This window comes from Leuresthes tenuis, unplaced genomic scaffold, assembly GCF_036924035.1.
Source record: "Leuresthes tenuis unplaced genomic scaffold, fLeuTen1.0.hap1 SCAF_23, whole genome shotgun sequence".
NCBI lineage: Eukaryota > Metazoa > Chordata > Actinopteri > Atheriniformes > Atherinopsidae > Leuresthes > Leuresthes tenuis.
In genome coordinates this window covers 16313343-16572324 of record NW_027325377.1, presented here as the reverse complement: position 1 = coordinate 16572324, position 258982 = coordinate 16313343, and the positions used below count along the sequence as shown (strand labels likewise).

Sequence of the window (258982 nt, the reverse complement as noted above, 5' to 3'; positions counted from 1 at the left end):
GCAATTTTAATACAGAAAAGTGAAACAAAAAAAAAACAACAACACTATAAAAGTTGCAAGTTAGCTCCTGAAGTAAATAGATTTAGTTCATTTTAAACATCCGTTGCTCAATAAGGACTCAAATGTACTAGGAATATTAATTTTTGTTCTTTGAAATCTTATTTGGGGATCTAAGCAGTTTCAATTCAGCAGATTTCTCAATCTGGCCCAAATTGGTCTACTTATAACTATATTTTGAGTAATGACTTTCTCAGGGGATTCTTTGAACAGCGAATGCGAAATAAAAGTTATTGTACCGTAAGGCTACGTCACGTTTGCTTCTACATGTCTTCTATATAATGTCTGAAGGTTGGACAGAGGTTCAGGGGAAGGGTCCAGGTGAGGCTGATTGGCACAGCTGAGGCGGATCTTCTGATCAGTCTCCCCATCTTCATCTGCAGCAGTGTGCTGTGGTTCTAAACAGACTTAAGATACAACCAAATAGTCTTCATGCTTTGTTCCTTTAAAAAAGAAAAAATCACAAGGTTAAATATAGATGGCCAGAGAAATTCTCAAGAAGCTGAGGTGTGGGTCTGCGGCAGTGAAACTACAACTGTAGTGACAAAACCAATCCATGAAAAGTGCATTAAGTACTTTGCCTAATGCTTTCTTCACCATCTGTTTCATATTTCACAAATCATATCAGTGTTATAGGATAATTGGAGTTAGTGATGAAAAAAAAAGAAAAAGAAAGAAAAAGCCACAAAAGTTTAACATATTGTTATTTTACGCTGCTTACACTCACCCACTTGACCTCACATTGATTTACATGAATCGCAATTAGTTCAAGCATTAATAATCCAGCATCACTCGTAATGTGGTGGCACAAAGGAATTATGGGACAGAGTCATCTCTTTTAATTTAAGAAAGGATGGTTCAGTGTTTCCTGTGCTGGTGAACATAAGTATTAAACCATCTTTCCTTAGAATTTGGAGAATGAAATCAGCTATTATCGTGGCTGTCACTTAGATCCATCTGGGCCATTTTACTCATACGTCCCTTAGCAGAAAAGACTATTAGACTATTTGTTGCAACTTAAATCTTACATTCAATGTGTGAGAACATGGAACGAATCTGTCACTGAGCATACAACAGTTTTGACATAATTTTGGCATGTGACGTAACATTTTTGCTTAATATTGTTCTAGTTTGTACTGGGCGATATACTAATCTGCTTTGGGGCTAAAAATTAGCTCAGTGCCCTTTGATAAACTTTGATTCTGTCGTTTTGAACAGTATTTTTTTTGTTGTTGGAATATTTACAGAGATCTGGGTGCTGTGATGACATGGGACACATTGAAACTCATGGATACAGTATGGACCATGTGTCCATGATATCAGTAGAAGTAACTGACGTAATTACATTATAACTAGAAATAAGAGAGTCTTCATATGAGATCAGAAATTAGGTCTCACCTTTAGGCATGTATCAAGCCAGATTATTTTATCAAACTTGGATGGCCTGAAGGAGATTTATATCAAGTTTCTCGGTTTTTAATTACGGTAAAATCATATTTAACGTATCAAATATAAAACAGAATCTAACCAAACATCATTGGGATTGTCAGGATACGCACTCAGGGATATTGCTTGTAGCATTCAGGTCACACCTGACAGTTCATCTATTACTGCTGACTCTGGCACAGCTCACATATACCCACATAAGCACTCCACCCTGCGGAGCGTTTCAAATATGACTTGTGCAGCATGTGTCAGACAGGATCATTAGATTCATGCAGTGCACGGCACATGATGGATGGGATTGGTTGATACTACATGGATAAAACCAATCGACAGGTTACGGCAGAGTGCTCGAGCGTGCTGTTTGAATAAGTGCCTGATTGTGCATTCTCCGATTATCCTTCTGGCACTGAGATGAAGATATACAGACACAGAAATGTGGAAGAGGCCATAAATGTGTAGTCATGCCTGACTGCAAGTTTTATGCCGGGGGATCTTTAGCCTGTACACACAGGGATTCAAAACCTTCTTTGGGATTTTGAGGTCTCTCCAGTATCTGAAGTGTAAATAAAGACTGCTGGTTCTGTAGCTTGGTGATACAGACCCCACTGTCCAGAAGCCAAGACAGTAAATAAAACGTTAAAAAAAAAAAAGAAAAGAAAAACAAGATACAGGGAGAACAATGAGTCATGCACATCTGACTCACAGGCTCCCAGAAGGAAATCTCTGCCCTCCTCTCCTGCTCCAAACTCCCTTTTCTGTGTGTGTTCTTGTTGTCAACCTCCCTTCTTCTTTCTGAAGTACAAGACACACATCCTGTTGTTTAGAGTTTAGAGTCCTGGACGAACAATTATCTTGAAAATCTTATAAAGTGGGTGCATCTTCTCTAATTTCTCCTGTTTTCCCTGCGCCGGCAGCTTTTAAAAGGAAGCATTCTTTACAACCAGTAAAGAATTACTATTTATTAACTTGTTAACAGAGAGCTAATGTATAATTTTTCTTACCTGGTAGTGCAAACGTCTAGTGACATACAGTACTATGGAACTGATAGTTTTTCATTCTGATAAATTTGTTCCCTTAATATTGCAGGGGAAACAGAAAATAAGAGCAGCAACTAACTGAAACATGCAAACACAAGTTGACCATAGAAAAAGGTAAAAAATTGTTTTTACAATTTTAATGAGCTTGAAAGTTAAATTTTTTTTACAACCGCCTTGATTCTTTAACACAGTCTGAACCCTCTTAGACAAGTTTTCTTGTAATATCTTTTAGTAGTCTTTAGGAATAGTTGCTCCTGACCTGGCATTCCAAAGCTCTTCTATGGATGTTGCTTGGCCTTTCATTCGTTCTCTGTCAAGATGATCCCACATTTGGCATACCTCAGCCTTTTACCCTGATTCCTTTCCTCAAGAATGGCTTCTTGACAACCATCCTTCCACAGAGACCATTTCTGATAATGCTTCAGTGAAAAGTAGATGGATCAACTGACGGTCCAGATACATCTGTCAGGTTCTGTGTCAGGTAATTAGATTTCTTAAGAACATCACTTTCTGATACAGTTTGTCTGCTGCAGTTTTTTTTGCCTTTAGTGCTGACATTTCCTCTTTTGTCCTCCACTTGTCCAATTTCCTTCTTTTTAGGACACACTGCACACTATGCTGAGATATGCCAAGTTTTCAGCAAATAACTCATCTCAAGAATCATCTTCAAATTTACCACTTTGTATCTGTCACACGGTGTTATCTTTGGTATTTGTCTTGGATGCAAAAGAAATAGGAGCACTTGCCTTATCTTTATGACAAGTTTCTCGTAACAAATTAACTAAAGAGGCTTTTTTTAAAATTGGTTCTCTGCTAAGTTGCCTACCATGTGTAGACACAATGATTCATCCCTTGAGTTAAGTGCTTTTTATGCTTGACAATCAAACCTTCATTCTTCTGAAAATAGTTTGGTACAAGGACTGAACTGTCTGAAAAAGTGAATCTTTTTCACAGTACTATGTAAATATATATATATATATATATATATGGCATAATTCACGAGGCATAACATTTTTAGCATGGGTTCTCATTGTTACCTATATGTTTGATAATGTGACTGATTACAACAGCAAATAATGAACTAGGCAGACAAAAAAATGACATATTTGGTCACTCAACAGTCACCACAGAAATGTGATTAAAGTGCACTGCAATCAGTGTACATAAAAAGCAATGAAAACAAATAATTCATCACCTTCAAAATGCAAGGTGATGAAAATAGTCTAACTGCACTCTTCTGCTGTGAACTATGAGCCATCAATTATGTATTGCAATTGTCTTGTCTAAACGTTCACTTTGTTTGGAGTCATTAGTGCTAATCAGCATGGACCATCAGTCATTACAGGATTCTCAGCATGGCATGACACAGAAGTATTTAGGTCTGTGTCGTGTTGGCTCTTGATGAATAGTTGTGACAGTCTCACAAAGCAGAATCCTGTCAGAAAGAAAACCGATGCTAGTAACAGTTTTATACTATGTGTTGCCCTGCAGATAATTCACGTCATGATATCACATTTATTCCTTCTGACAGCCTGGACATGTTTATAAGTTCCCTCCGCAGCTTGGGTGTGGTTATATTAGAAATGTTATTTCTAGAAATGAAGATGCACTTATTTAAAATGAGTGACTCACAAAAATACACAAGATAGAAATGTATAAGAACTGGCTGTCCCCAGTCTGGATTTGTCCTGTGAGGAATTATTGGAGAGAATATTTCACACTTTGGTGCAGTTAAAAGCAAACATACAAACAAAAATGATTAACTAATATACTCATAGACAATAAGGCAATACATTTTTTAATCCATATGGGAAGTAGTGACAGCATTTAACTATATTTCAGCCTCACCATGAAGTATGTACGGTAAAACTTTGCATACTGTAAAATTAACAGAATATAACCATTTATACATAATTTTTTTTTAACTTATTCTTCATTTGGCATATACACATACAAACACACACTCAAACACAGAGGAGATGTATGATACATACCATTATACTTGCTTACCTGAAAATCTTTAAAAGTCTTTCCCAATCCTTTGCTCGATGATTAGATCTTTGTATCAAATCATACCTCTAAACTCCAATCCTTATCCATGTTCTTTACCATCTTTACCATTATTCAACCTTATTACAAGTACACGTGAGAAAAAACAATACTACCAAGCTCAAGTACTTTTGAAAGTGAGGAGAAAACAATTCAAAAGGTAAAGGAAAGCAAATACATCACTAAAAACAAAATAAAAAAAAAATGAGGTTACATTGCCTGTATCATTAATGACCATCTCTTATCAAACAAGTTTGTTCAACTGTCTTGCTGTGATTTCTTTAAAAAAAAATGTCTTACCCTGTCTCTCCATTGTGTTATGCTTGGGGGGGCTGTGATTTCAACCAGGAAGCTGTTATTGCCTTTTTTGCTATCATCAGCCGTATTCCCAGTACATGTTTAGAGCTCTTATCTGTCATATTATCAGGGATTATACCCAAAATGTAAAGCGCTGGTCCCAGAGGGAATTCAATACCCATTATCAGTTTAATCTCCTTTTGAATATTTTTCCAGAAATCCTGTAGTTTTGGGCAATACCAAAATATGTGGGTGTAGTCACCCACCGCTCCACACTCCCTTCAACATAGATCCGTTGTCTGACTGCATTTCGATGCAATAAACGGAGTGTAAAAGTTACGCATCTTCAGTTTCCACTCAAATTCCCCCCATGTTGGGCTATTAGTTAGTTTATGTCCCTCTTTAAATGTTTCCTCCCATTCTTCTGTTATTGTGACATTTGTTTCCAGCTCCCATCTCTCTTTAATATCCAGATTGTTAACCTCTGATTCATGTTGTAGTGCTTTATAGATTTTTGATATAACCCCAGTCTTTGACTTGTCCTCTGAGAACGACCAGAATACTTCTAATTTAGATGGTGTCTTACAAATGTTTTCCCATTCCTGGTGTTTCTGTAAGTAATCTCTTTAGTAAGAATTTGTAAAAGTCATGAGCTGGTAAGTTAAATTCTTTTTGAAGTTGTGCGAATGATTTCATTGTTTGTCCCTGAAACATTTGAACAATATGTCAGTCCTTTGTTAGCCCATTTATTAAATCCTGAATCCATGATAGATGGTATAAAGTCTGAGTTATTTGCTCTTTTAGTAGCCCTGCCTACAGAATTCGACAGTTTCAAGTTCTTTCTTACTGTTGACCACTCTTTCATTGTTCCCCTGATCCAGTTGTTACCCACTCTGAGTCTCGCCTTCTTGTTCAAAAACGGGAGCGATTCTAAATACATTAAACTCTGCATTTTTACCAAAAAACACACTGAAAGGAATACTAGGACTCACTTCTGACTTTGTCAGTCCTCCACAGGGAGACACAGGACCGGGATGGATGCAGGTAGGTGAAGGGGTCCGAGTTCTGGGAGACAAAGTTCCTTATCCAAACAGAAGAGTCAGAAAGCCTGATGGGAGTCCAACTCCACACTGTAGAGAAAACTGTTCAAACACAAGTTCAGGGAGGAAGCAAGCTCAAATCCAGGGCCGGTCCAAGGTCATGTCCAAGGGTTCCAGAGAAATCTAAGCATACAATCCAAAGGCAAAAATCCAGGAAGCAGTCAAAAGGTCAAGACAGAGCAGGCAGGTCAAAAACGTATATAACGCTGGGTAAACAATAAAACAGAGGTCAGGGCTGGAGACTGAACTTTCATGGAGTTGGCACAATCTGACAAGAGACAAGAGCTGCAGGCCAGCAGAAGAATGGGAGAGGACAGGTGAGAATGATCAGCATTGATTACCAGAAGGGAGGCAAGGGAGGCTCAGACAGAGCAGAGATTAACCAAATAAGGTCGCCACAGGAATCGAGCTGGAGACCATGATGCCAGATCAAGTGTTACATGTTGGCAGTTTCACAATAAAGGTGTAAAAAAGGATAAAGTTGCTGCACTTTCTGGGCTTCATAGTTGTTAAAGGCTCACCTTTGCCTTATAGAATTGTGAAATATACAAACATTGAACAGACTGGGTCTCCTTTTATTTCACTTCTTTTACACGTAAAGAAAATGTTGCCATGAGTCATAGAACTTCTCAGTGGACTGCCTAATTAATTTACAAGAGCATTAAATGCAGCAATGAACCCACAGTGTCAATTTCAATGTAATACAATGAATTGCTCATAAAAACTAATTCTTATTCAACAGATATTGATTTGGTCGGAGGAAAGCAGCAATTATAATGTATTACTTACACTGTGATGGACCGTGGAGCGCTGCAACCGTAAAGCCCTGTAATAAAAATTGACTCAAGTTACTTTGATAAGCTGTTTGTTCACAGATGGGATGAATTTAAATCTGACCACCCAAACAAACTTAAAACCACTGCAGAGGCAAGTTTCTTTGTTTATTATTTTCATTTTTAACCTAACTTGCTGCGACCACTGATAGCCTGCCTGGGGCAAAAGTCAATCAATTGTCACTCAGAAATCAGACTCAGCTGCTGATAAATCAAGTTGGAAGTCAAACCTCTATGTATAAACGCTTGCCAAAACCATTTAACTGAGATTCATAAAGGACCACTGATTCAATTTGATTTTAAATTGAGTTACAGCATGCCTGAAAACTACGAAATCAAATTGCATCATATTCGAACTGTTTTCAGCTGACTTTTCCTGCTGTATACATTAAATAACTCCAGGAAAGCAATAAAATGGGTTGTTTATCACTGTTTTACAACTGCTACATGTCCAGAATGTGGCTTGGTAATAAAATCCTTCTTGCAGGAGCTTTTGAAGAGGCTAGACATCGTATATATTTCAGAGGGTCTATGGCTAGATGGTCGCCGTTATACGCAACATGATATAAAGCATTTCAGGGAGCTGTAAAATATACTGCATCCTCCTAACCTTGTAAATACCCGAGGTGCCACAATTGTGACTTATACATCAAAAGCAGGATTGCAATGAAGTTTCGCACATAAAGTGAAAATATTTTCAATATCTTGTGTCTGCTATAGATACACTTTGAGAATCAAGAGGCAAATATTTCATATACATCAGGGATCTATGCACTGTAATTGATAAAGTACATGTCATTGCACTAGTGTAGATCTCAAAAATAGCATTCAACAGCAAAAAATGAAAATATGATACTAAGATTTATTTTGGTCTTTGTCAGAAATGTCATTCTGAAAGATTTGCTGTAGGAAAATCTCAGTCATTTTGTGTCATTTTGATTAACTTGATAGATAAAGTTTTAGAACTTTTCACTTTGTTTCATTTCTTACCTGACAAAGACCCCAAATCTCCCAGCAAAATCCATTCTCTGCCCAAAGACAGAGGGGCAAATCTGTGAACCGCCTCTGTGGTCCTCTTAATAAGATAGAAACCTGACAGCAGATGCAGCCGCTCACATCGATGGATGATGTGACATCTTTCTCTATCTCACTATGGAAGCTACATAGCTCCTGAGAGTAAGAGGGCTGGTGCCCCCGGCTTGTCTATTCTATCCAGGTAAATGTCATAGCCTGAACTCCTGAGAAAGTCAAAGCAGTTTTAGGCTCCATGAATGAATTAAGACAGGGATGTTCCTTTGCCAGTCTATGAAATACAAGGTTAGTTTAAATTTTTGGAAACCAGAAGTACACACCATGTGTATGTTCTGTAAGAAGGTATTTTACACAAGTTTATAGCATTTGTAGACATTGTCGACATGGCGTATTTTTTTCATTTCCTAGTGACAAGGCTGGTACTTAACAGCCAACCATGTGTTTGTCTCTAAGCAGGTATTCTATACTGCAACTTAACCTATTTTTTTGGTTTGTATGAAATAAAGCATGAAATAAAAGAGAAAAACAATGATATTGATGGTAAAGAGAGAGGCCAACAGTTGGAGTCAAATATGGACCTGTCACCTGAACGCGCATAAGTCAGAATCCTCATTATTTCACACGACCCCAAAGTAAAGTTAAATAAAAGTACATATTTTCCTTGGCAACTGGGATGTATTTTGCTCTAACTTAGAACCAGAATGAGAATCTCAAAGGGCCATCACCTTTTCGAAAACCTTTAGAAAATGAATCAGTCTCTCATATCCTGAAATAAACAGATTGAATATGTGAAGAGGGGAAAAAACCAAACATTTGCTTTCCACTGCACAGAACTCCTGTCCACCCTTCCTGGCAGAGCGGGTAATTTCACAAACACTGTCAACGCATGGTTTTATTACAGTATTCGTTCTTTCCATCGATTGATTTCTTTTCTAGACGTAATCCTTCTTCTTAACGCCACATTTAATTCTCTGTTGGGATCATCTGAAACTCGAATACATCTTTAGTGTTTACACTGTAGCGGGGACCACAAGGGGGCTTGACAGCTTAACCAATTCATCTGTGCAATATAAACTGCTGTTGTCTGATCATGTTTCAAGGGTAGATTTTTGTGTGTAGTGGATTCATTACGTTTGGTCAGTGCGTCACAGAGATACAGGGTCTTAGATGCATCCTCTTTTTCAGACATGGCACCATAAAACAACACTAATCACATTCATACTTCTGAGTCAGATGCGGAAAGGTAATTAACGCCTCATAAACTCCTGTGTCATGATCTATCGCACGTTTTAAAGCCATAAACACATGAGGGGGCAGCAAAAAGAGACATAAATTAACACACACACAGCCCTTTTAGTTTAATGTATCATTTGCGTCTGCCATTCATTCTTCAACCTGTCCCAGTTATTGGAATGATAATTCTGGTTGATGTTATTTAATCTGTTATTAATCCAAGTGAAACATCTTGTATATTTAGTGCACTTGGTTTATGAAGATCTGGGTTTTTAATCATATAAAATCCTAATTTGAATTCCAAAATTGTTGCAAATCATTTATGGGACACATTTCAGGAATCTGGCTTTACCATAAGCTCGCCCACTTCATCTTTGGCGCAAAGATTAATCCCTATTTCAGCTTTGGAAAACCTCAGCTGGGATCATTGTTTAAAAATATCACTCTCAACCCAAACTATGATCTTAAGTCAAACCTAAATATAATCAAACGGCAGCTTACCACAAAAAGTCAATCCAAAGTCTTATAAGTGCACAGTTTCACGCTGGAAATACAGTAAAACCTCAGTCACCTGGTTGAAAGTCATGAAATTGCTTAAGCCACCATCAGCCACTCCAACCCTGACTGAGATACCTTAATTTCATCAGTAATGGGTGATAATAGCCTACTGAGAGGCGGAGAGTGGAAAAAAAAATAATAGAGTGTTCGTCCTGGCATAATAGGTTTACCATTTCTTTTATAACATGAAGTATCAACCTTTTACAAAAGCTTGCAAAACATTACATATCTATGTGAGAGTCTGATATAATATACATCATTACAAGTTAACCTTATCCAAATAATTGCAAAGATAAATTAAACTTTTTCAAATTGGAGCAAAGACATTCAGTCATCCTGTGTTCTGCTAATGGAGATCAATTTTAACCAGCCTCTGACTTCCATCCCTGAGGCTGTTTCCCCGAGGCTTTGTATTCTTCTCAGTTCACACAGGCCCACTTATCACAAGACAGCTTGTTGAGAAACCTGCCTTATAGACCAAGATGGCAGAGAAACAGCTGCGATGAGAGGCTGATGGGTGATTGACTGTGGCACTTTATTGCCTGAAGGGGCGTGTTCAGCTCATCTGAGTACACTTAATCAATGTAAATCTGTCCAGCAAGGGAATTTATATCCCATATGATGAAGTGCGATGCTTTATCGTGCTGCATTAATTTGTCAGAGCCATGATGTAGTCAACGACACCATTTTAACTCATCACCAAGAATAATAAGTGGGACATAAGTCATTCAAAACACTGTTTGTCCACTGTCTGTGAGATTGTTTGTAGTGCCCTCAATGAGTTTTATTCTGTATTTATTTTCTTTGCTCCCCCAATCTCACATTACTTGAATTAATCTGCATTGAATTAATCTGAAGTGATGTCAGTTCATCAGATCCACCGCCGTGTTGCGCCAGTGTACCCTACTCCAGAGCAAATTGGCTGACCAAGTGCTGTAGTAGAAGACCAGTTGCTAGGAGACAGCCTCTCCCCGCCCAATGGATGTCTGGATTGCTTGTTATACAAGTGTGAGTATGTGTAGCACTTAAATGGGACTTGGTTTATAAGTCTGATTATTGTACATTTCAATTATATATTTGTTAAATATTCATTTGTATAGGGACAAGTTTTCAGCACACAACATAACCTTTACCAGCCTGAGCTAATTTGCAGTGCTCATTCCCAGTGGATGGATGTCTTACTGCCACGTTGTTGTTTAATGAATCGTAAAACCTTAGGTGAAAAAGTCTTTTTTCCATGTGAGTTTTGGATATTGACTTGACATTTATGCATTTAGCAGAAGCTTTTATCCAAAATGACTTACAAATAAGGAACACACTGGGGGAAAAGTGGGGTTCAGTGTCTTGCCAAATAACACTGATATGCGGCGTTAGGAAACCTGGGATGAAGACCTTCTGATTAAGGGACAACTCTTCCCTGGTCTCCACTCAGAATGTGGAAATTGAGATTTTAAACTGTTTTTTGTGGCTCTATAAATCTATAAATTCTTCTTCTTTTCTTTTTTTTAAATTGCATGCTAAAATCTAATTTTCAAACACTACTGAAGCCAATAGGAGAAAAATCCAAATGTCCATTAGGTGAGCATCTACATTATTATCCTAAACTACCGTTTTCGTTATTTAGCTGTCGTAAAATACTAAAGAAATCAAAGTCCTTTCCATCTGTGTTGACTGAAGGATTGCTTGTTTGATATTCACCTTACTGGTCATTTTGTGGTGTGAGATGGTAGTTTTTCAAACACTCTCCTTCAGTTTGTTTAGTTTGAAGTCAACTTGCCTGACGAGTGCATATGGGAAGTAGGAGGAGATGCATATAGGCAGTTTTTGCCATCATATACAATATGTGACCTCATGAGTCATTCTTACCCTACAAAGAACCAACAGCATCTTTCCTCTATGAATTATAGGTCATTAAAATGATCTAGTGTGTTGGATAAGGAAGTGTTTTAATTTGTTTCCATGATATTCTGAGCTATAGCTCTATTGCTGTGTATGACTCACAGGGCAGATTAATTTAAACTAAACCACACATTTGAGTAAAACAAGACACAGTACTGATTTTTCAACATGGTACTTAATATAGCTCATATTCACAAACAGTACAATATCACTACAGCCCCATAGTGTGATGACACTGACAGGTGACAGATCTTTAATGATCTATTACTTGGGTGAGACCTTGCAGAGACTGTTTATGATATATGTGGGTGATGGATGAGGATTACATCACTGTCTCTGCATTGAAAACCACACCTTTGTAACACCTAGAAATTAATCAGCAAGAGAAAAGAACTTAGCCTTCATGTGGCGTTTGACATATGTTTACAGCCTATGTGTTTTTCCTCAAGACTGATATTTTGACTGTATCCCCCTCTTTTTCCATATCAACTAGATCCATGCAGATATTATCACCATCCAGAAATAGAAACAAGCTATTTCCTTCGCATTTATTGGTACGCTGTTGCTACATCACAGTCAGTCATTTGAGCCAACTAAAGAAGCCTCATTTATAGAACAAAGCAGGTGAGCGATGGGTCATCTTTGTACCCCGTCCATATTGTGTGCGTTCTTCTTAATAGATCAGTGTCACATCTTAAATGGCATCTCTGGTTTGCAGGGGGAGTAAGTGAATCACAAGTGTGAACGTGGCACATATTTAACAGCACCATTATTTTATTCAATCCTAATCTTTTGTTAACACGCTTAGTGATGTGTCAAGTATCACTATCTCTGCGAAGACCGAGTTTAGATCTCCAGGTTCGGGACAGTTTTTGAGAAATGGGATTGTTTAAAATAGCAAGCCAAAGTCGTATTGCTTATACTGACTTACCTTCGTTTTTCCTCATGGAGTAAGGAATAACATGAACAGGATATATTGAAAATTAATGACTGGGGTGACTGCGATTTACTGATGTCAGGCATTCCCTTATATCACAGGGAAAGTATTCCAAACTATGAACATTCTTGTCATAGAAGGTCACACAAAACAATTTTACAGCAACACCTATAGTCATAATATACTGTATATATTTTTTTAACTTCTTGATATTTTCTACTGACCTTATTAAGTAATTTTCTACACTGGTTTGAATAGTGTGGGGCTGATGGGCTTTGCTGGCAATTCTGATGCTTTTTAACATCTGTTATGATGAGATACAATGCCAATGGGAGAACTGTTTATGTCTGCGTGGAGCTTTCCAAAGTCTAAGTAATGCCTGGGCTAAGAGTCTAAATCCAGATGAGTCAAAGAGGAGATGTCGAGGACATACGGCAGAAACAAAATAGAAAGAAGAAAGGAGGACGCTTAAAGCATTTCTTTCCTCGATCGGTAATGTTAGATCCCTGTGAATCCAAATGGATGAGCTTAGAGCAGTGTTTCTCAATCCTGGTCCTCAAGGCACCCCGTGCTGCATGTTTTCCATATTTCCCTGCTCCAGCACACCTGATTCAAATGAATGAGACGTCCTCAGCCTTCTGCAGACCTTAAAGACCTGACCCATTCATTTGAATCAGGTGTGCTGGAGCAGGGAAACATGGAAAACATGCAGGGTGGGGTGCCCGGACAGAACCCACGTATGCATGGGGAGAAAATGCAAAGTCCACATAGAAAGGCCCCAGCAGGGATTCGAAGTAGGGAATCTTCTTGCTGTGAAGTGACAATGCTTAAAACATCGCCAAAGAAAAAACTGCATGAACTAAATTTTTCAACTATAATGTTCTTTTTTTTTCCTCACTCAGCCTTGCTTATCACAGGAATTACAAACATAAGAAATAGACTAAGTTTGCGTAGCTGTGGGGACTGTATTTCCAGCATTTTAATCAACTGACAGGTGCAAAATAATTCTATGTTTAAGCGCTACAGTGAAAGGTTCAAGGTACACATCCAGTCTAGTCTAGCAGTAAATAGGTCATTTCCTTAATTCAGTCAGATAAGAAAAGAAAAAACAACAAAGATGTAGCAGATCAGCAAACTCTCTGTCATAGCTTTCTGAAAGCCTTCTTTAACCACACACATATTTAAATTTGAAAAGTTGACCAGCTATCACTGACTTCAGTAGTCTTAGATCAATAACACAGCTCTTTGAACACAATCTCAGTCTTCTTGACAAACACCCTGCCTGCCCAGTCTTAACCGTTTTTGGAAAATAGTGCACACAGCCTGGCAGAAAGATGGTGAGATATATCCGCAATCAATACCTAAAGCGAGGTAGCATTGGAAGGAACAGACTGTTCACTGTATCTGGTTACTTGGGATTTAACTGTTGCCAGCTTTTACCAAAGAACAGAAGATTTGCTTCACGCTCGTTTACATGTTGTGCATTTTAAAGCATACAACCATGTTAAATGAAAGGAGTGAACTTTCTATTTAAGGTGTTTGATGTAATCTCAAGCATATTGGACTTAAAGTCAGCATTTTCTACTTTGTTTAAACATCATTTAACTGCGATATATGCACCGTGACAGCATCCATTCTCAAAGAGCTGCACAGAAAATATGCAAAAATCAGGAGCTTTATTCAACCACCAAGAATTGTGTGAAGGATTTAATGAACCAGAGACTTCGTAAAGGCCTGGAAAAGATACGAACAATTTTGCTACTACTCGCTGCAATGGCTTAGAAATGATGGCAAACTCTAGTTTAAAATTTTGAATCACATATCCTTTGACCACATGAACCATCTCAAGCCTACCCTACTGTATCTTAGCTTATTAATTAAATTCACACAATCCAGTATTTACTCGTACAATGGAATCAGTCACAAAAGTGAATTATTATTGTCTTATGAAAGCGATAAAAGTGTTTTCACAGACAATGAATATGTTATTCTGGATTTGATATCTGATATAAAAGTAAAAGTCATCTGCATGAAAGTGCAGAGAATAGATTTGAGGACAGAATCAAGGGCTTTTCTTTTTCTCAATTGATTCTCCTCCAGGCCTTCCTATGAGGATGGCCCAACCAGAGAATAGTCATGAATAAATCATGGGGCAACAAGGCATGAAAGAAAAATTTAAATGAGGACTCAAATGTCTACAGGTGAGCAGAAACCACCAGATCTTCTCTTTTTCTACTGTCCCACTCAAATGACTTTAAGCACAGAATATTGATCTCTCAGAAGACTGCACAGTTTTGTATCCCTGACTCGATGGAATCGACTGGTCAGATCTTTCTTTGATGGACTGGCTGAGCAGTTGCCTTCAGCATTGTTCCATCGGTGGCAGTCTCCTCAGAGTGATTTTGCCGAAGGATCCTGCTTCACTAGGGGCACCAAAGTGGGGCTGCAGTGGGCTGGTGGATTATTCACATTCAGCTTTGCCAGTGCAGTTGACCTTTGCTTTTCCATACGTTAATGAGAAGGATGTCAATTTGATCACTTTCGCTAGGTGTGTTTGTTGGCCTGAAAGAATAGACCACAGCTACAACAGGATCAAGATGCTGATCATTTATTGCCGTATGTAATTCCAAACAAAAAGCTGAAAAAGAAAATGTTTATTGCACTCATGTTGTCGCCTCAGTTTCTATCAAACATGAATGATGATAATAAATTGCCTTTAAGCCCTTAAAACAAATATTTTTTTTAATGCCATCTGTACTGCCTGTAGTTTTGCCAAGAAACACTAGTTGGGAGTTACAAGCCAATTTGTTATTCTGAGCATATGTTTTAAACTTAAGCCTGGGAACTTACAAAGTCAAATGCATGAATGCAGCTCCTATACGTAACTGCCAACTAAAAAGCTTGCATAAATGGAAGCAAAACATCCATCTATCCATGCTAAAATGGGGAGTTATGGTACATACTGAACAGCGATGCCAGTCACTCATTATATGCCTGGTATATGTGGAGAGAGAGAAAATAAAAAAGCAAAAGAAGTAAACATTGCTAAGGCACGTGGTATCTATCGAGGTTAATTGCTCTAGCAGCATGTGGCAAATACACTCCAGTAGCCAAACTTGCACAAACTACAAACAAGATGAAGTGACACAAACATTCGTGTCCTATTTGATGTCAACATACTGTGGGTTAGGCATGTTGTATTGTTAGATGAGAGCCTTTGAAAGAGATCAGTCACTGTGACATTCTGGATTAGAAGGTGATGTACCTGCTCTGTTAGCATTTTTTAGCTTATTTCACCGCAGATCCACTGCATTTCATCATCTTATGTCATGTTCATCAGGAGACAGATTTGACCTCTTTTTTTTTCTTGATCACTATAATTCAGGCATTAACTTTAAAGACAAATCCATCACCAACTCTGTAGTCCCTGCTCCATCAAGATTTTACTGTTCATTCTTTAATAGCTGGCTCTTTAGCAACTTGTAATAGACCTCTTTTCTCCCCACTCACTCCAGTCCCACTCTTCATGCCGCCACATCACCTGATTTTTGTCGACCTTCTCCACGCATGCATCCAATTTGCTCATGAGAGTCATTAGTGTACACTGAATAGACCAAGCATTAAAACCACTGACAGGTAAAGCAATTAATGGTGATCACTTGCAAACAGTGATATCCACCCAGATCCCCATCGGATTGCTCTAGACCAAGTTAGATATATTGAAGGCACACCCTATAATCTACATAACTCAACTGATCTGCTATCAAAGACAGTGCCTGAAACCAAAGAACGCCCCCAGAGGTCTTTTGTCCATATCCAGATCAGATCAGAGATGTCTCAGTTACATGAGGCTGGCATAGACAATGCTTGGCAGGCAGTGTATTCCACAGGTCTACATTTTAATCCTTTTCCAAATTGTCTTTGTGCATCTTCCATTTTGTTACATCCTTTTCATCAATAAAAACTCTACTATCTCCATGGATAGATACCACAAGGCTCTAATGTATTTTTAGTGAATTCAATCCTAAAGAAACACATTTTAAAATTGCTCTGTTATTCACCTGGCAGTCCAGTGGACTCTGCAAATTAAACATCAATAAGTAGTGGCTTGTTTGTTTGTTCTCTGCCACTGTTCATCAGTGTACTCTGTGATATCTCTTGACGTCCAGAGCAGTTTTGTATGCAAACATGTTCAGAGTCACACATTGTACAGGGCTTTGTTCTCATTTCATGCCTGAAGGCTTTGGCTAATTAGCCTTCCTGTTTAATGCTAAACTTTTCCACTCTCAAGAAGACTTAATCAGCCTGCACGGATGCATTATTTGTACTTCTGATAAAGTACTAAATATAGTGTCCAGTGTTGCTGACACTGCAGGAGGCACGTACATTTCAGGTCCTTTAAAGGGAAAGAAAAGTTGCTTGGCAGCATTTTCTATCAATTCCTCCCTGGTATTATACATGAGTCCTAATAATGAGCTCATTAGAGGTACAATATGTAAGAACTGGAGGAAATTTTCATGCAATACCTTTTCTATTATGAATTTTTCAATGGATTGCAGCTTAATTTATATGCCTTAATGCCTTGCCAGGGCCAACAATATGCAGAACTAGGAAAGGCTTAATAAGGAATTTAGTCTGCTGGCTTCAAAAAGTGACCAGTGTCCAGAACAACACAAACTGGAAACACAAACTCCAAGTAAGCACAAAAAAATGCAAGATGGAAGTCCATCTGGCTAAAAGAGAGTGCAACTAATATGCTGATGGATGTTCGATTTAGTCTTTTCTCGTTTGGAAAGATGCATTCTGTAAGAAACAATCAGAAATAAACTTACGCATGTCATTTACATTTTTAGTGATGCCCATGATGCTTCACACAGCCAGTTATTAGCATGTGCAGTAGTTTGAGCAACAGGATGTTGACTGCAGTACACTTAGCAGCCACCATTCTCAAACTTACTGTAAACCTCTAATTCATTCCGTGATTCAGTCATATCTCCAGCTAATTACAGTCCTAAATGTAGCTTTTGGGCTATTAAGCCATCCATTTTCTGTAACCACTTAATCCTACTCAGAGTCCTGGGGGGCAGGAGCCCAGCCCAGCTGTCTATGGGGGAGCAGCGGGGTACACCCTGGACAGGTCACCAGTCCATCATAGAGCTGTTAATATACTCCTATAATATTTATTCAGTGTATTCGGTATTTTCAATCGGGTATCAAAACCTCCCAGCATTCTCTTAATTCACATGAAAGATGCTGAGGCTTCTTCTGCCAAACCAGCCTAAATCCCCAGTCTGGCTCTGGCAATTTTTGTTAGTTTTTCAGTCTCTCAGGATCCTATATGTATCATGCCATTGCTACCGGTACCTTGAATTATTAATGTCTGCTGTCTGTTTGGCCTCTCAGCAGGATTTTGCCTATGAAATAGAGAGTGCAGAACTTTTTGGAGAAAAGAATATGAGACAGCGGAATGGTGGCATTTAATATTAAAGCCGTTTTCTTTCTGTTAGATACACAGTTTGAGTCCATTAAGACTCTCAGGCAGCTTTTGTTGTTGTTGTCGAAACTGAAATATTAGACATGGATTTTTAATAATCCATGAAAAGAAATACCAGTGACCAAAAAATACAATACAACTAAAATGGATAACTATTTCCTCCCTCACTGCATATTTCACCAGGCAGGTGGTCCATCATGCCTCCGATTACAGGAATCACTGCAGGTAAGAGTACAAGGCCCTTTGACATTGACACATAAAACCCTTCATGGGGTGCTGTCAATCAGCTTTTGTCAGGTGATCCTGCTGAAAGACCTTGAGGGGAAGCCCTTATCTGTCAAGAGACTTGAGAATCTTGTTTATCTCCCATAAGAAGATTTATTGCAAATGGAAAAATGTCAAATGTAATGTGGCATGATGCATGTCTCTGGTGCAGATTTCAATATCTGGAGGAGGACCAGTCATACTAAAAGACATAGAATAATGTGTTAAAACCAAGATGGCTGATTTTGTCAGCGTTTAAAGAAGGCAATACATATTGATAGAATGCTGGGCAGAAGAGTCTTCCTCTGACTCTGGAGGATTCTAAAGGATTAAAATATGATTTGGAAACTTGATCACTACACATTTGCTTTTGAGATCCAGGTGGCCTCGATAAGCGGGGAGAATTGGTTTGCTTTCCCTTGCTTTTCCACTTTCGTAGGCTCTTGGTATTTTATAAGTATCATCTTAAGACTCAGCCGATGCTGAGACATCACTTCCTCTGCATGCAATCAACTTTAGGCAGCGTTTTTCACAGTTGTAGCTGTTGCCCCAGATCTATAAACAGCCTTTGATCTGTGGAATTCCCCCTTCAGGATTAGTGCAGATGAACAATATTTATTCATGTATTCTAATTATTTCATGTTGTTCTTATTAATGTATTAATGACATTTATTTACAACAGATTTTTTAATTTGGGAAAAAGGCGTACTTGTGTGTTATCCCTCAAAAAAAATCTCTAGAGAAATCTTTACTCGTGTCCCACCACCTGAATATTTTATATGTAAAGTGTAAGTATTACTTAAGAATGGCACAAATTGTGCAGCAGAAATTCTCCTCATAACCCCCTCATAAGCCATGCAGTGAGAGCACTACTTATTGTCTGTATTTACTCTTTCAGAAATAGCAGAAAATCCCAAGCTCCAAACAAATTCAGTTACATCCTCAATTATGCTTTAAAAACATCTGTTTTCATATTTGATTCTTGATTTACTCACAGAAATCCTCCTGTTGCTTCGATCACTGAAACTTTGCAGATGAATAAAAGAATCTCTGTCTGTATGTCTGTCTGTTTGATTTGATTTGCTTTTCCTTACAACCGTTCCTCCAATCCACTTCACACTTGGCAAGTGCATCTCTGGAGACCCGTGACACTGTATTGAAGTTGTTCAAATAATTTGTGATTTCTTGTGTGACTCATTTTGGGGGGGGGGTACTCCTTTTTCTGTAACATCCTTGTGTCTTATATTGATTCAACTCAGGGCCGATAACGGTGACATCCATCTACACTGATACTCAGACACCTGTGAAAAAAATCGAGCAAATCTGACAATTAATAGGAATTAAAACATTTGTCTGGAAAAGTGCGGCGATCTGAAAGTTTCTTCATGTGAATTATGACTAGGCAAGGCAATGAGTAACAGCTCAGCACTGCTGATCCAGTCACTGCTGAAGTGCTCTGCAGAGGAACACAGGGAGGTTACACCAAAAGCACATGAATGGGGTATTTTATGAGGCATCCCCAAAATGTACAACACACAGAGTGACAAAACAGATAATAACAAGTTAAAGTACCTTACATAAAGTCCTTCACAGGATGAATACATGTAAAATCAAAATTATGCAAAACTTAAGATGTTAAAACTATAAACATGCACACACACCCCACCTGGTAAATATCGCACTGTGCCAAAGTGTGCCATTTGGAGATGAATAAAGATAAATGACTGTAACCTCCATTCCCAATGAATATCCAGCATGTCCAGACAGACTGGGTGGGACTGCACATGACCTGTATGTGTGACCTGAGCGTGACTCATGCACAGTAATCAACACTGCACTGTGGTTGTTGTTTCTGCGTGGATGCCATCTGTGTCTTTACACTTTCAGTTCCAAAATAAGAAATGTTTCACTAGTTTTCAATGAAACCTTTTGAGCATGTATAGTGCTTACGAATGGCACCCCTTCCTCTGCTGTATAAATATTAGTCACTGGGTGTTGAGGGGGATGGTGATGGTGTTAGAGTTAAGGGCTGTCTGAGGCATGACTGTATTCATGTTGACTCTGGGTCCTGTGGGAGGACTCTTCGTGCAGGAAGGAAGTAAATTAGAGGCTTGGGGCGTATGCATCCATAGTAGCACGTCCCAGGGACATGTAAGGCACAGAAAAAAAAAAAGGTTGCATTGCCCTTTTCTGCTGCATGCTCCCTCTTCCTACCACCCTGGCTTCATTAGCAGCTGTCTGTCAGCAAGGCCCCATACACTGGATGGTTGCTTGGCAACTGAGACCCTTCTCGGCCAATCAGGACCGGATGCAACAGGAGTTCTCTCCTTGACACATAAAAGGTAGAAACAGAGTTGTCCTCCACTTCAAATGATTTTGCTTCAGTGTCATTCTCTTCAAGGGCAGAAGAGACGCAGGGCCCTGTCGTGGAGAGACTGAGCCCGCCGATATAAGTCAATGTTAACTGGGGCCGATCAGGAGAATTTTCTAGAGTTGGCTCATGTAACCTTCATGAGCAAATCTTCAAGAAGCAGGCTTGCTTTGTCCTCTAGGCCAAGGAGGAAAAGCTGCAAATCCTACAGCTGTTTTTCTCACCAGACATACACAGGCTCTTCATCTGTCATTTGATGCACAGCAGGGCAAATATCCCTGCAGTGTTCAATCTGTAGCTAATACATACACACCTGAGTTCATTTGCTTCAGATTATGCACCTGTAAAACAGTAAATAGGACTATTAGAGTTGTTTTGTTCAGTAAATCATTTAGAAACCAGGGCTAACTTCTAATGGCTCCGCTGGAGGAACACAAGTAATGCATCACTGTTCTGAAGGACCTTTTTAAGCTTTCTTATCCCATCAGTTCATTGATCCAACATACAATACTCTCTTGCCTGTCATTTTTGTTCTTATGTGTCACAGTGTTTTTAAGCACGAGGACTACAGATCTTTTTCCAGTATTGCTTTGTGATATATTGCAAATACAAATAGAGAGGGCTCCTGAATCTACATTTTTTTCAATGGTCTACCCACAAAGATGTTGCTAAGAGACTACCAGGTTTTTAGTTACATTGTGTCCATCTTTTTTTTTCAAATTTGTCTGTCAGATTAAATAGACTTTATAATTGCATAAATATGTGATTACCACATCTGTTGACCATTTTGTCCTATTGAATTTGCAATTTAATTATTTAACTATCCATTGATGCAATCTATACCTTTCCTATTTGTCAGGCATCAAAATAATTCACAGTAATATTCACAGAAATCTTTTATACAAAACTGCCCTTTATATCTGTACGACCTGTGCATGTTTGCCTCCCTCTTATGAATCCTTGAATTACACTTTTTCACTTCTGGTACTTTTTGTTACTTATCATTTCATATTATATAGAACATTTAAAGCTACACTGAAGAGTCTCTTTAATGCTACTTTTCCTACCATCTTTCATGCATTTGAGATCTGAACCCAGCCCCATTGTTACATCAACTCAATGCCCCAATGTTGAAAGTGCAGCAGCATTAAAAGTTGATGACTTTGAACTGAAATATTGTACCGTATAAGACTACAATTGCTCCTGGTGAACACCACGTTGTGTCAGGTTCTGCTGTTGTCTCAAAGCTCCTTCAATATCTGCTGCACTTGAAGGCAGAACTGTTTCTCCTATCAGCGAGAGATCCCCCCCCTTCTCCCATCTCCCAGTCACCCTGCCACAAAAGAATTATTGGATTTCAAATAGTCAAGGAGCACACCTGATTAATATTTGATGGCTACAGCAGCCGTGTTTGTCTTGCTGTCTGTGTGATGGTAGTGACATACATGGTCTGAGAGCTTTATCATTCACCTTTTTACACATGGCTTCAGAAGGGGCCTAGGCTGAATTTTCCCATATCAAAAGCTTTAGGAGAATTACTCCCACGTGTCACCAGTGACAGAGCTGAGATGAAGCAATAAAACAGAGAAAGAAACATTTAAGTGGTTTACATTTTAGACACTGTTGGCGGTTAGTAGTCAACAAAGAAAGGTTTGTTTGCCTTATTTTTCTTTTTCACTTAAACTCCCTTTCTTCTAATGTTTTTTATTCAGGACATCTCCTCTTCTGTGCCTTAAACCGTAAAAAACCCATCTAACCCTTCTCCAATTGCATTTAAAGTCACCAGATTTTAACTTTATTAAATGCCTGTGAGAATTCTGGACCAACATGCTAGACAGAAGGCACATCCACCATCATCAGGACACAAAATTAGACATGTTTGTCCCCTTTCCGCTGCCAAACTCCCATCTAAAGCAGAAAGTATACTAATGAGGAATACAAGCAGGATTTACAAATGACTTGATGGTCATTTCTGAATAGAAAAGACTTACTCACTTAAATCAAAGACAAACAATCAGGTGAAGCATTTGCATGGATATAAAGTGTTAATATTTTCCTGCAAAAGATATTATCAAAAGGCTCATACATCCTTTCTAAATCTAAATTCCTTCCATTCAGGCCAGATAAGGTGAATCTGTTCTGAGGTTACTTGAGGCATTTTTACTCCACTTGAGTTATTAATCAGACTGTTGGTGGAAACTGTGGTGGTTTGTGTCTCCCAGAATTCTCCCCAGTGAAGTGTTGGATGGATGCTGATGTTTACTTACAAACTAGCTTTTCCCTCAAAGACCATCTGTTGGCCCTGAGTCCTATTCGTGCACGTCTCATGCAATTTTTCAAGATGCGCTTTGCAGACCTGTACAAGAATGATTTAATTTAACATAATCATGTCAAAGGTCATGACCCCCACATTTATTCACAAGATGAAACAACTTCTCACTTCAGATTCCTATGCCAACTATCACACTCTGTTTTGGAACAAACATTCAACTCTCAAACCTCAAGACACACTCTTGCATTGAGAGGTGATACACGTAGCGAGGTGACATTTTCCATCTGAAAAGACTTTTTCATGAAAATAGAAATTTTTTGGTGAAAGTGTCAAGAGGGGTGGAATGGTGAGCGACAGATAGAGGCAGATAAAGGGAAGCACAATGGGACTGAGAGCGATAGATCACCTTTGTTTGGGCCTGATCTGTCGGTGTAAAATGTCGTTTTATTCTGATGCCACCGTTTACTGACCAAAGTGTCACAACCAGCTCTTTCTGGTTTTGCATCTTTCTCCTTTATTTCAAAAATAGGTTTAATCTTCCTTTTTTGCTATCATGTGATAGTCCAACTTGTTCTTTCACTGATTATTTTGTACCTCACATGAGTAGGCAAAAAAAAATTCAGGTCAGGAATTCGAGGTCAGTAAGAATGTCTCAAAGTTGAATCATAATTGCTTGCTGGATTAAACTAAATCCCTGAAATGTTTTTCCTTTATTCATCCTTAGTTACTCATATTTTATTATTGATTTTGCCCACTCAACTTTGTTGGACTTTATTTTATCAGATTAACATTCTTGTCGTTCTTGCCACAGAATGTGCTCATAAGAAAATAACAGGCCAATCATCAAGCTTGTAAATGTGAGTGTGGTCATAACTTAGCTGTTTCCCATTTAAAGTAACAATGGATGCTAATAAAATGAATCACACAACCTGTCAAGAAGAGGGAGCATATGGCTGTGGTGTTATAATTGTTATGGTATGAGCTGTTATACAGCATAGAGGACAGGTCAAGTCTAATAGCTGCATGAATCACTGAGAGTTGTAAGTTGTTGTTTGTTTGTGTGGGAGATTAAATCTAAGGGCCTCCTATATGTGGTCATGTATAAATCTGCTAGTGTGTGACTTACCTGTAAATATATCAAAATGGTGATTTTAAAGTGGCATCTCATTCATTTGCAAGGAAATGTTTTGAATAGGACAGTTGGGCGCATTGTGTTTGAAAGGCAAAAGTGTTTAACAGACAGCAAGGATCAAAGAAAAAGATCAAACTAGATACTAAAGTTCAGACAAGTTTAGGATCACTGACTTCTGTGCTTGACCCAAACAATAGGCTTATGGTCAGTTTCTGCACTTTACGATGGTGGAAAGTCTAGTCTCAAAATCTTGTTCTGGCCCATAGTATCCATGGCTTTAAGCAAGATTATACAAAGCTGAAATCAATCAAACGTGACAGAGATTTATAGGAAGACTCCAGTAAATTATCGTTGCAATTCAGAAAACTTTCATTAAAATAGTGTCCATTGGTAGGTGATATGTTCGCTCTGTGCCCCACTAGTTCCTGCATTACTGTGATTCTCTCACAATACACCCCCAAACCTCTTATACCAAGCATCTGACCATGCCATCAGTCTAATGTGACTTCACAATCCTTTTCAAGAATCTTTTGATTGTATTGGCATCTGCTGGCATTAAAGTGGACATACTGTTCTTTCTGTCCTTTAGTGTGTGATAGTTCATTGCGCATGCAAAGACTCCGTAGAGCTACAAAAACCTGAGTCAACACCAAAGGCAGTAATTCTCTCTTACAAAAGACAGTGCTTCTGAAATGCTTTAGACACATCATTTGCAGTCTATGTTTTTCTACCATTATTTGTGTACATCACCATGAAGTCCACTGGCAAAGTGCCTGTCTGGTGTCTTGTTTATCTAGGCTCAAACAATGAATGAGCAGCTGCCTCACCATCTTTTACCAATTGGCTGATCAATCAGAGCAGTCTGGGCCTTTCATGAAGTTGGGTCTTTTTTTTTGCATAGCAAACTGTGATGTTGAGCATTAAAAATATCTAATAGAAGCAAAGCAAGGATTAATAGAAAGTTTAAAACAAATTATAAGGATGACTACAAACTACTACTGATATAATAACCAAGTTATGCTATTCACTTTCCCTTAACTGATTCAGTCCATCACCTGACAACCTTCAATTTATTCATTTTTAATACTTGCTTCATTCCATTTAGGTTTGTAGGAGGCTGGAGCTTATCCCAGCTGCCTTTGGGCAAGAGGTCCTGAACATTTTGCGAGTCTATCATACAGCCAAACAAGACAAATGCTCATACTTGCCTCTGCAGTCAAATCAAAAACACTAATGTACATAACATGCATGTTTTTGAGAATCTGCGCATGAGCATGCTTGCTCCACACAAAAGGTTTGAGATTTGAACTGGGAAGCTTTTTTCTGTGAGGTGACGGTGCTAACCACCACACTGCCATGCAACCCTGTGTCAAACCTGTACCATAGAAAATCCATATCTGGTTTTGGTGCTTAAAACTTAAGAAGTATAGCCAATCAGTGTGACACTAAACAGAGCTTTAAAAAACAGTATTATCACTGTTTACTGTGAGGAAAAGGCTTTTGAGTTGTGCCGGTTCTTTTTGACAGACAGGGGAGAAATGTATTAAGATGCAATAACATCGCTTTCTCACAGGGTGGGCCTGGCAAACATAAAGACTTACAGGATTCCAGTCACCTATAATCCCTCTCAGTTTTGCGTCTCTGTTGCTTCTCACACCCGGAACAAAACCCATCTCTGTTATCAGTGTATCAAGCAGCACAAGGCAGTCTTCTTTATTTATGATTCCGGACAGGGCGAGAAACAGAGGTCCAAGAATGTCAGAAAGATAGCAAGCCTCTGGCAGCTCTTGCTCTGTGCAGGCCGCAACTGATCTGTGCTTATTTTTATTTTTTTTTTTGTGGACAGGCAAATCATGAGCTGTATTTGTATCTCCCTGAGGAGGAACACCAGTAGGAAGTAGGCAGTGGGGATGGACTGTCAAATAGTGATGGCAGCAGAAAACTAAAACAAATAAAAATACATGTTAACAGATGCGGAAAATGTCAGACTTGAGAATCACATTTGCTTTGATGTTCAGTGGAACAACCTGGAGAGGCAGATCTCTGCAAAAACAATACACCCACATCTTTCCCTTAGGCTGACGAGGGCATTTTCTCTGCAGTTATCTCATCATATGCTTGGCTGTTAACGTTTCTTTTATTCATTAATGATAACCTGAGCGCAAAGTTCCGCAATCATCCTGGGCAAATATTTGCATCAGCTTTTCTGCTGCTGGATGGTGAATGTGCGTGTGTGTGTCTGTCTTTTTAATTGGCCCTTGGGACCTCAACTGCTTGGCCTTTGAGATCATTGAGATTTTGATGTAAGATTTGCATGAGTTAACCCAGTGTATGAAAAGAGAAACATCTGCATGACAAAGGGAGGGTGTGGGGGGGGAGTTATTCGCTTAATGACATTGAGCGTGTCAAGCTATGGGAAGAAAGGTTAGAGTTTGAGCAACGTCACAGGTCTCTATTCTTTTTATAGGTCTCTTTTTATAGCTTCCTCTTGATTTCTTGATCGCTTTGATCATTGCCTCTTAACTGGTGCCTGTTTTAGCATCAGTTCCAGTGAAATCAAAGTCAAAAGAACCACAGCACAAATCAGACTTAAGCTGGGCCTGTGCAATTGTCTTGGAGAAAATAAACAGTCAATATATGTGACTCTTCAGCCTCAAGGCATTCAGATATGAAGAGGTTTTCATATTCATCACCTGACTGCATTACACCCATTCATATGCAGCAGTTTACACTGACTCCTCCAGGGAAATTTATACGGAACGACTGAGCAATATGAAGTGTAGTTGCAGAGTAGACACATGGTAGGTCAATATGAGGATTCACCTACATTAGAAACAGGCAGTTATATCATTCTGTGGTCACCATAAGGACCATGAGGAATGATCAATGGTCTTCCATGAATAATCCCACGATAAAACCAAACCCTCTGTTTTAAAAGCTCACAACATGGTGAAAAAGGAGGACACTCCGCTGCCTTGAGCATCATGTTTTTCACATGGGTGAAGACCCAGCTTTACACTCCAACACTTAGCTCTTTGTTTGTTTTGCTAATTTGTCAAACAAAAGGAAAAAACAGGGGGCAATGAAGCGAGTTGTGGGTACAGCAGAGAAAATAAGCATCCAAAACCATTTGTCTATGTATGTAAGAAGAAAAAAAATGAGACAAGGAAACATCAGACTAGTGCATAATAGATGTCAATTCAATATGCAGGGCAGAGCTTGTAGAAAACTTCCAACATTCTCAGTGCAGCATTCCCAAAGTCTCCAATGCACCGCAGTACATAAACAAAGGATACAGGATTCAGCACCACGGACAGTGACATCTATGCCTGGACAGTCTGCAGACAAAGATTTGTGAGATAACCCGACTGATTCTGGGCCTGCAATGGAAGACAGCTGTGAAAGATGTGTTCAGTGAAAAGGAAAAGAAACTGTCAAAGCTGTCAAAGTGTGTTGTTATTTAAGATTTTGTTTATATAAAAGGTAGAAAAACAGGTTTTAAAAATAATCTGAGAAAATAATTAAGATGAAGTGAGTATTGCAAACATGGCAAGGATGGAATGTGATTTCTTTATTGTTTTCATATATCTATATTTGTGATTCATACACTTCCAATTCCAGACCTCAGTGTATTGATTAAAAATATTGCTCGCATCTTTGTTTGGCATTTGCCAACCGAATCTCACCTTTTCAGTTTTGCGTTTCTGTCTCGTTGAAGGGTGTTGCATTTTCACGCCAAGAAAACGTTTGTGCCATGAACCCATTACTGACCTCAGGGGGATGGAAAACTATTCAGATGAAAGAAGCAGCCAGTTTCTGTTAAAGATTTAAAACAAGAATAGTTGCAACATCAAGGTAAGGTTAAGAATCTTGCCTCCACAGACTTGATTAAAGGAAGCAGTCCTACTGAAAGACAGTTCACTGATATGTGGGAAGCTGAACGGCTTGGCCTTTTGCTTGCAGTGTTCTAGCACAACATTTATTAGGAATTTGGCTGACAGCCTTGGAAAAACAGACGTCAAAACATTCTCATTCATCTGAGGAATCTGAATCTGAATAATGAACAGACATCAGGCTAAAATTTAGTACACAGCAGTCTTGTGTTTACAGAAAATGGTTGCGTAAATGTTGCATGTGGTCTACTCTGTTTTGTGGATCCAAAATATTCCTAGTCACAGTGACATTTAGGACCAACTTGAGGTTCTTTAATATTTGATAGGCTGGAAAAAAAGGTACTTGTGTGTTTTTTATTTGTTTCCTTGTTTTCCTCACAAGGCAATGTGTTGCTGTGGGTAAGTGGAAGAAGTGTACAGATATTTTTTGAATAATATCAATGTTTTCTTCTTTCACCCAAAGCAAGCTTCACACATTTGATCGACCAACTTTGTAAAAAAAACCTTATGCCACAATGTAATGCAATATTCTACTACAGTAACTATAAAGAAAAAAACAACCTAAAATAACCTTGTATGTTCCTTCCCATAGTTCCTAATATTGTCTATTTCAAAGCCATTTTTTTTCTATTTCACACCATTCAAACTGACTTGCATATCTTCAGTCACAAGAGGACCTAATGACCCTCAAAGGAGGAAATTGGCTGTTTAGGGTAAGACTGAGTATGGACGCGTTGGTTGGGGACATTTTAGCGGTTACTGCTCGTGGATGCATGCGGTCTAGGTATTCATAAACCTAACAATGCTCACCTTTATTTTTTTTCTTTCATTATGATGTATGGTGTCTTTGACTGTTTGCTGTTTTATCTATCCATAAATGTGGTTTTCAGCATAAACTACAATTTCATTCATTCTTTCTTTTTTTTTTTTTAGCTCCTCTTAGGCTCTCTGGAATGCTCACAAAGCACAAGTGGTCCCCGAGCTGTGGGTGAGAGTTAGAATAACAGCACTATCACCATAAATGTATTCTCTATAAATGTAAATGGGGAAAACAAATTTGTATTGTGGAACAGTGGACACCCAAAAAACTACAGTTATCCGTGGCCACTGGACATCCAAGTTCAAAATCATTGTCTGAAATGTTATTGTGCGCGATGCGGTATCAACTGGAACAAAGAGGTTTAATTGGACCATGAAATGATATGGTGGCCCTGAGGAGCAAAATAAAACTACACTGGACAAATAACAGAAAGACAACCATATTTCAATTGACAAGATCATACTTTGCTTAAACACTACAACAAGACAGACGAAACTCAAGTATATTTCCGGACAACATGACACAAAAACCTTGTGTGTTTTGTGTTCTCGTTCTCGTGTGTGCACAAATCTTTTGTCAGATGTTTTTCTGTATTGGTTTTGTTGCTGTATCTCATTTTGTGAAATCCTGTCCTATTTGAATATTGTTTTAGTTATTTGCTTAATGTTTGTTGTTGTTGTGTGTGTGTGTGTGTGTCACCAACTTTTATGGTATTGGCTCAGCATAACATCTGGGCTTTACAGACACTGCGCATGGTGCTCGCACGTGATTTCAGCCATCTACTATTTCAATACAATGTGTCGACAAGTCAGCCGACTACATCATTTCTTGAGAGAAAGCAAAGTAAGCGACCGGATCAGATTTGGTTTGAAGATCCTTGGAAGAAGGCTTGAGGAAAGAAAGAAAACATCTTCAAAACCTCGAGCTCTAGACAGCTATTATTTTCCTAAATACTGGGATAAAAATCAGGATTAAATCTCCTCTCAAATATTTGGGAACCTGGCAGAGACCATCTGTGGTAGGAGAAGGTGGGCATAGCTTCAGGTGGCTCGTGCCGTCTTGTCTCTGTTTCTGCTGAGTGTTTAATGAGCTTAATGAGCCATTGACTAAAGTTATCTAACACCTTCTTAAATTGCTTTCAATAGACTTAATTTTTGGCACACATCGGAGTTTTTTAATTTTTTTTATTGCAGATTTTTATTGAGACATACTTTTAAATGATCTTAGTAATATAATTTAACATTTTTTACAGGGTAAATTCTTATAATAATAATAATAACGGTAAGGATAATGGTAATTATTATTATTATTAATCTCATTATTATCATCACTATTACTGGTCTGTACAGAGGGGATGAGGAATAGCACAGCTGCAACTTTAAGAGTCCACACGCCCCCCTCCGTCAGCTCCCACAATGGTCTTTTCCAGCTCCGCTTATCACAGCAGAATTTGTAACATGCCATAATTTCCTCACCGGCGAGAGTGTGTGCGTGCGTGCGCGCGTGTGTTTGACCCCGGAAATCAAATGTCATTACCCGACGCGGCTAATTTGGCGATTATTCATGCCCCTTGGTTTTTGGACAATGCCAGCGGCGGGGACCAGCCGCACCTCCACGATCGGATCAACGGCGTCGCTGCCTGCTTGCTCTGAAGAAGCCTCCTAGGGAAGTCCGCTTGATGATCTAGCTCGCAGAGACTGCAGTTGCCATTGATCCACCGCCCGAGCCTCTTGTGATAGTAAAGGGATACATTGTGAGTATGCACACTGTTGCCGCCTGTATTGTGGTGACCTACATTGCCCTATTCCTGCTGGCTCAAGGTGAATTTCTGCGGTGCCCTCTTTATACCTCCAACTCTGACCTACTGGTGATATTAGAGGAGTAGGGTGCTGATGGTGGTGTGTATAACCTGTACAGTTCGTGTGTGTCGTTGACATTGTGATGCTCTGCGGGAGAAAAAGAAAAAAGAACACACACCGCCGGCTGTCACACAGTGGAGAGATAGCGGAGAGAGTTAAAGGGGGGCGGGATGCAGACTGAGAGGCTGGCATGATGTAATGCACTTGAGACAATAGCCAAGGATTCTCCCCAATTATAATTTCAGAGAATGGGGAGGAGTTGTTACAGCGGTGTAAAGACGCGATCAGCGCCGCAGTCCGGCCGTGTGTGCGGTTAATAACACTATAAGGTGGAGCTGTCATATGAGGAACAGCTGCCCCTCCTATAAACAACATTATTACCGGCTATTATAGTGATACAAGGAGGGAGAGAGCTTGAAAAAGACTGTCTGTCATCCATCTATTCATCCATTCACCCACCTGTCTCTCCACATGCCCACTTTTTTCAAGTGAGAAGATGCACGAGTGAGGGGACACACACATGCAGGTGTTGGCATCTTGTTAGAAGGTTAATAGCTGCAGGCAAAGCTGTGATCTCCCTCTGATCTTGCTAATTAATATTAACGTTTGCAACCAGCACCACGAGGACACAATATTTGCATTAGCATGGAAGCTGTGGCACAAGCTATTTCTAAGGCATTATGCAAAGTCAAGGTGCTTCATTGAATGGTTTTGCATTATAACGGAGTGATGCACCTTTAACTGCTTAATCTGTCTGGTGAGCAGACAAAACTGTTATTGCGTTGAGGTGACAAGCAGAGAAGTGGGGACCTGTGGCACAAGCCTCTGTTTCTATTAAATAGTGGTTAAGGCCATCTTTTACGGCTTTGGTTTGACAATTGCGAAACCCTTCAAAATAAGGAGGGTGAAATGCAGTCGATGGTGACCGGCATTTCAAACCAGGTACAACCAGAGCTTCGCAGCTTTTTCGCTCAATTCTCTCTGTGCTCTTATTCAATCACTATCGATTCATGGTTTGCATGACCTTGCTGCAGGGGCTTGTGGGCGATGTTAAAGGCTACACGCTGTCCTTTCATCATCTCCTGAGCATGCGGACTTACTTTCAGCCGAGCACGCAACCGGTGAACACACAAATCAGAGCTCTCTAACCCCTTCTCCTCCTCGCAGGTGTCCACACACAGATAGAGTTGATGTGTGCTCACGAGACAAATGGAGACACACACACACGTGCACGATTTCCTCTCACTTTCCTGCCTCCTTGATGGCAGCAGGCTTGGTGTAACATACTCATCCCATCTACTTCTCATTCACTTCTTACAGCTCAGAGTGTCATTCACGTGTGCATGTTGATGACTGCAGAATGCAGGAAAAGTGAATTTTGGATTTTTGGACAAGATTCAGGAGGTTAGGAAGATGGGATTTGACTCCATGGAAAGAATAACATGCTATATTTAAAGTTTGAGGGTTAGGCTGGAAGTTGGGTTCTAACGACATAATGTATGTGGATGAAGGAGCTCATATATTAAAATAGTGTTTCAAGTATGTCTGAGTGGGTTAGCAGGGCAACGTAGAGAAAAATGAGGGTTAAGTCTTGCTTAAAGATTCTCATTTATCAACATGGCGAATATTAAAATTCAATCCATTATTTTTTTTCAAACTAAATCCTCACTGTGGTGCCAGTAATGTGCAATATGTTTCAAAAAGTTACAAGAAGGTCATGTTTTCCGCTGTGTTGCATCATCGCTCGCATCAACCATCCTTGGTTGAGAAAGGATTCAGCTTCAGTAGCTCTTGGGCATCCTTTGCTGCCACATCTTATGGCAAACAGTAACAAAACAGTCACAAACATTTTTTTACTAATTTATGTCCATATGGTGGTTTTTGCCGGGTGAAAAACTTTTTTACCTGGTGAAAAACTTCAAGTCTGTTGGTGTTCTCTAATATATTCAAGCAGGTTTTTCTTTGAAATGCCATTTCTGCTTTAATTTCTGTTTCGGTGCTCTTTTACATATAAGCTACTTGGTTAGGATCAGGCATTGAAAACTACTTGGTAGTTTTGCTCTGGGCACATAAGCCAGACATAATACTGAAATATATGACTCTGAAAGTCATACTGGATGGCACAAAAATAGAAATTCTTGTGTTCATCATCTCAAATACAAAGCTTTATGTTTTATGACTCTTTTGGGCGGGTCTGTCATAAAGAAGACTAGTGTTTCTGACAGGTTTATATCTCTTTTTGATATCGTATCATTTTTTAGCAACTGTGATCACTGATAATAGTTTTCTAAAGCGTTCTGAGCCCCTGCAGTGATTTTCACAAAAAAATCTTGTCATGCGTACAGAGATCTCTCTAAACCTTATTAATTATATGTATGTATATATATATATATATTATTTATCCACAGACTTTCACAGAGAGATGAACCCATATCCATCTTTACCAGGGAAAGACCAGGCCTACATGGAATTACCTTTATATCATCAGTCATACTAATTAACCTGTAATTTGATGTTCTACCAGGTGGAAGATTTTTGGAGGAATTGTCTGAATTCTGTTGTCTAGAAGATTTCTACACATTAAAGGAATATTGTTTTCAGATGGAGATGCGATATCTAATTGAACTACTTGTCGTAGCATACGAATATGCATGTTTATGGGTATGGTAGAGATGTAGAAAATATCTAAAACGCTTTCAGCTGAATCTACCCTTTTTCATAGCATCGGATCAGTTAAAGGATTACACTTCAGTTGTTGAAGATTCACTAACCACAGGGTGCTGTCAAAAATCTCTGAAAGCAAAACTATGGGATGTTGAAACAATAAATAGTCAATTTTCCTTCCTTTTCTCTGAAAATGTTGAACTGTTGAACTCACGGGCTTACATAAAGGAAACACAAAACTCCAAAGCACAAAGTCCCGAAGAAAAACAAGAAATGCCCACAGAACCAGCTAATGTGTGGCGTTTTTTTGCTTGAGAACACTGCCTGAATAATTTATGGGTAATCTCGATGACAGTTCATTTTCCACGATAGATACTTCTTCAAGCTCTCTGAGCCACTACTGACCTCAGATTGACTTATCACTGTTTTAACTGCACTGCTGCTGCTGCTTTGGTCTGGACGCTCTTGTAAAAGAGATTCTAAATCCCACCCTTATTCTGGTGATTTTTAGAGCAATTTTCAACTTAAAACCACCAAAGCAGAAAAAAAAACAACATTCCAACCAACATGCAGGAGCTTTAGATTTAAGATATATACTTTGTCATCTAATATTAAATTAATTTTTACTTTTTTAGCAACAAACTTATCAATAACTAATAATTGTTGAGCCACTTATCAATTTCTCCTGATTGCTAGTTGAGGGTATCTTATCTGCTATTTGTTTTTTTTTTATAATGTGTCTGACTTAACAAGCTGATACAAGTTCTGGGTAAGTAATACTTTTCAAGTGAAACCATCTCAGTTTATTATAATTCCTCCAGTATCTGTCCCGTCTTTTTGATAAGCGATCATGGATTTTGCTTTACACAAATCACTTAGGATTAATATTGTTGTTTGATCATGCATAACTGCTGGGACGGTATTGTAGGCCACAGATCAGCTGGCAGCTCTGGAGATGAATTAATACAGTACAGTGTTCTCCATCGACCTAGTAGTCTCCTGCTTGAGTGCCAAAGTGTGTTCCTGTGGCAATGATTAAATGAAATAGACTTGGATTCTTGTTTTCTTGGCACGCTGTCTCTTTGTTATCAGACGTCTTTGTGGTGCAGGGTGCCATATGAATGAAATTTCTCAGCACTGTGAGTGTACCATCCAATCTGGCCAGTTCCATTCACAAAAATGCTGCGTCACTCTTTTTGCCACCTGTCGGCCTGATAAGGATGCCAAAGTGTGCAACAGCTTTCCTATTACCCTTTAAACCCACCAGTGAGGTCTTTGGATGCACTTTGTGCTCAGCTGCTTGCCAAGAAATCAAACACAGACATTATTTAAAAGTGGAATTTCCTTATAGTCAGCTCCCCTGGCAGCCTGAAAGCAGCGTGTGTAATCAGCCTTTGCTTCTAGTACTGATGCCAGTGGAGTGCATGATCATAAAACAGTTTGGGTCGAACACTCATCGCGTTGAGGAAATGAGCTCGAATGATCCTAATAGGTTGTTACAAATGTTTGAAAATCTGACCTTTAATTTTATAAGAAATTAGACCCATGATGGGCTTTTTTGCTCCTACTTTGTTTTGTTTAGCTTATTTCTAAATGACCATCTCCTTGCCTAATCACTTCAAGCATTAATTATTCCATGCTTGGTGATGATAAAACCTTAAACACTTGATTTATTTTAGCCTTACTATAGTCAGTCCAACAGGCATGTAGTGGCAGAGCTTATCTCCAAAGCCACACAGTGTCGTGCTCAGTCCTCTGCTTGTTCTGCACACGCTGGCGCTCTACATCTTCTTTTGATGTTTCTCAGGTGGTGAATAGTGCTGAATTTGCCTCACTTGGCCATATGCAGCTCAAGCATATACTACAGTTTTGTGTGCTGCTCTTTATCTGCTCACACAATTGTTCACATTAATGAGATTAATTTAAGACATTCAGAAATTAGTCACAGCTTGCTGATTTGCTCTTGCCATAAGTTGCAAAATTTACATCTGTTCCATATAGATACAGTAGTTCACTGCCTGCCTCATTTTCACTCAGGGGGAACTCAGAAATACCAGAGATTTTGTGTCCATTCTGTTGTATTCAAAGAACAGATAATAATCCTCAAAGACATTACTCCTTTGCAGTTGTTGCTCCATATTAAAGTGATTTACATTGCAGTAGTTCAGGTTAGGAATCAGCAGTTAGAACAAATTATTGAAACCAGTTTACTTTGGCAGAAAATGGGATTAGGAACACATAACAGCAATCAAGACTATTGCCATATAAGAATGCAACAGGATGATTCTGTATAATCATGGATTACATGTTGTTTTTTTTACATCTAAATTCTTCCTAATGTGATATCTATGTATAGCAAGTGAATAATTTAGCCGTCATTGTCAATATGTTTCAGTTAAACTGCTTGTCAGTGTCTCCACTTATGCTTTCCACACTTGTATCCATTGCTGCTCCTGATAGTTTGAATGCAAGTTTGGGCACTGAAACCGAACTTTTTGAAAAACGCCTTCCAGAGTGGAGATGTTAACTGACGTTCGTGTGCAGACTGGCTTGCATCTTCAGATTGTGCATCTCCTTGGTTTAACAAATATGCAATGGCAGACCTAGCCGAGATAGTGCTGGTGCTAATCTTGCTAACAGGACTTTTTACATGTTTGCACATAAATGTACAACTAATTCTTAACAATTACTTCACTGACTTGAGTCTGGAGACTGGTGTATGAGCTTGAACAAGGCTGCTAGACAGCAAAAATGCTCTGTATTTGTTGCACTGATTAGGGAGAAATCCTCACTCCTAACCCCTGAATTATTCATTGATTGGCATATGGCATGGAGTGAAAAGCTCAGTGATCCTTCCATGGCTGTCTGTGTGCATTTCTTTTTGCATCTTTAGCCAAAAACATTTTAATTAGATGTGTTGCTGTCCCGCCTTTTGGTAATTTCTGCATATGTTAGCCTCACATCTAACATCTTTTAACCAGCTGCACTAAAGTCTCCTAAATTTAATCTGAAACATTCTCAGCATGAGGATTTGATTGTAATAGACTGATACGCCAACATCTTACATATTCTTTATTTCCAGCCATTGTCTGAAACACAAGTGGAATTTAAGTTGAGGTTTTATAGAGTGCATTCGTAAAGTTATGTAACGTTGCTCTGCAGTGAAAATAACCGTAGAGTAGAACCATTATCAATCACCTTCCCTTTTCAGTTTTCTGGGTTATCTGCTGGCCAAATAGCTATTCTAATAGTGAATAAATTGACTTTTCAGTTGTGAGAATAATCTACATAACATCTGCATCCCAGCTGGCAATAAGAGCTCTTTGTACTGTCCATTGTAGGCGATTATCTATGTGAGGGGATTACACTAACTCTTACCTGTCATCACTATCGCTCCTCTCTAGAGAGAAACAAAAGACTTGATGTGTAAAGATGCCCTCCAATAACAAAATCTTTCCAAAATGGGGAAGCAGAGGAATGTCATTTTCTCCCAGAAAAGGACATTTTCAGCAAAGTAGTGGGTGTTTACCATTGCTTTTTATTTTGAGGCTTTATCGTCAGGTATTTTCTTTCTGAATCTCAGGTTTAACTAAATGCACTGATCTGATTCATTTTCATTGGTACAATTCTTCTTGATACGGTATGCTTTCAGCTCTCAGGAATAAAGATCAGTAGTCAGGAAGAGTAGATCAGTCAGTGCACTTCCCCATATTGATCAGTCGTACAAAAATGACAAAATGATTTAAGAGGCAGTGACAGTGAGGTCATAACAAAAGGTGCAGGAATAGGACAAAAGGTATGTGCCACTAGGCAGAAAGACAAAAAAATCCTTGATAAATTTTGGTTACTGTACGAGCTTCTGTAAAGCAGAAATGGAAAACCATTAAACAACAAAAAAGGGCCAAGTATGTGGTCAACAAGAGGTTGTGAGCAGAACTGTACAAAGGTTCAAACACAAAGGTCAAATTTCATAGTTAACCCCGAAGGAATAAGGATCTATACATTTTAAATTCACAAAAGGCATTAAGTTATTTGGTGGAAGAGAAAATTGAGCACACATTTTCCTCTGTGAAAACTACATAAGTGTTCTACAATCAGCCAGACAAAAGCTTTTATCTTTTTATCTATTTTCTAAAAAATATAACCAGGACCTTCCTCTCTATGCACAATTAACATGTATTGAGCCACAGTGGGGAATGAATCACTTCCTTCTACTTGAAATTCACCACCGATGTCCCAGTCTGTCCGCCAACACGCCTGCTCTCCAAGCGAAGGCTGCCATGTGCGGCGTGTCCGGCCAAACAGCATGCAGGCTCGGTCTCTCTGGTCTAAATGGTAGCTGATGGTGTCTGAATGGTGAACTGGTGGGAGCCTGGCCAGGTGCCTGGGAGAAGATATGGGAGACCCCATCTTGCTGCCAGAACATGCTGAGGCACAGAGCTAGCATTGTTACCCACCCACTGGGGACCAAGTCTGGGCAATGGGATGCAGAAATTTCACTCAATATACCTAGCTTAGGTCAAAGCACTGAAATGGGCTACCATGAAACTAAAATCCTCCTCAGCTTGTAATATTCAAATTATCATAGACTGTATTAAGCAACTAATTGCCAAATAAAAAGAAGATGGTGTAAACATAAACCTAATATGTCTAATATGACACCTGACATGCGTCTGCCTGGTACTTTGCATTCTATTTTCCTTCTATAGCTGCTTTTTAACCAAGTCACACAATAATTTTAAAGCTTTTGAAAGGTGTAAAGTTTGTATTGAATAAAATAAATTGTGACAAAGTAAAGTGGAAACAAGCTGAGTGCAAAAAGATGTGCACACTGAGCTCTTATCGAAACTGTTCCAAACCTTCAAAGCTATAATATTAAATGTTCAACCCTTATCATTAATATAACAATACTAAACTAAAACATGAATTTGAAAACACGATTTCTAATATGTGGAATATGTCGTGAGAGGCTCAATATTAAACCAAACCATGTTCTCTTAAATCTACTTGTAGTATATATATGCCTAAATGAAAGTTTCTTAGCACTCATTACAGGGCATAGTGTATCATTTTAGCAAAATGTGAGCTTTCAAGAAAGACTGCAATCCTGGGAAATGGCCAGATTTGTGTCTTGTTACCTCAAAACTATTATACACATTATTGCTCACCTTAATGCATTTTACAAGGGCAGAAATAATAGAATAAATGACACTGGCTTAATGAGCTCGTTAGTACTACACTACACAGCTGAGCGCAGTGACAATGAAAGCAGGATGTTGTCCTGAAGTCGTTCTGAAGATGTTAGCTAAGCTCACTTTGTACCTGAATAACAAAGTGACTTTTTAAAAAGTTTCTGTATATGGCTTTTTGTTCATTTGGTAAGTAATTAAAGTCCTAAAGTCCTTTCTCTGTGGTAAGCTAGGCTATGTTTCTCTGTATGGAGCATGCTATCATTCTTATCAATGATTTTTGTTCAACTGTTTGAATTTCTCTAAGCAGGGACTTTTTGTGGCTCATTGCATCATCACATGACCCATTGGTAAGAATGACTCCTTACGCTTTCAGAAGACCCAGGGGGCGGGACGAATATGGCCTCACGTATCCACTATATCATAGATATGGTCTATTACGCAACATGATTCGAGCTGCCCCATTAAACAGCACAACCGTGAAATCTAGGGCAGAACGCCCAGCATCCCAAGACGTCTCTGCAAGCTTTGAAATGCTGGGGTGACGCTGAGCCAAGTTCCAACTGTGTCAGGCCTAGGCATTTACACACAGCAATATAAACAGTAGTGTGTGGTTATTACCATAGAAGCATGAACACACTCTTGTTTTGTAATATATGCATAAGATGTATAACACATCCACATTTACTGCTCCCTCCATCTTCTTTAGTGGAGCCAAGATGATGTGCGAGGTGATGCCCACGATCAGCGAGGACACGGCACTGAGTCAGCGCGGCTCTCAGAGCAGCGCCTCGGACCCGGACTCCCACTTTGAGCAGCTTATGGTCAATATGCTGGATGAGAGGGACCGGCTACTGGATACGCTGAGGGAAACCCAGGAGAGCCTAGGACTGGCTCAGCAGCATCTTCAGGACGTCATTTATGACCGAGACTCCCTGCAACGCCAGCTCAGCTCTGCTTTGCCACAGGTAATCCACACTAATGTCTCTTTTTTTCTTTTTTAAGATTACACTCGTGGCCATTTTACTGCTTCATTGGGTTGATATGGACAATTGAGATAAGAAGAGATTGAATTAGTTTTGGTGGCTGGAATGTTGGGACATCATGGGTGTGTCTTGACCTGGATGCCTGCTTTTGTCTTATGTGTGGATTTAATTTCCCAGGCATGATAAGTTCACTATGACATATACTTAAGAATTATTTGTGCCTATGTAATGCAACTTAACATTCAAACTGGGTATAAATCTTTTGAATTACCCTATCTATTGACTGCATAACTGGATACAGCAAAACCCCGATTTGTTCAAGTACCATTTTCCAGTTCAGTGACTCACACTAACTCCAAATGAAATGACTAAATCAGAATGAAATCATGCTAAAGAGCTTTGAGTTCAAGAGGATGAATATGGAGTGTTGCAGACACTAAATTGTGTGTGTGTTTTGTGTTATGTGCTATTGTTTTTGTAATGTCGCGACACAGCCTCGCTGAGTGCATTTGTCTTTTACTTCAGCACCGTGTTTGAGTTAACTCTGTGAACAACCTGATCAGCTGGTATTTAATGTAAATGACAGGCAAAGCAGTGAAATAAAATGGAAAAGGCTGAAATTTTAGTGTGCTTCGTTCATCTTTCCGGAGTATGCGGAAAGAGGAAGGTCTTGCATATTAGTTCCAACTGGAAGTGGAGATTAGCACTTTCTAAAAGTGTGTCAGTAATTCTATTCACAAGCCTTCCCCTCTCTGCTTCCCAGAGACTCTGGAGGTTTGTTCGTGGAGAGAGGAGGACTTTGTTCACAAGCGGTGCTTCCTGATAGCGCAGTAATCCACATGGTTTAGGAGACACAGGCCAGGCATAAACGGCATCTGTATTTGCTTTGGTGTGATCACATATTAGAACTTTGGTGGGGTTTGAAGCGTTAAAATTCTACTTCCTATTTTGAGTTAATCCAGCTTGAAAATCATACAAGTATCCGCTTTTCTTTTTTTTTTTTTACCTTTTGTCAGTGTCCTTTTGAATAGCTTGGATTAAAACCACTTACACCTCCTCTTTTGAATGTATGAAACAGCTCTTTTAGGTCTATGCTGGAGATGTTCTGAATGCTTTCGTCAGAGACTGCCTGTAATATATTTGAGATATTTCTCAGACTGCAGGGTTGATTTCAGGGTTATGTGCTCATACTTGATCCTCTGGGCTTTTTTCCTCCCCCAGAGGTTACACAGTGGACATTCAAAACAGCTCAGAGAGCAAGTCAAAAAAGGGTAAACGTAAGAATGAGAGAAATAATCTTTTATTATACAAAATATAAGCATATCCCATTTCTCCTTTTCAGTATATGAATGCATGGTTCTTGTTTTTATTTCAATAGCGAATTCACAACTTCTTCTCCAGAGAAGACATCCAGGCCTGTCAAAGTGAAATAACATTTCCATTATCAGACAATTTTGCTGATCTTCACTGGCAGTAAAGCCCTGTCTTGATGTATGGTTTGTCATTGTGTAATGACACAGCCGACACACTGCTCTGTTGCTTCTCCTGGCATCTGGCTTAAATTAGTTGTCACTGGGATCCTCCTAGTGATGTCCTGGCACAAACGATTCTATTAATTAATCTGATGGCGTCTCGTTGGCCTGTATGATGTCAGGATTACTCTAATGGTTTATAAAGAGGTTTGTTAGACCTTGGTAATGATGCAGAAGCTTTTTGCTGAGTGAAAATGCCGCTGAAAAGTTATCTTTTTGGCTTCTACCTTTTTAAACAATACAGTTAAGTTTGTTTCATAGAATCAAACATCACTGCTGTGCTGGTGTGTTATGAATGCCTGCTTCTGACACGTTTTAATAAATGGATATGTGCACATGTCATTTCGTAGTAAATTTAGGGGTCCAGCAAGTTTGAAACAATGTTCGGATAGAATTCGGATAGAATTCGGATAGAATTCGGATAGAATTCTTAAAGAGGCTAAGCGATAGCTTCCAGGTCTTTCTGTACACTGTGGTTGCAGAGGAGGTGATGAATGAGAAGAGAAGCAGCAGGGCTTTTTTTGAGACAGAAGTGGCCTCATTTAAGCGATAGGCAGGCTGTGAATGTGTCTTTACAGATATCACTCCTCTGTTCCTGAGGCTTAGCGCGCTGGCAAGATTAGATTTTGGCCCACCACAAACTTCACTTGCTCTTTTTCGTCTTCACTCCTCTGGTTCTTTCTCTTTTTGCTGTCGTTGCCTTTTCTGTTATGTTGTGGCTTGCCGGGTGTCTCCTCCTCTCGATTTTTTTCTTTCCCTTTTTTCCATCAGAGGTCATGACTCAGCAACTCGCCATGAGACTTTCAACTATGTGGAGTGACATTTGCCGTTCCCGCTCTACGTTTCCAGTGACACATCCGACTTTTGTGCATAACAGTCCTGTTCCGTCACTGATATGGCTCTCCTGCTCATCCAGAGGCTTTGCTTTTTTTTTCATCTTACTTTTCTACACTTTATCAGGCCATTTTGATACATAGCAGGGGAAAGGTTTGCGGATGTAAGACAAAATGTTTGTGGCAAACTAAAGTATACTTGTCTTCGTGATGTTATCAGTGTCTCACATTTATGTGGAGGAATTTTGTCGCTTCAGTTCATTGAAGGTTGTGGACATTTGTTTACACACCACTCCTGTACGGTTCCATCACAGTATTTCAATTAGACTGAGGTCTTTAAATTGGACCATTGCATGACCTTGATCCTTTTCTCTTTCAGCCATTCTGTTATAGATTAACTTCTGTATTTGGTATCATTGTCCTGTTGCATGAACCAGTTTCAGCCAAGCTTTAGCTGTAAGACAGATGGCCTCACATTTGATTATAGGCTTTGGTATACAAAGGAGTTCATGGTCAATTCAAAGAATTCACAATACAAATCTCATGGTTGACAGTCTGTATAATAAATAAAAACTTATACGTGAAACCTTAGAATTGAAAGAGGACATGCTTTTCTATTTCACATGAGTATAACACCATGAGATAACCCTCAACCACTACTCTGCTGCTGATGCAGCCTGCATTGCATTGCAGAGGGTGAACAATTTGTTCTTGCCTCTAACTAAAATCCTTGCTGGGAAATGAAGGCCACCACTGTCATCTCAAAGCCTTGTATATTTTTATGTCTTGCATTACTCTTGGCCTGTCATAATGGTTACATAATCACTTCATTACAAATGTTTCCTCTCTGCAGAATTGAAAGAATCATTTCTGTTCACCAGTATAAAAACCTTCCTTGTTATTTTCCACTATTTGTACCCTTCTTGGTCCTTAATGTTTTTATGGCGCCAACTGTTTATCTTGAAGAGCTTAGCTTATATTGTCTGACCAACTCAACTTTGGAGAGCATCCATTGGCATTAACATCTCAGATTTGGTTGCAGAGTAACACGATAGTATGAGCAAAAGGAGAGCTCGATAACGCACCTCCGATTTATAGCTGAAATGAAATGTTGTGAAATTCCTGTGTTGGTCTGGCTTGTTTTTTCTGCATTTCTGATTCTGGACCCAGTCTACTAATGGAAAGACTCTGCTAGTACTCGATAGATAGTTCAGAGAAAGAGCTTATGAAAGACACAGCGCATGCAGACAACCCAGAGCCTGCAGTACCATGCACATGTGACCCTCCTCCATCCCCCAGCAGCCCCTATCGTGTCACAGGCGGGCAAGCTGGCAAACGGGCAACATTCTCCGGCGCACTCAGCTGTGAGTTACAGTACGAGAAGGGCCCTGTGGAGCCCTCTTCCATTGCCGTTTATTTGCCGTTGCCAAACATGGTCTCATGAAGGCTGCTGCTGCAGCTTCCACTCCTGCTAATCCTCCTCACTGCCACCAAGCTCCAGTCTTCCAGAAATGAAGATTTGAGCTTCAGTCATGTAAAAGAGAGCTTTCTTAGTGGAGGACAGAATGTTTCAATTTGCATGGATAAAGTTAGGCAGAAAGGACCACAACTTGACACAGATGAGCAACAAAGAGCAAACTCTGAACTTGTTTATTGGGGTTATATGAACAGTCAGCAGATGTACGAAAGATAACCTTCCATAAAATGTAGGTGTAGGAAAAAGAAGGAAATCACCTATCTTCGTTTGGGGATTCAGTTTATTAATCTTAAAGAATTATTACTTGTACCTTACAAAATCCATACTCATCCTGTTTTAGCACCACAGTTTTCTTTTAGAACAATATTGTGACAGCATTAAATCTCACATGTTATCGATTGTGGAATCCTTTCTACTGGACATCTACTGGATCAGCAGCACGGCCTCAGAGTGTTCCTGCTGTCCAGTCTGACAGTAATGAGATACCAGACACCAGATCACTCCAACATCCTGAATGAAAGCTAAGATGGAACTACATTGCTGTATAGAACAGCCAATTATTCTGCAGTTCACTCATTCATGGATGGCTTCAGTAGAAGTTACTGCACTCTATTTCCTGCACATATACAATACAATGTAGTGATTGAGCTCGGACACTTGCTTCCATTTCAAACAACAATTACAGCTACAGTTGTGGTGGATTTAGCTATAGAGTGAGCAGTATGTCCACTTCTGGGGTCACTGGTGCCCCGCTTTTGGTCAATGATTGCCTGTTGTTTTTCAGTCACGCATGGCACTGCGATCCATCATGACTGCTTTGTCCTTCCATCCCTCTTAAAACTTCAAATAAGTGTTTATGATCATGGAACATATAACGTTGTGGAGCATTGTGGAGATGAATGGTGGACTGGAGAGTGGAAGGCAAGGCAGTGGAGGAAAGGATGGAGGAAGGCAAGATTCTGAAGATGCAAGGGAAGAGTGTAGAAAGGAAGATGACTAAGCTTGTCCAGGAGAGAGGATGGGAGGTGAATCCTTTTCCTCTTTTTCCTTTTAATCTTTTATTTTAGTATTTGTCTCCGCACTGCTTCCCTCCCTTCACCCTGTTCCTTTCTCTCTGTTGCTTGTACTGGAAGCCCTCTGGGCTCCAGCAGCCAGCCAGTCAGCTGGTCTCTTCCGCCAGAGCAGCACATGATTTTCCATGATTACTGTTATTGTTTGTGCCCCAGTTCATGCTGCCTGCAGGCTAGATGTGTGGTTGATGCACAGTAGGGAGAGAGGAGGAAACTGGGAAGAGAAAAAAAAAGAATGAGCTGAACTGGAGTTGAGCATTAATGAAGACATTTCTTAAATTGGCAGAATATATCACAATAAATTATGATTATAGTGCTGAGAAATACTGTATGATGTCCTACTCCCATATACTCACACTGTGATAGACACAAGCAGAGTATTTTATTAGTGTTCCTGTCTCCCAAACATTGATTTGCAAACTAAAGCCTTTTCTAATTTTTCTGCCCAATTTACCCTCAAAGCCCATTTTTCCACTCTCCCCCTTAATTCTTCTCCCCCTTTAATCTTCTCCACATCGACAGAGGCATGAATGGGCTCCTGGCACACACCACACACTGTATGCATTGAGTGTCTGTAATGGCTCTGACAGAGATGCTTGATCGATACCCTTGAAAGGTTAGGGTCTGATTAGTGAGACAGATCTAGCCTTCTGGATGAATCACTGCTTGTGCCAATGCCAAGTGCAGGATTCTGGTGGACTGTTGTCTGACAACAGAGGAAAATGGGATTAGGTGGTTTGTGATCATACATGCCGAGGTGATAAGAAGGATCTCCCGCAGATGTAATTATCTCTCTAATGAACAGCACGGTAGGGCGCAAGAGCGCTATAAAGTCTGGACGTAGTTGGAACATACATCAGCCTAACAAGGCGATAGCAGTCACTTACACGCATAGACTTTTTTTAGAGCTTTCTAGTTAGTGCACTCAAAGATGTTGCAAACCAATTTTAATCTGGCTTTTGCTGTGTTTTGCATTTAGCTTCTCTCTCCTGAACTCCTTGCAACAAGGTCTGACATCAAAATGCCTGAATAAAACGAACAAAGATAAAAGCATCGAGTCTTACAGATGACTTTGATGTGTTCGCAGAGTCAGATGTGAGGAACAATCAAGCGGCACTGATTGGAGCTTCTTCATAGAATCTGGTGTAAGTCCATCATGGACATGGGTTTTATTTGATGATTATATGTTGTGTGTAATTCTACAGAAATATCACAGCAACTATTTTAATTTGTTGAAATCTTGACAACATGCTGACACCAGCTATAACTGAGAAGTCACATCTTTCTTTCTCACATTTGTGCTTCTACAAGGAACAGATCTCATGACCCAGTGGGTTTTTTCTGGCTAACTTTAAGACAAATTGAATAGATAAAGGTAAACAATGACTAGCAGCCACACGTAAAACAATCATATTTAATGAATGAAAATAACTATAATCAGTAAATTGTTTAAAAAGATCCCTGAGAACCCTGGATCATTTATCATGCCATCATTAAAAAAGCTACCAGTGAGCCCATGTTCGTAAGCAGACAGCGATGAGTCATCACGTGTTAACTGTTTGATATAAGCTGTAACTGCACTTGTTAGTGAAAAGGCCAGAACTGCAGCACCAGTTGTTAAAGCTGTCTGCAGGATTGTGGAAATGGCTCTTCAGCTGGGAAGTAATTACTCAAGCATGACAGTTGTAGAACGAAATATTTGCTCTTGCTAAGCTCCTGCCGTTAGTTGGCAATTGCAAGGTGTTCATTTTTAATCAGACTCTCTTCCAATTCCACATCAGTTTTTATCAATTTACATATATTTCAGAGGAACATACTGAATATTGGAGAGTTTGGATTTGGATCTGACTATCTTTAATGTGTCACATTATCAATTCAGGTCAGGATTTATTTAGAGATGTAAATCATTTAGAATTGGGATAACTGTTCGACTGAGATACTAATTATACGAGGATGCTGTGTAAAAATGTTTATTATGATAGGGCATTTGAATTTCTTTAGGTATGTTAAGTACTAATGACTCATTAGTGTCACATGCAGTAGACACAGCATTCAGTACACTCTCTGTTTTGAAAATCGTGGCAATATGTTTGACATTGAATAGTTATTGTCATTCTATGCTGTCAAGCCACATTTCTTGTATGATGACATCTAACCAGCAACCCCCTCTTTTTCAACTCATGAGTAAATAGTGACGTCTGTAAAGAGTCTCAAGGTGCTTTTTCCCACCTTCAAATATTCCCAAAACATTTGATGATGAATAATTTGAAATGACATTTTGTAGGCAGACACAGTCTGATCACTTTGATGTCATCTTCTACTGTGAACACAAGCGAATGTGTGTGATTGTATGTATGTGTAGGTGGGATCGCGGGGAGGAGGGGGGCTGTTTGCATCACTGGCGGTAAAACTTGAGCATGACTCAGATCCTGAGGCAAGAAATTCTCAAATCTTAGTCCACACACACACAGAGTCATTCTTTTTGCTGGTTTGCCTGAATGAATTAGAGACCTGGTCCCTTGAGACCCACTTAAGTGAGCAGAGAGAAATGAGGTTACGACCAATACTTACTGCTCCTTGCTGTGTCGACCTGGAAATGTAATTCTCCTGACAAAAGCCACTAAATGTTTTTGTTTTTTTTATTCCACCATTGATAAATCTTTGCAAGCTGTCCTCTGAATCAGCTGAAAATGTGAATGAGCAGTTTTCCCCGACAAAAGATTATTTACCAATATTCCAAGCACGTCAGACATAGTTTTAAATGTACACATTCATTTCTGAGCCCGCTGTTGAAATAAGATGTTTTAAAAAGGAAAGTTGTAATTCAATTTTGAGGTATTTCACAGCTGCAACCAACACTTTGGAACAGATCTCCGGTATTGGCTGGTGGTTCATTTATTTCTTGTCCATGCAGCTGGTCCCCAATACTGGATGCCTTTTAGCTTCTGGATGCTCCACTTGACAGCCAGAAATAGAGTATGATGTCACTGGTTCTTGGCACTGGCAGAGAATCTTGTTCAAGGACTCCTAAGAGAGACAATCCCATAGTGATGGGCTCGCTTCACTGCCTCCTAGCTCCTGCTCATAATACGGTTTGATGGACTGTGTAGCTTTTCAGTACAACATCTTCTTCATCTGTGGGCATTAAAAATCATTTCTCCTTCTACCACTAAACACCTTATCTTTAATATCTTTGGTATAGTTCTTCAATGGCTGCCTATTGTTGGTATTATTGTATCACTTCAAACACAGCGTATATTCAGAAAGTGTGAGCCAGATGTCAGTACAAGCGTGTGTAAATGCAGTCAAACAAGAACAACAGCTAGAGCCATGCTTGTGGTAGATGGCATTCAGTTAGAGATTTTTGAGAGTAACAGTGTGAAAACGAATATCTATTGATAACAATCAGCGCTCGATCAATAGGAGCTTTCTTACAGAATACTGATAGGCACAAAATTCCTTACACTCAGACCCATCTTAACAATCCTAAACAGCCCAAACAGCAGCAGTGTAACAACACAGGACATTCATGCAAAGGAAAGTCGATGTTTTTGCACTTGACAAGCTCAGATTGGTATCACTTAGAGTAAATTCTAGGGAAAACATGGCTCAGATTAGATAATCCCAAAATATTCCCCCAGTTATATTGGTGGAGAGGACAAATGATCACAGCAGCATGTATTTAGAAAAGAAAATGCACAAAGGAACTGTAAAAAGTCTTATTTTCTACCCCGATGAAGGCCACATAGCCAGAAATGGAAGAAAGCATGGTGCAGAGAAGAAGTGAGCTAAAAGAAATTTCTAATTTGGATTTTTGACATTATCATGTTAGCAGAACAAGCTTCTGAGTGAGTCTCTCAGAGCAGATGTCCCCCTCTGTCCCCCTCTGTCCCTGATACCCCCAAGGCCACATCTGCATTCACTTAAATGAGCTCAGACTCAACAGTCAGGTTTTTTATAGCATTAATAAATGACCTATATATGATTTCTTTAGAACACAAAAAGCATTGCGTGACAAGGACAGGAATACAATCTCCAGTTTTCAAGGTGAGACATAATGACTTTCCTACATTCGCCAAGGATTTGATCCCCTGTGTCTCTCCAAAGACGCATCTTCCTAAACCTTTGTTGGTGTACTGCATCTTCCTCATCACTGTGGCAGATATGGCAGTTTTTCAACACTGGCCTGCAGAGAGCTCGCTGATGTGACTCAGGTGTCCTGCTGGGCCATATGTCTCCCTGTGCCAACAGCAAGCATCACAGCAGTGTACTTTTTAATGTAATTTATCATCAAATATCCAGAGTTGGCTAATGTTACGGTGCTGGTGCAACAGTAGGCTGTAATGCATTCAATGAACTATATTTCTGTAGAAACAACTACATGACACTGAAGGTCTAACTGCCTTTTAATTTGGCTGACATCATGAAAAAGAGAGCATAAACAAAACTTCACCATAAAACATGCAATTAATACTGAGGCAAACTTCAAACACAGGAACTGTTAAAAAACAGACTCCTTCACATCTCAATTATTTTCTCTTGTGTCATATCAAAATAATCCGGCCAATATAAAACTATAAATTGCAGACTTGTGTCTTCTACAGTCAAACAGCAAGGTGCCCTCAAGGGTACAGCATTTTGCACTAATATGCCTGATTTTGAATAAATCATTGAAGCAGCAGAGATATCACTTTGTCACCTGACAGCAGTCTCAGTACGTACAAACTCAAAAAGGCACTGTGACATTTTCCATTTTGACTTTTTTCCTCTGGAAGTGCCCTGTCTTGTTCAATTTACTCTTACTGTCACCATTGCTGTCTGTTTATATAATTCACACCTGAATGCAGCAACCTTGCATTCAGGTGTAAATCAGCCTGGTCAAAGGAATTCTTGGACGTGTAAGGAAACGCACGGTCATCAGAGAGTACACAAAGGCAAGTTAGTACATGCACAATAAGGCAAAGTCCCTACCCTTTTTTTAAAAGTTTGTCCTTCTCAGCTAACTCCGCAGAGCTCTGTGGGTTCTGTCCACATTTGTCCAAAATGTCTATAATTTCTTAGATGACAGTGATTAAAAAAAACAAAACACACACATTAAAGCATAACGCAATTGAAATGTTATAAAATTTAAGTATTTCCAGGAAATGTAAAAGATTGTTGACAAAAGATGGGCACTGCTTAGAATGCCAGAGAAATGTGAGAATCTAATGGAGATTTAAACTAGTGACAGTGATTTTAGCAGATGCTCAAGTTTCCATTAATTCCTCCCTAATGTTTAAGCTTATCGTTAAAGCACCTTATAATAATGAAGTTCTCGACACTTATCCGTCTGTTAAAACTATCGCTCATTCTAAACACACAGCACATAGCATGGTTTTTCTCTTTTTTTTTGGTAGCTTTACGAACGTGTTTCAGAAATCAAGTCCTCAATCACAGCAGTGATCAGTAAGTTTCCACATCTGGAGAAGCAGCTTGTTTATTTAATCCGACACATCTCTGGCCTTTTTTACTATTTATTCTGTCATGTGTGTGAGGTATTAACAACAAAGTCCATGGATTATATTGATATTAAAGCTTTTTTTTAACCTTTTTTGTCCAAAAAGTGCAGATTGACAACAGCCTCAGTCAAAAACTGCACAGTCCCTCTCTGTTCTTTTGAGGATTAATGTATCATATCAATCTCTAACTTTACTAAGGCAACAAACACCTATGTGGTTTGTAAAAACAGCAGTGTAAGGATGGTTCAGACTAGTTGAGAGTTTAGTCACTCCCCCTCAGTCTGTGTTGTGGCAGATAGCTAAGTTGTAAATGTCTATGGATGTGACACCCAGATGTGCAGTTTGAAGCAGGTGAACTTCCTGGTTTATTGAATAAATTGAATTGAATAAACTATGTTTTGCTTTTGTCTGAGAAAAAGCTTCCCACAATACAAGATTACACTGGATGAAAACGTCCGTATCCTGGTGAATGAGAACCCCATTCATATTTGAAAATGATTCCGTGCCGAAAGCAGGCGCACGTTCAGTAGTATCTGGGATGAAAAACTCCAGCTCACTGTCACGGTGCCCTGATCTGAGGAGTGCAACCTGTTACTGTCACAGCAGGGGATCACTTCTGACAGTAGAGTGCCAGAAATCGTAAGTTTTCAATCCCTGACACAGCAAAATACATTCCCATTTGGGGATTTTGCTCACCTATGCACCTATGAATATCCAGAGATGGAGATATCCAGCAGCTGCTTTAAGTGCTCCCAGTAACTTTTCACTTTTGGATTGTCGTGAGCTAAGATGCTGCTGTTCCATTGTGACTTCCAGTGGTTTGCAAGGTCATAGTTTATTGTTATTGAGTTAAATTATACTAATATAGTGTTTCAGTGCATTTTTCTACCTTTTTTTTCTCTGCACCTTTGAAAGAACAATTTTGCACCTCTAGTTACAAAAGTGTACCTTTATAATCTGATATAGAAATTTATTTTGCAGGTGGCAAACAACATACCCTTGAATACAGGCAAAAAAACGTAATCTTCCACTCCATCTATACGTCTATACGTCTCATCCTGTTCAGAATTGCTGAGGCTCTGGAGCCAATCCCAGAGTTAGTGTGTGAGAGGCAGGGTACACTTTGGACAGGTCATCAGTCCAGGTTGTCATCTAACACAGAGACAAACTACCATGCACGCTCACATTCTTGGTCGATTTAGAATCACCAGTTAACGTGACATATGTGTTTTAGGTAGAAGGAAGCTCATTTATCCACACGGACACATGTAGAGCATGAAGATTCCGGAGAGAAAAGCCAAAGTCAGGAATGAAGTATAAAGTGGGGAAGAGCTTACAAATACCAAGTGATGCTATCTGTATGTCTCGACAGAAAAAAAATCGAATTTAAATCAGTGTTTTCACAGCAGTTCATTATTTTCATTTGCTTTTTTTTTGCTCAGGCTCTCTGTTAATCTTCAGCACATGTCTTCAGCGTCTGTTTGAGAATAAGATGATCCATTTCAAAAAGTTAACCAATGAATATAGAACAGTGCAATGTGTATTTGAATGTGAAATGTTGTACAAAAACTGTACTGGGATTGTTAGTGAGCTACCACTGCAGGTGGCAGTGGTTTATCAGCAGTCAGTGTTAGCTATCTGGCCTGGTTAACATAATTTTGTGGCCCTTTTTACACTGTGATAATCATAGCCTGGCTTCCTTGAAAGACAGGGCCAACCCACCCACCACTCCAACAGCTGCTTGTTTTGTTCCCGGTGTTGAGAGCAGTCATTTGGTGCCCGCCTCTTGTTGCCAGCTGCTGCCCAGCCAGCTCCTGTCACAGGTATCCAATGGGATACATCAGTGTAGCTGCTTCATAAGTACATCAAGTTATTCAGCCAGATGAAAACCCAGAGGTGTTGACATTTAAGGCATAATGTTACTTTATCCATAGTTTTTAACATACATCTATGGCCAGAAGGTGTAAATTAGCCGTTCCTCTTAAAATCCTTTTCGCATTCACTGTTTTACCTCTTATTAATTGGATTTTGGAGGTCCTTGGAAGTTAGAAAACTGTGAATGTGCATGCTTTAGTTGGAAAAACAAAAAGAGTTCACATTTTTCCTAATTTTCCCCTTTATTAACTGTTTCCACAGCTTTAAAAAAAGATCCAAGTAACAGATGCGAAACGTGTTTAATTTGCTGGGGTTTCTCTTGTATCTTTCTAACTAAAAGCATCACTATGCACAAAGCATTTTGAAAGCGCGGTAGCAGGCGCTTGAACCCAAAATGTGGCCCAGAAGGCAGAATAATCATTTATTAAAGAGTAGTTTTCTTTATGCTCAAGGTGAAACAACCCAGTTATGAGCTGGAAATATCAGGGAGCTATGACCACTTGCACTAAAGTCTGTATTCAATTATTTCTGTGTAATTATTGTTCTTACCATTCACATATAATTGTGTCCCTACCGTCCAACATGGCAAGTTAACTGTTTTGAAGAAGTCAGTAGTCTATATGTTTTTATAATAAGCATTGCTGCATGGCAGCTTTGCTACTGTTATTAGTTGTAATGCTAATGCACATCATCATTTAGTCTCAATTTGATGTTCATCAGACATCCATGTCCTGAGCTCTTTTAAATTGAACACATGATTATGTTTGGAAGGATTCATATTTTATCATGTAAACCACCTCACTAACCTCTTGCTTCTAACTTAAGAGCTTTTGGGGAGATCAAGACCCCATGCTGGGGCCACTGCTGTGAATATGTTTAACTGAGAACTAAACGCTGTTAACACAAAAACTCTCTGAAGACTAACTTGCTTCTAGGTTCACACACCACATGCATTCCAACAATGACTCCACTGTCAACGTTCTCCACAACCTCACACCTACAGGAAAGAAGATGAGCACCCTATCAAAGCAGATTTTACCCCCTTTTAGTTCTTGTTGATGGATTTCACATTCGTGCCTTTTGTAGAAAATCCTGGAAAATTGTAATCGCATGGTGTCCTCTAAACTGCCTTATCATCAAACAGCTTCTGCAGAGCTGTCCATATTACAGGGACATGGAGATAGTAGTGCAGTGCTACAGAAACTGAAGCTATTCATGCAGCACACCACTAACTGAATTACTCAGAATGTCTCTTTTTAGAGTAAAATGTTTCCATTGTTTTCAACAAAGGAGCATTTGACTGAGGCCATTAGGTTCCAGTCCAACTGTTAGACCGTCGCTGCACTTCTGTAGCATGTGAGAATCACACATCCCATGCTTTATAGATGCTTTCAAAAGACTGTTAGCTTCAGGGGACTGGAAACAGGAATTTACTGAACCTTTTCTTTTGAGACTTTATGCTTCCATACATATCACCTTTCCCTCCTCTCAAAATGCACACAGAATACAGATTAGTAGGATCTCATTTTAATCTGTTGGTTTACTCTGGCTTGCAGCTGAAATGTCTAATGCAGCTAATTACCATCTTGATTGGCCAATCTAAGGCAATCTCCCTCCATCTCTGACAGTGGTAGTCATATAAAATGCAAATACAGTTTGGATTAGTCAGTCATTTTCTCCATATTATGGCACATATGAATATATCCTTGCTCTGATTGGGGTTATTAAAGCCAGCACTCCTTGATTCACTAATATCGTTGAACCATTAATTATCTTTACCAAGATTTGATAGGTGGATTGATTCACAATCTCATTAATTTGTAGGGTAATGTCAGGCTCCTCTTTTTTTATTGACACTATAAGCACAGTGTCAGATTCAGTCTTAATTAATTGGCATCACCCTCTCAGCCAAGCACGTTGTGCAAGTTCAGCTGCAGCTGCAATATTAAACTGCTTCAGTTCAAATGTATACATTTTTTTCATGAAATAACAAAAAAAGAGCATACTTGGCTGCAGTAAAAACCAAGCGACAGCAAAGCTTTTTCAGATCAAATACAATTTTAACCACATTGCATTATTAGAAGCAGTTGTGTATGCACACAATTAGGCATTATAATGCCTATAATTTTGTTACTGAGCATGATGTGCAGTTCTGATGACACATATCTCTGCAGCTGCGATGACGGTCTATATTTGGCCTTCAGCGTGATGGTGCTAATTGATGAGTTCCTTTTGTTGTGGAACAGCTTCTTGATTCCCCTCCACATTAAGGCAGGGAGGGAGGAGGAAAAAACAACGTATAGAGGAATCAGATCAAGAAATTAGGGCTGGAAAGAGTAATGAGAAAAACGTTTTTAAACAAAGGAGAGGCGAAACAAGCTTGAGAAGGAGTGCAATGGTGGCAATAAATGTGAAGCTGCATGAGAGTGATGTGCTGCAAATGGCTCTGGGGTCAGACTTTTATCACCCTGTGCTCAGACATGGGCTAATTCAGGATGTAACTCACCCTGTAACCTCCTCCCAGTGCTTTTATGTCTTACATTCACACTTGGCATTGCTCATTAAAAGGAAATTGCCAACTTTAATGCACATACTTTAACATACACACTCTCGTGAATACAGTCCTCACCTTTATGGAGGTGCATATTTGCTTCTGGCCACAGTTTACTGCTCAGAGCTTTTTACCCTGCAGCTGTTAGATACAAAAAGGAAAAAGTTATAGACTTCGTATTTTCATTGCTGCAGAGTAAAATTAGGCTGCCTTAGTGCATGATTTTTCATATTCAAACCATTACAGTAAAACGTTATGCGCAACAGTGGAAATGAAAGAAATGCGTAAAAAGCTTCTGACTTTGCGAGTAACCGAACATGTTTTTTTATTGAATTTTTTTCAAGCATGCGTTGACTCACGTATGGATCCGTTCCATGCAAACGTATTGAGCTTAGGGCAGTTTTATTGTTAGTGAAATCAGGAATGCTACAAGCATTAGCCAAAAGAGCCTTTCTGAAAGTAGATATCTTAAAAAGCTCATCTAAAGTTGGTCATGGATTTGGCATGAACACAGCAGATAAACAAAACTTTTGTCTTTTCGTCAGTGGGTTGATTGTCAAAGTGTGAAAATTCTGTCTTACTATGGCTCACCCACTGATTGCGGAACCACATGATGTGATTGTAGATCAGTAAGCACAATTCATATTTGTCTTGTTTTTTTCTTGAATTGTTTTTTAGATGATATACACAAGCAGAAGCTTGAGGATTGATTTAAAACTTCATGATGGCTTGAAGAGAACTAGGTAAAGTTTTGTTAAACTGATCTGTTAAAAATTGCTATTGGCTGGGTTACTTAACCTAGACAGGTGTAGGTCAGAACCACCTATGGTCTTTGGATTTTTGCCACTTAATACCAGACACCTACTCATGCTGTTGTCATGCCATTATATAAGTTTACTACTCTGCTTATTATCAGTCAGTTGTCATCCATTTAGATCGATGAAGATTATGTGTATTAGTATTGCATTACTCCTAAAGATTGCCGTAAATGGTACACATTAAAAGAGTGAAAATAATTAGGGTGTCTGGGAGCCTAAACTTAACTAAATGGCTCCAAGCAGTGAGACAGGAGACAAATCCTGGATGACAGCACTAAATAACTGCCTCATGCTCAAGATTCCTCTTAATCGCTTTTATTCCAGTTAAAATTGTTAAACATTTATGTCTTGTTGGTTTCATAAAATGCAGCAAGACTCTTAGATTTTCATGACCGTGCAGACACCTGAAAGTTGTTGTCAACCCAGTCAAGGACATTTCTGAAAATTGCTAAAATAAAACAAAACACCAAAAGAATACACTGACCTTTCATTTCAGCCTGAGGACGTGTTGTATTCTGCTCAAAGCTTGCAAAATATCTAGAAAAGGCTAAACAAACAAAATTTCAACTTAAATCAAAAAGGAATAGCAAAAAAAGTGCAGCCATTATTCAGATGAACACAGGGATAAGCGCGCACCTGCTGTGCCAAAAACTGTTAATCATTGATGGGATTTCAACCCCTCTCCAAGTTGAACGGATTCATCTGCATTATCCTACTCCTCTTGTAATTTTCTAACTCTTTATATACAGTTATGTGTTCCATCTGCCCAGAACAGAAAGCTGAAGGTGCAGCAGTCTACGTTTGTCTCTTGCAAAGTGTTGAAAGGCTGCTCTGAAATTTTTTTTGTGACACCAAAAAAAATCAGTCAACCCCAGGTTCTGCTCGCTGGGCTACATTAAACTCATTCTAAAAGTGGAGCCTTTTTTTTATATCTTAAAGTTGCAACTCAAGCTAAATTTATCAGCCAAAGTTTTTGACTTATGTCCTTATTGTGCTCTTTTGTCTTTTTTTCCCCCCTTTCTTTAATAATTACTGTGTCACTGTAGCATTATCCCAACTTCTCAGAAAGTCAGACATTTTGGAGAAGGATCAGTTAGTGTTAGTTATCAGCATCTGCTTAAAGTTGATAAATAATACAGTTAGGGCATCAACACATACTCACATTTATGTAAAATGTCCTGTCTGCCAGATCCTGCCTGATCAATAAATTGGTAATCATTTACCAAGTTTACATTAACAGCAACTCAGCTGCTGTTTATTCTTATTTAATGGATTTAAATGCCACCTTCTTGCACTAATGAAGCCCCTGGATGTGAAGGAGAACTTAAAAATAGTTTGCAAGGCGTTACTTGATGATCAACAGACATGCTGATTGTAGCATCATGCAACAGCTGCTAGCTTTTTAGAAGGAGTTCCACCTCCTGTGTCTTGCTTATGGCAAATAAACCCTCAGGGGAGAGCAGGAGTCTGGAGAAAATGTCATCTGGTGTTGAGTCTTCTTGTGAGATGGTGAGGAAAGCAGGCCAGAGTGAGACAGCATTCTATGATAGCTGGTAAGGCAATGTGACGCACAGCTGCATGACTGACAGCTCCAGTTCTACTACACAAAGTAGGTCACTGCCAACTATCCCCTCTGGTTAGACACTGGCAGATAAAGACATGGAGAAGGAGATAAAGACTACAGGAGGTATTCCAGTGATAACATACTGATATAAAGCAAATATCCTGAGCAACTGAGATATACAGTGATGCTAGGCTTCCCCTGAATAACAGATTTCTGTTGGTCATGGCTGGCATACACTCATATTGAACGTAATTCAGTTCTCCTTAAAATGTCATTTGTTGAGATCAGCTGTGGACTGGATAATGAGTCTGCTCATCATGACAAAGTTGATCCCGTTATTGTTCTGAATATCATGGTATCGAAGTTAAAGAGGCTGTAACTACTTTCAGGCGTTCTGTTGTGACTTAACCCACATTTGAAGCAAAGCTTTGAATCCTTTTTACCCTCTTGACCTCCACATACTACATGTATCAGTAAGCTTTTGAGTCTGGTTTAGATTGAAAACTCTCAATACCTATATGGAGACTGCCAATTCTCACACATTGAGTGTAAAACTGTTGAATATTTCTATCATGTAGAAATATTCTCGTGGTGTGACGCTCATTTTTCTACAGCATAAGAAAACAAATTGACAACTAATGACATCACAGCAATAAAAGAGGAGGCTGATGATGCAGATAGAGACAAAACAGAGCATCATCGGCGAGTTTTTCAGACCAGTCAGAAGGAAAGTGAGAAATATCCTCAGAAAATGGTGGTTCATGCATTCGCTGTCTGGCATCAGGGGTGCCGGAGCTGTGCATAGTGCAGATTTTTCTTGTGTGGAGTTTGCATGTTTACTCCATGCCTGCATATCTCCCATATAGCCCATATAGTTGAGCTACGGAAATAAAGACTCCAGTGGAGAAACATTGGAGATGATTCTTAGCTAACTAAATACACTAAATGGATGAATGCTGCACAACAAACAGAAAATAAGGTTAGGGGTTAGGGTTATTTAATTTGATTTAATAGCAATATATAGTAATTTTAGAGATTATTTTAGATAACATTCTGTTTGAGTAGATATATACATAAACTTCCTCAGTATGGCATGAAATGATTGCTCTAATAATAGCTCTTTCTCTTTCAGAACTCCTCTCATCTACAAGTCTCAAGTCAGTTGTCTAAAAATAGTTGCATCCCACTCACAAAAGGCTATGAACTGAGTTTGTGTCTCGGAGCTTGAAGTCTTTATTTGTAAGCTGTCAGAGACATTTTCTGGAAAGATGTTATTTTGTGGTCAGTGTTGTGGTTTTTGGTTTACCAGAGCTGTCTGTTGGTATGCCCGGTCTGCTCTCTGCGCTTCAGCTAAAAGGAAAAGAAGGTTTTTACACTTTTCTCTCTCTACGTGAAAGCCAAAATTACATTGTAGCATCACAAGAGAGGGGTGAGATGTTATGATTTCAGACTCAGATGGCTGGATACGTGATCGATGCACTGCGGCTCAGGTTGAAAAGTAATTGAGAAAAATGTTTGCCTGTCCAGTTGGATGAAGGATGAAGGACGCTTTGTGAAGCTGTTGAATGATCAAGAGTTTCAGAAAAGTCTTCAGGTTTTTTTTTAATCCAAAAAGAATTGAAGTGAGAAAATCCTGAAGATATAGGGCTAACTTATGAACCCATCTGTGCAGTGTTCTTTAACTTTGTGCACATTGTTTTTTAGCTCTGATCAGACGGTTCTATTTTCATCGGCCTTTCTACCCCCAGCTATGAGTTTGTGAGATGTTGCATCAGTGAGACAGCTCTGATGAATATTTTGTCTGTCCATCTGCACAGCAGACAGACCAGACACAATTACAATTTGAAATGTGATAACCCAGTTTTTTTAAATAGGAAATAAGGAAATACAAAATGAGATGATTTACAAATCATCATGTTTAACTGAAAATAGCAGACAGACAACAAGACAAGGGCTGCAAGACAATGTTTAAGGCTTGAATGTGAAAGTGCTACATTTTGCCCTGTGAAAAATACAACAATTACACGCGGTGTAAGACTGCCTCCACAGTTTTGTTTATCTCCTTTGTCCATCTCATGCCAAGAGAGAGCAGGCATTTTTTTTTATCTTGTTTAAAAATGTTTTGTGTTTTTTTCACGCGGTCAGGTTTTAACTGTGTTTGTGGATGCTGTCACAGACAGTATTTACTTACAGTGGTTTTCGGATGGGTTCCAGAGACTCAACTTTGCATCTTTACTCTCTGGGAAGCCTGTTTTATATCCAGTATTATTATTGACCTGGTAATTAACTTAATTAGTGCCGAGACATTAAAGAATATTAATTTGTAAAAATACACAACTTTTGTTCTCCTGTCTCAAATGAGCATTATATATATTTGGAGTGTTTTAATAAGATAACTTAGGTTTAAATGAAATGAAGCTGAAAATAAATTAAAACTACTTACTGGAAACAGGTGTTCATCATACATTTGTGTACATCTGTTACTACATTTACAGGCTTTTTTCACCAGATTCTATACTTGATTTACATCATGTATGGTGTCACGGTTTCACGCTTCCAATCTCCAGTGGTCCTGAAAGTCAGTTTTCTATGTCTTCCAACTACGACTACTGTCCTGTTCAGTTGTCTTCCTCTTCATTTTTTTTTATGTCACAGTGTCCTCTCCTAAGCTGAACTGTCTCCCCTTTCGGCTCTAACACGGCTTTTCGATAACAAGCGCCAACACTTTCTAGATGTAATTTCCTTTAATAGTTTTAACCTTACATGCTCGGTGGAGAGCAGACAGATACATGTGCACAGATGGCCAATAGGTAACTGATGTGAGAGCAGAGGAAAGACAAAAACTGTATCCTTCACCTTCACAAACAGACTCTACATGCTGCGCACCATAAGGACGCACTATGAACAAATGTTTCAATAAACACTGATATTGGCAAGCTGCAAGCCTAATCCAACTAATGTAAGTTTATTTTATTTTTTCATTTACAGTTTTGCACTGCAAACAGCCTGCGCTCTCAAACTGCTGTGATCACCCCTATTCCTTCGCTTGGTTTTATTTGTATAACCATATCTCTACCTTATGAGAAACCTGTTTCTGGTGGATGAAGTCAAAGGAGGAGAAAATCTTCTGTGCTGTCCCAGGCTTTCATTATCTACAAAAATGAAAGATGCAAAAAGCTAAGGCAGCTGTTATTCCCATAATGCAGCATCCCGTTAATTTGGACGACAATCCTTTTTTATCTCATTTTAAAGCAGCATATGTTGTAAAAAAAAAACAAAAAAAACCAGAAGCGTAGGTGTGATCAAAGTCGAAGGGAGGCTGTACACATTCTCTGCTTAAATACTGGTCTCTGTGCTGTAAGGAGATGAGTCATATTAAAAGGCTAATGAGTTTGTCTAATCCACTGTGCCTTTTAAATCTCCAATGTTGTGCTGTGCCAAACGACCAAATGGAAAACACGACTTTTTAAAGTTGTAGATTGGACGAGTCAGTGATAAAACTTGAAGTTCTATGTTAATGCAGCTTGAAGGAAAGTTGAACAACTGCACTGTAGATTCCCAGTGTATGTTAAATCAGGACATCTACTCCAAATATTAGGGAAACACAAGTTTGGCCCTGTTCTCATGGGCTGCTAAGCATGCTGTTAAAAAAGTGCTCTTCTTAGTTGTGATAGATGGGCGCATGATGAATCAACGAGGAACACTTGGTGACTATTTTGATTTCCATGTATTTATGTAGATCAAGCAGTTTCTGAATGTGTTTAGATCCAGGAAGAGTTTCCTATGGATCTGAATGATTTTAATCCTGTCTCAACAACAGAACTTCAGATGTCTGAGGTCCATATTTTCATCATAAGTCACTGAAATTATTCAACATTAAATTTCTCTTTGAGCATTTGCTAACACAGGAGACTGTCTCATGGCATGTTTTTTTTTTAAACTAATACCCTGATATCTTATCATGGCTTAGATGTAACTCTACACCATTGCCACATCTGATATGCATAGATCCATTAATATGAAAATGAACCCTGCCTCTCTTATAATTTGTCAGGCTGCAGCTGCTCACCCTCCACTCTGCTCAAACACTCTTGATTCTTCCACTTGACTTCATAACCAAGCTGAAAATCTGTTGCTTATGTTAAACCTTTTTTTTGGACTCTAGCTCTGAAACCTCATCTTCAGCATTTTGGCGGCTGCCATTTTACTTTCCCACATTGGCTTGATTCTTCCAACATGAGGAACGTCCATTCTATAAGCCTGTTGTCCTACCATGCATGTTGACCACACTGATTTGTCTATAAGTAACTTGTCCTGGCTGTTTAAACAGAGTCTTTTAGACTGATTCGCACACACATTCACATGTACACAGAATTATCTCCAAAACTTTATTGGAACCGCTTCCCAGATCAATCACTGTCACTTTTCCTTTCATCAACAACTAGCGCCCGTTATGAGCTGTCCAGGGTTAAGATGCGAGGCGGGATGTTTGTGACAGCATGTTGCAGATTTATTATTTTGTACTGGCTGCTGAAGTCCCTAACTAGTATGTAGGACAATATCCTGAAATTGGCCAGTCTGGGTACAACAGCCTGTCCTTTGATAATAAAAAGAAAATATCTCTTTGACTCTGAATTAGCTCGAAGGTGAGCTTGGTCATCATCACAGCCGAGGTATTCCATATCCTCAAGGTTAGAAATGTACTGTTGAGGTCCAACATGATTGCTTTTACAAGTCAACATCAGCAGAACTTTACTTCCTTCTCAAGCACATTTAAACAGTGTGCAAGTCAGTGCCGAGTTGGTGCTTAAAGATGTACTCATAGTCTCAATTTTTCTAAGTCTAGGGTCCAGCTTGCACATACATAGCATCTTTGCACTGCTCTGCATTTCTTTTACTCATCTACTTCTTGGTCACTTGTCCACAAGAAATCTAAGGATTCTTTGTGTAACAGCAGTGTTTGATGCGCTTATTCCTCACACAGGCTTTTGATAATCTGGTAAATATGTTCCTTTGTGTATGCGCAAATCCAATTTGAACAACCTATGTGCAGGGAAAACCATGCGTACCCCCTGTGATATTTTCCCCTCTGGGGGGAGGGAGACCTGAGGTTCGGAACAGCTCAGAACAGTTGTTGCTGCAACAAGTTAGGACAAAGACCTGGAGTGTGCAACAAGGCAGGTGCTTGATGAATGGTTGTAAAGACATATATAACTGAGAATATGTTTAAAACATGTTTTCCCACCCATGACTCTGAAACCTACCTAACACAATATAATCAATAATGATAAATAATAATCCAAAATGCCCATTTGAATCCAAAAGTCATTTTATCAATGTCTCTTCCTGTTGACCTTTAAATTATGTAAGATCTATATGACCCAGCTTCCCCTTCCTTTACTCTTCCCTTATTCTGCTTTGTCTTTATCCTTTTCACCTTACCACCAGCACTTTCTCACACAAACCCACATTAGGCACTCTCTCCACTGCTTTCACATCTATGGACACACACAAGCACACACACACACACACACACACACACACACGCAGCTTCCTCACTCTCAGACCTTCACTGTCCCTATCTCTTTTGCTTGCATTTTTTAAACCTTTTTCCCCAGTGTTCCATTTTCGTCTTGCACGTACATTTACTTTTTTGGCTTTTACACACATCTCCATACTCTACGGTGAAAACCGCAAACATTAAATCATTTTCTCTGACAGACAAGACAATAAAAGAAGTGGCACAGGCGCGGTAACACATGTCAGCACACACAGGTACACACTCTGCACGCCCATTTCTTCTTGTGGGTTGACCACCCTCTGTTTGATTAAGGACTAGCTGTGGGAAGCATGTGCTGACTGAACTGATCACAGCATGCTACACACACATACACTCACTGATACAGAGGCTTATGTTATGATTGGATGAGCGCGTGTCCCTGGTCAAGGCACCACGGTCTCCCTGGAGCCGCCTGCCAAGAAGTGATGTCACCATCTCTGTTTAGACACATCTCATCTCTGCTTTCAACAAGGGCAAAGCACAAAAGCACTGGGCTGTCTTTGTCTCTGTCACACATACAAGCAATATATTCACATACTGATGGAGCTGCCTGGGCATCAGTATATGTACGCTGATGTGTGAGAACACTTGCATCTACCGTTCTCCTGTGCATGTAGGGACATAATGTTGTTTTTTACCAGTGTGCTGCTATTATGCTTTATATCCATAGTTACCAGCAGTCCAAAAGCCATGCATCCCCTGTCTAAGCTCAATTTATCACTCACCACTTATGGCCTCCAGTTCACACTAAATCGCTCAAGCTGCTGCAAACACAAGTCAGAAGGAGCTGTGGGATTGTAGAAGCCAGGAATAAACTTGTGGCTGAAAGGTTGCTTATATGACCAAACAGCAGATATGTAATCAGGCAAAATCCCCGAGACACCAACAGCAACAGTAAAAGTACTCAAAAGCAAGAAGTATACTAAGCTCAGCCAGTTTGACAGCTCTGTGTTGGCATAGGAGCTTTTACTGTGTTCACAGTGCTTTCTTTTGCATTCTTACGGACCTTGCAGTGCAAGAGTCTTTGGGTTGTACGCATGCTTCATTATCCTTATACTCCTTTATTCTGGCACGTGCTCACACCCAACAGGGAGTTAACGTAGTTTCAGGTATTTAACCAACAGAAACAGGCTTGAGTACAGTCCTCCAAAAAGCTAACAGCGCATAGCTCTCAGAAATAACATTACACATAGGTCGAATGCTGAGTGGTGGGAAGTTATCTTGAGCCAGGAGGAGGGCTGAAAACAGCCGACTTGATCACAAAGAGCACTAAGCTCCAAAAATTATAAAGAACACAAAGGCACAAGTGGAAATCAATTTGAGGTTGTGAATAAACCAGGCAGCAACATACATTTTTGACCACAGTATCACAGTGGTCATCTGTGATTTCACCGCTTTATGGCTTATATTTTTTGAATGGTTAACTATGATCCTCTGCTGTTCAATGCTGTACTCGTTTTAGGTACCTGTAAGGCTTAAGTACATGCTTCAACACTGGTATTTAAATGCCAAGTGGTGCAGCATATATGAAGCAGTGTTTCACTGAGAAGGCTGACATTTCTGAGAAGAGAGGAAGTAATGAGAAGAGAAGAAATAAGGTGAAAAGATGAAGGTATCCTGTTGCCGTGAGGAGACAAAATGACACCTGTGTCTACGTGCGAAATGTCTTGTGTGCTTTGAATTTTATTGGAACATTTACAGTGTGTGTCTTTGCCTGTGAAAAAAATAGGAATGCTTGCATATAAGTCAGTGGATGTTTGGTTAAGTGACTAAGAGGGCTTCGTCATTTGACAGAACAGTAGAAATAAAGGTCATCAGTTAGGGAAGTCATGTCTGAGACATTGCAAAATCTATCAATTTAGGGCAAAGGCTCATCATTCAGTTTGTTTTATTATCTTTTGGTTGTGTCATTGATCGGTGTTTTCTGGAAAACTTGTAAAGGAAAATTGTGCAATAAAACATGCAAACATTGTTAGAAAACAGGATCCTATTTTATTATTTAAAACAACAGGACGGGTTATGTTTAACGAAAGATGAAATGTTTTATGGCAATACGAAAGAAGATTTGTACAGCCTTTAATCGCACAAATGAAAGTATATGAAAGTCTAAGCTCAAAATTGAAGAACAAAGTCAAATAGTGAAAGATGCGACATCTGACCTGAATCATTACTTCAGAAAAATTCTTAAGTTTATGGTCCCGGTCAATACATTTCAGTACAGCATGGTGTTTAGTTTGTAAATTGTGGTCCCAATTAGAGTAAAATAGACAATAAAGCAGAATATTTATGGCTTTAGGAGGTGGCCACCTTGTGGCTGACAAGTTGCTAGCATTGAGCATGCTTGGTGTCCTTGGGTTATTGATCAAATCGACCCTTTGAAAAGCCTTGATGACAAAAATCAAAATGCCAAAGGTGAGTAAAAAAAAAAAAGTAGAAAAGACCTATCACATGCATGGGCAGAATATTTGAGTTGTTTTCTTTCTGTTTTTAAAGAAGGAACAGGTCCAGAAATACAGTATACTGTGCGGTTTCCCTAAAAATGCATACAGTAAATATAGCTGATGTCCTTGTGTTTTTCCAAATTCCACAAATTGCAAGGAAGGGAGGAGACAAAGAGGAGAACACAGATGTTGCGTGACAAACTGGCTCAAAAGCCATACGCTTGTGGTTTTGCCCTTAGAGGTGAATCAAGTTTGTGCTGTTCTTCTTCTTCCACTCCCGCCGTCCCCTGTGGACGGGCTGCTCTTGTCCAATGTCACATACAAGCACTTACGAGACACAATTTTAACAGAAGAGGGAGAACTGGAGGGGGCACAGGGTGCAAAGTTTACTGCAGAAGAGGAGCTTTAGCAATTTAGTTGTCAAAAATGTAAAATAGAAGACAGAACTATTAGTCTCTTTCTGTCTACTCCCACTGTGCTAAGAAGCTTTATCGTGTGTTATTTCGGGAATCCACAGCAGCCGCTCAGCTGATGCTTCCCGTGCTGCATACATGCCTTCAGTCATAAGCATTTTTCCACCACAAAACACATCTTCATGAGATTCATTCACATGCCTGCATGCCTTCAAAGAACAGCGAAAAGATGAGGAAGGAAAGAAAGAGGCAGGCACAGAGAAAAGAAGATATCCCTCAATCAAGGGCTGTAGGAGCTTCACAGGAGCTTAACATGCTTTGATGTGTTTGTCTGATGCTCACAAACACTGACAGCTCAGCATGCGCGTGCCTTCATAGTTGTGTGTCCATGTGTAGTGTTTGTATGGTTGTTAAAACCCACATGAGCAGAAACAGCTGTTTTAGTACAAAACCTGTCAAACATATTCAGAACAAGTCAATAGATAATCCTCAATTTAGTCAATGTAGAAGATACAGGGCAATAGTTTGCTTTGTGTCATAACGTTACAGTTATTTACCTGATTATTTATTTAATTTATTTCTAGTTCCCAGCTAGGGAAAGCTGTGATGATATGGAAACTGCAAATGAAAAACCCAAATGCTGTGATTAGGAAGATTAGTTTGTGTGGGGCAATAATGTAAGTTTAAGCTAAAAACACTTACAACGTCACTATCTAAAAGAGAAGCCTTTTATTAACCTTGTCCACCGATCAAATCTCAACTGTTGTCAGCAACAAGTTCAAAATCCTGTCTGTGTCATGGTATGTCGTTGCATCGGTGCTCCTGGCGAAGCGCTTTTACACATCTGTGATGGCAACACTAATGCACAAAAGTTCACTGAGAATTTAGAGCAACATATGCTGTCTCTTCAAGACGACATCTTTTCCAGGGACTTTTGACTTTGACTTTCAACAAGGCAATGCAATACCACAATCTGTGCACATTACGTGTTTTACGTGTGCACATTAAGTGTTTTTTTTTTCCTAATCTTAATTCTACCTGATGTTTTGTGTTCTTTCCTTCTCTCTGTTCACTGCCTCCTTTCCTCGAATCATGGCTTCCTCCCTTGTTAACTCTCCTGCACTGCAGGTAAGTAACTTTTCACCATCATTCACATACTGTAGTGTAAGCTAAACCTCCTGTGTTGCCTTCATCTCTTCTCCTCTTGGAACATGAATATGCTGTGCAAGGCTTGATTATGAAATAGGCAAACATCAGGTTTGTGCTGACATAGCTGAATGTTTATTTGAGGAATATGGAGGACTTCATCCTGGTAGGAGGTTGGGGGTGCTGGTCTCATATGCACACTTTTAACACAGTTTTATTTCATCATTTGACTTGTTTTATCACATGAACTTCACCCCCTGTGGATCTATACGAACACATACAAAGCAAACATGTTCAAATAGGCTGATTCAGTCAAAATCTTCACATATTCCAGGTCACTCAACCATTCCCTCCATAAGCCACATGGACACACTTTAATTTGGCAAATTGAGTGCAGACAGCTCTGCATATCATCACCAGCTTAGGTTGAAGTGGGCTGGGAACGGTTGGTCTTTGCCTCCTCAGCTGACATCAGAAACAGTTTTAGCCTTTTTAAGTCAAGCGAGCTGTGTGAAACAAACTCATCACAAGCTGCTGCTGTGGTGTGGCAGAAAAGCACCAGATTTCCCTGTAAAGGGTTTTACACAGTAAATAAAACTTGGCTGTAATGAATCAATCAATATCTACAAAAGGTGAAGACGAACTAGCATTGAAGGAGACATGGCTGTTATTTGGAGCTCTCTGAAGTCTAAGAGAAAGTCTTATCATTAGTCCTGAAGTGCTATTCACGAGCTTAGGCTCAGATCTGCAAGATACTGTTTTCTCATGTCTGTGGCTTTTTGACACCCACTGTTGCAATTGCATTGCGTTGTACATAACTGAGTCAGAGTCAGTGGATTTTCTTAAAACCAAAATAACTGACATGGACTGTCTGGACTTTGCCCGGACAGTACAACAGACGGAGCTGTGAAATGTAGCACATCTAAAGGTTATTTTCTACTTCATTACTGCACAGGGAAAAACTGAAAGTTCCAGTGGTCAGTAGGTCAAGGACTGTGTTAGACTCAGATAAGCTGTGGAGGGTGCTGATGTGTGAATGTGCAATGTGTCGTGTGAGCAAAGAGAAGAAAGTTACTATCAGGAGGAACATTCAGACGTGTGTGCAGTGGTGAAAGAAGTATTCCGATCCTTAGAGTAAGTAAGGGGAAAACTTAATAACTAGTCAAAGTCTTGTTTAAAGTGTTCCAGTTACTCTCTTTGGGCTTTTCTCTCCTCCTCAGTTTTTCCCATGGCTTTTTTGTAAAAGGTCTACCGTGTCAGAAAGGCTCAGGTCAATATCAAAGGAAGTTATTCTCAAAGGAAGTGCTTCTGAGCTTGAAGCGCCTTAATAGTGGTCCAGGATTTTCTTTCTGGACTTGACAGTCACCCCATCACACAACTGCCAATACTCTGCTTTTACTGTTTGACATGTTTTAAGCACATCTTGAACAGGAATTGACTCCTTTTGGACAGAATCTTTAATTTGTTTTGGTGAAATATTATAAAGAGTAGAAAAAGTAGAAAAAGAAAGAATCTTGATCATTTGGGTTTTGTGCTGTGTCCAAAAGTCAAATCAAGTTTGAAGACTCAGCTTTTGTACTCAGCTACAGTACACACACTCAGAACTAACCCGATCATCTCCCATCCTACTCTGGGAAACCAGATTTATTTTTTTTTGGGTCTAGCATTGAACATTTATGACAGAGAGGGGGCGGAGTTTGTGTTTAGCCAGCAGAGACTAAAGTGGTCGTTGTAATTTTGCTGTTCTTGAAAGCCTGCTGCTTCCCTAAGATTGTGTGTTTGGATATATGCGGAGGCATCTGTTTAAATGCCGACACAAGGTCTGATGATGCTTGCTGTCTATTGATTGTGGAGGATGTACAGTGGATGTGTGCAGACACTGTTTACTGAATGAGAGTCCATAGCCTCTTCCTTACTTTTGGCACCTGATCATTGTACACAAAGCAACAGAAAACTTAATAAAAACTAATATTCAACATTGTAAAATAAGTGAATGTGTGCTGCGATAATATAAGAGGTTTTTGTTGTCCTAAAAAAATAGACATATTCATTTTTCTATAATAGCTTGGCTTCCACCGCACAAAGAACATATATCTGTTCCAACTATGAAGCCAGATTAAGTTAACCTGTCTATCGTTGTACAATGCTGCCATCTTGTGGCCAAACCAGGTAGTTCAATCAACAAATTATATTAAAATAAAGCAGAAATCCTGTCGAAATATGTACATTAATGTTCCAAAGTTCATTTTCTATATTCATGAATTTGATGATGAGAGGAGGTTGTGAAAGAGTAATATTGAAGTGTGATGGAAAAACTCACAGGGCAATAGAGCAGGAGTAGTTTTTAACCATTTCCCCTCCAGCCACGTGCATCAAACTTAATTTGTATCTACAGTCAGACTCCAAAATATTTGGGAACAAATAAAACAGCAGAAAATTTGACATTCAAATTCGAAGACATCCAACTTACACTTATATGAATAATTTGTGGATGAAGTGCAGACACTTTGTTGTCACATCCATATTAGAGAAAGGGTTTTCATATCGTTAAAGCTCTTTAGAGTTGATACCTCTCTTTTCATGGAACCAAAACTTGACTCAACAGCTGTTTGAGCTGCTTTCGGCTTTTCTTTTATATTTCCTAATCATCAAAGCAGGTAAAGTCTGGAGTTGAGGCTGCAGCTGTGAACCCACAGCAATCGTTTTTTTAGTGGACTGAGATTTTTTTTTTAATTTTTAAGCTATGTTGTCCATATTCATTGGGACAGCTCCATTTGTAGACAGATTTATTTCCTTAGATGGAACATCACAACATGAAAGGGTGAGTTAGATCGAAGCTTTTCTTGCCCTGCTTGAAAGAATTTACGCACTTGTTTTTTTCCACAATAAATTCATTAAGATCAGTATTCTTGTATCTCTGACATAAACATATTCCAAGGCCTCTTGCTGTATTTACCCAGTAGATGGTGCCGTATCACAAGTCATTTAGTCCTAATTTCTAGCCTCGAGTCATGCAGCTCATGCAATACAAACTTGAACTTGCATTACTTGTGTACTCCATGTTTTCTCCAGCATGTCTCAAGCAGTCATTAAACAAATTCATCGATCTTGGCAAAGCAATGCTGAGGCTGTGATCATCTCTGAGACTATTTCTCCTGATACTTACAGCAGCAGAATATGAATTGGCTCTCTAGTGAAGGGCAAATCAAAGCCATAAATCACCAGTCGTTTGTGTCAGCGCGCTCTCCTCGACTTCATAATGATCTTTATTAGGTTGAAAGTACCAGCCAATGTCAATAAAGATGGAAACAAATGATTTTCTGCTCATTTTGTCTAGACTAGAGATTATTGTTATAACTAAAAGGAGGTGTCAGGCTTCCTGAAAGCCTTATTTCCAGATTGTTGTTACTGTTTTAACCTTGGCAACAGACATAACCTACTTTTTCCTGATCCTAATGGTAAATGGACTGTACTTATATAGTGCTTTTCCAGTCTATTTGACTACTTAAAGTTTTCAGTGGCTTCATCTTGGCCCAGGGCAGACCAGGATTTGAACCGCTGACCCTCCGATTAGCAGAAAACTGCACTTTCTACTGAGCTGCTGTCACCTGCAAATGGATGAAGATTCCTGCAACTGTTTGATTTGTTTCCTCTGAGGCTTTGTTTGCATTTTTTGTGCATTTTGTGCTTCGCTGTGAGATTGTTTTCACTGACAGTCAGTCCAATTAATGCAGGTGATCAAGTGCAGGATGTCGGCAACGAGCCTTGAGACGTAGTGCTCTGTGTGCACATCACAAAGGATGGATGATCCATTCAGAGACAACAAATGCTCTCTTAGTACAACAGTCAGGACAGCTTTCATTTCCATCCATCTCCTCTTCCGTGATGATTTGGCCCTTTGAGAAGCGGGCTGCCTGTCCACCCTCCTAATGACATCATGAGGAAAGTGATAGCACACAAACTTTAAAACTAAAAGTTGATGCAAGAGTTTTGTTTTACCACTCTGCATAAATTACGCATGAGTGTTTTATTAATGTAGTCATTTTTCAACTTGAATTGCACAAGATTAGTAATAATATTTTGGTGGATGGTGTAAATTTCTGCTCATCCTGTAGTCATAAAACTTTTTTTCTCCTTGGCCACATCCAGGACTCACCCTTAATATTACATATGCTCAATTTAAACCTTTTTTTCATTATCATGAGAACTTTAACCTTATTTTCTTTGCCACCTTATTGCATTACTTAACGAGTTTCAGGGTGAGAAAGCAAATATGCTGCAGATACTGTATTTCATGTCCCAAAAGCAAGGCGAGGTTTGCCATTATCTCTAAGCAGCAGCAGCAGTATTCTTCATGAGGCTGGGGGCGATAATGAGAGAGTTATGAGATGGTTCATTCCCCCCACACAGCTAGAGAAGACTGATGAGCCTGAACTTGCAAATAAAGTAAAAACAATCAAGGGAAAGGGTGAGAAAGAGAGAGACACACATACCAAATAAAAAGAGATGTGCTTGTAGACTTGCGAGATTGATTGTGTCAATATCCAGGCCACTCCTATGGTGCTGTATGTCTCCTCTAAAATTTCCTCTGTTCACTCTCTGCCTTCAGCTGCAAGAAAGACGCTTCACAAGAGAAAGAAACCTGTCCTCCTCCAATTTGAAGTTATATTAAATTAAAGAATTAATGGTTCAACATGAGTTTTATCTGTTACCATTTTTCAGAAATGTATTTGTTTCCCCCCAAATTAAGACAATCACAACACTTTCAGTCCTCAAATAGAACATTTGAACTTCAGAAAGTGATTTGTAATTGTTCTCTGTTTTTGGTCCACTAACTACTCACGTACCATTTCACAGAAATCCGTCTGAAATGACCAAGCGACCAATGTGTGAAGATTGTTCTGATATTTCTCAGACATATGTTGTACCATTTCCAAAGTCCTTAATTTATCAGGTGAAATTCTGATTAGGGGAAGCTACCAGTTCTGCCTCAGTCCCCACAGTTCTCACTCTATTTTTAACTTGATTATCTGTTAACGTGTGCAGGACAGCCTTGCAGTGGCTACCATGCCACGATGGGTTACAGTTTGTCTCTAGTTTTAGTACATAGTACCAGAGTTTTATCCTCATCATGCAACCACCAACTGCCTCTTGGAAGTCACAGCTGATGGACGCTTGGTAACCAACTGCTCCTCTCATCTCTGTTCCATGGAAACGCTTTGATAGATTCAGCTTAATTTTTTTTAAGCTGTAAGCAAGAAGCAAGGGACGGGCAGTGTGAGCAGTCCCATCTCAATTTCGCCTGAAATTGCAGTCTTTTTAGTACTGTTGTGCTGTTGCTGTTGTCCACATTTATGATCCCTGGACTGCATGTGGGAGGCATCAGCCACCCACTCAGAGCTCTGTGTACTAACAGGAGTGTGTATGTGTGTGTCCATGTAAGTGCTCATTAAACATTTAGAATGACTCCTGTTTAACCTGTCAGACAACCTAAAGCACGACTTATATTCCAAGAACAGTCAACACATTTGGATATTGACAGAATTGTTAAGGTAAACCTAGTTTTTATTGGTCATTTCTGTTTGAGTGTAATGTGGAGGATGGGTGAGTTCCCTCTGATTTGAGGCCACCTCAGTAATCATCGTGTAGTTTTCCTGAAAGCAGCACAATCTGTCAGAACCCCAGAGGCAATGGGAGCTGTCATCTTATCTCTGTGCTGAACTTCATCCAGGTAGAATCAAAGAGTAAAATCTGGCTTTCCAACATGGACCAGATGCATAATAGCATTACAGTTTGTGTCCGTGCCAGTAGTTTCTATTCCCTGAGGTAAAAGGTGAAATTAAATTTCACAAGACTGGTCTCCATTCTTTACCACACCCATATCTGCCAGATTGGATTAACAGTTACGTATTCATCTAGTTTTTTTTATACTTTGGTCAAGTAAAAAGGAGGCACCTTAAGAAATCTGGTCATAATTCTACTTTACTGTAGCTATTTCAGTAAGTAAACTGTTTATTGAGTGTCACAGGGCAGATACTGATCCAAGCAGCCAGGATTGGGACATAAAATCAACCAGAGAATTACAAACTAAAATGACAAGACAGTATATTGCGGATACGATACACATTAAAGATAAAGCAGAAGGCAACAAATATGGACCATTTGGAATACATAAAACAGGATATTGACATTGACTGAAGAAAACAAATGGACTGACCAAAGACACAAATAAAGCAGGGATAATGAGACACAGGAAACTTATCAGAAAGGAATCATAAGCAATTACAAATCCCTTAGTTTGTTTTTCAGTTAGCACATACCCGATTCCTCCCCTTGTCCTCCTTACTCCTCATGTGTCCTCGTCCCTTCGACTAGCAATGTGAACGGGGGGGTGTCCTATACAGCGAGATTAGTGTTTTTTGTCAGGTCATATTTTTTGTCGTGAAGGTGTTTTTTTCTTTTCTTTTAACCTAGATAGAGCAACATTGTAGCTTAGGCTGAACTCATAACCTACACTGGACAACCTTCTTTTACTTATTGGTGTCCCAGTATAGCCTAATACATTTAGGTATATATCAAATCTCTTAATCAACAAATGCAACAAATGCATCAGCAACATCTTTTAACCTCGAATGCATTTTAATCTGAACAAAAAGAAGGAAAAAAATAGCCCTTTTGACTAGAAATCAAGGAATTAACACCTCATGATGTAGATTTTCAGCAGAAGGAATATGTTTAGACATCCATTGTGTCGGCTAAGCTGCACTTCTAAACCTCTTTTCCTGAATGCTGTTGTAGCTCACCTTTGACTTGTTTATCGGAGGTCGTACCATTACATTTTTAGACCGACTTGGTCAAGGTTTAGAATTAAATTTACTAAAGAGCCTTTTTTCTATCAGTGTCTGCTTTACAATTGTATTAAATAAATGTCTCAAAATATAAGATCATGACTACGAAGAGATCATGAGCACAAAAGGAAGCCCATTTAAATGTAAATACATAACGCTGTAGTGTTTAAACTAAATATCCCAACTAAGTGTTAATCTCAACAGCAATGCTATCTGACCTCCAACAGTTTAGGATATATGCTTCTATTTTTCAGTCCACTTTTCAGTCTTCATTCCGTCACACAAATGCAGAAGCACCTCATTAGAAAAAAAACTGCAAATGTTGATGTATGAGCAGATTTATGTGCATCCACTCTGCAGAATGAGAAATAAGTCAGGTCAGAATTTTGACTTTCCCTCCTTCTTTTGTCAGATACTATTTGCTCGTAGAAAATAACTGAACATCCTCCAGATGTTGCCTGTCTGCATATGCATATGAATAACTACAGAAAAAATCACGATTGACAGCTGAAACATCTGTGCTCAGCACTTTCTTTAAAACTGCACAGCACACTCAACCGGGACAGTCAAAAGCCACACGTTTGCAGTGCAGTGTAATTTTGCTCAGGCATGATTGAAAGTCTGCTTCGACACTTTCTGCTTGCTGTGAGTTAGATTACTTTCCGATGGACTCTCTTTTCGTCTTGGATGCAGCTCCGACTTTGTTATTTTATGTATGAGTAAACAAATAACTAACTATAGTAACTGAGACAAATGGTAGTAGCTAAAAATACAGAATGAGGATACAGAATGCTGCTGCCAACTTAAAAGCAGCCACATTTACACACTCATCTTTGTTTCGCGGAATGGCTTTTAGTAGCACTTGTTCAGCTGTGAGACACCGAAACTTTAAAGTGTGCTGAGAGCCCAGAGGAATGCACGTGGTCAAGAGAGTGGGCTCTTTGGTATCTTCTGTCGGGATTGAAAGAAGCTGGGCCCAGAGTTCAGTTGACCACAGGGATGAAACCTAAGGTCTTTACTGATCTTGAGAGCTGAGCATAGCTGTGAGCCCCATTCCCTACAGCCCTTTTACAGTTTTTAGCCTTGTCAAAAAGCTTTCTTTATCTAAGATATATGGGAGAAAAAGTGTGTTTTTAAATGACAACCAACTGACACAATGTGCTCTCTTGAGCTCTGCTTTCAAAGGGAGAACATCACAGACACTTTTAGCTTCCTGTAGAGCTTTGATGAAAACAACTCGACTGTTAGGAGCTCTTGAAATTTCCCAGAAGGCAGCAAGCAAACCATAAGTTTTATTCTGCACTGCCTCACTACAGAAATGTATAAATCTCAGTTTTTCTTTTTTGGTACCAAAGGCCTTTCTCAACCTGCCTTGATACCGTACGAGTCAAATCGAGCACTACAAATGGCCCTTTAGAATTAATTTTGTGCCTGTCACTCAGAAGACTTAAAAATGCATTAGCATAAGCCGGAAAAGGTCAAGTTAATACAAGATAAAGCATTATAAACCTAGAACATACGTTAAGCATGGATGGAGAGTCTATTATTCAAATTTTTAGTAAAAAGTGGCATTGCACGTATTATTTAGGTCACAAACATACTGACAGTGTTTTCTGCTGTGGTGTCAGATCTTAGCTGCAGGTATGAGGCTTTTTATGTTATTTCTTGTGTTAATTTGAAAGTAGAGTCCCGTTGAGTGTCATGAGTTTTTTACTTCCTGTTTTTGTCTTGTTCTGCCACTTGTGATTGTCGTGGCTGTTCCCACCTGTGTCTTGCGTCCCTTCGGCCGCTGTTTGCAGACATGCCAATGCTGCGTGCTAATTTGTACGTTCACTCTGTTCCACTGTACACAAACCCATTGTGGTTGTCGAAGGGATGAAATATACCAAGATGTTAGTGTGTTGGCATTATTCACTGCATGCTTTTTCGAGTTTTTCAGTTAAAAGTTCTTGATTTCTGGCAGTTGCTAAAATGTTAAATGTATAAATGTCCCAAACAGGATTATTAACAGATGATAAATATCCTAAAGATCTTTGCATTTCCAATCCAGTTTTACACGTTTGTTGCAGTAGTTTACAGTTTTCCACTTTGTTTTCCATGCACTGCCTTTTCTGCTTTGCTCAAAAGGATGTGTTGAAGGAATCACTGAAACAGTGTTACAAAAATGTTGCTAAAATAGTTTACTTGACAATAGAGGTGTTATGCAGCCGCCAGCAATGCAGATACAGATGCAAATGTAGGAATCCACAAGTAATCTGAGCAGCATCTACAGTCATATAACTAGAAATAAGTAAAAATACTAGCATTAGATCAAAGCTTTTGTCCTGGCAGATTTACTGTCAAAGCCCCGCTGAAAACCCATCATTCTTTTTTCCTCCTCTCCGACAGTGTTTTGTTCCACTGGCCAGATCTTATCGACTAGTTGAGATTCCCCACACAAGCGCACCCCCTCAGATACACACACAAATGTTCACTCACACTGTATCCTTGACATTTCCTCCCTAATGTTTTAGCTGTGACAGGAGCAGGGAAACGTCCATTACGGCTGTCTGCTCACACACGCCTGTTGACATGATCAATATGTATCTGCTGCTCAGCTTCAGACACACCTTGAAGCCTGCGTTCCAGGGAGAAACCCGAGTCCTTTACTGACACCTGCAGATCCAGTCGGAGTTTTACTTGGAAATATTGCAAGAACCTCTTGCTGACTAAACAAAACAGTCAAGAGCATTACTGTGAATGTTATAAACAAAAAAGGAATAAAATCAGTAGTAACAGCAATCAAACTCTCAATTGAGAGTAGTTAGAATATTTTTCTTACAGGCGATAGAACAGATAAGGAATTTGTGGGTCTGATTTACAAGGAAAAATCTATTTTTGTCCATTTTTTTACAGTACTAACAGCTTGTGGAACTTGGTGCAGAGTACAGCGGCATTGAAAGACCCAATTAGGCGGGGACATGTCTTTCAATGAAAGATTACAATGTTGTGGAGCCTGGATGGGCTCTTCTGCTGGAGACTGAACTATGATACAAGTTGCTCAGAAAGACTGCCACAAGCTTTTCGAAAAATCCTTTTCTTCTGCAATTCACCCTGTAAAAATGTCTCGTTTTGCCACAAGGCTACTGTGAAGCTGACTGTCAGAGGTTCTTGTCTCCTTCTGTAATCTGACTCTACACCCAGAGGACGAGTGTGGATATACCATTCGCTTCAGTTGACAGTGGAGTTCTTGTGGGAGCTCTAGGTACAGCACATGACAACATATCCTCATCACTTTAAAGGGCGTTGTCTTTCGTCAGCTTGTTAACAGCATGCATTCAACACTATGTCCCGGGCTTGGTGACAACAGACTATGCTAATTCTAACATGTCACCGTCTCCCACGTGTGCCCCCAGTCTCACAGTCTCACAGAGATTTATCAGGGGCTGCATATCAACTGTGCTCCTTGGCAAGTAGTTAAAGCAGAGAAGAGCCGCCTCTAGAGCTGTGCTATTTACAGAAACAGCAACTTGTGATGGTGTTAAATTATAGCACGTGTCATTAAACAGCCAGTGTGATTTAGCTACACAATCTGATGGCATTGTGTGTGGATATCATGCCACTTCAGATGAATTCTGGATGACAATTTTATTCATTTGAAGCTTTTTTGTGTCGTTTTACAGCATCAGGATGTAGGTACATGACATGATGTCATCCCTTGATGACTTGGTGTGTTTTTCAAATGCTAATACAGAAGACTGTGCTCGATTTAGTGACATCTAGTTGCATATTGCAACCAATAATAACCATTGCCCACCTTCCTTTTCCAACTGTATAGTAGAAGCTAGAGTTAAAATTGGATTAAATTCTGTTATGGAAATTAAATTCTGTTTGGAAATTAAATTCTGTTATGTAGTGTTTATTTATAAAATGTTCTAAGCGTAAGGAAGTTGGGGTTGAGTGTTTACTGACAGTTTCACTCAATGTTTGATTAAAATTAGTCATGAAAATATTTTATTTTGCATTAAAAAAGGATCTTGTTTTTTTTTCTGCATTTGCTTGTGACACCAAGGGTGTCAAGGGTACGGGCAACATGGTAATATCTAACACTGTCAGACTGGGAACAGTTTGCTTGAACCAGTGTTGGTTTTTTACATTCTGGTTACCATAGAAACATGGAGGTCCAACGGTCCAGATTGCACCGAAGCATAGTTGTGCCATCTGTAGAAAAAAAAAGCTCATTCTGAGGTCACAAAAAGCAAATATTTACAACAGGTGCCAAAGGATCTTCTTAATGGTGAAATTTAAAATGTGTGCATTATATATAATTAATCATTTTCCGAACTGCATTTAATAATGTGGCTCATAAAAACTGCAACCAGTAAAATTATGCACCATTCTTTGTGACTGCTTTGATTTAGTGCTTAAACCGATTTCTTTGTGTGAACTGGACATTTTGTTTAAGCATATTTAACAAAGATACTCTCCTTCAAATCAGATATCTTTGGGATTTGATCAGTTAATTAGACCAAAATATAACTTTGCCAGGGTCACCCTGGGCTCAGAGTAGATATCTTAATGTATACAAGACAGACGAACTGTCACTCTGAGTCTGTTTCCATGCTTGCATTAGCAATTAGCTCAAATATATCTTACGTGTTCTTCGTACACTCTGTGCCCACTGTGTAGATTTATGAATGTGGTTTCATGTAGCTCTGGATGAACTAATTGTAGGCCACAATACTAAATGTAAAAATGTTAGAATTTACAACAAATTTGTGTTTTATTGTAAATCAAATGGTGATTTTGCTTGAGAAAGTGATTTGTGCATGTTCCCTGGGCTAAGGGGATAAGCTATGACTGCAAGAATATGTTACTGTTAGAAACTGATGTCATTAATTGTTAGCTCGATGAAAAGTAGCCTCTGGGAAAGCTTACCTGTTTGCATTCACGGAGAGGATATTTTGTTTTGTCCAAAGTTTTTATTTTTTTAATTTCCCTTCAGCCTCATTCGCTTTGACAGTTTGTTATATTTGTAATTTGTGCTTTATGTCAGGAAGGAATTTCTTGTCTGTTGTTCCCAGAATATTTCTTTTTTTCCTCTCAATTGTCTTTTTTTCCGATAAGGTGAATATCTCATTTAACAGATTAAAAAGACAAAGACAGAGCAGGTGCGTTTTTATCTGCATTTTTTTTAAGACACTGAAGAATGCATTCGAAGCCTTTTCTTGAAGCTGCTCCACCTCCTTACGGTGTCTTGCAAGATGAAGTTGCAATAGCCAAATCCTCATTACATATGCACCAAGTGTCACACTTTTCTCTGCCTTGTTTGCAGCTCATTTGCAGTTTAAGTGGTTACTTGACCGAACAGGCTTACAGCAAATGCTCCGTCACAAGCTTACATACAACAAACACACAGAGAAGAAATTAAAATGTGGGATTTGCATATATATCCCCAGGTAACCACAGACCTGCCTATTACTAATGTGTAGTCTCATTTCCATCATTATTGCTTCAAGTCATTGCTGAGTGTTTTTTAGTTTTTACACAACAGCGGGAGGTTTGATGAGGGCGTCTTTACTAAGATCCTTAAAACAGCACCGCACATTTCTGTCTACATTCTTATTTTTGTTCTGGAAAAACACATAGTCCTCTCATATTGTGAGTCATTATCACTTCTTCTATCGGATATATCTGTCAGTGGCTGTAGCTGGTCTCAAAGATTAAGACCACCAACTGCTCAAACACAGGTTTTCAAGCCAAAAATCATATTTGTTTGAGCCCTTTGATGGATGAAACAAGGCAGTGTGTGTTTTTCTTCTTAAGAGATTTGGATGGAGAGAGGAATGTGATGCATTTAAGGAGAGAGGCGGGTCTGTGTGAAAGGACATAAATATCAAGGCACACTCACTCAGGTGTGGGTTTTATGAACTGTGTTTGCTCAAACTTCCTCTGTGGGATCAGATGAAGAAGAGATTTGATTAAACATTAATTAGAAATATCTTCTTTTTTTTCAAAACAACACTTAGATTTGTGCAGCAATGAGCTGTTCACTCAATGTAGTACTATAATTGTACCGGCCTTTTGTTTCAAATATAATTTTCCATCTGTGATGCTTTGGCAGCTCTGGGAATACTAGAAGACAAAGCGTGGAGAGCAGGAGAAAACACTGAGGGGATTGAGAGGCTCCATCCAATGAGCGATTAGAAGCACTAAGCCATGCCCACTGCACATCTGTACAATGATGTCAGAGTCCAGTGCACTGCAGCACGCAGACAAGTCCTTTTATGTGACTGATGTGCAGGAGTGCTTAGTGGTACAGGATGGTGAAAAGGAAATCAGCAAATCAGTAAAATTAGATTTTAAAAAAAAACTACCTGTTTATAGTAGAAAGTTCTAATTCAGATTTTTTTTTTTTAGCTAACCTTTTCAGCTGACATCACTGCACTGATGATGCCTCCCACTGAGCTGTCCACAGGTTTCATCACCCAGTAAAAAGCCTCAATTTTACCCATTTGGAGCCCCTCTGCTCGTGCTCTCCTAGCAACAACACTTCCCAGCATACAGCTCTCCTAAGTGACAGGGGCAAAAAAGGAAAACACTGATCTTTTGACACTATTGAAGTGTGCTCCTTTAGTTACTGCTAATCATTACACCCGGGGCTTTAGCCTTTTCATAAAAGCATTTGATTTTTCCTAATTATTTCACATGTAAGATCAGACCCACACTGAATATCTAGTGTAGTAAAGTTAAAGATGGATTTGAGAGGCTATTTGAATTATCTTTGACTCATGTTTCCAGGTCATGAAAGCAGCCTCAGCTTCAGATGGTTTATGTAAGCTTTTGCTTCCCAGATAGAAATGATGTTGACTTGCTATGTCAAGAAATAAACAGGACACTGGACCAAATCCTCTGAGGAGTGTGGGTCGTGCAGCAGGTTCAACCCAATCAGCCTAATCAAGCTCACAGAGCCGAGTTTGGGTTGTGCCTTTTGTGACTAAACTAGATTTGATAACTCAACAATAGCTAAATACTTTTCATTTGGATCCATTTATCACAGCCCACTTTATCAGGGAACAAAATGTTAAATCAAATAGAATCATTAACTTCAATAGAACAAAGAAAATAATTTGATTTTGGGGGCTTTTTATCTTTTTCTTTAGAGAAGGCACTTGGTGACTTGTGAGGTGAACTCGATTAAAGCTCTCAGTAAATGTGGATTCCTCTCATGAAAAGGCCACTTAATGATAGAAAATTGGATTTAAGAAAGAAGATGTGTCTCCCCTGTTTGGAAGTCTTTTAAAGTGGATGTCCTTTTTTCTTCATTAAAAAATGACAAGAGAAAGACTGCACAGTCAATCAGCTTGTGTTGAACTGGCTGAAAGAGCTGCTTTCCATTAAAACCTTACGGTGCATCAGAAAAGAAAATCAATGCAGGCCTGCTGCATGACATGGGAACATGGGTCTGTAGAGAGGTGGAAGAGCCAGTGAAATGGAGGGAATATGTGTCTTCGACACATCATTCAGATTGCCTCACAGGATATCCATCATGTGGTTTACACTCCTAAACCAGCTGATTTCAGTTAAACTCCATCAGCCTGACAGCTAATCTTATGTATATTGAAAAAAACGTCAAGTAGCCTCTTTCAAGTGGAACTTGAGAGAGAAGTTTAAACTGATATTGCAAAAGAACTGCCACAATTATCTATTGTATATATATATATATATTGTCATCTATATATTGTCAAATATTGTCATCTTCCTCCCTCTCTGAGTTCTGAATGCATTCAAAGATCAATTCCATTTTCCAACCAATGTGGAGTTACTCCAAGAATGAGTATAGTTTGACAACTGGATTTAATCATTCATATAGTTCTATGACCCAAACGAAAATGCTTTTAGGAAGTTGGCGGTGCAAATCTCAGCCCATGTTATCTAAAATAACGTTAACCCCCACCCCGGTCTTTTAGTCCTTTAACGTTTAAAAAACTGGAATATTCGGACTTTAGTGACACTTTCTAATAAAGAATTAATTTCAATGACTTTGTAACAAAAGGACATTTTTTACAGTGTACAAACAGAGTGAACGTGTGTCTGTGCTGCCAATTTAAGCACCCAGTATGTTGTTGGCTGAGCCCGGCTGTGATGCTCTGACTGATTATTGGTGAAGCCGGAGGAGGGGGGAGGCGATAATCCGCGCACAGACGGACCCATCCGCGCCGTCAGCAGAGCTGCTTGCAGCGGGCGTGGGGACAGCATGGATCCGCGGGGCTCCACACGCCATTCAGATCGGTAGAAGTCCTCTGAGATTAATCGCTTGCACGCGAGTGGAGACGCGTAACGAAGACCGGAGAGTTGTGTTGTTCCCACTTTTTCTGATCACGGTTGCCGTTCCCACTGCTGGAGCTTTGTGCATTCCCATCTTCTGATGTTGGGAGCGCAGAGTCGGGTCAGGAGCTGATCCGACGATCCGGTCATCGTCTCGGATCGTTTTGCGAGTTTCTTTGAAGCACCCCCCTCATTCGGTCGATTAAGAAAACGGATAAGTTCTGGATTGTTTGTCCATTAAGGGGATTATGATTTTCTCAGACATGAGTACGGGGACCAACTCCCCGAAGGTGCATCCGCCGAATGGGACGAGGTTTTACACATTCCAGGCAAGTGAACTGCGTAGCTTTACTCCTAATGTCAGAAGCTCTTATTTTAACTCTGTATATTTGTTGCCAGCTCTTTACTTTATGAGAAAAGCCACTATTCATGGCTTTTATTTTGGGGCATGTTATGTAATACTTTGTTTCAGGAGCAGTGAGTGTAAGGTAAGGTGTTTCCTACCTGCATGCATGATTTGTCTCGCACCGTGACCGTCGTCGGGCCCTCCGTTTCCCACGACTCCGTGTTGGATTTGCAGTGCAGTATGCATAGTTGGCTACTGAGTGATGCAGCCGAAATTCCATACAGAATGGCTTTGAATTTGACTGAAGTAAAAGCAAAGTGAATACCTGCGCGTAAAGTTGCATGAGCACAAGAAATAACAATTATGAAGTGGTCTTTACGGGCTATCCTCTTCTCTGCAGACCATACTATCCTCCTCCTGACATGATAGATAAAATAAAGAATTTAACACATGCTCTTTGTAAATAAAACATCTGAGAATGGAATCGCCAGAAACTAAAATTCAGAGCTCACCACCATCCGTACAGTGCAGGGATATTACATTCTTAACGAGAAGCCCATTGTATTCCTGTGTTCACCCTAGGTCTATATTTCTTTGGATTAAATTCAATCTGACTGTTTTCAAACAACAGATATCACATTGCCCAACATCGATTACTGTCAGTGCATATTCCAGCTCTACTTAGAGCCAATACATGCGTGGAAGTGAGGCCCTGTCAGTTAGTATTGACTGAATACGCATTATTCTCTTGTAAGCATGCCAGTATTTTCTGCTATATTGTGGGTGGATGGAAGACAGGAACGAGTTTTTTTTTTCTTTTCTTTTTTTCCCCCCAAGACTGAGATTTTATCAACATTTACAGTCTTTAAGAGTCTGCTGGTGCCTCTGCCTCTTAAAAGGGATATAAGGTGGTTATGGTTAATATTTATGCATCCAGGTGCCATGAGCTGCTTTTTAAGTCAGAGCTTTACTGAAGCTTATTGGTTGCCTTTTTTTCCCCCAAGTGATAATAGGGGCTCGATTTTAGATGAAGTGTTTATGGAGAAATAGGCTTGCCTCATCAGTCAAATCACAATCTGGGCTGGCAACAGAGCAGAGTGTCTCATCCCTTTCTTGCAAGTTTTTGTTTTTATTTTTAAATATATTAATTTGGCCGGTTTCCAATGATGCCTAATTTAAAGGTAAGCAAAGAAGAAAGGCGAGGGCTCAGGAAAAGCTCAACAAGGCACTGTCATTATTCAGCGAATGTATCATTCACTTGCCCTTTAACTATGAACCACTGTGGCTTAAACATTTGAAGATTTTCCTCTCCTGTCTTTGTCTGGAGCATCATAACCTGAGCTTTACCTTCTCATATCACATGATTATGTAAGAAGGCTCCCTGAGGGCTCGTACCTGCTGAAAGAGGCTGATATTAAAAAAAAAAAATCAAAGCCATCCTGACTCAATGATTGTGGTTCCAGGAAATCCCCATAACATGAATTGCAAGGGAAGTTGCTGCTGGGGTGCGCAAAACCCTTTTTTCTTCCATCCTTGAGGTTGATGTAACACTTATCATGCTGCAGGCATTGTTTCTTCCCCAGTACAGCAACACAGTTGCTCTCAGAGTGTTTACCAGTGATGATATTCATTTCCATCTGACTGCCCATTTCTAGTTTGTATTTATAAATTGGTTGAGGCAAATTGAATGAACTTGCAAAGCAGGTACCTCTTCAAGATTCAGCTGCTCTTTCAGGCTGACGGAGTTATTCAATTTCTTTAGTATTCATCTCCAAGCTCTGTAAACATGTACCCAGAGTTCTCTGAGTTTGCTTGGTTTTTGAGCTAATCTACCTCACAGCTGTGTCTATACAGCCTCTGTATCTCTCTCCAACTAAACAATATTTATTCCAAGGCAACAGGGATGAGAATTAGGTAAAACTTGGCTTTTTTTTTTTTTTGATGCAGTTTTATGGGAAACTTTGCCTTGTTTATTCTCTCCAAACCAGCTAGTTAAAGCATGCACAGCTCCTATCTGCAGCGTTTGAAAAGTTTGCTTCAAGTTTACTTACAAATTGGCTGAAAATACTCCCTGTTCGATCAATAGTTCTAAATGACTTTTTCTTTATTATGCTCCATAAGAAAAAAACATTAATATTGGGACATGAAATGTGGGGTTTACCAAAAACATGAGTATTCTACAGCCATGCTTTCACCCCTTTATCCAACCATGTTGGATTTTAAGATCAGGAGGATTTCTTGTAGAGCGTTCCAGTTGAAATTTCCCTCAAAGAACTTCCTACTTCAAATTGAAGGTAGCCATTACATAACAAAAACGTTTTAGGAGCTGAATGTTAACATCATTATACCTTTGTAGTCACTATGAGCATGGGAACATGCTTGTATGTACAATAAATGCCACATTAAGAACCATCGATTTGCACTAAAAGGAAGTTCTATTCATTTTGATCTGACTTGGTCTTAAACTATATACAAAGTTACAAGGCTTACATAGAAATACCTTGATCTTCTCTGTGCCTTTTCGTGTGTATATCTGTTGGTGTTAATGTGACATTTATCAAAATCTCTTCTTTGGGAGAAGACTTGTTCACAGTGCTACTGGTTCAAATTAGTTGGTTCACAGCAGAGTCTTAGCTTCTTAGTCTCTTTGATGTGACGCAAGCTCAGTGCTCAGAACAGGACTTTGCTGCCTTGTGAAGTCAGAGTGCTATGTTGAATACCTCCGCTGGTCGCTATTATTATTGTAGGTAGTGTTCATGTAATGTCATCATCGTAGAGCACTTTGACTCATGTGAGAACAACTGTAGAGCAGGGATACCCAGGGATACTCTGGTCCTCTAGGGACCACTGTCCTGCAGGTTGTAGATGTTTCCCTGCGTCAACACACCTGATTCAGATTAAGTGGATCCCTTCAAAAGATTGTGAGGTTCTGCACAAGCCTGCTAATGATGCATTGATCTGAATCAGGTGTGTTGAAGCAGGGAAACATCTAAAACCTGTAGAAAAGCAACCCTCGAGGACCAGATGTGGGTATCTCTGCTGTAGAGAAACAATGTACACAGTAGTTCTGCTCAATGTATTATTTTTCGAATGAGATGAAGCTTACTGTAAATTTTTAATAATCTGAATCCACACACTGCAATACAGTTGGAATAAAAACGATTCTTCACTGGAATTCTTCACTTTTATCATAACAATATATATGGTTACACCTAACCAGGCTCTGTCAACTGATTGCTTTCAATATCGTTCAGTATTCTTTGTGGGATTTAATACTTGTTTTGAATGCAAACAAAAGTCACAATGTTCTTGTTTAGCGCAAAATTGATATTCAGTCTTTGATCAAGCAGCATCATTCAGGGCTTAGGGACTGAGTCCACTTAATACAAATGCAAATAAATTCTAAGCAGTGATGAACGATGGACAAATCTAAGGTTGAAACTTTATTTTTTCCTTTCAAATCAAGTTTTGCTTTCTTGACTGGTGATGTCATACATGATCCACATAGATTTGAATACCAGAGAGGGTCCTTACAAACCCGAAAACCTGTGCTCACCATAGCTTGTTGTACTCTATGCTTACCTGCAGACATCTTTCAATAGAATATGGGAAGGTATTATCGTTGATCACAGAAATGATCCCTTCTATCTGTACTTAAAGTCTGCACTGAGCTGTGGAAGTGAGTGTTTACTGCTCTGCTTTTATGGACTCAGAGACAGGCACATTTGACTATGAATATTTTTTTATCTAAAGTGACTGTGTTGATTAGATATTTGTATTTTTAATGTGTATTATTCTGATGTTCCTGTGATTTTAAACTTTGATCTCTACAGTACATGCATGTTTTATTTTGTGTGGATAGACAATATTGTATTTTTGTCGATATCCTCTGAAGAAGAATTGGCATTTTACGTTTCTACTCCTATTGCTTTGGCCTTTTAAAATTTGAAAAACTGCTTGTCAGTTTGGCTTCTTAGCAGATGCTGATATTCTAAATAGTTGACACGCCAATATAATTTTGCATTCATTTTATCTAATGTGTATTGGCCATGTGTATGCTGTATTTCTACTGTTGTGCAGCTATTGATGGTTGAGCTGCTACATTTCCTGGCCAGGATTAAATATTAGCCAAAAAAGGAAAAAGAAAATCACAAAGTACGATTGGTCGATGATATTTCTCTTTTGAAATTGTCAGTGGGTCAATTGAAAATAACTCAAGACTAGATTGCTATTAATTGCTGTGTCCACGTCTTTATATTTCAAGGTTTTTATTGTTCACTTGCAAAGAAAGAGGTAGCTATAAAGGGATTAATCAGACTTGTAAGCAACAGGGCGATAGTTCAGTAATATCCAAATAAATTGCATAGTGCTGTAGAGATTTTAAAATAAACAAGCAATCAATGGAAGAAACAGAAATTGAATGTTTTCCATTTGATTTAAGTCGTTTACAGTGAAGTGTGTGCAGGTAGAAACTGGACTTAGCACATAATAATTTCCTAGCGTTTGTCCTTGGGTTTCAAATTAGCACTGCCTGTGATTAGTCTCTTTAGTTAAAATGCCTTTACCGTAACTTACTGCTTCCATCTAACATGCATCGTTTTCCCAGGAACCATACATATGACCCCGTCTCCTCGAGCAATAGAAGGCATTATTACAGAGGGAGGTTCATGCTGTTGAGTTAATTGAAAGCAACTGCATAATAAGACGAGGGTAACACTGACAATGTAATCTAATTAGGGTTCAGGCAAAGTCGTACCAAAGTTTGCTGTCAGATATGTGTCACTTTGCTGTAAGATATTACCCTTCTGGCAGGGTAACAGTCCTCCGGTCAGATGTACCGTTCACTCATACCCATCAGTAAGGCTTCTAATGGTGTCCTGTAAAGTACTACCCCAACAAGCGACAGAAATGAGATATCGTATGAATTTTTCTGAATCAGAGTGGACGTCATTCTCAGGTCTGTCGTTTAAGAAGCCGTAAAGTCTTTATAAGGAGGAAGGAGCGGTGGTTGGATGTTGTGGTAATGATGGGCCTTTGTGTGTTGCGAGACTAACACAAGCTCCATCAACAACGGGTCAACATGCTACTGAAGCACTTTAATCATTTCCTGGTTGGATTTTAGGCAACAACATTACTTAGTTTGGGTTAAAAAAACTTCCTTTTTAAAACACGAGTGTCCCCGTTGTGCATGCCAATTTGTGGGTTGCCTTGTTTACACTTAAACATCACTTGAAACATACTCACTTTCTGGTTGGTTTGAGAAAATAACATCACTTGATTGGGGTTACAAATCAAAACAACTTGTCTAGTGGTTAGAAAACATACTCTTTACAACCGGACTATACCGTCATGGATTCCATTTTTGCTTTTCACATGCAGCTGCTCTCTCAACCACTAGAGGTCACATATCCTTGAACGTATTTGTTGACGTATGTACCTGGATGAACAAATGCCACATTTGTACGCTTTGGGGAGAGGAACGGTCTCGGCAAGAGAATAGGAATCAAACAAGTTAGTGTTCCTTGCACTCCTCTGCTTTGAAATGGCATCTTTGACCTCTAAGGCTGCATGCCTGCAGGGGATTTTGACAAAAGTGCTGCTGTTCTGGATAGTTTGTCTACAGGTAATTGCACACAATGGTTTGTTTGAGCTCAGTCACAACTGAGGCCATCTCTTCTTAATCAAGCAATTAAAGCTTTTTTTCTGCTTCTCATGTTTGACAGAGGGTTTTTGTTGAAGTCTTACAGAAAAGACAAATGGCATGTCTGCGTATGCGGATTTTAAAAAGTGCCACTTCTTAACTTTGTGCTTCCCTCCATCAGATCAGGTAGAACTGTTGTTGTTGTATGCTGCTTAAGCTGAGCACAGGCAAGGCACGGAGTCTCTTATTCAGTGTTACATCTTTAGATGCATAAATCATCTGTATTCTCGTACTTTCACACTTGCACAATGTGCAGCCGTACAGCCATATTTATACTGTCGGACCAAAAGCAGGCAAACAAGTGAGTTCCAGCTGTCACTTCCAGGGCTGAAGTAGGGCTTGATTGAGGCTCCCTCAGGACTTGTGGCCAGGACTTTTGGCCCATCAGACACCTTCGGGCCAGACAGGCCTACACTGAAGTGATGTGGTGTCAGAGGTGGGGTTTACTTCTGGGTTGAGATTGGAAAACCTGGTGCTTGGTAACAATAAAATTCAGCAGCTTACAAACTTGCTTTTTCATTAGGTTCTAACCCTCTGCATGTGCAGAATGTACCGCATGTCTGAGGAGACTGCACTGTAAACAGCTCAGCAGTGTCTGCCTTAATTGCACACCACCTGGGACGTTGCTCCGTTGCCACATTCAGATTCAATCAGTGTGTTTTACTGTCTATAATCTATTTGGCCACTAATTTATTTGTTTTTAAGCTGCAAAATGATTCAGCTGAAAGTCGTAGCTGGTTTTATTTTTCACCAAAGCTTCGTGTAAGGATATCCAACATGGACGTCTCTATGTGTTAACTCTGCATCTTAAGGTTCATCTGCTTGTAGTTGTAGGGCTACAGTTTTCTGACATGTCTGGTATGAATTCTGCGCTGTATTTTATTCAGCAGCACATGCTCATTTTGGCTTATTATGCCACATTTTTATGTATTCAGTTTTTTTTTTCCAGTTAAAAATGGACAGGTTGAGCTGAAAGTTGGAATCTTATTTTTTCTTCTTTGAATGATTTTAGATGATACAGTCAAGGTTGGAGCATATTTTTCTAGGAAGAGTGCTGGTATGTGAGTGTTTTCTTAATCCCTGTAAATGTTAAACTGGATATTTTTTTGCCCTCTGATTGTGGCATAAACATAAAAACAGACTGTTTGCATATGTTGACCTGAGGTCTAGAAACATGGTAATTTACATACCAAAAGCTGAGCTGAATAATCCAGAAACCAATGTTAATCTTTATGAGAGATCATTTTTGCTTGCAGCTGTAGTGATGGTATGATGTTGAATGATTTTTGAAAGATTTGCAGTTATTTTTGTTCTTTCCATCTTTGTTAAACATATTGTGGACTATAAATGACCTCTGTCTATGTAGTGCCAGTGCTTAATCTTGGAAATCCCCATTTGTGTTGCACGATGACAGATCAAATGCGAAGTCCTGCCCCCTTTGATATCCCTGCGTGTGCATCAAACAGAAAGTGGTGACATCACTCGTCTCATGACACCATAATAATGCTGCAGGTTGATCGGTAGGAAACGTGGAGGCTTTATCGGAGCTTTTCCACTGGCTGTGCATCAGTCTGATTACCAGAACTATTTCTGTTGCAGTTCCTATTTTTGTTGTGATCTGTTTTGCACTGTGAACATGTGTGGATGTAACCATGGTAACGTGCATTAAAAACACACAAGGCTGCAACGAGAAAAGGCAAAAATGATAGCGATGCATCGCCCATGTACTCAGACGTGCACACACACAAACCCACACAGTAACAACACCCAGCTGTGGGTGCAAGTCCCCCCCCACCCCTCAGCTCTCTTACCCAGCCTGCACCCTGTCACACACTCCCCCTCCCTTCTTCACATGCCCCACCCTCCCTGCGTCATGTGTTCAGGGATGGATGATGAAACAAGAAAAGGTGGTATTATGCAAAATGGTACAAACGCCACAAATAGATGCACGAGCGACAGATTGCAGTCAAACTGCTTGACCTTTTAGTTTATGCACTGGCACATTTGAATTACTTCCAAATATCCTCACCAACAAACACTTGAACAGTCCTCATTTTTTGATGTTAGTTTCCTGCCCCTGGTCTCCTGAGTGATATGTATATGTGTGTGTTTATTGTGGGCATTTGTCCTATTTTCTTGGTCTTTTTTTAATCAGCCCTCGTGCGTTTAAAATCTGGCCAGGGCAGATGGAGAAGGGAGTTTGACCCACTTTGATGGATTCCACAGCGATTAAAAGGATGAGCGTGCTTTCGAAAGCAAGAGGCCCCTGTATACCAGGGTGTGTTGTCGTAGGTTTGTGTGTGTGTGTGAAAAAGTGCAAAAAACCGACAGTATTACCTCACTTTGCAGTTAACTTTGTTCCTGCTATAGAATTTGTGACCATACAGTAACAACACATAGGACAGACTTAACCAGACTGAGTTATTTCCATGCTTGATCAAGCCAAGTCCAGTGTCTTCCTCAGTCTCCAAGTAAACTTGAGGCTAAGTGGAGGGGACTTTTATTATATATAGCAAGGTTCTCTAATACCATTTTAGAATTCCCTTCACATGGCCGAATATTAAGATTAACAGATTCACATCATCTGTTAATCTTACAGTGTGTTATCATCCAGAGTTAGCATATGTTGAACAGTAGAGCATGTTTAATACTTCACAGAGCTCGTGCACTTTCACAGACATGCTCACATGCACACTACACAGCACAGATCCCAAAGGGATTTTAAAGTGGAGTCGGGTGCGCGCACAGGACAAGCCACCGACTTCAGTATAATTTAGTAGGGCAACAACCTCTCTTTATTGATGCAATAATGATGTAACCCTTTGTCTGGCTTACTACAGCAGTCTGATCTCATGTATCCAGCTATGTGGACTTGAAAGGCTGAGTGTGTTACTTGACAGAATACAAAGTTTTGCGTTCTTCTTTTCTTCCATTCTGGGGTGAACTCGAAACAGGACTAAACCCTCTAGCTTTCTGTGCGTTTTGACAAATGACTGAAATATTTCTATGTCGGTTGTCGTTGCGTTTTCAAAGAAAACTTTGACCTGATAAGGAACACAGTGTGACTGGGCTCAGATGGCAAGAGAGGGGGATTATAGTGTCGTGGATCATGGTGCAATCTTTTCTATCACAGCTCTGATCACCTCACTCAGTAGCTATTGACACTTCAACAAGACTCAGTGCTCATCGACCAAAATACCTCTTTTTCAATATATGTTGAAGTCGAGCTGCAATTACCCTTTTTTTTTTTTTTTTTAAACCTCTTTTCAATCTAACAGTCTTCCTCCCTCAAGCGCTTGCTGAGGTGAACACGTATAATGTTCCCATTCTGCCTGTTCTGTGATGCACATCAAAACAGGGTCACATCCTGGCCTCGCCCATGTGAGAGCCTCATCATCAGCATATTTGTCACAGCTGCTACCTTACTCTTTTCTCCGTCTCCAGCTGCAAATGTGCATAAAATGAGACCTATTTAGAGCACTAAGGAAGTTGGAGGTGTAGGCAGCAAATAAGAGTTCAGAGTTTAGAAGGTAGAACTTGCCTCATGTCGGGATACTTTGTCATTGCTGCTGACACTGCCGAAAATGTAAGTTTCAGTGGCATTCTGAATTTTTGATATATGAATTAAATTTTTGGTTCGTCCGAAAATAAAAAGCATAGAAATTATTCTTTCCCAATACTTCCAGCCCTTGGTGTTCTCTTGGGTCCGTTTATGTGGTTCATTGATATTCAGACATTGTAGGTAGAAGCTTCCAAATGATTTCTCTGAGCTTGCATTGTTAACGCTAAAGGAGTGACTTTAAAGAACAGAAGGAGGTCAGAAGCTGTCATTTTTACCCTTGTTTATATTGTGTCTGTCACTTCAATGACTGTGGAGCAGTTGTATTCCACAGACCTCTTCGACTCAGCTGATTTCTGACTTTTCCTTCAGTCTCTCCATGTGGGGAAATGGACATTCGCTCTATGTGGTGCTGAAACTGGAGCACCAATCCATAAGGCACTCCTCTATGGCCGTTTAATTTTATGGCTCAAACGTGCTCCGTAATGGAAGCAGTGGGATGTGAAAGTCTCAGGTCTTCCCATATTCCATTATTAACTCTACGTCTCTGTCTCTTTGTCTTACGGCCTCCTTTCCTGCTCTCTGATTGTAACGTACATTTCAATTTTATCTCAACAACCCATCAGTGTGCTGCGCGGATTAAAGGGCAATCCATTTAGAGTGCTGTGACCTTGTGTTTCCAGTTTACTATCAAAGCAATTCATTCACATCAAGCCTCTCAAAAGCCTGCTGTGTTAGACTTTAAAAATCAGTGTTTCTTTCACTAATGCTCGCTTTGTAACATAATGTTTCGCCTGCAGTCGTGCTCATAAGTACAATATGCAGAGGCCTTCGTGAATAATGCAGTGGCAATAAAATCTTTGCTACATTCAATTATTCCACCTTTGGCTGTCCTTTCTTTTTACTCCTGCTGCCTCTCTGTGTGTGCATACTTATTATAGTAAAGCCACGCTGTACATTAATTTTGATCTAGTTTATTTCTCACTTGAATTGCAGTGGTCTCCAAAGGCGGATTGGTTATAAACAGTAGTACTTATAAGTAGAAGCCATCTTTTAACAACACTACTGGAGTCAAAAGTAATTTAGTGATCATTTGCTGTCTTTATGGCCTTTCTTTCTCTTGAGTCACATTGTAGTCATACTCCAAAATCTGTGTGATCTGGTGATCTCTGGACTGTGACCCTTTTGCCATAGGATTAAACAAGCTGTCCTGTTGTCAATAGACGAATGAAAGAATGTTCTAAATTAGCTCTCAAAGAAAGGATGCTTTACTATTACACATCCCGAGACCTGTGACCTTAAGCGTCCTTAACAAAGTTAAGGCAAGATAATGTGTTTTTCTTTTTGAGGCCACCAACTGTACATTCCAACTAAATTAAGGGAATGCAGTTAAGTTAGCCTTATCTGTGAATGCAGTTATAGATAAGTGAATCATGATGATTGATTTGAGTGTGTGGCGGACAGTAAAGAAGCAGAGAATATGAGCAAATCTGTCTGGTCCATAAAGAAGTACGTGGACTCATGGTTTATGTATGTCTTGATGTATTTATTTCAGGTCTCTCATTTCTCCTCAGGTTTTGTTTTTCACAACCATTAAATTGGATGTACATCTGTTTATAAGCAAGTCTTTGGAGCCCCCAGGCCTGAATTCCCACTGCGGCTACCACCACCCTCCCATCATGCAAAATCAATACATCCGCTCGCAGACTCACGTGGGATAAACTGCATCAGTTCATCCAGCAGGAGAACGGACTCCACGCTGAGCCAACACCACCCCACCTAGTGCTTTCCTGTACTGGCTTGTTCACGGTGGGCCCCTAACGAGTTTCTGTGCTTTGAGAGCAAGCGGGGAACGTGATTGTCTCAGATCTTCACAGCTGTCCTATCTGGTGTCTGGCGTCTCTCCTGCTGCGGTGGCTTCAGCCAAATCTAAGAATCTTTGTTTTTTTTTTTCTGGAAAGATTATTTATGTCAAGAGCCCTGCAGGTGAGCAGGAAGCATCTATCTTTTCAGTCCTTTTAATGAAAGTGAATAATGTTACAGCTGGAAAAAAGACTGAAGAGGACCGGCAGTTTGTGAGCCACTTTAACACGGGCACAGCAATTATTACACAGAAAGTTATTGAGGGAAAGATTGGATTGTCTACTTTTTACGGATCTAATTGTGTGAAGAAGCAAATTGATGGTTCTGGCATCGTGGTCCCCCAGCCAAGTGACTCACAGCGTACAGATTATGATCACAAACACAATGGCTCAGATCACGTGTAGTTTTCTAGACATAACAACGGCACCACTGCGCCCTGCTGCTAATAAAATGGTAATTGTGGTGTCGAGTCGGTCTATATTTATTGGAATAGAGCTTTTAGTTTGTTTAAACATGTGAGCTGTAATTTATTTTTGGGTCATGGCTGGTAGTGCCTTCTTTTTTTTGTTCAGTTTGGAAATATTAAAATCTCAACATAGACACTCCACAAATGTATTTTGTTGTCATGGTCTGTGATAAACTGACACAGAGACTGAGTGTGAAACACACAGTTTTCATCTGTGCAAAAAGCTTTGCTTTCAAGCTACAAACTGCAGCTATTGAGCTCCTCTTTCTGTAGCACTTCACCTTGAATGTCAATTTCTAAATGTCTGACAGCCTTTTATTGGCTGGCTGGAGGTTATTTGCCACTGCACTACAGGTTAAGTGTGTGGTCAAGTACCTCTTCTACCGCTGCTAGACTTCAGCTTTAGAAGCTGCACTGTTTCCCTTTTGATCTTGAGCTAGTTTGTAAGTAATTAAAGATCCATAGATATTCTCCTGAGGTTTTAATTTCGGCTTCTGCATTTTTTATGTGTTGTCGGCAGCATTTTTGTTTCCGCTTTTATCATAATTCTGCCTCATCTCATATGAGAAATGAGCCATCTTATATTTGGACAGTGAAAGCGATTCTTGAAGGTTTCTTGGTGATGTACAAGAAACTCCAGGACTCCAAATTTGATGGCCCCTTTGTTCTAAATATGTCTCCCTGACTCTTAATAAGCTTGAAACCAACACAAAACAGGCCACTGTCTGGCGTTGGCTTTATGATCTATTATAATGTAAGCTGACAGCGAGCCCGGCATGCGTGGCTCTGACGAGGCCCTGCAGGCCCTTCCAGCCCTCGCTGACGGAGGGAGCACCACCTGCCACATGACGGTCACTTTCACAGAGGCTATGCCCATCGTGCAAAGACCTCAGCATCCACCCTCGGTTGCCGTGGAGACAGTGACTGCAATTCATCTCAGCTATAACTGGTGGATTGGCTTTGCCACACCCATGGGTGTCTGGAATGAAAGACGAGGACTGTTCAGAGGGAAAGTGGGAGATTAGTGCGAAGGAGGAGCAGCGCCTCACAATCGATCAGACACCGGGCTCTCAGCTCAGATGAGAAATGTCTGATCTGTAGTACCATATTTGCTATTACCGTATTAACCTTTACTCCGTGATATTTCATTGTGACGCAAGGCAATTCTGGATAATCTTTTGCTGCAGGAATTGTGCAAAGTACCTACTGATTGGAATTATTTGACAAGGTCTTCACTGAAATTTATGTACACTGCATATTATTGAGAGATTAAGGAGGGCTGTTCTTGTTCATCTCTCAATAAGGGGAAGAGGGAAAATGAGGAAAACCAAAACATTCCACAAGAGAGGTAAAGGCAGGGCACCTGAGGGTGTTGTCTGTCGTGATAGGGCAAGCAAGCACGCTAAAGCAAACTCTGTGCCTTGTAAGAGGGAGGGGCAGGAGTGAAGGAGTCTGGGGAGAGGTGTCGAGTCAGTGATGCACATGGTTCTGTCAGCTGTGTGAAAATGGACTATTTTCCCAGTACAATTCCCAAAAACTATGTGCCAATGTGGTGTTTAAGGCTTCTCTAAGTGTTAGATTTGATCTTCAGCTTTGAGGTCATATTTGCAATTATCATTTAAAAATTGTCTCTGCAGGCTTTGCTTATGTCATTAATAGATTGCCGCCGGTGGACGAATAAACACAGCAGTTCCTGAGGTTGCAAATGATTACAGCTGGGATGCGACTGCAACACAGATCATTATTCACAAAGCCAGAAGACCTTGCCTGGCCTGGAAATAGACTAGCATAAAGTTGCATCCTTGCTAATTTATGGACTTTCTGCTGTAACTGTGTTGATCTCTGGAGGAGAGTAAGCAGTAGTGCCCAAGTACAAGTGTGTCTGTGTATGTGTAATAGGATGGCCATAGTGATTCCAGGTGTATACGTTTCCCTATTTGTTGCACTGCATTGAATAATTCAGCTCAATCTAAGGAGCTTGTGGTCTATTTTAAAGGATGCTATGAATCCTTAACGTATCTGACCCAAGTATCGTAGCATTCCCGTTAAATAATCCATGCTACTTGTGTGGTAGGAAAAAAAAATCTTTATTTCTCGAAATTGTATAAGATTTGTAACTAAGAATACTGACAGTCTTTTGAGTTTTGAGATTCACTTTTTCCACTTTTTTAAATGAAATTCAAACTTTTGCATGACGTCTGACATAAGACTCTGGAGAATATTGGTGTTCAATCATGAGGTGGCACTTCTGAGTCATCTTATGTGTTTAATTTAATTATTTGGGACAAGGTAAAGGCTCCCTCTTATTTATATATGCTCTTATGTGACTTAGAATCATCCTAATTTGTTGATCAATGTTTTCCTGTACATCAGCTGTAAAAAAAATCTCATGTCATGAAGTCATGTAAACACCAGACAAGAGCAAATATTCTAGGTAGTAGGAACAATGATTTAAAGGCAGACGAGCAGCAGCAGCCTTCTCAATCATGTTTTATGAGTCACTAGAATTGTGAGTAGGTTTGTTCCTCTAGATACACCCCCTCTCTGCTTGTATTTGACTTGTTTTTGATTGCATTCATTCATTGTCAGAACATGGGTGTTTGGACTATAAAAAGCAGTCAGAATACTGGGACTTGCACATAAAATTTTACATCGTGGCACCTTCCCAGAAGGATTTGTGGAGGTATCTTGAGGTGATTATGTATGCATTTGCGCTTTAGAAGACAACCACTAGATACCAGTTTACTATTGTAATTTTTATTATTTTCGTAAGCCTTCAGCAATTAGTCACAGCCTGCGTCTAAGTTTCTGAGCATGATTGTTGAGCAGAGGGGGGAATCGCCACCTTCAATTCTATTCTAACAAGCAGCAAACAACCGCTTTCTATGTGAAGATATCGCGTCATTTTGATGTTCTTACCAGAGAGCACATCCTCTCATTTCTATTCTTGAAAATGTGGCTTTCCCTCCTCTTGATAACGCACCCTCTTTGATAAAAGAGCCTCTCACAGATGGAGGGTTACAATCTGAGTTAAGAGGTTGGTTTTCACCTTGATATAAAGCTCTACGACATGTTTTATGTGCTTCAAAGTTCCCTTTCGGTTCAGTTTGTTACAGTGTTACGTTCTGCTGTTGATGTGTGACATCCAGTGTTTTTCCAAGGTTACATATTAAACTTCAACTCGAAGCTACAAGAACACAATCGCATCATTCGTGCTGTTAAATCTGACAGCAAATGGCTTTTAGAGATTTCAGAAACTTGTTCACTGAAACATGGAAGACTCTTGAACATGGAATCTTGAGATATTTGCACATATAAGAGCTGTTTTCCTCAAATTTCATTTTTCATATATTTATTAAGTTTGTTGCTCATTCAAATTTAATTAACAAAGAACCTGATCCTCCATGTTGTTGTTTGTGAGTGTACTGGATTATTCATGGTTATCTTAACACAAGTGCTCCTCCTTGAAAGCATTGAAACGTCTGTTGTGTCAGCCTCTGTACCTCTTATCACATAAATCTTCTGTGAGCTCGTGGTTGCGACGCAGACTGTATGTTGTGTGTTAGCATTAATGGCCGGCTTTTAGTGTGCCATGAGAGCAGGAAGCTGCATGCTTTATTTCTGAACTCTGATCATCGTGTGTCCATATACGAGAACACACATGTTTCTGCTTACAGATGTGAAAACAACAAACTGATTGAAACTGAGTAAATGGGAGTCCTCTTTTGGCACATACAGTATCCTCTCTCTAATGTCTCCTGATAGGTCAACTTGTGGCGAGTCCTGTAAAATCATGTGCTGTTTATATTCCCAACGACTTTGTTAAAGTTTGCTATGAGATCGCATGTTATGATTAGGTTTCCTTTTCAGTGCACTTTGTCATCACATGTGTGTGCTGTTGCTTAAAGGGAGATTTTGCCTGATATATGGGATTTTTACAGTGGGAGTTAAATTGTCTCACCTTACTGCTTGGATTTATATTTTTTATGTAATGTCTTTTACAGGAAGAACCCGCTGTTGAAGTTAAGATTTTTCTATTGGTACATCTCACTCTCTTCCCCATGAGAACCTCTCTGAATGAGTTGGGCTGAGCGCTCTTCTAACAAGTGGTTTTCTCTCTTCCCTTTTAAAAAAACAGAAGAAAAAAAACAACTACACCGGTCTCATCCAATACGCTACGGTCTGAAGTACTTAAAGGCCATTTGGGTGTGCTATTTTTGAACTCATGTCGTGTTAACCTGAGTTTTGCTCATCATTTCCCTCCCTCACAAGATTGCACATGTTTGTAGGAACAGTGATTACTTTAACCTTGCGTAAAGCTGATTTCATGCTTGGCATACATTCTGTCGCAGATGCTGCTCTTAGTTTCTCTAGTTTTGTTGCTTTTATCTGTTGGTTCTTTTTTTTTTAATCTTCATAAACCCATTCAAACTTGAGTTGTGTTTTAAAATAGCCTCCTGACATGGAAGGATTTCCTGGAAAATGTCAGTGTCCATTCAGACCATGTCATCAGCCTCTGAAGAAACTAGCTACATGAAATAAGAACAAATCATTTTTGCAGGTTGGGAGAAAAAAGATTTTTTGAGGTGAGAAATTCACTGTTGAGAGAAAAAAAAGTTGTCAGACTCGGCATTCAGCATACCAATGAGTCAACCAGTTGATAAGATCCTATAGAGTGTTTGTTCATATCCTTGAATACCCCCCATACCTGTGTCTTGTAAAGAACTGCCCCCCACAAGCAGCATGAGGGAAATACTACTCATATTGGCCTCTCCAAATCAGAACAGATGTAATTTCCTTTCAGAAGCCACAGTGAACTCATAAGGAGGTAGGAGGAGGTTGGATGGCTCAGCGCTTTATGTCGTTCGTCGATGACAGAAGATCCATGTTAAATTGAATTCATACTACAACACTTTTGCCATTACCATCTTGTATGCCATTTTGTAAATTGCCTTGTTTGCAGGTTAATATAACACATTATAATAAAAAATTCACTTCTTGGTTGGCTTTAGCCAAAAAATGAATGGACAACTTGTGTAAAATTGTATAAAAGGTCACCAGTGAAATCAGGGTAACTAGCTGCCAGTGTATCGATAATTAAGATTTCTGCTGTTCCCATGTATCTTTCCCCCATTTCTTTTAAAAAGGTACCAATAATGTGGTTTATTCTAATGTTGAAATTGGTTAACTGTCGTAGGAGATCCTCTTTAAAAAGTGCACAAAGGCTAGATTCATCCTTCACAATCCGCTTCACTGTTAAAGATGTTGACAAGACTAAGTTTAGAATAATAATTTGAGAAGTGAAGCGGCCAATTTGAATAACTTGGTTTTAATAACCCATCAAAACAGGAGCACAGCTGGATGAAAAACCCATTACTGGCTGCTGCCCCAGGCCACTGAGAAGTCATTGGGGGGCTTTTACCAGATAATTTCATTTTTTTTCAAGCGATTGAATAAGTATTTATGGGAAGACTAAGCGTTTCTCAACACTGGAAGCCTGTGGGTTCAGTGCAGGGAAAGTCATATCGCTAAATGGTCAAACGAACCCTCAAGTTATAACTGTCTAATCAGCAGTCCAGCAAAAATCTCCCTTAAGTGTCTGACCTATTCCTTTCAGCCCTGCAGTAATGTTTAAGTCTTTCTCTTCTAAAAAGAGTTTTCTACAGACGAAAAAGACAAAAACTTAAAAATAAATAAAAAAATAAAAATAGAGAATTTCTTTTGTGCTATTCTTTGATTTGTTTGCTGCTAGCACCCTTCAGAATGGTGTTGTTTTTTTCCTATATTTTCCCTGGATGTTTGAGCTTGATTATGCAGAATGATCTTAGTCCAGAGTTTGACATCCAAAAGTTGCTTATCCTCTGAAACTTCTCACTACTTGATATTGCAGCTTACATCGGAATTTACCATACACACACGAGAGGTGTCATGGGAGAAAGTTCCACAAAATAATTGAAAGTTGGATGCCATAGACCACAAATTGTTCACATTCGTAATTGAAAAGTTTGGTCAGTGATACAATGCTCAAGAAGACAATTTTTCAGACATTATCATCATAATGTTATTTTAGCAATATTTATTCCCCGTTAAAAGTGAGTCGTTTCTCTCCATAGTCTCCTCATGCATGCTCAGGACGGGGAGAATGGACCGAAGAGAGGTTTTGGTTTCCTTAGCTAGGAAATTGGTTATTGACTGGCTTTTTATGTATGAATTGGACTAACTTTGAATTGAATTAATAGGACTTTGGTTGGATTATGATAACTATGAATTGCATTCTAATTGGCTTGAACTGGACTGTATCACTGAAGCGCCTTGAGATGACATTTGTTGGTATTTAGCGCTATATAAATAAGCTGAATTGAATTAAATTTCTTTAATTAAATTTCTATTAATTAAAGTTAATACCCAGCTTGCATAAACTGCCTGAAATGAACTGAAAATCTTAATATGCATTGCATAATATACTGAAACAAAATCTCTGGCTAATAACAATAATAATCAGAGGTACTTTAGCTTGTCCTCTTTCATCAAGATCATGAGTATGATAAATGAAACAAAACAAAACGTTTCCCAACAAGTATTCCAATCCACACTAGGTTTTAGGTGGTTTATTCGTACCTCTAAATACAAGGTGGTAAACTGGTGACACAAGGTACACCTTAGAACTAAAACAACCATATATAAATATAATTCATGGGTTTGTCCACATTGGCGCAAATATCATTGTCACTATGCATGGTGCCTAACACAGGATTGGAGATTATCACCTTGAGGCAACTGTTTTTCTCTTTTCGGTTACTTTTATACAGCTATTCTTATTTCCTGCTGAGGTTTAGCCAGTAAACCCACCCAGTTTGGGTTTGAAAAAGCTCATGACAGGACTGAAATATATTCTTTGAACAAATCCACCAGTAAGTTAATGGAGACCTTTTTGACTCTTGACATACTTCAGTGGTATCACAACTACCACTAGAGATCACGTATGCCTCAAACATAATGATTTCCTTCATGAACAAACAACCCACGGGAGATGATTCTGGGAGGAGAATAGTCTCAGTTAAAGTAAATGGAAGTTTGAAACATCCAACTTACAAAAGTAAAAGGTGTAAATAATAATAATAAGATTTGGAGGGGAAAAATGCCCATCTTTGGAAATCTTTGGAACTGATCCTTCTTTATAGTTTGAGGTTTACACAAAATGCTCCATTGGGAAAAGGAGCGTGTCGGAGATATGCAAGCAGAGCCATACACAACATGAAAATAACAAAATTAGATCTTCCCTAAGGTACTGAATTATCGGCCCATTAGTAACTGATTAAATTTTTTGCAGATCATAAAGTCTGCATATTGTGTCGACCTTATTCACATAGTTATCGGTTAGGACTCTCTCACAGACTGACTGAGCAGCGTAATCCGTCAGCTCTTATGCCTTTGAGACTTTGGGACGTGGTGCGACGGATGACGGGGTCTGTATTTGTCAGAAGTCCAAGAACCACAAAGCCAATTAGATTAATCCCGGATGGAAATTGTAGAGGGTTCCATACTGTCCTCTCTAATTACACTTGATTTTCCCATGGAGCCCCTGTTTCTTTGTTTTGTCCCTCATACTGCCTGCTGCTCTGCTCATATCAAGCAGGGCTGACATATATGCGGCTGCATGCATTCAGTTTGTATGAGATGTATGATTGGACAAAGTTTGACATGAGCAGAAATGAAGAGGCTCGATGTGTGGCAGATTTATAGCATGGTGTTCACCAGCTGAGTGCCCATCTCTTTATTAATTTCCTACAGATTCCCCTCTCACTTTCACTTCCTGTTCACTCCTTTCGATGATATCCTGCAGACAGGAAATAACATGTCCCTATTTTCCCCATCAGTCATTTACCTCTTTGCAATCTGTCAGTCCTATGTACTTCTCTTTTGATTTATTTCTTTGTTCATACTGTATACTCCAAACTACCGATCACAATGATCTCCATCAGCAGGTTTTATTTTTTTCAAACTGCCATGGCTGTTTTGCTCCCAGCAGTTAATTTCTGTCCAACTTCATTAGATCCTTCCTCTGCTCATTTGAACTCTGACACTTCAAAGCCAAAAGTGGTGCACTGCTACACTTCAGATGTGTGGAGAAGATGTTTTGATGTTTGAAGGGACTTTATAGTGACACCAGTGAAGCTGATTTCCCAGAGATCCCGGTTTCCATTAATGTCCCCGTCCGCTTGAGCCCCTTTTAATTAACTATTTAAGCACTCAATCAATCAGTTTCTCATTGCTTTCAATTCATCCTGAGAGTAATGGATTTCATTTATACATTATGTGCTGTAATTATTGATGTAAAGAAGGGATATGATTTGAAAGCCCGAGATGAATCAGCGGCATCACAGAGTCCTTCTATGGGGGAATCTGTTTGTAGTATTAGCAGTTGGTTATGCAGAGCCAAAGTTTGGGTTGCTTGTGATGAGCAATTACAAAACAGCCAAAGAGACTCCGTAAAGTTTGTGTGTTTTCTAAAACTTCTCAATGCTTTTGGGAAACGCTCTTAACAGAAATGAATGAATGGCAAGTTATCCGCAAGGACCATTCAATTTGAATGAACAGTGCACACTGACCATCGAGGGGGGAAAAAAATCGGAAGCGGTTTGGAAAAAAAATTGATTTCCAAAAGAAACTAGCCCAGAGAGAAGGGTTTCACTGTCATTGTATCAGAGTGCATTTGCATCAGTGTACAAGGGACCTTTTTTGGTTTAATGTCACAAGAGGGTGGAGAATCCAGCAGATATAAAAGAAGGTTATCAAAAAGGAGTGACATGAAAGTGAAGTGTTCCCAAGCAGGATTCAAACTCTCCCAGTCTCCCAGCACAAAAGTTCTGAGCTAAGTCAACTTTCCAGCTTCCTTAAGTGGACTTTGTTGCTGTTTATGTCCTTTGGTGCTTCATAAGGTTTCAGATATTTACCTGTTTTGAGCATCAATTTAATGTATTTTGTGGCTTTAGCACAAGTGAAGACATTTTAGTCCAATGCCTCATAAATCCGAGCCATTGTTGACTGTCACGCGTCAACAAATGTCTAAAATCAATTTATTTAAAAGACAAGAGGAGAACTGACCGTTTTGAAGGATAAGAGTTTTTATAGGGTTTTTTTCCCCCAAGAATACATGCTTCAGGCTCAACGGGGATGTGTTTAATTTCATGGGCAGGTGATCTCATTTACAGGAGCCTTAGCAGTTCCATTTTGACAGTATCTGCCACTAAAACCAAGTCTATTTGGCATGAAGAAGCACTGCGCTGGACATTCATATGTATCAAGGAGGAAATGCTTTCAGTGTTACCGTTTCAAAGAAAGAAATGTATAATTCTGCGTGAGAGATAATTTTTGCAAAGCCGTGTTCAGGAATTGACATAAACCTTTTGTACATTGTTACAAACTGGTGATTTTCCTGTTTTTAAACTCACTGTCACAACTTCAAAGTCGATGCTAAGCCTTTACATGTATCAGGTCCTACTGATCCCAAATATCCAGGAGAAATAAGAAATGGATAAAAAGTTATTCAGAAGGATTTGTATTTGTGTAGATTCAATACGTGTTCAACAAATCTTAACTGTAGTGTGAACACAAGGACTGTTTCCCAGACTAAAGAGTCCAGTGATTGTGCCCATATGAGTACAGTTAAACGTGCCAATTGTGGATTGAAATGTAACGTAATTAATGAGTCACAGCCAGAAAAATTGATACAAGTGTGTTTAAAATCTATCTCAGCTCTGGATGATTAATGGTAAGAGAGCAGAGCAGGATAAAGTTTCATATTCCAGTCAGTGCATAATAAGATTGGGTTTGCCAGGTGCATTAATTAACTCTCAATCCAAGTTTTAACCAAGGCCACTTGGGTATCTTTTCATATTTGAGTCGTGGAGTAACTTTCATCATCCGGTAGAACAGGTCACTCCTCGTTTTAATTCTTGTTTATTTTGTGCATCAATTCCCAAATCATTTCAGGATTATTATATTTCAGTTGTTAATCTGTGATGCATTAATGCGGCTCCATCTTGCTGAATTTCGGCATCTCTTAAGGCAAAATTAGGCCAATGAAAGCAAGATGTTGATCTGCAGAATACAGTCTTGTGTAATCAACATTATACAGATTGCACACACAATGCAGAAAGCCCCTCTGACTCACCACACACTTGTTTGGATCAAATAATGTGTCGGGGAAAAAAAACACACACTTTAATAGGTTTAAAAAGAATTCAAATGAAGTTACATTTCAATGAGCGGATTTGATTTTCATAATGCAGTACCTCTGAGTCATCAGTGCTTGTTGTGTTTGCTGTAAATAGCTGCTGCATTTGTGAACAAAGATGACAAGGGCTGTTTACTTTCCGAGGCTCCTCCAGGAGATTCTTTGCTCTTTTCAAGCACTTTTTCTTTGACAAAAGTTGCTCTCTAACTTTTTCTCTTTGTTAATCAGAAGTCTTCATAACTTGTATAATTTGTGTAATCGGTTTAAGCAAACAGAAGTGTGCTGTTTTTTTGTTGTTTTTTTTAAAATCCAAAACGCTAAAGCCAGATATTTGCTTTCTTTGTGATAAGCTTCAGTCGTCTCGTTAAGATTTAAACCTTTCGACTCGGTTTGAGATCCTGAGCACTACAGAAATATTTTCTCCTGAAACTGCTCTGTTTTTGTTTCCGACTTTTTATTTATCCTGCAAAGGCTCTGTCACTTTCCCAGAAGAATGTCCTTTGGGGCTACTGTCCTGCATGTCTCACAGAAGAATGCTGCCATCACTGTCTTTGACTGTAGGGTATAGTTTGTATTTGCTAATGCTCAGTCGTAGTGCTGTTGCAAACTTGTAGTGGGAGCTTAAGTGCTCTTTGGCCCCAGACCTTCAGTGACTCTTCCCAAGTTATGTACCTTGACAGAACACTGTAGACATTTCTCTTGACCTCATGGCATCTCAAGGGTCACTGATAGAAGTCCTGTTGTTTGCTGTGTAATAATAGGAAATCATGCATAACATTGGAAATATTTGTGTCATTTATATTGTGAGGAATCTAAAGCATGACAAAATGTTAAAGTATCTGTTTATTTTTTACACCGTGTGAACACATAGTGATCTTGGGTGATAAAATCCAACCACACGACTGTAATCAAATTCTCAAGTGGGTTGAGAAAATTGAACAAAGTAAATGAATGTTACCCGAAGCAGCCGGTAGATCCTGGATATTTCAGATCACGTAAAGACAACAGGCCCTTGGACATTCTGTTCAGTTAGGATAGCTGATGTTTTTTGTGTGTCACGTTAATCTTTCACTGATTTTAAGATGGCAGTTGTTGCATGCTGCTTTCCATGTCATTTTTAACTTTATCCCATTGCCTTTAGGAGGAGATGTAGGAATTTGATTAAATGAGACATCATCTTATGTCAGTATTAATCAACTTCAGCCCTTGGGGGCCCAACTGTCCTGAATATTACTAATTATTAACAGAGAAGGGACAAGCTGTTTAGATGAGTCATTTAATTTGAAATAGTTGTGTTGGAGCAGAGAAACATCTAAAACATGCAGGACTCGGGTTGAGGAACACAGTCTTTTTTTACATGTAGGCAAAATTTCCTATGGTCTTAATGAAATATCTCGTGGTAAACCTTTGGACGACTATGCAAACATTAATTTGGATGCAAATTACATCCACAAGATTCCTCAATCAAACACCACAGATAATATATGCTGAGGGAACATGACAGGAAGCTGGCAAGTGGTAGGAGTCAAGTTTACGTTGCATTTCTTCCTTCAAATGTGAGCTTGATTTTAAACCCTGAATTTCGCTGTTGGTCTTAACTTTGTTGTGGGGTCAACGGACGAAACATTACTGCCCAGAGATGAGTGAAACTAAAGTATGCAGACTGCAAACGCACTACTTCTGGCACAGTTTCAGAGTGCTTCGCTCAGTGTGTGCAAACCACACAGCAGCAGCCGATAGGAACATCTCAGCCACTGTGGAACTATACATCAAGTGGATGCACAACTTAATCATCTCCATCTCTGTAGTATTGAACCCTTTTTCCTGTAGTAAAAGCCCTGCAGTTGATCGTGAACAGAAACACAGACAGATTACATTGTAGCTCACAGGATTTCTAACTGCACAAAGTTGCTCCCCTTTTTATGGATTCAGTGGCTTTTTTTTTTTTTTGTAAATCTTACAGTCTTATAGCTGGTGATGCTTGCAACCGTTGTGGCACAGTGACTTAGGCCAGACAATGATCCAGTCTCACAACAGGATCATCAATGCATGTCGCTTCACTTTCAAGGAGGGACTGTCCTTTACCCAGCGGTGTTGGTTTGCTCATGCATGAAAATGAGGCCAGTGAGGGTTCCCCACACCTATAGTTTTTTCTGCTCTCATCTTCAGCACAGTAAGACGAGCGTTTGTTTGACTTCAGAGAACTTGAGGTTTGACGCCTGCTGCAGAAACTAACAGCACAATAACACTTGAGAATGCATAGTAGAGCTCGTTAGGTTAATTGGCTACAGGTCAGTAACATGACTCGGTGTAAAAGAAGAGCACCTTAGAGAGGCAGAGTCTTTCAGAATTAAAGATGGGGAGAGGGTCAAGAATCAGTAAAGCAATTTCAGAATTATATACATCATGTGAAATCAACTTTGAATATTTAATCTTCTGTATCTGTTATGAAAAGAATCTGTGAATTCTCTGATTCCACAACATTTTTGATGTTCCTTGATGCATGTGGTTCTATTTGCATTGTTGAAATTACTGAATTCATCTGTTTATTCAAACTCATAAATCCCCCAACCTGTTAAGTGTTTGTGTTAAACATTTCAAATTTTGGGTGATACCATTATTTGTCTTTTTGTTTTAGCCTCTCTATCATCAGAGATAGCCTTTAATCGGTTACATATTGCGAATTGATAAAATGCGATACATTTCAGTCGAATAAGCTTTATAAAACCAGCTAAAATGATTTGACAGAAGAATGGAAGGATTTTTGCTCACGATGAACTTGTTCTTTTTCTAGCATTAAAATAGAGAAAAATTAAGCAAAGTTGCTTTTGTTCTTTTAACACTTGATTTAGAAAATTACTGTCTTTATTCATAGTGTTCCTCCAGTGGCGTGCACATCTCTAATTAGACAAAATGATCTCATTAGCGACCGTTCACTGAAGGAATCTAAAAGAAGAATGGTCCAACTGGATTGACACTTTTAGAACAGGGTGATAAAGAGATGATACCGACATGAAATGTGCTCAATCTTGTGACATTTCTTATTTGTTCTCTATTTTTAAAGAGTGACTATTTGTGCCTTTTTTTCTTGTTTGTTGTTGTGGTAGAAGGATCGTGTCAATTGATTGAGAACTTGACTCCACTTGTGGGTGTCAAAATCAACTACAATTAAAGAAAAAAAACATTTAAAAAGATGTTTCCAAGGAAACAAACATGACTGCGTTTAATACTGAACATGTATCAGTAGAGTAGGAAGAATTCCTCTTTGATAGTTGGCAGTATCTGTGGCTTCATCCTTATCTTGCTCACGATATCCACATGGTTTATGTCATCCATTCTGACACAGTGTAAAACAAAAAAATGGCATCATCACTCTGGTGATCAGCTGATCACATTGGTCTAGACTGAAATGGCTCACCAGCTATTGGATTGTTTCTACTTTTGTGAAGACCTTCATGATCCCAAAGGAAAAAAGAAATTACAATTTTTCCGTGTCTCACTTGACTCGCAACACCACCAAAAGGTTTGAATTTGTGTTTCTGAGAGTCAATCAAGCACACCTAACATCGAAGGGTAAGACATTAATAAGTGATTTATGAACTGTTACTTGCAAAGCTAGTGGAACTTCAGTATTTCTTAGCTGTACTTTGTGTTTGATACCTAACTGTAGTTGTTAGCAGTCAACTATTAAGAGGATCAACATAGGAAGCCTCAAAGATCTGTAATATCATGATTTTAGACAGGAATCTGATGTAACGGAGACATGAGCATGGTTTTGTTTGTTATCAAGCTCGAAATACGTTCGTCTTACAAGTTCTCAAACTATCCACTTTGCGTAGTGTCTAGGTGTTAAAATCCCAGTGGGTAATGAAGAAGAAGGTGGTGCAATCAGGTTTTGTGGCTGCTGTTTTGTTAGCAGTGAGTGGATCATTCGTATTTCATAATGCAGTAATAGGTAACAACTGTGAATCAACCCTTATGGAAACTTTAGAACAGAAGTGTGGGGACGCCAGAATTCTTTTTCTTGACATGTAATTTAGTTCACCAACATTGTTGCAGTTTGTTGTTAGTAGATGGATGGGATTCGGGATGTTTGCCATGTCCAACTTGGCTCCTAGATTTCCCTCCACTTTCATTCCCTCCACTGGGGAATGATCAGTTTTATCTCCTTCACCATGCAGAGGATGAACGGTTTCAGCAAGCCAGAGGGAAGAGGTCACATGTTTTGCTATGGTAACAATGTTCAAAAAAGAAGATGGCTTGTTTCCAAGGTGATGTGCTGCCACATTGTTCATGTAGAGAAGATAAGAAGATGCTTCACCTCAACATGTCCTTGATTTTACGAATCCTCCATCAAGTTGTATCATTAAGAAATGCCGCTTTTTTGCTCATCTCACTGATTACAGCTTTTTTGCTCCTAGAATTTCCCCTTATCAATATGTGTTACTCAAGTGATTCAGACTGAAATGTGCATCTTTAACCTGGATGGACATCTTGCTAAATGCAGGAAGAAAATCATCCCAGGTGGTCTTCTCTCTCCAGAATCCTCCTGTAGTTTCATTCTTGATCTTTATCACAATGATACCTTGTGCAGTATCGTAGCTTAATCCATAGAACAGTATGCGTGTGGAAAGGGGAACTTAAAGCCTACCAATCTATATTCAGTGCTTTTGCTGCCAATCTGCTGGTAATGAATCATTGATGGTGGCCCTCTTCACCTGCCTAAAGGTTTAAAGTAATTTCTGATAGCCTCCTGCTCTTTAACCTTCTCAGTACTCTTACAGATTATGCAATGCAAGAGCATGTAATGCGTTTGGAATACTCATCACCCGAGATCCAAGTTTTAATTAAGAAGTTTTGTCTGGTGAAAGGGGGCGGGCAGCATCAGGGCTTTGGAGGGATATAAATAGCAGCATTTGTAGGCTAGGATTCCCTGTCGGGTTGGAGCCAAACGCATAGCACATCACGCCAACTGATTACCATAGACGAGCTCATGAGGCTATAAATGCAGAAGTGCCTCAGAAATGACATGATATACGTAAAGAGGAATATCCTTTTTATCCCAACGCATGCACAGATTTTTGCTGATTTTCTTTCTTTTATTTGCATTGTATGTGTTTATGATGATGTATACACAATCAAAGACACACGGAAGAAAAAGACTGTCCATATTAGAATGGCAAATAAATATACTGAACATCCAAAAAACATCTTACTGTGAAAGTATGGAGTCATTGAACACAAAACGGCAACACAAATGTCTAACTGAAGAGACAGTTTGTGAATATTTGTGGGTAAAAACAGCAACATCGTCACATAAGTTCAGGGAGCGATGATACTTGCATTCGACACCCACACACCACCCCTCGTCAAAATCAGACAGAATACCTCTGGCAGTGAGGTGATGTCAGACACTGATAATCTTCTGTTCAATGCGTGAAAGGGCAACTTCAAACAATGTCCAGACCTGATTCTCTGGACATTATCTGGAGACAACACATGAAAATGGCTCAAAAGTTGCCTTTGCTGGTGTAAGATGAAACGGATTCTTATAGATCACAGTTAAAGTTTCTGTAATATGACCCTTCTGTATTAAGAAAGCAGAAAAATGCATGTTAGAAATCCTATATAGAGTGTCCTTGTGAACAAACAAAGCAATCTTTAAATCTCTAAAATCAAACGTGCTTTTTAAGCTTCAAGATGTTTATGATTGCAGCAAAAGAGAAAACATTTCACGAAACACAATGCAATGTCAATTTTATGGAAAAGGTAGGGACAATAGGCCGTTATAACGGGTCGATGTCATTTTCCCATTCTGATGTGTACCGCGCTCATCATTTCCTGTTTTCATCAACGCCCACTACATACTACATCGCAGTGATTCAGGGAGTCCGTTAAGAGGAAAGGCAGAAAGTACCCCAAATATCTGAAACTTTCACTTAACACTTATCAAGATCTCCATTGACAGTGTTAGTTAAGCCAGATCACCAGAAGATACCCTGGAAATCTCTAACATATGGTTGGCAGTTAATAACTAACGTCACAAAGAGTAGGTCAAGACTCGGTCAACACAGAGAAAGAAAACCCAAACAATTGGCAACTATTTTAATCAGTAAAAATATATATTTTAGGTAAAAATGCAAAACATCTGATTTTCTCATGTGAATAACAATTTTTTTTTTCTGTCATATTTGATTGCTGTACTGTAATGTACTATGCTTGATCTTAGACTGCTGGTCAAATAAAACATTGTAAAACATGTTTGTGGAAGTATTTTCTTATCATCAGTAATCTGTAGTTTCTGGCCAGTTATGGTACAGTTCTTTATTACATGCTAAGCTGGGTTAAGTATTCTAATTGACTCAGGGAATCTTCAACCGTAGCAGATGAGGAGCGACAGATCATGAAGACGAACACATAAATGCTTTAAACATCATCATTAAATTTATGTTATATAAGTTTCATAGCATTCAAAGGTGGATTAAGAGCTTTCCACCTACACAAAAAGCCCAGTTTTCCGTTTCATTATCCACTGTAAGCTGTAAACTAGGACTGTTTCCTTTACCAAAGGGGGAGTTGAAATCCTTCAGACCGGCAAAATGTGGGCTTTGTAGGTCAGCCTTGGGACTTTCTCAGAAAGAGTAGGTGTGTTCATCTTGAATTAAATAAAGATACAGTTGCTCTTGGTCAGGCATGTCAATAATCAGGAACAGATTTGTCTTCTTTCTCTGCTCATCAACAGCAGCTTTTTCAAGTTGCTTGTGCCTCTGGCATTGTCCCGGTGTGTTTGTCTCCACAGTGAATTGAGGTGTTGTATGTTTTAACAGCAATGAAGATTAAAAGGAAATAAACCTGCACCCTTGATACTTGTAAAAATCCATAGCCCTGTTTCCTCTCTGACAGAATTTTTTTTAACCAGCTGTTTGATTTGTTGCTGATGTTGTGTTTGCCTTCTGTTACCGCAAAGTTACAACCCTACGCTCACAAAATAAGATAAAGAAAATGATACAAGGAAGGTACATGATCCTTTCACTCTAGGCTTATGAATCCTCAATAGATTCTTTGTTATCAATATGAAGTGCAATTTGCATTTCAAAGTATTCTTTTCAAGCACTGATTGCCAGCTTTCATGCGAAATGTTCCTCACAGTGGGAATCTCTGGTCTCTATTCTTAGCTTTTACCAGCAGCAGATTGTGCACATTAAGATAGCCTCTCTGCTGGATTTATTGTCCAAAACTAAAAAATCTGACAGAGACCTTTTGTTGTGTAGTCTATCTTGATTTGATAAAGTATATTAAATATCAGCTTAGTTAGTGCGTTTGGAGGATAAAATCAGTGACAATCTTGTGATAAATCGTGCAACACCTTCATTGGTCCACAGCCCAAAACATACCAGTTTCACAATACTTGCTCAAAAATGATAACATTTTCCTTAAAGGTGCTACACCACAGATTGTAGAAGACTGCCTGTCCGTTTGTGCAAGAGATCGCTGCTTTGGCACTGTCCTGTCATCTTACTTTAGTACTTCTCCCCCACTTGCAGTTCTTTGCCTTTGTACCGCGCTCTCATCCACGACTGGTGAGGGTTAAGGGCTGAACATAGTTCTCCGTATGCTCCTTTGGTGCCTTGCAAACACACATGCTCATTTCGTAGTGTTTTGCTGCCACTTGGGGGCCGAAATATATGGGTTAGGGTACAATCTTAGCCGTGTGCTTCTCTTAGGTGTGTTGGCGCTGTTGTTGGTCCTTTAGCATTGCTCTGTGGAAAAGGCAGAAGTCAAGGTGCTTCTTTGCTATTCTTGGAGATGGGTGCTTTCTCCTCTTTGTTATGAAATCAGTTATTGTCCTGACTCTAGCCGGCTTGAACTAACTTTCAACCGATCAGAATTCGGTCAGTGCATAGCAGGATCTCCGGAGCCTAAGCGATGTTATCTTTTTTGAGGACGGCATGTCTGTTCATCTACGTTGAAAGAAGATGGCTGTCTGAGGAGACTGACAGCGATGCACACCTTCTTGAAGGTATGAAACCTCTGAGGCATAAAAGCACGTGGTCAAGTGTGAATTAATTGTACATGGTTAGGTCTACATGTTACAAAATGCATGGTTAGAAAGCTCTTATCTACATGGTTTTGTCTCGTACATTTTTCTGTCATGATTCCTAATTGTGTGAAATACACAATTCCTTGTGAGACAATGTTGGTCTCAAATGTTTGTTGTTAAAGTAACATAAACACTGAAAGCTTTTACTCTGTCCACTTGAATATAAAACAACTCTTGCTGCATCAGGATAATATATTGCATCGCTGATGTATACATCTAGAATCTTGCAACAGCAGGCAAAAGCCTTTGGTGCAAGTGTGTCAACCAAGTAACGTCTGCACTTTGAGACAAATCTGGCAAGCCACTAACTGTTGAGGATTATGGTGGCATTGGCATTGCTAGAAATTTCTGACACATTTCTGACAACATCAGTGACCCTCGAGATTTCATGCACATATCTGGCAACACTTCATCCCACCAGAGCTTACTCCACATGGTGCATCTTGATCTGGCAGTGTGCAAGAACTACAGGAAGCAGGGTTCAGAGGAAGAAGCTGGCAGGACACCAGAACTAGTCACTTTCAGCATATTTAGGCAACTCCCAACAAAGTTGTACACTCGGATTAATCAACAATTTGGGTTGTATTACATAATTGTGCAAAGGATTTGTTCAACATGATTTTTATTTAGAGTTTACACTAGTTATTGATCACTTGTAATTCGATGAGACAACATCTTTGAGTCTGAGTCCCCATTTTGCAAATACCGTGGGCGTGTGCCCTGGGATACACATGCACGGCAGTAACATAATACACAGTCAACATTTGGTGAGAGTAATGTGCCAAGAAATGTAGCAATGTGCCAACAAAGGCAAGGAAACAAGACTGCTTGAAAGGTAAGATGACTATAAGCAATGCAAGCTGTAGATTCTGCAAAAAAATGGCGCTGCAGATGTTTATTTGGAGAGAAAGGCAAACTATTTTCCCAAAAGTGATTACAGTTATCTGTCACAGCACACAGAATTTTCCCTTTGGTCATAAATGGAACTGAGATATTTGATAAATACCCTTTGTTTAATGTGCTGGAATTCATTAAGGCTTTAAAATACTGTTAGATATGTGTGTGTGTGTGTAAAGAAAGGCTGGACCAAAATGCCTTTTCCTCAAACACTGAGGTCATGGGACAACGGAGAATATTTGTAGAATGATGCCAACTGCAAACATTCAGCTTGTCAGCGTTTGGTTTCCTTTTCCTGCTCCACAGTTTGTGGTGTTAAGCGGCGTAATTCATTGAACGATTGTGCTATAAACTTGTTTGATGAATTAAGTTCTTATATTCTCATAACAGGCTAACAATGAATGAAAAGAGAGGCTTTGCCTCCCCTTATAGTACACCACTTCCCCACATGCAATATTGAGAAGCTTTTTCAATGTTTTCTGTCATACTATTACTCAAAAATGCATTCTGCAGTAGCTCAGTCTTCCCTTACCCTTGATCTGACCCTTTCACTACATTAAGAAGCCTTCTGCATTTGTTTATGTCCTGGAGGAAGGCAGCCTCTTCCTGTCTGTACTCTGTACTGAATATAGGAGTATAATGTTCTGTACATCATATGCTGAATAGATATAGAAATGGAATTCAGCTTTCAGGAACTCTGTGATGTAATTCTGAAATATCAAGAATGATAAAAGTCTTTTGCCTTTGCTTGCTGTTGCCCTCTGAACATGTTCTTCAGGACTGCAGCTCTGCGATGATTTGTGAGGTGAATCGAGGCAAAAAGCAGCGCTCTGTAGGCATGTGGGGCACATAAAGAGAGAAAGAGTTTGGCTGCTGTGAGGTAATTCTTCTTTCTGCACCAATGCAGCCCTGTGTGAGCTCTGGCCAGCGCTGCAGCAAACAAAGACTCCTGGGTCTTCTTTGTCACTGCAGCGGCCAAAGTTTTCACACTTTTGGATGTTCCAGAAGGGTCCATGTTCTCTTTGAACCAGGCATTTCAATTTGACAAAGTTGCGCTTAATTGTTATTGTAACTGTTATGTTACAGTAGTCAAGAGTGATTAAATTTTTTTTTTTTTTAAAGTGCTCCAGCAGTTTATAAATGGCACCCCCCATACAACTTGGGGATCCATGTGGCATCAGCTTTATGCCAAGATCTGCTGCAGCAAAAGATTAAATGTTTTTAGTTTGTAAATTGGAAAAAGCTCAAAACACTGTTTCAAATTTCAAACGCCGTACTCCAAATTTGTAATGCAAAAGTCTTATTTAGCTATGACAAAATGATGTAAAATTGAATGCCTTTATACTTTTAATGCCAGCTGATTAACTCAAAATCACAGGCTCATTTCAGTGTTTTGTTTTATTGACACGCTTCAGTTATGGTATTCTAAAAAAGGTGCTTCTGACATTGGGGGTTTGTTAAATCACAAATTTTGTGAATGCGACTAATGCACAAACCACACAAATCTGTCGCGTATAAGTGAAGAAATCATTTTGTCTTGTTATTTGAGGAAATTTATGTTTTAGTTTGATGAGTGCTTCGGATAAAGGGACAAAAGAAGCAAAACATGTGGCCATGGAGCCCCAAAGGAGCCCCAAAGGAGCACAGGAACATTAACCTCCCAAGGACAGACAGCTCTCTGGGTGTGTGTGTGTGTGTGTGTGTGTGCGCGTGTGTGTCTGGAAGAGACGTGGGGAAGCTGTACCCTCTCAATCATCTCACCAGCACTCACAATCAGTCCAAACCAGGCAAAGGAAAGCTGCCTCATTATCAACTCATTTCAAATTCACTGCATAGAAATTTGGTATTTATTATAATTACCACCTGCTTCAGCCAATCACAGGCATTCATTTGCTCCACCGAGAGAAGTGATCACTCCATTAAAAGGCATTGCTCAGATGTTGTTGAATGCAGTCAGCACATACAGGACTGAACTGCCTGGAAGTTGTTTGTGCTGCGTTTTCCACACATGCAGGTTTCTTATCTCAGCACCTCTGCCTTCCTGCCAGCAGGCAGCATTGTCATGCCATTCTGCTTCGAGCTGTTTGATTTCTGCTCTTTCTGTATGGTACATTTACGGAACTGATCATAAGTTTAGTTTGTTTTGTATGCCTGCAGAAATCCCCAGTTGTGCCATCTTTAAATGGACATAAAAATTGTTATTCATATACAAAGAGAATGAATTGCTTGGATCAGCGTGTGCTGCGAGGGCCGTTTCCTGAATGTGGAGTAACTCTCAGGTGGTCTCCTTCGTGCTACAGACCTTTTATAAAATGCCAGAGATTCACAGCACTGGGCCTTCAACAGTAATTCATTTTGAATGGTGCCAGAGGCCATTTGACTTTCAATGTTTGCCTGCAGAGAGAAGAGGGAGGACACATGTCCTCCCTTCTCATCCTCACCTCCTATCAAAATATACATATCTACCTGTTGGTTCAAATAAAGAGGGAGTTAAATTACATCGAGATGACTGTGAATGTTGGTAGTGGTTTACAAAGAGTAGCTGCATGTCAAAACCCTATTACTATGAGTGGTTTGACCTTTATAAGCCAACACCGCTGTTACAAGTCAGTAAGGGTGATTCATGAGTATAAGGCTGGGCTTCGTGATGATATGAATGCCTTTTCCTGGGTCTGTTTTTCAGCCAGCCTCAGTCAGACCATGCCTCATCGAGAGCCAACGGGCGGCCTTGGATACCATCTCGCCTTAAGTCCACGACTGTGATATTCATTCAAGTCCATTTAATTCATGTAGTAACCGGTCCGTATGACTATGCAGGAGAGAGGGCTGGAGGAGAGCGATAACGCCTCCTGCACAAAGGCAGCTGAGATGACAGGTGATGACAAGAGCAGGAAAAGGACATGAAATTGTGTATCGGACAGTTTAAACCATGGCCTTACAGACTCTAGCCCTCTAGTTTTTCTAACATTCTTGACCATATGAGCTACTTTTCTTAGAGATGTATACGTTTAGCTTGATAAGCAGTTAAGCAGATTCTTTGTTGACTTCATTCCAACAGAAGAGTTGTTAAAAGACCTGAGGCAAGCAGTTCATGTGAGAAAACCCCAACAGATGAAACTGTTCTGTATGGAGGGGTTAAAGGCAAAGGTTACCATATTGTCACCACTCACAGATATTGATTATTTGGATTTAAATATATGAGACATTTAATTTAGCTTTATCTGCTTTTAGGACTAGTAAAAATCTGACTTATTCGAGGTCTTGCTCATGTGGAAATTGAGAAAATGAACCAGTTGAATTCGTTTGACATACGGTTAACTACCGAAGCGTTTGAAATCTATTTAGATAAAAGGCAGGGATTGCTTTCAAACTGGCTCTTCATTCACTTTATAGCATCTTCCTGTAGAGTGCAAGCACGGTAACCTCTCACTGTTCTCTCTGGCGTTTTAAAATGCCAGCCTCTGGTCAGATTCCTAATTGTTCATTCATGCTGTTTGATATTCACAAACCATTAAGCTTTGATACCGTGTCGGTTGCTAAATAGACATGGACACTACATCACACACAATGTTTTATAGAAGACCATAAGCTAACAACAGAAATTAAATGGGCACCTTGACGCCTCTTTGGTCTCATCAAATAGTTGTAAATCTTAATGCAGGGATATTAACTGCTCTACATAAGAAATTTATCCCCCTCAAAAGCTACGTAGACGGTGGAGCAGTCTACTCTTTTTCGGCTTCAATTTGGTCCTTTTTCCACCCATATCTTGAAAATAGTGAGCAGTGCAACATCTTTGTTGAACTGTATTCTATCTCTAAGGATTATTCCCTTCCTTTCAATCATTCCTAAGTAAGCCCGAGGTTCTGGTCAGGGAGTTGAGAATTCCCTGGGCAATAGAAACGTTTTTTCAGCCAAAAAGGCTAAAAGCAAGAAAGGTTAAAGAAAAGGTCAAGGGGTCATGACGGTACCAGTCACCCTCTTTAATGGCTGCTGTAAGTAGACTGATGGAGATTCACTTCTTCCCTCTGGCTGTGTTCAAGGTATCACTCATATAGAGCTTCCTCATGTTAATGGCTTTGTTCTGTTTGAAAGGGCCCATTACAGTCTTGTAGATCCTGTGCTGCATGTTTTGCTTTAGCCACAAATAACCTTCATATCAGTGAGAGTTAAACCTCAGACAATGTACACAGTGATGCTCACGGGGTGTTTGTTTTTCATGGCTGTTACAAATGTTATCTGCATGGACAGGGATTGAATTATCAGCGCTCCAAAGCCCGCCATCTCTGTCTACTGTAATCTTTGCAAATCCGACCACTTGACTGAGGAATTTTCTAAACTTAGCATTTCTCCTGTACCAAACTATTCTGTTTCTCTGTTGGTTATCAGCCAGACTAGAATTGCCATTCTTATCTGGCGACTGGACTTTGATTTACTAATGTTCTGTGGCTTCCAGCTCTCTCTCTTCAGGTCTTTATCTTTCTTTTCTTTTTTTGTATCGATTTCTTATTTCAAGCGTCTCATCATTTTGAACATGGTTGCATCTCAGTCGATAACTACACTTATCAACAGGAACTTTAAAATGCCAGCATTTCCTGCTTTTAGTTCTCCAGATGTTGTTTTCTTGCAGTTATCACAGGATTGTAAACCATCGAAGAAAGCAACTCAACACAGAGTGTGGTAAAAGGTGTTGGTTGTTCCCAGTCATCCTGGCCTAAAATTAGGAGGAAGTACAAACAAAGTAGGATTGTTGTAAAAGGAAAGCATACAGGGAGACCAAGGAAGATGTTAAAGAAATAAACTACCTTCTGATTACTTCCAAAAGGCAATAGTAGGAGTGCTGCATATATATTGATTAGCATTATTTAACTGAGAACACAGTCTTCTGTTTCCACTGTGTCTTTAGCAAAGGCAAAGTGAACAAAACTATGAGTCACGCCATGACTGACAACCAAGTCAGAAAAACTCGATGACTGCTAATGTAAGCCTGCTCATTCAAAGCAGCATTCTACACCCCCATCCCTTCCAATTGTCTGACTATTTTTTCATATCTGCTTCACTGCATGAAACAAACGCCATAAAGGCTGTAGCCTGCATGCTACAGAAGGAAAACGTTTTCTGTTTTTTTTTTAATCAATAACTAAAAAGTATGTTTGCTACATTTTAGAGCAAGTTCTTTGCTTTTTTTCCATCTCTTCTGCCTCAACACCACTGTACAAGCACCTCTGTCATTGTGTTGTGGGCAGAGTGCCTCCCGAGAGGATTTTGATTGGTTGAAAGAGATCTGATTCCTGATTACTCTATTCCAGAATGCCGAAGCGATGTATCCAGACCACTCGACAGCACCGACACAGTGCTGTATTAATTTATGCTAATTCTCCCTTTTTTGTCTTCTGGAAGTATTTGGTCCTTTTGCTGAGCAACTGATGCAGGTGTGTTTTTGCTGATATTTGTCCAGATCTCTTGCTATTAATTGACATTAGATATAGATTTTATTTATTTATTTTTTTTAATTTGTGGGGAGCATTATCATTATTGCAACGCAAATGAAAATATTTAACCTATAAACAATTTGTGGACACAATTTGATCATCAAAATTAGACTATTTCCTCTATTGTAGAGGTTTCCAACTGCCATCACAGAGGACTCATGGTCATCAGCCATGTGATTCGTCTCCTCCGACTGGACAAGCTCACCCCACAGCCAGGAGCCTGCTGCTGCAGCTGCTGCTGTTTTGTCCCTTGAAAAAGAAAAAGGGTTCTATTTCAACATCATTCACTCCATGTGTAATAAATGATGGATGGTCTGACATTTCGGGGTATGCTTGTTTGTGTGTTCCACAAAGATACACAGCTTTAGAGTGTGCATGAATGCTTGGGACCAGAATGAGAAGACTGTGACAGGACATTACATGTGGAAAACAGAGAGGATGCATTCTCTCTGGATAATAAAATGCTCTCCCCCCTCCCTGACCTTTTTAACATGGGCGCTGCAGCACCATTCATTGCAGCGGCATCAATTTATCACTGAACCATACACAAGTCGAGAGACTGTGTCTCTGCAATACTTTCTTTCATATTACCTTCACTTTCTTCTACCTAAATACTTCTTCTTGAGCTCACTCTCATAGCTTTTTGTATTGACACTGCGCATTTAAGCAAATGTTGTATGTGGAGGACGAGCTTGCATCTCATCTGCACAGCACAATACTAGAAAATACTCAACAGTGTGAATCTAGTATTTCTCTTCAAAGATACTAGAAACGGAGTTTATTAACTTCTTCATAATTGCTTATACAATGTAAAGATGCTGCCAGTTAGCCCAGGAAATAATTCAGTTCAGAAGTGAGGTTGTATGAATTAGTCTACTTATCCATCATCAGTGTATAACTTGCAGTAGATGGTGCTTGCCGATGCATGTCCCCAGTTGGAGAAGCATATGTTCTTGCTGGTGTGGAGGCTGTAAGAAATGCATTGCTATGAAATGGGTCAGCAGCAGCAAATCATATTTTTCCCCCCAAATAGAAGCCAACCCAAACATAAGAATACACTATGTTTATTCCTCTGCCGTTCAGGAAACCCTTCCCAACAGAAAACTGAAGTAGTTACTCTACATCCATCTATATTGTATTCGAAGCCAAATTTCTTTCCCAAACACAGTAGATTTCCCTCACAACACACAGAAGTTTCTTGTTTAACTGTTTAAATCCCCAAAGTTGCACCATAATACAAACCAAGCAGTGATAGACCTGGGTTTACTGTGTTCTGCGTGGGAAAATTACAGTTTTTGTGCAAGGAGTTTGGTGGTTTTTAAAGGATAAATGTACTGTAGAACATACGGTAGATGGAGTTCATCAGAGGAAACACTGCTTACAACACAATATCACTCAGCTTTCCTGCCAGTACTCCTGTCTGCTGCTACAAATTGCTAAATGCACTGAATATTGACAAAGATAATATGCTGTTGCTACACTTTTGTTCTTTTAACAGAATAAATAAGTGAAATGTTGTGATTTTGTTTCCTTCAGAAAGACTTTTTCAGCTGAGCTAACTGGTTGCTGGTGCTTAACAGTCATTTACTTTGACACGAAACCCTCAACAAGAAGCACCAACAAGTGTAGCCGAAAGACGGGGGCACATTCTCCTGCACTCTAACCTTTGCCCGTTTTGTCAATGGTGTTTTACAAGGTGATTATACATGACATTTGTCATGAGAGCAGGCTAGCTGTCTCTTTCTATCAAAGAACCAGCGATTTTCTAATTCAGTTGTGCAACATTTGCTCTGGTGATTAAAAGCCCCAAAACTTCCACTCAGGCCTTGAAAATTATTATCAGGTCAGAACCTGAACTGCTCTTTGGATTAAAAGGCTGAAACATTTACAGTGTGCACAGATATTTTTCCATGACCTGGCACGTGTAATAAAACTAATCTGAATGTCTTCCTGTGAAGAGAAGTTCGGAGAAAGATCCTTTAATGGGAAGCGGTGGATTTGTCCTCTTACATGACTTCACGGCGATCAAAATTAGTTATTGGGCACGAGGAGAGCAGTAAATTGTCAAGCTGTAATTTTCACTCTCAGATTTATGACTTGGCCTCTAGGGGCCTTTATAGCTCACAGATGACCCTTCTTACTTTGCCAGCTAAAGGTTATTGTAAATCACTCTCTTCCTCCCCTCAACACCAACACACTCTCTCTTTCTCACACACACACACACACACACACGGACAAACACACTTGTTTAGACATACGGCCTTACTGCTGTTTTTGGCTTGCTGTGATTCACCTGAAAGAATCATCTCCCGTGTACAGGTAGGCGTTTTTCATTTTGCTGTTTTGCTGTGGTGCCATTAAACGAATGTGACCAGTCCACCCCTGTCAGGATGCAAGGCAACAACAAAGCCACACAAGCACTTTTCAGGCTAATCGTTGTTTATTCGGTCTGTTTTTTTCTCTTTCTTCTTCGTCTTTTTCCTTTTTTCCCTACATGTCCAAAGAATGATTCTCGAGGAAATGTGTAAAATCTATGAATTATTCAACTCAGAAATTTCAATTTCTACTCTTAATTCCTATCTGGCTTTTTGAAAGTTAATGGTCACTGGTGATTAACTGGGTTGATGCTGTTTGATTTATTATGCATATCTGGCCATTCTCTGAGAGGTGCCATAAGATTTCATGTGTTTTTAGAGGACACGTAAAAGGTCATGTTGATCTTGCGAAAATCAATGTTTCTTGCGTCGGAAAAAGAATGAAAATACAACAAATGCTTGATGTTTTTTACCATAGCCCCATGCTAAATGTGTGCTCTTTGGTTTGAGCAGCTCTTTGAAGTGGTGATGGTTTTACAACCTGCCTGCTTCTCTTTAGAGGATAAAAGGACGAGTGAACCCACAAATGCTTGAATATTGATGTTTTTCGTCGTTTTCAGCGGAGGTGCTACAAGACTGAATGGCAGCAATAATGTCAGCAGAGTTGGTGGACATTCTTGGTGTTATTTTGACAGCGATGGATGAAAGGTTAACACACCGTTCCTGCAGAGAACCCACTGATGAAAGCATGCTAGATGCTGTTGTAGCATGTGTCTGCTACCTTTAACTCACCTACATGTCGCCATGGAGAAGCAGCAGTGCTCACTCAGCACAGATAACCTTCTTGAATATTTAAAGCTGAGGAAATGAGCCTGCTGGTGAGCTATATCTCGTGCAGTGCCGGTTCCTCAAGGTCTCTGAGGCTCCTGAGTGTCCGATGTGGAGTCTCTGTGACCGATCCATCTTTATCAGCAAAATGGAGGCCAAGAATTTGGCTGGTAGTGGTCCTCCCATACTGTACAAAAGCATCTTATTGAGTGACCAGATCAGAATAGCAGTGCATTCAAAAAAAGCTCCTTTTCTAGTTTGAAAGCTTCTGTTTCTGAAAGCTTTTCTTTAGAACAAAGTCTAAATGTTCACCAGAAAGTATAATGGTATAACTGTTAGTTCACCAAATTCTGCTGTATTGTTGTCTCTTGTTGTTTTTTATTTGCCTGAAAAATACATGCTTGTATCCATCCTCATATGAATAGGGAAAGTGTTGGTTAGTTGTGTTGGCTTTAAATCAGATTTCAGTACTTGTGTGGGACTATGATTTGCCACTTTTCGCTTTTATTTGCGCTCGCTGTTTGTCAGGTTTAGGCATCAAAACTACTCTAACAACTAACTACTGTCAGCTGGGTCCTGGGTCAGGCAGATGACTCAAGCCACCACCAACCTCTGTGGACCATTTTTAAGCCTCACTCACTGAGCACCACAGTCATTGATTTTTCACATTACATGCAGCAGCCTCAGCTAATTTTTTTTTTTTGCAACACGAATGTCAAATGGAAGTTTAACAAAATTAATAATTGGATTTTATTGACACCTTTACCACTGCAATTCACTTTAACACCAAGTTTGTTGGACTGAAAAGATGAAAGCATACAAACGCTGGTTTAAGGGCTGGTTTTCCCTCATCTTTTCAACTTGTGAGGTTATTATACAGCTGACGGTTTTCATTTACATGATGGGAATTTTTTATTGACAGGACGTGAATCTAATGTGATCATATTGACATTTAGTCGGCTTCAGCACAGCATCGGTATGGTTAGACTTGTGTTGACTGCGGGAGATGCAATGTTAGTATTGATAACAGCAGGTTCATCTCATGGTTATTTATAACCACACTATGTCCTGTCCTTCCTTTAGTCTCGGATTTTAAATATACGTGTCCGTTAAATATTAAAGATCTGCTGTAAATCTTTCTGATACTCGTGTAATATTTGAGAGCAGGCCTCTGTTTGTGCTGATGGCTCATTACAGGGTGCAATTTTTAGTTGTCCAAATTAGTGTCACAATGCCTCAACAAAGAGCTCATTTTAAAGCTTGAGAGCTTGTTTCTATGAAAGTTGCTGCAATTTTTTCTTCTTCGGGACACAGTAAAGGTTATACTCTCACTTCCTTGTGACTCATCTTCATTTGCCTCATGCTAGCCTTTTGAGAATTGGCTGTCGGCGTCAGGTATAATTTCCTCCACACCTATTTCTGCTCACATTTCAGAGGCTCAAATGCAGGAAATGGCAGTATCATCATTGCGTGGATGAGCTGCTCTCTGCGTTTCACTCGGTGAATCAGCATGCCTTCCATCACATCACCCCCTCTCTGTCTCTCCTGAAGGCGATGCACAATTGGCAGGGTTTGTTTTTAGCCTGGAAGCGTGACTCTCTTGCAGAGGCACACCTGTATTTAAAAGAAAAAAAAAAGGGAGATAAAAAATGGATCCTCTGCAGCAATTTAGGCCGCTCACTCAGGGAGGAAGCCTTGTCCACTGATTCATTTAGAGTTCACCTGGCAGACACCATCCTCACACACGCATTAATACTCCCGCACACTTTACCTTTCATACTGCAGCGCTAGCATTTTGCACAGGTAATGAGAAGTGGGGAACAGAGACTGGTGGGTAGTGGTCCAGTGGGTCATGGGTAAAATAGTGCTAGAGAGATGCTTGGAGGAAAACCGCAGCTCATCTAAGTGGAATCCTACACTTCAGAGCTTTTTGAATGAAATATAAAAAAGTGGCAACACTCCATCAAAGCTGGCCACTTCTAAAACAACCTTGAGTAACAAAAGCCCCAAGAAACCTTGCACAAAGGACTCGGGCACAGATGCTGTATGTTGTTGAGAAGCTTATTATTCTAATTTTTATATCAATCGGAACCACATCTGCTTTTGTTAGGTAACTCTGCTGCTGTTCACAGCTGGACAGCAGTTGACCACATCCTAGAATGTCAGGATTACTCTCATCACTTCCCTTGAGTGACTCGCCAGGGTCCAAACAGTCAGTGTGAGTGTACCTTGTAAAACCACAACAGAGGTGAAAGTCCTTTTCACTGATGCACTGAAGGTCCTCTGTCACGCAAGCCCCAGCATGTGCATCTTCACCCTTTATTTATATGCCCGTCCTCGGCTCCTCGCTGTACCCTTGCTCACCTAATAGTACCTCCACTGCGGTGCATTCTGCAATTCTTTTCTCATTTTTGCTATGCCTTCCTATTTTCTTGTTATTTATGAGAGCAGCGCCTGTAGGAAGTGTATCCTGGGAATTAAGATTGTCCAGGTTGTGTTTTCCTTTTAGAGGGAGCAAAATAAGTGTCACTGAATGGAAATAAAATTCCATTTGCTGCATTTTCAGTGTTGTGAATAATTCAGTGTGCCTGAAATATACTGTAAGCAACTCTGTCTAAGCATATCTTTTAATATAGTTCCTTATTTGGAATGTATGTATGCATCTCAGAGATGTTGCCAGGAACTTGTGGATACAACATGTTTGTATTATAGATATGTAAACCACCATGTTCTCAAAGGTTGTCTTTTAATGTTTGAAATGGCTGCAGAAATAATGGCATTACTGTTTGGGAGAAGGTTAAACAAACACAAAATGTTATTAGATGTTGCTATACTACTATGGACATTTATGTAAAATTAACTTGATAGCTACACATTAAGATAAAGTTTACTGTGAGGATAAGGGTTACTAAATGAACTCCCACCGGCAGTTTCACAAGTGGCAACGTCGAGTTTATAAATGCTCGTGCAGGCGTCTGGTCCAGTGTTTGCATCTGTTAGAGGGTCTCTCTTCTAGCTGTAAAGATGATGTTACTACTTCAACAATTTAGTGGTGTCTAGAAGCCAAAACATTGTGTGAAATGTTGTTTCTGTGGAGCCTATAATCTGTCAAATGTCCTGACAGTGTGGCCTTTGGGAGGAGGCCATGTTGTCCTTGCATTTCCTCGCCCCTGGGGGTTATGGCGTTTTCTTTAACTCTGCTCTGAGAGGAAGAATTGCCCTGAGACGGCTGGTTTAATGATGAGCTGCAGGAGTGTACCGCGGTCTGTTGCTGAGGAAGCTGTTGCATTTGGAGCAACATCAGGGGATTTCTTGGGTCGGACAAGCGTTAAAGCAAATTGTGCAATTTGCAGAGTTTTTTTTTTTTTTTTTTTTTTTAGGAGGACCTGACTGTGATTAGCTGCACTCTTGTGGCAGAGAGATTTATGCGCTCTAAGCTTCTTTTTTTTGTTCCCTTCCTGCTGCACACGTTTACAAGTTTGAAAGATGCAAATAGGCAAAGAAGTGCTCTGTAACTCCACCATGGCTTCATTACAGTGTGATTCCCATGATAGTTTAGAATAGGGCGAAATAGTGATGATCACATTTGGAAACTTGGATGGTCTGTGGAGGAAAATAATGTTAAAAAAATTCTTGCTTTATTGTCTAGAATATTCTTCCTCCTGTTCTGTTAGTATATTGTAGGTCAGTTTTCCACAGAGATGACTTTGTTACCACGCCAACACTCCCCCCCCCCCCCCCCCCCTTATCTCCAGTTGCTATAGTAACAGCAACATCCTAGTTGACCTTAGCTTCCTCCGTAGATAAACTAGTCATTAATTGAGCTGGCCCTTACTGTATATACAGTAGAATAAGTGCATTTTCCTGACAGTTAAACCCTTGACTTCTTGACTGTTTTTTTTTCTTGTTTTTTTTTTCTTGATATAATGGATCTTAAAAGGCAGGATTATGGTCTCGGTTTCAGTGTTGTCTTTTATGAGTGATTAGCAACAATTTCTATCACGATCAGCATTAAAAATGTGAAATTGGTGAAAGGTTTGAAGGTAGAATGTGAAAAATACCACTTAAATTAAGTTTTTTCTAGAGTGCAAATCTATTCAGTTTGTTGGTTCTATTAGTGTCAGTTAAGTGAATAGCACATTGTTAATAAAGACGGTTAATATGAATAAAACATCATTTTTCACATGATATTCTTTCAACAAATACAAGCTTATGTAGTATATGATTTTTATAATCTCAACAGAGCGGGACAGAAACAAAGAGTCCTTTATGACTGCTCTGGGTTCCTAAGACAAAAGGTGAATACATTTTCTGCTACGAGGATTTCACAACATTTCTTCAACTCATCATGCAGAGAATGCATCAGAGAATGCAAGATCTTTCCCTGCTTCCAACACAGTTTACATGTATAATTGTAAATCTAGCTTTTGATCACAGATTCGCTTTGCTATTTGTAGTTCTTTGGGAGTTTTCGTGCTGTCTTCGTGAAGCGGATTTGTGGCTCTATAAGGTCTATAAGGATTTGTTGCACCCTTGTCAGTGTGAGACATGATATTGTTGTGCTCCCTGCAGTCTGTCTGCAACACTGAGTTATTGTCCATGACTCCTGAAGGACAGATTGTGCACATATTCTGACTCACACTGAGTACTCAGATGGATCACTTGTCAACTGTCAGCTTTTAAAAATGAATTTTCTTTTCATGATTTTCTCGTGAGTAGTGTGTATTAGCTGTGTATTGTTTTTTTTGGTGCATGTTTTAGGTATTTTGGGACTTATTGAGGAGATGAATTGTTTAGTTGGATAATTCATTTTCATGACACTTAATATCAAAAAGGTCAAAAATGCACTACAGCTACGGAATATTTTGAAATAGTTTTTTTGAGGAAATCCCTTAATGAAGAATGAAGAAAAACGAGGAACGTAAAGAGAAAACCACAGGCAAAGATGGAAGTCTCTATGGATAAACACCACACCCTTCCAGTGGATCTATATGAGTTCATATGTTGTTTTCTTCAGAAATCTTCAGCGAAGTAAACATTTTAAATCTTTAATGATTAACTTTCTGTGAGCTGGACAGAGACTCAGGTCAGACCCAGGACATGCTGGAGAGATCAGTCCTCACGGCTGGGTTGGGAGAGCCTCTGTATGCCCCCTGGAAGGGCTGGAGGGGATGTCTGGGGAAAGAGACGTCTGGGCTTCTCTGCCTTGGCCTCTCAACCCGGACCCAAATGAGAAGCAGAGTATAGATGGAACTCTCTGGTAATCAGAAGACTGAATCTGAGGAAGTTAATACTTCGTTTGTTTTAAGATATCACCTTTTATAGCTTGTTTTTAGATGGGCTCTTCTTTTCTTTTTAAGAAAAATTCTAATTCTAAAATCAAATGCTGAGTGTGTTGTTTGAGTCCCATCAGCCCAATTTTAGAGTTAAGACTGTAACACATGAGAAAACAGATGATTTCTTTGTACCTGCCTGACATGACCTGCTCCAAAGATGTTTATTTTGGATGTGCTTAATTTAGACTGAGATGACGGGGACAAAGGCTCCCCAAGTGACAGCCTGTCTCTCCACCTCCTGTGGTTGTTTATGAGACAGTTGGTCATACACATGCATGTATAGCTCAGAATCGCTTCATGAGGGAATCGGGCAAGTAATCTGGTTTCGGGAGATGTTGATGTATTGTTATAACGGCTTTCAAATGTTATTGTCAGTATTGGTCCCAAAAAAAGTACCACCAGTTGGGTCATATTATAAACTTCTAAGCTCACTAGTACTGTGGTTGTCATGTCACCCTAAGAGGCTTATAAGCTCATTAGAAAGTTGTTCCCAATGTTTTTGTTTTCTTCTTTTTTTTCTTTTTTCTTCACCCCGTCAGCTACTAGTAAAAATGCAATGATGCAATTCTGCTTCATGTCGCATTGCATCACTGCACTTCAGGGCAGCTGCAGGGTATTGTGTGATGCTAGCCGTGGTCCTGACCCATCTATTTGTTTTCTCTTTGGTTTTACTCAGGAGTTTGCTGCACTGACCAAGGAGCTGAACGCCTGCAGGGAGCAGCTGCTGGAGAAGGAGGAGGAGATCTCTGAGCTCAAAGCCGAGAGGAACAATACCAGGGTATTTAAAGCTTCAACATACTACTTCAAAACATTTAACAAGCAGCACATGGTCTAGGCAATGAGGATGCAGCTGCTTTTTTTGGTTGTTTCTTCAATACCTAACCTCGTTCCACGAGTTTCTGTAGAAGTTTCACAACTTTGCCTCGAATTCCAATGTCAGCCCTGCAAAAAAGCCAAAATGCCTGCTGCACACCGAGATAAACAGCATCCTGCAGAAGCTAAAGCTATCTAGTGGGTACGGCTGTAAGCTTGCAGAAGCACTGAAGCATCCATGTGCACTGTCTGTTTCCAATGGCAAGACACACCTCATTAGTTCTCCACATTCTCCCTTAAAAAATTTCCACTGACTTCACATGGATGGCTGCTCTACAGTAGAACTAAGTTCAAATGGCACTGATGCCGTGCAGTGTCCAGTTCAAAGATTCTCCAGAGAACAGAAAATAGAAACATTAGTGGAGCTGAAGTCCTGTATCTTCAATAGAAAAATAATTCCTTTTTTCCAAAGCAGTAAGCACACACTGCTGTTGACAGATAAGACTGTTTTCCGTCCCTGTGCTGATTAAGTGTGGATTTACAGTCATTCACTATCTTGTTCTGGTGAAGGTGAGCGAGTTTAGCAGAACAATGACTGAAAAATCCAGAAAAAGAAAAGAAATAAGGGGCAAAAAAACTGAAAAGGAGTCATTTTCACACCCTCACTTTATTATCACCTCAAATCCTCCAACAAGCAATTACCAAGCAAACTTTAATTAAGTTTGCTTTTGTCACTGAAGGGGTTTAGCATTCTATAAATAAGTGTTGGAAGGCATGTACGGGCAGTCAGTAAACTGAGGAGCTGGTGTGATGGCTATGACGAGACAAGGGAACTTTAACAGCAGCCAGACTGAAGAGTTGAAGAAGCATGAGACGGACGAATTAGAACACACAAGGTAAATACTGACTGATTCAACAGGGTTGATTTTGTTGAGTTTGCAGGAATACACAAATATGATGGCTGGTGATGGCGCTCTCACAGACAGTTGAATCAAACAGACAAGAGAAAAGATGACAGCGAGTTTGCAGACCTACTGCTCGCTCCTGCAGAGATTCTGATCACTTCCCCCTGCTACAGTGTTTTCTATTGAAGATTTGTCTTCAGTGTCCTGAGGGGAGAGAAATAAGATTCCAACTGAATATAGCTCCCAAGTAGAAAAAGGATGAAACTATTACTCAGTGTCCCAGATGCTCGAGGCTTAGGCTGCATCCTACCAGTTAGATTTGGATTCAGGAGGTCAGTTTGTCCAGTGAGGATATTTCATTTTACTGTAACATACAAATAGTTTTAGGAATGTAAAAGTAACTTTGTGTTTTATGATATGTGGTTTATGTTAAATCTCCCAAAATGGTACAACTGAGCCACTTAATGGCTATAAGTTTAGATTTTCTATATTAAATTTAAAGGTAGCACAGTAATGACTCACTGCAAGAAAAGTTGGTACACATTTCATCATTGAGATTCAAATCTTAACCTGATAACTGTCTAAATGCTCCTCGGCACAGAAGATGCCATCATTGCATTTCTGTAGAGATGTTCTGTCAGGCTTGTTTTTTTTTTTGTTTTTTTTTCTGATCTTCTTTGCTTGAAACGTTTTGAGGTTTTAACTTTGTCTTTAAAAGTCAGCCGATATGCTCGAGCAGGTAGAAATTCAGAAAAATGTTGAAGTTTTCTTCCTCTACATCGTCTACCAATACTGTTGGTATCTACAGGTATTTCTCATGGCACCTATAGATCTAAATTCCCCAACTCTTTTTCCACCCATGCAGCCCCATCATCACACTCCCTCTTCTGTGCATCTCTTTCGTCCCTCTAAACCCCATTTGATGCAAATAAATGACCAAAGCATGTTATCTCGGTATTCTTTACTGTGGGACTGTGGCTCATTCTCCTGAATACATCTGCATCTGTGTTTCTGCTGATTTTTAGTCAGCCATTGACCTGTATCCTTTTTCATCTTTGAGGTTTAAAATATATATTTTTTTTTATGCACATGGAGCCATGAATGTGTACAAGCAGATGAATCCCAGCCTGCGGGTTCCGTTGTTCACAGGTCATTTGGGGAATAATGTTAACGCAGTTAGGCTTATTGCAAATTACAAATGCACCCAACACCAATGATCACAGGAGTTTTGACCTTAGTTGCATGTAGTTTCAGATGTTGGGACTATATGTTCAATTGTTTTTCTAAGATTTTACTTTTCAGCCTGAAACCAGCAATGACTGCAGCTATAGTTGTGCTGCATCATCAGAAAACTACCCAAACAAATAAAGTTTTAGCTCTGTATACTGGTATCATCTCTTCCTGTCACAACTTGTGTTTTTACCCCCAGATGTTGTCGTGCACTGGACTTTCTTTCACTTTTGGATCTTCACTCTGCCCTTCTGTTGCTTTCTGTTGGCAGTTGCCTTGACATGCCATCCAGCAACATAGATTAGTGTAATCCTTTTGTGCGCTGTTGCTGAAAGGATTGCAGTTACCTTTGAGTAGGATTGAATACACTATTCATACAGTTGCAATGACGAGGTGTTACATATGTAGCACAGTTTCTGAAGGAAAACGGGGTTAGTAGACCAGTGAAGACCAATGAAGATTGAAGAACTGCATAAATAAAAGGACATGCTACACACCAAAACACTCTCTTGAAATGTCTTTGTTTCCACATTTCTGAGTATTCGAAGAGCAAACTGTGTAATATACGTGTTGCATCTTTCAGATTATCCCTTGATTTATTTGAGCATCAGTTCATTAGCAGTTCTTATGAGAAATATTTCACTTGTTTTGTTGTTGTTGTTTTTTTTTTGTCCAGTTACTTCTGGAACATCTTGAGTGCCTGGTGTCCAGACACGAGCGGTCGCTTCGGATGACGGTGGTGAAGCGGCAGGCTCAGTCTCCCTCAGGAGTCTCAAGTGAGGTTGAAGTCCTCAAAGCACTCAAGTCCTTGTTTGAACACCATAAAGCCCTCGATGAGAAGGTGAGTTCACCACCATTAGTGCGAGATATGCTCATGTTAAGAGGTTCTACAGAAACTTGAGTCCTCCCTTGTTTAATTTCTTACTTGTTTTGAATTTAAATCACTTATAGGAATTTTAGAGTGCAATATTCTGTATGATATACAGTAACAGAATTAGATTCTCTTGCATTTTAATTTAGTAATATGTAGTTTTTTGGAAAGTGCTCTGTTTTGTTAGATAGTATTATGGCATGATGTACTAACTGCTGATGCGAGCATTGCCTCGGCAGTTTAATTTGTGTGTTTTCCTGCTGTATTATTTAGCCTCCATATGACACATTCTGCAATTCTCCTTTATCCTCACAGCCTGCTTATTTACGACTTTAACCTTGTGCGTAATATATCTACCGCCCCTCTAATCTATTCACCCTCCACTTTAAAAGGCATCATTTATTTAAAAAAAACTGCTCAATGGCATGACATTCAAGGTAATAAAAGTTGTCTTGGCAGCAGTCCCATCCTGGATCCTGGCTAAGTTTTAATCTGGGTTCAACCTCCTCTGAGATTTCTTAGACCATCACAACCATGGCAAACCCTACAGTCAGTGAAGGAGTACATTCACAATAAATGGAGACTTGGAATATCCTCTCAGAAACTGGTACTTTAAAGGAGTAATGCTACTTTGAAGTCACAATAAGGTGTTATTGGAAGGCTAAGGGAGGGAAGAGAAAGTCTCCTTCAGCTGTGTCTTTGCCATGTTAACCTTTGCTTGCCTTGATTGGAATTTAAACAACAACCAGTCATAAATGTAGTCCATCAGAGAAGATGTCTACATGTCCACTTTTTTTTTTCTCTCTCTTCAGGTAAGAGAGAGACTACGGGTGTCACTGGAGAGGGTGTCTGCCTTGGAGGAGGAGCTCACAGCAGCCAATCAGGAGGTAAGGGCTGCCATGGCTGTATAGAAAATGATGTAAATGTATTCATTGTTGTTTGTGTTGCAGCTGTCTAGTGCTGTAAACTCAGTGAATATGAATGATGATGGACACACTGTGTAGATAAATGATTAATGACTGGATTGAAATCCTGTAAATATCAAGCTGTGGCTCCCAGCCCAAATGTTATCATATAATCATATTATTTATTAGACAATTTCAATAACAAACTGAGAAAAAGGGGAGTGAGGATTGGCATTGTTCTAATAACAAATTAGAAGCTCATCGTGTTTTTAAAGTATTAAGTATGAAATAAATCGGACTCATGTCTGTGAATTAATTCAGTTGGGACACCAACATTTTTAATAAAAATTATTATTTGCAAAGCGTTTAGAATCTACTGTATTGTTGAAAATAATATAAACACAGCAGCAAAAAAGATTTTGAGTTGTATGATGTTTAAAAAAGCTTAAAAATGAAAAAAAAAAACAGGCGATGGAGCTTTTGACAATTAAATAGTTTCATTTGTAACAGCTCAACAAAATGACTGGGTGTGAAAACAACATCCCAGAGAAGCTGAGTCTCTCAGAAGTATGAAAAGATTCAGTGGTTCCAGAGAAAATATCTGTGCAACAGCGCTGAAAACTAGCTTTGAATTGCAGTGATCTTCAGCAGGCCGTGACACAGCACAGCATTACAAAACAGGCACGATGCTGTACTAGAAGACACTGCTTGGGCTGGTAACTACTGTCAGTGAGCACAGCTCATCACTGCACCCACATAAGAAAAGTAAAACTCTTATCAGCCAAAGAAAAACAAATGGTGAAAAATACAGAAGCAACAAGCTCATTTATTAGCTTACAATGATTTTCAATTACAATCTGTTTAATTTGTTTCAATTGACGCCTTGACTTTTCATTGTAAGAATGAAATACAACACTAAACAGCAGTATAGAGTATGTGGTGGTACGTAATGCTGCCTTGCATTCTGGGAAGGGAGTTCCATCTTGTAGGATTGCTCTCCTGTTACCTCTGCCTACTGCCATCGTAGGCTGGTTGTTTTTTTCTCTTTTGTTTGGCTTAAAACATCCAAATCTAATGGAGAAGGGAAGAAATGGAGGGGCGAGCGAGAAGATGGATTTTACTGGGAGTAATTGAATCGCGCTGGTAAATGCAAGATCTGTTAACTGATAGGCCAGTATTGAGCTGAAATCTGAAGCCCCATAAAATCGGTTTCCCCTTTTGTTGGACAATTCATTAAAGCAAATGAATTGCAATGCTTCCAAATACATTCATACATTTTATCTCATAGTCTCATGTAGTGGGTTGTATGAGTCATGATACTGATAATAAAGATGTCTTTTAATTTTTTAGACGGATATGTTTAGTATTAAAAAAAAAATAGACTAAGATATGATTTCAGTGTTTGACCCAAGAGTTTGAGCATAGAAATACAATCGTTACGCTGGAAACGGGGTCTTTGAATGGAAAAGATGCCCTCAGGGCAAGCAGGAATGTGTGATGTCAACTTCACATTCCCTCTACGGCATAGTATTGGCATACGTACTGTGATGTGTCCAGAAATCCTTTCTGAAATGTGTATCAGCTCAAACATCAAGAAGCATCCACAGCATCTCTGCAAGTAGCTGGACAAAGTAGCACAGTGCCCAAGCAGAGCTAACAGACGAGTAGTCACTCTTTCTATTACAGCCCAACTCCCTCTCAGCTTCTTGGCTCAGGCGGCAGCTGTGCTGGAGCTGGTCTCGCACTGCAGATGGTCCTGTTCCAGCTGGGAAAATCCTCAGACTGGCAATTCGCAGCCTTTCAGACATACCAGACTGACACTCAGACCTATAATAAAAGTCAATAAAGAGAAGAGAAGACAAGAGAAGAAGAAGGGAGTGGACTGAAGTGGACAGAAGGTTAAAACAGGGAGACGGAGAGAGGAAGAGGACAGAAATTAAGGTGGCCAGTGAGAAGAAGAAGCAAGGTATGCATGGTGGTGTGTTAGTGAGTGCAGGCATGCACTTGGTCAAAGTTAACAAGGTGTGGAGACAAGCAGGCAAAGGAGAGTGAGTCAGAGAGATGAAAAAAAATCAAATGTTTGGATTTGCTGAGAAGTTGAGAGAAGGTGTACAATCTGGCTGACATACATACATATATATATATATTTTTTTTAATTTTCAAAGGGGTAAATAAAGAAAATAATGTGACAGGAGGCTTACTCCTGAAGTTGTCTCTCACTTCTCTTTGACAATTCTCAGATGAAGGCTGCTTTTTAACCGAGCTGTGAAGTCCCTGACAGACATTTAAGCACTTTGAGGAATTCTCTCACACCACACGGCCAAGGTTAGAGGGGCTGTACAGTACGTCTGTGAGGCCGTCCCTCATAAATGGTTAGCAACACTTGTCAGCTGTGGACAGATGAGTGATTAGACCTTGAGGCTGCAGAGCGACAGTTAAACTGGCGTTGCTGAATAGAAATATCCTCGCTTCAGAGGGTCCCGGGAGACGTGAGCAAGCAAACTGGTAATTGATTTGGGAGACCCGGCATGAATCCCATTTCCCTGCTGGCTTTTTCACAACACAGGTGTGCCTTATGAAATCAGCAGCCTCTGACCTCATGTAGTCACAGGTGTTTAAGTGGCCACACACTGATTACTGTTAGTGATCACAATTCGCTGCTGCAGAACAAATTGTTACAGGCTTATATGTGTTGTGTTGGAACATATGAAGGCAAATGAATTGTTTAAATGAATGGAAATTCTCTTACTGTTTTTTTAGGGTTATCAGGCTTTAAGGTTCCCATGAAACAGCTACTGAAGTTGCATATTTCTAAGTTACCCCTATAAAAAGAGAAGCAAGGCCCTGCTCTGATTGGTCAGCTGCCCTGGCTTGAGAAGACACCGCCCACCATTCTGAATCAGCTTTGACAATGAAGATACAATTGTTAAATTAATCACACACGTGTTCACCCTTTGCAACTCAGATTTTTCATGTTTCTGCTTCATCACATTACCTCAGAGTATCCTCTCAATCCAACACAGAGGTGCTAAAGAAAGAAAGATGAGGAAATCGTGATAAGAATCTCCCATTTTAGGCTCCTCGTCCCTCTTCTCCGCCATCCGCTGTGTGCCTTTGATGAGAGTTGATTCAACAACATCAAAACGAAATGATCGGCACAACGCTCATTTTGCACCTGGCAAAGTTCTCCTTTCTGTCATTTCTGAGTTTGAGATACACATGTAGCACTCCACTCATTAATTGTTGTCCTTTTATGTTTGGGGCGGTGTTAGCTGTTTGATCTCTGAGCTGGAGGAATTACAGTCTCAGAATAATTGAGGAGGAAACATATGGAGACATGATTCTGCCCTCATTAAAGTTGATGAACAGCCAGTTCTTAACCAAAACTGTATTTTTAAGCAAACCCTTTTGATTGTAAATGAGGGACATGAAACACTTTAAACTTTAGTTTAGGATCTGATTTTAAACTATATAATGTCAGACTTATTTCTGAACAGTGTAGCTTCTGTTAACGTTTTTGTCATTGATTATCCTCGGGCTGCCCTCGTTGTTTCAGTCACAGCAAATATCTATTATTGAGGGAAATGCTATTTATGGAGCAGATGTTCAAACATCTCAGCCGTTCTCTGAACAAAAACAATGACCCTCCTGTAACCTTATTTCACCCATTTGTGATGCAAACTGTCAAAGTCTATACACATTATTATGATGCATGTAAAGAAGTTGCTGGGAAGTTCGAAATTGAAATCACACGAAAAAGAAAAAAAGGAGCCACTACAAAAAGAAATGCTGAGATATTAAGGCCTAAAGCTTATAAGAACTCGGGGTGGAACCAGATCGATGCAGCTTTAATCGCATCATGCTAAGCGCATCACATGTAATAATGTTTTGTTGTTTTGTTTTTTTTAAGCTGCATCTTTGCAAGTAGAGGCAGTAGTAGTAGAAAAATATTTTTGTCATTGTAAATATGTTTTGGACAAAAAACACAAGCATACTTATTGTAAATTGAAAGAAAATGGTGAATAGTATTACCAGAACTATTAGAACGTGTGTAGCTAACTCTGTAATGCAGTGAGGGGCATTTTGTGTGCGCTCCGTTTCAGATTTACAGTCAAAATTACTTAAAATTATGAATAATAAGTTGGATTATCTCACTTCTTGGATTTCTTGCCCTAGTTTCACGATTTTGTATTTAGAAGTAAAGGACAACAGTCGCATAATTTAATCAAATGCATTGCAGAATTTTCCTTTATACTGCTGAGTTTTAGCATTTGTATTTCATTGTCTCTTTTACTGTCACCTCCTGCTCAAGATCTGACAAAATAGAAGCTTCACCTTAGTTGAGGCTTAATTCTTAAAAACAGTTAGGTGAGAAAAAAGCATTAAAGTCTACCAGACTGCTCTAAATAAGCAGTTGGTGGTGGGCTAGTCAGTCCAGGTGAATTCAATCTCAGTGATGACTCCTCCCTCCCAGGTTCTGCAGGGAGAGGCTTTGCAGATCTGTCCAGAGGACTGACAATATTCAGGGTTGCAGTCACACTGTAGCTGTTATGATTTTCCTGATTTTTAGACTACTTGATGCACTCCAGCATTCACTTCAGTGCAACTTTAGAGTCCTGAAATGTCTGAGATATGGGTGTAACATTGAGGTAAATGCAACGGTATTAAGGTTCCTGCTTTAGTGCAGCTTGTGGTACATGAAAGGAGGCAGTTTCATAAAATGTTGCCATTTTTGACAAGCCATTTAATAGTTTGGTTGCACTTAAGAGAAGTTCTCTTCTCACATGTTTTTACAAAACACATTTTACGAAGCACACACGGCACCACAAAGTTTCGGTGGCTGCAAATTGTTTAAAGATGCGTAACGGCCAGCTACACTGTCTAGCTCTGTTTTCTTTTCTCTTCTGTTCTCTGTTTTCACAGGCAAAGTAATAGTAAATGGTCTGTGTAGGAAGGTTGCTGGTTGCCAACCCGACAGGAGTATGATTTTAGTTGCTGAATTACAGAGGATCTAAAAGGACTCGTATGCTTCCAGCTTCATGGTGGTTGAAACCACAATCTAAGAAGTCTTCTAAAGTAACCTGATGTAATTTACTGGTTTTGCATATGAAGGACTATTTAGCCATGGCCTGCTCTTATATACATTTATTCTTTTTGGATGCATTTATTTTCAGATGTAGTGTTTTTAGTAAGTTTTGCTAATGTTGTAAAGCCACAGTGAATGAAAAAAAGATAATGCTGTACTTCTATACATTTCACCTCTTTTTCTGATCCTGCAGATTGTGGCCTTACGGGAGCAAAATGCTCACATCCAGCGAAAAGTTGCATCTGGAGACGGAGAAGACATACTGGAAAGCAGTGAAGCTCAACAGAAGGTCCATGGCAAGGTGAGCCTTGTGATATTTGGGTATAAAATGTTTTTTGGTTAAAATTTAAAAGCAGCAATCAGGATGTTGTCGAGGGTTGAATCAAAATAAGATAAGAAATATTTAGAAATCATAATTTCTCAAGTGATCGGTTATTTTCTCAGGGTTTTTCTGTCTTCATAGCGCTCTAAATGCCATTTCAAAGCATCTCAGCTCAAATTCCCCTGCTAGAACCTACTGAAAGTTTCTAATTCCAACCTAAAAAACCACTAGCAATCGTTGCTTTGTCTATATCCCTGAACTGGTGGTTATATACATATATAATTCCTGTAGATTTAGTTCCCTCTGGTGATTCATGTTTCTCATATTAAAAAAAAAAATGTATCTCCTATTTATTTAGCATGCATTTTTACAGTGTGCATGGCTGTAGCTGACTCAAAATTCCCCTCTGATTGTTAATTTAAAGACAGAGGGTTGCATCCCTATTTACCAGATCAAACCGTTGCTGTTTTACATCAGTTGTCTCAGAGCCCGAAACCTCAAAGCAGGCGCTAGAAAATATTGACATGCAGACAGCGGCGGAGGGTACCTGGATAGATCAATGGCGTCCCTATTACTTGGCTGGTCTGTTGCAGAATGCAGTTTGAGGGAGGATTTTGGGAGTAGAGAGATGAAGAGTGTGCATGCTGAGGGATGAGGTAATGAGGAGACAGCTATCATCTGCTCTGTTTTGTGGAGATAAAAGACAGCAATGTGAATGTTTTTTTTATTTTTCCGTATTTATGTTTAGGTGTATGTGTGTACACTTCTAAAATGAGTTGTGTGATGGGGTGAAGGAAAATGTCTAACTTTGCAACAATGATAAAGGGAAAGTTATCCAGCATGACGGCAGAAAGGCGGTTATGTTATGGCTGCGTTGGTCCATGGCACAAAAAACATTAGTTCCACAACTCAAGCTAAAAGAAACCTATTACATATTTCATTAATCATGGATCCCATTTACCGTCATGTCAGGTGCATGCTGCCCTACAGAAAACAGCCATTTTATGCCATTTCACAGTATAAAATCATGTAGGCGACGGGGACAACCATAACCTCTATGCGTTTCATGGCGAGACAGGGCTGGACAGAGATGTGACAGCCCGGATCTGCAGAACCCGATCGTCTGATTCAAGAAACGCATGGTTCATTGTTGGCTGTGATGTGACAGAAGAGGTCTGTGAGATTGGAAGAAGGTGGAAAAGAGGACAAGGCACATGCCAGAAGGCAGTTGCTTCATCTTTTTAATTTTTCGCTGACTTGTGACATGGCGCCATCTTACATTGTTTTTCCTGCTTTTCATTCAAATAACAACACTTTTCAGTTTTGGGTAAAAATTATGCATATGCAGCATATTTTGGCTTGTGACAATCAGAAAACATGATTCTAAGAATGTTATGACCCACTGCTGTATTTGTAGTATCCCGTTGACGAGTTAAATTCGATTTTTTTTTTTTTCTTCTTTTTAAAAAGTGTATGCTTTCTGCTAGCTCTCCTGCTTTTATTGGCATTTGCTTTGAGTATTGATTACTTTTAACTGTGTGCAGCAGTGGCTTACAGCTTGTTTAACACAAGCTTAACATTTCTATAGGTCATTTTAATATTATAGCCATCAAAAAGCTTCCATCATCTCCATTAGTAGCAACTTTTGCACAACGGAATGAATGTGTTCTTCTGCTTGACGTAATGATGAAAGTGCTGCTGTATATGTATAGCAGCCAAGTGTGTTTATTGAGGGGAAGAAATTCAATTGCCTTAAATTGTTAAGTTACATACCTTTTTTGTTCTTACTGCATTTCACTTTTTTTGTTTTGTTTTTTGTGTGTGTGTATAGACAAAGGTCTTGAATGTACTTGAATAAATTTAAGGTTAGCAAATTTTTGTTTGTGGTGCTCATATTAAAGCTGTCCCAGGAACTCTGGATGATCCATAAATATCATTATGAGTAATGCTGAATGGGACAAACTCATTTTGCATCCTTTGTACTGAAGTGGCAGCAGATGGCTCGGAAACAGATGCCTCAGAAATTGGACTCTTTGCAGGTATTTAGAATTAAAAACACCTGACACCTTTTGTAATGTCGCTGTTACAGGTCATGTAACAAAGGACAGAAATTTTGGACCGTTGGGGCATGTAGCAGTAAAGTAGATATAAATCCTTGAAATATGTTTTATACAAGAGCAGCCCAATGCTGACATGCTGGTGTTAAAACCAGTGGTTTGATTAAATGGGTGCTGTTCACTTCTCGGGTGAATCATTGATCACAGGCAGCAGAGAGCAGGGGCCAAATTAGCTTTGTCCTCACAGATGGATGGCTAAGAATGGGCAGCTAAGTCTCATTCTGCAGAGACGGACATATCTAGCCTGAAGGATCACTTTTCCTCAGTCTTCCACCTTACACTGATTGCATTTTGGCATGAAAGCAAGCTTGGCTATTAAAATCTGCATTCAAAACACGTTTGTTTTAAATCTTGATAGTCAATGTCGATAGTTGGTTTCTGATATTATTGTCCAAAATCTTGTGTAAATTGAATCTCTCTGGTATCATTAATCAACCTCATGCAGAGCTCATGGGAGATGCAAAGATTAAAAACCTGCAAAATCTTATCAGATTATAAATGCAAGTGTCCAAACAATTTTTCCAATTGAGTATGAAGTGATTCTGTGTCAGCGTCTCAGTCTTTGTCACCATCCAACATCAAAGCAAGGGAAAAGCTGAAGGCCTGAACTGTTAAAGCTTGAAAGTATTACAATGCTAATGTGTGTAACCCTCAGGGGGACACGGTATCTGAAGTGGAAGTAACATTGATTTCCAAAGGAAAAAAAAATTTATTCTGTTTAAGTTTCTGTCTCCATGTTTTCCTGCTGTCTACACCCAAGCTTCTGCTCTTTTGGTCCTATTAAGACTTGTTGCAACATTTGGATATACCAGTTCCAACTATGCTTCTTTTAAAATCTGTCCAAAGATATCATCTCTAAATTCTGTTACCATGTCAAAAGCTCACAAATTAACACGGTTATCCCATTTCATTCGGAAGACCAGCAGAAAAACTGAAACAACGTAAGGAAATACTGTCATTACTCCCTGTAGAATCACAAATGGTTGTACTCAAGACTTCTGATCTTTTTTTTTTTTTGTTTAAGGTGGGCCAAACATAAATATAAAAATCAATGAGCTTAATCCAAATGTTACATGGTTATTTAGACCAGCCGAGGATGAAAAATCTGGATTATAAACATGGAGTATCTGGTTGCTCAGGAACAATGTGTTCTGCTGGGGAAGAAAGTGCCACTAGTGTTGGGGTTAATTAGAAACTGTTACCTCGTCTGTGGAGAAATAAACATGCTGCATCTTCCTCAATCTAAATTCTTCCTGGAAATAAAGTTCACGCTAATCGTGACTATGTCTTAATGGCAAGCATGAAGCTTCTTTGTCATTATTTATTAATTTTTTTAATGACCTTTTCTCTTCCTGTACTCGTGTCTCCCACAGCGTCTGTCCAACGGCTCTCTTGAGTCGGCCCGTGAGGCGAGCCAGGTGGTGGAGCTGCAGGACCTGCTGGAGAAGCAAAACTACGAGCTGGCCCAGATGAAGGAGCGCATGTCCTCGCTCTCCTCCCGCGTGTCCGAGGTGGAGCAGGAGCTGGAAACCGCCCGCAAGGACCTCATCAAGTCGGAGGAGATGAACAACAAGTACCAGAGGGACATCAAAGAGGTTACAACAGACACACACACACACACACACACACACACACACACACACACACACACACACACTGACAACAGGGAGAAGCATGCACATTTGCAAGGGTATAAGGGTGGCGAAGACATCAAAGAAGACTGGCAGAGGCCTAAAAAAAGCTTCAATTTGCATACACTCTCACACTCCGTCCCTCTTTACGACTGTATGCATCTCTCATTTAAATGGATGCCCATAAAAATTGACCATTGCTTTAATAAGGGAAGAATTGAATCACTTCTGTCACACGCTGGCCAGTAAACCCTAAAACATACTGTATATTGCAACAAGCAAACGAGTAATTGAGCAACACCCTCCGGTCAAAACAAGCAGCTGCTTCTATGTCTACCACCGGTCACTTCTTCAGCTGCTCTACTGTGCTTATGAATACAGGCTGATGCCCCAATAGCTTAAATTACTATTGATTGCCAGCAGTGTAGGTAGAAGCCGTTATTGTGGCCATATTGGGAGGGCAGTGTGTTATTGCACTGCTTCCTCTGAGAGCAGCAGATTATTCAGTTATCTGAGAAAGGCTATTATTTTTGAAAAAGTGTGTGCTTGCTTTGCTGTTTGTCTGAAGCCCAGTTTCTTAATGAAACTCTGTATGAAAACTGCAGGTGTCACATTGCAAAATCCATAATCCGCAGGTCACTATACTGTCATAAAAGTGACATAAAAGAAGTAAAAGTTTTGGTCATCTGCATGCAGGCCATGTGTCAGAAGGAGGACATGGAAGAACGGATCGTCACGCTGGAGAAACGCTACCTGAGTGCCCAAAGAGAGTCCACTTCTGTGCATGACATCAACGACAAACTGGAGAACGAGCTGGCCAATAAAGAAGCATTCCTGAGACAGGTCAGTAAACACCCGATGTGTGGCTGGTAATCAACTGATAGTATGTTTTTTTTTTTTAATGTGTGGGTCCAGATGATCGTTTACGGCATACTTTTCACTCTGACTGGATTCAGCCAGTTGTGAATGAGCCGCCTCACGATGGTTTGACAATCACACGATATCTTGGCAGTGTGTCACATGACATTAGAGGAAATTAAAACTTAGAAATTTATTTAGGTGTGTTTACCTAAATGTTTACTTTGAGCAGATGCACATGGCTCAGTGTCAGCTAAATAATGGTGTACAGGTGTACAGTATGATCAAAGGATGGGGCAGATTTTCTTCTCCTTTTGATGAATTCTTGTGGCCGCAGAAGGTTGAGTGACATTTTCATGAGCGCAGCTGAGCTCTGGATGGATACAAAGAGTGTCACAGTCAAGTGAACCTGGAGACAAAAGGCAGCACACAAGTGATGGAATACAATAAAAAGAAATAGAATTATTAAAGAAGTTAAAAAGGTAAATATAAAAAGAACAACATATTAAAACAGATGCTGCTGTAAAAAGTTGATGTTTAACATTAACTGTTGCCTCTTTTTTATTTTTTGGGATATTGTGATTGCGTGCTTTCTGTTCAATGTTATTTTTCCGCTGGTTATTTGAAGATGCGGTGTAATGGGGACGTAGACTGGGCCGTTGGTACAGAGAGGCGAAGGGTGGAGAAGAACTGGCAAACAAAATGGCCAAAAATATGGATACAAGGGCATCTAGGGAGGATATAACAAGGAAAAAAAAAACTGTCACGTCTCCACTGTGTCATCACAAACACTGCTGGGATCGTGATGCAGCTTCAGACAGAAAATACACTGACACATGACACAAGGCAGTCCTGGCCCTCTCCGTTCTAATTATTGCATATTGACCTGTCAAGCTCAAAGCTTTTGGGAACAGAGCATCTGTCGCTCATGGCAAAGGCTGCCAAGCCGGCCCAAAAGAAGAGTCTTAAAACTGATCAATGCTCCAAGCAAGGCAAGGAGAGAAGTCTGAACACACAATGGGGAAATCTGCGTCACGTGACGGCAGTTTGGTTGAACACCGGATTTGATTTGCATCTTAATGATGGCAAGCTCTGCATCCGAATGCCTAATTATGGCAATTACTGCTATCTGCTTAGTAAAAGTTGCCCCTGTGTCTGTTGGCACGTGCAGAACTGCTGCTGTTTTGACTTAGTTGTGGTGCTATTTTGAAGTGTTTAGGCACGTAGCCAGAGCCTTCAGTAACCAGTCCTCCAACAACGGATGAATTTCAGTATTTCTGTTTTAACAATATAAACTGTACTTTATATATATTTTTTATTATTATACAAACAGATTTCATAGCATGAAAGTGAGACACGATTCCGATTTATCTGCTTTCCAGCAAGGCCTTTAATATAAACAATGTCCAGTTCCAGTCTTTAATTGACAGCAGCTTTACACTCACTTAAACAAATGCCAGTAGGGCTCAATAAATCCTGAAACTGTCAACTTATGTGTTGCGTGTTTGTGTGCAGATGGAGGAGAAGAACAGGCAGCTGCAGGAGAGGCTGGAGCTTGCAGAGCAGAAGCTCCAGCAGACCATGAGGAAGGCCGAGACGCTGCCGGAGGTAGAAGCTGAACTGGCTCAGAGGATAGCTGCCCTCACCAAGGTAGGAAGACGCACGTGCAAGAGGTAACATTGACACACATTCCAACAGATGCCCTCATCTCCAGATGATTCTGTACCTTTGTGTGCAACGTGGTGTCGTGTCATGACGTTTCAACATGTCCCTCTCCTCTTCCTCGGCCACATAGTCCGACTCCAGCTCCTCTTCCTCCCCTGATGATTATCACTTTGTTATGGAAGCTAAACTCCAAGACTTGAACTCCATTCTTAGGAAGGTAGTCCCACAGGGCATCGCTGCTACTGCCACCTCCTGTAGAGAACCGATTTCATTCATTTATCTTGTTAGTGTTTTGTGGCGAGTGTGTCACTGGGACTCTGCTCTGGCTGTTCTACCAACATGGGACAGCTGCATGGCACTTCTGGCTGGAGCTCATAACGTGGCCGTGCTGGAGCAACTCTCCTTTCATTCTGTCCTTTGGTGGCCTTGTTCTCCAGCTTTCTCCCTGTCACTCTTTGTTTCGATCAGCTCTCTTTCCAGTTATGCTTTAAAATAATAGATCTCCATCTTTGAGTTTGGGGTAGAGGCTTTGGCTTGTGTTGTTGCCACTGCTTTTCTTTGTTGGCCCTTAGACAGTCAAGCAGGCAGATAATTGTGGAATCTTTTTGTCCTCCTGTCTATGCTGTGATCCATCTGTAGGCGGAAGAGCGTCACGGGAGCATTGAGGAGCGAATGAGGCACTTGGAATGCCAGCTGGAGGAGAAGAACCAAGAGCTGCTCAGGGTGAGTCACAGCGGAGGTGTTGTGCCAGGCAACGTTTACCAGGCAGCCACTGCTGCACGAGCGTGACAACTTGAGGCAACCGATGGCACATTGTCTGCTTTATCTCCAGTGAAGCTTGACCAAATGAGAATTTGACGCTCTCTCTGTTCAGAGAATGGTTTGTACAATTTCCACAAATGCTGCTGTCCTGTACTGGTCAGCACATTAGGATTAAAGAAGTAGATTATGTGAGCACATTCAGGCTCTCTCTGTTACGTTGCCATACTCTGTGACGTCGTTCCAAAAACCTAGACACCAATTTTAGGAATGACTGGTATTCTGTTTGAGGATATTAATAGTTTCACTAAAATGTTTTTCTTTCCTCCTGTTCAGATGCATGCAATACTCATCAGAAGATGAATACATTAAAGACAAAAGTAAACAAATTGTGATGTTTGTGAGGTAACATGAGCATTTTTCTTGTTATTTAGTGTTGAATGAGGGACTTAATGCTCTAATAAATCATTTTAAATTATAGGTCACAACTTACGAGTTTGTTTTAGTTGATTAAAATCTTAAATAGTGTACTATGACTTGTCTTTTCTTATTTTAGTGGCCTTTATTTTATCTTTTTGAAACTGAAACCCACTGGTTGAGGTCAATTACATGAATCCCAACTAATAATATACTGACTTGCAGGCAGTTTTACTGCTGATCATAAATTGTTCGCGCTACATGCTCATTGGAACAGAGTACAGCTGTGTTGCTATTATTCTAACTGCATAAACATGGGTATGAAAATAACCTATAAATGTCAGAAACGTCTTTTGGACCTAAAGCTGTCTTTGTTTGCCAGGTAGACTTGTAAGGTCAAGCAACTTGTGCTTGGAAAAGGTAGAAATTAAGATCTGTAACCAACTACAAATCAGTGGAGGCAGAGTCTAGAAACAGCGGCCATCTTAAACTGTCAGGCAGGCAAGTGCTGAAGTATTTAGGCAAAGGAAGATTTAAGCACTTGGACATCAAAAAGACGTTATGATATCTCTGATATATGCCCTTCAAAGTGCAAGATTTCCTTTAGTTAAAGAACATGAAAAGAAACCTGGGAGTGTGGGAGCGCATTCTGCAGCTTGTTGGAATGTTGTCTTTTCATCACATCCAGAGCTTGCTTAAACAGTTAAGATTACTGTACTACTACTGTATTGCTACTGTAAGGTAGCCAGTAGCTAATCTGGAATCACTGCTTCAGGCTGCTTGATCAAAAATGTTTTCTTCCTCCAGGCTCGGCAGAGAGAAAAGATGAACGAGGAGCATAATAAGCGGCTCTCGGACACGGTGGACAGACTACTCACAGAGTCCAACGAGCGTCTCCAGCTCCACCTGAAGGAGAGAATGGCAGCTCTAGAAGAGAAGGTTGCAGATACCTGCCATGACAGTGGAACTTATTAGCATCACTTCTGTTCAGTGAAAGTCCGGCTGATTTACTGCATTTTTCTTCTCTTCGCAGAATTTGTTAATTCAGGACTCGGAAGGATACAGGAAACAGTACGAGGAGTCGATCCAAGAAAAAGTAGGTTGTGGAGATCAAAAAGTGATCAGTTCTTTTTTTCATTTCAAAAGCTTCCTACATTTTACATGAAGTGTCCTTGATAATGGATTTTTAAATAAAGAAATAATGAGATTGGTTTCTTGCATTAGTTTAATTTTTTATAAACCCACTGTTGAATATTCATCAGCAGCTGCTGGAAGCTTTCATTAGCAGTCTCAAGCCATAGAAATGATCACGGCGTTAGTGTTCAGCCCCACTGACTTTAACAGACCTGTCACACCACGGTATTGACATGTCGTCATATGACCAGTGGCACGGCACAATATAGTGGTATGATCATGTAATATCACAGAGAAGTTCTGTAATGATGTTGTCAAATTCTTTTGTCCAGTCGCAGCTGGGAGAGGAGATTGAGAAACTAAGATCAGAGCTCGACCAATTCAGATTGAGGGCAGGCTCCCTCACAGAACCCACTCTGTCACGGTAGGTTTGCTGTGTGTTGGCGCATGAGTGCGTTTGAGTCTGTTAAGAATTTTTCTTGCAGTAAATTCTCCCCTGTAATATTTTTTACAGTAAATCTAAATAGAGCTGTTGATCACTGGGTGGAAAAAAAGTTAAATAACGTCCTTACATTTTGTTTTTCATGATATAGGTTTTGGAAAGATAAACTACACCCATCTTCAAACTCTTTTAATGCAAATTGTCCCACTTGTGAAAGGCCCACGCACTACTTCAAAATGCAGAACAATCCAAAACTTTGCAAATGGATAGTTTAGCTGGATTGACATCTGTTCCCATTTTTTTAGATTTTCTTCAGAACCATCTGCAAACATGAATCATAATTCAGCCTGTGCAGCAAAACATTTAGTAGCAGATTTTACTGCATTTATTAAGGCAATAAAGAAGCTGGCGATAAAGCCTCACAGTCTAGTGCCTCTCATAAATGGGCAGACAGAAAAAAGATCAGTCTGGTTTATTGGAGTTTGGGAGGACACCGGTCATTAAGCAACAGCATGAAATCAGAATGACTGTGTCCGAGCAATCTGCAGTTTCTAAAGGTTTGTATCAAGAAGAAGCTGCCATCTTTGTGTTTAAAGTTTCACAGATAATGTATGTGGCTCGATTGTTATGTTACTGGAGAACATAAGCTCCATTAAGAATGTAATAAAAGGCCAAAAGTAGCTTAGCTGTCGTCCATCCGATATATGTTGTGAGGAACAGGAACACAGAAATGCTCTCCTCAGGAGCACTCATGTTATATTATCCCTCTCTGAATTACCTTCTTATACTATTGTTAGAAACCCTCGTATCACCTATCTCTTGGCATCTATTCTCGGAAATTTTCTGGCTTTCATTTAATGCTGCACGAAGCGCCGAAATTACAATGTTGATGTGTAAACAGCAGCGGTCTTAATCTCATCCATAGACAATTTGCAGGCACAGATGCATGCATAACAAGTTCTGTACACTTTACGCCACATAACTGTGACTATTACTTCAGCCTGAGGTATCCAAACACAAGTCCTGAGTGGTTTTCTGTCTACAGCACTGAATATTTTTGTTGTCTTGTCTTTTGAAATCTGCCTCACTGCTCCAATAAAATCCCTGTTTAGGATTTGTGCCACATCCTCAGATGCTGCTTTTAAAAACACTAAGATAACTTTAGGAGATGTATCGCTAATAAAATGGGCCTTTTAGGTCTCATCTGGACACGTCAGCTGAGCTTCGATTCTCTCTGGGATCTCTGGCGGAAACCCAGTCGGACCACTACCGCTCAGCCAAAGTCATCCGCCGGCCGAGGAGAGGTCGAATGGGGCTGCGTGAAACGAAGGTGAGGGCTCAGTGCATCGGGTATAATTCACCTGAACCTGTTCACATTGCGTAATGAACAGTGCCTGTTTTAAGCGCAGCACTCCACGGCATCGGCTGAGGAACTGAGTGACATGAGTACCAGCCATGATAGAAGCTAGTCAAACTCTCTAAATGCTAAGTGCTTCCTTCATTTTCTCCTTTAGCAGAGAAAATAAATCCTTGATGGTGAAGTAGTCATATTGTTTGAACTGCAGAAGCCACGTCACATTAGGAAAAGTGTGTCTGGATTTTCATTGCAGAACATTCTTTTTTTTCTTTTTATCTTTTTAAGTCCTGAACATTTTCAGCCATCTTTCCTTCACACATGTTGTTTTCCTTGGAGGTCAAAAAAAAGCCCTTAGGGAAAAGACTCAAACTTCGAAATCAAGCTTGAACATGGAAGTCAGGAGAGGCTTGAGAGGTTCCCTTTAAAAGTTGAAACACTAAATGATGTGCCCTAACAAAGAATGCAATTTCTTTTTGTAATACAATCTAATCAACTGAATATTATTAGAAAGGCCAAAAGAAATGGTTAGTGTTGAGCTTCATGTACATATGTAATGATTTCCTTAAATATTCATCTACTTACATTCTCTTAATCAGCATCTGTCTTTTTCTTTCGGTCTTATTTCCTTTGTATACTGTAGACAATGGTTATGAGTGTGTCTGACAGACAATTGATTTCGCTTAAAGCACAAAGTGCTTGTATTAAGTACGAGCATCTGGTGATGCCGAATTGCTCTTTAATGTGTATTCATTAGTTTTATTCTGCAGGTTAGAAGCTTTTCTTTTTTTCTTTTTTTTTTTTTTTAAGGCCAGTTAAGAGAGAGGTAAATAGACTTGAAGAATGTTTACATCAGATGGATTTGTGACGAAACTTTTCACGACGACAGAGCCTGTAGTAAAAGTCGAATTTCAGGGTAAATGAACTCTTCACAGGGCTAAACTTTAGAGTCTTAAAAGATCACCCAAAGAAAAAGATGCAGTAGTCTTAATTGAAAAGGTGGATTAAGGATTACAGCATGCTATAATGACTACACAGTCATTTAATTTGCTCTCCTTATTCAAAAAAAAAAAAATGCATTATTTTATTTATTTATTTATTTTTTTTGAAGCAGAACTCTCCAGTTCTTGACTTCCTCACAGACAGCATGATTGAACAAGCCGAGACTTTGTTGCACTGAACTGCACTGCACATCTTAATTCAGTGGGAAAATTATCTTTGGCCATGGTCAAAGTGCTTTTTCATTAGCAAAAGTAGGATAGAATTGGGCAGTGAGTATTTAAGAGACATATTTCTTCAGATAGCTTATGCATCGTGTAGAGCTGTGTTTGTCTCCTCTTTAATATGGCAACGCTGTCTACAAGCTGCTCCATCAAGCACCGCTTTAGTTTTTTTTAGAGCTCTCCTATAAGTTACATTTGGGAAAGTTGACCGAAATATCTGAGGACTCGCAAGGTTTGAATCAAGCATTAAGTGTTAAAAGGCTTTAATTTGGCAATTTAATTGATGTTGAGGAAAACTGTTAACTGTTAAGATGAGATGAACATCTCCTCTACCTGTAGAATCTACGCTCAATAGATTTTAAACCATTGGAGTTGATTAATAGAGAGATGTAAAGATTAGGAAAGTTTAGGAATCCCAGCCCCAGAACAGCAGGTTCAGGTCTGGGTTGTGGGAAAAGTCATTTTTTTGAGGTGTATAAACTAAAATGCTTGTCTTGTACTCATAGTTTATCTCTATGTGCAGGCCAAATCGCTGGGGGAGCATGAATGGCGCTCGCAGCAGTTGGGAGTCCTGGGAGGCCACCACTTTGAGAGCGACACAGAGATGTCGGACATCGACGATGACGACAGGGAAACGTTATTTAGCTCCATGGACCTGCTGTCCCCCAGCGGCCACTCCGATGCACAAACTCTGGCCATGATGCTGCAGGAGCAGCTTGATGCAATCAACAAGGAGATTCGGTACCAGACACACACAGCACTACAAATATCTTTTGTATTGAGATGTCTGGACTGCAGGCAGAGCAGTCCATGCTGTTGAAATAAATACAGTATGTGCATTAGCATTGACTTGCTGAATCTATATCCATCAGACCACAGACCTTTGCTTCAGCCCATGTTAAATGAGTTTTGGTCCAGAGAAGACTGAAGTATTTCTGCATTATGGTCACATATGGCTCCTTCTTTGCATGATGGAGCTTACTTTACCAGCCTTTTGTTGCCCCAGTTCAAAGTCTCAGTTGGGTGAGACTGAAACTCTCACCCACACTTCATATTTTTAGGACTAAACAGGACAACCCATTGACATTTTTATTGCATCTAACTTCTATTCATCGTACTAACTCTTGAGGCAGGTGAAAAATGTCTCAAAGCAATGATTTTCACACATTTCCTCAGAGCTAAAAACTGTCTCAATCTGTGGAGCTTCTCTTTAGTTTGCTGCTTCCATCTGACCCAAACACTGTTGCTGTATGCATTCAGTGTTGAGAGAAGTGTGAGCTGCTTCTTACTGCTGTAATTATGCTTTGCTGATAAGTACGAATAACCTCGGGCACAGCTTCACTTTATTTCAAGGGCTGTCTGTGCGAATTGGGCTCTTTGCTAATTTACATCACCGCCAACAGACACAGCTTTGCATTTGTTTCATGAAGAGTGCATTCAAATCTGATGGCTCACAGTGATCATGAGCCCGCTGAGCTGAGCTCACAGCTAATTACAAAATTAGATCCTGGATATGGTTAAAATGGATGACCTTACTTTTAGCCTTGTGTCACAGTGTTATTGGATTTAGCTGAACAAATCTCTGGAAATCAACCTGCAGAGCCACAGCTGAAGAACCATGCGTTCTGCTTCCTTTTCATCCTTCCTCTTCCTCTCAGGCTGATACAGGAGGAAAAGGAGTCAACAGAGTTGCGGGCAGAGGAGATTGAGAACCGGGTTGCCAGCGTTAGCCTGGAGGGCCTCAATTTGGCTCGAATGCACCACCACGGAGCCTCCATCACTGCTTCAGCCACCGCCTCGTCCCTCGCCTCTTCCTCCCCACCCAGCGGACACTCCACCCCTAAACTGGACCCCCGAAGCCCAGCACGTGACATGGAGCGCATGGGGGTCATGACACTGGTGAGTAACTGTGAACATCTTAAAAAGTATTTCTTAAGCAGAGGAGAAACATGCTCCAGACACTGCAAGTTAATGAGACGCTACAGAGTAGATTGTGCAGGAATAATGTTTGTGATTGATCTCATTAGAGATGCACTCGCATCTCCAATCGTACACTGAGAGAGCGGTACTGGAAGTGATTTAAAACGCTTGGATATTCTACAACTGGAAATTTGCAACAGTGTTGCAGTCGTTACACTTGTCTGAAAATGGTTTTTCATTCAATTAATTTAGCTACCGGCAGTCTGTGGTTTCTGGTGCATTTACATGCCGACCAAAGCTGCTTCTCATATGGACCAGCCAGCCATCGCAGCTGTTATTAAGGCAAAATGAAACCCTGCAATTACCCCCAACAGACCAAATAAAACAGCATTAAAAAATAACTGTGTTTTCAAAAAGTGTGGCTTATGTCACATTATTTCATCAGAGATGCTCTTTGCGTAGAATGCTGGAGTTTTCAGAAAAGCAACAGGGCAACCAATCCATTTTCATAGATCACTCCTAAGCTGTGACTCCTTGCTAGACATGTTCAGGCTGGGGTCACAAAGCATTTCCAGAATGTTTGTGAGTAGTTTATGGAAATAAAAAAAAAAAAAGGCTTTTGTAGTTTTTCTTGCCCTGTATACATGTACTTGACGTAAAATTGATGAAATATTGTTCAGAATTGCTATATCATTGTCAGTTTATACATGATGGACGCAACAAAAATGCATGAAGTTATGGAGACAAAAGTTTTGTATAAAAAGCCTTATTTGGTTACAGGTGTCGAAGAGATGCCTTACAGCTGTTCTTAAAACAGAACCTAACATGCTCCCCCTATTGACCTGTGGCTTTAACTGTCCAAATTTGGCCTGTTAAAGCCAGTTAATATCACGAGGCCCCTTATTAACACCAACACAAGTTTGTGATGTGGAAATGTCTTCTTTTTATCAATTGTCTTGTTTTCCAGTTCGTCCATATTTGTTTCTGAGTAGATTATCTGCTTTGTGGGCCTGTGATGGTGCATATCTACAAGGAAGAAGAACCAACTGTTTTTATTTAAATATTTTTTGGCAAAATGCAGTTTGTTTGTTTTTTGTCCATGCATAAAGAGAGTCTTATTTTTTTCTCTCCTCTGTACAGCCCAGTGATTTGAGGAAACACAGGAGAAAGGTACACTCAGTATTAACATCTTCAATATATAATTTAGCCGCACGTTCCCATAAATTCCGTTTAATGGCTGTTGGAGTGATGCTGTGAACAAATTATTGAGTCATCAGTCTCCAAGCGCTCCTCTAATGTCACCACCCTTTGCACTCATCCATCAGATAGCGGCAGTGGAAGAGGACGGCCGAGAGGACAAGGCCACCATTAAATGTGAAACGTCCCCCCCTGCGACGCCGCGCACTGTCCGAATGACACACACACTGCCAGCTTCCTCACACAACGATGCACGAGGGTAAGCTTCAGAAGACAGAAGGAAATGATTTGTTATCCTAGTGGGAGTGCAGCAATTTAACGTCAATACTTGAGGTGTACTAAAAAAAAATGTTTGTGGACTGTTTTTGGGTTGTTTTTTTGTTTTTTTTTTAGATGTTGTCATCTTAGTTCTGCCTTTTCTTTATTTGGATGAAAATGAGAAGATGAGGTTCCCACACATATTTCACCTCCCAAAGCGTAACTTGGGTAGAATTTCTAAACTGGGAAAAATGACACTGTGGAATATTGAATGCAATCAAATTCAGAAACTTTTGAAAATTGCTAAGAAATGGACGATGCAGCAAAGATCAAAGTCTGACTTCTGATTTAAAAGTCAGGAACCTAGATAGTAAGAGCCTTTTAAAAACTGTGTCACTTGTGTGGATATTTTGGCCCTCAGGATTGTGTCCTCTCTGGAGGCAGAAGCTAGCGCCCTAAGCAGTGTCGCCAGCAGCCAAGACTCCCTCCACAAGCAGCCAAAGAAAAAGGGCATCAAATCTTCAATCGGACGGCTGTTTGGCAAGAAGGAGAAAGGCCGAATGGCACATCTAGCACACAGACAGGTCATGGTAGATCCACAAGGTGAGTGCAGCTCAGTGGATTTTGGGTAAATTGAGAATGACTTCTATTTTATTTCACAGAATGATCTTACCACTAATGAGCGTTTTCAGTACTCAAGAGCATCTCTGCTTTAGTTCTGATGTAGATTTTTTTTTTTACGCTACATGTAACTAGTTTTAGATCATATTTAAAGATAAAGAAAATATCGCAGCATATCCGGCGTAAGACCCCAACTGAGCAGCAGATGCCAGGTATGTCATTTCAACGAGACATTTTTGAGAATATAGATCTATTTTGAAATAGAAGGTTTATTTTAAACGGTGACAATAGATTGACAGTTTACGGGGTTGTGGCATGGATGAGAGGAAATGGGCACACATCTTCTCTATATACAAAAATAGCTCGTCTCAAAAGACATTTTCTAACTCTCAAAAACGGGTGATATTTCAGTATATCTACATGTAAAATATATTCTCATTTCGGGATGTTTTTCATGGCGAAAATGTACTCTTTAAGAATGGTCAGTGAGCTCAACGTGTGGGGTTGAATTATATTACAAAGGTCGAACTTTCATACTAAACAGTACAGCCGTCTAATGAATATGTATAAATTAGTCTTAAATCATTGTTAAATTTAAATGGTCACACATTTATAGATCTTTTTTCCCCCTTTACCTTTATCCTTTTTTTTTTTTTTTTTGTTCTCTTGTTACATTTCTATGATTTTCTGACATGTTTTAAATAGATCTAATTGTTTTCAGATTGTCTTTACTGATTTCTGTCTCTGCTCCTTTCTTTATCAGCAACTATGATGGACTCAGATGTGTCGGGCCAGGACATGGGGGTGGGCAAGTTGGGAACTCAGGCTGAGAAGGACCGCAGATTGAAAAAGAAGTAAGCTTCAATCCAATTGCCACCTCACGAGTCACCAAAACAGCAGATTCAGTCGGACGCTCCTGTAGTTCCTCATTTAATACATCTGATAACATATCTGATTATTTAAATTCAAGTTTTGAAGTTATGTACGGAATATACTCACTGCTGCATTATAGTATAATTCACTGTGAGCTTTTATTCACAGAAGGTGGGTATAGTCTCCACCTCCTGTGTTTACCTTTTTACTCTCTCCCTGTGTTATATGTAATACCAAACCCACGCTGAGAACAGGATCAATAGAAAGCAGAAGCCGGATCAGTGTCCAGGAGCGGATATCAGTCTGGCTGTATTCAGACATAGAGCCAAAGTCAGACTATTGATCCAGCCTCAAAAGCCAATTAATCTCACAAAGGTGCTTTGCCAATTTGGGAGCAATAGACGGCTTTCCTAACGCACTGCATTTAGATGACACTCACACACTCATATTGGGTGCCCTCCAGGAAAAGAGGAAACCTTTCACAAATCAAATTTCAGCAGGAGTGTTGCAAAACACAGTCTGTGCGTGTGTGTGTGCGTGTGTGTGTGTGCGCGCATTTGCCATGCCCCTGTGCCAAATGATGAATGTCATTTGCTCGAAGTGCACATTGAGTTGTCATGACAAATAACTTTGCCTCCCATGTAGTTGGTCAATAGAAAGTATTGTTTGTTGTATGTTGACAAATGTGCTGTTTTACTTCCACTGCACTGACTTTTTCATAGCAGTGTCCGGGATTCAGGCTACACCCCACCACCTTGCATCTTGGTGCCTCCTCCACTCTGCATGCCATTAAGCTGCCTGCACTATTACCATTTCAGCATCTTGATCGATCAAAACTGCTGTGATCTCATTGTTGATATGTTTTTGGTTTTTTTTTTTCTTTCTCCCTCGAGAAGTAACAAGTATCTGAATGTAACTGAGCATTTGAATGTAAGACCACGGTGGGGGAGGAGGGGGTCTTGCTGTGTTTCCGTGCATTTCTCATTTCTTCTGCTGCACGAGATGTGGTCAGGACTGCATTGTAGAAGATGACATTTTCTTTGACTGGGCTACAGATACTCCAGTAAATGAATGTCCTCCATTGTGAGATGTATGTCTGTGGGTGTGCGCACACGTGTTTTTGTTTAGAGCCGTATTGTTAATTGACTATTAACTCATTAACATTTGTGCACTTTTGTCTCCCCGTCGCTCTTTCTCTCCCTCTTTCTCTCTGACTCTTTCCTATCTGACCCTTCCTCTCCCTCATCATCCTCTGACTCTAACAAAGCGGGTAAGTTGTGAGGATGTATAACTGACCTCCTGGATATGACCATTGTCTCAGCCATAGTGCCCTGTCTGCCATCTCTCCTGTCTGTCCACCATCTCCTGAAAGACCAGTGCCAAAGCTGACGTCTATTATCTATCTATCCTTCATTGCTCTTAATGATGCCATTGCTTTCTTTCTTTTTTTTTTCATTTACCACACAAAGATGTTTCTTCCCCCTTTTTACAGTTCAGTAGCAGCTGCGTCCATGGCTGCTGGACAGAGAATGTGCCGCCGCTAAAACTGGGGCCAAATTCTTACACCCAGAATGTCTTCCTCTCCTTATATGTGTCTCTATTTGTGTGAAATAACCAGCAGCAATATCTGGTTATGGGAGCGTCAAAGGTTCTTTTAGTTTGTATGATTTATCATAACCGTTTCCTTACTTCCCTTTCCCCAGCTATGTTCAGTGGATGTATTTCTCCATGCATTAGACCTGACCTGAACATAAAACATGAGCTATCTTCCCCCATGTGCTGGATAGATAAGACTGTGAATGTACCTGGGTGTGTTTGGATGAACACATTTCTTCTATCACCTGTAGGCTTTTGTTTGCCATATATGCTGTGTTTAAGTGCCCTTTCACTGTACTGAGGCCTTCAACCTTGAGGTGCGACATGTACATTGTTTATTACCAAGCCCACTCCTTCTATTTGTCAACCTCTTTGACAAAACACTCAAGGAATGGGTTGTTGTTTGGTTATGAAATGTGTTCAAAAAATAGAATAAGAACTGTTGTTTTTTTTGTGTGGGTGTGAGTAAGTGTGTGTTTCTTGATTTTTACGTTTGCCGGGCAATTTTAGGCGCTTTTCTATCTCGATGTGGGAGGATTGAGCACAAAAAAAAAAAAGAAAAACCTTCTGTGCATGACGAACCAGGAGGATCTATTTGCTGCCCCTCATCGATGAGGTGCAATTTACATCGTGCTGACTAGGTCGGCTCCAAGTGAGGGGATAACAAAATACCATTCAGCACTATTAGGATGCACCTGCTAAACAAAACCATGCAGCACGGAACAGAAATGTGAGGAAAAGTTGCACTTAAAATAATCCTCCTGCATGATTCAAACACATCCACATCAAAAATATATAAGTGCAAGAAGAAGAAAAAAATCTTTCTCAGCAGAATAAAGTGTGAGTGGTTGAACTGGGATGAGTTGGGTAATTGTGCTTAGATGAGCAGTTTGGTGTCCAGCTTCACTGAGCAGCTACTGCAGCAAAGTGCCTTCCAGGTATGTGTGTGTATTTGCTCTCAGCAAATACAGTAATGTACCTGAGACAGCTCCTCCTCCAAATTGGGTATTTTGTGCAGTGAGGAATTGACGAATCACTAGATCGCGAAAAATTGTGCAAAAAATTTACTTTGTGTAATCCAAAGCCTGTCTGCGAGTGCTGCTACAGTTGTGTGAGTGTGCCACTGCGTTAGCACAGAGATAAAGGAAATGTTGCCCTTTTCAACGCTCCTGGTGTATAGGCTGGACTGAGAGATAAAACGTGAGACTCCTCTCATACACAATACATACAAGAGAGAACTCTCCACACATAAAGAACAGCAAAGCAATGTTAATGCAGAAATGTGGGTAAGTGTGTGAGGATGTGAGAGTTCAAGAGGGGTGTGGTGTTGTATCGGACTGAGCAAATATGCGTTTCAAATAACGTAGACGTTAATGTGTTCACACGAGGTCTTCTCTGTTCCTGCCCTCAGACATGAGCTGCTGGAGGAGGCCAGGAGAAAAGGTTTACCTTTCGCCCAGTGGGACGGCCCCACGGTTGTAGCATGGCTGGAGGTAAATGGTCTCCATTTGTGGAAGAAACTACTCTTAGTGCCTAAATTCAAACTTGAGGCATGCAAAGACCTGATAATTTTGTCTAAACATTGACCCTGTGTCCACGACTCAGTATTAATATTTAAAAACAGTCTAATAACTAATCAAATTAATGATTCAGGTCAAATAGAAAAATGCACTTCTGCCCCCTAAAGGCCAGTGGAGGGCACACAGGTGTTTTAAACCTTTCAATCCCTTTATCACAATGTTCCAGATAAGAATGGAGTGATATTTTTGAGGTTGCATTTTAAACTGACACTGGATATTTTGAGAGCTACCACTTTTGATGCCAGACAGCAAGTGCTGCAGTAACATGTCATCCATAAATATGACAAGATAGAAAAAGCTGTGAAACAGTGTGCTGATTCTTCAGGGACAAAATCCTGCCCTGAAACTCTGGATAGTGTTGAAATACTTGCAAATACATATTCATATATAAAATAAAACCATATCACTACCACTGATTTGTTCATCCTTAATACAGTGGTGGAGTTTCAGTTTTACCTTTTACCAAACTCAACATCTCTTGTTTCATTGTCTCCTCTCCTCTCCTTCGCTGGATGAAGCTGTGGCTGGGAATGCCGGCCTGGTACGTGGCCGCGTGCCGTGCCAACGTGAAGAGCGGTGCCATCATGTCGGCTCTTTCCGACACGGAGATCCAGAGGGAGATCGGAATCAGCAACCCTCTGCACCGACTCAAACTTCGCTTGGCCATCCAGGAAATGGTCTCCCTAACCAGCCCCTCAGCCCCGCCCACCTCCAGAACCGTGAGTTGTAGAGATGTGTGAACATAGATGCAGGCTGGCATTACAATTCATCAAACATTTGTTGAAAGCATTTGGAGGAAGAAGCAGTCTCGCAATTTGAGTGGAACTGGCAAAACAAAGAAAAACCTTGAACCAAAAAGATGTGATTTTAGCTCGGCACCAGGATTTGGACACGAGAAAGCAAAATGGAGATCAAAATCCAGCGACCAGTAGCTCAAAAACTGACCAATTAAAATTTAAATTCACACATGCATACAGCACAAGTTTAATAGATACTAAGCTTGAAGAAAAGTAACCACCAGCAAACTTTTGATACAACCATTATGCTGCCAATGCATTTATTGTTAACCTTCATTTGAACCTGAAGAGTTGATTTTTGGATCCAGCGTACATTCGTTTATCGTCACACTTGTTTACTTCGCCCTTTATTTATTTTATTTGAAGAGGAGGTACAAAAGTTCAGTTTCTTCTGAGCACAAGAATTCCAATTTGCTGACTCATTATTATAGACTTTTTCAAAATGCACATCAGCATTTAAAATGTTTGGGAAAATGCTGCCAACACCAGCTTCAAGTGTAAAAAGTTTATGTTGTAGTTTGGAAACTGGTAAGTTTGAGGTGTTTTGTTTCCTTTGAGGAGAGTAGACAGGCTCACAGTTTTCCCACCAAACATATTTCTGGTTTCTCTCTCATCTTTAACCTGTAAAACTACTTTAAATAGCATTTTTGCACTGCTGTACGTTTCCCTTTACATTTTCTAATCTGTCCAAAGCTCTTCAACTGCATTGTATTTATAAAGGTGCAGCACAAACAAACTGGCTAGCGTGTTCACATCTGTACAGCTAGATTTTTCCCAATAACAGCAAGAGCTGGTCTTCATAAAAGTATCTCAAATTGCTACCTTCAAAGCAACTGACAAATGTTTGACTGTTTTTGTTTTTTTTTTCTTGTGCACGACGCCTTCACACATGGCTGACACATTTACAGCTGTCTGGCTCACGCTAAGCACAACTGCCGGCAGTATTTCTATATGCTGCATTCCAAATGTTTGAAATTAGTAAGTGATCGGCGGTGGAGGACTGAGATGTTACGTTTATGGCTCCCTGTTGTCATGGTAATTGCACACAGTCTCTGAGGACTGCTGCTCTTAATGATACAGTTGAGGCTGCACACCGCAGAGCAAAGACTAATGTGCTGTGTACAGGAGTACAGAGACGCCTATAGTGCAGCTTACTGGATGTATACAAGACTTGAGAAGTTACGCAGTGCTGTATTAATGCAAAATTCATGGTTTTTGGTTTTTAGACACCAGTTTGCATGCAACCCTCATAACTGAAAAGCTAACCATGCTATATTTCCCCCCATGTTACCCTTTCACCTCATCTATTAGATCACTTCTTTAAAGACCAACCCTACCCCTTAACAGAGGGGGTTAACTGATCTTGTTTTTGAACAGTTTTCTTCACTTTATCTTAACTAGAACTCCATCTCTGAACCACAAATGTGCAATGAATTCAATTTGCAGGACTATGTCAAGTACTGCAAGCCAATAAGGCCTAAAAAAGATGCACTTCTGTGTTTATTTATGAATTATATTCCTCTTTGTATAGTATTGGAAGCAGTCACAGTGGGAGATGCATACAGAAAATAATCAAGCATATGATTAGTTTGTCCACAAACTGAATTGTAAATTAAATATATCTTCATTTTTTGGGGGGGACTGAGAGGCTGTTTATCTGCCCAAGTAATTTCATAAGGTCACTCAGAGAAAATGAGATGGCATTTTGTAATTGCCAAGACAAAAGAAAACCAAAAATAGAACAATGACTCACAAGTTGTGACAAGAGATGGATAAGATGTGGCAAAAAAAACCTACTTTAGTTACGCATTGTTCTGACATTTGATTGGACAGAACTTCGACTGGCAGGAGATGGATGGAGAGGGATGAGTAATGTGGGGTTTATGTGTCTGCTGTTATTGATACTAATTTAGTGTTCTATGTTATGCATGGCAACTGTCTTTGTTATTTGTGGTACTGTATCGTATGCCAAAGTTCGGATATTCTGTTCTGTGCTGTGTTTTTGTCCTTTGCACATGCCCTTTGACCCCTGGCGGGTTTCATCATCTGACTGTGATGCTATAACACTATTGGCTTACAGTGGTGCTGCTCTTCTTCTTTAACACTGCTTGCCCCTCCTACCGGACCTCTACTACCAACCCTGCCGCTGCTCCGTCTCTTGGGCTCGTCCCCTTGTAGCCGTCAGGCAATGTTTGGGTGACCCATGAGGAGATGGAGACCCTGGCAGCCCCTTCCAAAACGGTCAGTCCCATTGTGTCCTTTACCATCACCCTTTTCTTTTTGTCAGTTCTTACTGTGTCTGGGTGTGCGAGACTTATTACCTGGGCTGAATGAGGAGGGACGTGACTGACAGAGAAGGCATGCAACAGTTAAACTCTCCCCTGGACTGTGAACCTCCTGTCGATACTAAAGGTCAGCTTGAAGCCTTTTGTTGCTGATGAAGGCTCAGAGAAGGTTTGAGTCAGTTTGCTCTGCAGGTTTGGTTCTGGCGCATCAACATAATGAAGGTCACGAATCACCAAATCTAAGCGGTTTCTCTCTGTGGTGCCGTTACTCACAGCACATCTCAGAGTTATTTAAATCCCATTTAGAATTTAGCTTCTTTTTTCTTGGTTCACGCATCAGGGAGTCAGCCCACTGACTCGCTGCAGAGAGATGTACATGTTACAGATCGCATACATACAGTGCCTTCTTCCTTTTTGGCATTTTCCCCAATTTTCTTGCCTTGCACCTTGAAAGTAAAATCAGTTTTTGGGGGGAAGCTGCATCAACCGATAAATGCAACCTGCCTACCACTTTGAGCATTTTCAATAGTGAGAAATGAAAATTTGAACATGCATAAGTTCCCACCCACAAACTTAATCTTTGTGGGTGGGAACTCGTGCATGCTTATGCAACACTTACCCAAATAGACTTGGAGCTGTTTGTCTATACGTTTGGCAGATTATGCATTTTATTTAGATAAAACTGCCCCAACTCTCTGAGGCCGAGTGGTTCTGCTGATGTTTGACATTTGGATTGAGGTGTGGGCTTTGACAAAGCAATTCAAATAAATTAAAAACCTAATTCATGTTCATCCCCTTGGCTCAACCCCTGCATTTTGCAGAGGTGGGGATCAAAGAGTAGGGGTCATCTCACTGGATGACCACTTGCCTTCCTTGCATCTGCATAACTTTTTTCCAGCGCAAATGCAAACTCTCAAGCTAACAAAAACTCGCCTTGTAAAAACCGGTTCACATGCATTTTAAGATTGTGATTGTATTTTCTTTTTCCTTAAATAAATATACAAGTGTATAGTTTTATTTTGGTGCCAGTTTCTTTTTTAAAAGGGTTTTAATATAGTTTGAAGCAGTGAAGACATCTTCATTTAATCTCAAAAGAAACATTTTTTCTTTTTTCCCTTCTGTTTGATTCAGAAGTCAGACTCTGAAGAGGGAAGCTGGGCACAGGTAATCTTGAAAACTCACTGTCTTCTTACATCAGTGTCAAAATATCCTCAATAAAAACCGTCAGTTGTCATTTTTGAGCTTCCGAAAGAACAAAGGTGGACTGGTGCTGGTTTGATTTACACTTTTCCTCACAGACTCTCGCTTATGGGGACATGAACCATGAGTGGATAGGGAACGAGTGGCTGCCCAGTCTTGGACTACCTCAGTACCGCAGCTATTTCATGGAGTGCCTGGTGGATGCCCGCATGCTGGACCACCTCACCAAGAAGGACCTGAGGGTGCACCTTAAAATGGTGGATAGCTTCCACAGGTACTGGACTCAGCTCAGTAGCTTCTTGTAACTGACGGCATAAAACGCACAAAACAAAACAGACTTCAATGACGCCATCAAAATCTGCTACATTTTCAAACTAAAGATGGTCATTTTGATTTTTAGATGCCTTAAATATGTACAATATCCAATATTCTACAATTATTTCTGCTCCTAAAACATTGTTTTATCAAGGTTCTGAGCAATTAAAGTAGAACATGTTTATTGAATTGATATTGTTTGACTGTGATTTCCTGAAATTAGAACAAGTTTACAGTATGGAATCATGTGTCTGAAGAAGCTCAACTATGACAGGAAGGAACTGGAGAGGCGTAGGGAACAGAGCCTGCATGAGATGAGAGGCAAGACTACCCCTGAATAACAATCGATCAACCTCGGACGAGATGGAGATGTGAAAAGATCTGTGGTGAGCTTCCATTTGTCTTTGCAGATGTACTGGTGTGGAGTAATGAGCGGGTCATCCGCTGGGTGCAGAGTATAGGCCTGAGGGACTACGCCAACATTCTGCTGGAGAGCGGTGTGCACGGAGCTCTGGTTGCCCTGGATGACAACTTTGACTACACCAGCCTGGCATTGCTCCTCCAGATTCCCAACCAAAACACTCAGGTACTGCAGCCACACAAATACTGGCCTGTCAGACCGCTGTGCTTCTGCTAATTCTCTGTACTCACGAAGCTCGTTTTGAACTCAAATTGCATGAATAGGAAAAAGACTTTATTGTGAAGCAGATATTCTCAAGTTATCATTGGGGAAGTAAGGTGTGAAATATGGGCAGATATATCTTCCGTCACTGGCTTCGATCTAAAAATAGAGGATTGCTGCTATTGGCCTTCAAAAGCTGATAGAATCTAAATAAGAACAAGCAAATTTGCCAACTGTCACTCTGGCAGGTCGCCCTGTAAATGTTCACTGCTCATGTTGAATATAATGGGCTAAAATGAATATGAAGCACAAATAATGTAATGTGTCAGCTGCCACCATTACCACACTGCTAAAAATAGCTGGACTTTTTTTAAAATTTGTATTTATTTTTATTATCCCCCTTCAGGCACGTCAGCTTCTGGAGCGAGAGTACAATAATCTGCTGGCGCTGGGAACTGACAGGAGACTGGATGAGGTGAGCAGAAACTATCACACTCAAGGCATCGCACCGCTGTGAGATTAAAATGTACAAGAACTACGTGTGTGAAAAGCTGTGGGCTTCCATAGAGGGGAGGTAGCAGCCAGATGCTGCACCTCTATAAAAACAGAAGTTTTGGTCTCTTTGATTGTAAGCAAGTTGGTTCTTTTTGTTTTGTACACATTTATGTAAAAAGATAAATGTAATGCATAAAAGGACCACTATGCAAAGGTTGTTGGAGATTTTAACTCTCAGACAACTTCCACTGTGGTCTAAGACTGTAATTGGTGTGTTAGGATTATGGCCCGGTCACAGCTATCATTAGAACAAGGCAGGGCTTTAATGATTAGTCATCGGAAGAAAACCTTTTCTTTTATTCTCTGGAAAAGAGAAAATTATGAACTAGCGTGGTGTATAGTGGAAACAAGTCTTTCTGATTGATTATATTATTGGCCTAAAAGAGCAATGGTATGTTTGGAGGGAAAAAAAATGAAAAATGATGCTTTCCTGTAGGGAAGGAACACACACTAATAAACAAAAGAATGTATGGATTTAATTTTATACCAGCAAAGTCTAATGATTTTGACAGCACAAAGAGTTTCAGGCTACACATCAGGGGATCCTTACAGTACAGACCTAAACTTTGTTGAAAACTGATGTATAATTCAGTAAGAGGATAGAGAACACTAGGCAGCTCAAGAATCGCGTAAACCTACTGCAAATAAGGCCGAAAATGCTTCCAAAAGGAGGCGTTTGAGTACAAACCTTTTTTCCAAATTTAAACTCAAGGAAATCTTACAAGACAAAAGAACTGCATCATCTTGGAAATCAGGGTTACCCTTTACTGGTCCTCAAAGAACATTTAATCTACGTTTAACACTGACAAATAGTTTTTTACACTTCTTGTCCATCAGTGCGATGACAAAGACTTCCGGGGTCCGTCGTGGCGGAGGCAGTTTCCTCCCCGGGACATCCACGGTATCAGTATGATGCCTGGTTCAGCAGAAACGCTCCCTGCTGGGTTCCGTCTCACTACGACGTCTGGTCACTCCCGAAGACTGCCGCCTGAGGGTGAGAGCCTGCCTCACACACACGACCTTCACTCACCTGCTGGCAACATTTTCCTCTCAAAAAATCAAATGACTGTGTGGCACTTTGGCTTTGTTTTTATGGTAAATAAAAAGCGATTAAAGCTGGAGTCTAACACAAGTCTAGCTTTTAAACGCAACAGCAAAACAGAGCTTACGTCCCACCTGTTGCACAGGTAGCTCAGAGCACCACACCTGAGAGCAGGAGTTTCTGCTTGTGCTGTTTGTAAGGAGCATTCTGACTGTGTCTCTTGTTCTCTCTGACTCTGGCGGCTGCTTCGTAGTCCTCTATGAGGCGCTGGATGATAGTCCTGACGACATGTATTTGGACTGGTTTCAAGGTCAGCTATGCCTCTCTGAAGGTTCTGGGCTTTTTAGCCCTGCGTGCACTATTATTCAACGCACTCTCTTCTCCTCCTCCTCCTCCTCCCATGATCTCTGCCAACCACTCTCCTGCTGTATCTCTCCTGTTCTCCGTGGTTTCTCACCCTCACCTTTCTCTACAACTTTATTTCCAAAATCCAACTCCAAGGGTGTTGTTTTGCAGAGTTGCAAAATAGATATGCCACCCTGGTGGTTTTAAACCAAAAACTAAAAAACTAGGGGGTCAAGTTATGGATTAGGACCCATGCTTGCTGGTACAACCCTTGAAGTAATGAAGCAGCAAAAGGTGGCTGAGCAGTGCTATGTAAGTTGGCCTGAATCAGGAGGTTTACATAGGTGAACAATACATTTTGGATGTTTCAAGTATTAAAACTGACAGTCTGTGCCATTCCTCATCCCAATGTTGTGAAAAGAGAATACTGGCTGAAACGGGCTCGGGTTGAAGGACAATGCTGGTTTATTGCAAATTGAGCCCTGTATTTGTGACCATATTAACATTGCAGCCTCTGCTAACAGTTACCCACTGTGGGCTCTGTTTGACATTAAAGACTGCTGGTGCTATCAGAAAGCTTTACAGCCCCATTTGGACAATGAGTACAGTACAGAGGTTAATAATGGGCCGCAGTAGCATGGCTCGTCTCTATCCAGCAGAAATGTGCCTGCTGGGGTAAAGTGACTCAACCCAGGTCAATCAAAGTTTCAAAAGTCAAGATGATGACTTAATAATGGCTCATTGCAGCGCTGTGTTCATGTAACAGCTTACTCTCCTTCGCAGTGATAGTAATAGGGGCCTGTATCATATGCACAAACTTGTTTTTCACATGTATGACCATGCTTCATAAATATAATGGCTATAAGATTAATGTGATTGTGACATAGTCAAACAGTCTGTCTCCAGGGGTAACAGTAGGTCATGTAGAAGCTTCGCAGGGACAGTGATCCACCTAAACCCTCTGAAGGAATCCTACTTAAAATTGTTCCTTGTTAAACACAAAATAGGCTTGAAACTGGGCTCCTAATACAAGGCCAAGCAAACGCACAAGACTGTGATACTCTTTGCACTGCTGTCTCAGACAGATAGTGTCATACTACGACCTCTCCATGCACAACTGTCAGACTGAGTTATCATCTGCTGAGAATGTGAAGGCATACGTCCTCTATTTGGTGCTCATGGTGGAAAAATAATAAATGAACAGTAAACAGACAAAAGGAAAAGGGATTAGGCTGGAAATGCAGGCTGGGTAAAGTCCATATATTGCCATAGAATACAAAAAAAGAAAAGATTTGCCACAGCTTTTTATTTATTTATTTTTAATAAAACACAGGTAGACATTTCTTAGCCAGATGAGCACTTATGTGAAAACTGTCTTCATCAGTAAAAGTTAGTTTGTTCAATTGCCGATAATTGAACAATATATATTTCAAATATAGACGAATCTGAGCACCTCTAGATAAGCTGTAAGGCTGACGGATGGAGGGAACAAACTCGGTCTCCTGCTGAAGCACCTGCAATATTGCCCACTTGGGTCTGGATACACAATTGAGTTACATCCAAACTTGGAATAGACCAGGATTGTCCTTTCAATGGATGCAGAGTGTATCAGCAGCTGGAAATCATCCAAATGCACTGATTTTTGGCCAGAATTCTTCTTTAACAAGTTGTTCCCTGACACTAAAACAGCTTTTTTTGTGTTCCTGTGTCTCTAATCACTGTATTTCCTGGTTTGTGATGCCCGCTATAACCTAAAATGTAGTTGCTGGTGGTGTCCACTCAAAATAAGAACTTCCTTTGAGTGATCCATGGCTTTCTCCTAAGGGTGACCATACAAGTAACCACCATTGTGTGGAAAAAGTATTGCTCGTCACTGTTGAAGATGTCTAACCTTGAGGGGGAAGGAACCAGAGTAAACTCGTCTTTCCTTCTCCCTGTGATATGGGAACAGTTTTAATCATTCCATCTTACTGTCTCCCCCTACAGTCGGACCTTCTGCGGTGCAGCGACTGGACAGTTCCACGGTGAGAACCTACTCCTGCTGAGAGGAGGAAGAGGGGAACCTTAAACTGTACGCTGTATGTAACACAACACAGACTCTCGCTCTGTTAAGTATACAGGTTTGAGTAGCACTTAAAACAGCTTTTAGATACAAGATGGCAGGGCTAGCAGAGAGCTGCAGCCTCATCCTGACGTCTGCCCAAGAAGAGGAGTCCATTACAGTCAAAGCTTTAAAAACCTGCTTAAACACAGAATTCACTATTTCACACCCAGATGAAAGATCATTTACATGATTGCACAGTCTGCTATATTAAGCCTTGTCAGAGCTACTTGGACTATAAAATGGCTGTGAACTAGATTAACCAGATGCTGAAACTTTAAGCTTCCTCCCAGTTCTTCAGTATTTGTCCAAAAACAAATCCTTTTATACACTACAGTGTATCAAAGGACGAGCGTACTACCCATGAAATGAGTATACAGCTTAGCCTTTTCAAAAGATGAAACAAGCATTAACAAATGGAAGACATTCATGAAATTACTTCAAACAACCACTGTAGTAGTTAATGTTAACTCTTGGTTGCAGCCATACGAGTGCACCTGGTTTTTAATAACTGGTAGAGAACCTGGTTAGCTCGTACTTTGCTACTACTTCAGTCAGCCTTACACATACTTTGTGAGACTGACTTTGACGACCTACAGTAGCAAGTGGCCTACACAGGATCTGAAATGCAACCAGGTATGTTTTTGGTGGAAACTGCTTTCTGTGTCCTCCAAAACAAATCAGAGCTGATCTAAGATATTTGAACAAACACTGAACATCATAGCTTTCATAAAGTTAGGATCTACTGCAGCGTTGTTAGATCATGTAAGCCAGTTAAATTAGAATCTGCTTTCCAAGAAGCATTCAGAAAAACACAAAACCCATAAAAACATCAGATTAGTTAACCGTAGATTACAGGACTTGTGTTGAATTCAGACCCTTCCTGCTCTTATCTCAGGGAGATGAACAAATATTGGTCACAGTTGGCTTTTTCTTGTTCATATGAATCACTTTGACTTAAAATCTGCCTGCAGAGTAGCTGAGGAGTTTATTTCCATACATTTCACATATTGCCCTACATAAACTTTCCCTCTCCTCTCAATATCTTTAGGGAAGCCATAGATCTGGACGTCTTTCTCAGATCCCGCGGTGTGTTCAAAAGCTGCACAAATAACCATAAGAGATTTTTAAACTGAGGTTTTTGCAAAATAGAAAACAGTTATATGTACAATTAGACCGTAAGTTCTCTCCTCTTCTGACTCAACATTGAAGGGTAAAGATAACGTCAAATTATAATATTATAATGCAAGTCATAGGTTTCAGTCTGGTTTAAATCTGCTAAAGAAAAAAAAAAAAGGTATGGGCTGTTTTTTTTTTTGTTTTTTTTTTTAACTGGATACGTAGGAAGGAAATGAAAGCTTTTCATTCTTGTTGAATTTCCGGACACAAGATCAGGCTGAAAAATAAAATGACTGTAGTAACTAGAAGCATATTTCCTCATAAACACCAACTAATAATTTGACTTCATTTTTACCTTCAGTGTTGAGTCTGACTGTACATATGACGCAATGTTTTTCTGTTTTGGAAAATTGTCAAAATGATTAAGAATTTCAGAATAATCTCTTGGTTGTGCAGCTGTTGGATGAACCAGTCGGGTCTGAAAAAGACATCCAGATGTACGGCTTTTCTAAAGATACTGACAGGAAAAAAAAAAAATCAAAACAGAAGTCTTAGGCCAGAAATATTCTTGCTTTTCAATCGTAAGTAACTTGCTCCGTTGTGGGAGTAATTATTTACAAGCCTGCCTGTGAACTACAGATTCCACTTTCCAAAACACATTACTGCAACCGTCCATGCAGACATCTCATGGCAGTTATTTTCACAATCTTTCTGGACTAGCTTCATTTCTAACGCTTCTGGCCCTATGGCCCGACACGTTGCAGCCTGCGAACACGTAGTGTTTATTTCTGAAGGCGTGCATAAACTATGCTCCAAACGCACGCAGGATACGCAAGGCACCCATGATAAAAACGCTTATCCGTAATCAAAAGCAAGTATATTCCGGGCCTGAGTCAGCAGCAAGAGGCTAGAATAACAGAAAACTGTGCATTTAAACACTTCAGTTAGCTTTTGTTTCAGATTCATATAAACAAGAAAAAGCCAAATGAGGCTGGAAAAAGTTTGGATGTTATTGGGTTACTCGGCTAGAAAAGTATTAGTGAAACGTTGGCACTTTTAACAGCATATTTCATTTGAAATTAGGAGCATAATCTCCTCTAGAACAGGTAATAGAGACAGTGATGATGTGAATGGTCAATAAAAGTTAAGGCTTCGGTGTCAAAAGGCATCCATTTATCAGTACTTATAAACAAAGACGTGTGAATGTCTTTGTGGTGATAATTCTGTTCCTCTGAATATTCCTTGTTCACAGGCTTCTCTTGGAAAACAGATTCTAATTTAACTGTGCTGATTAAATATTGGAGAAATGAATAGATCACAACTGTTGTGATCTAACAATGCTGCAATAGATTCTAGCTTTACAATGTTCAGTGTCTAAATAACTTAGTTCAGCTCTGTGATTCTTTTGGAAGACACAGGGAGCAGTTTCCGACAAAACCATACCTTGTTGCATTCCAGATCCTATGTAGGCAACTTGCTTCCGTAGGTCATTGAAGTCAGTCTCCCATGACTCCAAATGTCTGCTTTTAAAGACAAAAATGTGAAGTAATTAGCCATCTTTGTAGTCACACCACATCCACATTTATGCTGCTGATCTTATGATCAGTCTCTGTTTCACAGGCTGACTTAAGAAGCAACCTTGCAAAATATAAGACTACCATGTCTTCTAGCTGAGGTAGCTCGCCACAATTAATTAAAATCAGGGGCCCTAATATAGCTGCAACCAAGAGTTGTTCACTTAACGACCCTTCTGATCAAAGAAAAAATATGCCAACAAATGCCAAAAGCCGTTTTTAATTCTCGGTAAATGTCTGACATTTGTTAGAGTAGCTGCTGAAATGATGCTAATGACGATAACAAAAAGCGGCAACTTAATAACACTGTTGGTTTGATTCATGGGAGATGGGTCAGATACTGTCATTTCATCAAGTTACTGGTGAGCATGCTTCAGATACACAGAATAATGCTCGAACAGCTTCTGTTTGGAAGTACCAGGTGCCCTCCCCTCTCCCCCGATGACAGCGCTGCTATCGGCCTCATAGCAACAGCCAATTAGAGGAGATATCCGACAGTGGCCCCACCTCTAGGGTCTCAAAAGCCAAGATGACTATCGTCAAATGACGGTCTTTGAACCTTACGTTGCACAATGTAAGACTACCGTTTTTAGCCACAGGGTTTAAATAATTTAAATCTAATTTCCTCCGAATATCACCACTCACTATACTCAATATTTTTCACCTGTGCTGGCCCTTAACCAACAGCATGCAGTAAAATAATTATTTTTCCAGTTCCGCAACACCGAGACATGCATTCTCTGACAGCCCAAGCCCCAAAACAGGCTCTCCGTGCAATAACAAAACGCTACTCCACCAGAGCAAATGAGGGGAGGCAGGGTTATATGGGCACTGACAGAGTGCGAGAGCGCAGGTGGTATTTATCCATCGATTCTGTAAAAAATGAATATGGAAACCGTTGAAATATTGACAACGCTACCCGTTCTATATTCCTACAGTTACAGTTCTGAAAGGAGACTTGCTGGAGGGGCCGACCTGCTGAGGATCAAAACAATCTGATGACACGCACTGCCAAGAAACCCCGCTCCATCCCCTATAACGTGGGCACCAGATGCTGGTGCTAAACTGTCCTGCAGGCTGCCCTGTTGTCACCATTTCTACCTTTTACATGTACAGTAACTTGTCAAAGTATAATGTACTGTGTATTTCTTCTACAGGAGATGTGTAGGTTATCTGTAAATTAATATAAATATGCCATTTTTAATATATACACACACATCTATGTATAAAAAGATATTCAGTTTGTGCAAAAAAAAAAAAAAAAATGTCCCTGCCACCTCATTTAGTGGACCATAGATTAATATATGCTGCTCTAAACTCTCCATATTACCCCCATTCCTCTAGATCATTTTGTACATATGGTTTTATTTTTTCATTGTGCTGATGATTATGACGATGAACCTGTGCTGCGCCATCAAGAGGAAGAGACCCCAGATGTCGTGTGGAGAAACTAGCCCTCTAGCGGTGCCTCATTCTAGCACCAATACCCCTCATCGTCGTTTCTTATGGACTCGCCGTCACTATAGGAGGACGCAGTGACACACTGGAACAACGTGACAAGCACTTTCATACAAATGCTTGAACTCGGGACTATTTAGTAGCCAAGGACAAAACAAGAGACGCTGTTGCTCTCCAAAGTTGCACAAAACCTCCTCTGAACAAAAAAAAAGCTGTATGCCATTCGTAGACCCCGTCACTTGTTGTACTGTATGTTTCGTCAGGCAACACATTACCACAAACTACACTTACAGCCGAGCTGGCCTTCTCTCCCACCTGTCAGACTCTTAACAGAACAGATGAAATAACTGAAAGACAGACTGCTTTAGCTCATTGTGTGTGTAGAGTGTATATGATCATGTTGAAGTGAGGTGACTTAATGACAACTGTTGCTTGCTGTGACTTACATTTGGTGTACCTGTTAATTTGTTTTTTTTTGTCAGTTTCCAGGGTAGCCTATTGTACAGCCCTGTTATCTGTCTTTTAGTTATTTTTGATGGACAACAAGTCTTGCACTTTTCCATTTGGTTTTACATCTTCAATTTGCACGAACGAGGAATCATTGTCCTTTTTTTTTCTTTTTTTTTTAATTTATTACTTCTTGTACTTTGGTCAAAACTAAGTGGTGAGCAAACAAATTTTCATTGTCAATTAAAAAAAAAAACTGTTAATGAGTTGTATTGATCAGTTCCTTTACAATGCTTATTAATGGAAACATTTTCTCACAATGTTATTTAAATTATATACAGATATGCTCTCACTTTCATTATTACAAGTCTAAAAGATGAATCAAGCTGCTTGGATTTATCATACAGTCTAACTCTACCTTTAACTTGGCTCAAAGAATGTCAGTAATTGTACTTTAAATCAGTAAAGGTTAGCTGAAGGCTAGTGAATTTTGGTTTAGGGTTTCTTCTCAACAGAATGACTGCGTTGTCCAAATTTGTCCAACCTCAGTTTTTCCACCGCAGAGGAGCTCAGGATGTGGGACGTCTCAAAACCTTTTCTACTTGCTTTTCAATGTCCTTGAACACCTCTGGGTCCTCAATGGTGGGAGTAATCTGTAAAGGATAAGGATTTATTTTAAAGTAAGTAATGTTTACCTCCATATTTTTGCAAATAGATGAATCAGTAAATGAGCCTCTATTCCATTTAAGGGGTGCAGGACCTGCCAACATACCATCCCATTAGCTCTACTGTTCCCTTGATTAAAATAAATAAAAACCTCCTGAGCTTCACTTTCAGAGAGATTGTACCTTGTACGGTTTTCCGTTGACCAGATTGGCCAGAGAAGAGCGCGGTATCTTGCCAGAGCGCGTCTTTGGTAATCCACAGACAAAAAGCACATTCCTAAAGGCAGCCACAGGTCCAATGGTGTTTCTCACAAGCTTCACAATCTCATTTACGATTTCTTCTTCAGTTTTCTGAACACCTGAGTTGTATCACATGATGAAAAACAAGTAAATTATGCTTTGATGCCACCTGTAATGAATACAAATAAGATTTTTTTGGGCCAAAGTGTGACGTCACCAAAAAGACAAGGAAAAATGGCACAATTAACACACAGTCTTACCCTTGAACATCTCTTATTCCTCACCTTTCTTGAGCACACACAGTGCCAAAGGAACATGACCCTTCAGCGTATCCTCAAGACCCACCACAGCACAGTCTCCCACAGCAGAGTGCAGCAGCACTGACTGCAAAAACAACCGCATAAGGATAAAAACAAGCAGGGAAAACCTGCGTCACATTCTTCAGGATGTGCGTCTTACCTCCTCTAATGCTCCAGCAGACAGCCTGTGGCCTGCCACATTAATGACATCATCAGACCGGGACATGATGTAAAGGAAACCCTCCTCATCCAAAAAACCTGCGTCCATGGTGTCATAGTACCTCTAACGGTTTAAAGAAATGAAATAAAACTGGAGGTGATTAGATTAATCACTGCAAGTCTATGCAGGCTAAGCTAAATAAGTTATATTTCATTAGAATTCATAAAGATGAAACACTTTGCTGGTGTTCTTAAAATGAACCGTTTTGTTATGCAGATCCTCAACCGCAAATAACCAAAAGTTGTTCTGCAATTCAAAATCAAACCACAAGAGGACAACATCTTACCACAAATACAGTCGGCAGCTAACCTAAAATTTTTAATTTAAACACCATTTCAGGGGATTTCTCATGCAGAGGGGTTTGATATTATTTCTCTGCCAACTTTATGACCCCTTCTAAGACATTACTGTTCCTGTGTCATAAAAGCAAAGCTGACCATACAGAAAGAAAGTTGAACATGATAACTCACGGGGAATCTAGTGAAGTAGAGCTCCTTGAACAGGTCCTGCTTGTGCCACAATGACAAAGCTGCACCAGGAGGTAAAGGTAGCCTTATTGGAAAAGAAAAAATTTTAGTCGAGTAGGAAAAGAAAAGCTCCATGTGCAATAAAGCACGACACCAACTGACTACTATACAGCTGTACACTAAAAATGTCTGGCACATCTTATTGTTCAGCCATCTCAAAATCAGATAGCTGACAAACAGCCTTGTTCTGCTAGACCTCACCTGACCCACAGTGAGGCACAAAAACATTGTCGTTGTTTACCAAGACTGTAAGCAATGCCTCCTCTCGGCCAGTGAACCCTAAACATGAATCTTGCAGTAACATTATTCAATGCAGGAGAACACCCAAGAAAATGTCACCTTTAATGATGATTTTCTGTCGAAAAACAGCCTCTACACAAGTAAAGCAAAAAAAGACCCAAAAAACCCAGCATAACTCTGCAGCAAACCTATTTTTTGTATTCCAGGGCGAGCGCGTACAAAACATTTGTTTGTCTGCATATCGGCAAGGTTATGCAAAATCTGACAAAGTGAATTTCACAGAATGTGCAGGAGAGGTGGGGTATAAGTACAGGAAGAATCCATTTTTGCATAGATGGTATAGCTGTTGTTAAAACTGTGAAACCTGGCATTGTCCTTGGTAGAGTGCTTTTAAAAATAAGACATGTTCTCGGCTGCCTGCAAGCTCGCTCTGTACATTTCAAATGAACGTCATGAAACTGCGCTTTCTAATCTAATCAAGGTAATGGCACAGATTCTCTGCAAATACAAAGAATGATAACACAGCTGTTCCTGTCCGTTTATAGCAGCTCTACCTTTAACCCCCATTGTACTGTATATGTGCTCTCCTTGGAAATCCCCCTCAGCACTGAGCAATTACTAGCGTTTAGAACAGGGGAGTGGGGTTGGGGGGTGATAACAGATAGGTAACAGACTGGCAGATAAGGAAGCACAAAGGGCCATAACTGACCGCTGCAGCTTTCAGTGCAGTCCACTTAGCAACTGCCTGACATAAACAGATTCATTTCTCTCCAAGATCCTTTTTCACGAGAAAGGAGGGATGTTCGATGCGTGTGATCTGACGTTTTGTCTAAATGTGAATTATTACATTTAATAACTCAAAGATATAAGTTTAACTTGCGTTTGTGTGTGCAAAATGCTTTTGACTAACACTTCGAAGTTGTGTGAAAGTTCCAGAAGAAAAGTAAGGAAGCTGCTCATGCAGCTGTGGACATACTCTCTTGGCTTACCTCACGACAATATTTCCCAGGGTTCTTGGCTTCACCTCCTGCATGTCATCATCGATCACTGTGACTAGTGCAAAAGGAAAGAACATGCGGCTCAAATTCAGAGGTTGTAAACCTTCTTACAACCTAAAACAAAAAGCAAAAGATTATGAATTCCAATTTTCTTTCCTCCTTTTTTATCCCAGTTTCTGTTTTAACCGACAGTTTTGACTTGAATGAATGTAATGACCACAAATGATGACTTCATGACAAATCATTAAATGATAATAACTCCTGTTTGTGTTCACTGTTGATTGGAGCTGCCGTCTCTTACCATTGTAACCTGGAACTGGTTTCCCAGCCTGGCCTGCAGGGGGCGTGAGTGAGTTTCCCAGACCAATACAGGAGGATGTAATGGCCGAGCCAGTTTCTTATGAGACACAAAGAGATATAGATTCATTAAAATTCATAGCTCATACACATGAGGGAAGACCAACCAGAATATTTTTGGATTTTCATCATAATCAGCTCAGAAACAATTTTTTAGTTGTAATTCCCAAAATGCAAATATTAAACCCTTTGACAATGGTCACAATCTAAAGAGCCTGTGTGGTATTGTGTTGCTTTGCCTCTGTGAGCAGCATTAACCTACATTACGCAGAACTATGACAGCTCCTATGGGCTCTCCCTGATTCCACCATGCAACTATGCTCCATTTACAGCAAAGACTTGCCTGGCAGGCCTGCTCGCCCACACAGCAAAGGAATAACAGCATCAATCCAGCTCAGCGGGAAAGATTACATCAGACACAGCAGCTGAGCGGTCCAACATCAGCATCTGTCTTCTGTGTTCAATTCAAAAACCTTGTCTGTGAAGAGACAGTCCTCCCTTTCAATCAGCAGGTGCTCATTGGTTCCTCAGCATGAATAAAAGAACAAAGCCTGTATTTGTTTTCATTTTCCGGAGCAAAAATTTCTGACAAAACTTAGCTTCTGATTCCGGTACCATGTAAACAATCTGTTCATTCATTCTGTTGGTACAAGACGCGAGATTAACCCTAGATAGCTTAGATTAATTTGCGGTTCAATGAAACGTGTCATATTTCGATAAGAACAAATCCACGGGCTTATTTCACAAAAAAGCCCATTCACATGCTCATTTGCTGCTGGATTATTTTCTGAGAGGGGGAAAGTCAATAGCAAAACATTCAAGCTTACAAGACAGCTATGCAAATGTCATCTCAGTCAATACAGCGGTATTATGAATAGCAGAGGCACACATCTCTGATCTAACTTTCATTAAAAGCTACAGCAACAAGGACTCCATCAGGGTTACACACCTGTCACCTAAAAAAACGGTCAGAAGAGGAACAGTCACCACTAAAATCCATTTGAAACCAAAGAAGAAAATTGTAAGATGAAGTTGTTGAACTCCAATACCATGACTGTAGTCAGTCCCGCCCCTGATGCTCTTCATCTTGTTGCTAAACTCCAGTCATGCCCTCAGTGTCGTCTTCACCACTTACACAGCGCTCAGATTGAAACTGGGGCCAAAAAAGAAGTCCTAACAAGATTTGGGTAAACTGTTCAACACGGACCAAGAACAAATGACTTCAAGCGTCTCCTATCTACTTATCCTTTGATGTGGAAACAAGTGGCAACATAAAGATATCTCAACCTTAGAACAGCAAGTTTCACAGACATGGGCTCAGGGGGCTGGTTAAGTTCTTAAATGAGAAGAAGATGGAGGAAAGTGGGTTCTGTATCTGAACACTATTCAAAAGGCCTCTGAAGGCGTTGGTACCATAAATACTTTAAACTTATTATCCAAATTAAACACACTGAGGAAAGTATTAGGTTCAATGATGCTCCACGTGCCAATTCCAGAATGTTCTGAATGGGCAAGGTGAAAAACTGGAACGGATTATGAAAAACACACTTAAGTCTAAGCTGCCAACTCTGATTCTGAATGATTTATTTTCCAACTAAGAACCCAGACTGACATACTTTCCCTTCTTCAGTTGCCAAGAGCACACCTCCAGTCCCAAGCTTTGAGCAAATGTCTGGTTCACTATAACTTTGTGAAAGGGAGAAGTTAAGGAACTTTATGGAAACTACATTTTAACACATTGTGACAAAATAAACGGCTAATTGGATGCAATCATAAAGCCAGTGTTATATCGACTTTAGAATTTGATCCAACATTGGCAAATCGCGATACAAGTCGGAACCCTAAAAGGAGCTAAAGTGCTCCCAAAGCATCAATTAGAGCCTTTTTTTAAAATCTGGCTGTTTGAAATTATCTATGAACAGCAGCTGTGATGAAGATACCCAAACATGGCAAATAGGTTTTCATTTAGAAGCCAAGTTGAAATCTGACAAAATCCTTCCAATGTTACTATTCTGGTCACATTGTGTGGAGGACACCGAATATGCTGAATAAGAAAGGCAGTCAGCACAGGCTGAAACGGGTGCTGCCAAGGAGTGAAAAGAGGAGAAATCATGTGTGGTGCTCGAGTTAAGCACACGTACAGATATTATGAAAACTTCATGACTATGTTTCCATCACACCGGTGGTGTGAGTCACTTTCACATCTTGAGTCTTACTCTCTCAGCTCTGACCTCTGCCTTTTCCATCTTTTACTCCTCCTTCCGTCTTTGCAAAGTCTTTCCTTCTGTACACAAACAAATCAATCTTCTCTTGGCCTGCTGGAGATGAGTCTGGCCAAGCAGAGGCATTCAGAGTGTGATAAATGGATTGTGGGAGGGAGGGGTTGTTAGATGACACTCTGGAGCAGCAGAAGTGGCAATGCATGGTATGTTTGAGAAAGAAGGTGTTATCGAACAGCCTTGCTCATTACTAGTAGAGAGGAAGTGCTGTTCAGGAAGAAAAACAAAAGTGGCTCCCCGATGCTGCACACACTTTTCTCAGTGAAAAGTATAGGGCTTGAGGATTTTCACAAAGCCAGTGAAATAACAGCCTGCTGCTCTTTTACACTTTCTGTTACATGAAAAACGTTGACTGAAGGGGCGCAGAGCAACATTTTCCAAAATCCTCAAAAACCAAACTGACAACGGCACACTCATTAGTTAAATTAAATGCAAATCTTTTTGCAGCAAGGCAAGGCAATTTTATTTGTATAGCGCATTTCGTACACAAGTGCAACTCAATGTGTACTTTACATAGCAGGAAAATAAAGAACAGAATAAAAGGATGAAAGGATAAAAAGATAAAGACACGTAAAAAAAGGAAATAAAACCTTCTGTAAAATCTACTCAGCCGGAACCTGAAGTAGTGCAAGATAGAATTAATAAAATGCTTTGGTAAAAAAGGATAAGACAAGTAAAAAGGAGATAATAAACACTCAAGAGTATCTGTAACTCTAACCATTGGCACCCATCATCACATTTCATAGGCCTGACAAAACAAAAAAGTTTTGAGCCTTGATTTAAAAGTAGCAACATTTGGGGCACATCTCAGTGTTTATGGGAGTTTGTTCCAGAAATAAGCAGCACAAAATCTGAATGATGCTTTACCATGTTTTGTCTTAGGACTATAAACCGTTAGCAGTCTCTTTCCAGATGACCTAAGGGTTCTTGATGGTTGATAGGGAATAAGAAGATTTAGTAGGTATTTTGGGCCCAAACAATTGAGGGATTTGTAGACCAGCAAATTAATTTTAAATTCAACTCTCTCAAACAGAGGAAGCCAGTGCAAAGATCTGAGAACTGGTGTGATGTGGTCATATTTTTTGCTTTTTGAGAGTACCCGTGCAGCAGCATTTTGAACATGCTGCAGTTTTTGGGTGGTTTTCTTTGGAAGGCCGGTATAAAGCCCATTGCAGTAGTCTAGTCTACTCGAGATAAAAGCATGGACAAGTTTTTCCAGGTCTGGTTTAGATAGAAGGCCTCTAATCCTTGCTATATTTTTTAGGTGGTAAAATGCCGACTTGGTTAGTAAATTAATCTGGTTTTCAAAGTGTAAATCAGCATCTAATATAACACCCAAGTTTCTGGCATGGTTTGTAGTCTGTAGCGATAGGGTTTTCAGATAGAGCACTGACCTTAATTCTCTCATTTTTGTTAAAACCAAAAACAATAACTTCTGTTTTGTTCTTGTTTAGCTGTAGGAAATTGTGGGACATCCAGTCATTTATCAGTGAGATACAGTGATAAAGGGAATCGATCAGGCTGTAGTCATCAGAAGAGAGGGCAATGTAAATTTGAGTATCATCCGCATAGGTATGGTAGTTGATATTATTGTCTCGCAAACGTTTTCCAAAGGGAAGCATGTAAAGGTTAAATAAGAGAGGACCAAGGACTGAACCTTGAGGAACTACACACCTCATGTCAACCTTCTTGGAGACAAAGTTGCCAATGGAAACAAAATAGTCTCTGTCTTGTAGGTATGATTTAAACCAGCAAAGGACAGTCCAACCCATTTTTCTAGTCTTTCTAATAGTATAGAATGGTCGACGGTATCAAATGCAGCACTTAGATCCAGCAAAACCAAAACTGACATATTACCAGTGTCAGAGTTTAGGCGAATGTAATTCACTACCTTAATTAACGCCGTCTCAGAGCTGTGGTTTGGGCGAAATCCAGATGGAAAGATATCAAACAGATCATTACTATTCAGGAAGCTACTAAGTTGCTGATAGACCATCAATGAAAATATTGATGAAATAACAGTCGAGTGTGCCCCACAGAAGGCAGCTAGTTTTTCACCAAAGACAGCAAAACATGGCAAAAAACCTATTCATTTAAACCTGAGCTACTGGGTGAGACAGACAATGAAAAAAAAAAAAAACGTGAATCACATCCCAAAACTGATTAAAAACAGTTTGTGCTTGTTTCTTGATGTCTTCACAGGCATTTCTGTTGTTGGAAGGTCAGCAGGATGCTACAGAACAGCCATAAAACATACCACAACAAGGGCAAAATCTAAAATGTTTTCACAGATAAATACAGGATGAATTATCAAAACGAGTTGATAAATGTTAAAAAAGCTTAGAATAAGAAATGCAAACAGGAACATCTGAAAGTGATGTTTTTTGCTTTGCGTTTCGCTTTGTATAAGTATGTGAGAGTAATCAGGGTCATGCAGTACACGGTGATCAGAGTGCTCTCTTAGAGAATCAGGAAGCTTTCTGATGGGCAGGTTAAGCTAAAAGCTACTCAGAAGGGGGCCTTTGGATAGAAATAGTAATTTTTTTCTAAAACAGCCGAAACTTAAACATTTTTAGAGGTTCAAGATTTTTTTGTGACGTCTGCTTCAGACATACTGTACATAGACTGGGTTCTGGTTCTTATTCCCAGAACAGACGGCTCTGTCTGCAGCCAACTGCAAGTAAGACACCGACTGCTCATCAGTATTACACGCAAACCCAGTACGATAAAAGAAATATCCCTTTAATAGACAAAGCTCAGAGGGTGCTCTCTGTACATCATACATAAGCACAGCAGTGCTTGAGGCTGTCCTGGTGATGTGTGGTTGCTGGGGTAACTTGGTCAGGAGCTCAAAAGATAGGTGACCCAAGGTCATTGTAAAAGACAGGTGTGATTGTGTGAGGAAGAGAGGATGAGGACAGACAGAACAGACTCCAAGCTGCTTGGTCAGATGGTGAAGTGAGGTTTTTCGGTTTCCAATATACGTTTCAGATTTGCTCGTCTCAGATGAATCAAGAATCTATCGCATACAAAATGGCTGTGAGAGAGAAACACCATGAGAGCAGCGCAAACGGAAAACTGAATGTGAAGATGATATGAAATAAAAATTGAAGGAAAGAGAAGACAGAAGACGAAAGTGCATCTCACAGCAATTCCAAAAGGTTGGTGATGCTGTTTACCGAGTACAGGTGTGCAACACAGATGAGAAATAACCCCCGATAGGCACAAACAAGCACACGTCTCATTTGCAATTCCAACTCTGCAAGGGGAAAAGCATCACCTCCCCTATCAATTCTCGGCATATTCATTCAGAGCTATGTTTATGCATACAAATTTCCCAGTTAACTCAGTAATGAAGATCCCCATCTTGTGCCTTAAAACACTCAGCAGACAAATGCAAAGATGGCTTGAAAAGAATTCCAAGTGAATTCCCAGATTAGGGAGCCGATGACATCAGCTCCCAGTAAACTGCAAATTAACACAATTGTGACACATCGGCTCTCTGAAATGTAATTACGGGAGCTGGAAAACTGTCTGCAGCGGTGTAATGTGGCACTGCGAGTCGCATTAAATAAGTGGAATCAGGGTTATCTCTTTTTTTTTCTTTTCTGTGTTCTAAAAGTATGTGTACACCCATTTATTACGTACATGAGCGTATCAAACCTCTCATTCCATCGAGGATTCCACCGTCTACAACCACAGGCAGGAATGTACTCTCTTAATAGCCTGCAGTCTCATCACTCCCACCAGAAAAGCAGGGCAATGTGTATGCAGCTCATACACTAAAATTAGACAGCCATCAACAGCTAGGCATCTTCTCTCACTGGCATAAACTGTATATAAAAGATGAATGTAGCCAACAGGCCAGAAAGCTGAAGCAAATGAGGACATGCCTTTAAGTGCAATACCACCGACGGTCACTCAGCACTGGCTCCAACACATTCCCATTCCAGAATGTGGAATTTTTCCCCCCACAGGTGCTGATGATGTCATTATCTACAATCACCGTGTGACACAGAAGAAGTAGCCAATTACCACAAAGAATGACCACAAGGTACAATATGGATTTTTTTTGTGAAAACAATGAAGCAAAAGAGTATTTATACAGCCAAATTCCCAATAAAGCTGCTCTCATTCACCCATTTTTCCAGTTTCTTTTGCCAGACAACTTAAAACATCAGAAATTGTGGCTGAAAAATATTCCATTGGAACTACACATCAACTCCCTTCAAGTACAAATCATGGTCGTATAAATGAAAAATGATAAATTACATTATCTATCCCAAAAGGGAAATTACAAATCCATTTTTCTCAAATAATCTAGAGCATCGCAGTATCAGACATACTTCAACCAATAACTTGACAGCCTCTCCCATGCGTGTAAACTGGGACAAAGTCAATAAGTAACTGGCGAAGTCGAGCTGCAATTTAACTGTGCGTGTAAACAACTAAATTGGCACTGAAAAGAGTCATCTAATGGTTAAAAGAACAGTTAAATACCACTGCTTTTGTCAAAGCTAAATCTGATCAGCTATTTTTCTTGCTTTACGACATCCACAAAGCAGACCACTAAGAAGCATTCTATGAATATGAATGATACCACTTAGTGCGATATTCCTGTTGAGCTCTTTGATTTCAAACCAACGTTCCTTATTAAACCCCTGATCCTGCGTAATGTTGTCTATTTTTTTGAGTTAGTGAATGCAGGGCTGTAAAAAGCCCATTTTTCAGTGAGACGGTTTATTTCAGTGGCTGTAAAAATGCCCTTGGCAGGCTGTCAGAGAGGAGAATTTGTAGAAGCCACTCATGTGCCAGCACTACTTTTGGCAAAACGCTATGCAGGGAAATAGTCTTTTCTGCATGTTTAAAAATGAGAGGGAGTATAGATGGCGTTTTTGTTTTTAATATATCATTTTGTATCCAAAGACAGTGCCTGAGTCAAGAGTATAACAACAAGTGTAGAGAAAGTTAAACAAACAGACAGAAACACCTAACATGTCACTGTAGGCCCATCACTCCTGACTGGTAAAGCAGCCAAACTCTGCCAACTGGAAACACACATTTGTTGCCAAGCAACATCCGTGACATCAGCAACGTTCATCATCAGCCCTCTCTACCCCCTACCAATGGCACTTGGGTCTTAAAATAGTGCAGAGATTATTATCAAGTTTCAGAAAGGCAGAAAATATTCCCATAGGCACATAAAGGGAAGTGGGCTGGGCTGCCAGTGGCATCAGTAGGCTCAAAGATACACATCGTGTGTCAGGGAATCTTCCAAGGGTGTCAAATCAGAAGAGCTTTGTGCGCATGGGAAAAGAGGATTATAAAACTAAAGGTGGACTGATGAGGAAAAAAAACACTAATAAGGTGTCTCTGCGGATGAATACGGATGACGGGGGGAGGCAGAAGAATGATTGAGTCTACTGCACATGGGAATAACAAGTACACCCATCACTTCTGCTCTCTGTCAGAAAACTAATCTTCACTGCAAAAGCAAATACACCTGAGTGAAAAGTAATCACAAGCCAAATTGGTAAAAATTAGTCACTACTATACAGTGAGCTTGTTGGTGTGATTAAATATTTCCAGAAAAGCGTCGCTGCATGAGTGTGGCGACAAAAAGAAAAATGAAATACAGGCCTGTGTGAGGTGGAAAAATCTGAATGTGTAGCTTACAGGAACTCGTTCTAAACAACTGGACTGGAGACATGCTTCAGGTGGTGACCTCCTCTCCAGCATCATGACCAACTGGCCGTTTTGTGTCAGCTGACCTCTCATTTTTCAAAATTCTAAAGAGTGCTGTGCTGTGTGAGCGTTAACCAATCAGCTGTGAGTACTAATGGCTGGTAGATTGTACCTGAAGGAATGAATGGAAAAATTCACCAACTATGGAGGGAGATCATGTCACAGATAATGAACTGGATGATCCATCTTCTAAAAAGGAGCAAGCAAACTCATTCAGTTTGATGAAATAAAGAATTCTACAGTAAACATACGCCAACGTTACACTGAGGAAATTAAGCATATGCTTCAAAATTCTGACTGAGAGGCAGCATCTGGGGTAGGGGCTCGACAGCAAGCTGAGAAGAAACATCTAAGCCAGTGACTTTTTCTTGTAACTTCATCATAAGTTATATTCTTCCATCTGATGTGAAGAGACACTCAGCAGCATATTCACCTGTAGCCAATAACGTATTCTTAAACTTTTATATTGAATCTCTGAACTCTTATTCAGCGCCTCAAAATAGAAATAAAAATCGGGGTATGCCGCCAAACCTCGTACCAGGACTCATAATCCATATTATTATATCTAACACACTGGGAGTGTGCACACCATTCCCTTCAACTACTCTTCCCATCATTGCTCATGGGGCCCATATTCCTCCCATCGATTACAGCGTTCAGCTCAGCTGCTGAATATTACATTTCAGGACATTTCCAGCAGGAAAGACTTATGAGCAGCTGCACTTGCGGCTGGTTTTGTTCGATATTTCAGGAGACAAAGCATACAAACAAGAAGACAGGCAATAATAAAATATTTATAGAGGGAATCCAAATGTGTGAGAGGGGTTCAAAATAAACTCGCATTTTGAAAAAGTGCTGTAACTTGAAGTTGAAAGTCAGAAACTCACTGTTGGAGGTTTTTACAAGGAGATTGTACTTTCTGCGCTACACACTTTAGAGTAAATGAGACTTGACTGTTGAACATATTTCCACCGACTCAGTTTTCCCTCTCCGAGGGATAGGTGAGGGGCAGTTGTCAAGTTACTACAAAGAGTTGCTGATTATTACTTGATTGATGTGCTGTGTACTCAGCATCGCTCTCAGTGAGTCGACCCGTGAACTTCGTGGCTACGTGCAGGAGGACCACTTATCCTGGCAGGCGCTTACAAACTGATAAACGGGGATTATTCATGAACACAGGACAACACAAGTACACAGATAATCAGTGATGTCATCATTAGAGACTTTAAGCAGTGATGGTTGATGGAACAACTGTGATGTCCACAGAAGATCTCAGAGAGCTGCCAGGTACAGTAAGGCAGATATCACTAAACACCACTGCAACTCTCAGGCTGTGTTGTAGGCAGATCTTTTTTTTTTTTTTAAATGGTTCTGTGTGGACATGATTATTTTTGGGAACGGAGGAGGTAAAAACTGTTCAAATATCCATGTTTGTGTGAACTGAGCCTTAGGAGATAATTAGGAATTTGTCCTACTAAACAGATCAAGCAATTCATATCAATCATATCAGTGTAATTAGTATGTATATGTAACAGGAATACTTATAATCACTCAAAGCAAATCAGTCATTTTCACGGAGTAAACTCTTGTGTCTCAGGCGCCATAGCAACCCTTCAACCGTCACCGTTTTAAGCATCAATTAGCAGCTCCCTTGAGGAAACTGAAACATCTTAGCCTTATGTTATTGGAATGCAAGCTGCCCTCTCTGCCTCAAAACACAAAGGAATAAAGCTACATGAAAAAGTATATCAAGCTGATGTAACTGTCATCTGATCATTGTTTTGTTTCTCTCTTCTGGGAAGCTGCTGTTAAAAAGAACAAAAAGCAGCTGCTGCAAAAACGTAGAAGTGAAAAAGAATAACTTTTTCACATCCATGTCACATCACTGCCTGTGACTTGAAAAGGAAAATACAAACTCATGATGATTGAATGACTATGGAAAAACTATGTATGGCAGAGTACTGCTGCTACATATATACGGAATACACAAAGAACACCAAAAATCTATTTTCTCTTTGAAAGCCATGACAAAATACTTTTCAACCAGAGACACGAAGAGAAATGAGGTGAGGAGGAGAGCACTGCAAGTCCAAAGGAGATCGGCTTATATTCAAAGAAACGTGTGCGACGACTTGCTCTCCGAGAGGAGAGAGGATGGAAAAGCAGTTATTGATGCCACGGAATTCGGGCTGAAGCTGTAAAACTGATGTATACAGCATAGCGGTAGATTCCCCCCCCCCTATCTTATTTGAAGTCAAACAGGGTCTGACACAAAGAGAAAGCAAGAGAGATGGGGAGTGACCCGTTCTACCATGAAAAAGTGGTGGACACATTTGGACTGCGGCGCAGGCTGCCAGCTGCCAGCTATTGAGTTTAGCAGGGGGTGAAGAATCCAATGGGGATTTACACATCTAGACAGGAATCAAGAGGGCGCCAGGGCTTTTTCTCCAAACTCAATAAATCACCTGGTTTAGATAGCCACAATATGTGACAAGATTTTGTTTTGGAACGTGTGTGGGAAGGGGAGCACTATGATATATTCACTCCTATGCCCAGTGTAACGAAACACTGAAGCTACAGAGACAAATAAGGAAATCGCTGTTCAGTTCAACATGTGGTCAGGTCTTAGTCTAACAATTAACAACAGCAGTCAGACAATCTGAAATGGATGTACAGTTACAGGACTATAGAGAATAGAGTAAATATATGAATCGTACAGCAGCAAAAAATGTCATAATCCTGTGTTTGGTGTGCACTGCTACCTTTTCCAGCCCCTTCAGCTCCCAAGCTGCTGATATGAATCCGAAATGCTTAAAGCAATTACGCAACAGCAGAACAGTTTATGGGTGTTTAGATGTACAAACAGGCAAAGGAGGATATTCACAGCAAATACTGTACTTTTGCTCACTTTCTATGAACACTGAGCAATAATCCACAATATACAATAACTAGCTTTCTGCGTTCCCCATTGACCTTACTGATAAATAAATACATATGACTAATAAGATAAATAGACTCAGAGTGGCAGCACATCCAAAAAACATTTCCATAAAACAACAAAGAAGCTCAGTCTTTGCATCAAGTTCATTCTTTTAAAAAAAAAAAAAAAAAACATTGTTACCAGATGGTTGCATGTATCCACAATTTGGACCTCCTCACCATATATGATGCTAGCTTTTAGTTTATCAATATTTTTTCGTAAGTACATGATTAATCCCTTTAGATTAGTCTTTTGTCACATTAAGATCAAGGAAGTTATTATCATACAATCTAACAAAAGGCCGACAATCCACGTGATCCGATTGAGAGCCTTGAAAAAAAAAAAAAAAAGACAAGACAGCATCATCAGAAAACAGATACAAGATAAATGCCCACTTATGTTCTAAAGCAGTCAGTGTGCATGATAAAAAGAAAAGGTAAGAGAACACAACCCTGACGCTTTAAACTGAAATCATGTACAGTTCATCAAAAGAAGAAAAAGGCTTTCAATCTGTGCTGTGATCAGCCGACTGTGACATCAACAATATAAACTCATAAGTTTGACTTGCTAATTCATATTTCCGTAATATTGTAATATCGAGCTCAACATGCTTCAGCCCGACTGGCCTTTTCGGGCTGATCTGCAGTACGATCCCATATCTAACAGATAGGTTGTCTCGTCCAGTATCGATCACTCATCTGCACAGGCAGGATATTGGGGGAAAGCAACAATGCATCCCGTTGTGCGCTTTTGCTGAAAATGAGCTCGGTGGCACATGGGGAGGAAAGCAATTGAACTGAGCGATGTAGGAGGGCATCACATTAAGGTGGTATGATGCCTGGATTCAAGCCTCCAATCCAAGATGAGCCACTTTCCCCCCCCATTCAAGAATCAATAGAAAAGAAGGACGACGCAAAAAATATTCCAATTGAAGCTCTCACCCCGCCACACAGCAGCCATCACGTATGACATGTCAGCTGTAACATACAGAATGGGAGAACTGCACACTCCAAACTGTCAAATTTGCAACCACTAGACTGAGTTACACAGCATGACTGAGCAAACGTTTAAAACGAGGCTCATGACTAACCCCCGTGTGAGCATGACATTAATCTAAAGTGCAATTTTGTAATCCTGCCCTGAGACATTGATTATGATAATGGAATATTCAAGGAGATACATCCAGATGAAAGCAATCTTCCAGCCTGGCTGATTAACCACAATTTATTCAAATAATGTTTAAGTGAAAAATCCACACAATTACTTCAGTCTAATGTAATGGGTTTTGTTTTATTTATTCATTTGGAACTCCACCAGCTCATGAGGATGAGAATTTAAATGAGAAAGTCAAGGCTCATAATTAGGCTATCTGCATAAAAAAAAACATACTCTGGTCTGAATTTCCACACCTGAACCGATCGTTTTCTTTTCATTAACCTCTTCTCTTCGCTCTTAAATGAGTCCAGCCAGTCAGTGTCATTAAAGGTGTGGGATTAATGTCAACTAAAAAGTGAACTCTAATGCAATCAGTTCGGAAAGTTAAGGCAAGAACATTACCATTTTTATTTGGAAGCACTTCTCTTTAACTCATTCTTTTATTTACTTAAATATCAACTTAAATATTTCCGTCTATTGTTTTGTCTGCCAAGCCTGCTTATTCCTCTGAATTTTCTGTAAAGCTCACAGAACTGGTGCACATATCATGGCCATTTCTAGTCATCTCACGCTGCCAGAACAAAGACATGACTGAGTTTTACAGATTAAGTTAAATTAACATACATCATGGCTATTTAGTACTTCAGGTCCTTGAAATTCTTTCTATATCATATGAACATAATCCGTAAAGTGCTTTTGAACCTGCAAGACTGATGTAATTAAAACTTAGCATATGATGGAGTAAATGTTTGAACAGTTATGACCTCAACCATAACAAAGTCTTTGACTTTAAGTCCATGAAGAGCATTACTCTAGGATTATTTATAGCAATGAGACAAAAACACGCACTGCATAGCTCAGCTTGCACATTCCTCTCCAATATGCAACTGAGCCAAAACGGGGGAATACTTCAAAGTAAAACGACTCTCCAACTCAGATCTCTCTCTCATTTCTGTCTTTTGAGAATAAAGGCTTTCTTACCAGTCTGCCACCAGTGATCCAGAACAGGAACTCCGAAGCTCTTCTTTGCCCATTCCAGTGTCTCCACATCACATCGCTCTCCCGCCAAAAATAATGACTGCAACCTGCAAGGAAGCAGAGCCCATCCGTCACTCACCTTAAGGAAACATGACAATACCAGGCACTGTGTTCAATTCAGACTCGGCACAGATCAGAATCCGTCTTGCGCATGAACCTGCCTGCCCACTGACATGGCGCACGTGCAACTTGTGCGCATCACATCTATCCACAGCAAGCGAAACTAATACATTTGTGAGATTAGCTTGATACAGACAAACAATTCTGAAATGGAAACTATCACAGCAATTATCTGGATGACATTTAGCTCTGGACGACTGCAAACATTTGTGAGTCACATGAATGGAAGTCATTTAAGCCAAGTAATGTGAAAATAGCATTAATTTCTTTGATTTCACATCATCAAATGAGATGCAAAGACTTATTCAAACTATCAGAAGTACACAATATCATCCATTTAAAAACTGTAGCAATGTAAAGTGAAGTAAACCTCATGGATCTGGCTATTTTTTTTGCCATTCTAACAGTCAATTCTGTGGGGAAATTCAGACAGCTGAGCAGCTTGTGAGGTGATATACTACTTTGTTATACGAGTTCTGCAAATTGTGATATGAAAACTGGGTCAAATCAGCTGGAGAAATGTTAGGTGTATGGCTGACAACTTCTCTGAAAACTCCTGAATGTAACTTTACTGTCTGGCAATCTGGTAATGAAATATTTGTCTTCAAGCCAGCAGCCCCCAGCTCCCGAATGTGATTGAAGCATCTTTTCATCTCCCCCCCCCCACAATGTGCAGCATCTTGCAACCTGAATAAAGATGCTGAATAAAGAATCTTTGTATACTGCCAATGACAGTTTGCCTCCTTCCAGAAAATGGTCACACTTCTCAGTGTAGTGAAGGTGAATCCTTGTATGAACTCCTCTCCTATCCCACAGAGCATAGTCCTGGGCCTACTGCTTTAATCATCATCCAACAGTGACCTGTTATTTTTCCTTCCTCTGATACCTACAAGCATTTTGACATCTCAATTTCAAATCACATGTCGGTCTTCCGACAGTCTGAGTAAGGTCTCTTACACATTTTGAAGCAGCTATAATCAATATTTCATAACAAGTATGTATCAAATTACAATGAATGATAATATAAAAAGGTATGTGTCAGAGTGAATAACCTTCAAACAATGTGATCCACAAATTTACTGTGTTCAGAGCTTTTCAGACAGCTCTGAAAAGCTTCATTTTTGGCTGCAACAAGCAGCTCCCACAAATAAAAAACCTCCAAGAACCAGCATAAACAAGCAGGCAGATAAAAGTACACCATATCAAGGTTCTTTGACTGATAACATGCTATGAAAAACTTCCTTGACTGCACAAATATAGAAGAAGTACATCAAGCCACAGGACTGAACAGTTTAGCATCATTCATCTGTCAGATTTTGCCCTGCGGGATCGAAGCAAAATAAATAAATAAAACAAATGATTGACTTACAGACCTGATAGGTTGTTGGAAAAATTATATAGTTATACTATGACAGAAGAGTCCCTCCATCTTTTCCTCTTCTATGATTCAAGCAAAAGTGTTTTGACTCTTGTACTTGTCTTTCCCATAATATTAACTGGTGAGAAATGCCTTTTCCCATAACATTGAATGTTCCTTCCCATAATAATGAATGGTGAGAAAAGCGCCTTTTCTCATAACATTGTGTGATCAGCAAGCATAAACAACATAAATAGCTGGAGCACCATTTGGTCGGGGAGACAACTTTGAGCGATCTTCCCGACAGGTTGTGCGGATTTGTGCGGACTTGTCTCTTTCTTGCAAGAAATAAATGTTTTGTGTTTTGAGAGAATTTTTCTAACATAGGTGCATTTTGTTCCAGCTAAAACCCATTACATCACCACTCACAACACTTCTCGTCAGTCAAGCAGGATTAAGATTCTCTGTGGTGTTCAGGTTTTCTAATGAGTTCAAATGAAGTGCAAGCTGGAATTCAAGAAGTCACTTTGACCTTAGAAACCGCAGTGCAATGGCGACTGTTTGGCCGCTTCTCAAGCCAATGGCCCGTGCACTGAGTCAGTAACAGTTAGTGTTAACATCTGTGCTCTGCTTAAGGGAAGAAATGTTGATTCCAGAAAGAATTAACAGTGATTTATAGAAATTAAGCACCTTCAATTAAAAAAAAAACATTAGGAAAAAACTATTCAGCCAGACTAGGTTTAAGAAATAAGGCCACTCGTGCTGCAGTTCCCTCTGTGAAACTGGTTTGGCAAAGTTGCTGTAATAATGAAACATGGAAAACACTGATAGAAGCAAAGAACACTACAGCTGAAGTGGATGCATGTGTCCTGCTGTGTGAACAGTTGGTGTTAATGGCTTTATATGAAAATGCAAATGAGCCTACATCACGTGATAATCTTAAAAAAAAAAATAAAACACACTCTTGTCTATTCTAAGCTTCACTGGGACTTACAGATTTACTGGGAACCAAAAAGCACCGTGCAGTAGAGTGTCTTTGTCACTCATTTATGAGTGAGTCTCTCGGGAAAACATCACTTTTCTCTAAAACAGTGCTGACAGTCTCTGCCCCTTCTGTCACACCACATTTTGAGAGAGCACTACTGTCATAACAGCTTCAGACAGTCTTGCAGCCAGACACCTAATGTAGTTTTTGCACCGATGCTGACAAGTGATAAGGCTCAATCCCATCGATGAGGGCCATTACAATTGAACAGACTCTAAAGGAAGTAGGTTTCAGTACCAATAAAGTGCACAAAGAGTAGGTGGGCTGTATCAAGTTATCGTTTGAAATCTCTCTGGCATGAAATGATGCCTTTGGTAATAAAGCTAAAAGGCTTTTCTTGAAAGGTTTTAACACTTCCATCAACACACTTAAATAGAAACAGAACTATTAGTATTGATAAAGCCATCAAAGTTTTATGGGACTGGGCTAAATGCACTGACTAGGTGTGCATACATTAAGCAAAGGTCGCAAACACTATGATTGTGGGAATAAATCACACAGGCTAGAGAAACCCCGGTTTCAAAAGAAATGCAGTAATCGCTCACACATCTGCCTCCACCAAGACCAAAAAGGCACATAAGGAACAGGGCAGCAAATAGAAAAAACAAAGAAGAAAGGACTGATTGAAAAGTCAGAGCCGAGGGAACAATGGCCACCAACATAAAGCGAAATTATTGAAGAAAATTCTCCGTGTGCTTGAGCACCATTTAAAAAGGGTACTGTGCATTCAGCCCTGTGAACAACAGAAGATTCAGCACACAATGCCAGAGTTACTGAATGATTCACTGAGGCCAGAGGTCGCCAACACTCAGAATGGCTTTATGATTGTGTGCTAAGAGGCATTTTCAGACTACTGAACAGAATGAAAATGACGCAGATCCAAGTTTGTCTGGTCAAGTGGAAACAATTAAATATGGTAAGTATTTGAGTCTCTGGGCCAAATCAATAACGTGAAAAATATTTGTTTTTAAATACCAGGCAACTGACAAATCTCACCTGAGCAGCTCCACCATGACAACAAGTTAGCACAATAAGCATAAACACATTGGGGGTGGCCTGAGCTGCTGTTGTTTGCTATCCGTTCTTATTAACACCTATCTGGGTTGAGTTGAGGGTACAGACTGTGAGCGATAGAGGTGGGAAAGTGCTGGGTAATAACAGATGGCCAGAGGCTAAGCAAGAGGCTGGACAGGCTGTGCAGACCACCATCGGCACTGAGTTGCTTCAACATGTCAGTGTTTGTGTTTCGAATCTTTAGAAAGACCTGCAACTGAGTGTTGGCGCTTTGCAGCAATCACCACGGTCCTGAAAAGTTCATCAGAAACACAAGATAATAACAAATTATCTCTGTTTTAGTGCTTGGATCCAGTATCGGTCACAATAGGACGATTGATTAATGAGGTTGATGGCTTTGCAAAAGATTCCTCTTTACTCAGAGCAGGTATGAGTTTTGGCATAAAAAGACTAGAGCAGCTCTCATGCAACTAAGAGACTTTGCTCTTTGGCTCCCCCTACAATTGTGGGGCGTAACACCATTGTCATAAAAGCAAAACGCTGTGCCAGTCCTGCAAAAGTACATCAATACACATGGATTTGTCATGTTGAAGAGCCCACAAAGACACCATCAAAAACCCACAAAGCAGAACAGTATGGTGTGGGGCAGGAAGTAGTAGTCTCGGGTAGTTTCAGGCCCGGGAATGTGCAAACCAAAAGTCAATGTAACACATAGTTTTAAGGTTCACAAACAAAAGATAAGATCTCCGTAGTGGCCTTGCTTTATTTTGCAAATTGTGATCACTAAAAAAGCAGCTCAGTCTTCACATCTGACACGTAGAACCACTAAATGCTCAATCATTATCAGAAGTGACATCAATCATCTATAAATTGGTGCAGTCTACCTGGACAACGGATATTTTCTCCCTATTGCAGCGTGTGGGTCCTGCTGGCGAATAGCCCGGATAGCAGTGGGTGCTGTAAACATTGAGGAGGCTCCATGTTCTGAGAGGACACGGAAGAATGCTCCAGGATCTGGAGTGCCAACAGGCTTCCCCTACGGTCAGAGAGGATGACAACAAATGGTTGGGTTACAGTGTGCAATACTGCAGGAGGCACGTGACTCACCAGAACGTAAAAAGCTTAAACCTCTAATTCAAATACCAGATAAAGAGATTACTGTTGAAGCCCAAAATCATTACAGAGATATTTCTTCATGGTACAGAGAGCAAACTACAAACTGGAGCAAATACAGAACAGCTGGGAACACAGAGGAAGCACACTGGAAGGCTGCTTTAAACACAGATGGGCCAGAAAGATGGGCACTAAACAGTACAGTTGTAACATAACAGAGCTATCTGAGGGAATGGCCTTCAACAGTGATTTCCCCTCAATAAGCCTGTCCCAGCAATAAGAGGACATCTGTAGATGAGTAAGTATTGTCATTGGCAATAGTGATATATATATATATAGTCATTTTTGCACTTGATAAATTTGTGTCTGTGTACTCCAGAGATTAAAAATGAAACGATTATAAAGGCGGTTAGAACAAGAGCCACGTGAAACAACCAAATTAATTACTGATTGACAGAAGGCCAATAAATGAATTTCCAAATAGCACTGCCCCTTACAGAGCAAATTCAACCAGAATGCTAATGTAATCAGTGGCATTCTGCATGAGAAATATACTGCAAGGCACACACAGAGAGATCAGCAGACTGATCTACATATTTTGTTGCATGTTGAAAATCCACAAAATCTACTGCAAACACTAAAAAAGGTAAAGCCAAATCAGAAGCATCAATATCAAGTGGCTGCTCAAAAAACACAGTGATCAATAAAACTTTTCTTTCCCCCTTGCTTACAGAATATGCCTTCTGACAGGGGAAACTTCCTCTTACAGCCAGGGAGTGCAAGTGACACACTGACTAGAATTATAATAAGCATTTATTGTAAAAGACAGACACAGTCAGGGTTAGACTTGGTAACAAGGGCAAACAGCTCAGCACATTATGGCCCAAGTCCCAGTCCATATAAACTGCAGTCATCAACCAAATATGGATGCATTCACATTGCTAAGACAACAAAAGTAGACAAACAACAGACATTAAAACATAGCATGCATTTCGTGTTGTTTGCGCACTTGCTGTAGCTTTAGATCTTTAACTCCATTTACAAGGACATACCTCATAGAGTATTGTGCTGTTGCCATGGAGCAAAGGAGCATAGCAGATATATGAATGGCCGACCACCCAGCCCAGATCTGATGCTGCCCACCAAACCTGCATCAAATGAATATATGCATGTAATATCATGGTATTTAATAAAACAGGAATCCCATTAACATAGTTCTTAAATTACCTCAGCATGCTAAAGATATAAAATAACACCCATAGTGCTTGAAGGCATTATGAATATAAATTTTTCAAAAAAAACAATGTAATGTAAAAAAAAATTTTTGTGTATTTCATGGTAATCACATTTTCTTTAATGGGGAGAGTCGTGTATCTCTTGGGTTTTCATTTCATGCTCTTTAATCGTAAGAATAGCAATAACTTTCTTTATCATCTTACATCTCCAGGACTGAGTCCATAAATATTTGACATGGTCCATTTCAGCATAACAGCATAGCCTGCAGTGTCTCGCACAACACCCTGGGGGACGAGATAAGAAAAACAGACTGCTGACAGGTATTCCACAAAGCACGGAAGCACACGTTTAATATCACTTTAAAACGCAACCACTCAGCCAGGCAGTGCTGAAAGGGATTATATCTTATTTCTGAATGACTGCCTGGGAAAAATAAATAAGTGTCAGGCTTTTAGGTGGCACAAGAAACTAATAAATATTTCTGAGCAAACCAGTGTGTCCTAAAGTCCGCAAAGTTGAGGTCCACCTACAGCAAGAACTGAGAATAACTAAAAGAAGTAGCCAATAACAGCCCTATTAGGCCCAAGGGCTAGCCTGCAGGAGGTTATTTTATAGCACCAGTTTGTCAAAGTCAAATTTATGGTATTTGAAGGAAACTAAGGATTTTTCATCTAAAACAGCCTGCAGGAAATTCACCCTGCTGAAGTAGAGAAATTTATTATTCTTATTTCTTATTTATTCCACAGCGGTGGTGTTTAGACTGGACCTGGATTTGCCCTCTTAAAGAGCAGAGGAGTCGTGGAAAAAAGACAAATGAAACCCACGGAAAATCCTACAACTCGTCTATATAAACACACGGGATTACATGAGATCTAGAACTATGAATCAGTAACCGAACGCCAGTACCTTTGGTGTTCCAGTGGTCCCGGAGGTATACAGAACATAGAGAGGATGGTTCGAGGGCAACGAAACACAATCGTGCGGCCGAGCAGTGGCCATCTCTTCATCCCAGTCCAGACTCAACTCTGGACTCAGTGACACTTTCTCCTGAAACAAAAAGATTTCAGAGACAAGGAAATCTGTTAGAAATAATACAGTTTTATATGATACAACTTTTTTTCTCCCTTCCCTCAGTTAGAAAAAGTATATTATGTCTTATCCATATTCTGTTCCAACTCCCAACCATCATTACATTCTCAGCAAAGGTCCATTTTGGGACTTAGATTATTGCCCCTTAGATCTCCTGCTGCTGACATTCCTTCTCTTTTCAAACAAACATTTCTTTGATCATCAATATCACTGAGGCTTTTGTAGCAGAATCGTATAGAACCTAAAGCTTTCTGAGATTCTTTTCAAATTCTGAAATGAAAGCCAAGCCCAATTAAAACTGATTTAACGAGGCTTACTGAACTACAACTTCTTTCAGCGGGCAATTAATGACGAAGTAGCAGCAACCCTCGTCAAAGGTCACAGGGACATAACCAGATTAAAAAAATAATGTAATGTTATTCTAAAGTTATACATGGATGGGAGGAAATTAAAGTGGGAAGATTAAATACAAGAACAGATTCCCAACCATAAAATCTAGCACTGTGTTTTGCAAATAAAGCACCTTTACACTGTAAGGCTTTCCATTCAGTTGAATGATGCAACCCATAGCCTTGGGAGAACATTTTCTCCCAAAGAAGTCTTCACAATTACTTAGCTGATCATACTTGGCCATGGCTTCTGTATTTTAGACACATTCACATTCTGTCACATAAGCAACAGGTTTAGAAAACAATGAAATTGGAGCTTCTCACCATGTTTGGCCTGTTGTAGATGAGGACTTTTGAGGGCCTGTGAGAGCTCATCTCCAGGGCTTTCTTCACCAGAGGGATGTACTCAACTCTTCTGCCTGGCTCGATGCCGAAAGAGGCTGTGACCAACATCTTGGGCTAAAAATAAATAAATAAATTCTAATGTGTTCACAAGCTAACTGCATCGTGGAATGTTTCTACAGCTATGCCAGAGACAAACAGGCGTTCATCACACTTGAAGATTTGCATGCCAAGTCAAATCAAATGCAGCCTTTATTATACACACACGCACGAGTGCGTCATCCAATGAAGGCTTACAACACACACTTCAATCATTTCAACTCTCAGATTTAAAACTGTGACACAAGCACCAAAAAAAAAAAAAAAAGCCGAGGACACAAAATTGTTTGCACAAACAGTTGTGTCATACGCTGCAACTCCAGGGTTATATTTTTACCCTTTTTCATGTCTGTCTCTGTTTATTTCACTTTAGATTCATTCTGGGGCTCCCATTTGTGTTTTTTAGATAATTCACTGCTCATCAATTGCTCTTCAGTTATATCAGTTATACCGACGAGACTTTAAAAATGCAGAAAAAAAAAAAAAGAGGAAAAAACTAATAAATAACTTCCACTACAAGAGTTTTGTCAACTGTCTTCTCCAGTATACCTCAACAATTAAAACTTAGTTACTCATTCAAGCAGCTTGGCCGACCTTTCACTAATTTATATCTCAATTCAAGTGTTTCCTTTCAGGGCCTGGAATGACCCACTCGACTCCACTCCGCCCCTCTCTTCCTCAGGGTCTGAGTCGTTTGGAATCTGAAGCACTTAAAAAGCCTTGCAGCACGTGTATTACAGTATGAGTGGGCACCCAGTAAATAGCCTTGGAACTCAGAAAAACACTTCAAACTGATAGAAAAAACACCAAACTGGCAATATTCTTCTCGACTACTACATTCCCTGCGTCTGCAGTTGGACCGGAAAGCTAGTAAGCTACTAACCCGTCTTTTTTTGTTTAGAGTGATGTGTTCAACCACACAATGTTACAGCTGCTGGCCATTTAATCACACCACTGATAATTCATGTTATGACACCACTGTTCCTCCATTCCTTTGTTTTGTTTAAGTTTTTAGCGGCTAAGATTAAGAGTTGTTCTCATATGAGCAATAGTTCACTGACATTTGTTTTTGAAACAGTTACTGGTTCTGTACTGATGGTGCATTCAAAGACATAAGAAATCACAATTTCTATCTTCAGAGTTTTGACCTGGTGCTGGTGGAGCATTATCAGCCCCGTTATTTCTTATGTTAAGTAAACCATTTAAATAATGTTAAAACTGCATGTTAATAGCAAAGTTTTGAGTTCTTTCCACAGTCTCGAAAACTGGTTAAATAAAAATCCTGTTGTCGTCCTGTCACAACTCATCAATCAAAAGGTGAAAAACAATGACTCCTTACTTTGGCGTGGTCAATGCGGACAGAAAGTTCTCTGGAAGCGAAGCCACCAAAGATGAGGCTGTGTGGGGCACCGATCCGGGCACAAGCCAACATGGTGATCATTGCCTGGGGCACCATGGGCATGTAGATGACAACAAGATCTCCTTTCTGTACCCCATTCTTCACAAAGACTCCTGCTAATCTGGACACCTGGATCATGATAAATAAGAAGCGTTCATTTCTAAATAGTTCATTTCCTACAGCACCAATTCCAAATAAATCAATTTTCGATAGCCAGAAAAACTGCTCTGGAATTTTTCCCAAACACGTTGTGCAGTGGTTTTAGAATTATTAGTGTTAAAAAAAAACATAAATGTAAGTCCGTAAGTGACTGATTTCAGCAAGATACGATATAATTTTTTTTTAAAAAGCTGTGGCTGTACTTCCGTCCAGTTGAAAACATTTTGAGGATGGTACAGGCCATTGTATCGAGTGTAAGTGTAGATCAAAACAGTTTGTCTCTCCCTTTCTTTCTTTTCTTGCATTTTTATGCTTTCCTCTACATAGCCTTGTCTATTTCTAGTCTAGTCTAAGAAAACATGACAGATTCACATTTCTTTTTTGCTTCTTTTTACATAATTGCTTCAGATTTACTTTTGCTAGTAAATGCTAACAAAGTTTGCTCAGCTTCTCCGTTTTAGAAATGCCGCTTACCTGGTCCTGAAGTTCCCTGAAAGTGATGACCTGTTTAGTTCCGCTCACTGGACTGTCATAAATGATTGCAGGCTGCTCTCCTCGGCCGCTTTCTACATGACGATCCACAGTGTTGTAGCACACGTTTAACTTTCCTCCAACAAACCTGACAATAGAGATGAACATTTTCGACCAAAGCAAATACCCAGAACATGTATGCATGATGAGCACTGTTATTTTGGCATGGTCCGGGTCCACTTGTCCCTTGAGGGAAAATGGTCATTGCTAATCACTCCAAAGTTGTGATCCTCAGATGAACTATTAACTGATGAACTAAACTATTGATTTGTAGCTGTTCTGACATTATATAGAGACCCAACATCTTATTAAAACAGTTCATGTTGGTTTTTCCTTTCATTTGCCCATCAGCTGCAGAAAAAGATGGCTGCACAAATTTGCACTTTCGATTTCAAAATATACAATTGTGTTTTACAATTGTGGTTTACGTGTGGCCCATTTCTTTACTTAAAACATTAAAGCACAATTCAATAAAACCAATTCTGACAGAGGTCAGTGCCAGTGATACGCAGCAAATCAATGTCCTCAATCAGGCAACAGTTTCATCTCATGCTGGTGCTGCGAATATGGATAAAGAGCAGCATACACGTAGAGCAGATGGTGTCCGAGTTCTGCTGTGTTGGAGGCCAAGAGACAGGGTGGCTGTGTCCTTCACTTTAATGGCACCAGATTCAGATTCCTGCCACACTAAATTATATAACTGACAAACTCAAAAATAGATCTTATTAGGCTACAACACTCCAGATATTAAAAGTAAAGCTTCTCAATTATTTTCAAAATGTAGCTGGTAATATCTAAGACAATGTTTACTTAACTTGCTTGCTAGTATTGTACAAGTCTGTGCCTGCCGCGCTGTTAGCCACTCATTAGCATAATAAACTAGCTTTATGCTAGTAACGAGCCGAACATTAAAACGCTTTGGCTCAGTTTACTCACAGTTTTTGAAGACAATTCAGACATTGTTTTATACTTTTCGCAGACAGAAGAAATATATACTTGACGTGAAACCGGTAAAGTTGCTTAGGTTTTTGTTTGATCAAGTTTTTACAGGGAATGGTTCAACTGTTTGGTACTAGATTAGAACAGCTGTGCGGGCGCCCGACTCAGCTGTGATTGGCTGTTTTACCTTTCAGACAAACGTTGACGCTTGGGACGTTCGAAATTGTCGCGCTGCACCTAAACTGGCTGTCTGAGGACTTGACGCTTACTTTTTGAGCAACGCTATAGCAAAGAGCTAATTAAATGTAATTTTTATATTTTTTCAACCAATGTTAAAAGCGTGTTCAGTCGACTATTTGAAGGAATATGACTCATAAAAATGCAGAAAATAGTTTAGCCCATAAGGGACATTATCACAATGCTCCTTACAACCAACAGTTCAAGCTTCCAAATTAGCTTCCCAAAATCACTTAAATGAACAGCAGAACATTCTCTCATGTAAAAAAGGCAAAGTGTTTCGGCTCTTCTTGTATACAACTTAAAATGTAATTTTAAAACACACACAGAAAGTTTTTTTTTCTTTTTTTGGATTATCTAAACTTTCTGACAATAAAATTGGTGTCTATTTACTGATTTAGTTTATTTTACTGACTTGTATAGTCTCGTTTCCCTGAAATGCATTGACCGTATCGTCATTGGAGCTGGTGACATTTAAGACTTAATGCTGTTCGTTATGTTTTTATCATTATTATCATTAAGAAGATATGACGCGGTCAAGATTAAGTTATTCACGAATGGGCATACGTCATTTTGACATGTGGTGTCCTGTGTCATAGTAATTGGCTAATTGGCTTCACTGTGTGACGGTGGGCACCTACCATTGTGGGAACACCGGATCCTCAACGTGTAAAGTCTTATTCCATGGTTCAAACCAGTTAATGTCCTGTCCCATCTCAGCCCAGAATTGATCGGGTTTGTCTCTCGCTGCAGCGAAGGCTCGGTCGTAGGCAGAGTCGGATGCATATCTGCAGCACTGTAGTCCAAAATACTTCCTGGTACTTGCAGATGCATGCTGTGTTGCTCCAAAACCACGTTGTTGCTGTTGTGCTGCTGCAGACCAAAGTTTCGTCGCCAGTATACTGTTACGCTGAACGGGGGCGTAGTGATTCAGGCGTACTATGCTCTTAATTTGAAAGTGCATTGCTGCTTACTTAACTTTTCACTTTCAAGCGTTTCCCCTTTTCCAAATGTTTTTCCCAAGTTGTCCTGCAGGTAAGAAGCCTGCTTGTGCGACTCAACACTCTGCAACGTCATCTAGGGCTCTGTAAAGGAAGAGCTTTCAACAGAAATCCTTTTTTTTATAATACCCTTAAGGAATGTGAACTATGAACTGGATGTGGTTGACCAGGAGGAGCTTAGAGCCAAAAAAGAAAAAAAAACTATTGCATAATACTTAAACAATACTCTGTACTGCTTGTAACCCTTAAGCATTTTACGTTCATTGCATGTGTTTGACATGCAATGAAAGTATTTTCTCTTTTTTTTTCTCCAACAAGCAGCATTGTCACATTAAAAATGTCCTGGGGATCGTGTCACTAGGAAAAACAAATGAGTCTGCTATAACTGACTAGCATCCAGTCACTTGCTTGATGATATTTTATCTAGAGTAGTTGGGTATGTTGTGAGTCAAATTAAGTCCCACAAATGTCCATTTTGTTAAGCTGAGTCACTTGTGCAGCCCTCATTCCCATATTAGCAGCTCCTGCAATCCTGTCACACCACATGAGCAGCAGCAGTCTCAGCTCTCCTACCTGCTGTGGTGCTGTGCGCATTTCTTTCATCACTGGCAGCATCTGCGCCGATGGTAAATGCCCATAATCCAGCTGACCCCCTCTGGACATGACCCCTGCACAGGGTGCCCCCGGGTGAGGAACTCATCCATCTGATATTTCACATCGTCTGTTTCTATTTATACATGCCAAGCGCTGTTTTCCTTCTCACACTAAAGGAAGAATCATGTGCTCTCCAGGGATGCAGTTGCCTTTTACCTTCTGGGTTCATTACACTTCTCACCAAATTATCATTTCTACCATTGTTTGCTGGGAAAATAAGCAGGGAACTCTTTGTTGCAAGTAATAGACAGGAGATATCAGTCATGCTTCAACACATACGACGTCACCATTTTTTTCCTCCCTATTTTGAATTCTTAAGCTCCTCTTAAACCAAATCTCTTTTCAGTCTTATCCTGTGGCTTTCTAGAAATTATGAAACTGTTTGTTCTTCTTATCTAATAGGGTATTGATTCCTATCAAATTTCAGCAGAGCACATAAAACAATCTATATTTGTGTTTATCAAAATCCTGACAGTAGAACAAAGCCTCCCTTCTCCTGTCATGTTGTGATTTGTTCGGGCAAAATGTCTCACTAAATCACTTCTCCCTCAAAGATTGCCATAATTTTTTCAGCGCCGGCACTGCTGGCAGGACATGCATCATTCTTATACGCTCTGGCTGTGGACGTGCATAGAGCACTAACTACACGAACAGCAGCTCGGACAGACTAATCAGTCCTAAACTGAGGTCCAAAGTGGCTTATTATAGCTTCTCTATCTTGCCCTCATCTCTGATTTCATGTTACGAGTGTGACTGTTACAAGGCAGAAATTAGCCCACCGCCCTTCAGAAACTGTTAGAGACAATTTCCATAAGTTTATCTGCAAATGATTAATCTCTAAGCAGTTTTTCTTTCTCACAGAGTGTCTGGATATGAATTTATTATCAAATTAGTTAGAAGAAAAGGATTGGCTCTTTACATTTCAAATTGGATTTAAATGCAATAGTTGTCAGACAGAGGTCTGTAAATGATTTCAGTTAATGTTATTTATAGTTTTATGCAAGCGTAACATAATAGCAGTTTATTAAAGCTAAATTAATTTGTTTTTAGTTATCAATTCTTGACGAATATACAAAGTGTTTTGGGGACTTTACTATTTCATGAAGTTTACAAAGTGAAAGCCATTACTCCTTGCTTAACCTTATAGAACCAGGACCAGGTCAGACATGTTACTTAAACACCACCCAACACTATTTTGACGAGTCTCCCAGCTATGGATGCATTGCTGTGCTTTATATCTGTTTAATCAGATTTCACTGAGTTAAGTAAAAATGGAGACAGTAATGTCAGAGTTAGGGATTTGTTTTTATGAGGCTGGTTGAGGCTCGACTCTCGATATATTTAGATTGAGGTAAAGTTGTAAATTTAATGAGTTTTCCAGATCTCATTATGGCAGGGTGGTAAGGACAAGAAAACGTAATGTATAACTAAGTTTCCTCAAGGAGCACTGCTCCACAAAGCCTGCCTGTGCAGAAAAAAAGCATTTTAGGTCCTGAGGCATTTAATAGTAGTTATTTAACTTGAAATGAACTTGGATACTTTCTTATTACATGCCTCCCTTCTCATTGTTAATGACTGATTAAAGTCAGCCTCTAAAAGGAGGCATATCAGGAAAAGTTAATGTATGACACTAAAAGAAAAGATAAGGATAAAGCTGAGTCGCATTCTTAAACCGTGACGACGCTTAATTTAAAAAAAGTCGTTCAAATCTAGCAGTTTTTTAAAGTGTTTTTACTGAACTGAAAAGGCAGACAGCAAACTTCCCAGTTGGCTTTCTATGCTGCGAGTGAGGGCCCCATCAGAAGTGTCCCCGCTCCCCAACATTGGTTGTCTGCAGCATGACTCCAGTTGACAAAGTAAACGGGCGCTCTTTCCCTGAAGGGGGCATCAGCAACCTAATGCTTACAAGAAATTTGTGTTACAGGTTTAAATCCCGTAGTCAAAAGCAAACTGTGGCAGGTTTCTTTGAGCGAGGCATTTAACTCATTGAAGTTAAACAGTAGTATCGGCAACTCTTCATAAATCATATGAATGTTTATCAGTTTCACTCCATATTTTTCTCCTGAAGACCTCTTTCTCAAGTTTGATAATGCCTGTTTTTGTGGCAAGTTATAAAAGTCTGTAGATGTAAAAGTTAATGGTGATAACTACACAGGACTTCCTTCAAAACTGATTGAATCATGAACCATGGATATGTAAAATCTCTATTTATCTCATGTTGCTGTTTTAGGTACTTGAAACCGCTCTGGCACGATGTATGAGCTTACACGTTGTCCAGCTTACCTCAACCAAATTATTTCTTATTTGTCGTTACTTTTATTTTCACAAACTGTTTGGATTTGTTTTTAAGCACGAAATCACTTGGTTAAGAATGGAAAAAAGTTCATTGTTGGATTTAGAAAAACAGCCCTCCAAAAATCTGCATAATCCTCACAAAGTGTAACTGTGAATTGCATGTGTTAACACTAATTTTGGACAAAGTCCAGACCGAAGAGAACTGGGCTATTTATAGCTCAGAACTCCCAGTTCCGTAGCTGACCATTATTGATATGACACATATTTGTGCTTTCTACAGATGTGTAATGGAAACATTTTTCTCTGTCAAATGTGCTGGATTTGCTATGATTGCTGAGCAGTTATTGTGGCCTCTGGCACTTGTAACCTTTGTGTTGTGTTGTGAACAAACCTGTTTTTCACCAGTTCTTCAAAGAAAAAAAAACATTATCAGGGACACGTCATCATTTATGGGTGTCACACATTCCCTCTTCCCTGACATGTGCAATATAACAAGCCCTCAGCAGTTTACACTTGAAAACCTGCTTTTTTTTTCAGGGCTAGATTGGAAACAACTTTAAAGATTTTTAAAAAAAATTTGGCCAAAATGCTCTAAATGGTTCAAAATAAGTAATATATAAGGTGTTTTTTCAAGATGAATTTAATTACCTGTCAGCTCGTGACATGGTAAAACAATAACTATTGCATAAAAGCAGCAACAGGTAAGGCATTATGATAAATAGTAAAAATAGTAAAACGCATTTTGTTGTAAAAAGCTTTGTTGACATTTTCCATTGTGGATGTGGTGAAGCATCCCACGACTCTTACATTACGAGCTCAGGAAACCCTGAACATCCAAAAGTGACACTTTTGAGGGTACCCACTGCGTTTAAAGTTTAAACCAAAGCAGCATTCTCCTAACTAAGCACTTAATATGTAGTCAGAATGAACTGAACCAACAGACACTCTGGGATGCATTTGTTTGCCATGAATTCCTGTAAAATCACAGCTTTATATGATTTTTGTACTAATTAGACTTTTGGTAACTATCTATCCGGCCTGGCTGGGGCTCAAGGGAACTGAGGCTCATTAATGTTCGTTTTGTTTGTTGAATCAGTTTTGAATGGGAACTGAAAGGAATTCTGCTCACAAACAAAGCACTAATGTTCTCTAATGTCATAATAAGTGTCAGTCTGTAGGCATAGTCGTCATTTTTCAGTTTGCATCTTCCTCAGTAAGAGAGGAGGACTTCCAGAAATCATTTCACTTGCCGTTGAAGCGCTTTAAGCACTGCAGCATAATCCCACCTCTTAAAAGAAAAAAAAAAAAAAAACAGCTGTAGTATAGCCCACATGGATGGGAGCCTGTAATCTGGCTGTGCCCTCTTTCTGCATGCTCTCTAAGCTCTTACACTCTCTATCCGTCCCTCCAGTCCACCACCTACTACTAGTTTACATCTGCAAACAGCTGGACAGCAACGAGGAAGGCTGCAATTCACCAGCACATATGGACTATGTGATTTCAAGGGTGCAGGTTTAGCAACTGCCTCAATAGAAATAAAACAGAATTCGATCACAAAATATTCCCTGAATAAATAGAACTGCTCTACTCTATGTTTTAAGATTTTCATTTTCACTCGATGGCAGCCAGTGTAGTGAAGGGTGCTTAGAAGTAATTGTCTCCCAAATGGGCTGAAGAACGTCTCGCAATGAACAACAAATGAGATATAAAATACTTTCAGCAGTTCCATAGATTTTTGTCTGGATTTTGCACTGGAACAGCTCTGCACTTATTGGTCCTTGCCTCAGTTGTGCATTCTTGTTTACAGCTCGAATTTGTCATGTTGAAGTAAAAGTTTGTGTGCCATGTCATGCTGCCTTAGAATCCCCCTAAACATGGATTTCCCAACCCCCCTCCCTTTTTTCTGTCAGCTCTAATGACAGGCCATGTATGAAATGTGCCACAGCAACAGGCACCATTAGACAGGAGGTCTACAGTAACAGAGAGTTAGAGGCTTGGCTCTGCTCTGTAGTAGCACATAAACACGAAGATTAATCCTTAAGCCCTTCAACTTCGGTTCACTGCCATCATTCAGTCCTTATCAGGCTGCATGCAGTGCATGTAGCCAAGAGAGGAGATAAGAGGCTGCATGGCTCAGTGGTTCACAATATACCTTAATGGCAAGCGTGGTTGCAATCAGCTGATCTCCGAAGTGAAAGAGCTGAACGGAGTATATGTGGCTTGAAGCACTCCCACATGCAGGCCAAAAATCACACATGCGCATGTGATAGTGAGATTCTGCATGCAAACGCTGGAATGCTGGTTTACTGTGAAAAATGATATGGCTGGAACATAACTGATGATTAACTGACAATTCTTTTATTCAGAAAGCAAAATATCATCACACCTCAATAAAAATGTAATGAATAAAACTCCTATAGTATCTAGTCTATTGCGATATGGGGTGTTGGTTTATTAGGGTTATTTCTTGGCTATTTAGTTCTTACTAAAGGAGCAATCAATGCTACTGCTGCCTTGTGTGCTTGTTGGGAAGCCTAAGGTCCCTGTGCACAAAGAGAGATCCTTAAAGAAATGTCCCTTCCAATGGAAAAAACTACCAGAAGAACACTGACTGTAAGTTAGTCCTTTATATCGCCCAACATTTGTGGCCTCACTAATTCTTTTATGGCTGAAGAGGGGCAAATCCTTTCAGTTCAGTTCCAACAAAAAGTGGCCAACCCATCACAAAGATTAAAGGCTGTTACAGTTGCATATTTCTTTTAAACAAGATGGTCAACAATCACATGTGAGTGTAACGTACAAGTGTCCACTTGCTTTGAGTGTATTTCTTACACATACTTTTGTTGTGTATCTTACCGTATAAATTTATCTCCTGGTTTTATGTGTCCCTTTTAGTTTTACAGTGGCGCAAAGCTGACATTTACTCAGTTGCTCAACTTGAATATGTTCAGTTTTAAGAATTACATTACATGTATGTGCATTATTCAACAAATGAAACTTGCAGCACCTCCGAGTCGATGGAGTATTTCTCTTTATCCCGTCTGTAGTCTCATGAACAATCAAAAACAAAAACTTTAGAAGTACAGACGTTGACCTTCATTGCAGAAATGAATACTTTTGTGCCCACACGCATACCTGCAACATATAAAAGAATTACTGGAAGAAATCAAAAATCTGATCATGTTATATCAAAATGGAAGTTGGTACATGAAGATTTGCTCAAGGTTCAAGTTATTTTTCGTTTATCTTTATTTGTCTTTATCAAGGAGCACATTGCTTTGTAGTCAGGAGTAACAGACACCACAAAACAGAAAACATCAGCACATATTAACACAGATCATACTAAGATATTGTTTAAGATTCACAAGACTGGTGGATTACTTTTTGAACCTTTGAAGTTTTGATGACCGACTAAAGCTGGTCAAAAGGCAAATGGGGGAAGCTATCAGGGGGTGTGATCCCATCCCTAATCAGAACTAAAATAACTGTCCGTCTGCCATAATAATAACAGCTAAGCCATGGACAGTGCGCTATTTCTACAAAATTACTATGAAAGATCATAAGTGATCCCAAATTGCCACAAGTGGAAACTGAACTGACAAAGAAAGGCCTTTACATTAACCCTGCAAGAAAAAACATGATGAGAAACCTGATGAATACTAGGAGATAAACCATCATGTTTGGTCTAAAGGAAGTCTTGACAATGAAACACAGAGGTGGAAGTGGGACAATGTTGAACTGCATGAAAATGTGTCGCTGAGATAACATTAACAGGTGACAAAATGTAAACATTCTGCAAGACAAATAAAATTTCCACTTAAAAGTTGGGACTTGAATCTAGCAGAACTCGTACAATTACAGAACTTTGTAAAGTGCTCCCCATTCCCCATAGGATCGTGTCTGTCAACAAAAACAGCTGGAGACATTTAAAGCTTTGAAAAAGAATGGATGAATAAAAGATCTGAATCTCAGTATTAGATGAGAAACTGGCTTTTGTTGCTTTGAGTTCCAACATTCAAAAAATTCAAGGCGCAGGAATGTTTCCAAAAAAGTACATACGTTTTGTTGTTCCAGCTGTTTCCATGGATTGCACAAGCATTGTACCTTGAAAAGGTATACATTTCTGTACGTTTGAGAGAACAAGTCTGCACGCCTAGTGACAAAAACGTACGTGTATGTTCTGGTATAGAGATGTATCCACTGGCGACAGCCAATACACCTACTGGCAAATTGGGACTGCTCTGGAGAGTAGGAGGAAGCATTAGTAGCCAGACAAAACCCAAAAAGGTACAGGGAGACCATGCAAACTTCAGACAGGAAGGCCACAGCCAAGATTTGAACTGATATTTTCTTGATGCTGCACACCTCTGTGCAACCCACACCTACCACTACCGTATCTATCAAGGGATTAGTCTAGTCATTTGCAGCAAGCAGTAAGTCTCACAGCAAAATGTGAAATGGTCTCTAATGACATGACTTTTGCCGGGTTTTTATTGCTGCCTGACATGAAAATAACTTCCTGCAGTAACAGGGTGTCACTGCATTTTTGAGAGGAGAATCCACATTTAGAGGCTGGAGTGGTTGGGGGATGGAGCTACACAAGCCACATTGCTGAGCCCTGTGCGAACCACTGATGTTTTATGGTAAATGTACTTTCAAATGTCATTTGAAGACTCATTTGCAGTTCTCGTGTACTATTTTTCACATTAAAACTACTCGGCCAAGGTTAGGAATTGCAAAAACTACATGGTCAAGGTTGGGCAAACACCACAGCTTTTGTTAGAATAGAAGCTATTATAATGTATTAGGTCAAACAGACCTACTCTACCTTATAGGGTAGAGTACTGCACCTTTAGGTAGCAAGATGAAATCCTTATTTCTCTCTGTGAGCTGTGGGACCTGTAATCATAATATCTAATTACATAAGAGCAAATACCCTTTTCAACCCACGTTATGTTATTATTGTAAAGTGATGTGATTTTGAATAATTGGACATTTAGACGAAATATCACATGGGTGCACTCACTTCTGCCCACACTGTATAGAATCTTATATGTGGGAGGGAGTGGTGCTTTAGCCTGAGCTTTTTTTAAATTCATTAATTTGTTCCCACCGCAACATACCTTTATGTCCAGACAGTTTTGAATAAAAGCACAGTTTTGGTTTATTTTTCTCGACTTGTCTGGCCTCGTTCCAGTTTTATTTAAGGGCTCGGAGCTGCGAACAGTCGCAGGTGATGAGATGAGGATGGAGGAGGAAGGATCCTCCTGTAACCACTCCCAGCCTCCCTCTCCCAGTGTCTGCCTCGCTCTCGCTCTTCCTGTGATGCTGCAGCTCCTGTAGTCTCTTCAGTCTCCAGTAAACAGCAGTCATGGCGACAGTGGTCCAACCTCTCACACTGGATCGAGGTAAGTGGCTCGGAGCTTTGCGATTTAGGCTTTTCATTCACAGGGATTTTTTTTTCTCTCCACACCCGCTGGAAACTTCAACAAGAATCTGGCAACCCGGACTGGAAGTCGGTCTTTGCGCCCAGCTCGGATTTCCCACATGAGGTCTGCGCGGATGGTTGTTTCATAAAATGAGCTCATGTTATGAGATGAAAGCCGTCGGTTCTGCGTGTGTATTTTGCACAATGGGAATAATGTTTCCTCCGTCTTCGTGGGCTCAACCATCTGACAAATTTACGCGTACATCGCTCACGATGTATTCCGTTTATCTCCATCGGTATTATGTAACCTCTCCAGTCATATTTTGTCCGATGAGAGCGCTTTTTATCTTAATCTGTAAATGAAAAGGCTGTGCTACCGAAACCCGAAAATCTACTTTGTAAGAAGCGAGTCAACTTTGTGTTGGAACTAGGCAGGTGCAAGACTGACAGCTCAGTACTCCTACAGACAATATGACGAGGGTGTCGTCTTTTTGTAGTTGTTGGCTGCGAATATTGTGCAAGCAAACTGCAATTAAGAGCTCAGGATGTCTGGACAAACCTGTTTTTCCATTGCACCTCAGGTTGTGTTTACTAAGGAGGTGCCAGGATATGAGGTATTTGTTCTCCATCACCTCATTCGGAGTGAAATTCAGTATGATCTGTTCTGTTCTGAAAGATACACTGATATATTTTAATGGATTTAAATACACTGCCCTGATCTGTTGTAGTTTCTCTGGATAAAAATGTTCCAAACACAATGGAAAAGCAGAGACTTGCTTTGACTCCTCACACGTTCTTTTTTTAAAAACTGTTTTAAACTGTCGATTCAAAATTCCCAGTCAGATCAGTTGCATTCCCTCCAGTGATGTGGTGTGCAATACTGCACGAGCTTTGCATAGGAAATGGTTGCTGTCAAATAGAGAAAAGAGACCTTAGGTGGTACCGCTGTGCCAAGTAAAGCTATAGCACCAGCTCCCCATTCATCCCCATGCCACCTGAGACTAACAATACACTTTATCTGGTGGGAGTTTACATCTTTGTGCAAAAAACATGATGTCACTTGTTAATAGAGACTCAAGTGATAAGCAATACAAAAAAGTCTCTTCCAAAGAATTGTCCATATGCTCAATTGCATTTTTTTTTCTTGACTTTAATGCTTGTGGGCAGTTAAGCTTTACTGATGCACAATCTGCTGGGTGCCCTATTGCACACTGAGTTAACGTAATGAGCCTAAGATTGTATCGTGCAAACAGCACAAGCTAAGCTTTCTCCATCTATATCTCATTCTCTACACTTACGGAAAGCGGCTTCGATATGATAAAAAAAAAAAAACTGGGGTTTGATCACTGAAGCAAAGCTAAGTCATCTAACTTCCAATGACAGCACTCAGCCATATCTGATCTTAGTCATTTGCTGGGGCAGTGATTCACTTGTGACCTCAGCTTGTTTGCTGGAGGAGGGGCTGATCCCGATTCAAACGCTGTGGCATGAATTAGACCAGCCAGCGGCTGGCAGCTGTAATACCATGAGCAATGATAGTAATGAGGGTTTCACGCTGGAGCCGTAAGAAAGAGGGTACATTAGAGGCTTTCTTTTTTCAACGGCTGCCAATTTGGAGAAAACACTATAATTTTTAATGAAAAGATACTCTGGTCGTGTGTTGGGTGTAGGCTTTAGCTGCTGAGTTGCTGGGTTTGGCAAACACACACAGGGAGGAAACGAACAGAGATTGTCATTTCCAGAACTCCCATTTGGCTTGCTGGGTCACAGCAGGATAAAAAGATCTTACATTCATTGGCTTTCCTGTTATTGTCAGAGGAAATGACTGTGATAATCTCATAGTGCGGAGAACAATGGCAGTGAACCTCTCTGTATGTTCTATAAAAGTCTACTTTTCTCTGTAATGCTGGCCGTTAACTCTGAATAGGCATGTCCCAGGAATCACAACCTTTACATATGAAACAGGGAGAGCAAAGGGAACTGTGACACAAACTTCTGGAAATGAGTAACACCATTTTGTCCAAAGGAAGGGTCTAAATATGGATCAAGCAAAATAATAGTACAAGAGTTTATAGCCACTCTAGTAGCACAGCTGTCCCTTAAGATGAATGTCAACACCACTATGCTGCATACTTTCAATTAAACGCTCACACGCTAGCCTCGTTATAATTATCACAAAATCGCTTGATAGCAATTGTTTGTGTCAACCCCAATTATTTCATACCCATATGATATTTAGACTTGTTAGAATTACATCCATCCACTTATATATTGTATGAACAGCTGAATGAAACTAACAGATACTGTTGCTCCTTCCTTTATCTGCTATTACTTAATAGCATCAGCTGTTCATCTGAGGAAGCGTAACTGCTGACGTTTGTAGGATGCAAAACAGTTCGTCCAATAATCAAAAAAGGGATGTCAGACTCAGTGATCCTCAGAAACCCCAAAAAATAGCTGTAGAGCTAAAAATGATGAGAGCTTTTTGAGTGAAAGGAGTAATTGCAGCCCGATGCTAGCCCACACCTTTTTTCGGAGTCAGAGAGAGATCTAGACAATATTCTCATGCATCACATGCTCTAAGTCATGCTAGATATTTAAAGGATTAAAGAGGTGCTGACGAGCTTACGTCAGTTGTAGCTATTTCAACCCACCTCTTGTTAATGCAGAAATAAAGGTTCTCAGAGTAATTGTCTTGGAAGGACACAGCTCAGTCATTATCTGAGGATGAAGAGGACAATAAGAGTGTGATGTTTTCTGCCTCTGCTCTCACCAACGGCTCCTTCAGGAGTCATTAGCCATTTAGGAGTGCTGTATTTGCTGTGCTATGAAGGAATAGTTGCAGTAGGGGAAATTAGAGTTAATTCCCTTGGCTCGTGGACAGGTCTTGTTTGGTAAAACCCCGCTGGCCCATTTTACTAATTCAAAATGCCATTATTTCAGTTCTGATGTTTGGATTTAGCTGCAGAGTTGCCAAGGCCACCAAGGACAGGAAGGTCAAAGTGGTGGTGGCAGATGGCAAGGCTATTTCAGGACCATTTATTCCGGCATGCTTCGCATCCAGAGAGCATCTCTCAGGGTATAAAGGTGGGAGTGGAGTTAGAATAAGGTCATGAAGGCCTTCCCCGAGGTGAGAAGCAACCTTTCACTCAATAAGTCAGATTGAAAGAGGCTCTTCAGGTTTCCTCTTGGTTTAATGAGCTCGGCCTCTGGCGTTGATGTTTTTATTTACATCCTGGCAGTTCCATCAAAATGACACTTCTAAGCACTCCAAATGGATTACACCAAGTTCTGCTGTCTGCTCTAAATGGAGTAATTATACCAGAAAACTGGAACCCTGCCCAGCGCGAACACGTCTCTACAACAGTATTGTGAGGGCTTGCAGAGTGCAGAAGCCTTCATTATGTGTCAGTGTGGCTTTGCACAGCTCTGAGCCTTCCCTCTAATCAGCAAATTATGAGGATGACCTTTTTTAGTTATAGTCTGATGTTAGAAGTACCTAGAGAAACCATTCCAATGATATGGTGGTACATGTCTGCTGAAATGATTTCACAGCACATTCATTATTCCACATTGTATTTCAGTGTTCTCATAGAATAGATAAAGCTGAGGTAACTGTGTGAGTAGTTTATACAACTTGGTGTAAATAATCACGGTCGTTGATAAACCGTTTTCTTCAGTGTGTGTTATTTCAGAAAAAAATCTGTTCCCCTCTGATTCTGTTTTTTTAATTTAGGACAAGGATGTTGTGAAAAATGATTAGTATTCTTCAGCTAGTGCTTCAAGCAAATTGATGTCATGGGGCCACATTTCCGACATGGAAAATCAAGTACAGTATATGTTTTGTATTCATATGATTCAGTTATTATGACCATTGTTGCCAGGCGACTGACAACAGAAACTGATATACCTTTGTTCCCTTTTGAAAAAATGATTAATGTCATTTAACATCACGTTGAAAAGGAAGAGCAGACGACAAAAAGCAGAAAATTTCAGTGTGCGTCATCACCGCTGAACTCAGAGGCATCAATTCAGAGTTCAAAGTTTCGACTGAACACAGTAAGCATGACTCATGACACAACACGACCATTTCATTCATGATCTGTTGATTGGATGTGAAAAGGAATATTGCATGAAATATACTGGAATATGAAACAGCCTTGTGTTTTTAGTCTGTTTGAAGCACTAGAAGCCTTTTGAACTGATTCTACAAAAGCCGAAGGACGAGGAAAATCTGGGACTTAAACCCTGCAATTAAAGTTGGTTTGTGCAGGTTCTGTAATGAGCCATTTACATTGGGATTCCATCATCCCACAATGGAACTGAACCGAGGAAGTATCAGTGAAGTCTTGACAGTCACATAATTAAAAAGAAGAAGCTTTGCATTAAACTTAGCTAATTTAATCAGTAAGTATCAATAATGAGAATGCCCTCATCCTAAATATAGCAGTGGGAAATTAACTGCAGCTAGGATCTCTGCTCATGTCAACAGTCTGATAATAAGGCAGCAGTGCATTACACTGTAGCAGTATGTCGATGGGGAGTACACTAAGCTTCTGTGACTGGTGTCACAACATAGCAAAGATTGGATACCTTGGTGTGTTTCCACTTTTTGTGTGTCAATGTTCTTTGGAGAGAAAAACAACTCATTAAGGCACAGCAGCATTTATTTACTTGGAGGATAATCTGTCAAACTACACTGTGAGAATGACTTAATTACATGCGTTCTGTTTGCGTCAGAGATATGCTAAATATGCGTTTGTCACTGGTGCGCTTGTGCAAAGAAAATAAAACCTCTACAGATGTTGCACACATCTGGACCCACTGTATTTATGCAAGCACAAAACTGGGTTTGAGAGTAAAAGTCATCTAGCAGTCAGAAGTAAAAGTTGATGGTGGTTTGTGTTAAAGATGGGTCAAATACTGTCACTCATCGTGACAGACTCGCAGATCATTTGCCCTCAACACTGTACAACAGTCCAGAACATTTCAACATTTCAGCTTTTGCTTGAAGCAAAAAAAAAAAAAAGCTATTGCAGCACCAAGCAGAAGGTAGTGGAGCATTTAGCAGCTTAAGAGATCAGGCATGGGCTGGTATGAGATTGTGAAAGTATGATAACCTAGAGCAAAAACATCCTCCTTGCTCGTTCATAAAAAACAGCTTATATCACAGGAACGACTTTGAATGTTCGACTTTAAAACCGTGGAATAGTTTGAAACCAGAAGCCATCCAATGCCTCGAGGAGACTAACATTGCCTGCAGTAGCTGGTAGAGACTGATGTAGAGCTGATAGATTGTGTGTCTTTGTCAGGTTTTTTTTTTATTCAAGTTTAATTTATCATGTCAAAAACTGATGCGAGCGTTGTGTCCACATCTTATTACTGCTGCCCACAAATGTTGCACCAAAATGGGTATTTCACATTGACAACTCTTTTGCCAAGGCTATGCACTTCTGATGAATGGTTATAGACTTTTTTGAGCTTCTTAATCATCCACTGATCAAACAATTGGACTCCTCTGCATCTAAAAGATAATGCGAAGTCAGTTGAAAAGCCATTTTTCAATAAACGCACTGTATGTCATTCTATTAACGATGTCCTCAAAGTCAAATATAATGTAAGATGATCAATTTTATGAATCGATTTTCAAGATCTCTCCATGGAAAGGCAAAGTGGGCTGAAATAATTATTGAGAAATGTAGTGAAATAAAAGTTTAAGATGTACCACGAGTGCAGTGGGAGGTACAAGCATTAAATAACAGCATAAGAATAATTAGCATAGGAGATTTCCTTAAATATGCAATTGAAGATCTTGAATGTTTTTATGTTATTTTGTAAAGCCTGTCAAATCCAGCTTTAATTGTGCTCATTGTTGCAGAGCCGGGGTACTAAGACAAAGCTTGGATCCAGTTACACGTATTTCACTCCAACTAAAGATATTCATAGACCACGCATGTAACAGTTGGACCATGTGGGTGTTGAATGCGTACTTGGTGTTATTTTGAACTCTGCTTCATTTGTTCTAGGAGCTTCTCCTCTAAGTTGAAAGTATAATATCAGACAAGTGTGGTTATGTTAGTGTTATAGGAGTGTGCAAGGTCATTCAGGGGCTTTTTAAAATCCTCCCTTTCCACCAAGCGATTAGGTAACGTAATATGTCATTTCAATGCATGTCAGATTCGGGAATCATTTTCTGTTAAAGTGATGTAACTCTTACCCCCTGCAGGCAACTCCGGAAAAAAAAATCACCCTTCAGCATGTCCTCTCTTGGGTTGAACACCTCTGATGAGTTACATAGCTCATCTGATAGTCCCTTTTCAGATTGAGCATGCACTGATGCACACTCATGGGACATCTTTGCTGGAAACTACAGCTCATTTGAGTTGCTGGGTTGAAATTTTCTTGTGCTTCTGGAGATAATCCATAAGGCATGCCACTTTTTAAAGACCTATATTCATGCAACATTAAGATTTGAGCTTATAGCTTGATTTGTTTGCACATATTCTAACAGGAGAATCTCCTGTGTGAACGGAAACGGTGTGAAGCTTTCACAGACATATTTTTTAGCTTCAAAATGAAAAATGTGCTAGTACTATGCCAGCAGACAGCGCAGTTCCATTGCAAAATGTTTCTTAAGCCTAACTAAATCATTATGTGACTGAGTATTAATGAAGTGGTTTTGGTGTCTAAACCAGATCAGACGGTTAGTGATACTAAAAGACAAAGTCTGGTCTCACACAGGACTCAAAACAGACTGGAAAAACCACCAAAGTACGTTCATTCTTCAGCAAAGTACGTTCCAAAAGCATGCAACAGGATGTTGCAAAGGTTTTATTAGTCTGGTGTGCAATCTTCTTTATTGTGGTGTGTTTGGGTGCTGACATAAAGGACACCAACAGGTCGAACACACTCATCAAAAAAGCAGAGTCTATTGGCGGCTCTCAGCTTGCAACCCAGGAGGAGGTGGTTAGGGACAGAATGCTGGCAAAACTGCTGGCATCCCCTCCTTAAAACACTTGACAATCTGGAGAGCTGCTTCTGCAACAGACTCATTCCATCCTGCTGTCTAAAGGAACGATACAAGAAACTGTTCCAGCCTGGTGCTGTACGGCTCCACATCTCATCTGTTCTTGTTTGCAATCTGAGCTAAAGCAGAGTCTCAGTTTTTGCACTAATTACTATATTGAAATACATCTATTCTTATTTTATTGAACATGGCACTCAGTAAATAATATGGTAGATTTGTGCAGTTTAACACCATTTATTTTCAGTATTTTTCTTGCCGAAATCTTGCACTGATAGTGGGAAAGTCAGATTGCTGCATAAAGTCTTCTCCAGCACATCCCAAAGATTCTTAATGAGATTAAGCTCTGGACTCTGTGGTCAGCCATTCTTTCACAGTTTGAGCCAAATTAATCCTGACATTGTCCTCTTGGAATGTGCCCTTGTCATGATGAAAGAAAAAAAAACCTGGTCGTTTGGTACATTCGGGTAATCAGCTGACATTAATATTTGGGAATATGCCCCCAAAGACCTGTTCAGTAGGCAGTCTGCACAATGGGTGCAGCATTTCTCCCACTAGTGTTCTCACCCTGCTGCCCCCATCCCTCTGGAACAGAATAAAACTGGACTCATCAAACCACATGACTTTTTCCCAGAGTCCAACCTTGCTCCCAACTATGCTCCCTTGCAAATTGAAGCCTTTTTTGTATTATATTAACTTCACTGATAAATTGTTCTTTTAAGCCTTCACAGCTGTTGAGTCCCTATACCTTGACCTCTCTTCAGTAGTGCGTGTGGAAACGCTTTAACTTTCACGGGTAAACAATACTGTGAGTTCGACTGGTGCTTTTTTCAGTGCGATTTCACCAAACAGTTCAGTGATTTGTTCGTGATCATTCAGTATTTTCTGGTTCACCATTATCCTTCCAGGTTTTGCTAATCTGTCGGACAGTTCTTAACTCAGTGTGAGTAGATTCTCTTTGTTTGTTTTTTAAGAATGAAAAGCTACTCACTGCACCAGTTAGAGTTAAATAACTTGATGCTATATGAATCCTGGTAAAAGATTGCAGTAGGCATATCTATGTTCATATTTTGTAATATACATCATATATGATATGATATGTCTTCTGATAATATGCACAGTATTAATACTGTATATGAGAGACAATGCTATACAGTATGCTGCATATAAAGTATATTCTATTTGTATATCTGGATAGTCTAATGATTTTATCTATCGATATATCTATCTATCTATCTGACAGCTGCTGACAGTACTGTGAATTGTGACATCAGATAGTAGTCTAATGCGATGACATAGTTACTAATATTGAACACATACACTCTCCACCATACTCTCATTCACACACCAACAAATATATCACGGGCACCGTGGAGGTCAGTATAAGGCCCAAAGTCACAACGCTGTCCGCATCAAACGTTGCCAAACTGGTGCGGTTCAGAGGTGTTTAGATGATACAATTCCACAGTTTGCTGAAATGGTAAATAGTGACTTTTTATTCTGGGTTGCAAAATGAATAACTCTGATTTTTCTCTCAGGATTAATTATTTTTGTTTCATCAAAACCAGTGAAACATACTAGAGAGTGGTTCAGACTAGGTGCACCTCACTTAGCAACATGCTGCTGACACATCGATGCTTCAAAATGTGTAATCACATGACCTTACATATATGGTAATGACATACATATATGTGAGTGGACTCTTCATTTGTACTTTTACTTGAGATTCAGAAGCTTTATCACATTGTAACTTTGTTTTTAAAAAGGTGCTATATCAATTATTGTTATCATTTTAGATTGATGTATACATCAAGAATCTTAACACTTCTTCCACGAATTCTGTGCAGCTGCTCGGTTTGATGCGAAGCTTATGAAAGTTAAAACTGCCCTATTTTCAGTTGGAAATGTTTTTTTATCAAGAAAAAAATCACTTATTTTTTCATCACTTATGATCAGGCAGATGAAAGCCCCAGCAGAAATGTCTGCAATATCAATCACTGAAGCTGAGCTCCACATGCTTGGTAGAAGTCCTTGATGCAGATAAAGAAAACTATGTTAATGAGGGTGAGGAAGCAAAAAGAGGAAGAAGAAAAATATTCTGGTTGGCCCTTGACCTTGGTTTAATGAGAAAGAGATGCTGATAGCCCTCCTAGGCAGATGTCCTTGTTGCTTGGAAGTGCTCCAGCTCATTAGGAGCTATTGAGAATAAATGTATTCTTATATTCAGGAAACAAGTGAAAAATGGCACATTCAGCTTGGTTGAAAATATTAATTCTACTTACTGTTTTTTTATTATTCTGATGGTTTTAATAGCCCATGTGGTGTACTAAAGTAGTAAGTAAAGACTGGACGATATAAGTAGTCGCACAAACAAAGCTCTGTTTTTTGCTTTCATTAGAGCATTGAATAGTCAGTGCACCATATTTTATTAAACTTTAAGGTAAAACTCACTGATGTTAGTATCCCATTCCTTCCTGGCCGAAGTGATTGCACTGTGAGTGTGCTTCAGTATCAAGCTGTGCAGATAGTTGTTTTTTTTACTCATTCTTTTTTTGAGATTTCAGCTTCCAGTGGTGTGTTGTTTGGGCTGCACACAACTCTGAAAACCAATCAAACAGCAACACCAGTTCTCCCACTTTCTCTAAATGATTCTAAGTGTGAGTAGTTTTCGTTGAAGCAACTCTTCTCAGAAGAAAAAGCCCTTAAAAGAGGGTTTGAAATGTTGTGTTTACCACCTAGAATATCCTGGATACTCTCCTGACTTTTACGTTACACCACGAAAAACTAAATTCCACCTGCTTCTGTTGTTTTAAAGGTGAAATCTCTGAAAACTGCTGCATGGCAAGACCCTGTGAGAGGTTGAAACAACACTGTAAACACAATTAGTCACCATCACAAGAGAGATGTCATCTCAGTACAACCCGCACCATATGCTCTGTGACTCAAACCAGAAAGCTTATGAGGAATCTCTCTTGGTAACTCACCCTAATAAAAGGAAGGTTATCAGTTAAGTTGTTCTGTACAAAGGGGCACAAACAAGCTGGCAGATGGTCAAAGAGGCAGAAAGGGGTGAAAAGAGTAGACAGGACAGGGAGAAATCAGACCAGAATAACAGACTTGAATAACAATTATATGGCAGGTAGCTGATTTACAGAACTGCTTCCTCAACGAATGATTGTTCAGTCATAGTCAGGCATTTGTAATAATGGTGGACACAGTAAGCATGCAAATATTAGGTTTTCTGCTCATACTTTAATGGTGTTCATGAAGCAGTAGAGCAAAATATAAATTGAGTTGAGTGTGCTGTCTTTTTTACTCTCACTAAAACAAAAAACCCCCAGCTATGCTAAGGTAGAAATAATGGATTAAACTGTGTGTTGTCTGTTATCTGTTTCAGTTTAATGTACAGATGCAGGCATGTCTGACAGGATTCTTTTTATTTTATGAGGTAAAATAAAAAATGGGGGAATCTGCGCAATTCAGCTGTCTTATAAGTATGTTGGTGGTTTTTCTTAAGATAAGTATAAAGCAAAGAAGATATTAGGTCTTAAATTGATTTATTTTATCTCTAGTTAGATTTCAATTATAGCTTTCCAGCCTCTTCTTCTTATCAAAATACTGTGGCTTTTGACTGTAAAAGGACCAAGAGGCTGATGGCCAAATGCTGAACTCAAGGTTTCAACATGGCAGTTCACAAACCAGTGTGACATCATGGTGGCTACATCGACTGCTTTTCCAGCCTGTGGATCTTCCTCGTACTAAAAGAATTTTCTCTTGGAGCAAAGAATAAAAACGTAAAAGCATACAGTTTGAAGATATTGACAAAGAGCTCAGGTAGATCATTTGAATTGTGTCATTAAATGCTAAGTAAGACGTAACAAGGGTATTTAGGCTTAGAAAATTGTCTTTTGGGAGTATCGTGCAGGTAAATTTATGGATCAGATAACGGGAAGTGGTTGAAAAAACACTGAGGTGAATTGCTGCCTGACATGGGATTGACTGGATTTGTAAGGCAAAGCAGGCTAGAAAAAATATCAAAAAAATGAACGGGCAGACATGCCTCTGATATTATATACTCATAAGTGTGCCATTTTTAATCCAGGGGACTTAGTTGATAAACTGTATCAGCATTTCTCTGAAACCCCCTCATATCTCCAGCTCTAATCTTTGAGTTTAACTGCCAGTGGATATTTTCTCATAGGCTGTATGGTCTCAGTTGGAACTGGACTCACAATTCCACAAGGATCACTTTATTCCCCAAAGCCTTTTTACTGAGCACTTGAACTAGAAATAGGCCTAAGATTTCTGTGACGCATTCTAACCACATCCATATGTAGTGTGAAGGTGATATGCAGTAAAGCATACTATACAAAGTTTGTGTATTTTACGTTTCCTTTTTATGGCCTTGTGTAGTATCACAGTAGTCAGAGCTCATTCCTCTTCCTGTCTCACAGGCATGCATGCTGTAAAAGCTCCTCTGTCTGCCATCTGCTTGATTGAGATGCATAATTTTCCCTGAATTAGATATCAGCATGTGTTTTCTTGTATTCCTCATGCTGTGTGGCGTGACTCAGTTCACACTGTCACGATGTTGGGACCTGCTGCCCTTTTGGGGCTAAATAGCAAGTCCCCATAATTTGTAGCATGAGGACTTGGTCCTTTAAAAGACTGTAATGTGATAGAAACATTACTAAAGCTGTGCATGTGTAACCAAATTGGCACTATTTTTGATTGTGGTAGAGCTAAACAAGTTGTTATTCCATTTTGTTATTCCATTCCATGTGATGCACTAGCACACGTGGCTAATATCAAAAACGTAGATTACAATCTAGAGAATGCGCACATGTGACCGTTCTTTATTGATGTTCTTTGTTGGACAGCATGGTTGGAGTTGAAGGTCATAAACAAAGAGGCTGTCACTGTCACTCAGTTGGATTGCTTGAACTTTAACCAGCAGCTCGGCTGTCTGTCAGAGCTGGTGTGAGGGCTCTTTTGCTTTTGACACGTCATTTTAAATGAAAATAATCCCTGATATGTGTTTACGAGCTATTTAAAATTTTTGTCATCCTGATTTTTCAAGCTGTAAATGTTCTCAGTTGCTATACACACATGAGATGAAATGCATGTCGAGAAGAACGTCCCAATCAGTCATTTCCCTCCTCTTTTTCCTTACATCAAAGGTGGATGATGTGGTGTGCTCTACAACTTAAAGCCAACTGAGGCAAGTTTGTAATTTCTAATATTCATCTATTAAAATGGACTTAACTCGAGTATTCCCAAAAACTGACTTTGTTAGACACTTGACTAGCAATTTTTCTTTCAGATACTTGCTTTTCCCTCTACAGTTTGACCAAGAACGGTCAAATCATAAGTCATTGAACTAGTTTGGAAGTTATTGGGAAAACACCACAGATAGGAATGCTGAAGTAGCATCACAGACGGTCAGCAGTTGATACAACGGTTGGTCAAAAATCATGTTAGAATTCCACTGTCACATATTGGATGAAGGAATTCTGAAAATTCCCTGTGCCTACCGAGGCTTCACTGTCTGTCCATTCCCCTGTGTTTTGTTGAAGTTTTTAGGAGTTGACATTTAGAGCTGATGCCAGTATTGGCTACGTTCAAAACCAAATTTAAATCAAAATGATGAGCTGCAGGTTTTTTCTTCAGGCAACCAATGTCTTCTGAGATGAACTCTTGAAAACTCTACTGCACAGCTGTACCGGTCATGTCTCTTTGTGTGGCTCTCTGGATAGACAAGCTGAATTAAACTAATTGTTAACCCAACTTAAGATCCAGGGTTTAAGTATCAAATCATTCCCTTCCCCTTCCATTATTTTAGAGGGCAAAAAATTAATCAGTAAGCTGGCATACTGACTCAGTTAATTAGGAGAACAGGACAGCTCACAAGACCTCAGAGTCACAGCCTCCAACTCAAGGCTTCTGCTTAAGAGTAAAAGCTTTATAATGTCTACCAATGCCTACACAATTTGTAGGAAGTGTTGCCTTTGTGTAAACAAGTCCCTGACTTGTTCCTCCTCTTCTTTATTCTTACACACAAAGTTAAGTCAATGCAAATGATTCACATATGGCATTCCTATTCTATTTTCCGTGCAACTGCTGGCCTTGACTGAGTCTATTTCCATTATAACACCCATTGATTCGCTCTAGTGCTTTTGTCATTGCCGTGCTGTTAATGTAATTGAATAGGCCCTTTTTCCACTCTCTCCCCTCACCATGAGAGTCCACACACAGTCTCACATTGACTCTCTTTGCTTCCTTTGCTGCCAGATGTTGCCCGGGCCATCGAGCTGCTGGAGAAGCTGCAGGAATCAGGTGATGTTCCTGGCCACAAGCTCCAGTCTCTGAAGAAGGTCCTTCAGAGTGAGTTCTGCACAGCCATCAGAGAGGTGAGTCACTGTCTGGGCGACCGAGGCGACGCTTTCTCCTTTGTTAATGACCTTTCTCATACTAGAGGTCCTTTTAGTAATGTCTTTGCAGTGCCTTTCCAATCACTGTGCTCAGCCCCATGTGGATTTTCCTCTGAGTCATGCTTCCTGTGTTGTGAAAAAACAGCATCTTAGTTGGAAAAGAAGCTGTGTTGAAGCATAGCATAGCATGAACAAATAATTAGATTTAGTTTTTCATTGCAAAGCTTCTGCAACAGGTTGCAGGTGCGATGTAAATCAGAGCCCAGGGATGGGATGATATATATTTCGGGGACCACTTTTCAAAACTTTATCAGGGTCAAGGTGGACACAGAATTGTAGCAGGCAATTGATACAGCATGCAAAACAGGTGTGCAAGTCACACAAGTTGCCAAGTGTCTGGAAAAGTAGCCGATAGTTGAGCCAGTAGGACAACCAATGCACGAGTGGGGCTTGATACAAAAATTGGGTTTGCACCATTTACACACCTGTATAAGTGGAACGCCAAGAGGGTGGGGTCTGCACACCAATCAGCCAGTGCATACAAGGGACACAAATTTATCAGCAGAAGCAGTATAAAGACCAGCCTACAGCGTATGGTTGATACTAATACAACAGGGCTGTTTGGATGTCAAGAAGAAGGTAAAATTAAATGGATGAACAGAACAAATATGTTTAATTCTCGGCAGTATGTGAAGCTGCAAATTATTTTTGGTAATCTTTTTTCTCTCTTGCCCACTTATCTTGTCAGCATTTAACAACACAATAGACATTGATCGCTCTGACTAATTTCCATTTCAGAGACAAACCCTTCCTTGCCGCTTATCATCATGTCCAGCCAGCTCATGCACCAGCAAAGAGGGAAGGAGTGTACCTACTTATTGTGGAAAGCCCCTCCCTTGTATTGACTATCCATTAGGTTTGTAAGTTTTTTTTTAAGGTTCCACTACTTCTGTAATAGCTTCTGTATGCCTCTTTTTGGTACTATAATTGCCTGCCTCAGTTCTGCGTCCACCCTCTCCTTGTCTCATTTCCCAGAGTACACCGGTCCGACTCCTTCACTCAACTCCTATTCTCGCAAATTAGTTCCTCCCAGCCGCTTTTGGCTCGGTTTGTTTTGGTCTGAGGGGCTACTGTTCCAGTGGGACACCCAGTGATTTTCTGAGGTCAAAGATTACTTCTTTGAACTGCAAACAAGTGCTCTTCAGTCAGTTATTTCCCATCTTGTTTGAAGTTGAAAGACGTAATGTTGAATGAACCAGAGGAATCAAATTTTCTTCTGAGGTCACTGTTGGTGCTTTGAAACTTGACCCGCATTGAGCCACAATAACAAAATTGGAGTGTGTTAAGTTCCTGATGTGCTACACCAATCGACAAATGACTACAGCATAATGAAAATGTCAGCGCTTACGGCTCTGCCTTATTACAGCTGAAGCTGAACAGGAAAACCCGGGGGACACAACAGTTTCTTTTAATGCATGAAACACTCACACAGAGCTTTTAAATAATCACAGGGCCAGAAAAGATTATGAGTTTTTCATTACGTTCAACACTAGATAAGCTCGTTACGCTGAATTTTAATTAAGCCAAATAACTGTAAGAGATTTCTTTTAATCACATTTTACAGGGACAAATTAAAAGTGTGCATTATAAAACAGGAGCTCTTGTTTTTCTTCTCTTGTTAAAATGCTTTCGTTTACAAGCAATTAAAAAACAGGCCCCCCCATACTAATCCGTCACCGGAACACCATTAATCAGGAGGACAGTGGTGTGAAGCAAACAAGAGCACTCACTCTACATGGCGTGGCTGCACAGGCTGATAACAGTAGATCTTGTATATTTAGTGTTCTGTCTATTGCGAGATGCTGCGGCATCACACAGTGACATGAGTTGACGCAAACGGCAGTTTGAAGAGCAGGGAAACTGATGGAAGACGCTGTAGTGGCTTCTGTCCTGCTAGATAATTGTTGACAAAGTGAATGTGTGATTTGGCTTAGAATGAAGACAATTAGAAGAGCTGTTGGGGTGAGCGTCACTTAATTGTGTTGTAAATTGAATAAACACGGAATAAGAATTTACTGCTTCGGTGCAAAAAAAGAATACCAGAATACTTTTAGGACTCAATACATTCAGAATTTCACAAGCTGTTTGAAGCTCAAATAAATGAAAATGGTCATTCAATCTGAAAGCACATGCTAAAAGGTGATTTGTAATGGGCTGGAGGAGTGGGAGGAGTGATTCACACTGCGTTACGCACAAAGGAAAAGGTGGGAGTGGGTGCTCATAACTAGAAGTTATGGTGAGATGATATTCTGTTTTCAGTAAAAAAGTTGTCTTCATCTAAGTCCCAATTACAGTTAAACACAATCTGACTAAGCTGTCGACACAGTAAACAAATTAATTTCATATGTGATTGGAAGTGTAACTTGCAGCGGCTCCAAAAAGTAAAAGTACTGATGAAGAGTCGACTCGTCTGAAGAAAAATGAGTGACAATTCAATTAGTGACAATGTTTATTCATTGTCACTAATTGAAGTTGTTGTCAACACTAATGCGGCGCTAAAATAATAGACTTTAACACTCACCAGAAATAAATTGCCTGGAGCAGTCATTCAGCGGTCTTGGGATGCTGGAAAACTTGACGTCTGTTTCTCTCACAGCTGACGTCCAAAAAATCTTTTTCTTTTTAGTTTCTTCAGACATACACTTCTGACTCAGTGTCATGTAACCAATGAGACAAAAAGAAATGTTGAATTTAGTGTACCGATGACAATAACTATGCTCAAGGTACCACCACAAAGGACTGTGGCCTCATGCTATTGCACCACATGCACACGAGCCACTGCAGTGTCCTACATTATAACGTCTTACTTCTATGCTCTATGCTCTGTGGACAGATTTAGAAAAAAATGTTTGGGCAAATAGGCACACGATTTTGGAGGAGGAAAAGCTCTGGACCAAATCTGTTTTCTGCTGTAAAGCATGGCGAAGGAAGCATTATGGTCTGAGACTGGTTTGTGGTTGGTTTGGGAAAAGATTTCGGGAACAATCAGTTCAACAGCAGCGTGTCAGGGCTGCGATCCATTATTTGAAGCTCGGGATGGTTTGAATGAAATAAAAGTAAATTAAAAACAGATTTGCTGATGTGGTTTACGACTAGTGCCTCGTGACTGGGATTTTGTGGTAAGATCTGAAGAGCAGCTGATGGACGAAAACAGTTCTTAATGGTCCAATATTGTTGTGCAAGTCTCATAAGTTCATCAGTTCACTTAAAGCCAATCAACAAGTAAAGTTATGCAGTGAGTTGAGAAACTAGTATTTGTTAAGTTGTCAGTCGATGTCCATTTGTTGCTACCCCTTAAATTCATGAATGTACAAATGGTGTACATTTTTCTGCCATGGTCTGGTTGGAATGATGGAAATGCACTGACAATGACACCGAATTGAGTCATTTATTCTGTCAGAATGTTGCATTAAACTGCTGACACCATGTGATGTGACACAAGGAAAGGAAAAACTAGCCTTGTGCTCTCACAAGGTCCAGCGCTACTCTGTTGGGGTCATCCCGTTCGGGCTGACAAATCCTGGCACCAACTGGCTGACTGATTTCAGTGTCACTGGAGTGCATTGACAGACACACTCAAAAAACCTTAAAAAGCTGCAGCAGTTGCCCTTCGTCGCCATGCGTAGGATAAAACTAGTTCACCCACAAAGAGCTGGCTAAACACAATCACCAAGGAAACCAACAGCAGTGCTTATGGAATAGTTTACTGCAGCAAGGAAGGTTAAAGTTTGTGAGAAACAAATTTGCTGTGCTAGTTATTGCTTTATATATATTATTACTGTTACTAATAGGAGTATCAAAGGATATGTTGAACAGCTATGTGCTTTAGTGCTCGGTTTGCATTGGATGTACAAACTTTGAATGAAAGGAATGAAGAGAAAGGAAAAATGTATTTATCTTTATAAAAAAAGTCCTATGATTTACAGCAAATGAAAAATGCCAATAAGGTGCTTTACCAAGAACAAATTTCTTTCACTTCATAGCTTTTTTTTATTCCTTGCTATATAATGATATTCTAATTCAATCTTTATGTGCTCACTTCTTTTTCCTGTATGTCATCCTTCAGTGTTAACTTTTCTCAGGTTAAAGGAGCCATGAAATTTAGGTTAAATTACGAGCCCAACCCTCCTCTTTTTCATTTTGATCTCACCTACCTCGTGGCATTTCATTCAAGCAGATGACCTTTCTCTCCAGTGAATTTGCAACCTGTGATATGATTCCTTCCTTTGCACATATGTGTGATGTTACTCATTTCACAGTCTGGTGGGCCGCCTCAGAGCCTGACAGTGTGGATGCACCAATCTTGTAAGTCAACCTCCATACCCGGTCCCCGTCTTTACATGCACAGCAGTAGAATTTACAGAACATGAATCAACCTTGTTAAAGATGACAAGCTAGCTGACAATGTGAGGAATGATCTGCTGGGGAAAGAGCAGTCTCAGCAGGGTTGGACTAAATGACAAAGAGATAAAGTTTGGTTATCTTTCGCCGCCACGCTTTTCAAAGGGGAAGGCGGTAGGGTAAGTCTTGTGCTTGAGTATCACTGCATCACTGTGAATGAGTTGTCAGGGTCAATCAGTTTTGCAAATAGGAAAAGACGGAGACGAGACGAGAATAAGAGAACAAGCTGGAAATGATTCAGGGAGGGAATTCGTAGAATATTGGTTTAGAGAGTCCCACTCAAAAAGCATGGAGAGTGTAGTAAGCAGGCCAGTGTTATTGCGACTTTCATAAGCTTTAAAATCGCTTTCTGCTTCAGCAGAGATTTTGCCAATCAGCATAATTGACTTTTTATTTATTTTGATATAAAAGCCAAATCACGCATGGGTAGAGGATTTGTGTTGATTCTACCTCAATGCCTCTGCCTCCCACATCACATTAAGTCAAAGGATGAAAGATGCATTTAGTTAGTCCTTGTAAATGATCTATTTTCCTAAGGGTGTCCCATGGTTTGCACTTTTGATACGAGGGGGTGCAATGTTGAGTCCTGCACTGGTTTTCATCTGTTTCGACAATATTAACCAGGCGAAGACTTCTCTTATCCATCCCTGTCTTCATCTCCCAGTACAGGAAACAGGAGGTAATGGTAACAGCCAGCATCACATCAGTTTTCCCTGTAGGCATTCCTTGCTACTCTCAGACTTTGTGGTGTTTTTCACCATGGGGGTGCCAGGAATCTGACCTAGTGAACTAAACAGGAAGGAACAGTAATGTGAGGTTAGACTAACTATTTTAGAGTTTTCGGAACAGTAAAGGATTCTTGGTGATATGGGTTTCCAAAGAGTGATCTTTTAAGAGCCAAGTGCAGTCACCAAAAAAAGGAGGCCGACATTCACAAACACAAGGCTGTTGGCTCCTTTTTATGGAACTGCGTTTAAGTTCAGGACATGGAGAGTGTTGGTGAAGTTTTGCCATCTTAAACACCCTGGAGTAAAAAAAAAAAATATATTATTTAATTATGCACAGAGATACTTTTAAAGTTACACAATTCTGTTGTGTAATATTTAGGAGGATCTATTGGCAGAAAGGCAATATGGCCTCATTACCGCTTTATCTTCATGATAAAATAGGTCAAATAACTATGTTGCCGTTTTTAAACGTGCTGCTGCCCTGAGATTTTATAGACATTAGCCAGAGGAGCTGCATGTGACAACACAAATGTCCTTATCAGTCCTTATCCAATGGGACATTGCACTAACTTTACTTTTTAACAGCGTCCAGATAGTGTCTGATAAAGGTTATGTGCCAATCAAGCGTTACAATAACTGAGGCAGTTATTCATAATCTATTCTGTTTGCCTGCATGCACTCTTTATTATGAACATGGCTACAAAAAAAAAAAACTAGTGCAGTGCAAAAACTAGTCATTGTTGCAGAGAGTTGGTGTGATCTAGCATATCCTCAGCACGTTATAAACAAAACACTCCAATATCTGCCTCTTGTACTCTATCCAGGCATCACTCTGGAATATTTCCAGTTGTGAAAACACATCTCACACAGACATTCTTTTGTTATGCTGATCATGTGTGAAAGGCCAGCTGTTGACAATGACCTGATGAGATTCTAAAGCATTGTCTATAGTTATTGTGGGAAAAGTGCTCTGGATTTTGAGGCATGGTTATCTATCAGCAGGTCTTTTAGCTTCTTTCTGCATTGTTTCTGGTTTTCTGGCTGGCATCTTTGCCAGCACGTGTCTCCTCTCAGCACCAACAAACAAATGTAACCAACAGCTGGTGAAAGCAGCAGGGCATTTAATGTAAGACCTAGATTTGTCTCTTAGAGCTGAGAGAAAAGTCAGTCGCATTTTGTCATTTTCACTAGTCTGTGAGAGAAATTTTCCTTGTACATGTGCAGCTCAAAATTTCAGATTGCTTTACCCCAGCTACATAGCAATTACACCAATTACATATCCTCAAGAAAATAAAATTGGACCGAAGCCTTTTGACTATTTTGACATAACATACAGCATACCAGTCATTTGAGCCTAAAGGAGTCAAAAATCTGCATCTTAAGTTAGTCTTTGACTAAATGTGTAAAATGTTTAGAAGACTTGCATATTTTATCACCTAACTGATAAAAGTCTACCAAAAATGATAGGGGGTTTAATAGTGAGAAGATGGCCTCATTAATTGAACCTGTGACTATTTTAAAAAGCATCAGTAAAGCAACCCACGAGAGACCTGAAAATTTCATTTTCATGGTGTCATTACTTTTCAGCTCACTGCTGCGGTGCTTTTTCTAATCCAGCAGATGTCAAGTACTGCATAAGCATAACAACTATCTGTAGCACTCCTGTCATGCTTAAATAGAGACATTACTAATCATCTACATAAAAAAGACAGTTTGAAGGCCCAAAAGACATTATTTTAACAGTTAGATGAAGCCAGCATTTCTCAATGTTCAATGTCTAAAAGGTTGTGAGGGGAAAACACAGTTGCAGAGAGAATAAATAGGTCTAAATACCTGTTGCAGTGGTGTTTAAAGAAAAGGATAAATGAGGGGAAGAAGAAGCCACCTCTGTATAAAGACTGAAGAAAGGAAAACCTATTATGATATTTATAAAGCTTTGTTCAGCCTCTGAAAGTGAAGAGGTGGAAGAAGTCCTCAGGAAAATGTATAATTTGGGAGATGAATGTGTTTGTGGACAGCATTCTATAAAAAATAAACTATAAATCCATAAAACCATGTTGTGGTCTGAAGTGTTGGCTTGTGCTTGCAAAATCCACCCATTTGTTCTTTGGGATTTATGAGCAAACAAGCCAACAGACGGTTAGGGATATTTTTTTCTCTGTTCCCTACATTCAAATGATCTCAAGGTTTGTATCCTCGAAGTACACGTGCCTTTGATGATTCAGAGAAGTGATTGCTTTGTAATGTTGTACGTCAAAGCTACCTGGGGTGTTCGCCTCCAAATAGCTGTGCTTTGAAGAGAGACAACAGCTTGTGAGCCGAAACAGATGATTAAAGTTCATTTCTGTGGCCCAAATCTCTTTTTTTCTTTTCTTTTTTGTTGAGAAATGTTCAGTTTCATTAGCCTCATTAAAACTTGATTACACAGTGCACTGCAACTGCCATGAATGGAAGATTGAAACAGCTAGCTGTGCTTGTAGCTGAAGAATTTGCCAACTGGAGTTATTACATCTTTCCTGTGATTTATGTTTCATCAAGTCAGTCGCAGCAGCTCAGCAAAAAGCATTTCATCTGTGACTATCTTCAGCCCATCAATCATTTTAAACTTATATATCCATCCTTCTTGTACTTTTCATGATCCGATAACAGCATTACTGGGGATATCTCACTAAATCCACTACCATATATCAGTTGGATGTGTGTATCTGGCATGTCTGACTGTTCTTAAACGCTGCAGCGCTCTAATTTGGTGGACACATTGAAAATTGCCATCTTGTTTTACAGGGTTTTAACGAGAAAGGATCATCTTTCAACACTCTGCCTCTCTATTATTCTGTCAGCTCTTTAAAGTTCAGTTGTACAATGCCCTTAAAAGCCACATTTTGATCGCAAAGGTCAGCCATCTACACTGATTGTATGTGCTGCAGCAGGTCGAAATCCTTTCATTTTTTTACCCACCTGGAAACTCACAAGCTCATGTCTTATAGCACCAAGTCAGTCCAAGTAGTACTAGTCTCTAGTGTGGCTTTTTTTGTAGTTGATATACATAGTCATAACAAGATGCTGCATAAATACAGAACAGCTAAAGTATGCTAGGACTGACATTTCAATGTATATAACCTTGAAGGCTTTAAAATTTCTTTAACAGTATAGTTTTCTGGACACAAAATTCTCTTTCTCACTTATCTGATTTGCCATCAGTGTATTTGCAGAAAGTCAACAATGAATTTTATGTTACAAGGTGTCATTTAATTTGACATACCCTTTTATATTTGCATGTTCAAGGTAAGAATAAGTGCGTAGCATTTAGAGGATTGCTTTAAGATATTACTAGTGGCAGACATATTGTACTATATTCCCCATCAGTCAGCCTGGTATAATGAAGTATGAGTCTGTGCAGCCAGCTGTGAATGAACGCCATTATTTGACTATGGAAATGAGCCGGGGAGTGAACTCATATTTCAATCGTGCATAATTACAGCACCTGTCTTTCTTCATTTCTTTCAGGTGTACCAGTACATGCATGAAACAATAACAGTGAATGGCTGCCCAGAATACCAGGCAAGAGCCACAGCTAAGGTAGGAACTGTGTTGGATTGACATTCATTATTTGGAATAAAAATCTGAAAACGCTACCTGATGAGTGATGAATTAACTGTAAATCACTTTACAAAGTGATAATGTTCTAATCTTTTCCTCTGGCCAAAGTAGAATTAAATTACCTGGGTAGTCTCTTTGTTACTGGTCCTCATTAAGAATACGAGTTTAATCAATCAGAAGAAACCCTGCTGATAACAAAAGCAGATTGTTGATATCATATGATAAAGCATCATTTTAACTGTATTTCACTATTTGTCTTTGAGAAAGCGACGATACAAAAACAAATGTAAAAAGTGACCTTGAAGTGCACATATGTTCATGAACAGCATGATTCAAACTCCATTAATAATTTAACAATATCAGTATCAGGCAATATTCCTTTTAAGATGTGTACATGAGTTGTAGGCAGAATATTCTATTTGTATTCCCATTATAGTGTTACAGAGCACAGTCCAATTAATGACTCAAGCCCACATTGCATCCCCCTAAGCCATTCCAATGTGTGGCACAATATTTATATCCATATTCATCAAAACCCGGAGCATTGCAGGTTTTCTCCATCGTCCCAAAGGTATGTCTTCTTTTTAAGGCAGCCATCACATTCTGCGCTAAACTCTGTCAGATCCTGTATTGCCAGATTTTTTTTGGGGGGGGGCAGGCAACCAACCTGATCTATGAAAACAAGCCCAATGTTGCTCATATTTAATGGACCTGTGGCGCCTTCGGCATGTGCTGTAAAGTGTGTGTTGCAAGATGAAAACTCTAATACAATATGATATGGTCCACAAAGCTTAATTTGATTTGTTTTCCCCCAAAATGAGCTTTCTTGCTTTGAGGTAGTTAGAAAATCATTTTTATATGGCAGTTTCTTATTAAGAGTTTGGTCTTAGCCATTAATATCAGGATATTGCTGGTGTTAACATAACCACTGCTTTCATTTTGAAGGTGCAGGGCAGGGAACTTACATATGAGACAAATTAGCAGCTGTTCAAAACAGGAACAGGATAAGAGTAGTTTGAGCTGTTCGAGCAAACTCTACTTGTGGGTTTTTTCAGTTCAGATTGGCATCAGCCTGTACATTATTATTTTTCAATCGAAGAACACCCTTGTCGCACAGGTAGTGTATAAATATACAATATAAAAAAGTGAAGCAGTGAAAAAATAGATATATAGTGCTTGCTAGTGAGTTGCTTGGAGTGGGATAATGCGCTCTTCTCCTGTCCTCGTTATGAGGAGCTGCTAACTCGGCTCATTAATCAGCTCCTTTTCTTGCTTCTCCAAAATGAAAGCGTTCTGACAGCTGTTTACTGCAGGAAAGATGCCAACTGCTCAAAAGTACTTCACACAACTCCACTTAAAAAAATTGCTCGATAATGAGTCCACAGAAAGCTATTTCAAGTGGGATTTGAACCCATGAATTACAGATGCAGAAACCTATCTTGCAGGAAATCTCCACATCCACCATGTTGCACGTTTCGACACAGGCTTCAAATAAACCAACCAAACGCCACATTCAGAGAGGGACATTCTGTCAGTTGCAATCTGCATTTTTGCCACTAGAGGTCCTAATTCTTTGAGGTCAACACAAAGAGAGACAAAGTGGAAAAACAAAAAATTTGCACACAGTTGTGAAAATAATACTTTGTTCATTTCATAGAGAGGGAGGGAAAAGAGAGGGCTCTTCCTAAAGCCTCTAACATATTGCTGGAGATTACAGGTTTTTATATAATGCAACAACATAACATTTCTACAAAGAAAAGATAACTTCGGAACAAGGAAACTTTTTGCTTAAAAGCACCATTAAGTACCACTGTTGTTGTGATCAATACAGAGAATAAGATGAAAACAGAGGCATGTGAAGGTGAAGGGTGGAGAAAAAAGCTTGTGTTTTGGCTGAAAGGTGAGGCGCCCTGGGGAGTGAGTGTTTGCTGGGTGAATATGAAGCAGGGAGGCTGGTGGCTGGTGAGACAAGGCTGAATGGATGCTGTAATCTAAAAGTCAAAATACATGAGAGATGATAAAGGTCATGCAAGGAGGCCAAAGGGCTTTGGTGACCACAATGGGTGACTAGAAAATCTGGCGAGAAAGAGATTAAAAAAAAATCAGGGTTGAAACACGGCTGAATTGATGAGTAAATGGGAGGCAGATGTTTAGGTTAACGATCAGTTAGGAAGCAGAAGGGGAGGAGGAGCACTTACTGCAAAGGGACGCGCAGCAAATGCACGAGGAAGGTGCTCTTCCACGTACAGTAAATCAATCTGCTTCAAAATGTTAGATAACCATAAACACATAAACTCAGAACCTAAAATATCTGTTCTCATTGTCAGGCAGAAGCTACAAGGATCCTGGATGCAGTCTCAGAATTATTGTCCGTTGATGACTTTATCAGCGTTTTAGATTTATCTGCAATCAAACAATGACTAGAGCATATACAGGATGCATTTTCCTGGAAATCCATTAGTCACACTGTAATGCCCAAAACACTGGCTATTGCCTTAGACTTTAGCTGATGGGGACCCAGAGAGTAGAACACTCTAGATTTGTAATTTGTGAGCAAAATTGGTGAGAAAAGGGGATTCAAACTGAATCCCTGAACACAGCCACCAGATACAGTCCAAACTTGAGTTATTTTTTTTCTTCTGTAATCCATTTCAAAGCCAGTTTATGATATCTTGGCCCCATGCGGCCCATATAACACTTACCAGTGTTGTAACTGAGGCAAAAACTGCCTCAAGTAGCCCAGATTAGGCCCAAATGTCTGCTATCTGGGGACCATTACGGAGCTTAATCTTAAGAATGTTTAAAAGTGACAACTCTTTTACAAGTGATTTAGATGTGTGAAGGTTGTTAATGCTGTAATTGTTCGATTTACAGCTTTATCTGTTGAATTTTAGCATGTAATTGCATTAAATTCGTGCCAAGATGGTCATATTGCAGCTTTTAGGAAAATTAAACTTTCAGCCATCATTGGCTTGGACGTTGAGACTCTACAAGAAAACAGTGTCATCATACATCAAAGCATAACATCAGCCAATGTTGGCACATACAACTGCATATTAGAACAGTTTGGACTAGATGTGCATATTTCTTTTGGCTGTCACATCTCAAACTATTTTATTTGTTTAAGCAATATGTACTGACAGAATACTTTAGGTTGGAATATTTTAAGTTTGCTGTTTGCTGTGGGGCTGGGGAAAATGACTTGACTCAAACAGAGTGGTAATCAACACCAATACTGTCACTAAAATAGAATTTCATAGAAAAAAAAAAACTCAACTACAGTTGTGAATGAGGTAAATGTTTAGTGACGTAAACACTGTGATAAAACCAGTTCTCCATCATTGTTTCAGCAATCGTCTGGTACTTGTTGTCTTTCATTAGATTAGTAAATTAGTTTTTAATTCAGTATTTTTCCTCCGGAATCATCAGATTAACAGCCATTAACACTTTAAAAATACACACTTTCCACACGGTGAATGACAAAGTAAATAATTTTTAAGCAGTAATGTGAATAGAAAGTGTGCAAGTTGCTGTATGCAAGAATTAGATTTGAGCTGCTTGATTTAAACAGAATCTTTCATCAACACTTTCATCTGCTTATATGAAGGACAACAAATATGGAAGGATTGCCAGATATCTCATGAAAGGGAGGAATAGGATGATGAAATTTAAGAACAAGGGGAGATGAGAGTACTTGTATTCTGTCCCTCATTAGTTCAGTGTCCAGCTGAATGTACCTCTCTTACATCATGATACGTGGGTGGAGGATATGACTACAAGAGGATGACAGAAACAAAAGGAGTGTGTTTGTGTGTATGAGCAAAGTCAGACTAAATGAGCCTTCAAATGATGAGACCTGCTCATCAGCTCATTTGTTGCTATGGTTTAAATCTAAAATGGACATTCGTGTTGAGTAGAGCACTGCCTGTACATTCTGTAAAATTCAATTCAACACTTCAGCACAAACTCTTTTTTAAAAACTTTTTCACTTTTTAGGGAAGAAAGCTGACATCACTCTTACATCCATGTGTTAGGTTAGATTAGCATAATTGCAGTAAAGACAGCCAGGCCCTGTTAAAATCTGTAAAGTACATCGATCTGCACACATCCTCCCGCACCCTAAAGGACACCTTGTACGTATCTTAAAGACTTCACGAAATTACAGGGCTGGCTATCTGAAAGTGTGATTAGATTTAATGACTTCTACTATTGCCCACTTTCCATCTTTCCACCAAAATCAATTCAGTTCAGCTTGGCGGTTTTAGCATTATCTTGACAGACAAACAAATGGCATTGAAATTATCTCTGAATTGGATTTGGAGTTTTTCTTTCAAAAGGAACAATTTGTTTAAAACAAATTGCACAGCATTGTAAAAACGTGGGTATTATATGAGCTGAAAAATACATTTTATCAATGATAGAGTGAAGTTCATTTCACTCCTCAAAGAAATGACAGTTTTCAACGTGGAAAAAGTCCTAAGAAGCAGCCAATATGGTTTTAGGTTTAAAACTTTTAATTTTTTTTACAAACAGAGTTACTGGTACAACATCTGTATTAAGTTTTAAGCACACAGTTACACTACACTAACTTAGCTTTGAGTTGTCATCTTGGAACACGTCCTACTAAGATATGTGCTAAGGTTACAGTGGCAATCACTCTCAACCAAGCTGAGCAAAGAAAAATAAGATCAGATGCATACCGTACTACTGAAGACTATTTGCAAAAGATGACGTGTGCAAAATGTATGTAGTGTTTGAGTTCAGTGTTTTAGTGAGATAACAAATTTTCCATCAGTAGAAGTTTGTATTTTGCATGAATGACTCGATTCTCTTTCATTGCCCGATAGATTGAATCAGTTCCTTGTCTATAAGGCCTTTTCAGACCAGACAAAAAAAGGAAAGAAAAAGAAAGCTGATGATAAAGTGACTTTGCATACAGCAAGTCTACCAAGTATTCAGCAGCAATCCTTTTATTTAGAACCACTCCTGTGTCTGAGAGGCACCGACCATCTGCCAGATTATGTTTTTGTTCGCAGAAATCGAGATAAAGTTTTGAAGGTCAATGTGTAGTGAGTCCTGGGAGAAAATGGTATGCATGTGGAGGAGCTGCCTTTTAGCTTTGCAGTGGGACAGGGGGGTGCAAGAGGAGTAGCAGAGGAGTAGAGGGCGAAGGACAGAAAGTTGTCGCATTACAATAACTGAATTTTAAAAGAAAAAAAAAGGAAATTGGACAGATAAAAGAAACAGTTTGACATGGATTTGAAGATTCATATGAATGTTGGCAAGAGAGCATAGATGGAGATGCTGCTTGGAGTGTGCATCAAAAATCTCTGGGTGTCAAACTGTGGCTGGGAATTTTGATACACATCTGCAAAAGCTTCAAACACCCCTCATACTTTTTAAAAAATCTATCTCTCATATGCAAGGCACCTATGGCAGTGCTACAGTGACTGTTTCACTGTCTGTCTGCCTTTAGCTTTCCTTAGCAAGGCTAGCAAGCTCCTGGATGCTTTGTTCTGAGTGTATAAGGCTTGTGGTTCAAAGAAACCCCACAGCTGGTGGAGATACTGAGTGGAAAAAGCTGTCTGGCTGCTCCTCCATCATGTGCTCAGATGTGTTAATCCATGTGCTTGGAACTTCTCACGTGGGGTCTTAATCCCCCTTCCCTGACTAAATCCTGTCGCTTTGTTATGGCCATCTTTGCTGTAATGAGATGGTACACACTCTGCTTAGCAGTCACTTTGTAATGCCTCTGAATTTAGTTATTATGCATTCATTCTGACTACAAGCTTGTGCAGACTGCAACTCTTTAAAGAAAATGCTGTTTTACCTAAAATATCAAATTTGATCTATTTAATGATAAAAACTATACCAAGTCATTGGATGTGTGTGTTTCTCTGTATGTCTACCTTAGTTACCAGCTGAAATGTCATTACCAAACACCATCTTACTTTTTTATCATATTCCTTAAGGCCACAGTTGCAGCCTTTGCAGCCAGTGAAGGTCATTCTCACCCTCGAGTGGTGGAGCTACCTAAGACAGAGGAGGGGCTTGGCTTCAATGTGATGGGTGGCAAGGAACAGAACTCACCTATATACATCTCCCGTATAATTCCTGGAGGCGTGGCTGAAAGGCATGGCGGCCTAAAGCGAGGGGATCAGCTCTTGTCTGTCAACGGAGTGGTAGGTCTAACCAAGCTTATATTTTGATGCAGCATTGGATGAGAGGATGAATAGATTATAGATAAGCTTCTCTGATTCTAAAGATTCTATTCTAGTCTCTGCTGAGGTATTTTTAGCAGTTTCTCACAGAGTGTTTGATCCCTAGTTTGAAATCTGAGTCAAGAGTTAGCTATTGAGGTCAAAATGTTGCACACATCTTGAGTAAAAAACTGAAACTTCTTAACCCACTGGAGAGACTTTCATCACAGGGTATAAAAAATGGAGGAAATGTTGTTTTTTTTCCTTTTAGAGATTGCTATTTTTAGGGATATGTTCAAATCAACTCCCTTTGAAAATCCATCCCTTCTCTGTGTCTGGTGATACTGCAGAGCGTAGAAGGAGAACATCACGAGAAAGCAGTGGAGCTGCTGAAGGCAGCCAAGGACAGTGTGAAGCTGGTGGTTCGCTACACCCCCAAGGTGCTGGAAGAGATGGAGGCTCGCTTCGAGAAGCTCCGTACAGCCCGGCGGCGTCAGCAGCAGCAGCTCCTGATGCAGCAACAGCAGCAACAGAGCCTGTCCTCTCAGCAGAACCACATGTCGTAGGTGAGGCGCTTCATTACTTTAAGGGTGAGGGGTGGGGGGAGGTGGATGCCAGGAACGCAAATGGTATCTTTCTATTGCATGGTACACCTCAACTCTGTCAAAGTTCCAAGCATCAACCTACTTTGACTTATTAAAATGACAATTTGTTTAGAGTCTTATAAAGATGTTGCAGACATACTATCTTTCAAACTTTATTTGTGAAAATGAAAACCACCAAATTGTTACCATTACTATTAATTGGTATTGTCATCATTAGCTAACCTGGGTAATGAGGAAGCCCCGCTAGTTTTTTGACTAGAATGTGGTCAGCTTGGGTGAGACCCAAATACAGAGATAATGGAACACACCACAAGTCCAAAAAATGTCCCACATGTCCTGTGCTCTGAGCTGGTCCATTACTCCCACAAAGAAATGGAAATATTTTTGTCCTGTCCAGAGGGTCAGCCGATTAGATAAACCTAGTTGCAGTATCCCCCAGTGCAAAATGAAGTTCCGGAAGTGAGAGGAGGGAAGCTGTGATGAATGGTGCCATGCAATGCAAAAATACCAAACGTGGAAGGCGAACAGAAGTAATAATAGCTATGGCTTCTTCTGGCTCCAAAAATACCAACATCATGGCTGCCAAATTTTAAATCAACATGCAGTGAACCCAATGAGTGATGTCACATTAGATTAATTTATTAAGTAACCCTTGTTGACACAATACTGTACAGCTGAATCTGAACTTCACTGACTGGATTTGCGTCCAAGATAAGCAAATGGCTGTCTTTCTGGGGAGATAGACAACTAGTGTTAAAGAACTGCTGTCCCTGGTGTTACCAGATTCTCCCACAGATTTCTGTTTAAATCATTTTCAAAATTTTCTTCCATTGCACATGTCTTTTTATTTATCAAGTCACAAAACTCGTATCATGGTATTTACTGATTATTAAACTTTTTCATTACGTGTGTAAAGAAGCTTTCCCCATAGCTGCTGAAAGTGTAAAGTTGCAGATTTTATAAACAAACATCAAAAGAACTGAGGAGGAAAAAAAGCAAAGAGAAAGCAAGTTCAGCTCTTCCCTTTGAGTTTTAGTCCTCGTGCTCTGTTTTGCCTCCTAAGCTATTTTACTGGCTGGTGTGCCGGTAGCAAACATATGCAACACATACCAGTACAAAGCCTGAAACCTCTGTGGTATTCTTTGTGAAAACAGCACCACCTCCTATGTGATTCTGTTATAAGAGATTGTAAATTATTCAAGCTGTACCAGCTCTGCAGGTACGTGGATAAGTAGTTGCAGCCTCCACTATTGTGTTTTTGCTTGAATCAGCTTGATGGAGTACAAATTTTGAAATTAGCTTTGAACTCAGAATAAAGCAAACTCCCATTTTAAAAATGGCAACAAAAAAATGATGTATCATGTAATGCGTAATTCTGCACATGCATGCCCAGTATGTTTCCCTGACATATTGGGCATGTGTCCGAGATCTCTCTGCTCTTGGTAAGCGTTGCGCTTTTGATACTAAATCCCCTAACCCTATCTGTAGCCTTGCGCTTGGCACAGCGCAGCTTGGGAAGGTATTTGGGAGCTTGTAACATTGTGTTTCAGAGGAGCTACAGAAAGGGAGCTGAGCAGGGATCTTGTTTTATCAATGCTGGCATGCCAACCCCAAAGATTAGCTTTGGCTGCCAAGTGAATGCCGACCAAGTGACACACACGAGCAGGCTCGAGAGTAACATAAGCCACTGGGTTGTGGGGTTAAGATTAGCTCTGTGAGCAAGCATGAAGCCATTGCTCTCAGCTTGTTTTTCTGTTGTTTTTGTCCCCTGTGTTCTACAGGTTGTTCCAAAAGAAGAAGAAGTGAAGAAGGGATGAAAGGTGGCTCTCAAAGATCACCTGTTTGGATTGAAGATCCCAAAGGAATCTCTTCATCACAGAGAAACCAACAAGTAGAAGACTCTTTTGCATACTCTTTCTCCCTTCCAGTGTACCACAGATTTCTGAGCAAATACAAAGAGAGCGTTTTTTTCCCTGAAACTGGTGCTTTAAAAAACAAGTACGATGGGACACTGAAAGTCGTCTGGTTTAACTTTGTATTCCCTTTTATAAGTTCTGACTCTTACTGAAGCTACCCTTCTTGTGTTTGTTGTTTCTTTGCTTTTACAGTTATCCTTTTCGATTGCTTACATCTGTTACGTCGTGTACCCTTTGCCATTTTGCCATAGTTATCATTTGTACGGTGTTGTTTCTATTGATTCTTCAACTGGTGCTTGTGACTCTGTATGAATGACCATTGATTTCTTGTCCCATTTGGATACTCTTTTTTACCTTCTATATTGTAGCAAAAAAAAACAAGTTTTTGTATTTGGTAGGTTTAGCAATAACACACCTTCCTCGGTTTTTACGTTTTGCCACCAAATTCGTGATCAAATACATACAGTACATATACGGAGTTAATGTGCAAAAATAAATCACTGTAAAGCAAAGCAGGTCTCATGCACTGCAAGGCAGCTTCCGAGTCCAAGTCCTCTGTGCCACTTGAAGAGATTATTGATTTACAGGCAGTATGTTCAATTAAAGTGCAATATTTGTTACAAGAGTTTATTCAGTAATCCAGACTTAAATTTATTTAGGAAATATATGATACAAAGGCATTATTTCAATCATCAGATTTGCTAACTGTCCTGTTTCCGACAGATAAACAGAATGTCATCAGTTTTCGTTTTCTGAATATTAAATAAAAGATATGCTAGAATTATGTTTATTTTATAGCCAACTAAAGATTTAACATAAAGTTTTATCATTCCTTCAGAATATGATGTATTCTTTCTAAGACATGCAGATTATTATTTGATATCTATTTATTGTGTAACAACTGAGTTTTAGCACATAGTTCATATGGATTTGTTCCAATGTTTCAACAGTCGTTGTGAGAAGTTTTGAGACTGAATGGAGTGTTTGACCTTTTTTTTCCTCTCTATCCGTAAGATAAATCTGTTTTCTCAATCAAGTACCTGAACTCCAGAGTTAAAGTAATAATCCGCCCATCATATCTGCGTTTACTCTTGTTTCCACCATTGGTGCTGAGCACTACTTTGTTCCGGTTCTCCCTTTCATGTAAATATTTATTTTTACTTTTATCTCTCCCATTTTCTCGTGGTAGTGCTCTTCTCTTAGTTTCCTCGACCATGCAGGCTTTACCAGTTTGGCTTTTCTATTGTCTGTTGAATCTGAAACTTTGAAAAAGATCACTCCCGCAATACCAGGTTGCATCTGGTAAAATTTCAAGATACCATGAAGTCCCATTTTCGTTGAAATATTGCTGATAATTTCTTTATAATGATTTGTGTATTCAGTGAATGTAAAAGATTTGTTTATATTCATCTATAACCTTACATATAATTGCACCTGTCAAGCAAAAATCTTCTATATTCAAAATGTGTGCCACGCTGCTACATACAATAAGACCATTCTCCATATAACCTGTCAGCATTGAGGAATACTTAATATCAAAGCTTTTGGGTTAAGTGACCATAATACTTGGGTTTTACGTGAAATTTAAACATCCCTCCAAAACAAACATCTTAAAAAGACCCTTTTTGTATCTTTAACTCACAGGTTCTCTTTCTTAATTGACTTACATTTTTTAGGCTAATAGTCCTGTACTTACCGTAAAGATGATTAAAAAAAGACAACAAACTGTTCATATGCAATTGTTATACATATTATATTTGTATAAATAAATCTACGTGCTTGTGTACAGTGATTGCTTTGTCGAGTCATCCGTTTATATCCCATGCTGCATTTCCGTGGTGTCATTTGACATTGATCAGTGCTGGTCAGAATTATTGGAAGCCCAAACGACAACAAAATATCTGCTACAACACTGAGAGAGAAACCAATGAAAGAAGCCTGTTAAGGTTGGTGTGAATTTTAGAATAGGCAGCACACAACACATCTGAAGAGCTTCAGGCGGACCTGGAGCAATATGGAGTGGTGGATTCAGCCTGTAATGTACACTGCACCGTGAAAGAAGTTTGTTTTTGTTCTGTTAAGCCCCTTAACACTGACCTATGAATTATTCGAGCATTAAAAAAACAAATCTAACTCAAGGGATGAACAAACTTGTGTGTTTGTGGCTAAAAACAGGGCCTCCATGTCACGAACATCCTCTGTTATTCACTTTACCAGAGCACACGCTGACTAAGGTCTCTTCAGTTATGATGCAGACACCGGCAGTATGCGGTGCACGGAATATATAGTACTTGCTCCCGCAATAAAATAAAAAAAATTCAGTGAAGACCTGATACAGAACCTGAGAGATGCGTCTGGACCCTCAGTTGATTTATCTGCTGTTCACTGAAGCTTAAGATGAAATGGTCTCCAAAGACAGGTGGCTGCTATGAAACAATGCCTAGGGAAGAGAAACAAAGTAAAAGGCTGAGGTATGATAAATCATACAAGAACAGGACTGAAAATCAGTGGCAACTTATGGAGACCTCAAAGTTATTGAAGCAGTGTTGGATCATCTTGACTGAGAACGGAACAAAAACCAGCCAACACCCAAGGAAGAGCTATGGAATGTCCTTCAAGAAGCCTGTAGAACTATTCCTTCGGACTTCTTAAAGAAATTATGAGAAAGCTTGTCTAAGAGGGATAAGGCTGTATTAAAGAATGAAGGCGGTCGTAAAGAATGTTGACTTGCTAGCTCATTTTGTAATTGTAAAAGCTGTCTTGTCTTTTGATGCAAACTTCCATTTACTTTTCCACATATTTCAATAAATGGCTGCATCTATTTGTCATTTTCTTATGTAAAGAAGTGAGGGGTGGCTCAAGACTTTTGCCAAGCATTGTGTAAGACAAAGTTGTTTTGGGTTTTTTTCTTGCTGCCTCTGGTAGTAGATGAATGTATAAAGGAAATTATGAATTCAGTTGATTACAAAGGCACAAAGAACAATGAGTCCTCCTGGAGAGTTGGCAGAGTGGAGTTACCCTTGGCAGTCAGGTAGAGCTGGGTGACATCCAGTGAAATTGAATTGTCAGTTTCCTATGAAAATATGGTCAAGAGGTTGAAGATTAAGATTATTTGAGAATCTGGAGCCTATCCCAGCGGTCATGATTAATCTAATGAAATAGATAAGTATGACTGTTACTGTGTTAGCCATATTTGATTTTTAAGTCAGGGCTGATGAGGTTCCTCCACCTTTCTGAGCCAGAAATCTGACGCCGTGGAGCTCTCCTGATGATTGATCTTACTTGGAACTAGGAGATTTTGACTTCTGAATCCAAATGAGACAAATGGATCTAAACCAAGTAAAGAGGAGTACCAAGAGACGTATTTCGACCAAAAAGTTCTAGATATTGCAAGAGGGATCGCCATTCTGTTTGTAAGGGAGACAGAATAGGTTGTCAGAATTCACGATTTCAGAGGAACTCAAAGAGCTGAATCGAGATATGTGTGCTTGCTTGCTATTATGTGAAGGTACACGCTAATATGCAGCTTAACACAAACAACACTAACATCTTTGTTGCCCCAAAATAGCATGACCACTGGGTGAAAAGGGCTCATGACTTAGACCAGCTGTGTCAATACCGTGGAACGGACAGAAACCAGACTATAACTGTTTAGAATTGTTATCTGTTAAGTAGTCTTGATCTTGAGCTGTAATTGTTCTTTCAAGGATCTTAGACTTGAAATGGTAAATCTGAAATGGTCAAAAATTACACGGATTGTCGGAGCCTGTTCCAGCTTTCTTGAGTCTGAGAGTTTTTGCAGCTGTTTTGAGAGCAGAACTGAGGAAGGAATGTATAAGGTCATTGTGCAGGAACAAAAAAAAAAAAAAGAAGGATAGTCAGGCTCTACCAGAGGAGCAGATTCTGGAATTATTGATTGAATGAATCAACAAATATTGATTTTGAAATTGGAGACTGCTCAAATGCTACACCTCTGCCAATTGTTATCAAAATACATACATATGCACACCTGTTTGCACAAAGTTTAAATTATTCTAATATAAATGTGAACTGCTCAGTATGTATACTTTTTAATTGTAGAATGTTAATTCTCTTGCGAAAATGAATGAGGACATGAGACCGAATTACTGTTTTTCAGTGCAAATTTCATCATTTCAGTGATCTAATAGCTGCCAAAAGTTGTGTGATTAAACTTTGTTTATTACAGCAAATAACCAAAGCCTAAAGTGACAAAACCCAAAGTTCAAGTGGTATTAGTGCAGGTGACAAGTTTCTCACCATTTTCTATGGGTGTTACAAAGAGAGTCTGAATGTAGAATCTTCTCGAGACTGCATAGAAACTACAACAAAAGGCTCAACTGTGATTCTTTGGGATTTAGGCAAAGTTGATACCACCTTATAAACACTCTCAGCGGGATGTTTTATTTAAACTTTAACTTGTGATCTCTATTTCAATTCCTCACACCGTGCGACAGCACTGAGCAAGCTGTGTCAACACATTCAGTCATACTTTGCATGGGATTAATTTATTGAAAGCTTTGTTTGTTATGTAGCTGTGGAACCCAGAGGATATAGAGGAAAGAAGGATTTTCTTCATGATCAAAAATATTGCAATCTAGTAGATATATGAATAAGCAAAAGCTTTCATTAGGCTTGCCAGCAGGGACACATTTTGCAAGAGCAATTCTTTGTTTGCTAAATGAAAAAGCCAAGAGATAATCAAACAGACATCAAAACCTCAGCATCAAAATAATTCCTCCAAGATGAATTCCGCTGTGAGACTGAAAATGCAAAAACAAAGTAAAAGAAGAACTTCCTCTAAGGATAAAAATTATTTAAAAAAAAGAAGGCCAACTAGACGTTTACTCTTAAGTTTGTGTTGACTTTTTATTTAGGTTCCTTTGTTTTGTCAGTTGAGCTGATCAGTCCAGGAATTTACATCATTTCACTGTCAATAAAAAAAAAACTGCCCATAAAAATAGGACTGAGTTATGATTCTATATCCTGAGAGTTCACATTTTATGTCATGATTAAGAAAAGAGCCATAATATCAACAATATTCTAACATTAACGAAACATAGGTTTTAGAGTTTAGATACTTGAAACGCAGTGTTTGTGCATGTTTGTGCATACCTGTACCTATCTGTTCTCATCTCTCCGTTTCTGTCGCTGCAGTTCCTTGCTCAAACAGCAGCATAACAAGATATTGCCTAAGGGTAGATTAAACTCTCCAAAGGCTCCAGTTAAACAGTCATTACAAGATCAGTGTTCCCCACAAACAAGGGAAAGTGTGTAAAAACCTGTACCTCGGGCAGACACAGGATCAACCACATCATTCAGAGACTCCAGGTATAGCTCTGCCCTTCAATATTTACACATTGAATCCAACCACAGGAGCTAATATACGGTTTCTCATGTTAAAGTGGGATGCACAAGAAACACCTCTCTCTTGTGGTGTCACAGAGTACTACAGTAGCTACTTTTAGACATTCTTTAACACTTATAATAAAGAAGAGTCGATGTATTAGGTCATATTAAAATGAATAGAAATGACAGAGATGGAAAATAATTGTTATTCTTTGCTAATTCATAGTTTACATATTAACTCAAAGGCATGTCTAGAGCTGAGCTTACATGCAGTCATGGAGGTTAGTGAAATACAAGCCCCTGCTGGAATGTTTCAGAGACAGAACGCTGTTAAGCTGCTTGTGTTTGCCTTTGGGCAGTGTTGCACTCCAAGTATCTGTGCTGGAGCAGAGCACAAAGTTCTTAGATTACTGTACAGTCCATACGGAAAGAAATCTGCATTGTATGATTGTCAAATAGAAGCCAGATAAGTCAGTTGAGGTATTCCCCTTTAGTGCCACCTTTATCAGACTTTAAGATTTGTCAATTTTCTTTATGTGTGTTTGATAATCAATTTTATCATGAATTACTCATTCTCATTTATTCTACAAAAAAAAAAAAACTGTAGTTCAAGTAGTATGCAAAAGGAATTTTGGCTCTCAACACATTTATTTAACACCTAGAACAGCCATTACGTTCCAAACATATTCGTAAGTATAAAGCACAATAATAAATGTAACAAATAAATTGGTCAAAGTAGCCTCAATTCAATCATATACTGATATTAGTATTAGTATATTGTCATGCTCTATCAGCTGATATTAATGTATACACAATATTCAAAGATGACATTCTTCTATTGCACATTGAGTTCTTTTTAAAAGTTTGTTTTAATGCACTTGTATGTGTAATTAGTAAGATATACTCACAGTCACATTCTGTTTCAGTTCACATCTCGTAATATTTTACTTAGTCTGCTGTTTGTTATTTGTCAGTGAATCCACCTGCAGATTTCATCTTGCATGACTGAAACCTTCTAAATGTTTCAAAATTTCTGAAGCAATCACTGCAGTTTTTATGATTTGGCTCATTCTCTGTCAGTTACTGTTTATGATCTGGAAAAATTTGCACAAAGATGCCGAATTAGACTCATTCACATGAATTAAAGAATTTCAGGGCATCCTGAAAATGCTGTGAGGGAGGCATGTAGTTGTTTTACTAGATGTTCTAATGGATAGCGGTCTGTTATGTTGAAAAAGAATTTAGATCTCAATAGAATTTCCTGTTCAAATAAAGTTGAAATACAGCTGCATAAATGAATTGATGAAATTTTAATCTTAAACTGATTCAATCTCGGGGAGCTTGTCTGGCTGTTTTAATTCCAGGAAATTTGAATGGATTTAGTTGAAGCCATATGTGACTGCAAATGTCATGTGTGACATTCCTGTTCCGTTTTTAGACCAACTAGTGTTAGCATTTATGATTCTGATGTTTGCAGAACTCATTTTTATGTCAATTATATTTTTACACCCATTTTATGTACGTTGCTGTCGTTATTTTGTGGATGTTTTGTTGTGTAACCAACGCTCATGAGGTGCTGTCCATTTTGGCCAGAACTCTTTTAAATACAAGATTTAATCACTCCTGTCTTCCTGGTTAAACAAAGCTTCACTAACTAAATAACTAACTAACTAAACAGATAGATACATAAATGTCTAAATGTTTTAGTTGGTCCGTGTGGAGCTGCCTATGTTTAAAATGTTCAAAAGTTTATCAGTACATAGCATTTTCTTTGCTTGCATTATTTCCAAAGCTGCTAATAAAATGCTGTCTACAAATGTCATGTACTGGAAAGCACATCTTATTTTTTCACCTCTCAGTTGTCTATAAAAACTAAAAACTAAAAAAATACAGCTAACTTGCAGCATGATCAAAGACATAACACACGCGTAACCCCCTCCTCTTCAGTCACACAATAAGTACTATTAGAGGCCATCTGTTTTCCACTCTGGTGTTGATGGTATAATCAAGGGTGTTAATGATGACTCACATGTGGTAGAAAAGAGAAAAGAACAAACAGGTACATGCGATGCTGCCTCCCCCCAAAATGACCACTCCAGCGCAGGATAATCAACACAAAGACACAAAGACGCACAGATTGTTGCATCTTTATTTGGTGCTTTGCTTTCACAGATGCTAATATGATGGTCTGTTTTTATATAATTCATCTTTGATGCAGGGAAAAAAAAAACACACACATTTCAGACTTTGACTTTTCTGTATGACTCATAAACAAGGGGCCACAAGAGTGATTACAGCTGTGAAAAATGACAAATGTTATCGGCTGACCTCCAACGTGATCCCTACACCTTGTTAACTGGAGACAGCCAAGACTATCCGGGATGAACCGTGTGTGTGGTGCATAATAAATAACCTGCCCTTTCATTTTGATATACAGCAGCCGTGCTAGACTCATGTTCATTATTATGCTAATTATTGTGAGATGCTATTTCAGATGAGTGATTTTCACAATGAAAACTACAAAACAGTTTTCTAAGTAATATCTTTAAAAAAGAAGTTGAAAACCCACTAAATCATTAATAATAATGGTTTGTGCTTTAGTCTTAAGGGAGTTATTCTGATATCTAAGCACATGATCCAAAGCAACAAACTCAAACTGATCAAAATTATTGGACCAAACAACAAAACATTTAATTGTTACAAAAACGTGGAGTGTAAAAAGTTACAACACTGCTTAAATATCATTTCATAATTGAATAATTCAGCATTACTTTAAATATGTTTCATTGGTTATAACAGCATGTGAGGAATACATGGGAATTATTTTACATATTTACAAACTCATGTACAGTATAAAAGCTGGTTGCCACAGGTCCTCGGATTCTGCTGAGTCCTCCTCCGCTTCGCACAGAAGTAGTTCTTATCTTTTTTTTTGCGAATGCAGCTGGTGTCTGATGAAAGCACGGCGCCTGTCTGTGGCAAAGTATCTACATCAAAGCGAGGTTTCCTTCACAGGACGTGGTAGACGGGCCTGGATCCAGGGCTCTCCGGTGTGCAAGGCTGCGAGTCAGAGCTGCTGGGGGAGAAGGTGGCCATGTCTCTCAGAGCAGCCGCTCCACAGCTGGACTCCACCGAGGACAGGCGGTCCACGATACTGGACAGGCACTCCAGGCTGGAGGCACCAGCCGCTTTTTCGTCCAAACTCTCTGATTAGGACAAAGAGAGACTCAAATTAATCAAGTTTGCTATTCAAGGATGATTTTACCACATACAATATCCTAAAGTAATAATTAAATATGTGTTATAGGGCTCAGTAGCCAAGACAGACACAATGGATTTATGTAAAAGTATATTGATACGTGCTTCCTAAAGCACGAAAACTATTTCTGATTCCAGGTTTCAATAATAAATGTGGTCACTAAAGGACTCCCAGAACAACAAATGCATGTCACATTCATATGAAACCGCCACTGCTGTCAGAAGGTCTTACCATTCTTTGAATATGAATAGCTGTTGCTATAGTTTGCATTCAGCTGTTGCCACAGTGGACTGTTGTTTCCAGCCTGGAAGGACAAATGAAATCATATTTACCCTTGAACTCTGATAAACACTTACAAAAAACAGAGAAATGCGATGTGTCATGACTGTTCACACATATGTCACATGAGAAAAGGCAGAAAAAGAACAAAAACAACTAGTGCCCTTCATGATATTATGGATAGGCTAATATATCCTGAATTCCAAAGTTATTGGCCTCTATATTTCACATCCACCTTAAAGTCAAAGTGTCTGTGCGCGCTCCCCTCCCCTGCCCAACTCTGAGTGTGGCGAATCGATTGTATCAGTGGAAGCAACACCAGTTTGTGCAAGATGACACTTTCTCGAAGTAAATCTGCAGAAAATCCTGGCAGCGGTGCAGAACATGCAGTCAGGATGGAATGCAAAGAAGTGCCCAGTTTTTCCAGCCAGACTTCAGTAAGGTGGATTTAGTTTGGTTTATTAGGGGCTATAAAGTGTTCGATGGTGGGAAAGCCATTAGTACATCCAGCATTATAAGTTCTTTTGTATAATCTGATACACAGTCAACTCAAGACAGAAAAACTAACAGCCCAACATGTGACAATAAGCATTACAGGAAGAAGACAGAGATCCTTGTACAAACACAGTGTTTGTATTATGGGATTACAACAAAGTAAAGCATGCATGGACAAGGGCAGTAATTGAGATCCAGAGGTAAAGCATGCCTATTTGATGTTTCCAAACTGGTATTAATATGGCACTGCAGGTAATGAGATCTTGCAGAAGTAAGATGACGGTGTATTCATCAACAATATCAAATTTTTCAGGTGTTTGCAGAGCAGTTTTTCTCATTTCTGAAATATTACTGGCTTTACATTTACAAAGCCTCTGATCAATCAGGTTTTTACATGAAGAGGTCTTACCATGCCATCAGAGCAGTTGGACAACGGGCTCCCCGGCTCAGAGCTGCTCTCTCCAGGTAGACCGTAAAAGTTCTCCACCTGCTCTCGTAGGAGCTCCTGCAAGCTTTCGATGTATTGGATGGCATTGCGCAGGATCTCCACCTTGGGTAGCCGCTGGCTGGGGTTGGCTGAGGTGCAGCGTCTCAAAGCCTCAAAAGCATGGTTGACTTTCTTCAGCCGCCGGCGCTCACGCATGGTGGCAGCCCGTCTGCGGTCCACAAAGCTGGACTTGCGCTTGCAGGCCTTACAGGCCCACTGCAGACAATGTCCTGGCTGGTGAGGAGCTCCAGGAACCCTGATGTGCTCATCCTCCTCAGAGCCAGCAAGCTCCATGCCAGGGCCAAACTCCAGGCTGTCTGGAGAAGAAGCGCACGCTCTGTCATAGTAGACCTGGGATGGTGAGAAGACATCCATGACTTGGGGAAGAAAGATGTCTGAATAGATTGCGATGTGGGTGCAGAAGAAGGAAGAAGGGTAAAGGAGTTGGGTGAAAGCAAGGAGATCTCTGAGTGATATGAGGGGTCTGTTGCCCCAGGCCCCCCTTATATGCCCCCAGGCCGAAGCCCCGGGCCCACATTGGCCAGATCTAATTACCATGGCCCATTGGCCCAGCCAGAAGGCAGGCTGGAGTTAGTTCAGTTCCCTCCCTGCCCCATCCCTACCATTGCCTCTCACCCCCTAGTACCCTGCAGAGTTTCCCACATCTGCACTTACTGGTGTTTTCCAACTTATCCCCAGTTTTCTCCAGCCTTTCTTCTGCAAGGACATGATGCACACAGTGTTTGGAATTGTTTCAGGAGAGTTGGCGAACATCTGCAGCCTCAACCAAATCATGGCCAGTTTTAAAAATAGTCACAATTTTTTCTTTTACTTGATTAGTCCCTAAACAGTAGCTGACACCATGTCATACCTCACAATGAGAGTGACACTTTACTATGAAGACATAAATGCTGCAGAGAGTGTGATCTGTTTGGTCAAGCTGTGCAGAAAAGGAGGGTGACCACTTGCATGAGTATGCGGGCCAATTTTTACGGTGGAGACAACAGCGTTGCAGATGCAGCCCAGCTGCAAAGGAAGGTGTAACATTTCAAGCCCTGTGAATTCACATAACAGCGGTAAGCCCCCTCTAAACACCAGGGCTCATCATTTAAGGTGCTGCAAGTTAGGTGATCCCTGTTTGCCTAAACTCATTAAAACGGCAATTACACAAATGACACCACTGCACAATTCCCCGACCAAATTTTAACCATCAAAAGTTACTGACACAACTCAAGCACCTCAGCTCAGCACTCAACAAATGGCCACGATGGTGCAATAGTTTTTATACAAATGGATGACTCAGGCTTTAAGGAGGTTTTGAGCTGTGAGGAATGCAGAGTTGTTATGATGAGGTTATCTGCGCATCTCAGTTCCTTTGTTTGACAAAATAAAACAAAAAAAGGAAGAAAAAAATCATTTTTAGTTAAAGATTAGATGAGATTTTTTAACTATTTAGGATTTAATCACATGTAATGTTTTTCGTTAAAGTTTGAGTATATGTCCTGAGTATACTTTATGTCATTGTACACTTGTGTACTATTTCAATAGTAATAAACACTTAAATACCCAAACATTATTCTTTAAAAATAAATCTTTAAGTTTATTACATGTGTAAGAGTGGTTAACTTTAGAGAACACAACTATCTTTTATGTAAGTTTAGTAATGCAACTCCTTCTTCTTGCACTTTTTTTTTCTTTTTGGTTATTAAGTAGCAATTTTATCAAACTGTTCAGTAGAATCCTTGTTTCTGCATAAAAATGTTTTTTTTTTAATAGTATAATGAATGAACTGATATCACGAACTTGCTCATGTGAATTATCGATTTATTTGGGATTTACTGAACACTTCCTCGACAAGTGATTATCTGACTAAACGGGGCTTTTTTTGCAGTTCGACCCTGTGGAGCCGACTTCTTCAGGTAATTGTGTTGGTGACAGCTCACAAGGATACAATGCGGATATTTCTCACAATGTGTCAAAACGTTTGGTGAGCCCCCTTCTCTGGGAACTGCGCGCACCTAAGAAAACACCAGTACCTGCTGCCTCTGAATTGCCGTCGGAGTTTGGATTAGGCACAGCTGAAGAAGACATCGGCTCGCCTGCTCTTGTTGCTGCTGAGATGATCAAAGGCTGTTTGGGCTGAGAACAACGTCGACAATGAGAAAACCTGCCATCAACCGAGAGCTAATTGAGCCCCGGGTTAGATTGGCGCAGCACATGGCGTAATAGCGAATACAGGGAGCTTATATTGGCGCAGTGACTGCGCACAAGCCGGTGATGTGATCTGTGTCCACGGCTGGTCTCTTGGGAACTCTCTGAGGTTGCTTTTCTGTTGTTCTCAAGGGTCAAAGACAGAGTTAAGTGAAGGGCAGGAGGTGATCTTTAATGTTCACCTCCCTCACGTCTGAAAACCTTATTTCTTCATAACGGCCTCATGCTTTGACTTAATATGCTGCTGGTTTGGGGAAAAGAAATTCCATGTAGCACTTATACTCCCACCTAAAAACCGTTCCCAGTTAACAACATTAAAACATATATTTAAATTTAATGTTTAGTTCGGTTAAACAGCCTAAATACTATTGGTGATAGAATTTGGGAATATGATGTGTAAACATTTAAAAAAGAATGACAAATTAATTCATAGGTGTTTGAAAGGGGGAACAAAACAAAATGTCAGAACAAATGTCAAAATTAATAAATGACATTTTTTTCTTCTTTTTTTAATGAAAGGGAAAAAAAGAAAGAACAATGCATTATTTTTCATTTCTCTGTCTGGGGTGCTTTTCCATGCATTAAGTCAACTTTACATTCCTCGCAAGAATTAGTGAAACAAAAGAAGAAGAAAAAAAAAATTTTGAGTGGCAACACCATTTGTTTGGCAGAGAGCAGAAAGAGGTGCACTGCCAGCCCTGCTGCTCTGAGTCCTTCTCATAGTAGAATATTCAAGGGAAGTCTGGATAAATCAAAGTATTCAGCGTCCAGGTTTATCCTCCTCCTATAGAAGTCCGCCTTTCATCAGCTTTGACTTTTAAAAACACTGCCTTCACAGACAAATGAGAATTATATGGTATCATCAGCCATACAAAATTCCCTGCAAAGCCAAACAAGGGAAAGTCAGGGCTCAGAGAGGGGGCTCTTTCTCTGTGAGGAGTGGCGGGCTGCAGTCTGATGGAGAAGACATAAAAATGAAACAATGAGGTTAAAAAAAACAGCTGGACATTCAGCAAGTACAACGAAGATGCAGGTCTGCATACCAGCAAAGTCGGCAAGTCTAAAAGAGCAGAAAGAACCCATATTAAACCAAACTGTGTGTTGTTTTGGACAAAAGTCTGCATTGTTGCAGACATTAGGCTGGCAGTTACACAAAAGAGCTGCAAATGAAGGAAAACTGCTATCAGAGTGAGTGAGTGGGAGCTCATTAAAATCACATTACTGTTTCTAGCTATCAGATTTCTGTCTGGTTTCTGCTGAAAACAGGATATTTTGAATTAAGATAGTGCTGTTGAAAAATGCTGTATCAGGACACAGCTTTATTGGATGCTTTCAGATTTTAATTCAGCTCTGCCAGGGAGGAAGTATGCATATCATTTACGCAAAGAAAAGCACACAAATAAAATCTAAATCCTTGATGAAATACATACAAGAGATGCAAAGTAAAAGTATGTAAATGGACCCTTTCAAAGGAAATAACATTCTGTATAAATATACGTGTGTGTGTGTGTATACATATATTTTGCACTAATGTTCAAGCCAAATTGTAATGCTCAAAAACCAGCTATGCTGTAATGTACAGGTGTGGTTCGATTACATGTATCAGATGATAGCTAAAACTATGTCAGCACTGAGGTTCAAAACAGAATAGGAATAAAATCAAAAAGCATTACATCCAAAGGAAAAACTTTTTTTTTATAAAACGAACAAACTGCAAAAAAAAAAAAAAATTCTAAGCGAAGAGACATCAACACGAAAACACAACAGCATTTGGGAAGTAAAAGATTTCAAATAACGCAACATTTCACAAAGAAAACCCTGACATGTCAGAAAACAAATCATTTTCTTTTATGTAGTGGAGTTCCAGTACATCAAACATGAGCTACCTTTTTTAATCTCCAAAAAGGATACTAGCTTGGCCACAACTGCAAAGTGCCGAACAAAAAAAGAACAATACAGAAGTTTGAGAAAGACACAAACTACAATTAGAACAAAGGTCATCCATTAGTGATGCATTTAATAGGGTTGATGGGTAAATAAAGTGGCAAAAACAGGCAAACATTTCTGTAAATTAAGCTTCATAGCTTCTTAGACCATTTTGGCATCCGTAACCAGTCACTCAACGCAATTTGTAGAAACCCTTAAATCACCAAACAGGGGATGGCCTTCAAACTTAGGTTTAGTTTGAACTTATTTCCTGTTTGCTTCTGATGAAAATCCAATGTTTTAGAAGGAGTCTGAAGCTAGTTGTCTTCATTACTTCAGTCCAATTTCAGCAGTTTCCCTTAAATCTTTGAACTGTCCTTGTTTTCCATTTACTCTCTGTTATATTAAGGTCTTTTACTCTTCATAAAGGTGTAACAGTTTTCTTGTGCTTGTGTGTCTCTGCATGCCCAAGAGAGGCAAAGTCCCAAAGGTCAACCAGCGCTTTGTGTCCTCTGCAAAGATCAGAGTCAGCCCTGTACACCACATCAAGCACTACAACAAGCACCCTCCTCTCATGTCAGTACATGACACACAGGACAAGAGGGATTTCCATGCCACTGACATTGTGTCACGCATTTTATGTAAACGCTTTGCCACGTGATGACGACGAGAGCGATGATGAATTAAGACCTAATGGCTTAAATAACTGCATTATCCCGCTGAGCTTTGCACTCATGCCTGCAATCCAAGTTTCCATGTCCCCAACATGTGATAGGGGAGGAGAGTAGAGGCACGCTGTGTTTGGAAGGGACTCAAGTTACTGTTGTGGGATCAAGCCTGCTGGTGAACAAAGAGAAGCAGCCCAGCAGCAAATGTTCCAGAACAGTTTAGACAGTTTTTATAGACTTCTAACAAGCGTGAATGCTGTGGGAACTGGATCTTTAATTACTTAATGTTTTTGTTCTTTTCATACAGCATAGTAGTATATATCAGGATGAAATTGTACTATGACTAAAGATGATGTGGATTTTTGAAAGGATAAATCATGTTGTGGACATTATCCAATGCTCATATTACAGCCATAGTGGGATTAATTGAGATTACAGCTTCGGTATGTCATAGCAAAAAGGAAGAATACAACCGTTTAGACGAATGCAAAATCACAATATTGTCATTTATTTTGTTGGTCAGGTATATGTACAAATGTTCAAATAAAATGTCAGTTTTCTTCAAGAATTTGTTAGCGTTTGAAGACAAAATAAATACATTTAAACGTCACGTTGATATAAAATATGTACAAATTTGTTGCTCTTCCTGTACAAATGAAGACTTCATTCATAACAAACAGAAGCCAGAATGATTGAACGTAATGGAAAGAATTTAGAGATAGACAATGGAAATTTGAAATATCTAAATAGTTGTTGAGGTCTTCGCTCATTTTCAATTTTCTGCGACGTCCGCAGGGAAGTTGATTTTCTCGTCATTTGTGATGCTGTCCACAATGGAGGACAGACGCAGGAGGCTGGAAGAAGCAGAGGACTCACTGGTTCCTAAAAGTAAAAGAAAACAGAATCACCAGGGTTTTGGTTTTTATTGTATCATATTATACTTCAGACCCCAAATACATAAAACCTTAATATTGAATTTGTCCCAGCTGATTAGTTTTAGTTAAACCACCTGTTTTATAATGCAGCTAAAAAATAACTGGAATCGAGTTCTAATAAAGTCAGGGTGCTGAGGAAAATGTAAATGAAACAGAATGCAATGATTTGTATATCTCAAAAAACAATATTTTATCCACAATCGGACATGGAAAACCTTGTAAATGTTGATAATGAGTCATTTTACAATTTCATGAAACATGTTTGCTCATCTTGAATTTGATGTCAGTAAAATGTCTCAAAAATGTTAAACAGGGCCATGTTTATCACTGTATAACCTCCCCTCTTCTTTTAACTACAATTTCTAATGGTCTGAGAACTGAGGTGACCAGTTGCTGGACCACTGGGAGAGGTATTTTGTCCCATTCTTGTCTGATATAGGATTCTAGCTGCTCAACTGTCCTGGGTCTTCTTTCTTGTATTATGAATTTTATGATATTCCAACAGTTTTTAAGTGGTAAAAGGTCTGTACAGCAGGCAGGTCGGTCCAGCACCTGGACTCTTCTACTACCAAGCTAAGCTGTTGTAATAGATGCAGAATGCAGTTTAGCATTGTCTTGCTGAAATGTACAAGCTCTCCTCTGAAAAAGCATGCTGGTATAAAACCTGTGCAAACCTTTTAGCATTGAAAGGAAAGGAAACAGATGTGGAAGCTACCAATTCCAAAGGCACTAATGCATCCCCATACAATCAGTTTGTTGAACTGAGCGCTGATAACAAGCTGGATGGTCTTTTTTCACTTTAGTCCGGAAGAATAGGCAGAATTGATTTTGATTCTTCTGACTACACAATACTTTTCCACTTTGGCTGAGCCAGTTCTAAATGAGCTTTGTCCCAAAGAGGATGTCAGCATTTCTGCATAATGTTCCTTTATGGCTTCTTCTTTTCATTATCAGAGCTTTATCCTGCATGTTGGGATGGCATGGTCAACTATGTTCAAGGACAATGATTTCTGGAAGTGTTCCTGAGCCCATACAATAATTCCCATGACAGAATCATGTCTGTTGTTAATGCAATATCACCCAAGGAGCTGAAAATCGAGGTCAATCGATACTGATTTTCATCTGTGTCACTTAGACACAGAGATGTCTCCAGATTGGAATCCATTGACGATAGATTGTGGAATATTCAGTCTTTGCTATTCTACACAATTTGTGGAAGGATTTTTGATGGATTGCTGAACCTCTGCCCATCGTTACTTCTGAGAGACTCTGCCTTTCTAAGGGGCTCTTTTAAAGCCCAGTCATGTTACTGACCTGTTGCCAGCTAATCTAATTAGTTGTAACATGTTCCTCCAGCTGTTTCTTTTTAGTATGACTTACCTTTTTTTTGCCCACGTCCCAACATTTATGCTTTCTATGTTCTGTTGATTGGTTAATGAGATATGCAAGTCATGGCATTCTGTTTTTATTTACATTCTACAGAGCATACAGTCCTTTGGGGAATTGGGGTTGTAAAATTAATCTCAAAATGCATTTGTTGTCAAACGGCCACAAGCTTTGCACCCTAAGTGTCAAACACGTCTAACTCAGTGTGTCCAATCTGGACCATTAATGCTTGGCATATTGGATTTTTTGGTCATTTGCATAGTGAGAAGAGTAAACTGTTGTCTGCTATTTGGCTTTTGATTGTATCAACACCATACTGGGTAAACACCAATGTGGGAATGACCTATACAGCAACACTAGTAAACACATTAACTGAAAGTCTACACAATGAGTGAACCTTGGCAGGAAACTGGACATAATCCTATTAACTTCTATCTAATCATCATAAATCTTGGTAAATATTGAAATAGGTTTATAAATGCATTTTGAATCAAACACACAGAGGATTCCACAAATGTCACAAAATGTTTATCAATACCTGAAGTGTCAGATTTATTGGTAAATGTGGATGTGGCCTATTAATCATTTCTACCATTTTATTCATTATTATTTAGTAAAACTACAAAGATGCATTTATCCTAGTATACTATGTGAAGATGCTTATCTACAAACGTGATCCAAATTAGCCTGATGATGTCGAGTCTAAACAGTAAAAAGGTGAAAGGTCACAGCCCTTTCAAGTCTTATTAACATGTAATATGAGTGTTCTCTAAGAGAAAAGATAACTAAAAGGCAAAAAATATGGACTTGCATATTGTAAAAAAAGAACAGTAAAGAGACATCCTTAATTTGGATTTTGACAGTATCAATACCACAAAAGCACACTGTGCAACCAAGCAACTCAGTTCTACCTCACAATAAGTAATATCTGTCCAAAAACATATCTTGGACGGGCACTGATTAAACTCAGTTATAACATCCAGTCTATAGCATTGTGCATGGAAATGGTGACTGAGAAAGTTTTGTTAAGCCTTAAACAGACTGGAACACGCACATTCCTAGTTGTGGCTACATTTTATTCATTTATCGTTTATTGTAAGTGATGGTTGACAGGTGTACCTTCTCTGTGGTTCATTGCTGCAGTGGAATGATCAGCAGAGGCTGCCCAGGTCTCAGAGGATTTCTTCCAGTGGTATTCACCACTGGCCACCTGTAGAAACCAGAGACGCACATTATCCATGCATAGTTTTCTATTTTAATGACAAAACTCAAACGGATGCAAATAAAATTCTTAACCATACTGAAGAATACATGCATGCACAGAGCGATGAGGAAAAAGACCATCACGCTAATTAATAGAAAAAGAAAGTAATGTTAGTGCCAGCTGTAATAAAAATATCATTATGACATAGAGAGGTAGATATCCAGTAAACACATCATGGCATCATTATAAGCACCACAAACACATTTGAAGTCCAAAAAGGGATTGTTATGTAATTTGAAAAAGTCATTTGCGTTCCACAGGCACACTTTCGGACAGGTTTACAATATCCATGAATACTAAAAGAAGTTACCACTGAAGGTTAAGCTTACATTGTGATCTTTGGAGGTAAAAGCGGATCCATTTTGTATTTTCTCTTGCTCATCCAGGGTCTGAAGCAGGTCCTGTAGCCTCTCAATGTAGCTGATGGCACTGCGCAAAATCTCCACTTTCGGCAGTCTCTGGTTGGGATTGGCCACGGTTTTCCTCTTCAGCGCGTCAAAGGCCTCATTGATCTTCTTGAGCCTCCTCCTCTCCCTGAGCGTTGCAGCCTTGCGCCTATCCGTTGGCGCTGACTTTCTCTTGCAGATCTTACAGGCCCACATGAGACACTGACCCTCGCAGTGTGCCTGAAGACCCGGAGGAGCGAGCACATGCTCTTCCCCACTGCTTTCCCCCCCAGTCTCCGACGGAACATTATCCTGGCCTGGGGACAACGGGCTATCATTGCCGTTGTACAGAGGAGACACCCCTGCCATGTCCAAGTGCTGTAGTGGTCCATGATCTCCTTCTTCCAAATATCGCAAATCACTGAAAAGATACGTGTTGGTCTCAAAAAGGTCCATCATATTGTTGCACCCTTCTCTCTGTTTTGACAGTGGAACTCTGGCATTTAAATAGAGCAGCAGGGACACAGTCAACAGGCTTATATATAGAATGTGAAACTCTATCCAACACTGGCTGTCACACTGCAACAAGCGTCTTTTTTTTCAATGGGAGTTTACAACATACTGACTTTGAGTAGGGAATAAATACACATTAAGGCCTTCAAAAGCTATTAAATAGTTACCTCGAGTTTCATGACAGGTGCTATAACTAAATGCATCTGAAAAAATGACTGCATTGTGATTATTTCCAAAGATAAAGGGTAAAACAAAGCGTGTTTTAAACGTTTCACTTTTTAGCCACACTCTATAGAAGCAGCCTTTGGGTTGCCAGGTTGGAAAAAAAATTCTATCAATGAATGAACAGATTTTTTGTGTCACACATTTGCATCCATCTGTTGATTTCACTAGTTCATCCTTTTAGAGGTTTGTAAGGGCCTTGGAGGTGCAGTACCCCTTGGACAATTAGGCAACTGGTTCATCACAGGACTTTTTAAGCCTAAAGTCTTTCACTTTTGATTTAATGAAAATCACAGTTTCTTAATATGCAATATTCTAAAAATCTGAAGACAGCAGAGGACAAACACTGGCTAAATGAAAATACAGCAACAAATTTATGTTCTTGCCATAGCATGCAGGTTTTCTCTCTCTGCATACCTTATATTTATTTACCTTATAGAATGTGGGTGTTCTTAAACACGAGTCTCTTTTGGAGCAATCAAAACCAATATCATCCCATTCCATATAGGTGGGTTTTTACCTTAATATAGAGATCTATGAGCTGCTTTTAGGCTCCAAATAAGGTGCCACTTTCAATTTTTGGATCATTTTGTTTTGCACTTCGAGTCTGCTGCTCTGTTGTGACACCTAATGATTTTCCAAGGTTGCACATTACACCTTTATCTGACAAACTAGCTAAATCACATGTAATACCCATATTTGTCCAATCCATAGCAGTTTCACAATCCAAAGTTGCAACCAAAGGAAACAGTAATGGTGCAATTCTTTAAACTTTTATTGTTATACTGCAGTTTTTTGTGCTGTGGAATAACATATTTCACAATCTGTCATTAGATCGGGTTGAATAAAGCCTTGTTATCCATCAGTAACAGCTGACATTGTGAAGATATCGTGCATCTGGACATGAAAAACTTACTTATGTTTGAGTCTGTAAGGTGTCTCTATGTGAAGTGTTTTAATTGAATCATCAAAGCAGGCTTTCTCCATTAAGTCTACAGCTGGAAAAGGTCAATAAGCTTTTGGTGAATATATTCTGGATAATTCACGATGTCCTGGAGCTCTTTTTCTGAATGTATATGGTCAGTGTTTGAAAGATGTTTGAAAGGAGTCTGGGGGTTAAACGTATTGCTCATAAATGCAATCGTTATGTGGATGTTTGGTCAAAAATTCAGCAGCCAAATAGATTTTTTACATTATGAAAATGTTACATCGTAGAAGTCTTTATTTATAACTTTTTTAACTGAACGTATGGTCCATTATCATCACCTCTTCCCGATTGTTTACATACTATTACCA

General features: G+C 39.7%; 5 protein-coding genes across 12 annotated transcripts; 2 read left to right on the top strand and 3 right to left on the bottom strand.

Annotated features, from left to right (window-relative positions):
• The first annotated feature begins 30194 nt into the window (after positions 1-30194).
• Positions 30195-170079, top strand: ppfia2 (PTPRF interacting protein alpha 2). 6 transcript variants are annotated; one of them, XM_072377890.1, is made up of 30 exons: positions 39146-39404; positions 127173-127274; positions 130121-130285; positions 131128-131202; positions 136500-136607; positions 140119-140340; positions 141073-141219; positions 142750-142884; positions 143539-143622; positions 144883-145014; positions 145109-145171; positions 145542-145633; positions 146849-146981; positions 148752-148969; positions 149887-150127; positions 151289-151318; positions 151474-151604; positions 152025-152206; positions 152988-153078; positions 156105-156186; positions 156792-156992; positions 159249-159311; positions 160487-160519; positions 160654-160829; positions 161094-161191; positions 161281-161456; positions 161899-161967; positions 162885-163041; positions 165421-165458; positions 169167-170079. In XM_072377890.1, the coding sequence occupies exons 1-30, from the start codon at positions 39156-39158 to the stop codon at positions 169176-169178; spliced, it is 3705 nt and encodes a 1234-aa protein (XP_072233991.1). In that variant the 5' UTR covers positions 39146-39155; the 3' UTR covers positions 169179-170079. The 6 variants fall into 6 exon arrangements, 5 of the variants coding, with proteins under 5 accessions (XP_072233992.1, XP_072233989.1, XP_072233988.1 ...); XM_072377889.1 differs by having other exon boundaries at positions 165421-165512; XM_072377887.1 differs by lacking the exons at positions 165421-165458; positions 169167-170079 and adding an exon at positions 30197-30477 and having other exon boundaries at positions 162885-163859.
• A 183-nt stretch (positions 170080-170262) lies between these two features.
• Positions 170263-199063, bottom strand: acss3 (acyl-CoA synthetase short chain family member 3). Its single transcript, XM_072377892.1, has 16 exons — positions 198587-199063; positions 196713-196857; positions 196020-196208; positions 194564-194698; positions 193668-193808; positions 192965-193045; positions 192578-192673; positions 191297-191448; positions 186820-186923; positions 173624-173719; positions 173314-173377; positions 172028-172109; positions 171498-171620; positions 171323-171422; positions 170982-171157; positions 170263-170786 (listed from the first exon to the last, which is right to left on the bottom strand). Exons 1-16 carry the CDS (start codon positions 198907-198909, stop codon positions 170703-170705), a joined length of 2091 nt encoding a protein of 696 aa, XP_072233993.1. The 5' UTR covers positions 198910-199063; the 3' UTR covers positions 170263-170702.
• Positions 199064-207209: 8146 nt separating this feature from the next.
• Positions 207210-240080, top strand: lin7a (lin-7 homolog A (C. elegans)). Of its 2 annotated transcripts, none has more exons than XM_072377533.1 (6): positions 207210-207303; positions 220639-220757; positions 229475-229546; positions 235540-235749; positions 236118-236329; positions 238154-240080. In XM_072377533.1, the coding sequence occupies exons 1-6, from the start codon at positions 207267-207269 to the stop codon at positions 238176-238178; spliced, it is 675 nt and encodes a 224-aa protein (XP_072233634.1). In that variant the 5' UTR covers positions 207210-207266; the 3' UTR covers positions 238179-240080. The 2 variants fall into 2 exon arrangements, with proteins under 2 accessions (XP_072233634.1, XP_072233635.1); XM_072377534.1 differs by having other exon boundaries at positions 236118-236333.
• Positions 240081-246229: 6149 nt separating this feature from the next.
• On the bottom strand, positions 246230-248633 carry myf5 (myogenic factor 5). The gene is made up of 3 exons (XM_072377361.1): positions 248098-248633; positions 247146-247218; positions 246230-246861 (listed from the first exon to the last, which is right to left on the bottom strand). The coding sequence occupies exons 1-3, from the start codon at positions 248548-248550 to the stop codon at positions 246665-246667; spliced, it is 723 nt and encodes a 240-aa protein (XP_072233462.1). The 5' UTR covers positions 248551-248633; the 3' UTR covers positions 246230-246664.
• A 4871-nt stretch (positions 248634-253504) lies between these two features.
• On the bottom strand, positions 253505-257437 carry myf6 (myogenic factor 6). 2 transcript variants are annotated; one of them, XM_072377303.1, is made up of 3 exons: positions 256895-257437; positions 256421-256511; positions 253505-253862 (listed from the first exon to the last, which is right to left on the bottom strand). In XM_072377303.1, exons 1-3 carry the CDS (start codon positions 257408-257410, stop codon positions 253753-253755), a joined length of 717 nt encoding a protein of 238 aa, XP_072233404.1. In that variant the 5' UTR covers positions 257411-257437; the 3' UTR covers positions 253505-253752. The 2 variants fall into 2 exon arrangements, with proteins under 2 accessions (XP_072233404.1, XP_072233405.1); XM_072377304.1 differs by lacking the exon at positions 253505-253862 and adding an exon at positions 254429-254493.
• Between the last annotated feature and the right edge of the window lie 1545 nt (positions 257438-258982).

What these genes read in the sequence shown, in the direction of transcription:
- ppfia2 (XM_072377887.1), top strand. Translation starts at nt 39,156, where the DNA reads ATGATGTGCGAGGTGATGCCCACGATCAGCGAGGACACGGCACTGAGT. An exon ending in ATAAAGCCCTCGATGAGAAG is followed by an intron (nt 130,286 to 131,127) that starts GTGAGTTCACCA and finishes CTCTCTCTTCAG; the next exon opens with GTAAGAGAGAGACTACGGGT. An exon ending in CTGACAGGAGACTGGATGAG is followed by an intron (nt 161,968 to 162,884) that starts GTGAGCAGAAAC and finishes CTTGTCCATCAG; the next exon opens with TGCGATGACAAAGACTTCCG.
- acss3 (XM_072377892.1), bottom strand. Translation starts at nt 198,909, where the DNA reads ATGCACTTTCAAATTAAGAGCATAGTACGCCTGAATCACTACGCCCCC. An exon ending in GATCCGGTGTTCCCACAATG is followed by an intron (nt 196,858 to 198,586) that starts GTAGGTGCCCAC and finishes CTCTATTGTCAG; the next exon opens with GTTTGTTGGAGGAAAGTTAA. An exon ending in ACAGCACAATACTCTATGAG is followed by an intron (nt 191,449 to 192,577) that starts GTATGTCCTTGT and finishes CTCTGACCGTAG; the next exon opens with GGGAAGCCTGTTGGCACTCC.
- lin7a (XM_072377533.1), top strand. Translation starts at nt 207,267, where the DNA reads ATGGCGACAGTGGTCCAACCTCTCACACTGGATCGAG. An exon ending in ACCTCTCACACTGGATCGAG is followed by an intron (nt 207,304 to 220,638) that starts GTAAGTGGCTCG and finishes CTTTGCTGCCAG; the next exon opens with ATGTTGCCCGGGCCATCGAG. An exon ending in TCTGCACAGCCATCAGAGAG is followed by an intron (nt 220,758 to 229,474) that starts GTGAGTCACTGT and finishes CATTTCTTTCAG; the next exon opens with GTGTACCAGTACATGCATGA.
- myf5 (XM_072377361.1), bottom strand. Translation starts at nt 248,550, where the DNA reads ATGGATGTCTTCTCACCATCCCAGGTCTACTATGACAGAGCGTGCGCT. An exon ending in CCAACTGCTCTGATGGCATG is followed by an intron (nt 247,219 to 248,097) that starts GTAAGACCTCTT and finishes TTGTCCTTCCAG; the next exon opens with GCTGGAAACAACAGTCCACT. An exon ending in CTATTCATATTCAAAGAATG is followed by an intron (nt 246,862 to 247,145) that starts GTAAGACCTTCT and finishes TGTCCTAATCAG; the next exon opens with AGAGTTTGGACGAAAAAGCG.
- myf6 (XM_072377303.1), bottom strand. Translation starts at nt 257,410, where the DNA reads ATGATGGACCTTTTTGAGACCAACACGTATCTTTTCAGTGATTTGCGA. An exon ending in TTACCTCCAAAGATCACAAT is followed by an intron (nt 256,512 to 256,894) that starts GTAAGCTTAACC and finishes TGGTTTCTACAG; the next exon opens with GTGGCCAGTGGTGAATACCA. An exon ending in AGCAATGAACCACAGAGAAG is followed by an intron (nt 253,863 to 256,420) that starts GTACACCTGTCA and finishes TTTTACTTTTAG; the next exon opens with GAACCAGTGAGTCCTCTGCT.